Source organism: Apiospora marii, assembly GCF_038362585.1.
Source record: "Apiospora marii strain CBS 49790 chromosome Unknown utg000005l_segment0_segment0, whole genome shotgun sequence".
Taxonomy (NCBI): Eukaryota; Fungi; Ascomycota; class Sordariomycetes; order Amphisphaeriales; family Apiosporaceae; genus Apiospora; species Apiospora marii.
Genome location: NW_027117377.1, coordinates 2954204 through 3223836, shown reverse-complemented (window position 1 = coordinate 3223836; position 269633 = coordinate 2954204). Strand labels below are relative to the sequence as shown.

The 269633-nt window shown below is 53.4% G+C and overlaps 92 protein-coding genes across 92 annotated transcripts in view; 44 read left to right on the top strand and 48 right to left on the bottom strand.

The window, feature by feature from the left end:
- Positions 1-27, top strand: part of PG985_008922 (uncharacterized protein) — a gene marked incomplete at both ends in the record, with an annotated part of 3126 nt that extends 3099 nt beyond the window's left edge. The window contains one exon of the mRNA XM_066828690.1: positions 1-27. This exon is cut by the window's left edge and continues 3099 nt beyond it. Coding sequence (XP_066683602.1) covers positions 1-27 — 27 coding nt within the window.
- A 709-nt stretch (positions 28-736) lies between these two features.
- On the bottom strand, positions 737-1381 carry PG985_008921 (charged multivesicular body protein 5; the record flags this gene model as incomplete). Its single annotated transcript, XM_066828689.1, has 1 exon — positions 737-1381. One exon carries the CDS (start codon positions 1379-1381, stop codon positions 737-739), a length of 645 nt encoding a protein of 214 aa, XP_066683601.1.
- Positions 1382-2179: 798 nt separating this feature from the next.
- Positions 2180-2593, bottom strand: PG985_008920 (uncharacterized protein; the record flags this gene model as incomplete). The annotated part of the gene is made up of 1 exon (XM_066828688.1): positions 2180-2593. One exon carries the CDS (start codon positions 2591-2593, stop codon positions 2180-2182), a length of 414 nt encoding a protein of 137 aa, XP_066683600.1.
- Positions 2594-4043: 1450 nt separating this feature from the next.
- PG985_008919 (major facilitator superfamily transporter) lies at positions 4044-5933 on the bottom strand (the record flags this gene model as incomplete). Its single annotated transcript, XM_066828687.1, has 5 exons — positions 4044-4667; positions 4732-5372; positions 5453-5620; positions 5685-5709; positions 5769-5933. The coding sequence occupies 5 exons, from the start codon at positions 5931-5933 to the stop codon at positions 4044-4046; spliced, it is 1623 nt and encodes a 540-aa protein (XP_066683599.1).
- A 2995-nt stretch (positions 5934-8928) lies between these two features.
- On the top strand, positions 8929-9844 carry PG985_008918 (uncharacterized protein; the record flags this gene model as incomplete). Its single annotated transcript, XM_066828686.1, has 2 exons — positions 8929-9467; positions 9781-9844. 2 exons carry the CDS (start codon positions 8929-8931, stop codon positions 9842-9844), a joined length of 603 nt encoding a protein of 200 aa, XP_066683598.1.
- Positions 9845-10282: 438 nt separating this feature from the next.
- On the top strand, positions 10283-11485 carry PG985_008917 (uncharacterized protein; the record flags this gene model as incomplete). Its single annotated transcript, XM_066828685.1, has 1 exon — positions 10283-11485. The coding sequence occupies one exon, from the start codon at positions 10283-10285 to the stop codon at positions 11483-11485; it is 1203 nt and encodes a 400-aa protein (XP_066683597.1).
- A 481-nt stretch (positions 11486-11966) lies between these two features.
- PG985_008916 (uncharacterized protein) lies at positions 11967-13013 on the bottom strand (the record flags this gene model as incomplete). The annotated part of the gene is made up of 1 exon (XM_066828684.1): positions 11967-13013. The coding sequence occupies one exon, from the start codon at positions 13011-13013 to the stop codon at positions 11967-11969; it is 1047 nt and encodes a 348-aa protein (XP_066683596.1).
- A 1840-nt stretch (positions 13014-14853) lies between these two features.
- On the bottom strand, positions 14854-15537 carry PG985_008915 (uncharacterized protein; the record flags this gene model as incomplete). Its single annotated transcript, XM_066828683.1, has 1 exon — positions 14854-15537. One exon carries the CDS (start codon positions 15535-15537, stop codon positions 14854-14856), a length of 684 nt encoding a protein of 227 aa, XP_066683595.1.
- Positions 15538-17897: 2360 nt separating this feature from the next.
- PG985_008914 (uncharacterized protein) lies at positions 17898-21363 on the top strand (the record flags this gene model as incomplete). Its single annotated transcript, XM_066828682.1, has 5 exons — positions 17898-18446; positions 18536-18882; positions 18932-19077; positions 19140-21039; positions 21102-21363. The coding sequence occupies 5 exons, from the start codon at positions 17898-17900 to the stop codon at positions 21361-21363; spliced, it is 3204 nt and encodes a 1067-aa protein (XP_066683594.1).
- Positions 21364-21891: 528 nt separating this feature from the next.
- Positions 21892-23414, top strand: PG985_008913 (pectin lyase-like protein; the record flags this gene model as incomplete). Its single annotated transcript, XM_066828681.1, has 5 exons — positions 21892-22294; positions 22344-22425; positions 22486-23169; positions 23207-23291; positions 23367-23414. Coding segments are annotated over 5 exons (1302 nt in total), but the record flags the coding sequence as incomplete, so codon positions are not given.
- Positions 23415-23566: 152 nt separating this feature from the next.
- Positions 23567-25162, bottom strand: PG985_008912 (uncharacterized protein; the record flags this gene model as incomplete). Its single annotated transcript, XM_066828680.1, has 1 exon — positions 23567-25162. The coding sequence occupies one exon, from the start codon at positions 25160-25162 to the stop codon at positions 23567-23569; it is 1596 nt and encodes a 531-aa protein (XP_066683592.1).
- Positions 25163-25927: 765 nt separating this feature from the next.
- PG985_008911 (hydroxymethylglutaryl-CoA lyase) lies at positions 25928-27117 on the top strand (the record flags this gene model as incomplete). The annotated part of the gene is made up of 2 exons (XM_066828679.1): positions 25928-26209; positions 26275-27117. The coding sequence occupies 2 exons, from the start codon at positions 25928-25930 to the stop codon at positions 27115-27117; spliced, it is 1125 nt and encodes a 374-aa protein (XP_066683591.1).
- Positions 27118-27961: 844 nt separating this feature from the next.
- On the top strand, positions 27962-29733 carry PG985_008910 (P-loop containing nucleoside triphosphate hydrolase protein; the record flags this gene model as incomplete). Its single annotated transcript, XM_066828678.1, has 4 exons — positions 27962-28145; positions 28236-28453; positions 28519-28853; positions 28920-29733. 4 exons carry the CDS (start codon positions 27962-27964, stop codon positions 29731-29733), a joined length of 1551 nt encoding a protein of 516 aa, XP_066683590.1.
- A 2524-nt stretch (positions 29734-32257) lies between these two features.
- Positions 32258-33572, top strand: PG985_008909 (galactose mutarotase-like domain-containing protein; the record flags this gene model as incomplete). Its single annotated transcript, XM_066828677.1, has 2 exons — positions 32258-33104; positions 33190-33572. The coding sequence occupies 2 exons, from the start codon at positions 32258-32260 to the stop codon at positions 33570-33572; spliced, it is 1230 nt and encodes a 409-aa protein (XP_066683589.1).
- Positions 33573-34648: 1076 nt separating this feature from the next.
- PG985_008908 (uncharacterized protein) lies at positions 34649-35038 on the top strand (the record flags this gene model as incomplete). Its single annotated transcript, XM_066828676.1, has 2 exons — positions 34649-34726; positions 34802-35038. The coding sequence occupies 2 exons, from the start codon at positions 34649-34651 to the stop codon at positions 35036-35038; spliced, it is 315 nt and encodes a 104-aa protein (XP_066683588.1).
- A 476-nt stretch (positions 35039-35514) lies between these two features.
- PG985_008907 (amino acid transporter) lies at positions 35515-37264 on the bottom strand (the record flags this gene model as incomplete). The annotated part of the gene is made up of 3 exons (XM_066828675.1): positions 35515-36193; positions 36258-36976; positions 37142-37264. 3 exons carry the CDS (start codon positions 37262-37264, stop codon positions 35515-35517), a joined length of 1521 nt encoding a protein of 506 aa, XP_066683587.1.
- Positions 37265-38422: 1158 nt separating this feature from the next.
- On the top strand, positions 38423-39919 carry PG985_008906 (diphthamide synthesis protein-domain-containing protein; the record flags this gene model as incomplete). The annotated part of the gene is made up of 2 exons (XM_066828674.1): positions 38423-38618; positions 38763-39919. 2 exons carry the CDS (start codon positions 38423-38425, stop codon positions 39917-39919), a joined length of 1353 nt encoding a protein of 450 aa, XP_066683586.1.
- Positions 39920-40530: 611 nt separating this feature from the next.
- On the bottom strand, positions 40531-42016 carry PG985_008905 (6-phosphofructo-2-kinase; the record flags this gene model as incomplete). The annotated part of the gene is made up of 3 exons (XM_066828673.1): positions 40531-41052; positions 41116-41819; positions 41911-42016. The coding sequence occupies 3 exons, from the start codon at positions 42014-42016 to the stop codon at positions 40531-40533; spliced, it is 1332 nt and encodes a 443-aa protein (XP_066683585.1).
- A 2834-nt stretch (positions 42017-44850) lies between these two features.
- Positions 44851-46391, bottom strand: PG985_008904 (aspartic-type endopeptidase; the record flags this gene model as incomplete). Its single annotated transcript, XM_066828672.1, has 4 exons — positions 44851-44973; positions 45036-45226; positions 45276-45423; positions 45525-46391. 4 exons carry the CDS (start codon positions 46389-46391, stop codon positions 44851-44853), a joined length of 1329 nt encoding a protein of 442 aa, XP_066683584.1.
- Positions 46392-48228: 1837 nt separating this feature from the next.
- Positions 48229-49149, top strand: PG985_008903 (uncharacterized protein; the record flags this gene model as incomplete). The annotated part of the gene is made up of 1 exon (XM_066828671.1): positions 48229-49149. The coding sequence occupies one exon, from the start codon at positions 48229-48231 to the stop codon at positions 49147-49149; it is 921 nt and encodes a 306-aa protein (XP_066683583.1).
- A 574-nt stretch (positions 49150-49723) lies between these two features.
- On the top strand, positions 49724-51059 carry PG985_008902 (uncharacterized protein; the record flags this gene model as incomplete). The annotated part of the gene is made up of 2 exons (XM_066828670.1): positions 49724-50623; positions 50658-51059. The coding sequence occupies 2 exons, from the start codon at positions 49724-49726 to the stop codon at positions 51057-51059; spliced, it is 1302 nt and encodes a 433-aa protein (XP_066683582.1).
- A 357-nt stretch (positions 51060-51416) lies between these two features.
- Positions 51417-52133, bottom strand: PG985_008901 (ankyrin; the record flags this gene model as incomplete). Its single annotated transcript, XM_066828669.1, has 1 exon — positions 51417-52133. One exon carries the CDS (start codon positions 52131-52133, stop codon positions 51417-51419), a length of 717 nt encoding a protein of 238 aa, XP_066683581.1.
- Positions 52134-53226: 1093 nt separating this feature from the next.
- Positions 53227-54635, bottom strand: PG985_008900 (uncharacterized protein; the record flags this gene model as incomplete). The annotated part of the gene is made up of 2 exons (XM_066828668.1): positions 53227-54332; positions 54536-54635. 2 exons carry the CDS (start codon positions 54633-54635, stop codon positions 53227-53229), a joined length of 1206 nt encoding a protein of 401 aa, XP_066683580.1.
- A 1132-nt stretch (positions 54636-55767) lies between these two features.
- Positions 55768-56773, bottom strand: PG985_008899 (uncharacterized protein; the record flags this gene model as incomplete). The annotated part of the gene is made up of 3 exons (XM_066828667.1): positions 55768-56114; positions 56195-56450; positions 56483-56773. The coding sequence occupies 3 exons, from the start codon at positions 56771-56773 to the stop codon at positions 55768-55770; spliced, it is 894 nt and encodes a 297-aa protein (XP_066683579.1).
- A 798-nt stretch (positions 56774-57571) lies between these two features.
- PG985_008898 (uncharacterized protein) lies at positions 57572-58651 on the top strand (the record flags this gene model as incomplete). The annotated part of the gene is made up of 1 exon (XM_066828666.1): positions 57572-58651. One exon carries the CDS (start codon positions 57572-57574, stop codon positions 58649-58651), a length of 1080 nt encoding a protein of 359 aa, XP_066683578.1.
- Positions 58652-71212: 12561 nt separating this feature from the next.
- Positions 71213-72899, top strand: PG985_008897 (uncharacterized protein; the record flags this gene model as incomplete). Its single annotated transcript, XM_066828665.1, has 2 exons — positions 71213-71618; positions 71677-72899. 2 exons carry the CDS (start codon positions 71213-71215, stop codon positions 72897-72899), a joined length of 1629 nt encoding a protein of 542 aa, XP_066683577.1.
- Positions 72900-73935: 1036 nt separating this feature from the next.
- Positions 73936-75731, bottom strand: PG985_008896 (uncharacterized protein; the record flags this gene model as incomplete). The annotated part of the gene is made up of 2 exons (XM_066828664.1): positions 73936-74666; positions 74732-75731. The coding sequence occupies 2 exons, from the start codon at positions 75729-75731 to the stop codon at positions 73936-73938; spliced, it is 1731 nt and encodes a 576-aa protein (XP_066683576.1).
- A 636-nt stretch (positions 75732-76367) lies between these two features.
- PG985_008895 (iron permease FTR1 family protein) lies at positions 76368-77660 on the bottom strand (the record flags this gene model as incomplete). The annotated part of the gene is made up of 4 exons (XM_066828663.1): positions 76368-76809; positions 76883-76971; positions 77052-77594; positions 77625-77660. The coding sequence occupies 4 exons, from the start codon at positions 77658-77660 to the stop codon at positions 76368-76370; spliced, it is 1110 nt and encodes a 369-aa protein (XP_066683575.1).
- A 1700-nt stretch (positions 77661-79360) lies between these two features.
- On the top strand, positions 79361-81595 carry PG985_008894 (uncharacterized protein; the record flags this gene model as incomplete). The annotated part of the gene is made up of 5 exons (XM_066828662.1): positions 79361-80215; positions 80284-80510; positions 80592-80947; positions 81052-81277; positions 81406-81595. Coding segments are annotated over 5 exons (1854 nt in total), but the record flags the coding sequence as incomplete, so codon positions are not given.
- Positions 81596-82587: 992 nt separating this feature from the next.
- On the bottom strand, positions 82588-84062 carry PG985_008893 (CCCH zinc finger DNA binding protein; the record flags this gene model as incomplete). Its single annotated transcript, XM_066828661.1, has 3 exons — positions 82588-83595; positions 83666-83902; positions 83985-84062. 3 exons carry the CDS (start codon positions 84060-84062, stop codon positions 82588-82590), a joined length of 1323 nt encoding a protein of 440 aa, XP_066683573.1.
- Positions 84063-88192: 4130 nt separating this feature from the next.
- PG985_008892 (fungal specific transcription factor domain-containing protein) lies at positions 88193-91134 on the bottom strand (the record flags this gene model as incomplete). Its single annotated transcript, XM_066828660.1, has 4 exons — positions 88193-89022; positions 89167-89992; positions 90054-90759; positions 90878-91134. The coding sequence occupies 4 exons, from the start codon at positions 91132-91134 to the stop codon at positions 88193-88195; spliced, it is 2619 nt and encodes an 872-aa protein (XP_066683572.1).
- Positions 91135-92474: 1340 nt separating this feature from the next.
- PG985_008891 (orotidine 5'-phosphate decarboxylase/HUMPS family protein) lies at positions 92475-93614 on the bottom strand (the record flags this gene model as incomplete). The annotated part of the gene is made up of 1 exon (XM_066828659.1): positions 92475-93614. One exon carries the CDS (start codon positions 93612-93614, stop codon positions 92475-92477), a length of 1140 nt encoding a protein of 379 aa, XP_066683571.1.
- A 3844-nt stretch (positions 93615-97458) lies between these two features.
- PG985_008890 (CDP-alcohol phosphatidyltransferase) lies at positions 97459-98603 on the top strand (the record flags this gene model as incomplete). The annotated part of the gene is made up of 3 exons (XM_066828658.1): positions 97459-97657; positions 97751-98127; positions 98205-98603. 3 exons carry the CDS (start codon positions 97459-97461, stop codon positions 98601-98603), a joined length of 975 nt encoding a protein of 324 aa, XP_066683570.1.
- A 559-nt stretch (positions 98604-99162) lies between these two features.
- PG985_008889 (uncharacterized protein) lies at positions 99163-100503 on the bottom strand (the record flags this gene model as incomplete). Its single annotated transcript, XM_066828657.1, has 1 exon — positions 99163-100503. The coding sequence occupies one exon, from the start codon at positions 100501-100503 to the stop codon at positions 99163-99165; it is 1341 nt and encodes a 446-aa protein (XP_066683569.1).
- A 1136-nt stretch (positions 100504-101639) lies between these two features.
- PG985_008888 (uncharacterized protein) lies at positions 101640-102758 on the bottom strand (the record flags this gene model as incomplete). The annotated part of the gene is made up of 2 exons (XM_066828656.1): positions 101640-102427; positions 102494-102758. The coding sequence occupies 2 exons, from the start codon at positions 102756-102758 to the stop codon at positions 101640-101642; spliced, it is 1053 nt and encodes a 350-aa protein (XP_066683568.1).
- A 593-nt stretch (positions 102759-103351) lies between these two features.
- On the top strand, positions 103352-103939 carry PG985_008887 (uncharacterized protein; the record flags this gene model as incomplete). Its single annotated transcript, XM_066828655.1, has 1 exon — positions 103352-103939. One exon carries the CDS (start codon positions 103352-103354, stop codon positions 103937-103939), a length of 588 nt encoding a protein of 195 aa, XP_066683567.1.
- A 445-nt stretch (positions 103940-104384) lies between these two features.
- Positions 104385-106642, bottom strand: PG985_008886 (uncharacterized protein; the record flags this gene model as incomplete). Its single annotated transcript, XM_066828654.1, has 8 exons — positions 104385-104942; positions 105016-105405; positions 105473-105492; positions 105556-105945; positions 105998-106019; positions 106138-106216; positions 106374-106444; positions 106508-106642. 8 exons carry the CDS (start codon positions 106640-106642, stop codon positions 104385-104387), a joined length of 1665 nt encoding a protein of 554 aa, XP_066683566.1.
- A 5409-nt stretch (positions 106643-112051) lies between these two features.
- On the top strand, positions 112052-113269 carry PG985_008885 (uncharacterized protein; the record flags this gene model as incomplete). The annotated part of the gene is made up of 1 exon (XM_066828653.1): positions 112052-113269. The coding sequence occupies one exon, from the start codon at positions 112052-112054 to the stop codon at positions 113267-113269; it is 1218 nt and encodes a 405-aa protein (XP_066683565.1).
- Positions 113270-114567: 1298 nt separating this feature from the next.
- PG985_008884 (uncharacterized protein) lies at positions 114568-114879 on the bottom strand (the record flags this gene model as incomplete). Its single annotated transcript, XM_066828652.1, has 1 exon — positions 114568-114879. One exon carries the CDS (start codon positions 114877-114879, stop codon positions 114568-114570), a length of 312 nt encoding a protein of 103 aa, XP_066683564.1.
- A 4175-nt stretch (positions 114880-119054) lies between these two features.
- PG985_008883 (Protein SOK1) lies at positions 119055-121058 on the bottom strand (the record flags this gene model as incomplete). Its single annotated transcript, XM_066828651.1, has 1 exon — positions 119055-121058. One exon carries the CDS (start codon positions 121056-121058, stop codon positions 119055-119057), a length of 2004 nt encoding a protein of 667 aa, XP_066683563.1.
- Positions 121059-129389: 8331 nt separating this feature from the next.
- Positions 129390-129863, bottom strand: PG985_008882 (uncharacterized protein; the record flags this gene model as incomplete). The annotated part of the gene is made up of 4 exons (XM_066828650.1): positions 129390-129413; positions 129488-129569; positions 129680-129789; positions 129861-129863. The coding sequence occupies 4 exons, from the start codon at positions 129861-129863 to the stop codon at positions 129390-129392; spliced, it is 219 nt and encodes a 72-aa protein (XP_066683562.1).
- A 645-nt stretch (positions 129864-130508) lies between these two features.
- Positions 130509-131139, top strand: PG985_008881 (Transcription initiation factor TFIID subunit 13; the record flags this gene model as incomplete). The annotated part of the gene is made up of 2 exons (XM_066828649.1): positions 130509-130569; positions 130655-131139. 2 exons carry the CDS (start codon positions 130509-130511, stop codon positions 131137-131139), a joined length of 546 nt encoding a protein of 181 aa, XP_066683561.1.
- A 1623-nt stretch (positions 131140-132762) lies between these two features.
- Positions 132763-134466, top strand: PG985_008880 (uncharacterized protein; the record flags this gene model as incomplete). The annotated part of the gene is made up of 1 exon (XM_066828648.1): positions 132763-134466. One exon carries the CDS (start codon positions 132763-132765, stop codon positions 134464-134466), a length of 1704 nt encoding a protein of 567 aa, XP_066683560.1.
- A 301-nt stretch (positions 134467-134767) lies between these two features.
- PG985_008879 (uncharacterized protein) lies at positions 134768-135037 on the bottom strand (the record flags this gene model as incomplete). The annotated part of the gene is made up of 1 exon (XM_066828647.1): positions 134768-135037. The coding sequence occupies one exon, from the start codon at positions 135035-135037 to the stop codon at positions 134768-134770; it is 270 nt and encodes an 89-aa protein (XP_066683559.1).
- A 1118-nt stretch (positions 135038-136155) lies between these two features.
- Positions 136156-137789, top strand: PG985_008878 (TIP49 C-terminus-domain-containing protein; the record flags this gene model as incomplete). The annotated part of the gene is made up of 4 exons (XM_066828646.1): positions 136156-136299; positions 136353-137135; positions 137233-137564; positions 137657-137789. The coding sequence occupies 4 exons, from the start codon at positions 136156-136158 to the stop codon at positions 137787-137789; spliced, it is 1392 nt and encodes a 463-aa protein (XP_066683558.1).
- Positions 137790-139980: 2191 nt separating this feature from the next.
- On the top strand, positions 139981-143468 carry PG985_008877 (uncharacterized protein; the record flags this gene model as incomplete). Its single annotated transcript, XM_066828645.1, has 2 exons — positions 139981-140716; positions 141271-143468. The coding sequence occupies 2 exons, from the start codon at positions 139981-139983 to the stop codon at positions 143466-143468; spliced, it is 2934 nt and encodes a 977-aa protein (XP_066683557.1).
- An 863-nt stretch (positions 143469-144331) lies between these two features.
- Positions 144332-148457, top strand: PG985_008876 (Dynactin; the record flags this gene model as incomplete). Its single annotated transcript, XM_066828644.1, has 2 exons — positions 144332-144730; positions 144804-148457. The coding sequence occupies 2 exons, from the start codon at positions 144332-144334 to the stop codon at positions 148455-148457; spliced, it is 4053 nt and encodes a 1350-aa protein (XP_066683556.1).
- Positions 148458-148931: 474 nt separating this feature from the next.
- Positions 148932-149846, bottom strand: PG985_008875 (uncharacterized protein; the record flags this gene model as incomplete). The annotated part of the gene is made up of 1 exon (XM_066828643.1): positions 148932-149846. One exon carries the CDS (start codon positions 149844-149846, stop codon positions 148932-148934), a length of 915 nt encoding a protein of 304 aa, XP_066683555.1.
- Positions 149847-150571: 725 nt separating this feature from the next.
- On the top strand, positions 150572-152692 carry PG985_008874 (uncharacterized protein; the record flags this gene model as incomplete). The annotated part of the gene is made up of 1 exon (XM_066828642.1): positions 150572-152692. The coding sequence occupies one exon, from the start codon at positions 150572-150574 to the stop codon at positions 152690-152692; it is 2121 nt and encodes a 706-aa protein (XP_066683554.1).
- Positions 152693-153844: 1152 nt separating this feature from the next.
- Positions 153845-154368, top strand: PG985_008873 (uncharacterized protein; the record flags this gene model as incomplete). The annotated part of the gene is made up of 2 exons (XM_066828641.1): positions 153845-153899; positions 154100-154368. 2 exons carry the CDS (start codon positions 153845-153847, stop codon positions 154366-154368), a joined length of 324 nt encoding a protein of 107 aa, XP_066683553.1.
- Positions 154369-156150: 1782 nt separating this feature from the next.
- PG985_008872 (endonuclease/exonuclease/phosphatase family protein-like protein) lies at positions 156151-158239 on the bottom strand (the record flags this gene model as incomplete). The annotated part of the gene is made up of 4 exons (XM_066828640.1): positions 156151-156278; positions 156361-156568; positions 156681-157504; positions 157561-158239. The coding sequence occupies 4 exons, from the start codon at positions 158237-158239 to the stop codon at positions 156151-156153; spliced, it is 1839 nt and encodes a 612-aa protein (XP_066683552.1).
- A 1433-nt stretch (positions 158240-159672) lies between these two features.
- Positions 159673-160341, top strand: PG985_008871 (uncharacterized protein; the record flags this gene model as incomplete). Its single annotated transcript, XM_066828639.1, has 1 exon — positions 159673-160341. One exon carries the CDS (start codon positions 159673-159675, stop codon positions 160339-160341), a length of 669 nt encoding a protein of 222 aa, XP_066683551.1.
- Positions 160342-161133: 792 nt separating this feature from the next.
- On the top strand, positions 161134-162276 carry PG985_008870 (uncharacterized protein; the record flags this gene model as incomplete). Its single annotated transcript, XM_066828638.1, has 1 exon — positions 161134-162276. One exon carries the CDS (start codon positions 161134-161136, stop codon positions 162274-162276), a length of 1143 nt encoding a protein of 380 aa, XP_066683550.1.
- A 451-nt stretch (positions 162277-162727) lies between these two features.
- PG985_008869 (Gcd10p family protein) lies at positions 162728-164635 on the top strand (the record flags this gene model as incomplete). The annotated part of the gene is made up of 2 exons (XM_066828637.1): positions 162728-162813; positions 162877-164635. The coding sequence occupies 2 exons, from the start codon at positions 162728-162730 to the stop codon at positions 164633-164635; spliced, it is 1845 nt and encodes a 614-aa protein (XP_066683549.1).
- A 248-nt stretch (positions 164636-164883) lies between these two features.
- On the bottom strand, positions 164884-165580 carry PG985_008868 (uncharacterized protein; the record flags this gene model as incomplete). The annotated part of the gene is made up of 2 exons (XM_066828636.1): positions 164884-165063; positions 165197-165580. 2 exons carry the CDS (start codon positions 165578-165580, stop codon positions 164884-164886), a joined length of 564 nt encoding a protein of 187 aa, XP_066683548.1.
- Positions 165581-166990: 1410 nt separating this feature from the next.
- On the top strand, positions 166991-168205 carry PG985_008867 (uncharacterized protein; the record flags this gene model as incomplete). The annotated part of the gene is made up of 1 exon (XM_066828635.1): positions 166991-168205. The coding sequence occupies one exon, from the start codon at positions 166991-166993 to the stop codon at positions 168203-168205; it is 1215 nt and encodes a 404-aa protein (XP_066683547.1).
- A 1233-nt stretch (positions 168206-169438) lies between these two features.
- Positions 169439-170965, bottom strand: PG985_008866 (SPFH domain/Band 7 family protein; the record flags this gene model as incomplete). The annotated part of the gene is made up of 1 exon (XM_066828634.1): positions 169439-170965. The coding sequence occupies one exon, from the start codon at positions 170963-170965 to the stop codon at positions 169439-169441; it is 1527 nt and encodes a 508-aa protein (XP_066683546.1).
- A 2337-nt stretch (positions 170966-173302) lies between these two features.
- On the top strand, positions 173303-174278 carry PG985_008865 (uncharacterized protein; the record flags this gene model as incomplete). The annotated part of the gene is made up of 2 exons (XM_066828633.1): positions 173303-173630; positions 173698-174278. 2 exons carry the CDS (start codon positions 173303-173305, stop codon positions 174276-174278), a joined length of 909 nt encoding a protein of 302 aa, XP_066683545.1.
- A 274-nt stretch (positions 174279-174552) lies between these two features.
- PG985_008864 (uncharacterized protein) lies at positions 174553-174903 on the bottom strand (the record flags this gene model as incomplete). Its single annotated transcript, XM_066828632.1, has 1 exon — positions 174553-174903. One exon carries the CDS (start codon positions 174901-174903, stop codon positions 174553-174555), a length of 351 nt encoding a protein of 116 aa, XP_066683544.1.
- A 1168-nt stretch (positions 174904-176071) lies between these two features.
- On the top strand, positions 176072-177607 carry PG985_008863 (FAD binding domain containing protein; the record flags this gene model as incomplete). The annotated part of the gene is made up of 3 exons (XM_066828631.1): positions 176072-176462; positions 176535-177297; positions 177370-177607. The coding sequence occupies 3 exons, from the start codon at positions 176072-176074 to the stop codon at positions 177605-177607; spliced, it is 1392 nt and encodes a 463-aa protein (XP_066683543.1).
- A 257-nt stretch (positions 177608-177864) lies between these two features.
- Positions 177865-178999, bottom strand: PG985_008862 (uncharacterized protein; the record flags this gene model as incomplete). The annotated part of the gene is made up of 3 exons (XM_066828630.1): positions 177865-178131; positions 178317-178547; positions 178598-178999. The coding sequence occupies 3 exons, from the start codon at positions 178997-178999 to the stop codon at positions 177865-177867; spliced, it is 900 nt and encodes a 299-aa protein (XP_066683542.1).
- Positions 179000-179404: 405 nt separating this feature from the next.
- Positions 179405-181031, top strand: PG985_008861 (uncharacterized protein; the record flags this gene model as incomplete). The annotated part of the gene is made up of 4 exons (XM_066828629.1): positions 179405-179739; positions 179798-180186; positions 180420-180530; positions 180646-181031. 4 exons carry the CDS (start codon positions 179405-179407, stop codon positions 181029-181031), a joined length of 1221 nt encoding a protein of 406 aa, XP_066683541.1.
- Positions 181032-182032: 1001 nt separating this feature from the next.
- Positions 182033-182325, bottom strand: PG985_008860 (uncharacterized protein; the record flags this gene model as incomplete). Its single annotated transcript, XM_066828628.1, has 2 exons — positions 182033-182150; positions 182201-182325. 2 exons carry the CDS (start codon positions 182323-182325, stop codon positions 182033-182035), a joined length of 243 nt encoding a protein of 80 aa, XP_066683540.1.
- A 3463-nt stretch (positions 182326-185788) lies between these two features.
- PG985_008859 (uncharacterized protein) lies at positions 185789-187778 on the bottom strand (the record flags this gene model as incomplete). The annotated part of the gene is made up of 5 exons (XM_066828627.1): positions 185789-185917; positions 186050-186870; positions 186986-187199; positions 187286-187482; positions 187565-187778. 5 exons carry the CDS (start codon positions 187776-187778, stop codon positions 185789-185791), a joined length of 1575 nt encoding a protein of 524 aa, XP_066683539.1.
- A 1979-nt stretch (positions 187779-189757) lies between these two features.
- Positions 189758-190890, top strand: PG985_008858 (uncharacterized protein; the record flags this gene model as incomplete). The annotated part of the gene is made up of 3 exons (XM_066828626.1): positions 189758-190026; positions 190110-190315; positions 190409-190890. The coding sequence occupies 3 exons, from the start codon at positions 189758-189760 to the stop codon at positions 190888-190890; spliced, it is 957 nt and encodes a 318-aa protein (XP_066683538.1).
- A 511-nt stretch (positions 190891-191401) lies between these two features.
- Positions 191402-191590, top strand: PG985_008857 (uncharacterized protein; the record flags this gene model as incomplete). The annotated part of the gene is made up of 1 exon (XM_066828625.1): positions 191402-191590. The coding sequence occupies one exon, from the start codon at positions 191402-191404 to the stop codon at positions 191588-191590; it is 189 nt and encodes a 62-aa protein (XP_066683537.1).
- Positions 191591-193114: 1524 nt separating this feature from the next.
- Positions 193115-193852, top strand: PG985_008856 (uncharacterized protein; the record flags this gene model as incomplete). Its single annotated transcript, XM_066828624.1, has 1 exon — positions 193115-193852. The coding sequence occupies one exon, from the start codon at positions 193115-193117 to the stop codon at positions 193850-193852; it is 738 nt and encodes a 245-aa protein (XP_066683536.1).
- Positions 193853-195787: 1935 nt separating this feature from the next.
- Positions 195788-196364, top strand: PG985_008855 (uncharacterized protein; the record flags this gene model as incomplete). The annotated part of the gene is made up of 2 exons (XM_066828623.1): positions 195788-195882; positions 196112-196364. The coding sequence occupies 2 exons, from the start codon at positions 195788-195790 to the stop codon at positions 196362-196364; spliced, it is 348 nt and encodes a 115-aa protein (XP_066683535.1).
- Positions 196365-196846: 482 nt separating this feature from the next.
- Positions 196847-198393, top strand: PG985_008854 (uncharacterized protein; the record flags this gene model as incomplete). Its single annotated transcript, XM_066828622.1, has 4 exons — positions 196847-196944; positions 196986-197229; positions 197797-197951; positions 198021-198393. The coding sequence occupies 4 exons, from the start codon at positions 196847-196849 to the stop codon at positions 198391-198393; spliced, it is 870 nt and encodes a 289-aa protein (XP_066683534.1).
- A 412-nt stretch (positions 198394-198805) lies between these two features.
- PG985_008853 (amino acid transporter) lies at positions 198806-200905 on the bottom strand (the record flags this gene model as incomplete). Its single annotated transcript, XM_066828621.1, has 6 exons — positions 198806-199246; positions 199321-200087; positions 200174-200256; positions 200319-200432; positions 200542-200612; positions 200741-200905. Coding segments are annotated over 6 exons (1641 nt in total), but the record flags the coding sequence as incomplete, so codon positions are not given.
- Positions 200906-201581: 676 nt separating this feature from the next.
- Positions 201582-203694, bottom strand: PG985_008852 (uncharacterized protein; the record flags this gene model as incomplete). Its single annotated transcript, XM_066828620.1, has 2 exons — positions 201582-203445; positions 203513-203694. The coding sequence occupies 2 exons, from the start codon at positions 203692-203694 to the stop codon at positions 201582-201584; spliced, it is 2046 nt and encodes a 681-aa protein (XP_066683532.1).
- Positions 203695-206834: 3140 nt separating this feature from the next.
- PG985_008851 (frataxin- mitochondrial) lies at positions 206835-207501 on the bottom strand (the record flags this gene model as incomplete). Its single annotated transcript, XM_066828619.1, has 2 exons — positions 206835-207089; positions 207175-207501. 2 exons carry the CDS (start codon positions 207499-207501, stop codon positions 206835-206837), a joined length of 582 nt encoding a protein of 193 aa, XP_066683531.1.
- A 707-nt stretch (positions 207502-208208) lies between these two features.
- On the bottom strand, positions 208209-208907 carry PG985_008850 (uncharacterized protein; the record flags this gene model as incomplete). The annotated part of the gene is made up of 1 exon (XM_066828618.1): positions 208209-208907. The coding sequence occupies one exon, from the start codon at positions 208905-208907 to the stop codon at positions 208209-208211; it is 699 nt and encodes a 232-aa protein (XP_066683530.1).
- An 849-nt stretch (positions 208908-209756) lies between these two features.
- On the bottom strand, positions 209757-211084 carry PG985_008849 (FAD-linked oxidoreductase chyH; the record flags this gene model as incomplete). The annotated part of the gene is made up of 3 exons (XM_066828617.1): positions 209757-210326; positions 210500-210840; positions 210892-211084. 3 exons carry the CDS (start codon positions 211082-211084, stop codon positions 209757-209759), a joined length of 1104 nt encoding a protein of 367 aa, XP_066683529.1.
- Positions 211085-213406: 2322 nt separating this feature from the next.
- PG985_008848 (antigenic thaumatin domain-containing protein) lies at positions 213407-214043 on the top strand (the record flags this gene model as incomplete). Its single annotated transcript, XM_066828616.1, has 2 exons — positions 213407-213680; positions 213856-214043. The coding sequence occupies 2 exons, from the start codon at positions 213407-213409 to the stop codon at positions 214041-214043; spliced, it is 462 nt and encodes a 153-aa protein (XP_066683528.1).
- Positions 214044-215449: 1406 nt separating this feature from the next.
- On the bottom strand, positions 215450-216281 carry PG985_008847 (uncharacterized protein; the record flags this gene model as incomplete). Its single annotated transcript, XM_066828615.1, has 2 exons — positions 215450-215825; positions 215890-216281. Coding segments are annotated over 2 exons (768 nt in total), but the record flags the coding sequence as incomplete, so codon positions are not given.
- Positions 216282-216973: 692 nt separating this feature from the next.
- Positions 216974-217596, top strand: PG985_008846 (uncharacterized protein; the record flags this gene model as incomplete). Its single annotated transcript, XM_066828614.1, has 2 exons — positions 216974-217042; positions 217105-217596. The coding sequence occupies 2 exons, from the start codon at positions 216974-216976 to the stop codon at positions 217594-217596; spliced, it is 561 nt and encodes a 186-aa protein (XP_066683526.1).
- A 234-nt stretch (positions 217597-217830) lies between these two features.
- On the bottom strand, positions 217831-218356 carry PG985_008845 (uncharacterized protein; the record flags this gene model as incomplete). Its single annotated transcript, XM_066828613.1, has 3 exons — positions 217831-217905; positions 217979-218040; positions 218101-218356. The coding sequence occupies 3 exons, from the start codon at positions 218354-218356 to the stop codon at positions 217831-217833; spliced, it is 393 nt and encodes a 130-aa protein (XP_066683525.1).
- Positions 218357-220680: 2324 nt separating this feature from the next.
- On the top strand, positions 220681-223126 carry PG985_008844 (uncharacterized protein; the record flags this gene model as incomplete). The annotated part of the gene is made up of 7 exons (XM_066828612.1): positions 220681-221085; positions 221174-221274; positions 221327-221459; positions 221552-221998; positions 222175-222552; positions 222621-222692; positions 222746-223126. 7 exons carry the CDS (start codon positions 220681-220683, stop codon positions 223124-223126), a joined length of 1917 nt encoding a protein of 638 aa, XP_066683524.1.
- Positions 223127-223667: 541 nt separating this feature from the next.
- Positions 223668-225203, top strand: PG985_008843 (endo-exoxylanase; the record flags this gene model as incomplete). Its single annotated transcript, XM_066828611.1, has 1 exon — positions 223668-225203. One exon carries the CDS (start codon positions 223668-223670, stop codon positions 225201-225203), a length of 1536 nt encoding a protein of 511 aa, XP_066683523.1.
- A 107-nt stretch (positions 225204-225310) lies between these two features.
- PG985_008842 (exocyst complex component Sec6) lies at positions 225311-227566 on the bottom strand (the record flags this gene model as incomplete). Its single annotated transcript, XM_066828610.1, has 1 exon — positions 225311-227566. The coding sequence occupies one exon, from the start codon at positions 227564-227566 to the stop codon at positions 225311-225313; it is 2256 nt and encodes a 751-aa protein (XP_066683522.1).
- Positions 227567-228183: 617 nt separating this feature from the next.
- On the bottom strand, positions 228184-229482 carry PG985_008841 (uncharacterized protein; the record flags this gene model as incomplete). Its single annotated transcript, XM_066828609.1, has 2 exons — positions 228184-229304; positions 229368-229482. The coding sequence occupies 2 exons, from the start codon at positions 229480-229482 to the stop codon at positions 228184-228186; spliced, it is 1236 nt and encodes a 411-aa protein (XP_066683521.1).
- A 1887-nt stretch (positions 229483-231369) lies between these two features.
- Positions 231370-232402, top strand: PG985_008840 (uncharacterized protein; the record flags this gene model as incomplete). Its single annotated transcript, XM_066828608.1, has 2 exons — positions 231370-231397; positions 231474-232402. The coding sequence occupies 2 exons, from the start codon at positions 231370-231372 to the stop codon at positions 232400-232402; spliced, it is 957 nt and encodes a 318-aa protein (XP_066683520.1).
- Positions 232403-232998: 596 nt separating this feature from the next.
- PG985_008839 (mannosyltransferase) lies at positions 232999-234505 on the top strand (the record flags this gene model as incomplete). Its single annotated transcript, XM_066828607.1, has 2 exons — positions 232999-233191; positions 233253-234505. 2 exons carry the CDS (start codon positions 232999-233001, stop codon positions 234503-234505), a joined length of 1446 nt encoding a protein of 481 aa, XP_066683519.1.
- Positions 234506-235405: 900 nt separating this feature from the next.
- Positions 235406-242112, bottom strand: PG985_008838 (uncharacterized protein; the record flags this gene model as incomplete). Its single annotated transcript, XM_066828606.1, has 2 exons — positions 235406-238054; positions 238108-242112. Coding segments are annotated over 2 exons (6654 nt in total), but the record flags the coding sequence as incomplete, so codon positions are not given.
- Positions 242113-244938: 2826 nt separating this feature from the next.
- Positions 244939-246090, top strand: PG985_008837 (uncharacterized protein; the record flags this gene model as incomplete). Its single annotated transcript, XM_066828605.1, has 1 exon — positions 244939-246090. One exon carries the CDS (start codon positions 244939-244941, stop codon positions 246088-246090), a length of 1152 nt encoding a protein of 383 aa, XP_066683517.1.
- A 778-nt stretch (positions 246091-246868) lies between these two features.
- PG985_008836 (Heat shock factor protein) lies at positions 246869-249182 on the bottom strand (the record flags this gene model as incomplete). The annotated part of the gene is made up of 3 exons (XM_066828604.1): positions 246869-248618; positions 248700-248815; positions 248901-249182. 3 exons carry the CDS (start codon positions 249180-249182, stop codon positions 246869-246871), a joined length of 2148 nt encoding a protein of 715 aa, XP_066683516.1.
- A 3091-nt stretch (positions 249183-252273) lies between these two features.
- Positions 252274-252507, bottom strand: PG985_008835 (cyclophilin type peptidyl-prolyl cis-trans isomerase/CLD; the record flags this gene model as incomplete). The annotated part of the gene is made up of 1 exon (XM_066828603.1): positions 252274-252507. The coding sequence occupies one exon, from the start codon at positions 252505-252507 to the stop codon at positions 252274-252276; it is 234 nt and encodes a 77-aa protein (XP_066683515.1).
- Positions 252508-254557: 2050 nt separating this feature from the next.
- On the bottom strand, positions 254558-258399 carry PG985_008834 (uncharacterized protein; the record flags this gene model as incomplete). The annotated part of the gene is made up of 2 exons (XM_066828602.1): positions 254558-255986; positions 256085-258399. The coding sequence occupies 2 exons, from the start codon at positions 258397-258399 to the stop codon at positions 254558-254560; spliced, it is 3744 nt and encodes a 1247-aa protein (XP_066683514.1).
- Positions 258400-261412: 3013 nt separating this feature from the next.
- On the bottom strand, positions 261413-262846 carry PG985_008833 (uncharacterized protein; the record flags this gene model as incomplete). Its single annotated transcript, XM_066828601.1, has 5 exons — positions 261413-261837; positions 261918-262184; positions 262253-262388; positions 262462-262580; positions 262672-262846. The coding sequence occupies 5 exons, from the start codon at positions 262844-262846 to the stop codon at positions 261413-261415; spliced, it is 1122 nt and encodes a 373-aa protein (XP_066683513.1).
- Positions 262847-264569: 1723 nt separating this feature from the next.
- Positions 264570-265595, bottom strand: PG985_008832 (uncharacterized protein; the record flags this gene model as incomplete). Its single annotated transcript, XM_066828600.1, has 1 exon — positions 264570-265595. One exon carries the CDS (start codon positions 265593-265595, stop codon positions 264570-264572), a length of 1026 nt encoding a protein of 341 aa, XP_066683512.1.
- Positions 265596-267298: 1703 nt separating this feature from the next.
- Positions 267299-269633, bottom strand: part of PG985_008831 (uncharacterized protein) — a gene marked incomplete at both ends in the record, with an annotated part of 3432 nt that continues 1097 nt past the window's right edge. Inside the window, one exon of the mRNA XM_066828599.1 lies at positions 267299-269633. This exon is cut by the window's right edge and continues 1097 nt beyond it. Coding sequence (XP_066683511.1) covers positions 267299-269633 — 2335 coding nt within the window.

Below are 269633 nucleotides of genomic sequence, written 5' to 3'. Positions count from 1 at the left end.
TGCCGCTTCTTCGGCCCGGTTGAATAATTGCGCCTGAGTGGGATTGTTGTAACCAGTGGAACATTTGTAGCCGGCGGAGATAGCTGTGGGCTATGTGTCTGGTCTACATTAGAACGAGTATTTGTATTACTATACAGCTTACGTGCCTGACTAGGGCCCCTACGTCGGCATGGCTGTACATGAACAGCTGCATTATGGAGGTGGAGAGGGGCCTGATTTCCTCAAGCGCATGAATTTCTACTGATAGGTAATTGGCATGCTAGACTTGCTACGACTGAAATGAACTCAAGATTCTCAATGACACATCGTAAAACGCCTTTTCTCTTTCACTGCAATCACGGGGATGCCGCCACGGCGGCCATCTTGAGGTGATCTTAGACAAGTGAGAGCAGTAATAAATGGATTGCTTTGGTATACGAACTTATCGCCATTCCCTCCCTGCCCTTGAAAGTACTTCTATGTCTTCAAATTTGTTCCCACTCCGTACGATCTCAAACCAGACGCGAATGCGAACGTGAGTGTCACCATATGAAGAAGTAGGTGCAACTTTCCAGTGAGAGCATAAATGACCAGGGCCTCCCTCCGATCCTCCAAACGCCAGAACGCAGCACAAATCAAGATCCGCCATCGCCAAAGTGGCCAAATGGCCTAACCTCCCGATGGATTTATCATATCGCCTTCCCCGCAGTCTTTCTTTTGTTCTTGGTGAGGACTGTCGTCGTCGAGAGTAGCCAGGTCACCGCGCCGCCTCCTGGACCTTGCCGGTGGTCTCGGGCGGCTCGTCGATGAACTCGGGGACCTCGTCCTTGAGGAAGTCGGGCACGCCGCCGGCGTCGACGCCCATGCCGCCCTCGGCCTCCATCTCGGCGCCGAGCATCTCGAGCTCGGCGTCGAGCTCGGCCTCGTCGACGTCGTCGGGGACGTCGTAGCCCCGGCTGAGGGACTCCTGGATCTCGTTGCCGACGTCCATGAGGTCGGCCATTTCGTCCTGCAGGCGCTCAATCTTGTCGAGGTCGACCTTGCCGTACTGCTTCTTGAGCTCCTTGTTGGTCGTCTTGAGCGCGTCTACCGTCGCCATGACGCCCTTCATGTTGTCCTGCATCATCTGCGTCTGCTCGAGGTTCCAGCTCTGGCTCGTCTGCTGGTCACGCGCCTGCTCCAGCCCCCGGCGCTTCTTGAGGAGGTCCAGCGCCCGCCGCTTGATCGCCTGCTTCCCAGGCCCCTCGCGCAGCTTCGACAGCTTCTCGTTGTACTTGGCCAGCTCGTTGTTGATCTCGGCGATGCGCACGTCGATCTTGCCGGCCCGGTTGTCGTGGCTGTCGATGACGTTCTGGAGCGAGACCTTGGGCGCTTTGGCGCCGCTGCCGAATAAGCGGTTCATCGTCGGTGTCGGTGTAGTTGTCGTGGTTTGGCTCCTGGGCGTTGAATGGTGGGGCTTAAGAGATGGGATGGGGATGGGGTAAAAGTGTAGGTATTTCGTTTCCGAGGTAAAAAAGAAAGAGCAACCGCGTCAGTAAAGTTCCCTTGGCTGTCGCAGTGGCATCGCAGGTTTAATTCGCCGAGGTCGTGGCCTAATGACACCCAAATCGTTCCTGTTGGCAGCCTGGGGCGTTTTAGGCGGCAAGTCAACGGGCAGATAGACAAGGTGGGATGTACTGATTGAGGGATTGATGCGGCTCCCGCAATGACGGAGCTTGGCGTTGAAGCGGTAGGCGGTCGCTTGCTTATCTAATCACGGGGTAGAACTGCTTACCTAAGCGTACCTCTCACTTCATCCCCCCTTTTCCTAGTCCCCATGCACGCAACATGCCCTTCAATGGCGACCGAGTCGTGAGCCGAAAGTTCACCGATTGCGGCTCATCCTATGGCGTGCATGATGCCAGTGACCCTAACACCCATGACGGCATTTCAATTCGTTATCTCCATTCGATGATGGATTACGAATTCTGACGAAGGCGACCTGTCTTCTTTACCCGTGGCATTATTGTGACTGTTTTGAGTTGTGAGTCATGTATTCGGCATTCCAATTCAACGGCAGATTGAATAATGTGGTAATCATGTTCCTCTAATTCTAAAATTGCGTCCTTATACAGTTGAGCTAAGTTGTAGATCCTATTCAGTCATAATTCTAACAAGAGATTTCCCGTTCTTCAGCTATTAAGCAACTTTCTTACTAAAATTATTGGTTACTTCTAGACACCCAACATGGGCGGTGGCGGACCGTTGTTCGCTGTTTCGTCCGCGGCGGACGCATTAAACCCTGGGGCTTCTTGGGGTTCTTCTGCGATAACTCACGTTGCATATTTGACATCGTCGGCATTTCGTATGGGATGCCATATAGCGTGATCGCCGATACCAGAGTGGCAATTTGATAACTCTGGAAACTGTTCTTCTTCTCCAGAGCATCCACTCGCTTGGCCAGCGCGCATTGTTCATGGTAGGTTATTCCTTGAGCAATCTGGGCGTGGTAGGGAGACAACAGGCTCTCGAGACCACGCGGGGCAGACTCCTGAGACTCCTTGTCGGTATAGTGAGGCTTGAGACGCGCCTCTGCATCGGAGTCTGCATCTAATCGATCATTGCACCGGATCATGGCCTCATCTGCAACCGTCTGGGATCCCGCTGACGAAGAGGAGTGTGTACCTCGATGGACTGGTCACTGCCCTCGAGTATGCGTTGGGCCGCGGATCATCCTCCATTTCCACGCTCGTTATCCAGAAGGGCGCCACCTTGACCTTCACTCACAACGCCCAGAGCCTTCGTGCCAAGAAGAAGCAGCTATATATGCAGGCAAGCTCTGGGAATTGAATGATGCAGCTCGTTTTGTTGTGGCACGCGGCCGGCCGTGGTTTCAGACGCAATATATGGCCATAATTTCACCATTTGGAGCATCCGATATCAAGAATTGAATACATGGTAAAAGTACGTGCCAAGTAGGCAATCCTGAAGTGCACGCATTTACCACCAAACCGAGCTATCATAATGCTCGACTCACCTTATGTACAAACTTCACTCAGTTCCAATGGAAATATAGAGACTCATGATCTTCCAGTAGATCTGCACAAGCAAATTCTTTTGTCTAAATATCTCCTCACCTGCTCACGGGGTTCATTGCCACAACGTCTGTCTGTATGGATTTACGAGTATTGGTTTCCTGAATTAGCACTCCTCGAAGTGTACTACCCAGCCCTGGGTGATCCTACATCGTTGAGAATAAAGGGTGTTGGAGAACCGCGATGTACAAGAAAATGTATGAACAGGGGTAAGTCTCGAAGCTGCTCGTGGTTCAAGTGACAAGTCTCAAACCATTCAAATGAAACAATAACCCAATATTGGCTAGATGTGTTGCCAGTGAACAGGTATGTAGAAAGCATGTTGTCAATGGAAGTGTGGTTACTGGCTACTGGCTACTGGCTACTCAAGGTCAAAATGCAAGTCACGACGCGGTAAACGTGCCTGATGGAAGTATCTATGTACTTTCCGTACCTCGAGCGGCAAGGAGGGGTTATAATTGCAAACAAGTCGAAAGTTTTGCAACGATGGTACAGTGGGATGATCGAAGAGTAATTGGGGCTGCGAAGGGAGCTACTGGAGCACCTTCGAGCTGCTGGTACTAAACTGGCAACCAAGCAATGCTAACATGAGTGCTCTGTTCGAAACTCCCCTGTAGCATCGTCCCCCCTCTTCTTTTAATCCTTTTTGTCACATCAAATGCCCTGCAAGGGCTACCTAGCGAAGATTGGTTGGTATTTTTATGCAGGATCAGGTGAATAAGTAAGTAAGCGCTGCCGGTATCAGCAAAGACATCCACACCATGCCCAACAGAACCATCGAATGACCAGTAAGGCTCAACTCAACCATGGAATATTTTCAATTAACCTAATAGCAGAACTAATGATCGTTGCCTAATATGAACGGTTCACTGACGGATAATCAAATTAGGATGCCAAAGAATGCAACACTTATCGGATATTCTTGATCTGGACTTCTAAATGGATGCAGTTCGAAGTCACTACTAATAATGGCCGACCGTTTCCTTGATTTCAAGGTCCAGATTTGATTCTGTGCCATGTCATGCATACTGCCAGCAAAAGAGCCACTGCAACCGCCCCTGTAGCCGTGTAGAAGATATCCTGCACCGCCTGGGCCATGATGGTATAGATATCCACCTTCGTTGGAGTAGGCAAACTCTCCAAGACCTCAGTTGGCAGAGACCCCTGTGCAATCTCCGATATCTGGGCCTCGCTCAACACGCTTTGCAGATGCTGTAGGCCAGAATGTACGCGCATATTCAGTAGTGAGCCGCCGAGAACAAGCCCCAGTGTTCCGCCGAGCAGCTGCACCATCAGTGCGATAGAGACGGTCAGGGGCTGGAGGTGTTCTGCCACCCAGCTCTGGGAGAACACTACCGCCAGCGTCTGGGCGGTCCCGAAGCCAAAACCGGATATCATTGTCAAGAGAGATGCCTTCATGCGAGAAGTGTTTTGGTCCAGCGTGGTCAAAACAGCACTCCCAACCAAGGCCAATGTGACACCCGTCAGGATGATGGTATTTGCATAGGTCACGAACTCGGTGCTGACACCCGTTGCAAGGCTGGCAACCCCTGACGATATGAAGAACGCCAACAAACAGACGCCCGTGTCGAATGAAGAGAGCCCATGAACAGACTGGTAGCACTTTGGTCAGCATTGCAATGGATGTGAATTGGAGCAGAGGTGTGGAATGACATACCTGGAAGTACGTCGAGAGATAGTAATACACGCCGTACATGGCGAACATAGTGAAGAATCCGAATCCCAGAAGAAGAGACATATCTCTGCTGAAAATTCCACGAGGCAGCAGCCGGTTGTCAGGATATGAATGTGTACGTTGCTGTAGCATGAATATTGGCAACGTCACCATGGCCAATGTGAATAATACGATGACGGAGATCGAGTCCCATCGACCACTCTGCGTCGCCATCTGCAAAGCGAGCAGGACACAAATGCTGCAGACGAGGAAGAGGCCGAACCCCAGGAAGTCGAAACGGCAGACGTGCTGCCAGGCTGACAGATGATCACTTGAACGAGGCGGTTGCTGAAAGGGGTATATGAAAACTAGCGACATGATAGCACCGAAGATGGTCAGAGCGAAGACCCAACGATAGTCGATGTTGGTCTCAAAGAATCCACCCAAGAGTGATCCAAAGGCAAGGCTCATGACATCCACACCGACACAACCGGCCATGTACAGCGGTCTCTCGTCCGGCGAGGTGATGGATATGAGGATCGTAGCGCAGAGTGGGAACCCCAGCGCGATGCCGAGGCCGGTGACGGCACGACCTAGGATGAATATAGCAGCCGTGTTGGCTATGATACACAATATGGAACCGACTGGACCACAGAGAGATAGAAATGCTTCATCAGTATTTTTAAAAACCAAAAGTATGGTCCATGGCCCAGTAGAATCTTACCGACGAGTAGTATGCTGTCAATGACCAAAAGTATACGTACATTGGCCACTGCGGCGAGTCGTCCGAATCCTATCGCCAAACATGCTTGAGGGAAGAAGTAGGCGGCACTGAACCAGGCGATGAGGTCGAGCGCATCGAATTTGCGACTGAGGGCGGGTACAATGGTTGCTATGTTGGCACAAGTCAGATGAGAACCGTCGTTTATACACTTCGTTGGGATTTGGTTTCGTACTTATCACCGAGTCATCGAAGCCTTTCTGGGAAACAAATAGAAGTCAACATCCAAATCCATATCGATGTACAAACGGATGCTTACGAAGAACCAGGCTGTCAGGATACCGACAAAGACCATGCGTCTTCTACTGTCCTTGTAGAGAGGAAGCATTTCGTCCTCTTTTGGCCGCAGCTTTTCGTCGATCGAAAGGGCTTCCAGTGTGACGGGTCGTTGGCACAAGTGGCTGGGAAGGGCACCGCTGTCCATGGTCGTTGAGAGGGACGTGGCAGTCCCAGCAATAGGGCTACCCTCTGGGCTGCGGTAGGTCGCATGGCAACTGCCATCTATGGGAGAAATATCAAACTGGGTCACTGCCATATTTTCTAGCGGATCCTCAAAAGCTGCAGGAAACACGCGGTTGCAGTAGTCCATGAACTCAGAAGGGGGCAGAGTAGTCAGTTCATATACTTGATCGTTGACATTCTCTCATGACCACTACCCGATTCTTCGGGGCAATGGAGACAAGAGACTGTGTTTCAATTTCGACGAGATCGCTTCATTCTCGAGTTGATCTGACTATCACACCAAACTGAAAGAGGGCAGGAGCCTCCCGTCTGTAGGGGTGTACCCACACCAGCGTTTGTCACGTATCGGTCGGCATCGAGTTGAAGGAACTGCCGGGCAAACAAAAAGCACATTCGTTCCTTGCATCCGCGGGAATCACTGCTGAGTAATAAACACATGTCGGAAGGCGCCATCATGATACACAAAGAGCCGCTAAGGCTGGCTACAGCCTGCACGAGTGAAAACACATGAGAGTCCGAGAGTTTGTGATACATCTTCAATTGGTTAACGTAAGCAAACTACTTTTGTAGTTTCTCGGGGAAGGGGCCCAGAGCCCCTTGTGGGAAGTCTTTGCGACTCGGGGTCACACAGCTTTGGCCCACATCATGTCGCCCCTCTCATGCGAACGATTGGTCGTAAGTACATCAATACAGTATGTTTCAAGTTACCCGATGATGGTTAGCAGAGCGTGCACATCGTTTTCAAGGTGTCATTGTTGACAGTGTATACAACGTATCTCCGGTAACAGAGGTAAGTGTGCCCTGAATGAAGAGCTACTTGTAATTATCAGGTATGCTGTCGTTTATGGCTTCCTCTGTTCTCCATGTCTTACTAACTACATGAGAGGAGTTATCGTTTCGGTAGCCCCGAAGAAGAGTTCTGGATGTCAACTAAAAGAGAACTAACACATCAGAACCATGCAGAAAGAAGCTGCCGATGTGTCTAGGTGGTATGGGTTCACAAGCACAAGTCCGTTAGCCCGTCAAACATGACCATCGTGTCCGTGAAAGGGCTTGCCAGATATCTGGAGATGGCAAGCGAACCCGACCAATTATGAGTCCCACGGACGTTTTCCGCTCCTGGAATAATACGTACATTCTATCTGCACGGGGTAACGAGGGAATGTGGACATGTGCCTAGTTTCATAAGCGTGCTGGCTACCTACAACGTTATGTCTTTAGTGTACGTGACACGGAGGGTCGATCGTCCGATCTTGCAGCTTCTAAAGAGATACGACACGTTGCACAAATGCCACCTTACCCGAAATGTAGTTGCACAACTTCCTTGTGCGGCCTCCCGAGTTTGGCCAGTTCATACGTCTGGAAGACCGCAGAGATGGTTCTTTGTTTGGCAGTTCCATTGATATGCGTTGCGGATGTGGTCGGGCGAGGAGCAGAAAGAATGGGCTATTGGCCAGAGGGAGATGGTATGGATAAAAATGAGATATTACTGAGCCAATGTTGTGTTATTGACTGTGTTGTACATGTTCCTATCACGAGATATGCCAGGGTATGAATTTGGACGGAAGGAATAATGGTATTTGAAAGAAATGCTGACCAACTATTTCGACGAGCTGGCCATTTTACGACCACGCTTAGTCAGAAACAAGTCATGCCAATAGAAGGACATGATACCATCAAGATGGAAAAACTAATTGAAGCAAGTGGACATACCCCTTTTGATGTGACAAAGTGGAATTGGCGTTTGACCGGACGCGCTCAGACCTTTGCGATAAAAAGGCTATCATGCAATAAGTACATAGCAGGACCATTCGAACACACGGCATTTTCCTCAGAGATGCTACTTGCTTCCGCCGTTCTCGGAAAGTTTGCTGTCGTTCCGTTTTCACTTCGCTTACACAACAAGTGGCCTCAAGTTTACTCCGGACAAGATACATATGAGGTACATTCATGAAGCCAAGGGTCTCTTGAGCGAACTTGTTCCTGGGGCACGTGGCTGAGGCAGATGAAGACTAAGAGTTGATCAGATTAATGTGGAAACGGGAAGCATATACTAGTATAGCTTCTAGGAGGGGCCTATAGAAATGTTTATCTAGAGCGGTTCAATAGATAATCATTATAGGCGATCTAGAATAACAGGGATGCTTTAAATATCTCATATAAAATTGGCATTTTATTACCGTTGCACTTCCAACCGCCACAGACCGTATAAAATCAAGAGTAAGCAATTTACCCATCTGAATTAGGAACATGGGGATCAAAACACATGTCTACTCTTTTCTCTCAGGAACAAGACCTGATTTCAATGGCCACCAGGTCCTATTAGAGGCCTACGTGGCTGGTTGACCGGATACGGAATTCATCTGCTCCCTGGGTGAGATGCTATGCCCACCGCATTATAGTGACCAGGGAGGTTAGGATCAAATGGGAGCCGCGCTGCTCGCCCGATGTTGGTAGATCTTGACCCGAGCCTCGTCAAAACCACAGCACCGCCTTTTGAATGGTGCGGTTCTTTCACGACAAGTTCGTTGACAGGGTATATCCTAGTCCGAATAGGCTCCATCGACCAATAGGAAGGAACTCGTCGAATAAGTCTGCCACTAAGACAGTATCTAGAACTCAATGGCACTTGGGATCATCATCCTAAATCTGACAACCGCATTATGAAAGCTCCAACTATCTCAATACCGACCTCGAGCGGCATATGTTGAAGCAGTGCTGGGTGATCGTCTCTGTGTTTGCCAAAAGTAGATGACTGACCGTGCCAACCACCTGCGAATTGTCGTATTCCCCAATGGCCCCACTAGCGCCAAGGATCTCATGCCAAATGACGCACAAGACAATACCCCAGGGCCTCGCGCGAACATCTCACTCTAACATGTATTATTTACTCTCATTATGGCAGCTTGCCAGTTGTACCAGATATATCTTCTGATACCCTCGTTGGATTCGCAGCGATGGTCGTCCTCCTCTGGCCGCGCGCCCTCAAGCACGTCTCGCCCACGGGCTACCTGTGGCTCTTCCCGCTCGTGGCGGGACTCTCGTGGTTCACCACCATCAGCATCCTGCTGGTGCGCTGGCTCGCCCTGGGCCAGCCGCGCTATCCGGGCCAGGTGAATCCTGATGTGCCCTTCATCAGCGACATCGCGGCCTTCACCTTCAAACCCGTCTTCGTGGTGGGCTGCACCGTGAGCGGGCTCAGCTTCGCGGGCACCATGTTCGCCGTCCACCACGTGCGCTACGCCCGCGCCTTCTACGGTCTCGTTGACGACGTGGCCTGGCGCCAGAACACTAGCGTCTTCGCGATGGGCGCGGGCCTCGCAGCGGCGGTGTTGCTGTTCTTTCTGAGCGTCTTTGACACCGTCGACGCCCATGTGCGCCACCAGTACTTGCTCATGGGCACCTTCGGCGGCCTCGGCTTGAGTGCCGTGCTGACGGCTGCCGTCTGGTGGGACCAGACTTGGGGCCCGGCCAAGTTCGCCGGGTTGCGGCGATGGTTCGAACCCCCCCCCCCCCGGGAACAGACCCCTTTGAGCAATGCAATGCAATGAGATGCTATCAAGCTAACGTTGCGCGCCAGGTGTCTCCTCAATACAGTTCTGATGGCTTGTCAAGTCGCAATCGGTTTGTCGTTTGTTGTTATGATGTACTTGGGTCGATACAAACCTGCGGGCTTTTTGGAATGGACTTTGACGTACCTGGGTTCTTTCTGGCTATTGTCATTCATTGGATACACAAGGTAAGCCTCTATGGCTCGATACTTCTCACACATCATGAGCAGTTGTCAAGGCTAATGTCAGGATGCTCAGGTTCCGGGAGGGCACCGACCTCCAAGCTGTCAGTGAAACGGAACAGCAGCCACTGCTTGCTTGAGGGCGAAGTATCGCAGTGCTTTAAGTGTTCAGTCCAAAGCATAGTCTGTGAGTAAATAAGGATTGACACTCACTATTCACCTACTTGCTTCAAAAGCAGACGTCAAGGTCATATGCCTAACATGTAATGCCCCATGTGATTGTTATGTGAACTTCGGTTTCAGACCTTTGATTGTACTATTGTTACCTACCTTCCCTACCCATCTGCCTATCAACCCACACTGCAAATCGCCGCTCTGAAATAAAATGAACGGCTTCGTGTCAGAGACACTTTCTCTGTAGAGACTGCCAATCTACCCACCACAGCTATTTCTTTGGCACACTTTCCGTTGTCATTCTCTCACTACAACCCAGTTTTGGATCCGACTTGCTGTAAACCACCTAATTGTTACTCCTTGCCCTTGCTCGGCGATCACAGATCATTCCTCGCTAGACCATCATGGCTCCTCCCATTGGATTTCTCGATATCCCTCGAGAGATTCGCGACGAGATTTACTCTCTTCTGCTGCGCAGCGGTCGACTCCCCAACCCTGCCTCCACCTCCTGTGGCGCTGTCGTGGAATCTGGCGGGCTGAACGACGTCCATCTGGCGATCCTGCGCACAAATCGGCAGATTGGCAATGAGGCCAGGGAGGTCTTCTACAAGATCAACCGACTGGTGCGAGTCAGTGTCCTCCTAGAGACCGCGGATATATCTGATCTCCTTGCCACTTTTACCTCAAAGTATCTACCCCCGCCCATGATACGCCAACTTGAACCTGCCATTGACCCCTTCAAGGGATTCGTCATGGATTACACCATCACGCGAATCAAGAGCCTTGCAAATCACACCGGTCATATCACTTTTGTCATGCTCCACAGCGACCTTCATCTGCTTTCCCTCTGCTTGGAGCATGCCAACATACGGTCCGACACCTTCGGAGCAGTCACCAAGCATTCGATCACCCTCAACAATCCTTTTGAGAGCACAGACAAGTCCTATCCGACAATCGATCAACAGAAGATGTTGCTATCGCCATTTGCTAAGCTCCACGGATTTCGGAATGTCTCGGTCCAGGGTGCGGTGAACCCCTCTTTGGCATCCCAAATCGTGACGCAGGCCCAGGTGAAGCCACACACCGACGCAGAGGCAATCTTGGAGGACCTGCGCCGTCAGGAACAGCTTGGACATGAGTACCTCCGACAAAATCAACTAGATAAGAGTTGCGAGGCTTGGGCCGGCGCATGCAAGAAGATCGAGAGCATCACAATGCCAAGCGGCGCGCTCTATGCCTCCTTGACATTGCCTGGCAGCCCGTGGATGGACCAACTGCAGGAGCTGTTTTTTGAACTCAACCAAAAGCTGTGGGCAACCGTCATCCGCATCATGGAGGCTAATCTGAACGACCACGACCTCGTCAATGACCTTGCAGATTTGGCTATTCGGGGCCTTAGCCACACCTTGTGGAAGGGTGCCTTTCGCCGTACAAACTGGAAGCCGGGCAGTGAGCAGAAGGCGGCCTTGTTGCTGCAAAAGTCGAGTATTTACCGATTGCGCCAAAACTTCCGGAAGGCGCTGAGAGAAGTCAAGCGCGCTGAAGCACTGTGTCCTGACGACCCCGATGTCCTTGGAGAGAGACTCACGGTGGAATGTCATCTTTAATGGGTGGATTTTACTATTGGACTGCCGGACTCTCAGCCGCACCACACCGCTGCAAAATACGACGAAATCTTAAGTGCTTGGATTTGACCTTGGCTCAACCATGTAAGCAGGAAGTGCTCGGGGCTGGCTTGATGCGATGTTGTCATAACCTCTCATAGGAACATCACGAGGGGCAGATTGGGGGTTGAGGCCGTGCATGATAGACTGGCCAAATCCAGGTATAGTCAAGAGATGTTCGTCTCAATTGAACCATGGATTGCTCTGATACATCGATCTTGGAATGTCACAACTATCACTAAGCATCTCATCGCCAGTTGATCCACAACAGCCATGACGTCGCCGACTAACTCGTTGGCAGCCACCTTATTAACAATCAATCAGTCACTTGTCATTCCACCTCTGATCCGCCATTAAGCACCGACTAAGCTACCTATGTTCACATGTGTGTTATGCTCCCGTGTCATTGTCGCCACTCTTTTTATCATGATGGAAACAGGATCTCCTTCAGCTGCTCAAAGTGTCGATCCAACGGAGCCGCGCTCTCCAATTCCACATCGTGCAAGACAAGGACGCGTTGCCTCACGACTCCTGAACTCTCCGAGCTGTCCTCGTTACCTGGGTCACACGCCTCCTCCACCGCGCGCCGCCGCCTCGCATACCCGGGCTCTTGCAAGCGCCAAATCACCTTGAACCCCGCCACACTGGGCCACTCGAGACCCTCAGCAACCTCGAAGCCGGAGGCGTTGTTCACCTCGATAACGAGCCTGTTGTGTTCGAAGCGGGGAGCGCCGTAGTCGTCTTCGTCGTCTTCGCCGCCACCGTACCGCAACCCCAGCCGGAAGTCGCCGAGGATGCACAGCATCAGGTCCTGCATCTCCAGGGCCGGCCCGATCCGCCGGGGGATCGGGGCCCATTTCCGCGGCTCCCCGTGCTGCATCGGCGTGAGGACCTCGGAGACGATGGCGGGCGGCTGGTGCACGAGCATGCGGCGCCAGCTGGCCTGGGGCTGCCCGAGGGCGGCGCGGCGGCGACGGCTCCAGAGTTGCCGCCACTGCGGGAGCTGGGTGAGGGGGTTATGCTGGCGCTGCTTGAACACGGGCGGCCGGGCGGCGAAGATGTCTGACTTGGCCCAGACCACCCGGCGGGCTCCGCTCGGGTACGCCGTCAGGTCGTCGAAGCAGAAGGGGAAGGTCTCGGCCAGGAGCGGGTTGTGTTGGGGGTCGCGGGCCGCCGCGTCACTGTCATCGGGCATCAGGAAGAGCTTTTTCTGGAGGCACGACGAGTTCGTGATGATGTCGCGCCAGCGCTTGTTCACGCGCTGGGCAGACACGAGGAGGGTTCGCTCGTCGACGTGCAAGAGGATGGACTCGAGCAGCTCGGAGACCTTCAGCGGGGTGGGTATCTGACAGGCAGAAGAACTAATGGATGGGCCCGCATTCAATATGGCTTGTTCTCTTCGCTTGAGCAAGAATCTAGTTGGGGCCTCCCTAAAGGGGGCCCTCTTGCTGCGCAGCTTTATATTCCACATATATGTCGAGATGACGTTAAATATACCAGATGCCAAAAAGAATAACATGTTGATGGTATCCATACTCTCCCCAACTCCCGACAGGAAATGGCAAACTAGTCATTGACTTTGTTGTCTGTCATCTGACAGCCACCTTGAGGGACAATTGTGAACGAGCATGATTTGAGGGAATAACTGAGGCACTAAACTCGGCGTTTATCTTCTGGTAAGTCTGTTCGGGGGTTCTATCTAAACCCTCGGGTGAAATAGTGTAGTGACCAAAATCACATTGTTTTCACTGCCGTGTTGACTGTCTCTGCAGTCGGAAAAGAGACATTGTCAGTGAAGCTCCAGAACCTTCATCATCTTGGCATATGCAAAGATTGTTTTCACAGATGGTACAAAAATCAATTCCATTTCAATATAATCGTCCCAAAATCTTAAGACTGAGCTTCAAGAGGGCTGGCTTTTCATGTGAGCTGTTCATGCTGAAAAGGCGCAACTCGCCCCCAGAGCGATTCCTCTAAGCCTCTTGCAAGCGCAGCCTAGCCTGCTTGGTCGTAACTAAGAGCAATGTCTACTCTATCTGGAATTCTTGCATCCCCCGCTGGGCGAGAAGGAGGGAAAGAGAGAACGTGGCACCACCAACAGACCCTGCGTCACCCATTCAAACGAACGTCCCGACAACTCTTTCCAAACGACCCAATAATCATAACAACTCATTCATAAGTTAAGGTCAGAGACTCAAATGAAGGGACACCTTCATGATTTTCGGGAAAGGCAGGCACACCCCTTCGTTTCGAGTGCACGCAGCACAGGCAGCGCGCGATGCCCAGACGATGAAGCAGTACGCGCCCACCTGGGAATACTCTGTGGCGAGTTACCCACGAAGAAACATCTGGATGATGACTTCTCCTAGGAACTTGATTGGAAGGAGGATATAGGGCACTTTGGAACCCCTGAGGGATTGTCCGAAGAGCTGTGCTAACATCTAACTAACAGAAGGACGAACGACGCATCATTAGGTTATAGTGTATCATACCGAAATGCGTGCAGAAATCACCTTTCATCGCCTTAACTAGGTCACATCTTTTGGTCAAATGGATGGATGAATGATTCAACAGTGGCGTTTTGAGCTGAAAGGGGTCAGCGACACGCGTAGTATGTATCACTGGGCTTACATGGTTCCTCCTGTGAGTTTCTTGCGACCGAATAGCGGGTATATTGGTAGTCATTGCGCGGTAAGTGTTGTGGCGTTCATCCAGTTCTCGTTGGGTCACCGGGCTTTAACAGAATCCCTACTGTCAAAACACGTTTCATACTGGTATCACAAGTAGTCATTAGAATTACAAGTACGTGATTGGAATTTCTGGCATTCCTTCCGAGGCCTAACAGATCATGGGCTTTGTGTCACCGGGTGCTTCCACGCCATTAAGGCTATATACAACTGCGCTGCAGAGAGCGCTATACTGATGATCCCCACGATGATCGAGATAATGAGGGCGGACATCGCAATGACGAACGCGTTGCCTTGAGTGCCTAGCCGTTCGAACATTCTCTCCAGGCGGTTACGCCCATGCCGTTGGTCCAGCAGATTATGCAGGTTCGAGATACGGTCTCTCAAGTACAAAAATTCGAAATCTGAAGGAGTATCAAACGCGTATATCGCAGGATTTATCAATTCTGGATCGAATCTGTCACACCGTACCAATCTATTGAGAAGCTCCCTCGAGGACTTATCAATGTTTGGGAAAAGGATGGCGGTAATCGAAAGCAGTGTTTCCCACAGAAACTGTGGCGGTAATAAACCCCTGTGCAGCGATTAGATTACCCTAGATCCATTCAGAGAGTCTTCATCAACTCACGCTCTTACACTCTCTGTGACATTGCTTTTTCGTGACAATCCTTCCGCCTCAGCACGCTTGAGTTGCGACCTGAGAAATGAAGCATGGTGGAAGATGTATATGGTGTTCTTCCCATTGGACAAGAGATGCTCCGCAATGTTATCTGTGCGACAAATGTTCATGCCCAGTCGCTCCATCAATTTCCAGGCCTTTATTTGGTCATCGTCTCTTAAGGGGTCGGCGATGTTTCCAGAAGTTGTTGGCTCCCTGAAGTTCTTAAGCGTCTTTTCTACAAACGAGACTAGAGTCTCATCTGTATCCCACGAAACAGCATTGTAGTGTTTCATCGAAACTCCTGGATTGAGATTCCTACTTCTAGATTCGGGATCCAGCATTAACATAAGTTGGATAGTCATGCTGGCCAGAGTTTCGGCTTCTCGGGATGAAATAGGCTCGTTGAAGTGCTTAGCGAGATCCGATATGATGACACCTTTTGGTAGAAGGGTGCGACTCTTAACGAAGCGACTAGTTGGTGGCACATGATGGTGATGCAGAGCACCCCGCTCAATGGTGACAGCATACTCAGTACTGATGTTACATAAGTCTCCGTAGAGCGCAATGAAAGCGTCAGTCTCTCCAGCCTCCTTCAGAAACTCCTCCACGATGTCGCTTCTCTCTTTTTGAGTCAGCTGTTGGTTCATTGGGGTTGCTGTTGAGTGTTGGATCTCATGGGCAGTGATCAAGTAGCCTTGGTCAACGAACTGGATTCGCCCAATATATATACGTATACTCCTAGGGTAGTTAGTTACCCCCAAGCCTCCTTCCGAATCTGCCTTGTAGTAAAAGTTCACACTCGCTCGCCAATAACAGAAGCATCTAAACGATTTTCGTGCTGGCCACATATAGTCAGGTGGTACAGCTCAAGCGGGGTTGACGCCTCTGGAATTGCAATGCGTTATCGGACCAATGACGATGTGCCTTGCCTACTCTGATTACGTGGTTTACAAGCCCAGATGTGGTCAATGAATGTCCTTAGTGTGTGGTAAGGGTGTCATGTTCTACTTGTCCCCAGCTCCATGCTTCTCAGATCAGGCTGTGGTGTATTATGCTTGATCTTCGAACTTTGCGAAACCGGTAATAAAATTGGCTGGTGAGTTATTAATGACTATGGAGCAAAATACCGCTACAACTACAAACGAGGAGTCGGTTGACCGAATCACAGCGGCGCACCAACAGGCCGCGTTCATTATGACGAGTCCTCAATCGAATACAAAACAGACCTTCCCGGGCGTCGTCCATCCTTCAGTTCCAGTCATCACGCAGCACACCAATGTCACTCAACCGGTGGCAAGAACGCTCAACAAGATATTCTGCGTAGCGATACCAGACGACGTTGGGAAGAAGAGAAATCTATACCTAGACATCCGACTGTCAGGTGGCAATCTCGGGGAAAACCAACACAAAGAACGAAGTCAACATGCTATACGGGAGTTGAAAAAGCTCGTCTATTCTGATGGAACAATGCGACCCCGGGCAAGATACATTGTATACTCGGCAGGGATGGTTGGTTCTACCCTCGAGAGAGCGTCCCCAGCAATCGTTGTCAGATGCACCAAAGACGATAGGGAAGCTATACAGAAGATACTGCGGAACAAACCCGTGGACGCCAGTTATGTCGAGCCGAAATCTACCTTGGCCCGGTTGTTCAAGCGAAGCGACCCTGCTCAACCTGCCTTTCAGCTCGTATTCCAGGAAAGCTGGGGGTTCACTCAACAAGCAGCTCATGACGACGTCTTCGCTTACTCAGAAGTCGATGAAACCTTGTGTGGTGCTCTACTGAAACACCAAGGAAGAACAGCAACCATTGCATTAGTTCTCGAGGTTGATGGCAATGACTACACATTAACAGTTGACCACCTGATCCACCCCGCCGCTTTGGAAGACATCGAGGAACGTCAAAATACACCTTCTCAGCACAATAAGGCTCCGCCGACATCCCGGGATAGACAATCCGGTGCTACGTTGGTAGAAGACGACGAACCGGTTCTCATAGACCCATTGTGGATCTGTCAAGGAGACGAGACAGACGTTCTACAGGAGATTCACAGTGAAATGGAACTCACGGAGCCGTCCGAGCACTTGACTGTTTCCAATGAACAACACCTGCTCACCTCCAAAGGTCGAGTATTGGAAACGGCAGCCGGTTTCATGACCGGTCGTTCATATACAGACGCCACACTCATTGATCTAGGTGAAGATATAGTTGCATCTAGAAGATGTAACTACGTATACATTGATGAGCCGGCAAAACGTAAAGTCAAGCTGGACAAAATAGCGAATGAGCCTCGAAGTCACGGAGTTGCTACTTATATGGTGTCAGGGCTGCGAGGCATTGTAGCCTGTCGTTTACTGAACACCCCAAGTTACCTTGGTTCCGATCCATCCCAGGGCCTATGTGAGGTCTGGACCATCCTATTTAACAGCTCTCAAGGTTGGTGTTCTTCTACCACAATACACGTACTTGTACTGAAACTTATAAGCTCTGATGGCTGGTGAATGTGGCTCTGTGATTATTGACCAGGAGACCTTCGAGGTTTACGGCCACGTTGTCGGTTACGACGATCCGCGCTCTGCTTACATTGTACCCACCGCGAGTGTTATTTCTAGTTTGAAGTGTCGGCACAAGGTCAAATCGATAAAACTTCCAGAAGTGCCTCGATCTGTGTTCTTAGATGCGGATGCGACGATTGTCAATCACCAACCTGGTATCAGTCCCAACCCGCACACATTCGATAAAGCCTACCACAGCTATGATCACGATGGAATTAGAAGATCTATGCCACGAGTGGTTTCCAAAAAGGTTGACTCCGTTGCTGGACGAGCACAAATCTCTATTCTGGAGACTTTCAAGTCCAAACTTGAGAACGAATGGAAATACTATGCATGTCGGTTGCATGACACCAACTCCGATGGATGCTATCGAATTAATGATGACTACGGAAGAGGGAAAACGTATTGCTGCACGAAAGCTTTTTACGACACTGACAGGATTGTTAATTGGATGCTCCTCAGGAATGGGCAATCAGAACAACATGAAACCAACGCTGCCGCGTTGCTGAGCGCTGCCCAAGACAGCTATCTTCACTTGCGCCATGAGCCTGGTCGTTCGAAAGCAAGCGATTTGGGAAAGGGGGGTCGGGATTGCTACATTGTTTTCGCAATTCTACTCAATCTCAATTGCGGCTTCCTGATACACACTTTTCAACGATTTGGTATAACTGACGGGAATCTGCGAAACGAAATATTACCCAGTCTCGATGCTCTCAAACTTAACCTCCAAGGCTTCGTGTCTGATGTCGATAAACTGATCAGGGAATTTGATGATATTCGTTTCATGTTTCAGCGCGTCAGCTTAGACTTGAATATGTCCGCAGTCTACTTGGATTCACAACAAGGCAGATGGGTCAGCCCATTCTGCAGGCGCAAGCTCATCAATGCCAAGGGCGGCACCGCTCAAGTATGGGAAGTTTCTGTTCAAGATGAACTTCTATCGCGGGAAATCAAAGAAAGATTGAAACGCTCAGAATATGACGACCCTACATATGGAAAGGTAAATTAGCTGCGTTCACTTGTTTTTGAAGATTTTGATAACTGCAAACCTCTATCATCCCTTCTAAATCTGGGCTAATATGTCGGCAGTGCTATTCGATGGCCTTGAAAACCTTCACGAGCGAAAACAAAGAAGTTTTCAATCGAGAGAGGCAGAACTACTTGGCGGTCGAGGGTTTAGCAGGTATGGTGCAGTACTTGGGGGAATATGAGATTGAAGAGAGTATTGGTGCCCAAGGGGTCGTCTGTACGTCGAATTTGTTGCTGGAGTACGGAGACCTTGACCTGGAAGAGCTCTTCTTGTCACAAAATCCCCCGACCTCCTTCGAAACCATCGTGGAGTTTTGGGAAGCCTTATATAAAGTGGCAGAAGCATTGGAGGGTATTCACAACCTGAAGGCGCATCGGGAGCTTGGTCCTTCAATGAACTTTCATGGGTAAGCTGGTTTTCCAAAGCTAGAGAACGATCAAAGCTAACAAAAGTAGATGGCATGCCGACATTAAACCGGATAACGTTCTACGGGTTCGTGGAGAGTTCAAACTTGCTGATCTTGGATTTGCGAAGTTCAGAAAGAAAGATGAAAATGGGCTGGAACCTAGCACCGGCTTGGTCGGCCTGACGGAGACTTATGGTAAGATACGAACCCCCTTTGAAATGGTATGAACTTGAGTTAAATATTAATTTCTCATACAGGGGCCCCAGAAACGGACAGGAAACGCCGTCACCGCCGAGGCGGTACCAGGACTGACTACACCCAGAAGATCGATATCTGGTCGCTTGGCTGTGTTTTCTCGGTAGCTGCCACATGGGTTGTACTTGGTTGCCAAGGTGTCTTGACATACGACAAGCTCCGCCAGAATGCCATCGAGGAGCTGCGAAAGTCCCAGGCTAAGAACATTCCAAACACCGCTGACGCCTTTCATGATGGTCAGCATGTCCTGAGTGCCGTGACGGAATGGCATGGATACCTTCGAACTTCTATGCGAAAGTCCGACACCATAACATCCGAGATTCTGGACCTTATCGACACACAAATGCTTCAGAGTGCGCCCCATCAACGGCTCGCGTCGCGCGAGCTAGTTATCAAGTTTGCTGGGCATGTTGCTGCTGCTAAGGCTACACATACGATTCAAGTCGCACGTGGAGAAGTGACACTGCTCAGCGACCAGATAAGGGCTGCAGTAGGTCAAGTTGAGAAAGAGGCGGCAATGGAATGTAACACGGTCTTCCAGAATCAGACTGTGAGCAGTCGGTCGTCGGTAGCCATATTGGCGCACGACAATTATCAATCTGTCAGACGAAACAAGTCGGAGCTTCAACGACAAGCGAAGCAGAGCATGAGGTTTACTCGCAGAGACATCGCCGATGAATCTTCGCATTTATCGTCGAGGATGGGTAGGCCCGTGTATGCAACAGCGTGTCCAGAAGATGGCGTTCCTATGATAGATTTACGGCCAGATCTTATCTCAGAGGCCCCTGAGCTGCAAGATGAAGAAAGGCGAAAGGCGTCCCAACGACTAGGCATGGTCACCAACGGGGATCAATACGAGTCACCCGGCTTGATACCTGATAAATATCCAGATGGCCACCCAAGCGATGCCCGTTCCTTGGAAGGGGCAAGCATTCCCGAACTGGACACGTCCACTCTGACGGTAAATACAGCCGAATTACCAGGAAGAAACATCGTCGATACTCATGGGGGTTCGAAGATCGAACCCTCTTCAAGCCAGACACTGACCAGGAACGTGGATCGACCATATCATGTGGAAGAGGCATACGACGACTCATACGTGATCACTGGGTCTTCAACAACATCAAGCCGGTCTGGGGTGACTCCTAGGACTAGTTTTCGAAATGAGATCGTCCGCTCTGAAATCATTCGCCCACCGCCAAGTTTTCAAATTAATCCCCAATGGCCCATCTGTGTTGAACTCGAATCGATCAAAAAGAGGAATAGAGATTTCCTTGAACGCTTCAAGGGTAAAAAGGACGACTATCTGAGTTCCTTTCTTGTGAATAGAGACATTGTAAGAGTCCGGCTTCTGTTACGTCTGGTATTTTCTGCTCTGCTAACTTGTGATCAGAAATTTGTCATTGACAATGGAGGGTCTATGGAACCTTATTGGCCAGCCATGAGAATAACGCTCGAAACCCTTGCGAGTAAGATCGGGAAACTCGATAAGGATGGCCTTGACATTGAATTTACCATTGGAAAAAGCCACAATACCAGCAAAACTCATGTGAGAAAGTTGCTGCAAAAGTTTGACCGAGCTCGGGAGGAAGCACTGCAGCCCCGGGTCCCTTCGAGGACTGGCACGGATATGGCTACGATTCTGGGCCAAATATTCTCGGAATACCTCAAGGACACGTCTAAAGCAATGACACTGATCGTTCTCTCTGACGGCTTATGGGAAGGCACTCATTCGGATGAGGATGTGAAGACATCCATTGTCGAATTCCTTCGCCGAGATGCCATAGAGAAGAAGCCTGTCAATATGCGATGGTTTAGCATTGAGTTCATTTCCTTTGGAGACGCAGGATTGAAGACGTTTGAAGAATTAGATGACGGGCTTGAGGAGAAGTACAACATACGGTAAGATTCTACCGTCTCACTTTCCTACCTCCTAAAGCTGAGCTGACCTTGCATGTTTTCAGGGATGTGATCGACCACGAGCCAGTGTCTGGTGATGTGTATAAGATGATACTGGGAAGTATCAACAAGAATTACGACATCAAGCGAAGCGACACGTCTTTCACGGCCAACACTACAAGCGTTTCGCCTGGAAGTCTGCACGGATCATTGATGACTTCTACATTGTCCCCAGGCTCGTCCGTTTCGGGGAAAAACTCGAGTCAGTCGACCTCGAAAGCGACCTCGAAAGGAAACCGACTGAGTAAGATTTGGGGGAAAGACTAAGAGCCGATAATAGCGCAACGATTCAATTGTACCAGAGCTGCCAATGATCAAACTTGATGCTTCTCGGTCAGGCATACCACAAGCGCTTTGACGGACGTGGAGAAATCGGCGGATTTCACATACTTCTCTACCCGGAGATTGAATGTAGCTCATTTACGTCGCTCTTTCTTGGATTTCTTTTTGGAGCGCGAAGCTCCTGTGTAGGGAAGCCGGTCGATACGGGTATCGTCGTGCCGATTGGTGGAAATTTCGCGGAGAAACGTTGATCTTGAGACATACCGACATTGATAACTGCATGAACCCAAAATCCAGAATAGATGTCATGAGCTACCGACTTGCACAGCACGACGTGAACCTAACCAGACACTCAAAGAGGCGGTCGACAGTGAATCGGTATTTGACACTTGCAGAGTTCATTCGGATTGGTAGCGAACACCCTACAACAGCGAGCCACAGACCAACGAACAATGCTTCGAAGTCCCCTGAACAAAACCCAGGAGCGCGAACAAAACGAATTGAGTAAAAGCTATGAAGCTCTCAGTCTATCTACACAGTTCTGTCCTCGCCAGCGTCGGCTCGGCTTATTGGCTACCGGAGACACTGGACTGTGTCAAGACTTGCGTCGTGCCCAAGAATGAGACAGGAACGGACGATACCCCCAACATCGTGAAGACCACGGCCGAATGTGGCGACCAATCCCGTGTAGTCTTCGAGACGGGTCTTACATACAATCTATGGACTCCGCTGCAGCTCAAAAACTTGTCGAATGTCGAGTTTGTCTTCGATGGCAATGCGTCCTTGCCCGATAACGTCAGCTACGTTGAATCGGTTGTCGCTGACACCAGTATCTACCCGGGTCGCTGGATCAATTTCCAAGGCAATAACGTCACGTTGACTGGAAGCAAGGATCCAGAAAACGGGTGGTTCATTGGTAGGTATCTTTCTGGGTGTATCTCGAATATCGCTTACCAGAATACTAGGAAACGGAGAGTTGTGGTGGCCGGCCGGCGCAGCGAACAGCGTGAACAAGGGGCGGCCGCATTTCTTCTCCTTGAAAGTCGAGTAAGAGAACTCTCATCCAAGTCGACATGATATAGCCATAGTGAGCTGAGAATCATGCAGTTATCTCAGAGCAAGGCATCTGAAGGTCTGGAAGCCAGTCGCGTGGGTCTTCTCGATGGGAGGCAGTCATGTGTGGATGACAGACACTTTCATCGATGCGCGCTCGGATGATGGGTTCCCCTTCAATACAGGTGAGAGACCAGTACTATTACCCCTGCTACCGGCACACCGAGTTGACATGCTTCCAGACGGCATCGACATGTCAGCGAGCCACTCGCTCATCGACGGCTTCACCATCTACAACGGCGACGACCTAATCAACGTCTCGCCACCCACGACGAACGTGACCGTCCGGAACATGTACTCTTCGGGCGGCCACGGCATCGCCGTCTCCTGCGCCAGCGGGGCCGGGGGCAACTACCTCTTCGAGAACGCCGTGGTGGAGGACTCGCTGATGGGCGCGCGCTTCAAGGGCGCGCTCGGCACGACGTGCGACCTGCGCAACGTCGCCTGGCGCAACTTCACCGTCCGCAACACGTCGTACCCGATCCACTTCATCGAGAACTACGTCGACCAGGAAAAGGGGGTGCCGCCGGGCCGCAACGTCAGCCTGGCGGCTTACGCGACCAATTTCACGTGGGAGAACTTTGTGGGCCAGACGGGTGAGAGTCTCCGGGATGGGAGCTGTATCAGCGATCCCTGTTGGAGCGCTACCTTGGGTAAGTATCGCCTTCCCCCTTCGTCGTACGTGTTATAGATTTGACGTTATTGTAGGGGATAGTACCGACAAAGGCATATATCTGCTTTGCGCCGATGCAGATTACTGCAAGGACTTCCACTTCAAAAATATAGATTTGAAGGCTTATGTAGGTGTCGAAGCCGCCTTAATCCCCAAATACTGAGATGGAATGAACAATGCATTGCTGACCATACAATTGCAGGACGGAAAGCCGGCCGAAATGGAATGCACTGGCTTGAATGGTATCACGAGTATGGGCATTGCGTGCACCAATAGTACTATTGTCATGGTTTGAACGTCTCAGAAACCAATATGCTCTCATCCTTCGAGGACGTCGCAGCTTTATTACAGCAACGTGCTAGCTAGTCTATTCTATATGCAAGTAAGTAATTGTACAGTCTATCAAAAGAATCTCCAAATCGAATCCGGGCCCTTCGTCTTCTTGAATGCGCTGTACCGTTTACACAGAGGGTACAGTATCGCCAGGGCAGTCGCCCAGAGTACCCAGTAGATCCAGACGTTCTCCAGCACCACAGCGGGCTGGCCCGTGAATGGGTCAGTCTTGCCCGTCTCGCGGCCGAAAAACGACGTGAGAACAGCACCGGCGGAGAACAGGATGAGTTGGTGAACAATGTAGAAGAACAGAGCCGACGTGCCGTAGGTGAGTAGGACCGTCAGGCGGCTGGTGACGCTCGACGGCAGGGAGCCGAACAGCGCGAGCAGGGACAGGTTGACGGACATGGTGTAGGCCACGAAGGCGACATCGGGTGGGTACTTGATGACGTAGAAAAATGAAGGGACGGAAGCCAGGTAAGGGTTTCTATCAGGGTGGGCAACGTGTTCGGGCATGTGGAGGCAGCCTTCGGACAAGTTGCCGAAACGGAAGATTCGGGTGAAGGCAAAGAGAAGGAAGAACGCCAGTGCTGCGATGAGGGTCGTGAAGTTGAGGCGGACAGAAGACAGGGGGCGGATCTGAACGAGGCGGCCGTACAGCAGCCCCATGATGGCGAAGGAGAGCCAGGCCATGGGGGGAAACACCGACATGATACGGCCCGACATGATGGGCCAGAACCAGATGTCCACGATCGGGTTTCCAGGTGCCGTCATATCCTGAGCGGCGTTGAGGCTCTCCGTTTGGCAATGCCCGTGGGTGGGGGACAGCCAGATGTTCCACCACGCAGTGATGCCCGAAAGGGCCACCAGAATACCGTTGCTGAAATGCCATGAGATCGCAATGGCGCGAGTTGAGGCCTTGTCGCTGTTTCGGATGCCTTCCAAGTTGCTAACGAGCAACGGCGTTGTCTCGCCGCTCTCGTGTTCCCGTTTGAAGTAGGCCATAAGGCCTTGGGTCGTGGCTGCCTCAATTCTGTCGAGGGCAAGGAAAACGATGCCAGCAAGCACATAGTCAATGGCCAGAGCGAACAGCACGGCATTTAGAAACCAGATTTTGCCTCCAGTGAACGCAACCCCCATCAAAACCACAATGAGCGTCAAGACAGCCGCGCGAATGACGAAGTGGCGGAGCATCTGGTAGGTCGACCAGCCCAGACGCGTGCGTGACCGTCCGAAGTACACGACCCCCATGCCCAGAAGAAAGGTGAAGCCGGGGGCGCATAGATGAGTGAGGGTTCTGATGATGTAGCCGATGGGACGGTTCCATTCGGAGACCGGCGTGCTGTCGCCCTCCGACTCGTGCGCTTGTCCGTGGTCCCAAGAGCGTATAGCCACTACGGCGTGATCCATAGCCATCAGCACCATGAGCGTACCCCGTAGCAAGTCAGGGGCAAGCACTCGAGTTGTGCCTGCCGTGGGCGCGGAGGGTTTGGATGTGCTGCCATTGCTCAATCGTGCACCCCCTGCAGCTCCATTGGGGTTTTCGCTGTCATGGCTGACGGACGTCGCATTTTCCACAGCGGCCGAAGACTCGAAGTTCGTCTCCTGAAGAACCCGGTCTTGACGCGCTTCTGCACGGCTCAGTGTATCGCTGCTTATAGGCATGGTGGCATACAAACAACACTCACAATAGCCTGTCAAACAAAAGAAAGAGATAAGGCGGTTGCATATATCATGGCAGAAGTATGATTCATTCTGAACTCACGGCTTCTTCGGTGATTTCAAAGCAAGTTCCTTAAGGCACGTTACGTAACGCTAGCGACCGAGAGTGGCCCGAACCCATCCCTGCAGGGGGCTCGCAAGTAAGAGCTAAGAAGCCATCGTCTTGAAATTAGCCAGGCAGTGGTTTTATGGGCTCAGGTCAGCGCTACACAGAAAAGCATCGCTGCGTCTGCTGGGTGTTGGTTTGGTGAGTGTCACAATGTCAGCGTGGCGTGGCAACTGACGACTTTTCATCCGAGTCGCTTGTGATATGCTCCCGCCATTGGACAACTGGTGATGGGCTCTGCCGAGTCGTACTTGCGTGCAGAACAAATAACATGGAAAATCACCGACTAAAAGCTTTCATTAAGGCCTCTGCAGATGCTCATGTATAAGTGCTCGGAATGCATTTCGTAGACTTGTGGGTGTCTGTTTGTTTAATACTTCCCCAGATTCCCGGATTCCCGGCTGATCTCTCATGCAAGCTGAGCCGCACCCACTAACTATGACCGGCTATCTCCGGCTTTGGAGCTTCCAAGCTTCCAAGAGCTTGCCCCCCTCTGTGGCCTCGGTCAACATTCGAATCGACAACGACTACAGAGCTTAACAAGAGACTAACGACGAAGAAAACCGGCCGAAGAACCATTGCTCGGCCGCGATGAACTCACAATGGCTTCCGTGCGACCCATGATCCAACTCGCCGCCCGCCAACGGGTGGCTTTGCGCGCCCCCTACCTACGATGCTATGCGACAGCTTCCGACGTCAAGAACCCACGACCGGCCTCCAACAACCACATTAGACTTGTCGAGGTCGGGCCGCGGGATGGCCTCCAGAACGAGAAGAAATCCATCTCTCGGGAGACCAAGATTGAATTGATCACCAGGCTTGCGAAAGCCGGCCTGGCCACCGTCGAAGCGGGCTCTTTTGTCTCTCCGAAATGGGTGCCTCAGGTATGGTCGCCCTCAACCCCGCTCTCAGCCCGTATTCTACACTTCTCTGATACTGTGATGCGCAGATGGACGGCTCTAGTGAGATTATGAAGCATCTCCTGGGGCAGCGGATGTCGACCGTCGCACCCGTCACGTATTCCTTTCTCGCACCGAACGTGAAAGGTTTCGAGAACGCGAAAACGATCCTCGAAGAGCATGCCGGCTCGTACTTGACGCAAGCAGACGCCCTGGCAGGGACAGACAAGACTGGCAGACCCGCCGTGGAGCTGGCCGTTTTTGCGGCCGCGACGGAGAGCTTCTCTCAGAAGAACCTCAATTGCGACATTGCAACCTCCCTTGAACGGTTCGCACCGGTGATCCAAGGAGCCAAGAACATGGGCCTGCGCGCCCGCGCCTACATCTCGGTCGTCCTGGGCTGTCCTTTCGAGGGCTACGATGTTGACCCCCACAAGGTCGCGGAGATCGCCACCTCGTTGCTGGAGATGGGCGCCGACGAGATCTCTCTCGGCGACACGACCGGCATGGGCACGGCACCCCGCACGCAGGAGCTGCTGAGGTGCATGGCGGCGGCGGGCATCCGCAACGAGGACATCGCCATGCACTTCCATGACACGTACGGCCAGGCCCTAGTTAACACGGCCATCTCCCTCGAGCACGGCATCCGGACCTTCGACAGCTCCGTGGGCGGCCTCGGCGGCTGCCCCTACAGCCCCGGGGCCACAGGCAACGTGGCGACGGAGAACATGGTCTACTTCCTGGAAAGCCTCGGCATGGACACTGGCGTCGACCTGGACGCGGTCGCGGACATTGGGGACTGGATCACCAAGGAGATTGGCAAGCCCAACGATTCTGCCGTCGGCAAGGCCGTCTTGGGCATGCGTAGAAATGCGACCGCGAAGACTGCCTGAGTACATATGAATACGTACATAGCTGAACCACTCGAAATACCGAGAAATATCAATACAATATGTCGGCTCACGATAGCTATCCCCATAATAGCATCTTGGGATCGTCAGTTAAAAGGCAAGGAGCCGTCACTCTAACCTCTAACTTGATCTCTTGTAAACTATATTCTGATTTGTTTATAGTGAAGGGTATGACGATACTTATATAGTACTATACATAGGTGGTCTAGATATACTCTCTAATTGAGGTTGGTTATTATGACTGGCTTATGGTCTTTACATATGACGCTAGGTTAGGTACTGGGCTGTTAGAGCAACACAGCTACGTGGACCCAATAACCAACATGATAACTCATCTTAGTCTACGATCATATTCTCTTGCTTTCGACAACTGCATTGCCTCTGGAGAGAGTCGAAATACAGAAAATGAAATTACTATCTAGCATACTTAGCAATAAAGGAACCCATGGTGTCGGAGTCATGTGATGTGATACGAAGCAAGTAGGAGGAGGCTGGAGATGCTTGGACCGGCGGGGCCAGTTTTGAATCTTAGCTCCTTACCTGAATCAGCATTAGCGCAGTCTGGCGGCTAAGCCTCCAAGGAAACCCGACGTCAACGCTTTAGTGCGTCGGTGGAAGCTCCAACTGACTTGACTACAGTGCATGCCTGTCTGAAGCTTGCCGTGCTTGATCTTCCACCAACTTGACAAGAGCAATTTATCTGCTCCCCCCGACCACCTGCCCGCAATCGTGTCGCTCTCAGCCGACCTGCAGAGCTTCGAGCTCTCGTCATTCAATTCGCATCCTTCTTCCTATTGATAGCATTTCCCACCCACCTTTCGCAGCCATGTCCGACCCCCGCGAGTCGTCGTCCTACTCGGTCGTGCCGCGCCTTCGGTACAACACCGTCGGCGGTGTCAACGGACCGCTGGTCATCCTCGACAATGTCAAGTTCCCTAGATACAACGAAATCGTCAGTCTGACGCTTCCCGATGGAACGGTCAGATCTGGGCAGGTCCTGGAAGCTCGAGGTCAGTTATAGTGGACAGGATGCGGCTTAAAATGGATGCGCGGGATATATATACGCAGCAAGCATACTGACAATCTTGCCCGGCATATAGGCAACCGAGCCGTCGTTCAGGTGTTCGAGGGTACCACCGGTATCGATGTTAAGAAGACCAAGGTCGAGTTCACCGGAGAGAGCCTGAAGCTCGGTGTGTCCGAGGACATGCTGGGTCGTATCTTCGATGGTTCGGGACGCGCCATCGACAAGGGCCCCAAGGTGCTTGCCGAGGAGTACTTGGACATCAACGGAAGTCCCATCAACCCCTACTCCAGAGTATGCACCCATACATAAACGAACGGCCGTCGTCGTACATGATCCGGATGCTTACACGATACTAGGTATACCCCGAGGAGATGATCTCCACCGGTATCTCGACCATCGACACCATGAACTCGATTGCCCGTGGCCAAAAGATTCCTATTTTCTCGGCTGCCGGTCTGCCTCACAACGAGATTGCTGCGCAGATTTGCCGACAGGCCGGTCTGGTCAAGCAAGCTCAGAACAAGGGCGCCACCAACAAGGGCGTCCACGACGACCACGAAGACAACTTTGCCATTGTCTTCGCCGCCATGGGTGTCAACTTGGAGACGGCCCGCTTCTTCACTCGCGATTTCGAGGAGAACGGCAGTCTGGAGCGTGTCACACTGTTCCTTAACCTTGCCAACGATCCTACGTAAGTTGATCGCTTTACTGCTAATATTCTTGTTGTAACTTTTGTTCGCTAACGATGCCACCGCAGAATCGAACGTATTATTACACCTCGTCTGGCGCTGACGACCGCCGAATACTACGCCTACCAGCTGGAGAAGCACGTTCTGGTCATTCTTACAGATTTGACCGCCTACTGTGACGCTCTGCGTGAGGTCTCGGCTGCCCGAGAAGAAGTGCCCGGTCGACGTGGTTACCCCGGTTACATGTACACTGATTTGTCCACCATCTACGAACGCGCCGGTCGTGTCGAAGGACGAAACGGATCCATCACCCAGATCCCCATTCTGACCATGCCTAACGACGATATCACACACCCCATTCCCGATTTGACAGGATACATTACCGAGGGCCAGATTTACGTCGATCGTCAACTCGACAACCGTGGTATCTACCCGCCCATCAACGTGTTGCCGTCTTTGTCTCGTCTGATGAAGTCTGCCATTGGTGAGGGTATGACGCGTAAGGACCACGGTGATGTGTCCAACCAGCTGTACGCCAAGTACGCTATTGGTCGTGATGCCGCGGCCATGAAGGCTGTCGTCGGTGAGGAGGCTCTGTCGTCGGAAGACAAGCTCTCTTTGGAATTCTTGGACAAGTTTGAGCGCAACTTTGTCGCACAGGGTGCTTACGAGTCCCGAAGCATTTACGAGTCCCTGGATATTGCGTGGAGCCTGCTGCGCATCTACCCCAAGGAGCTTCTCAACCGTATCCCGGCCAAGGTTATCTCGGAGTTCTACCAGCGCTCGGCGGCTGAGCGCAAGGGCAAGAACAAGGCCCACCCAGAGGACGAGGCCGCACAGCAGCAGGAACAGCAACAGGAGGAGAACTTGATCGACGCATAGGAGATGAGATATGAGGCGTCACGAGCGCGAGTGTATGGTATAGGTCTGTAGAATGGATAATTGACGCACCATGGTTGATTTGGCAGATACTTCTGTTATTCCTGTGCTGATCGTTGAGATCCTTGTGTGATGTGTCGAAGAGAAGCAGAGAGTGGGTCTTTCAAGACTGACCCTTCTAGAGTACAGCATGATTGTAGCATGGTTAGCTTATCGAATTTGCCTGTTTTCTAATACCCACTGTCGCTTGAGCGCATCTCTTGAGTGTGACCTTTAATTATGTCTTAAAGCTCACATTCCTATCTCACTTCTTATAGGTTGACTGGCTGTATCCACAAGATTCTCAACCATATACATAGTACATTTGATCTTTGTAAGTGGGCTCTGGGTCCTCAGTGGAAGCTTCATCGTCGTCTTCGGTCCGAAACTCTACGCTTGGCTCTCCTGCAGGCAGCAAACATACAGTATATAAGCAAAAATCAAGGCGAGCTGGCAGGGCGATGGCGAGCTGTGGTGCCGGTGTTAAACGTGCAGATATCATCTGACAGGCGTAATACGCAACACGCAGGTGTCAAAGTTCCCTTCCTGCTGGGAGGTACATGGAATCCATAGTACGAGGCACGTTATTGGTAACTTCAGAAGTCGGATAAGCTAGACCGGTACCTCCCTTCATCTCCGATGCATACTGTGGATGATATGATAGGTCGCACAACTCGACCTCATGACCGGCCGATTTGGATGCTAGGGAGGACAAGCTACATACACGAAAGTCACAAACCCAGCCACCCGTTTCCCGTGTGACGGAGCATCGAAGGTGAAGAAAGCGGGGAAGCGAAAGCCAGTCCCCCAGACTCCAGCCATTCCCGTCGTGCCGTCCGCATCGTGTTGCCAAGGCTTATGGGTTTTCTGGGGTTTTGGGGGGCGCCTTACCCCGCATTCGATGAAGCTTGACCCCGACATGGAATCCCCCCGGTAAAGTTGGGAAATGTCTCTGGACGGTGAGTTAGGGACTTAGTGGTAGACTCCTTTGTCTCCTGCCTCCTGTCTCCTGTTCCTGTTCTGTTGGACGGGTTAAAGGCGGCCGAGGAAACAGTCGGGGGTATCTCGTCATTCTTGTCGAAACACTCTGTCGCTCAGGTACTGGCATATGGCATACTCCTTTTTCAGGGCCCGGGCAAGGCGCTGCATGAGTTCTTCCTGTGCATGTTTTGAACTTGCTTACTCGAGAAAGCGGGTTATGAGGAGAAATCAATGAGTCGCAGCAGGTCGTACTTGAGGTCTGGCTATTCGGTAAGTCAGTGTGGTAGGATTGCAGCGAAGACTCGTGCAACCTTGACAACCCTCCCTGTAAGGCACATGAACACAGCTGAAAGCCTGACCGTTTCCGTTTCGGGGAAACATGTATAACAGAACACAGTCGGGGGTGGGTGAGTCGATGACGATCGTCGGCCCTAGATCCTGCCATTGATCGGGTAATGACCCGCAATCTCCCCATTCTCCCGTTGTCTCTACGCCGTGTAAAGCGTTGTCATCAACGACACAACCGATGACCATGCCCGGCAGGCTCGTATTATGCAAATACAGACGTGCGAATAGACTATGAGAGTTCCAAAGGCCGAACGACTTCCTTCTAGAACATGTCTGATTCGTCGATGCTGTCTTTCAGACGAAGCTTGTACCGTTCGTCACTCCAATTGGGCAAGTCACAACAGTGCTTGGGGGGCCCAATCGCACGTTTTCCCCAACCACGATCACCCAGGCAAGAATGAAAAAAACAAGGTCAAGGAAACAACGCGAACAGTAACGCCGCAATCTTTCCCCAATCTAAACGCTCCAGTCACGTCTCGTGGCCCCCCTTGCCTACTAGGAGCATGCTGACCATCGGTTACGTCGTGTGCCTTTACCCCAACTTTTCGGCTAGGGAGCGAGGAGATAAAGCGGAGTAGAGCGAGTAGATTCCGGCCGGAGGGACCCAGCCAGTACAAGGATTCAAGCAGTATAACGTATGCTAGCTCGCGTCCAGGTTACATTTTCCCCAGCCGGTACACTGCACTACATATTACATACTACACCTGCAGCCGGGTCGACTAGAACTAGAGGGATATGCATGAGCAAAAGAGAGAGAGAGGGAAGTAGGCCAATGGCCATCGGCTGGTCTGGTGGATCGACATGGCCAGCATCCTTCGAAGCTTAATATTAAAAGTGACATCTCTCCCCCGTGTTTCCCGTGTCTTGCTTTGTCCTGCCTCTCTTCCCCAGACTCTGCGAAGCGGTTTCTGTCAAGTCAATTGCCTGCTCTGGGTCTTCTCCCTTAACTTGGCTGTATCTTTCCATTCAATTGCAAAGAGACCAAAAGGCCGCACACTTGCCATTTCGAGTAACACGCGTTTCCCCAGTGTTACTCATCGGCCACTTGCTAGCAGCGCCCACTCCATCAATATATCCACCCGTGCTGCCCGGTTCCCGTACCTACATACTTCCTCCCGCACGGTTCATCTCCCCAGCAACACCACATAAAAGAGTCGCGATGCATCTGAACGCTCATCTCATCGCCTTGGGGGCTTCCCTGCTCCCATTGGCCTCGGCGCAGGCCTACGGGTCTAAGGGCCCCGGCCCGGACAAGAATGGGTTCTACTGGATCAAGAGCGAGGGCCTGCAGGCCGGCTTCATCACCTACGGCGCGTCGCTGACGCACATGCTGGTCAACGACCAGTACGGCATCCAGCGCGACGTGGTCGCAGGCTTCGACAACGCCACCTATTATGAGGTGGACAAGCAGCACAACCACTTTGGCGGCGTGCCCGGCCGGTACGCCAACCGCATCCGGAACAGCACGTTTGAGCTGGACGGGGAGACGTACCACATCACCCCCAATGAGAACCCCACCGCCGACGCGCCCCTGGGCGCCGACACGTTGCACGGCGGCAAGGACGGCTGGGACTGGCGCAACTTCACCGTCGTGTCGCACACCGACGACAGCATCACCTTCAGCATCGTGGACCCGGATGGCAAGGAAGGCTTCCCCGGCGAGGTGGTCTCGTACATCACCTACACCGTGACCGGCTGGACCTGGGACTTCAAGATGGTGGCCCTGGCCACAACCAAGAAGACGCCCATCATGCTCAGCAGCCACGTCTACTGGAACCTCGACGGCTTCTCCAACAACGAGACCAGCAGTGTCCTCAACCACACCTTCCACCTGCCCTACAGCGGCCAGCGCGTCGGCGTCGACAACATCCTCATCCCCACCGGCGACATCCTCGCCAACCACAAGGGCTCCGTCAACGACTTCTGGTCCGCCCCCAAGCAGATTGGTGCCAGCTTCGGCGACCCCGAGCTCAAGGACAACTGCGGTTTCAACTGCACCGGTTACGGTAAGTCCCTCCCTCGTTGAACTCAATTGATTTCACATTTTCATGGTGCACTGAATACTGATCATTGTTTTTTGTTATCTACTAGACAACTGCTGGCTCGTGAACCGCGCCCAGAACGGGCCCTACGACTGGCGCAACGACGGCTACGTGGCGCGCCTGCACTCGGCGTGGTCGGGCATCCAGCTGGACGTCTACTCGGACCAGGAGGCCTACCAGCTGTACTCGTGCAACGGGATGAACGGGTCGGTGACGCTCAAGTCGACGCAGGGCCTGCACGACGACGCCGACTTCCCGCGCACCATTCCCCAGTACGGCTGCGTCGTCATGGAGGTCGAGGACTGGATCGACGCCATCAACCAGCCCGCCTGGGGCCGCCAGGACAAGCAGGTGTTCGCGCCCGGCGGCGACCCCTACGTGCTCCAGGCCAGCTACCGCTTCAGCATCAACGGCACGTCCTCTTCCAAATAGTAGACGGAAAGGGGGTCAGAAGACCAAACTCAAAAGAATAAGATGCGTGCCCTTTTTACAGAACTGGCAATAGATAGATAGCCAGCTCTTAGTATCTAAAACTTAATACAAGATGCTTCGCACATTACTGCAATAATGAGTTATATCGTGACTACATCTTTCACGTAGCCCATTTCCTCGATCGCATATTCGTATCATTCGGATTTGATGCAAAATAGTATAGGAAGCCCAAGATCCAAAATGGGCCAAAAATGAGAAAAAGAAAGGTCGATCATATCTCAGTTTATGAGATGCATCAGGAATTGAGCCCGATGCGGGGGTCGAACCCGCAGCCTTGAGATTAAGAGTCTCACGCTCTACCGATTGAGCTAACCAGGCAGATCGTTATTTGATGAGGGATAAAATGCTTATGAGAGTATAAGTATAGTATAGGCGACGACCTTGAACCGTGGTTTTGACTCGACGACAATAAATGGGGCCCTGCCAGCAAACGGACCAACCATAAGTCCGTTTGTCTTTAAGCCGGGTTGTTGCAAAGGTAGGAGACATAAACAGATGAACCACCAACCTAGAATACCGAGGAATAGGACATTGTAGCATATAATACAAACTCTATTGATAGGGTCGTATGCAAGGGATTTACTGTTGGGGGCTTCCATCTCTGTAGTTGTCGCTCTTAAAAGGGGCAAGGGGCTAGAAGACCGTTCCTATTGCGATAGTTTGTCCGTCTTTTCAAACAAAGCGCTGAAAGCAACACAATGGCAAAAGAAAAGTCTCTTCCTTGTTCAGCTTTTGGTGCCCTAGCTTTGTATTTCAAATCTGGAGATTATTAACATAGTCTTCACTTCGCCCTTCATGACGAACGGGGTCAACAATAGCCTTGTCAATAGTCACAGCAGCAGGCTTGTGAGTAGTAGTTAGAAGTCACTATATAAATAAAGCAAAATCGCGGGGATCTTGTAAGTAGTTGAATATAGCTATCTCAAGCACTCACTCTTACACTTGACTCCAGATTTGCATACACATATCCACTGCCTTTCCTACCTCCCCAGCCAAGATACACGAACATACTCACAATGGCTGACCAACATCAAGGTCCTCAGGAGATCGGAAACACTAGTGTGAATGGTCCCTCTATCACTGCCCCTGCCAGCGTCACAACCGAAGGCCCTTCTCCAGCCAGAGGCTGGTGGCAAGAGGCCGCCCACAACACCCAAGCCTGAACCAAGCTAACCACCGCCCTGAACCTGACCACCGAGAAAGCCGCGGCCCTCCTCGCCGCCAAGCCCGTCGAGACGGCTCTCTGGAGCTACGACGAGCGGTTCCTGCAGCCGCGCCTCGAGCAGCTCGCCCGCGCCGACGCCGCCGAAGCCCAGCGCATCAAGGGCGTCCGCCGGCCCCGGCACCAGCCCTCGGATCACAAGTCGCTGACGCAGCACGTGATTCCCGTCGACTCGAGCGCGTAAACCCAGCCCGCGTCCACCGTCCTATGGGAGGACCACTTCCGGGGCGTCGAGGCGCGGCTGCGGACAGAGGCGTACCGCGGCGCCTGCCAGGACGTCCACGCCTCGCTCGCGGCCTGGCGCATCCTGCGCTGGCTCCAAACGCCCGAGGCGGCGGCGCTTGGGCTCGGCCACCTGTTTTTCGTCGAGGAGAAGGGGGGCCGGGCCAGTGGGGGCAGTCGGAGCGCGTGCCCGGGATCATGCTGGAGTATTTATATGACTTCGAGGACGAAACTAGTGTGTAAGTAGATGACGTTGGGAGGAGGGCAGGAGAGACGAAAAAAGGTAGGTGAAGACGGAAATCAATCGGGAGTAAAGGGCAGAGTAGATTAAGGTAAGTCTCGTACGAGAGAATAATATCAATATTATAGATCGCGCGAAGCACGATTTCCAAGTGATTCAATCTGTCGAAGCTTGCCCAATCCGCTGCTGTATTCACCTCAGTCCTCCTGTCGCACGTATGCCACCGGCCCCTTATAGTGATGCCTCCCCACGGGTATATAGTACGCCAACGAAGCCACGATCACGGCGCCGTAGACCATGACAGCCCAGTTCATCGTATCGGGAGCGGGGTGGGCGACGGGCGGGAAGAAGCTCATGACGAACGCCAGGAGCAGGAACCCAATGGCGACAAGGTTGACCGGCAAGCCGGCGCGGCCGAGCCTGAAGTGCGCGGGCAGCAGCGGCTGGCCCCGAGCCCGGCGCAGGGCCATGCACGACGTGCTGACGAGATACGACGACAGCAGCGCCGCGATACCCATGGAAGCGAGCTGGTTGTAAGCAATGGTGGAGCCGACGTTGATAACGGACAAGAGGCTCGACACGACGCCCGTGAAGAGGATGGCGTTGAAGGGCATCTCGCGGGTCCGCCCCCGGTCCGGTACGTGCGCGAAGAACCGCTGGAAAGGGACGCCTTGGTCCCGCGCGAAGGCGAAGAGTTGCCGGGACGCGGTTGCCATGTTGGCCGTGGCGTTGGCGATGGATAATATGACCATAACCGAGACCATAGCGGTGGTCCCTTTGACTGAACCGGTCATATTGTAGTATAACTGGATGAAGGGAAAGCCGGTGGGGGTGTCGAGGACAGTTGATATATCGCCAATGTTGTAACAGAATGTACTGTAGAGGAAAGGTAAGCTTCTTTGACACAACGTTGATCGTTGTGGCAGACGGTATCACTCACAGCACAGTGACGAAGCCAAGGCCGCCGTTGAGGGCAATGGTGGCCATCATGGCTCGGGGCAGGGACTTGGACGCATTTCGAAGCTCCTCTGCGAGATGCACCGCCGAGTCGGATCCAATCAAAGCAGTGACTGGTGTGATTATCCCGATCAAAACAGAAAGTCCCATACTCTGCCAACCCCCCTGGTTCGTGAACTGGGTGAAGACGTCCAATGAGGGACTGGGCTTGGCTCCCATGAACCACACAGGAATAACAAAGGCGAAGAACCCCGTCATGTGTAAGACGAAAGCACACGTTTCCATATATGGCAATAGTCTGGCACCGACAGTATTCAACACAACCAGCAGTATGGCAATGAGTATGGAGATCAGGGTGCCATGCCAGTGCTGGAAATTGTAGTCGGGGTAGTTGAGCACGATGATACCCTGAAGCTCGGTGGCGGCGAGGAAGCATCCCGCCGCCGTGCCGCACTGCCAGGCCATCACCGATAGCCATCCCCTGGTGTAGGATAAGAACCTCTGCGCTGAAGGTGGTGCGAATTCCGAGATCCAGTGGTATTGGCCACCCGCGGTCGGTGCCATGGATGCCATCTCTGCCATGCTGGCGATGACGAAGATGTAACCGGCAAATGACAGAATGTACATATATATCAGGCCGGCGGTGCCTCCGTTGTCCAGGCCGAATGCGGCAGTCCTGCAATGTGATAAGTGTGCATGCACCTCACCAATGTTAGTGTGCGAGCTGCTTACCCCAGAACCACCTCCCATGTACTCAGGAGAACCACGGTAAAGGAGAATATGGAGAAGAACCTGAAGTTGCGCTATAGAACATGGTTAGATGAGTTGGATCCGGACCCCGAGTGTATAGATCAGCTTGGCACTCACCCTGAGCAGTTGCTTCTTGCCCATGCGGTGCATGTCGTGAACGTCTCTCGAGGTGCCATCTTTTTCGCTGACCAACGAATCGTGGATCGCGTCCGCGAGAAAAACAGTGCCCCTTTTGTCCATCTTGTCCAACAGGTAGAGAGGTTAGGTCAAGCACTGTTTCGGTTGCCAGGAGAGCAATGCCGTATCCTCACCAAATCTCGGAAGAAGTTGCGGTCATAAAAAAGAGCAGACCACGATGGGCCTTCAGCTCCTATATCAGCGGCGCACGCTGCTTCTCATTAACATTAAGACTGCGGAGCGGGGGAACGTACACGAGGGCGCCGTTGCATGGCAAGATGCATCATGCACGCTCGCCGGTGCAAACCGGAATTCGCACCCCCCCCCCTTTTCGCTCACGGAAAGATCAGACGCGCAGAAACTTCTCTGCTACTGGATGCATAATGAAAAGTTAACCATGATACGTGTTAGTCCTTTTAACCGTGCAGATCATGATGATGGCGGGTTGGGATGGATGCGACAACGGACACCTGCCTGTACGACGTAATAGGTGCCTAGTCGCAGAGTCGCAGGGCAGTGTAACCTTCATCTGATCAAGGTCTGCACTATTCGTATAGACTATGGCCTGCCCAATTGCAGCACACTTATCCCTTTGTTGCTGCTATCAGTGGGTAGATTGGGCTGTCTTGGCCGTCCCATATGGTAACAAGACAGGAGTCTCGAAGGGCCTGCACATAAAACCCCGATGGCCCACGATGTTCTGGCTTACTAGCCACAATTATCACGGGAGACAATACTCACATTCAAATTATCTTCGTACGAATGCATAATGATTCCTTGAAAACAGTTTTATCCCGATGCTCAATCACAAAACATGCCACAAGGTAGGTAATTAATAACAGTATTGATCAAAGTATGGCCTTGAAGTTGATGGTACTTAACCTACATGATGGAATGCTCGCCCCTACCCAAATCCCCACCCACCACCTTAGCTGCGAGAGTTTATCGGGGATATGCATCAAAGCGCCACCCTGAAAGATTCCCAACTTGATACAACTATTTGTGGCGACGAGTCAAACGGACGCATTTCATCCGAGGTGACTGATTGTTCATTACACGGAGCTGAGAAAGGACTTGCCCGTAATCTAGAAAAGATTGGATCATCTGCGATTTGCTGAGATTTGGGGCAACCTATCCATCGTAGCAATCAGTCAGTCAAGTCAGTCACCATCAGACCGCGGGGTAAAATTTGAAAAGCAACCCCCACCAAGCCCGCCAGCCATGGAGGAGGACAGGCTCCAGACTGATCTCGGCCATGCCGCCGACATCGAGGCTGCCGATGCGCCGGCAGAGCCCGCGCCAGCGCCAGAGCCTGTGCAAAGACAGCCCAAGAAGAGATTTGTCGGCAGGAAAACCGCAGCAGCCGGCGCAGCTAAGAATGGCAGCGCCTCAGTTGAGGATAGCGGGGCAATCACAGGTACTACTACAACTACAATCATCACACACCATATACCATACCCGGGGCAACGGACAACCACCCCTGACTCTTAAAATCGAAAGAAACCCCGCCCTGATGGCGGTCGTTACTTAAAAAAGCAACACTAACATGATTCATTCACAGTCTCACAGCCGAGGAGGGCCCCCAGGCTCCTCAACTCGGTCCCGCCGGAGATCCTGAACGATCCCGCGCTGCAGGAGGCCATGGCCCTGCTGCCGGCCAACTACAACTTCGAGATCCCCAAGACGATCCACCGGATCCGGAGCTCGGGCGCCACCAAGGTGGCCCTGCAGATGCCCGAGGGTCTGCTGCTGTTCGCGACCACCATCTCGGACATCCTGACGCAGTTTTGCCCGGGCATCGAGACCCTCATCATGGGCGACGTCACGTACGGCGCCTGCTGCATTGACGACTACACGGCGCGCGCCCTGGGCTGCGACCTGCTCGTGCACTACGCCCACTCGTGCCTGATCCCCGTCGACGTGACCCAGATCAAGACGCTCTACGTCTTCGTTGACATCGGCATCGACGCCTCGCACCTGCTCGCCACGCTCGAGCGCAACTTCGCTGCCCCCAAGACGCTGGCCCTGGTCGGCACCATCCAGTTCAACGCGACCATCCACGGCACCAAGTCGGCCCTGGAGCGGGCCGGGTTCCGCGTCCTCGTGCCACAGATCTCCCCCCTGTCCAAGGGCGAGATCCTCGGCTGCACCTCCCCGCGGCTGCCCGACAGCGACAACGTCGACCTGGTACTCTACCTCGGCGACGGCCGCTTCCACCTCGAGAGTATCATGATCCACAACCCGACCATCCCGGCGTACCGGTACGACCCGTACTCGCGCAAGCTGACGCGCGAGACGTACGGGCACGACGAGATGCAGACCCTGCGCCGGGACGCCATCCGGACGGCCCGCGGCGCGACCAAGAAGTGGGGGCTGATCCTCGGTTCGCTGGGCCGCCAGGGCAACCCGGCGACGCTGGGCCTGATCGAGGCCAAGCTGAAGCAGCGCGGCGTCCCCTTCGTCAACCTGCTGCTGAGCGAGATCTTCCCCGGCAAGCTCGCCCTCATGGACGACGTCGAGTGCTGGGTCCAGGTCGCCTGTCCCCGCCTCAGCATCGACTGGGGCTACGCCTTCCCCCGGCCGCTCTTGACCCCCTACGAGGCCCTCATCGCGCTCGAGGAGCGGCCCGACTGGGGAAGCGGGCCCTACCCCATGGACTACTACGCGCGCGAGGGGCTGGGGAGGACACGACCCCCGGTGCCAGTCAAAGCCACGTAGAATAGAAACGCAAGAAGCGAAAACCTCCAAATCTGAAGAATGAATACCCGGCCAGTTTTCATGACATAAAAGACTGATGAGATCGTACTACGTGGTTCCACACCCAAGCGAGTAGGGGTTCAGCCAAGAACAATAGCATCTTCCCTATACCCCTGACTAGACCCCGTATACCTGGGGGATGGATCCACTAGAACTAGGCATATGACCGTTAAATCGAATGTTGTGTTATGATTTGCTGGGTCGAAATCCGGTGCAGGATTGGTTCATGACTTGACTAGTTATGTACAAAATCCGTGCGTCGTCACTGTCGACCACTTATGTAGTTTTCAACGCCTCGTCTCCGCCTGTAGCTGTGCTTTACCAACACATGCCGGGCCCCATAACCAGTCCGTAAAATCTATAGAGTATGTAGTCATTAGTGTCGGGTTTACCCACAGACACCTCGTGCTTCTTTCATTGCTCATATCTTAGGAAACACAGCTTTCCTCTAAAGGAATACCACACTCCACCTCAAATTCTCCCCACACAAGAGAGAATTGGCTGTTGTCACCATCCATCTCCCCACCCTCTGCCCTCACGTAGAAAGCCGAGGCACTCGTCAACCCCCGCCATTAGATACTAGCACCTGCCGTGGGGTTCTCGTGCTTCGCTGTGCTGCCCTTTCCTCGCCATGTGCTCACAGCTGGGATGTCGGCCGAGAATCGCTGCTCCTCCGTACCGTACGCTCTAGGTGTCAGCTTGATAAGAGTGTGCAGGGGCACGTTCATCCAAGGGCTCGCAGACTGGTCCTTCTTCATGAAGTAGGCGTAGATGCATCTCAGGATGGCTTGGTGCGTGACAATGATAATATCTTCGGATCGCTCCAGCTCCATGATGATAGGCTCCAGACGAATTACAACGTCGCGGTATGATTCGCCGCCGCGATACCTGTAGTTGTACTTGTCCTCGTCACGCTGAACAAAGTCTTCCGGGTATACGTCCTTGATCTCTTGGTACGTCATGCCGTCGCAAACACCAGCATCGAGCTCATCGAGCGCTTTCCACTGCAGCTGGTTATAGTTCTCAGGGAGAAAACGCGCAGTCGATATTGTCCGTTTTAACGTTGAGGTCCATACCGTCAGGGGGCGATCCTCCTGTGGGGAAAGTCAGTAGTGTTACTAATAATGGAACCGAGTACGCGGCATCGCATGACTTACACCAACGGAATCGCGAACCAGCTCCGGCAACTTCTGAGCGTATTGGTGCCCTCGGGTAGACAAGTCTGCGTCGCCTCCTATTCTACCGTCCAAGTTATACAATGATTCGCCATGTCTTGACAACCACACCGACCGGGGTCGAATATGCAGGTTCATCAGATAGTATACCACCCGGCTTTGCAGGTAGTCTCGTATGCGGTTGATGATCACTTGGCTGCCGACGTCCATGATCTTGAGGTATGTATAGTCGTTCTCGTCGCCATCTTCGTCAAGGGACTTGTAGACCTTTTCGTAGTTCTTGATCCGGGCGTGGAAGTCTTGGGCTGCCTGCTCGGGGTCTTGACCTGCGTAGTCGGGGCTAGTGAGCTTGACGTCGCGAATGTTGGCCATGATCATCGACTCGTCGTCACACTTTGACTCGACGAATAACACCTCGATGCCCTCCTTTGTGCATGTGTCGAGGACCCATTTGCGGCGCTCCTTGGTGGAATTGGTGGCATCCAGGATTCCAATGACGCCGCCCTTCCGGAACCAGTCCAGCATGTCGTGCATGGCCGCCTCGGCGGCGGCCCGTCTTCGTTTCTCGCCCTCGGCATTGCCCAAGTCAAAAAAGTCTGCGGAGGGATGAGGAGCTTCGGTTCGCCGGTAATTGCCAACATTGAATGTCTGGGCATCGATTGAGAGCCATTGGAGGTAGCGTTGTGCTGGAGAACGGGTTGGGGTTAGCTCTATACTCCTCAGGCACTCCCATGCTTTAGCGGGACAAGGGAGAAGCAACAGAAACTGTGTACGCACCTTTTTGCGCAATAAAGCTCTTGCCACGAGCTGGCAACCCAACCATAACCACACATATCTTGGTGTCTTCCACCTGCACGCCTATGCCGTTAGCTCGAGGAGCCATGTTTGCCAAGTTCTGTGTAATATCGCAATCTGCAGCAGCTCAAGGAACCATATAAGGCCAAGGAGTTTGTAACTTGGGTGGTGAGGCGCGGGCACGAGACCACAATGATCAATGTTCAGGCTAAAAGGCGCAAAAGTGACCAAATAAATGAGTTGGAGAAGGAGCTGGTTGTCCAAGAAAAGGAGTAGAAGCAAGGTGTATGGTGTCCTTGTACGAATGCAAAGTACATGTAAACTCTAAACGTAGCAAGCCGTGATATACTGTAGCAGTAAAATCCGATCAGACCATCCCAGGCGTCGTTCGACGATGGCTGCTTCTCTCCTGGCAAGAACGCTGCACCTGACGGGTAAGATGGCTTGGCTAGTGACAAGACAGGAAAGTCTATGCAGAAACGATTCCGTCACCTCGGGTATCCTAGGGGTAGGGGTGGAAAGTGGCTTGGGGGGGAAGGATTGGAACATGGAACACATGCAGCGGAAAAGTCACTGGACGGTGGAAGCTGCACGGCAACTGCACTGGCACTGCAACTGCCTGCAACTGCAATGCGCTGTGGTGCGTGTCTGGTGCGTGGGCTGGAAATTCTCAGCAGCACTGCAATTGGCAAATGGTACAGCGGGGTGCCGGTGACCAAACTCTTTGGTAAGGCGAAAATCCAGCGGCCACTGGCATTACTTGAGCGCAGAATTGGGGGGCTGCCGGCTATGGAACACCCCGCATCAGACCCAATTGAAGCCGAATAAGCTCGCATCTCAAGGGCGATTCCGGGCCTGGGGTCTCCACTTCCCTCTAGAACTGAAGCTGCTTCCCCTGCCCCAACGCCTGGTGACGGTGCAGCACGGGGAGGCACGAGACCAGCCGCCTGTGACCAGAATTGGGTGCTGAATGGAAACGGAAAAGAGCGACAGCCACATGGGATACTACCCAATCTGCAGCCTTTGATCCAGGGGGAAGCAAATCTTCTACTTTTTTTCTTCTTCTTCTTTTTCTTCGTTGGCCACAATCGTAAACCCCATCCGTTGCATGCACCCCAGCATCGTGATTGTGTAGCAAAGTAGACGATCAAACAGATGAGGACGGAAAAAATTGTTCAGAGCGGGAACGACGTCATGCAATGGGGCCGTTTAGATGGACTTTGCCCTTTTTTTTTTTCGTCGCCCAAGATCCAGTTGCATTACCTCCGAGTAATGGCAGTGGTTTTGTGACTAAAGTGGTGTGAACCCCGGGTAAAAGGCGGCCAAGTAGCCAGGTTTCTAATAGAAGCCGCATCCCGAGGCGCGTTCGTTCGGGATTCCAAGGAAGAAAAAACGCAGGCAGAGGCTCGGTGTGACCGAGCAATGTTCTCCAAGTACCGTGTCTCTCCCACTTGAAAAATCGGGTTGGTGGTTGATGTGCATCGTGTAGATGTCACCAGCAATTGCACCATTCTCGTGCTGTCCACTGTTTTCTTCCTTCCATTCGGTGCACTGGCCTCCAATAGGAAGGAGCCTTGGATTACACCACAGTGCGCCCCCCCAAGACATATATTGTACGACACTTGTCGTGTAAGGGGGGGTCTGCTATCCAATATAGCCAGGAGCTTGATTGCGGCGGACAGGTGAGCTGTCGTTTCCTAGCGGGAAGCCCCAAAGACTCTCGGATTCGAACCTCCGGGGGACTAACCCCGGTTCTGCGCATACAAGGAAGCAGAGATAGAAGCATTGAGGGTCCCATTTGTGGCGAAACGCTTGTAAGGCGCGGGCCGACGGCCGACTCGACCGTCGTGTCTATCTCGCCGAGGACGACAAAGGGGGAGGCGCCACACGGCATCGTGAAGCCCTACCGCCCCACGAGCTTCGGGAGTAGCGGTGTGTGTGTATGGTGTGCGTGAGTGGCAGCGTGGGTGAACGCCGGCGCCGCCCCCCAGCCTAACGAACATTCCAGACGACCCCCCTTGGCTTGGACTTGGCCCGGGCTTGGTCGTCCTTCTTCACCGACTACTATTTGGGACAGGCTGAGCTGAAAGAAAGGAGACCTGGTCGAACTTGCCTTGCTGAAACTCCACGTATTGCCTCGTGCGCGGGTGGTCGGCGCATGGCCCCCTGCAGCTACACCTCGCATTTCTGCTGCTTGTTGGGTTTCTCAAAAGGCTAGGGTACGGTAACGGATTCGAAGAGGCCGGAACACTGTCTGAAATGATCACGGTGGCAGTGCGGGGGTTGGAACAATAGCTGAGGCGACTTTTACTTAGCACTGCGGCATACTTTGGTGGGTTGAGGAGAAGAGAATGACCGACGGCTCGTGGACCGAAAAGAGAGAGGGAGCTCGGGAGCCAGATCTCAAGGAGCCAAAGCCGCACCAGTCATGATCCAGCATTATTGAAACGTTTTCTGCCCGGCATGGGAAGCTTATCAACACGTGGAGGGCGCCACGACAGAAAAATAAGCCAAGACATTGAGTTGAACCTGCAAAGAGCCAATGTACTGATGTACTGTAGATGGTGCAAATCCGTTGGATCGATTGATCTTGGTTTCCGTCGGCAGAGCGCTAGTCTCAGTCCAACTTGTTTCGACTATCCTTTGGATAATCGATGAAGGAACCAAAGATGGTTATGACGACGAGATAGAAATCTGCACGAGTCTATTCATACGGCGCAGTTGTTGGATCTGCGGATCGCGCGGGCTACCATCATCCCACCAGATCTGGCCTGCTATCTCGCTCCCTGTCGTTTTCGTGGGGGCATGGGGGTTTCTTCTTCTGGGTAAGCCTACATACTTACGTGCACGGGCCATTTCATACTCAACATCCAACTGATAGGAAGAGACCCTCCTGCCTCCCTTCCCCTTTCCAGAAGTCTATCAGTAACGTTCTCGCGAATACACATCAATTATTCCCGCTGCAATCTCAAAACCAACGACAACATTCTTCAAGAACGTCAAGCCTAGTATATAAGGCCCATCCCTTCCCGATGTGACGCCAGTCTACCGCCATCCCTCTAATCAGTGTCCGTAATCAAAGCTTACAGGCGACCAGGACAACTCACCTGGCACATGCCTGTTCGTGGATCAACCACATCGTGGTTGATCATGTCGACTGGATTGATATAGAATGGCGAGTTCTCCAGCTTCACTGCAAACCTCGGCGGCGTAGCATGGCAAGGTACGAAATGGCTGCCGTAGTACCAGATGTAGGTTGCAGGAGGCTGGAACTGGCTATTGACGGTGTCGGCCACATCTGTTTTCGTGTTAGCAACCATATCTGGCCGGGAACGCATTGTTCTCACCGGGTGGCAGGTAGGCCAATGTCGTAGCAGTGTCGAGCACCAGAGGATAGCTCTCGATTATCTCAGTCTTTCCGATCTTGAACCCGTCGAAGACAGCTGTATAGTATGAGGGCTGGTACTCTGCAGCTTTCTTATTTGCCAAATTCACCTGGTCAGGGTTAGCTAACAACGCTCTAGAACCATGCAATCTCGGTCTCAACTTGCAATAAGTAAATCAGTCTGCATGTGGTTGGACTTGTTGAGATTGACTGGCGGCAAGTGACCCAAGCTGATAAAGCCATCAGACGAATTGCGGTTGATTGCTAGAGACCAGTACGGGTCCGCAAGGCCGTCCGTCACCATCGAAGTAAAAAGGGGTGAATATTCAAGAGCGTTCTCATCACTTGTGTCATTGAGATCATTGCCTGAATACGCCGACGTCAGAGCAGGATAGGCCATTCCGAGCATACCACTCGTGATATTATCCCCGTGCCATGTTCCTTGTGTGGCAATCGCCATCTCTTGATTGTGAACCGTGACGTTGGCAAGCGTGACATCCATATAGCCAAGTTTGCCACTTACTGCGGAACCATCTTGGTTCTTAATGGCAAAATGCTGGTCGTGGATTGGGCCATGGGGAAACCCGGTTGCGCCATACAAGCCCCAGTCACATTGTGATCCCATTGACGGATCGCTCGCGCTATTCAAACACGTGAAGTTCTTGGCTCTGACCCAAGTGTCAGACCCGCCGATATTCAAGACGAGGTCGACAGGAGAGCCATTCACAACTACCTCCACCGAGTACTGGGAAGCGCTGTAGTCGACAGCACTGACGTTGCCTGTCTGGAAGACGCCAGGTGCAGCATCTGACCGCAGGTTCTCAGCAAAGAACGCCGCGGCAGAAGGCTGTTGGTGCGAGTGGTTTTTGGGAAGGCGCTTAAGCTTGACGTTATTGCCATGCTTCCTGGTCACAGCCACCCTCGGTGCACTCGAGAAGGGCCGTGGCCGGCGGACCTCGACTCCAGGGATGGATAGTGAGGGAACAATGTCGGTTTGTAGAATGGGCTGACGAGGCAGCTGCGAATTCGAAGGGAGGGACAGGCAGCAGCCCACAAAGATGAAGAAAAGGGGCAACATTCTGACACTGAATAGAAGACAAGTGGCTACTCTTGTTGAAGGACTCAAACAAGACTGCGGTCTGAACACTCTGTTGCTTTTACCCTCTGCTAGAAATCATTGATAAACAAGCGTGATCAAGATCGAATCAGGAGCATGAGGAGGGGACAAAAGACTAATTGTAGCTACGTGTCTTTCCCAGTGACTAGTCTGATTCAGTGTCGACGATGAGTGCACTTTGCCATTGACAGTTGAGGTAACCACTGATTGAACGGATACATGCAGTTGTGTCTGCCAGGTTCCGCTCCTGCCGGCGACCATACATCGGGGTATATTGCAGCAAACATCACATCGGCAAGCGTGGGTACAATTTAGCTTTTGAGAAGAAGGGAAAACTGCGATTCGGAGATTTCAGTGCCTTTACAAAACTAGCCACAGTGATCAGAGGTCTCTTCTTGATTACAGGTCACTTACAGGATATACATTTCTTTCCATGGCTGAATGATCAACCCGGCAACCCAGAACGGGCAATGGCGGCTTCTGTTGGCTTACATAGCAGAAGCTCGAGCAACTTTACCCCGACACAGGATAATTGGAAAGGATGCTACTGCGCATGCCTTACCGATCTCCGTAATGGATGGTTCCATTTGGGTTCCATTCATGCATGTTACCTGCCGCAAACCTGGGAACCTTGCAGAACGCGGCTGCCGATCCTGCAATCGAGCAGTTTCAGGGGTGACGTGCATAGACTGGCTCACTGGTCGGGCCGGGCCTGGGCGCGTTCGTTAGAGAATCAAAAGTAGGTACCTGACCTACAACTAAAGCGCTTCCAGCAGCCTAGATATGTAGCAGTCATCAACAGCAGGGTCAGTATTTGAGCATGAACGAAAGACATCTTGGCTTTCTGAGGTCTGCGTGACAGTACAAGCGAAATTGGGTCTCCCATGGGGCGCTTTGATTGGCAGACTGTAGGGTGGATCTCAGAGAATCGATCGGTGTGAAACATGTTTCGTTATGATATGTATCTGTGTGATATGTACGAGAACGAGGTGATGGTTTATGATTCAATGATAAGTAAAAGATAAATGTAAAGGTAGGTGGAACCCCGTCTATAAGCCGCACGCTTGACAATGCGGGAGAGGGCAATCGAACGGGTGGGAGCTGTCACGCCAAACCTGACGGCCAGGGCACAGGGTTCCAGGGTGCAGGATCTTGGTTGCAGGCACCTCCTGTTGGACAGTTCGGGCTTCGGCAAGCTGCCCAATTGGGTGTCAAACCGTGGCGTTCGGGTCCCAATGTAACGCTTCAGCAACCATCCCTGTCATTTCCAACCGATTTTAAAGGCGATTCTGGCATCCAACATGACGGGAAATACAGTTCACCCGCCGGATGGGATAATTGCACCGTCGGGTGACAGCTGGTCTCCCTTTGATTACTTTATTATTCTACCGACTCCGTTGGCCATTTGCGCACCAATTCGGCCGTGCGCTGTCCCAGGGAAGGCATGTAAGGGTTTCCAGTGAAGCAAGGGAAAGAAAAGAGCCGAGGTCTGTCTGAAGGGAAGGGAAGGGCCACCCCACGAGCTGGTTACCGAATTCGTGGGGTGAGCTCGTTAGTGTGCAGCTCAATCTCAACCCCCCAACCAGCTGAAATGACATGGACACATTTGCATGGACCCTGCAAATATTTGCATTGATGACTTACACTTACAAAAAGGCGACTTGGGCTGTTGACATTGTTAGATTCACGTTGAAGGATTTTCTACTTCATTCCTGCGCTTGCATCTTCGGTTCCTTTATTCTGCGTAACAGCATTGTCAATTGATTCCGTCCCCACTCTCCCCGGATCAGTCACCGTGATGGCCTCAAATCAGACGGTCTCCACTAGGCCGGACCCCTTGGCCAGTATGACCGAAATTGGCGAGTACGTTTTCTACTATGAGCCGGTGGCGGCTCCTGAAGTGCAGCAAACATCGTCATCCGCTACAGCCGCTAGCAGCCGTGACCCGAAGCTTGTCGTGATAGCGAGCTGGATGGACGCACAGAATACGCACATCGCCAAATACGTGACCAGATACCAAACACTCTACCCCACCTCGCGCATCCTACTCGTCAAGTTTGTCTACACGCAGATGTTCTGGGAGTCGCGAGGCATCGAGGCCGTGCAGCCTGCCGTGTCGTATCTCTGCTCCCAAATCAAGGCAAACTACCTAGCTGCGTCGCCCGAGCGGCCGCAAATCCTGCTACATGTCTTCTCCAACGGTGGCATGGCCAGCACCAAGCACCTCCTGAGCTCCTATCGCGAAAAGACAGGCCAGACGTTCCCCCTTCACTGCGCCATCTATGATTCCTGTCCTGGGTTGTGGACCTACAGCGGGGGTTACAACGCCATCATGGCAGGTATCCCCAAGGGCATTTACCGCTGGCTCTTTTCGCCCTTCCTTCGCATCCTGAACTTCTACTTTATGATCATGGTCAAGGTTCTGCGTCGTCCCTACAACCTTCTCATCAACGCCGACTTCCACAATAACATGGCAGAGGTGCGCCAGTCGAACCGCGCTTACATTTACGGCCAAAAGGACAAGATGGTCGAGTGGACACATGTAGAACGTCATGCTCGGCAAGCCGTAGACAAAGGCTACCATACTCGCACAGAGCTATTCGCAGATAGCCCCCATGTCGCCCACTTGCGAACTGACGAGCCTCGGTACCTGAGAATCGTGAGAGAGACTTGGGAGGAGGCCAGCAGGAGGAGCATCGGATACGGTTCCATAATATGATACCAAACCGACCGTGGTTCGGTGATGAGATATGTATTAATAATGACTAATGAATTACGCGCATTATTTTGATGGCTTAGATCTCCCAGATTCTGTGCTTTGGCGAGTTGATCAGTTTCCGGACTGTGGTATTTCGTGATTTTGTGTAAGTAGACCTTGGTGCTCTTTCCACAGTGTGACTGGTGATCGTCTTGGATTGGCTAGGAGCGACACCGACTATCGTCACGAAACAGAGTTCTCGAAAACCCAGATTAATTGAAACATGAAAAATCGAAAACCCTGTTCTGCTTTAAGAAGTGCTCAATTCCGGAACAAAGAGAATCAACGACACCCTGCAGTCGCAGTTTCCCACAACAGACATACTGTTCCGCTCTTCGACAAAGGCATTGTCCGCCGACTAGGCCAAAGTGTTTACTGGTCTTCTTTATATATTTAGCGGTATCTTCCCGTTTCTTTGATAAGCACCAAACGCCACCGCACGTTTTACCTGCTACGAATCTAGAAAAATCCTTCATGCAACACTTCCTGCAAATCCAGCAAGCGACGCATACACACGCACAACTCATTCGACACCATGTCGGTTCAGAACCCTCCTCAGGGGGGTGGTGGTAGCGGTGGAGCGGCAAACCAGCAGAACAAGGTAAGCTTCTCCGTCAAGATAGACTACATGGTGGCTGCCCTCCGGGATGACATCCGAGAAAATTGGGAAATCGGGCAGTTACCGCCGCCCCTCATGTACCCGACGGCAACGGTCAATGAAGCTTACGTTCCAGCGTTCGTCAGAAGCTATATCGGACAACTGATCTACGAAGCGGACGTCGCCTACCATGGCCACAGCGACATCGCGGCGTGGAAGAACCGTTTCAAGGACGTGACGGACGACCCCCGCGCCTGGATCTGGCGCGTCGAAAACACCAACTACGGTAGTGCGGCGTCGCCGCCCCCGGCGTGGCTGCGGAGCTCCATCCCCCAGGGCAACCGGTGGCTCGGGGTTCGCATCGTCTCGCCGGCCATGTGGGCCAGAGACCTGGAGAGTATCCGGTACGTGCGGCACATCGTGCACTCGCTCAACCACGGCCTCCAGCTCCATGCCCCGGAGGGCTGCGGCATGACCGTCTCGGTCGGCATCGGCAAGCGGGCCTTCTCGCTCACGGAGCTGAAGCGGCTCGCCGCCGGCTTCTTCGTCACGGGGCCCCTCCTATCCACCCTCCCGTACGTGGCCCGAACGTTCAACACGGAGGGCGCAGGGGGCGAAGGACAATGGATCGTGACATGCAAGCCCAACGCGTTCATCTCCACACTGGCGCAGGAGTTCATCCGCACGGGCGCCGCGTCCAAGTTCACGCTCGACCCGAACAGGGACATCCTGGACCCAGAGAAGCAGCGGTTCCCGTTGGAGCGCCGCATCATCCCACGAGGCGCGCTGGAGCGACCGCTATATCTGAGCTGGACGGGTACGATACCAGCGCCCGGCGTTCGTGCGGCTCAACACCGCCACGTCGCCCGAGGCGATCGCGGCGATGATGGCCTCGACGCCGGGCGAGTCGCCGCCCGCCTGCGACTTCCGCCACTACCAAGCCAGCGCTCCCAACGACCGTGACCAACAGCAGCAGCCACGAAAGACGACGATTGCTTGTCGGCAGCTCGCCGCCACGACGGACGCCGACAGCGTGGCCGTGTGGTGTTCCCTGGTCACGAGCCTGGCCGACGCCTTCCTGCGGTTAGATAATGCGGCAGACTGGACAGGTTTCATCTACTGTTGCGAGTATGCCGAGGTTGTCAGGATTGGGTACGATGTTCTCGACCTGCTGCATACGTTGGGCAGGACTGACATTGCCGAAAGCATCCAGCGACGCGTTGTCGAGAAGCCCGACATGGTTTCCTGGACAAACCTACCGACAGAGGACTAATCGTGACGCTCCACCCGCGAGATTCATTCTGGTGGACTCGGTTGCACGGTAAGTCTAGATATAGAGGGTCGCTTTTGGGGTTCGTGATAGGATAGTAAGTATTCAACAAGATAATGAGGAGGTAAGTTGCCTTGTACAGCCAGTGTAGTCAAATGCCAGGTAAGACTTTCCAACACCACATTGCCACACTTGTGAAAAAGAAAAAAAAAGGATATATCACGTATCAGCATGCTTCATCACTTCTGGCCCAGCGACCTTCCAAATACCAACTTTCTCGTATATGCCATCGTAGCCTTCCTTTAGGATCCCGAATCATTGTTCCATTGTCATCCTATAATTATCATGCCGCAAACATTTTTACTCTCCCGCCGCCTTTGCCTCCCCAATCTCCCGCTGCTTTTCCTCTATGACCCGAACGACGTCCACATAGTTCCCCATTTTGGCCTCGGTCAGGGCGTCTCTGTACTTCTTCCGCCAACGATCATTCAGCTCCGGATTCGTGCGCTTGTTGATGTAGCGGCTCGCCTCCAGGGAAGCCCCCGCATCCAACAGCAGCTTGACGGTCGCGGCGTCGCCGGCGATCGCCGCGTGCTGTAGACACGAGCGTGGGGACTTGTCTGTCTCGTTCGGATGCGCCCCATACTCCAGGAGAACGCGGGTGGCGTCGGGCGCCCCGCGGCGGCTGCTCCAGAGGAGGGCGGCGTCGATCATCTCCAGGAAATCTTCTTGCTGGGTCTGCTTGCGGTGCTCCAGCAGCTTCCGGAGTGTCTGCGGCTGGTTTCCCGCCGCGGCAACGAAGATGGCCTTCGCCTCTTCGTTTTGCACTTCCGGGCAGAAGTAGGGTGGTTGCAGGTAGAGCTGGACGATATCGTCGTGGCCCATGTAGGCGGCAGCACCAAGGGGAGTTTCCCCGAGCACTAAGTCGGTGATGTGGCGGAAGGTAGGCTCGTAGGGCAAAGCTCCCTGCTTCAGGAAGAATTGCAAAACGTCGAGGTGGCCGAAGGCAGCGGCAGCCCATGAAGGTCTCCCGAAGAATGAAGGGGGATCGGAGCCCCTGTTAAGCGACTCTACCATAGCCACGTCTCCCATCGATGATGCTATAGCCAGGCTGTTCTCCCATGTACCTCCTTCGAATTGAGTCTTTTCATTGCTTTCTTGTCCCCACAAGACTGGGAGAACGGTGGAGCTTGAGCTTACCGCCAAGCATAGACATGCGCTGAACTGTATTCTCTCGACCTGCTTAGGGTCAGGATCTGCCGAAGACACAGCATGCTTCACAAGCAAATCGCAACTTTCGCGAATGGTGATGATCCATGGGTGGGTATCAGGTCCATCCGTGCGAACCCGATGATGTAGATATCGTGCGATCACAGTATAATGCCGTTCCACCCTGCTAAGACTGAGAGGACTTTCGGCAATCTCATCGATAGCTCTCGTCGAGATCACGGCATCGAGGACTTCGTTTGCAAATGTGTCTGCTGGTCATTAGAGGCAGGGTACATGATATACCCAGGCGGCAATCAAGGAAACATACGGCATACAAGTCGATTCGTCATGGACTTTCGCAGCCCTTGCTCTTGCACCATGAACAAGACGATGTTTTTAAAGACGTCCAAAGGGAGTTCTAGGAGCTGCATGTTGATGGTGTTCGTTCCCAACAGGACTGTATCAGTGCAGTCAATGATGAGATCTAAAGGCAGTGTATGTGGAGGTTAGCAAGTGAGTGAGCGAGGGACGTGGGTTTGAGATTGGGTTGGTGGGGAAGCAGTCGCTTATATTAATCAATCCGATACCCGTGGACATTGGATGTAGTAATTGCAGGGGTATCTACAGGGCTGAACTGCCCCCACCCGACTGTGCTAACCGACATTGGCTGGGCGAAGATAAAAATAAACCCAGTATCCACCCGTATGTAGATCTCACCTCGAATTTCCCTAACCGTCAAGCGAGGAGATGGTGATTGGCTAAGCTAAGCAACTCTATTACAGTCGGATCTCCGAGTTGTAATATTTATACATCAAATGATTTTCATCTCTGTTACGAGTGGGTGCATCATTGAGTTTATGAAAATGTATATATGACTTCAAATAACTAAAATACAGTGTGTATAATATGCAGGAATCAGCTATCTCATCGTTAACCTATAAAGGAAAATTCTACAACTCCTTTACGCCTTATGAAACTCCATGTTCATCGCCTTGGCGTCATCCGCCCAAACCACAGTGATGCTGTCAAGCTTGTAGTCCTTGAAGAAGCCCGGGTTGCGCCCGACGGTGTTCAGGTATGAGTAGTTGTTGTCCAGGCCCGCGAGGATCTTGAACTGCTTGCCCTCCTCGCCGTCCCCGTTCTTGAACACGACCGGCCCCTTGGCGTCGCCCTTACCGACCGCCTTCAGCGCGTCGGGGATGATGACCTTGGCCGCGTCGTTGATGACGTTCTCCGAGACCAGGAACACCTTGTCGGCGGGCTTGTCGAGGACCTTCGCGTCCTGGGCGCCCTTGTACACCAACTGCGCCACCGGCACGGCCTTGGTGTTGCCGTCCGGGTTGAGCTCCAGCTTGCCGTCGGCGTCCTTCACGTTGTCTCCGTTAGGCTTGAGCTTGTACCGGTTTCCGTCATACTCGGCGTGCCGGTCGTGTGCGACCATGGCCAGGTATTCTTTCCCGTCCTTGGTCACTCGACCATAGCTCATCTTGGCTGCGGGATCAACGCTCTGATCCTTGGACTTGATGTAGTAGGTGGCCCAGCCCTCTTCTTCGTGGAACCCGTATTTCTTGTCGAGCCCCAGTGCCGGGATCGAGTCGTCAGCCCCCTCGGGCTCCCCCTGCTTCTTGAACTCGTAGTTGCCGTAGCGCTGGCTGTAGTCGGTGCCCTCCTTGGGGCTGGCCGCCAAGTCGATGCCCTTGCCGCCCTTGGTACCCAGAGCCACGGGGTCTGGCTTCTCGCCGCCGCTGGCGCCACAGCCTGTGCCACGGCACCAGATGTCAGGGTCTTTGTTGCTGGGCTTGTCCCCGGCTCCAATGTGCACCGGCTGTTCGCCGCTGCCTCCGCCGCCGGAGCCCTTCCCATCGGGTGAGCCGATACGAGCGGGCGAGCCGTCGCCGTCGCCACCGTCTCCGCCAGGGGTGCTGCCTTTTCCGCCATTGCCGCCCCCTTTGCCGCCCCCAGCACCCTCACCTTCACCGCCTTTACCGCCGCTACCTTTGCCACCGGAGCCGATGTGGACGGGCTCGACTACCACACGAGCGTGGAGGAAGCCGTCATTTTTATATACTTGGGAGATATCGTTAGCTTGGTTTTACTTCATACGGCGATGTAAAGAGTCCTTTCCGATGCGTATACATCCACGGAATCGGAAGAACATCGAAGACGTATCCTCCTGAGTATCTCGAGTAAGGGGTACTATGGGGCTTTATCCATGTGCAAATCATGTTGAGTAGTGAGAGACGGCAAGGGAAGAAGAAAACAGCACTTACAAGCAACGGCATCAGACCCGGGAATTGCTCTACCCAAGCCTTCTGGGATACTGCCTAGAGCAGCGAGACCAAGGATGAGGTTTCTAGCGTTGAAGCGCATGATTGATAAAAAGGAGTGAAGACAAGTAAGTAACTAAGTATACAGGAAAATGACTGATGCGGATAGCGGGTGAGATGCAAAGGGGTCTCGGGCATGCCTATCGGAGTGATTTCGCGCATTTATAGATCTGATTTCTAGTCTTCAGGAAGTAATATAGTATCCGATCGCGGTCTTGCAGGAGTTTGAGGCGCAGTTGAGCTGGTGGTTCCTGGAATTCGCACCCCAGATCAGTATAGAGAGTGCGCCTACCCCACATAGGCACCAAGATGGCATTGAAATTATACCGGGGGATCACCGAATTCCTGTTCCATGATTTGGCCACCGTTCGTGCCCCTCGCCCCTCAGGTGTATGATCTATAATCATGTTGTAGTAATTAACAACTTCATGCAGGTTGCGCGAAGGATCTCGGTACGAAGACATTGGAATCGATTTCCCTGCAAGCCTCGTGAGGAACAACCAATTTGGGGGCCGATCTTCGAAGGCGCTGTGATCAAGAGCATCGGCCGACGACAAGAGCTTCTCGAGCTGAAGTTGATCCTTTGGAGGCAGGTACCATCAAGTTTGATACATGTAGTAAGCGCGCCAGCCCCCACAGCGGCAACCACCGTCGACAAGCTACTTCTGCAAGGGGCGCCTGCTGTTTAAATCGGACGACGCCATGTTTCAGCTCAAAATTGCCAGGCCCTTTCCCGCGCTAGCTGCACTAAAAATATAAGACGTCTAGAACCTGCTGAAAGCTTGATTCGGAGCTGAGTTACCTAACCCAGCAGAAAGAGCTGCACCGTTGGGAGTGCCACACTAGGCAGACGTTTTTCAATGGGACGAGATGATATCGTAATGATGGGGAGTTCGTATGTATTGACAGTCAAGTAAGCCCCCAAATTATCTCCGTCAAGTGGTCTGGTTCTTGGTGACTGCATTGAATTCCTTCGGTGGCAGAATAGGGATCAATGAACGATGCTGTAACCGGTTATCAACGTAATAGCTATTGAGCGATGCCAATTTCTCAATGAAGTGCGACTCCGAAGCCCTTGGCATTCTGTAACATCTATGACTGTATACTGTATTGGTAACTGACAATTCCTCTCCCGGTCAAATCTAGACTCCATCTATACTTTCCGACGCGCTAACTCAAAGCATATACATAAAAGTAGAAACCAACAAAGTGGCTAGGTACAGGGAAGAAGAAAGCGACCCATTGGGCGAACCCATGGACGGCTTGGGCTCATCGTCGGTCTGGTTCGCCACGCTGTCCACCAGCCTAAGGCAAGTGAGCTCCGCCTTGGCCTTGCCGTCCTTCTCCAGGACCGTCATGACCGGGGTGATCCCCATGAGCACTTGCGACAAGGCCTTGGTCGTTCGGTCCGCGAGGTAGTGACGCTCACTGTCGATGAGGAACAGGTCGTAGCCCTGACCTGTAGTAGCCCGGCACTGGCTCTGGTCCACCATCTCCAGGCTCTGGTTGCCGCCGGCCAATGCTGTGGACGTATGATAGGTTAGCGTTGACACTTTCACTCTCCTGTGGGAGATAATATTTAGGCTAGATGGCGTGACTTACGTCGTGAGATCACGGGGCCCCATGTGCCTTCTTTGACGGAGTTGCACGACGAAGGAGGCTTGCTCATCAGCGCGTCTCGTAGTTGATGGCAGGCCTCCGAGTCGCCGGCAAGCTTGGCGGCCGACTCGGCCTGGCGGACCAAGTCAGACACGCAGTCCTCGCTCAGTGCGTCCGCGCAGGTGAAGCTATTCTTCTTCTCCAGCGGCACCGTGAGGTTGGCGGAGACGCCCTCGAAGAAGAGCGCACAACCAGCCGTCTCGTTGTCGAACCGCAGCGAGGGCGGCGTACCTGATAGAAGTTCTTGTCCAGGGCCATGGCCGCGTCTGGATGGTCGCCATCTTTCGGGGCCTCCTGGAACCCGACGGTCCAGGTCAGAGGTCTGGTGTCGAGGGTGGTGGTGACGTTGGTGATGCCCAGGGCCTGCAGCGTGGCGTTGCCGACCTTGCACTGGGCGACGTGGTATCCGTTGGTGGGACACCTGACGGCATCGCAGCCCAGCAGCTCGGCGGCGGCAAGGTGCTGGAACAAGACAGGCACCAAGGCGACTGGGTATAGGGTACTGGCGGCTGGAGAACGCATCTTCGCTCTTTCTCTCTTTGGTTGCCTGTCACAAAGACTACAACAGTGTTGACGGGTTAGGGGGTATGAGTTGAGCGACTCGTTAGATGCTGCGCGAACGGGAAAAATTGGGAAGAGGAAGGCGTGACAAGGAAGAATGAGGAAAAGAACACAACAAAGGACGGAATGAAGGGATTTCCAATATCTAGCGGCCTATTCTAATCTGAGACGTAGTTCGATTACAAATACTGGCATTAAACGAGTGCGATCCCGTATAGTTCGCAGTTCTATTCTTGGGGGCAGACTAGTAAGTCGGGCTGTAAGGCTGGATGGGATCTAAGCCCCCTCCCTCCCCCCTGACCCGCCCCTGGACCCCACCGGCATCGAATAACCTAAAAGAGCCTCCACCTACTATACCGTCCAATTTCAACTGCATCCTGGAGGAACTGGTCAGCCGTTATGAGTTGATATCAGGGCTAGTAAGCTGCCCGAATAGGAAATTGTTTTCGATTGCTCGAGTCATGGGAGGACATCTGTAGGAACACGGTCGATATTGAGATGATCACTTCAAGAAGTCATGTACTGGGCTAGGACTTGTGGTGGCATGTCCGCCTTTCCATGATAAATACGGCGGCCGATCTCCCTTGATATTCATGAAATAATCACCAAGGCAACTCGAAGAGCCATCCACTCCTTGTATCCAAGTCATCTGCCCATTCCCACAACCACACACTCATTTGCCCCTATTAAAAGTACATATTATCAAGACCCTACTCACACACTCTCTATTCTCTACTCACGCACATACACATCTTCGCCATGGCCAACGTAGCATTTAATGTAATCGGCCTCTTGCTCGGGGTCGTTGGCATGGCTCCCATGCTCAACTCGATGCTGCCCGACAAGTCCGACCGAGAGACGACCATCCGTATCGGCGTCGGCACCAGCATCAAGGGTTCCGACACGACCGGCGGCAACACGCCCGGCATCCGCATCTTCGATGTCATGGGCCGCGACCTCGGCGAGGCCCGCGGCAGCAAGAAGGTCATCGCCGACGGCGGCTTCAAGGACATCGTGGTGACGGCCAGCTCGGACAAGCAGGGCCGGCAGGCGCAGTACCTGTCCGTGTCCAAGGGCGGCAACGACGCGCTGTGCATCTCGTACATCTCCATGACGTGGCCGGACGGGCAGAAGAAGGCCTGGTACGGCGACGTCGGCTACCAGTGCGGCGGCCACTGGTACAACTCGCAGACGCTCATCGGCGACGACAACTACCAGCCCAAGTGCACGTGGATCGACGGCGACAAGTCCAACGGCATCACGACGCAGGGCTTCGGCATGCACATCACCGACTTCACCGCGACCAAGGAGCGCGCCGCGGCCTACGCCGACGACCAGGACACCATGTGCAAGAGCAAGCCGCGCTTCCACCTGTACGACGACCTCAAGAGCGACTACTTCCTGCCCTACTTCAGCCCGCCGCTCGAGTACGACAGCAACCTGGTCGACAAGGACCGCAAAAAGGTCATGGTGGACGGCGCGTCGACGGGCAAGCTGCCGCCGCGCAACAAGGTGCGCAGCCCCCGCGAGCGCCGCGACATCATCGCCAAGCGCCACCTCTTCCCCGGCAAGCTGGTCACCAGCCCCAAGACGGCCCACAGCGCCCGCGAGCTCTGCGAGAGCGGCAGCTCCCTCGGCCCGGACTTCGTCTCCTTCCACGAGAACCTCTTCTGCGACATGTCCGAGAAGGAGCTGTGGCCCCTGTGCTCCGCCAAGGTCACGAGCGGCTGCTTCGACGCCAAGACCAACACGATGGTGGCTAAGCATGTGTCTCGTCGCGACGAGGTCACGGGGCGTGCGATCCCGGTAAAGGAGTATCAAGACGTCGCCGCTTGGTAGATAGCTGCGATGAGTAGCGCTGGGTGGTTTCCTTTCTACTTTCCTTTTTACTTTCCTTTGCCTTTCGGGAGGTTTTCTTTTGGCTTTAATGGGCAATGACAGCGAGTTGGTTGTGTACTTGTGGTAGGATATGGAGTTTGATGTCAATATTAGTCTTTCACATGAGTACGACTGCGTATGAAGGCCCCTTAACCATTTGACCATGTTTAAATGGAAGCAACTGATCATATTTAATGCGCACTTCTGGAGGCCACGTAGAAGAGCCGAATCACCAGTTGCTGTTCAAGTAGCAATATGTCGTTGGGCTCCGATTTGGCTGAAGAGGCAGCGTCGCCTGCTCCCGATGACGTACAGAATTCGGCCATGGCATTCCAGTCGTGGTCAAGGTATTGCCGCAGAAGCTCATCGCCTTGGAAGGATGTTCGGTAGTTGTCAGAGCCTTATGTGAGATACCCCTACACTGTGTCAAGGATATCCGGCATCGAATGTATCACTCTAAGCGATGCCTATTTGATCTGCACTTGGTTTTAGGAGATATGCCATCGTTCGGCTTGTTAAGTAAACATGCAAGTCAAAAGCTCTGAAGATGAGAATCAAGGTACTCCAGATCAGACGATAACTATCACACCCAACAATGGAAGCATGATTCAATGATAAATTGGTGTAAAAGCTAGAGTCTTCCATGTCCTTTTATTTGATCTTCGACTCTTCTCCCCAGTCAATCGTCCCATTCATTTCGATTATCTGATCATCGGTCTAAGCCAGCACTATTTGGTTCAATGTTATGACCAGCAGCCAACTTGATAACCGGGCATGGAAGCCACAATAAACGTGGAGAACGACACTATTTATAAAAAAAACATCCAGACCACCCCATAACAACCAATCTGATATGGACAACCTACGATCACAGCGCTGCTTGACATTCCAACCCCAGAGAGACTATGGTTTCCACGAACAAGAAGCCCAAGGAACCTGGATCCCCATGGCTACCAGACTACCCATCCTATGGCTACTGGTTAGTCTCGAAACGCCGACATCATCGACGGCCATTATCATGAAGCCCCCCTGCCCAGCTCGCAGGCTCGAGCTGAGCTGCGCCTCCTTCTCGATCGCCCTCCAGTCTGTGCGTGCGAGCCGGTGGCATACTGACAAGGGCCGAGGCGCTAGATCTTGGCACCGCCGAGACGTGTACCACAGGTCGTCGCTGTTGCCGGACCACCACGCCCAGATTGCTTGCTACTCCGGTACCGAGGCCCGACCCCACACTGACGATATACGGCGAATAGGTCCGGCCCCGTGGCCGACACGGCTGCAGCCAGTTGCTGTGCCACATTCATTCATTCATTCACCCAGCTTGCCAGCAATGAATGCCATGGGCGCGCACGGCCTTTGAGATTGCCCATGGGACGCGTTCTCCGGGGCCATGATCTCAATGTTCGACGCTCGCTCCACGAGTCCACATTCACGTAGATGCAGTTGCAGTGCAGCTTTGGGTCACCTGAAAACTGGGGAGCGAAGTCGTTGTATGTGCAATCCCAAACTCGCCACAGCCGTGGGTAGTAGCGCCTATCCCATCGATACATCAACGTCACCGTTCTCCGACAGGAATCGAGAGCCACCGTAAACGCGACATATGTACCTACTCCGTAGGGTCTTTTGCACAAAGGAGGAGGGGAGGAGCACACACGCGACCACATGCCAAATGCGTCGGATGTTTACTACCCGGGCGCCCAACGGATGAGAGAGCATTGCCTGCATACATTGTTCGCAGCATACACTCACCCACTCAACAGAACTCATCCTGGCACTCTCTCGAGTGCATTTGCCTGACTCAACAGCACCATTGCTAGGGAGCCAAGCCGCCGGACGATCTACCCATCTCCTCTCGCTTCTCACTGACAGTATTATGTGGGCTTTAAGCAAGGAGCCCAAGATCGATCTAGACCTTCGAGGCCTGCTCTCTCTCCCCATCTACCTACATGTGTGTGTGTGAGTGTGTGAGTGATATGCACCTACTATATTACTAGCAGCATGTGCATAGCGGGATCCAGTTTGACACAGACTTTTTTTTCACGAAGCGTCGATGTTCCGCATGAACCCCTCCTCCCTCTATCGCTAGCAGCAGCCTGGCAGCAGTAGCAGCAAACCGGCGCGGGCGGGTTGCGCAACGCTACGACGAATACCACTACCGAGGTGATCATCCGGCACATCGTGAGAGGAGCAGGAGGATCTTTTTCAACGGGTTTCTCCATACCAACGCCAGAGAAGAGATCATTAGTCCGCGGGCCGTTCTCGGTCATCGGTCACGCCCCGACAGGGCTGCATGACAGCCAGATTGATCAGCAACAGGAACAGGATTAGAAGCTGACGACGGGCCCCCGAGCGTCCCGGGCGCACAATTCGAGAGAAACGGACGGCGATACCCTTTAGTCGCTCAGCTGGGGAAGGAAAGGAGGGTAAAAGTTCCCGACAACATCCAATACCACCGCTTGGCGCACCGTTCATTGGCGGCAAATGGGGGACCCTTGACGTATACTCAAGCACGCTAGAGGGAGATGTAGGATCAACCTGGTTCAACAAGTTGCAAGCAGGAACACTGTGGGCTTCTTTAGAAAAATACAATAAAAATTGCATAATGCATCGCATTCTTCCGCAGGTAAGAGTGGGTTCTGTTCTTGGGGGAACTCCTCACTCTGCTTCACGTAGTACATGCATAGTATGTAGTGGCAGTGTGGACGAACATACATATGTAAGTAGGTAGATGATCTATAGAAGTCTCCGCTTTAGGGCATTACATCTGGTCCCCATAGCTATTGCGCGCACCACCGTCTGGGACTTGCCATACTCGGAGGCCGCATGTCGTCCAACTGTCTACATGTTTGTGCATTGCCTGCGTGTCATTTGAACAAATGTACACGTCTCGTGGATTGAAACATGGAAAGCCAGCAGCGTCGTCAGTTCGTTCCCTTGTCAGGCGGGTGCAGTGGTCTTTGCTGGCACCAGCAGCTACCTTGACTTGACTTGCTGCTATCTATACGTTAAACCTATAGGAGGAAGGGTACCCGAGAATTCAGGACCCCTACGACCTGCTAGCTGCTGGTATCGGTCAATCGAGACCCAACGAGCTGGTCAGGCGACGCCAAGTTGGCACGCCGAGAGATATCAGAAGCTGCCAGCTCGATTCATATATTCAACGACTAATCGCCAGCGGCCATCGCAGACTGAGCAAACGCGCCGGGACCAAGATAAACAAAAAACCGGGGCGCATGTTCGCTAAGTGGGAACCAGCCGGGCGCTACTAACGGTTCCCGCGAGTCAATCAGCGATAGCACGCATCCTTCGTCATCCAGAGTTCGGATCAATACTTCCCAAAAGCCAGACACGTATGCTCTAGACGGTGGCTAGAACATTCATCACTCGGTACCAGACCTTCTAGCGGAGGGCCGGAGGGATGCTGGTCGGGTTTGCCCAAACCACTAATAAGTGAGGCCAAACCGGACTTGGCTGTTGAGCAGCGCATCAAACAATGACTCCACACCCACCGATCATGAACGGCGGCGACATGTGCCTGCTGCTGCCTATACCACATATGTATCTCATGTACGGAGTAGTATGCAAAGCAGCCGTATGCCAGCTTCGTCACACCGATCGGCGGGGCAGGCGCGCAGGCAGGGACTATGGAGCTGAATGCACGTAACTGTGACCGGAGTTCCTCGGGGAAATCGACCTCGCAAGAATCAATACTTGTTGCGAGCGCAGGTTATTGCCAATATCGTCCTGCGCGCGGTTTTTTGGCAGCATTACCCCGCGAGAAGGCGACTCAACAAAACCGTGGAGACGATATGCACAAGCATAAGGAGCCTGGGACACACTCTCGTCCACGCAATCACCCCCCGCCTTTCCCTGAGGTAGAAGCCGCCAGAAAGAGGGCGAGAGTAAGAATCAGAATTGGAAATGAGGGTGGGCTGGTAAACCCCCGGCGACGAGATCTTGGCTCTACCAATCAGAATGCAATCGCAAAGACAAAGTATCCAGTAGGGCTGTGCCACACCATCCCACGGGCAAAACTCTGCTCAGTACCTTGCATTAGCGTCGCCCTCCGGGATGGGTTGGAGGGAGAAATACCCAACTCCAAGGTAAGAAAATTTCCTCTTCTCGGCCCTCCTCCAACAGCGGGTTTGCTGACTGCATCATAGGCAGGGTGCGTTCCTGAATTCGTGCTGACGATAAGCTTATGAAAAAGTCATTTGCGATGGTGTGAAGGGCCACCGCGGAGGGTGGCGCTCCACTGCCATTGGATGGATTTCATCATTTCTCAACGCCTACGGCCATGGTGGAGGGTCGGGAGAACGGGAGGAGCCAGCGTGGTGTGGCGACGGTGGTGGTGGTCCAGATGGTTTCTGATGTGTCGAATTGTGTCTGTGTGCCTGGCACTTACCAGCCAGGGCCCAGGGCACTCGACCTTGCTAGGCCATCAGCACACGTGGGACAGGAAGGTTGGGTTAGAGTTGCTGAACAGAGTTCAAGTCAAACTCTGCCGAGCAGGGACACACAAAGACCCGGCCCCCCGCGTCGCCGGATCCTGATCTGATATCGATAACCGATTGAGTTTTTAACCTCATGGCCTAGCCGGCCATGGTCAGAAGTCAATTGCTCGCTTGCACTGCCGTCCTCATCTTGCGATGGGGGGCTCTGTACCGAGGCATTGGTAGTACCGTCGAGTGCCACGGCAGAACCAAAGGCGGGTTGCAGTGCGGTATCGCCCAATGAGACGAGGCCCCGGGAAATGTAGACATATGACATGACAGCAGCAGCATCCTGGCGGGAGGCATCCTCGGTTGCCGGTAGCGGGTGTGATAAGGCTGCTTGTCGGGTGCCAAGGAGGGCCAGATCACCGGCAATAGAAAGGAATACCACGGACTCTGGAACTGCTCGCCGTGGGCCCCGGATTCCGTCATTCTTTCGTCAACTATTTGGCTCGACGAACTGCATTGCGATACGCCGCCTTCCTCCAACCAAGCAGGTAAGCTTTTGCTGATCGGCGTCGCAAGGCCGCGCTGCAGGTCTAGCTTTTGTCTGTCCCGCGCATCTTGTGCCACCGCTGACTTTCTGTCACCTCCGAATCGGGTCGCGGCCGGTGAAAGGGACTTCTCGCAGCCTACTGCCATAAGGGATATGCGGAGGTAACGAACGGTTCGCCAAGAGAGCTGCCAGTAAGTTCATCACCTACTTCATGGTCAATTGGTCAAATCAAGCTGGTGCTGGACGCTGTGTGCCTGTGCCATCTCAGGTCCCTAAAGTGACTATGCCAACACAATCGTCCAACAAGAGGACGCCAATGGGCTTGCAGACCTTCATGCTTCCGGTTCACTAGCGGCGGCATGGCGCGTATATTCTCGAGTACAATATACATATTGATTGGTGATCAAGATACGCAGCTCATGTTGCGCCAGCAAAGTCAAGTATGAGTAGAGTAAGTCGAGAGAGCTAGACTATCGAAGAGTGCATATCTTCCATACTGCTGTGGTATGTGCGTGCGTGCGTGCGTGCTGTTGTTGGTAGGAGCTCGCATGAACCACCATACCAGGTCTCGTGAACAGCTTTCCACCGACGACAATTGCTGGTTGTTCGTGTTTCGTCTTCCCCCCACAAGATAGTGGGAAGGGCACAGCCAGCAAGCAGCAATGGGCAATGGGGGGCGCCAGCGACGAGCGGAACAAAGGCGTTCAGCTGCGGTACTCGCTCGCTCAGCTCCATCGCGAGTCTGCCTGGGGTCTGTGACGCGCAAGCGTTTTTGGGGCCCTCGGTCTAATGCCTGATGGCTGAGAGGGGACCTCGGTGCTCTCGGAGCTCGAGTAGCAAGGCTCTCGAGAAGGGGACGTCATGCCATCATAGCTTTTCTTCTAATCTTGTGCTTCGGCGATTTGTGTCACCTGCCTACCAACGAGCGCAGCTTGGGCCAGAGGATGGACGATGACCGCATAGCCCAATCCCACTTTGGTCTAGAAAGCGAAAAATTCTTCGCTATTCCCTGTCGCGTCGCTTCTTAGTCCCTCCATAGTTATTGCGACGATGGCATGGATTCTGGCAAGCTGATCCAGCCAACCAGGCCAACCGGGCTCCCAGCCGAGTGGAGCCGGATCGCCAGTCACCAAGGGCAGAGGAGAATAGAGGAGAAGAGAATGCTGACTGGAAAACCTCATTCGGTCGGGTCGGAGCTTTTTTTCTGCTAGGGACATGGAAATGCCGACAACACAACTGGGTCAATCTAGTCTCAATCGGTCCTAAGTCAGACGCATCGACGATAGAAGATGCTTTGGAAACACTGTACGTAATTTTGTCCAGACCGGGTACATCGCGAACATGGCCATAAATCGTTCAAGCAGGCTGTACTGTACCTAATGTAAGGAGCTGTAGGTTTTGCCCGGTTGCGTCAATCAGGACCGAGAGAAGGGAAAATTGCAGGAAGCTTCCAACTAATGCAGGTACCAAAGACAGGTTTCCGGGCTGTTGAGGGAAAGGACGAATAAGCTTCCCAGCTATTGCCCGTATTAGTATACTGGGATCATGAACAAACATGGATATCCGGTCCCTTGCCGGTCAAGGTAGGTAGGTACTGACAGTCCCTTCCTTTACCAGTCGCGCGGGCTGGGACCAGAAAAGCAAATATGATGGGTGTGCCGTTTTGTCGGGTACAGCAAAAATGTCGTCCCGCGCATTCAATAAAGCAGCCAGTTTATGCGCATACTAGGTAGGTAGCATTCAACCCCTATGCGACATCTCAACTATGCGACTGGCCCTGATGGATTCGGCGCACGGAGCACTCATGATGTGATGATGGTACGAGTGGGCGATTGTGGTGATAAAAATATGCAGCAACGTCTCATAAGCTCTTAGTCAGGCTAGTCATCGAGTGACTTGTCACATGAGTTATCTAGACCGACTGACAAGCTCGGTAGATGGATGTACAGCTGTACTTGCATGCCATTCTGCACTGTAGGCCTCGATCGATTGAATGTCATGTATGGGCTCATGGATGACACTCGTGATTCTGGCCATGCACTATACCGTGGCGCTATTTCGCAAGCGCTTTTTCGGCGTTGAGGAGGCAGTAGCCAGAGGAGAGGACGGAGCGGACAGTCGAATCGACTTGCCCCGTCCAAGATGGTGTCCCAGGCGAACAGCAGCAGCATGTCTTTGATTTGTGCGACGAAGGACAGTTAAATCGACAAGTAGCCTGTCCGTCTTCATCTACCCCAGACTCCAGCTATGCAACTGAGCCGAGCTCATCAGCAGCCACCCGCTGGGTGACGGATGGCGTGACACCGTTGATTGGAAGACCACTCATCTTTTCCGAGGGCCTCCTCATGGTAGTCAGAAACGAGGGCGCGGCCATACGCACCCACCAGTTGCAGGCTACTGCTTGACCCCTAGCGCTGGGGTAGCTTGCATACTGGACAAGCCGAACCGATATGATGATATACATGTAATCATCCTGCTCGTCGAGCTTGCAAGCATGGCATATGCGAATTCATGACACGGACATATAGCATGTCTGGGGTACGTAAAGCGTGTGGCCAGTGACATCCGACTAATAGGAGTTCCGGGATCCACTTGGTGGCCGGCACGGATGAGGGCGTCGACAAGAAGAAGCTTGTGAACGCACCACGGCCTCTGGTCTCCTCAGAGCCAGTCGCCAGCCCGAGTGCATGAGATTTGCGAAACTGCGTTTCGCTGCGTTAGATTACTTGTCCGCGGAAGGGTATCGACAGTTTTTGCGGGACTGCCCGCCGTAAAACCAGAGAATGATAACTCATCGACCACAATGGACAACAAATGACAGGACATGAGACGACCGCCGTTAAACGCATCCTTCCCAGTTCAAAGGAGGGAAAGGGCTGCGACCGAAGCTTACGGGCCCTGAGGTGAGGAGGTGATAAAAAGCCAATCGCCGCGTTCCTTCTCGATCAAACCCATGGCAGAGACCAGGATAGCTGATGAATGAGCTTTGATAGCATCGATTGTAGATGATATGTTCAGTAACCCTGGCAATGAGTATGTGAGTAGGTACGCAAGTACGGAGTAAAGTAGACCAAGCTTGTAGCAAGCACGTGGCGTCAGTAGGATGTTAGTTGGTCGCAAACTCAATTATATCAATTGAGAAGCTGTAAAAGTCGCATCATCACATCATCACAGGAGACTGGCTAATTGCATCATCCCACCTCATCCGTCTGATCGCGTCTTTATTGTAACACTAAACGAGCGTGCTCAAGGCATTAGAGTTTCGCGCTCAGACAGAATACAACGGTCTCCGAAGTCGAAAAGCAAAAAACAACAAAAAAAAAAACCAGCACAGAAAACTTGTTCTGCGTCAGACGTTTGGATCACCTACAGGGTTTCTCCAACTCTTGTTTGAAACAGCGAGCAAGTTGAGATGCAACCACGTCAATTGACTGATCAACCTGGAAAGCTGCTGCGAACGCCGATGTCATCAGTGGCGCTGACAAAGGTCTTGGCACTTATTCCGATCCACAATGTGGCTATCCGCAATTTGTGGCTTGGAGTAATAATAGCATCGTATTCATTTTCGGAGGCTTGAAGCGCATATTCTGCACTCTTTTTTCTTTAATGAGCTCCAACTCGGAACCCTGGCGGGATCCACGCCCGCATACAAGCCCACATCTTTGCTCATTGACATTGATTAAACGGCGATTATGGCTGCGAGTCTCTGGCCGGGCTTCCGACCGTATTGTAATGCGTCTCCTTGGAAACCGGTAGGCTGATATCTGTGTTGTTGACGAAAGAGGCTTTCATGACCGCCAGTGAACGAAACACAGGGATCCCATAGAGTCCAGAGTCCAGACCAATGAGTCCCAGAAAACCACTCCATCGGATACCGGCGCCTGGCTCGAATAGGTAACCTGCGCCGGGGACTGGGATAGTGGGACTTTGCCAGCTCACGATCATTCTGCGCGTGGATTTTATCGAGAAGACTCTGCTGTTGAGGTACGTAAGGCTCTTAGCTCCCATCGTCGGCCTTTATGCGATCCGGAAAGAAGAGGCTTTTTTTTTTCTTTCTCTCTCTTACTTCCAACTTCAAGTCCATGGCATCATCAAGTGTTGAGATGCACTACCATCTGCTCATGCATGCGAGGAGTGAGCTGGATCTGACAACAGCAAGTGATTATGTGATGCACGTGACCGCCCATACGTTCTGAGATCATTGTCTCTCCTTACAGTTGTTTGTTGTTTCTGCGCTGCCCGCCACCTGAATTATATGTTCAGCGTAGATATGTTTCACCATGTTACATTTGTAGAGTATCTTCCATCGTGGACCTCTACGCTTGCACTATAATGGTGTAACAAGCACCGAGTGGCCGTTCCGTTCTCGATACCATGGGCCACGGGGATCTGTTACTGTACAATCAGCTGCTCGTATCTCGAAGACAATGATGGGCGGTGTTTCCCATGGTAATAAGGTGGGCCCGACACCGACATCGTGGCCCTCCCCAGCCTGGCCAGCTCGAGCTCATGGTATGGTAAGCATGAGAAACGGCTGGCGGACTGACGGAGTTGCATCCCGACTGGCTCTTTGCCCCATCTGCTTGACATGGAGCTCGAATCCCTGCAGAGGATGGATGGTATGGAAGAGACAAAGAAAGGTTCTGCCAGCAAAGTGAGGTGACCCTAGGCCAGCTAGGCCAAAAACGAGCATGGCGCAGAGACAGCAATGGCACCAGATGGCCAGTGCCGTGGCACAGGAAGGAAGAACTGCTGGATGGAGACCGTCTTTTCTTGACCGACCAGAAGAATAGGAGAATGTAGGTGAAGGCTGCATAAGTTAGGCCTGCACTCTGGATAGGCACTTGCCGCAAGAGGGAGGAGACGGGGAGGAGTTCTGGGAGGAGTAGGGAGGTCAGACAACAGCGGGTTGATGCAAGGCTATCTGGGAAGAAGCAAATAGAAGCTTGCGAAAAGCCTTGCTCACTTGGCGCCCACCCCCAGGTTATCATTTATCGCTCTACCGCGAAGTAACAGGCCCCCCATGCCAGCCGTGCTCGCATAGTCGCATTCATCTACCCATACTTTGCGCACTTTAATGCATCAAAAGGCTTGCAACCTCATTTCTTCCCTTGTCGGCGGAAGCGTCCCGGCGGTTGGGTTTGGAATAGGTAGGCACTATTTGAATTTCACAACGGGGGATGGGAATGGCCCTTTGCAATGCCAAACCACCACTAGCGTAGCGTGTAAGCCTCCACGGTAGGGGACTGCTGCGAAAGATGCCGCAATTGACTTTCGGGTCATTTTACATGCCCCTACATGCCCTTTTTGCAGGCGAAGCTGAGTGTAAGACAGAAGCTTTAATAGAGCCACAGACGCCATCGCTGCCCACACGATAGGTTAGTGGCGGAGGATGAGCAAGCTATATGTCATAGGTATCATGATGGTGGAGAGGTATTGGACGACAGGAACTCGACTCCCTCTCAATAAGTTAAAAAGATTTTGACTTATTCCTGCCGAGTTCTGTCCGTGAGCTTTTTCGGCGGACAGGATAGGCAAAGAAGAAAAGAGAGTCACGAACAGACCCCCGGGCGAGTCAGGGAGCCCACCCGCCAGCCACACAGGCCACCCGCGCTGCCAGTGCTGCTTCGTGCAGCATTGGGAACTGCCATCCCACCTCTCGCCCACCCATTCTGACGGGGAACGACCCTGTAACCGCTCCGGTAGACTTTTGTACCTGGCCAGCTACTGGGTACATGGATGGTCCAGTAGCACTCCCTTGACGGGTCCATCCCATGTCGGCACGTTCTCAGGCGGCCGAACTACTCTTGCTAGCCAGACGCTTGTGTCCTGCCTACCGACTTACTATGGCAACGTGAGTCGGGTGGACGTATCCCCCCGGATCGCGTTTCTTCATTAAGATGCCTAGCGCCCTTCAGACGGCACTGTACACTACGGAAGTAGTCCCTAGTTGCTAGTAGTGCGATTGGGTAGTAAGTAAGACGGTAAGAGTTTTGAGGGTTGGGCGTGTGGTGAGCGTGGTTCGTTTCGTTTCGTTTCTTCTGTTCTGGCCGCTCTAATTTTTTTTTTAATACACACATGCATTGCCGTACAGTATGGATGGCAAGATGGCGTGCCATTCTCAAAGTGGAAGCTAGGAAACGAGAGGAGGACGTCCACACCCGCACATACCTATGTATTATGCAGACATCATACCCCAGTCCAGTCCTGGTCCCAATCCCTTCTCAATTCCAGAATGTACATAGCCCAAGGTACTTACCACTTTGGGTCCCGTCCATCCCAGTCAAGCGGCATCCATCGACCTGGGGGGGTTGAGAGTTGCAATTGAAGAACACTGCCCGTATTTTCTATGCCCTTGTATGTTAGGTACATGGCCCAAAATCACCCAAGCACCAAGCACCACCAAGCATCCATGGCAGAAGCAGCCCACCCAATGCTCTCCACCCCATCCCATAGATAGACGAGCGAACAAGCAACCCTTTTCTCCCCCTTCCCCTTCTCGTCCTCCCCTCGCATGTACTACCCAACATTCATATTCGCTGTCAATCACAATCTTTTTACCACTGACCGTTCAGCAACATCCTGCAGTATCCTGGAATACATATACCACTGCAAGACCGCGTTTACATTCGCTATTGGCCTCGGTTTTGCTACCATTCCATCCTCATCTGCACAGTGGCAGTACCTTCGTACCCTGGAACCACTGGCCGCTTACAACGTGACCAAACCTGGAGCTCCCTCAACCTCCCGTCTGGATTGGATCACCTCGACCCGAATTGATTGGCCCAGACCGATTTCTTGCGGAGGAAACAACACACCATTTTTCCTGACCTCTCTTTTCCCTGGGAAGCGCGCGCCCAACGAACCACCCCACAGCTGCCGGCTCTGCATACAGATTTTGTAGTAGAGCTACCTAACCTTCAGGCTTCGGTACACGTGGACTGGACGGGTGCAACCGACTGCGTGACGATAGGGCAGAAATATTGCTGTCCACGTATGTACTACTGGCGGTGACCGGTTACTTGATCAAACGGGGGTGCATTGGTCAGAGGGAAGCGGCAGGCGCCAAGCGACCGATTGAAAACCAGAGCCAGACAGCCAGCGCTCTGTGTGTCTTATTCGCAGCAAGCGGCTACCTTATCATTCATTATAAGGATGCCAACGTGACCTCGTGCAGTCTGGGGAAGAACAATTACAAACTGCAGCATTTGCCCATCGCTTACACTGCCGAAACCAACATCCAACCTACCAAGACTTTTTCAAGCGAGCTTAGGAAAAAGAAACCGAGAGAGGCAGGGAAGATCACTCACACCAAAACTGACGTATCTCACCCAACCTTCCTCCCCCACCAACCCCGGCCCGCGCAAATAAAAACAAAACGTCGACCCATTCCTTGTTACAAGGCACTTGAACCACCACCCTGGCCTTCATTCTTTGCCCTTGATTAATACCCACGACCCCAGCAGCAGACACCCAGTGTCGAGCGTCGCCTCTGGCTGTTGCTGCACATCACCATCCCATTCACCCATACGCGAAATGGCTTCCAAGTTGCGACCTTTGCAGCTGCCTCTCATGGTTGAGCGCGAAAAGCTGGAAGATGCGCAACTCTTCGATCTTGAGGGTGACTACGTCTACGCGACCTCCGTCGTAGACACTTCTTCGCCCGAAGGCTCAGCGCCCGTGACCCCTCCCTTCTCGCGTGGCCATGTTCGCTGCTCCAGCGACAACTCCTCCATCGACCTCTCCACTCCGGCCACCTCTGAAGGTCCCTCGTCGCCTACACAGTTTTCGCAAAAGGCTGGTGCCGGCAACTGGGTCCTTCCCGACGTCCAGGAAGAGCCTTTGGAGCCCCAGTTCTCCGACACGGACTCTTTCTACAACTACAACTCGGACGATTGTGACGATTGTGCATCAGATCACTTCGATCTGTACAACTGTCTTTGTAAGTCTTGCCATTGGCCGGTATCTCCTAGCATCCCCACTAACACTTCATTGCGCAGGTGACGAGCCATGTATCCACCAAGATGCAGACATGGTCCAAAGTGCCACGGATATCTATGCCCCTTCGGGAAACTTCGAGTATGATATTGGGTTCCTCAGCGACAGCGACTTCAACTCTACTCTCCGGGTTTCGAAGAAGCGTCAGAGCGGCACCGAGTCCCCATTCAGTGGCTTGGGCCAGCGCATCGGCTCGCGATTCCCGCCCTTGACACGTTGGAAGTCGAAGAGGAAGGCGAGCGGCAGCATCGCTCAATCGCCTGTGTCCGACTTTGGCTTTGATCTGCGCCCTGCTTTCTCCAGGGCCGTGTCCCGAGCGGCATCCAGCACCAGTCGGTCCTCGTCACTATCAACCACGGGCCGGATAAAGCGCACATCCCAGTGCACATCCCACCCATCTCAAGACCTTGCTCTGCCTCCGACCCCGGCTCTCTCTTTCTTTGAGAGCAGCGAGAGCGTCACTCTCCCGGCTTCGATTGATATTGAGAAGGCAAACAGCGCCGGCCCCGATATTGAGCGACAACGCACTCTTGCAACATCCCCGTTGTTGCCGCCTTTCATGAACGATGCCTCGACGACCTCTTCGACAGCTACACCCTCGCCGCTCGAGTCCCCTACCATCGTCTCCTCGCCGCTTATGGAACCGCAATCACCTATTAGCTTGTCTCCGCCGCTCAGCACCAAGGCTTCGTACTCGTCTTTCCACAGAGTCGCAATCTCCGCCGAGCTGCCAAACATCCCTGCACCCGATGCTTGGTCGGACCGCCTGGGACATGCAAACTTCACAATTGAGCCCCAACCTTACAAGCCCGACGCGCTTACTCTCGAATCTCTGCACCAATTGAAGGGTGATTGGGACACGGCTCGCGTCAACTACACTAAGCACCTGGCACGCACGGGCGAGCACTATGGTACTACTTCGAAGACGTATGCCATGACGGAAGAGAAATGGGCCGAAATCGATGCGGCCTGGCGTTCGGAGCTTGATGAGCTCGCCGACGCCGTTCTCTCCACCGGCGCCGCATCTGCCCTTTCCAACTACGACAGAGCCGTCCTCACGACACTCCCACGCATGGATGCCGAGGGCAAGTTCCCGGACCGAGGCGACGAAGATATCGTTGGCCCCATGGTCCGCGACGAGGTCATGATGCCGAGCGCCGATTTTGCGGACAGACGAGCTCAGAGCTTCTGGCGAAACCTGGCTGGCCGGGTGCTCCGGAAGTAATGGCTACCGTTTGTACCGGTCACGACCACGACAACTTCTGTCTTTTCACGTTCATTACGATGATGATCTATTTTGATTTTAATCCTGATTTTTGATGCGCAAGATACCCAACTGCGTCACTCCTTACGCTCTTTACGACCGGGGGGCCCGAGCCCCCCACACTTCTGCGCCTACTCTTTGGGCTAGTCGACTATTGTTTATTCATTCAATGTTTATAGTTTAATCCGTATGAGTGCTTTGAGAGCCTCTTTGCACATACGACCACGGAAACTCGCTGCATTTCTTAGCGATTGCTCAGGTGTTGGATGGGTACATAGAAATGGAGCCGAGATCGGCGGTCATATCGCAACACGATACGACCTAGACCTGGGAAACCTTCATACACTTGTTTTCAGGAGCGTTAGCATCTCACGCCTGTCAAAAAGTTTTGGGAGACAGGCATATTTTTACGGATGGGATACCTATTGCGAGGCGCTTTGGACACTTCTTTGGAAGAAAAAAAAAATTACATGTGCAATAGCGCTTTTTGTTGTACAGTAAGTGGCCCGCTTGGAGCGGGGGATGGGGATGTGGTGGAATAGGGGACGAACGAATGTACGGTGGAGGAACACACAAGCTGTCGCGTCAAGAGCATTGACTACAGCCTCCGGCCTTCTGGGAGGGATTTGCCTCAGGGGGCGTCGAGGAGATTGCAAGATACCTAGATAATTCCTCTCGGCGTGCTTAGGCACTTGTCGCAGAGAAAAACTCAAACAAAGTTAAATTCACCACGAAGAGATCCCCGTTCATATGAAGTGAAATATTGTGTGCTTGAAGAATGAATGTTCTAGTATCACTAGTAATCAACCACATGCGATTGTAGATATTGGATGGGCGTTTGAAGGAAACAGGCGAACAATATGTCCTTCTTGACATACTGGGCCATTAGCGTGCTGCTATGTATGTATCTAAGTATGTGTATGGTTGGGGCTACTCCGGATGGTGAGAGCAACACATGAGCTACCTGCTACTTACTGATACCTGGTGCCTCTGAATACTACCTATACATCATTCTGAGGTTCGGCGTCCGCCCGAAACCCGAGGTGATAGGTGGCGCATCTTGGTCCGCCGTCCAGTTCCAAGCTGGCGCCGTGAAGACGTCGCGGGCGAACTGGTCCGCGCCCAGGGCGTGCTCGAACCGCAGCCGCGGATCGCTGGCCACGGCGCGGGTGAAACGAAAAGTGCCCGGGGGCGAGCTGTCGCCATCCTCGCCATCGCCACCAGAAGACTCAAACTTGATGCGCTTGTCCTCGGCGGCGGCGGCGGCGGCGACGCCCGCATGCGAGAACCAGGCGACCGTTGACGACGTCGCCTGGTTCTTGGTCCGCTGGTGCCAGGCCGGGCGGGCGACGGGGACCGAATTGGCCGAGAGCAGGGCGGTGACGAACTCGAGGACGGGCAGGATGCGGGTGCGGAGGCCGCAGTTGCGGTGGTGGGTGTCAATCTGGTAGCTGGGGACCTGCTTGAGGGCGGCGAGGAGGCCGTCGACCGGGGTGAGGGCGGTGTCGGCGATGCGGTCGAGGGAGCCGGGCGAGAAGTCGACGAGGAAGAGCAGGTGCTTGTTGACGAAGAACTTAATCATCTCGCCCAGCTGGTACGAGTCACAGGCCGCGCTCGAGTCGTAGCCCAGCTTGCACTGCCGCGTGCGCGACGAGTACAGGGCCAGGAAGTGGCGCGGGATGGAGGCGAGCGTGTTCAAGATGCACTCGCGCCGGTATTGCAGCTCTTCTGTGAACCAGTGTGTTAGTTGTATATGTAGCTAGATACTATTGTATGTCGATGGATTCGCTCACGTTCTAGCTCATCTGGCAAATACCACCAACTCGCCTCCTCCTCGGCGGCCTCGTTCGGATCCGGAAAGGCCGACCACTTGCACGAGCCATTCATGATAAGCTCGCGGGTGGCCGCCAGAAACCGGGGAGGCTGGTCCAGCAGATACGACACCAGGATCTTCTGGCGCAGGACGCTCTCCGTCTGGCGGCTCATCTTGGCTTCCTCGCCGTTCCCCGAGGGCGGCTGTTTGCGCTGCGTGACCGGCCACTTGATCCGGAGCCCCCCAGCCGCTTTCAGCGCTTTGGCCACGGGCGCGGCGCAGTCGAACCGGTCGGCGAGGATCGCAAGGGCGGTCCAGAAGTCCAATGTGGGCGGGGGCGTCGCCGGGGTTGCCGGAGCCGCCGGGGCAGCAGGCGTTGTCTTTGAGGCGCCGGCAGTCGTGGTGGTGGCGGGAGCAGCAGTGGCAGCGGCAGCGATGGCGGCAGCGGCAGCGGCAGTTTCCTTTCCGTGCAGGAGCCTCAGCAGGTCAGAGAAGACGTTATCGCGGTATGCGTAATGCGTGGCGTCATCATCGTCAATCACCTGGATCCAAGGGAGGTCGCTGACATCGGCGTCGGCGGGCTTGACGTTCCGGAGCGTCAGGGCCTCGAGCGCCGCAGCAATAGTCTTGGCCTCCTGGAAGCGGGTATCGCTAAGGAGCCGGTCGAAGTACTGGGACTGCCGCCGCAGCACGCCGGCGTCAACACGAAACCCCAGGCGCAGTTTGGACTTGGGAGGAGGGCCGGTCCCGGCGGCGGACGACTGCCCGCCGTTGGGGTGTGTTTTCAAAGACGAGGCCTGCTGCTGCTGCCGCTTTCTCGCGGCCTTGACGGTGGCTTTCGAGTTCTCGAAAGTCACGTCCAGGATGAGATCCCCGGCCTTGGCGATGTCGACCACCTTAGGCAGCTGCTGGGCTGCTGCGGCCTGCGGTGACGGCTCGGAGGGGGTTTCCCCATCTACAGAGGCGGCAGGCCCGTCCATCTTCTGGCCTATCTCCAGTATGCGGAAGTCCCTTCAGAACAGCAGGGTTTCGGGGCGGCATCAGCGCAAGATGTCGTCTAGAGTCTGAAAACTCCCGATGGGGCCGCGGCGACAGGAATGACGTCTTCCCACAATTCGCGTAAGATTTTGCCGTCGTTCAGATGAGCGAGGACCTACCGGACTGCGCACTTCGGTAGAGGTATATATATGAGACAAAGAGAATATGGTCTGTCCTAGGTATTGTTTCGCCCAACCAGTGGCTACCTGTATGGCATTATACCGTCGTTCGATTGCTGGACGATAAATAGAAGATGGAAGCCTTCGGGCCCGTTAGCCTGCGGATGGCGGAAGAGGGACATCCACTAATTGGTCGGTGGGTTTAGTGGAGTTTTGCAAGGAAGGAAACTCTCGTCCATCATCGCCACTGACCTAAACTTCCAACTTAACAACTTCACGACAGATCATAAAGACCTCTTAGCTCCTGTTTTTTTCTTCAATGAGATACGGCAATAGACAAGGGTATATTATCAACAGTGTTACATGTCTTTCATAAATCTGCATTACGGGCTCCGAGCCAACAGCCAGTATATCTGAAAAGCCAACTTCGCTCTGTTATAGAGACTGGGATATCGGCCATCATGACGACACCTTGGGCTCATCGCTGGCTTGGTCAATCGATCCGGCGGGCGCCTTCTTTGCCTTCATCAAGGGCCAGTGGCCTTTGGTCTCCTTGAACCTCAGCGCAGCAAACATCGCCATGACGAAGATCCAGTATACGTTGTACGATATGACGGAACCGTAGGTCGCCGAGTTGGTCCACCCAAGAATGGCATTAAAAACACTCCAGCCGCCGCCGCCGTTGAACTCGGGGCTGCAGCAATCCACGTGCCAGACCGACTTGGAAATATCATAACTTCCTGCACCGACGCCCAGTTCGGCAGCATCGCCTCCGATGATATTGTTCCATTTCTGCTGCTCAAGATACCAGACAGCTCGGGAGAAGAGCCCGGCAGCAACGAGGTATAAGAGGCACGTGGCGGCAACCAAGAAGTATTGAAGTTTTGCGGTAACTCCTCCTCTGTAATTACACGTAACAACATTAGTCAGACTCATTGAAACAGGTCGGTGAGATGAGCACGAGTCAAACTTACTTGTATAGCAAATAACCGACGAGAATGCCCGCAGCTAAGCCGACGACAACCGGAAGAGGAACGGCAGTAGCAGGGGCAGAGAAAGTAACCTGGGGGGGGGATTCGGGTCAGCCATGGGGTTGCACTCAATACCAGCCGCAAAGGGCGAGCCCGGTGGGGTTTTACTTACACCAGCGATGAACACAATGGCCTCTACGCCTTCCCTGATGACGGTAATGAAGGGTAGGAAGAACATGGCATATTTTTCGGCGAAGCGCTTGAGCCAGCCCGCCTTGGAGCCGGTGGTGGTGCTAATAGGGGCCTCGAGGGACCGGGCGAGCTTGACGCGCCATTTCTCCTGCATCTTTCCAATACGGAGGAGCCCGACGCCTAGCGGAGTGATGATAGCAACGGCCACGAGCGCGAAGGCGCCCTCATAGTTGTATTCGGACGACTGCCAAGCATCGTGGCCCACGGTGTAGAAGGTTCCGATCAGACCGCCAGCGACGACGAGGCAGATGAGCAGGCCCAACCCTACTCCAAACCAGACCTGCTTGATGAGCTTTTTGTAAACTTGGTCATCTCGTCCGGGCCCAGCGAGGGTCTGCTTCAGGAAGGCCAGTAGCACCGAGACGATGATGACTGTTTCGATTGACTCTCGGAATACCTGGTGACTAGAGTTTAGAGTGGGTTTCTCGAGCTCAATCTGGTACAGCAGCTTGGTAAAGGCAGACTAGGTAACCAACTCAGAAGGACGACTTACGATTACAAAGACGGGAACAGCAAAGACATCCGGCATCTTGACAATTTGCTCTCAATATAGAGAGAGTATGCGAAGCATTCAAAGGTTCGAGGCAACGCGATGATCAACGAAACTAGGCAGTAGAGCTACGAAGGGAGCAAAGACTTCACATATATGATGAGGAAGGGGGTGTGGTGGGCAGTGAGTATCTGCCGATCTGATTAACCAGCTGGGATCAGATAACGCAATGAGGTGGGGCGAGGGGCGCAACCGAGGGCTTGCATCGAATGTCTAGAAACGAGCCGCCGTCTAAGCTAACGTTACAGTCTCCGGTTGCGGGCGGGTTAAGACCCTTTGGTAAAAGCGCCGGCGACTATGATATGAGGCCGGGGCGATGGCTGAATTTTTCAGACCCTGGCCAGTACCAGCTTTGAGTTTGGGGCCTGAACGAATAGACAGGGAACATTGATTATTCAATGGAAGAAACTGGAAACAGGACCGGACCAGTATCCTATTTTCAAGCGCTGTGGCACCTGGCAAGTCACTGGCTGCTAAATGACCAGATCCGGGGATATAGTGACTGTGTTACCATGATAAGTGCGTTGGATGAAGTCAATGAATCCTACACGTAACTGGAGTCGATGATGAATCGGGTCGGCCCCGTAATCGATATGGAGTTCTGGACGAGTCGACTGCTGAGTTCTTTGGGCGAGACCCGTGTCAAGCTTTTTCCAAGCCTTTCACACATGAGCTTAGCTTGTTAGTGCGCTGCAGATCCATCGGTCATTTTAGGGGTCCACCGTCCACAGCCAGTCAATACGAGACGGGCAGCATCGACGGAGACTCATTTGCTTCTTCTATGCAACAAGCTGGGCAGCCACGCATGAACAGGTGGATGATTTGTGTCTCGACCGCCAGAGGCCCTGCTGAAGATTTTCTAGGGAACATGGTGAAAAGTATCGAGGCTGGAGAATCAGACGGGGAGGGACGATGGGCCGATATTGGTGAAGCTGTTCCGATTCAAAGGTTCAGCTAAAGACTAGTCAGTCCCCGCACATGCGCTTTCGCCAAATGCAGGCGCACGATCCGCTCGAATCAAGCCACCCAACAGACGGCCCCAGACAATAGACCAAGGAATGTACCCAGTCATGAGACCAGAATCAACCCATCCGGGATGCTGGTGGTAGGTAGTGGCAAGCAAGGAAAAATCCAGTCCAGTCATAGAGTTCTTTGGATGGGCGCCTGCCAGCCAGCCAGCCCGTCCGCCCGGCCGCCCCCTCATGGCGCGGATCAGATAAAGAGCGGTAAAAGTCGTTAGCGTGAACCCTGTTGCATCATCCCTGTCAGTCTGACTGATTGATAAGATAATTTGCCTGACCGTCGCCTCTAGCTTTCTCTAGCTTTGTTCCGGGAGGGCAGAGGGAAGGAAAGAAACGGAAAGACCAAGGAAAGCCGAAACGAGAACTGCCATTCTGGGCTAGGGGTGGCCAGAGCTGATCCGACCTCGGGTCTATTCCTGGGCCTGCAGAGATGAAATTGAAAATATCTATGAGCCAGTAGGGGTCGGCCTGGACACACCAATGGTACAAACAAGGAGGTAGTCGTACGAAGGTGGGCTAGGTATTCACCTACGTGACCCCGTTTGACCAACAGAGATACGCATGCAAATCAAGTATGCTTCTTAACTCATCATCCTTCCTCCGCTTGCTGGTTGAGACTGTCTGCACAGCAGACCAACATCTTGATCATCACCAACAATGGCCTTCAGCTTCAGGAAGAGCCTCCTCGTCGCCTCTGCGGCATGGCTATCGGCCCTGTCGACCCTGTCAGAAGCCGCGACACTGGCCTATGATTTCGATGTGGCCTGGGTCACAGCCAACCCGGATGGCGCCTTCGACCGGCCTACTATAGGCATCAACGGCCAGTGGCCCATCCCCCAGATCACCTGCAACGTCGGCGACCGTGTTGTCATCCACGTCACCAACTCGCTGGGCAATCAGTCCACCTCTTTGCATTTCCACGGCCTTTTCCAGAACGGCACCACCCACATGGACGGCCCCCCGCAGGTCTCCCAGTGCGACATCCCGCCGGGCCACAAGCTCACCTACGACTTCACCGTTGACCAGCCGGGCACTTACTGGTACCACTCCCACACTCGCGGCCAGTACCCTGACGGCCTGAGGGGGCCATTCATCGTGCACGATCCCAAGGAGCCCTTCGCCGGCCAGTACGACGAGGAGCTGGTCCTGTCGGTGTCGGACTGGTACCACGAGCAGATCCACAATCTGCTCCCGGCATTCATCTCCAAGGGTAACCCGACGGGGGCCGAGCCCGTTCCCAACAACGCCCTGTTCAATGAGACGCAGAACCTCAAGGTGCCCGTCCGGCCCGGTAAGACGTACCTGGTCCGCATGGCCAACATCGGCGCGTTCGCCGGCCAGTACGTCTGGTTCGAGGGACACAATATGACTATTGTTGAGGTCGACGGCGTCTACACGCAACCTGCGGAAGCGGAGATGATCTACATCACGGCCGCGCAGCGCTACAGCTTCTTGTTGACGGCCAAGAATGAGACTGGGGCCAACTATGCCTTCTCTGGAAGCATGGATACTGTAAGTCACCCTGGTCTCGATGTATATGCGTCGTTGCAATGTACTCCCAGCTAATAACAAAACCACAGACCTTGTTTGACGCAATCCCTGACGATCTCAACTGGAACGTGACGGGCTGGCTGGTGTACGATGATGCCAAGCCGCTTCCCGAGCCAGCTGTGATAGAGGGCGACGACTTCAACGCTTTTGACGACATGGAGCTCGTCCCATTCGATAATCAGACATTGCTTGGTGAACCAGACCAGACCATCCAGTTCGACGTCATCATGGACAATCTCGGTGACGGTGCCAACTAGTAAGTAGCATCCTGTGTGACGATCACTACGATAGAGGCCATAGCCCCCTTCATTGCACATATACTTACTGGCATATGCAGTGCATTCTTCAACAACATTACCTACACAGCCCCCAAGGTGCCGACCCTGTACACGGCTCTGACGTCGGGAGAGCTGGCCAACGATGCTACCGTGTACGGCGAGTTCACCAACTCCCATGTCTTGCAGAAGGACCAGATCATTCAGATTGTAGTCAACAATCTCGACTCCGGACGCCACCCGTTCCATCTTCACGGTCACCAATTCCAGGCGATCCACCGCTCTGCCGCGGACGAAGGCACCTTCGATGACACAAACGCGACCATGACCGACTTCCCCAAGATCCCTATGCGCCGCGACACCCTGTCGCTGGAGCCCAACGGAAACCTTGTCCTCCGCTTCAAGGCCGACAACCCTGGTAAGCCTTTCTCTCTCTAAAGCCCACACAACACATGGCTTTCTCTTTGCGGTCGTTCTCCGTGATAAGGGGACCATCCACTAATCAAGAAACCTACCATTTAGGAGTCTGGATCTTCCACTGCCATCTCGAGTGGCACGTAGCCTCGGGCCTCATTGCGACCTTTGTCGAGTCCCCAAAGCAGCTTCAGGAAACCATCAAGCTGCCGCAGGACCATCTAGACGTCTGCGCTGCGGGCCATGTTCCTGTTTCAGGTAACGCCGCCGGTAACACGGTCGACCTGCTCAATCTTGACGGCCAGAACCGGGCTCCGGACCCGCTCCCAGCTGGGTAAGTTCTGCCAACTATATTTCTACTTCACCCCCGTCTCCCGTCTCCCCAACCCTTCCCTGTTTTCCCCATCTCAATCCCAATCCTTCTTTCCGGGACCGCGGCTAATCTGTGTGACCCGGAAATAGCTTTACTGCTCGCGGCATCATCGCTCTCGTATTCAGCTGCATCTGTGGCATCCTCGGCGTCGCCGTCGTCGCTTGGTACGGTCTCGCCCCGGATCCGGGCACAGCCGGCGCGGCGCTTCAGTCTACTAGCAGCAGCAACGAAGACGACCGACAGCAGGGAGGCGTTCTAGGTGCCGGAGACAAGACCGCGGGTGCGCCGGTCCAGACAGTAAAGGCGTCGGCTCCGGCGGCGGGAAGGTGACGATGATGCACAAGCACGCCAGTCAGCGTAATTTGGAAAATGTTTTGAACATGTTCAAAGTATATGGATAGTATTCGCGTCCCATATGGATTAGAATATAAATGCATATAGGTGTGTGTAGTGTGCGGGCTTAGAAATTCTCGATCCTCACTCCCAGAACTCGGATTGGCGCATCGTGGGAAATCTCAGACTCTCATCATAGGATCCACCGCGCACATGTCTAAGTATCCCAATATAATTAGTTGTTGCCCCGGCATTGTATTATGGCCAGCATTCCCGTACCTCTCAACCTTGTTCCAACCTCTTCTCATCAGTTGAATCGTTGCTACAATTGGAGCCCAGCGGCATCACAGAAGACGTATATTGCATGGATGCAGAGAAGAGATCCCCATCTCCCTTGATATCAAATTGACTAGATGAGTGAATCTTTCGACCACACACGCGCGCACGCACCCACACACATTCGCCTCCCAGACTCCCAAGGAAAAAAAGGGGCTAAAAGCCAGACCAAGAAAAGGATTGGCAATGCGCACAAATATCGTCCACCTCAAAAGGGGGGTACAACACTGACTTCTCAGTGTAACTATTGGATTCAGAGCCTATCCGCTAAAAAACGAATGCCGTAACGCATCGCAACAATGGCTGAATGAAATGCCGACGCTACCTGTTACGTATTGCAGCAGGTGACACTGCCATGAGATGTATGTCCGTCATATCTTTTCTCCATAAACCGCTGACCTAGGAGACTTGACAACCTTTCGATTTCGGTCCGTCCAACAAAAAGGACATAGAAAAATATCATCACTTTTTAGTCATATGAAGAAAAAGGCTTCTTGTTTGTTTTAAGCTTTGTTCCGGGAGGATGCTCATGAGGGTGGAACTTGCAGAAAGGATGCACACAGACACCGTTGACCACGCTAGGACACTGGAAGGGGGAAAAGTCAGTAAGGTTCAGGGCTTGCCAAGACGAGCCAGGGGAAACGCACATGGTGGCCGTAAATGCAGTTCTCCACCTCGCAATCCTGACCGTTGGTGCACGGATTCAAGCGGGCCAGATGCGAGATGGCTTTCAGCTCCTCGCCGTTGGGCTTGTAGTCGTGCTCAAAACAACATTGGTCGCCTTTTGCGCACGGCCCACGGAGATAGTGGTTATTGCACAGTTTATCATTGTCTTTTCGTTTCTTGATCCGGTCCAGCACGGTTTGGTCGATATTGAGCGGGGGATCAATGCCGCGAGCGCCGGGGTTCCAGGGCGGCTGGGCCGGGACTGATTTGACAGTGACCGACGTCGGGCGGCCAGCCTGTGTATTGGCAGCTTTGGGTGCCAGAGGCAGAGTGATAGTCGGCGGCGGACTGGCTTTCTGAGTAACAGTCGCGTACGAAATACTCTGGAGGGGCGTGGAAGCGACTGAGCCAGGAGAGTACACGACAGGCGAGGTTCGATCGACCAGTTTGTCCTGGCGGAAGAGGTCGTCGAAATTCACCACGTTGGCACCGGTGGCAATAATCTCCCTGACTGTCGGAAACCCCTCGAGGATGGTGATGCGCTGCCTGGTGCTATCATCGCGCAGGATCTCATCCAAGAAAGGGGCGTAACCGGCATCATGGGAGACGCCCAAAAGAATTTGTTTGCAGTTGAAGTTGCGGAGATTCCAGCGAGTCGTCTCTTTAATCTTGGAGTCGGCTCGCTCCTTTCCGTGGCCGACATCGATGAAATCAAAAGAAGCTTTGGCCTGCGTAAAGCCCAACATGAAGTCGCGAAGGTCGTTCTCGTTCTCGATGGTGCCGTCTCGTTTCATGGCCTTGGCCAGTCCGGTCAGGTTCGCGACTACTTTGGTTATGATTTCCGTGTCATCAGCATTATCGCAGCGTCCTGAAATCTCTTGTCGCAAGGCATAGGCAGCTTTCTTTCCACCCTCCAGCCCCTGCTTGATGAGGTGTTCTTTGAACTACAAGTTCAGGTCAGCCAAACTGTGGCCAAGACGAAAACTAACCGCCTGGCCGGTGCAGATGCCTCACAATTAAACCATCACCATCAATCAGTACCAGGACATAAGGATTGCGCTGTTTCAACACGTTGTTATCCGTCGAAACAAGGTCCAACTGGTAACGCATGTCCTTCATCTGCTCCTGGAGCTCGCGTCTGGACTTGGTGGCATCTTCGTAGTCGAGTCGGGCATGGCGCAAGTCTGTCTCGAGCTCGTGGTTTTTCTTGCGTAGAGTACTTTCGATATGTTCGCAGTGGATCATCAGGTCCTGCGATAACAAGGCTTGTCAATTTGAGCTGGTCTATAGCAATATAGCAAGAGACTGCGGCGCCACGCTGCTGGGGAGTTACCTTTATCAAACATTCTGTCCTATCTTTATGGGACTGGTATTCCCGATACCGTGGTATAAAGTCCATGATGGACTCCATGGTGGCATTCATCGTATGTTTGGTGGGAGCCGCCAGCTTGTCAAAGACAGAGTCTTGGGGGCGAGATCAGAGGAGGGTGAGTCAGTAGACTCTTTGTCGCGATGGTCGAAAAAGCGAGGGAGTGAAAGGTCGCCGCGTGTACGTAGCTGGGCAGCGAATTGATCAGTCGTTTGAGTTGGGTATTTGAATTGGGACAGATCGGATTTTGGGGGGGGGGGGGTACAGTGAAAGTAAGGGCGGGAAGGGGGAGACGAGGTCACCGATGTAATGGCACCGCGGCAGGTAATTAATTATCTGAGCAACGCCACCACAACTTACAGTGCAAGCCGTATGCTTCTTTACTTGGACTGGTGTGTGGTCGGTGGTGTGTTACTGTGATATGTACGAGGGCTTGGGACTGCTTGCGCAACGCAGGAAATTCTAATGTATCAGGCAGTTTGGGGGTAGTCTTTTGCAGCAACGTGTGCTTACTTTTGCGGTTTCCTGGTCGTTCCTTCCGCGCTCTGAATGTTATCGGGATGATGGGCTTTCGACTTTCCGGAGGCAGTGTGGATGGTGTTTCTCTCCCCCGACTCCACTAACTTTTTAGAGGGGGGCCTAATGGCTAACAGGGAATAGAGCTCCAACGGGAAGAGGGAAAGATAACCGGTCGCAGGCGAGAACGTCCCTTCGTGCGTTTTTCTGTGTTCTCGTCCTCCTCTGTTCTTCTCGAAGAGCTTATAGGCTTCTGCTCCCTGTGCTTTTACTTGGCATTCAATATAAAAACAACAAAATGATTGCTTGAGTGTGTGTGTGCGCTCATGTTTAATGGCGTACGCAAGGTGGCCGAACGAGCAAACCCAGGGCAGTGGAAAGCTTGGGAAATTCCCCAAGTTTTTAAACCAGCCTAAGCAACACCAATAAAAAGTGGAGAGCTGAGATGCAACCGGCTGGACGTGTCCACTATAAGTACCCAGACCAGACCCTACTACATATACCCGCCAAGGCTTAAATAGCCTACATGAAGCGACAAGCCATGGTGAAGTGTGCCATTGATCAATATTCACCAGTGGCATACAGAAGATTGGGTTGTAGCTATCTGGATAAGGCTCTGACTGAAAATAGACGATCGGCAAGCCGTTGAACGATGCAAGGAGGCCGTTTCTAATCTTGGGGTCATCGCTTCTTGAGACATGTTGGACACTGGACGTTGCGCTTCCATCTATTAAAAGCCTGAGCGCGTATATGCTCAAGGACCAACTGCGTCCAAAGTCAATTCGCTATGGCGCTTGTTTTCAGACTCGGTATACTGCTGATACTCGAGCGGGAAAGTCTCTCTCTGAGGTCTTTAGCCGGGCTCACAATCTATACCCAAATATCCCAGAATAGTGAGTGCCTCTTTGATGTTCGTTCATCGCAACCTAGCACGCGCTGATCGTACCTACGGCAAGTACCCCGATAGATTGATTAGCCCAGAGTCCACCTAGCCAGCCCAGTATTGCCCGCCTAATCCACCTTCTGGGCGGCTCTCTCCACACTCCACCTGCCCTCGTTGCTCGCTGCTCTCTTCGTGTCCGGCTAGCCGGCTTGGGCCTCGTCCCATCCGAGCTGAGCATTGAAACATCATCGACCCAAAGCCCGCGAGACGCCCGGCCCCCCTGTGTCACTTCACTTCACTTCACTTCATCACCGTCCGTCACCTTCACCACCACCACCACCTCCTCCGACGAGGATGCAATGCAAATTGCTGAGCATCTATATAACGCTAATCAACGGGGCGTAGCTCAGTCAGTACATGTATGCACCAAGGTACCAATACATGCTGTAAAGTGTCCTCCCACCGAGCACCAATACACCCCAAGACCCCTCTTTCGAAGATGGCTTTTTGCCGTCTCACCCAATGAAGGCCTTTTCGATTCCACTTACCACCAACTACTGCCGTGCGACAGCCGCAAAAGCCAAGCCTCCCTCACTCCTCCAATCGTAACCGCCGCGGGACTTGATGGAGGGTATCCTTGGACGTGTCTTGGTTGCGCGGTGCCCAGCAGCCTTTTCAAACCAGAAACTCGCTTTCTATTGACGCACACCCCCATCTATCCTAGGTAGTTGACCTGTCGGCTGGCAGCAGTGGTGAGCTGCGTTGCATCCGTGGAACATGCTTAGGTATGTACTCTAGCAAGGCAGAATCGGGGTTCGCTGCCGAACGCCTTGGCTCTTATCATATCCTTACCTTACCTCACCCCAAAAAGAAATAACCTATGGGACCGAGACAGCCCGGAGCAACTGCTTATTACCTAGTGCGCCTTGTCATATTGGGCGCATATGCGACATACATGTAGATATGCACCTCTTAAAAGTGCCACACCGTGTCCATCTGTGTCCCCAAAGATCTTCCGGTCGGTAATTGTTGGCTTGAGAGTATCGAGCAGCTACGTGTCCCGATCATGTTGGCAGCCTGTCACAAACATCGCCAGCGGAGGCTTGGGCTACTACTAGGTACAGCAACATCATCCATCTCTAGCATGGTGATATGTATTTTGGTCCATTGGCAATCGTGTGGCATACATACCAACTTTTGGTGCCAGGTCATGTCTGCGTTCGACACCTATACGTATATAGTAACTGATAACTGTTTCCTCCTACATTGAGTATGTAAGTAGGTATCGCTGTGCCGGCCTGACCCCGCATGACCGGCCAGGGATCATCTGTGATGCAGAAGTAAGTAAGTAGCTGGCTGTGCTGCGCCCCCATGGGCTGTTGTTACACCACATACAGACATCCTACCCTACCTCTATCTACTGCTACCCTACGACTGCCACTTGACTATTCTCGACTCGAAGAGGGGGCGATTATGATCCAAACGTTCTGTGGACAGCCCCTCATCCGTAACAAACAAAGTCCTACATGAATATATTAAAAGCGTCGTACTTTATGCCACTCATCTGTTGCAGTTCGCCGGTCATCTGCTGCGGATCCGGGCTGTCTGGCGGAAGAGCGAGCGACTAGTCAATGACTTCGCATCAGCGCCCGGAGGAAAACGAGGAACAATATGCCACTGCAATAGAATAAAAGCCCATGCCAGAGTTGAGACAGATGAGCTACTCCTATTTGACTCGAGCTAAGCTAGCAAGCAAGCAAGCCAAATAGGGGTAACGCATGGCCAAGATCGTTGGTGAGATACAAATAGACGCCTACTTGCCTCATCGTTCGAGCTACCTAGGTATTGCAACGGACGAGAGCCTCTTATGGATGAACATGGCTTCCTATTGGGCAGCCTGCGGTCGCGGCGTAGTAATCACAAAAGCCTCCATGCCTGCCTCCCGCCAACATAATCCTAAAGGTAGTAACCGTTTGGTGGTATGGGCTTTCTCTTATACCAAACGACTAACGGCATAGCTGTGGTGTACGTTTTGGGGACATCGGCAATGCACAGCATCCCCTAACAACCGTACACTTAATCAACAGACATCGAAGCGCCCAACTTCAGCGTGACTTCATCCAATACCACAGTCAATTTTCCAAAAGCAGGACGTAATAGTAGCTCATGACTCATTTCAATTGACATCAGTTCCGTCATCGTGTACGTACATATGCAACTGTCCTGGTGTGAATAGCATGTGAACGGGCACGAGTCTAGCCTCGTAGTATGTTATGTAGAGAGGATATAATAATTAACCCATGGATAGAGATAGCCAGCCGGACATATACACACATAACCTGGTTAGTAAAGCCGTTTCTTCTTCTCCCATCCCATTCATCACCCTGGGATAAAGGTGGTGATCGAGTCTGAAGCTTTTGACCCCCCCTTTCCACTTTCCCGGCCCGGTATCGTGTCGCTCTCGGCAAGTGATGGTTTAGAAAGCAAGAACAAACCCGCTACATAGAACGCACATTCGCTTCGTCAACTCGTGTCAATGCCGACCTCTCGTGATCGATCCCGTCGTCCGTGGGGTTCTGCAGTTGGACAGGGACCGCTCCCTCTTGACCCTACACCGAAGAGTCCTCAAATTAAGGGTGTCTCCCAGCTCCGGCTCTTAGAATTTTGTTCTTCTTAGCCACACAAGGTAAAGACCGTGTGTCCATGCGTATCGATACATCCGTTGTCTCCCATACCATAAGGAAGGTTATGCTGCAAGTCGCTCCTCCGCCTTTCAGTAAGGCGGGAACTGGTTCAACAGATTCCATATCGTATCGTTCCCGAAATCACCCCCAAACTGCCACGGCACCTCGTCCGCGCCGGCGCCCATCCCGGCCATGGCCGCTGCCGCCGCCACCGCCTCCTCGTTCCCCGCTACTCCGTCCATGGCGTTTGTACCCGTGGAAGTAGAGGCAGTGCCCCACATGCCGCATCCTCCATGTCCTCCCGCTCCCGCTACTCCTCCAGCAATCCCTGGTAGCGGCCCTCCTGCGCCTCCAACACCGCTGCCATCATCGCGGAATCCTTGCAGGTCATTGTAGGCCACATCGCCCATGGGATACATGGGCGGCAACGAGCTAAAGTCGAAGTCGGTCGGGAATGGCCATTCCGACGACGCGGCGGCGGCGGCAGCAGCAGCAGCGGATCCGCTGTCCTGCTGAGAGAAGAGAGCAGGATCCGTGTTGGCCATGTTGCTTGTGGCCGCCGCAGCCGCCGCAAAATCCGACGATGCAGGGTAATGCCCCGACGCAGTGGAGACGGATCCCGTCGTCGAGGGCACGGAAGGGTGGTTGCTCTGGTAACTGCTGCCGTTGGAAACAGAAGGCGCCGTCGTGGGCTCCGACGCGGCGACCGAGCTGGAAGCGGGCGTGTTTCCCATCTCGGACGTTTTGGACCGGTTCATCCGGGCACAAATCGCCTGCAGCTCGGGATCGTTTTGCGGGCAGGTGAAAGAGGCCGGGCAGGTGCCGTCGAGGAAGCCGTGGCCCATGGCCTTCTTCAGCCGGATGTAGATGGCGTTCAGGACGCTCAATGCTGCGTGAGCAAGCCGGTTGCGTGCCGCCACTGTGATGCCGAGTTAGCGAGTGCTCCGATGCCTCGGGTCCAGTTTAGTGGTAGTCTGATCATGCCATTTTGCCCCTGGAGGTCGGTCCAGACCTCTGAGGCCGGGCCGAATCAACAAAACTCCATAACTACAATACAACTTACTTGTCTCAAAGCGCAGAACACCCCACTGAAAATGCTGCAGCGCACTGCTCAGCAACTCGGGGTGTTCCTTGGGAAATAATATGTAAATGCTCGCGACCATGACAATGGCATCGAACGTGCCGAAGAACAGACTAAACGTTTTATACTGGTGCGGGCTAAGCGCGGCGAACTGGTACCGTTGCGCCTCCAGCATTGCTAAACTGGCCTTCAACGCTTCATACCGACTGCTCGCGCGCGTGAAGATGTACGGCCGGTGCAGCGCCATGAAGTTGAACGATAGCGTCTGCGGCAGCGTCGGGCGCATCATTTGCAGCCACCAGCACTCGGGCAGGTCGTCGTAACGCGTGTCCGGGTTATCAAGGCGCAACGCGGCGGGCATACGCGCCTGTAGATCGAGCAGGTCCTGGTGTATCCTCTCGACCTTGGAAAAGTCCTTGGGGAACGGTCCCTCCTTCTCCAGATCTAGAATCTCGCGCAGCGGCTTCATTATCTCAAAGGTCCAGAGGGCCCTTGTCAAAGGTGTCGGCGGATCATCTTCACCACGCGGGTAGATAGGTGTTTTCCTCCTGTCTTTGGGTATTTGGGCATCTATGGGAAGACTCCTTTTGAGTGGTCGATAGTCCACGCTCGTCGGCCTGCCAAGCACGGCACCAGTATGGAGATCCCATACTACCAGTATCATCCATAAACGTCGTCGGTGCTCAGCCTCCCACATGGCCTCCAACGATTTCTCTGTGCTATCATTTGGGTTCGGTATTGGGTCGAAGTTGTCTCGGTGCAGCCCAATTTCCTGGGCGTCGCGGACGGCAGTGCCCACTTGATGCCACTGCAGCAGTGTTAGAGAACCGTCTCGCTACAACACATTGCGTCCCTGGTGGTAAACTTACAGCTTCGGTAACCTGTCCGGTATATTTCAAGAAGCCGGCTCTCATCCACCCGGCCAGGACAGTGGACATTGTCATCTGCCGCTTTCCGAGCAAAGAAAGCAGAGCCATGCCCGTTTCGCTATACTCGATGGCTATATCCTCAAATGTCATATTACCGGCATATTTGAGCGAGGAGAAAGTCTCGTCCGCCTCGGTCGGGATCGCTAACAGAGCCGTGGCCAGCACCTGGAACACCAGAGCCGGCAGGGACCGCAGCGCGGGCTCTATGGCCTGGGGCCCGGCCGTGGACAAGACGTTGTAGGGTAGATTGTACCACGCAGTCACCTGCTCGTTGAACACCACCTCGTCGAGGGCGTAGTACATTGTGTTGAACTCCTTGAAGTATATGCTGATGAGCTGCTCGACGAACATGCGGGCCGGCAGATGTCGAATCAAGCTCTTGTAGCGCTCCCTCGATGCAAAGTGGTCGGCCTCCTGTGTCTCGGTCGTGATGCCCGTCAGCGGTTGCCCGCTGGCGCCCTCGATCTTCTGCAGGAACCCCAAGGTCGAGGCACCGCTTTGCGCATAGCCAAAATCGGCGGCCTTCATGGGCATGTTCTCGGCCGGCGAGCCCTGCTCGGGGCCAGTATTGATGTGGTTGCCATTTGCAGTTTTGTTGCGGTCCTGGTCCTTGGCCAACGGCGTTCCCGTCTCATATCGACAGCTTCTAAGCGCCCGGGCTGGTTAGCAAATTTGTGTAGCTCTCCAAGGGTTGCCACGTGGATATATAAGTCGGCAGGGGCTCCCTCCCCTCAGGAAGAATCGAACGGAAATGGGTAACCCACGATTCTTTGCCGCGCGAGGTGCAATTAGTGCAGGGTAGCTTGCGGTCGCATTTCTGCTTGCGCCGGTGGCATTCTGTGCAACTGATGACAATGCGCCGGCGTTTTCGGGGCGGTGGCTTGGATCCGGCCTCGTGGGCTGCGCTGCCGCTGCTCCCGTCGCGGTTGTCGGCGTTGTGGTTGGCGCTGCTGCTCCTGCTCCCTTGCGGCTTCACGTCGCTGTTGTTTCCATCCTCGACTGCGGACTCGGCGTCCGGCATGTTGGCTTGGCTTGTTGTGGTCGGTCGGGCTGTCGATCGGTTGTCGGGTTACAGAATGGGGCTTGCCCGTTTTGACCAGTCGTCCTGCCTGCTGCTCGTGCTCGTGCTCGTCCTTCTCTTCTCCGGTCTACTAGTGGTAAAAGCACGGCGGGGACGTCGGGTCGAGGATAAAAATCAATCAATGGCAGCTATGCCTCTTATGTATTGCTTTAGATAGGTCAGGTTCGGTGCATCGCAGATAGCGACGATGACCATCGTATGAGAGGAGGAGGTTGTACTGCAAATGCTTCTTTCCATCCAACCCAGCAAGCGATCCAATGGCGAGAGATCTCAAGTATGCAGACCATCGTCTGCATCACCTAATCAATTGATTTGATCCATGAGATGAGCTTGAACATGGAAGCCCAAACAACCCCACCTCCCAATTCTCTAGCCTCTAGCCTAGAGCCCGGGCTCGATAGCGCCGCTTATCAGAGGCACATTGACCATTTTGGCCTGAATAAGCAGAACAAAGTGGCTAAATGTACTTCTTTACTTCTATAAATATATGATATATTACTTCGGTAAATGCCCTTAAATCGCGATGAATATAGATTATTGGTGTATGCTATGATGAAGAGATACTGGAACATCCTAGTTCTACAACAATTTGTTGTAGTAGTTGACTAAGTAAGTACTTAATGTAGGTAGGTACGGGACTGTAAAGGATGGAGCTCCGAAACCAACCGGGTTCATTGGTGAACCCGGTACTTATAAAAGCCTATCCTATACCATCAATAGTCTCTGTAATTTGTCATGCAAGCTGTCAAGGCCCATGGTGAATGAATCGGTCAGGACTCGGTACTCACATCTCATCTCCCAGAGGAAGAAAAAAAAAACACTACTACTATTACCTCACCGTATTGCGCATGGAGAGGCGGTCACTACCCGCGCTGCATGTAACATGTCAAATACTGGCTCTGGCCGCCCCCATATCATTATACTAGACTTGTATTATAGTGTGTGTGGCAAATAAGCCAGCAGCGGTGTACTACAACCTTCTAGACTGAGGTCTACCACATCCCCCTCCACGGTTCCGGCTACGTTTCGTTTGAGGTGTTTTGCAGCACGTCAAAAGAGGGATGCATGAAGGCAAACTGTACAGTATGGGATATTGCTCATGACCAAGTCACCGGCGCTCCGAATCGATTTTGTACCCTGCCCGACTGTCTAAATATGTGAAGCTGTTGTCCATGAGAATCCAGAACTCCAAACTCAAAAAGCCAAATTCGCAAGGTCTCGGTACCGTCAGGCCTCCTGCATCCTACCAACGTAGACAGGCATCACTCTCAAATAATCCATTACTGGCTTGTCCGTTTCTGGTAAGCGGCCCAAGCCCTACTGCGGTACCGTGCAGCTTCTGCCTGGGGGTCTCCCGCCTTGATGATACCGCGTCCAACAATAATGATATCCGTGCCGCAAAGGCCAACCAATTTGGCAGGTGTGTTGTAGTTCTGGCCCAGACCATCACCCTCGACGGTTCCGTTCTCTTCCTCGCCATCGGGGGGCAGCTGGCAGCCTGGCGTCATGTGAAGGAAGGTGTCATTCGGCGCCGAGTTCAGGCTCTTTTGCGAAACAAAACCCATAACGAAGTCCTTGTGCTCTCTCGCGGCCTCTACGCACGCTTGCGTATACTCTTCGTTCATAAAGTTGCCCGTGCTGGACATTTGTGCCAGTATCAACAGGCCTCGCTCGTAAGGAGGCTCCTCGATTCCGGCATAAACAAGCTCGTCGCCTTCGTCTATCCGGCTGCCGAATCGCGGCGAGTCGACGGGCTCAAAAGATTGCGTGACGGTGGTGATGGACACGATGCTTCCCTTTCGGCCATCGTTGTCCCGTTGATAGGGGCCTGGTGCGGACATCTCCCTCGTACCGAGATGTCCGTTGTTCTCGGGATCCTCGTTTCCGTTCTCCTCGTCGAAGACGTCGGAAACGGGGGTGCCAACAGAGACGGAGGTCTTGACCTCGTAATTGACGCGCGACCGCCACTTGGCAGCGGCTTCTGCGAGCGCCTGTACTGCGGCTTTGCCGGGAACCATGTTTACGTTGACGATGTGGGCCCAGTCAATGATACGGGCAGTGCCGCCTGTGTACTGCATTTGCACCGTGTGTCCGATGTCGCCAAATTTGCGGTCTTCGAAAATGAGGAAGCCATGCTTTCTGGCCAACGAGCCCAGCTTGGCGCCGGTGCCGGTCTGCGGGTGGTAGTCCCAGCCGGCCAGAATATCGTAGTGCGTCTTCAAGATTACGATCGAGGGGCCAACTTTGTCAGCCAAGTGCAGCAACTCGCGGGCGGTTGTGACATCGGCGCTGAGACACAGGTTGGACTGCTTCAGTTCCATGAGGCGCATAATGTAGTTGGTTAGAGGGTGCGATGCGCCCTTCGCTCGCTCGGCGAAGGTCGCCGCCAACGTGGGGTGTTTCGGCCGGTCGGCGCACATGGTGATGAGGTCGATCGTTCAAGTGTGGTGGGGTTGGGTCTGATGAGGCAAAGGACAGCTGAAGGGGCCGTAGGTCGTGAAAGCGAGCAACAGTGGTTATATCTGTGGCTGTGGGGGAAGAGGTTACGGAGTAAACAGAACAGGAAGGTGTTTGTCTACTGTCGATGGTGTCGTACTTGGCGCTCCTTTTTGTTTAGCAGGGGGCAATGAACATATAGTCGTTAAGTTAATTTTCTTGAGACGGGCGGGCCGAGAAGCAAAAGTTGCAGGGAAGCTGGAGGTTGGAGCAAGATTAGGACAAAAAAAAAAGAATAGGACACCGCCTGTGATCCGTTGGTTTCGCAATGCTTAGCTGGGAGCTGTCGCATATGTACTGTGCCAGTGCCGCGCTGGAAAGCCCGCCAAACCAGCAGAGGCGCCAATAGGGACCCCCAGAAGTGGTTCGATTTTCTCAGTAGAAGGGCTGAAGAAGAACAAATGAGAGCAGGGGAGTCGGGGAGGTGGAGCTGCCGTGATGTCAATTTCGATCCCGCTCCAAGGGTCTAGTGTGCTGGGCTAGGCCATTTCAATTTGCAGGTACATGAGAAAAATGGAATGGGAGATTTAGGGGAGGATGGCAGAATACGTGTCCCAATCCACAATTAGCAGCAGCACGGTGATATAGAGTCTTATGGACTGGATGGGCAACACGCAAATGCGGTCAACGGATTGGAGGCGCGGTTGAGCTAAGAGGGGGGGCAGTGCGGCAATGCCGTCTGGTCTGTCAGAATAGGAGGCGATGGATGGATGGGGGGGGAGAGGAAAAATGAGAAGTCGCATGGATGAGGGAGTCAAGGCCCTTGAAAAAGGGAGCAGGGAGACTGCTGACTGGACCAGACTGCACTGGACTGGACTGCGCTGGACTCTTGTCTGGAGCGTCTGTCACATTGATCAATCGCATCGTCTGCCCGTCTGCCGTCCGTCCATCGATACTTTCGAAAAAAAGATACCACGCCTTGCATAAGGCTAGTAGTCTCTGTACGTGTATACTTGCCCATTCGCAATGCCTGTCTGCCCGCCTAGCCATATGCAGTGACTTGAGTAGATCAGAAGTAGATCACATCAGTCGTAGGGCATGCAGACCGTTGCGCCTGCACCTGCAAGCACGGCGAGTAGGGCAGAGATAAGTGGGCTCGGTTTGCTACTTGTATGTATGCACATGCATAGTCGAACGCCCCCAAGCTGCCCAGGTTGTCAGGGTCTCCATTGATTGACACATGCTGTAAGCTGGATCTGTCGCTAGTAACAGACCCGCGAGGATCCCAAGGTGTCACTCAGGATCAGGAGAGCGTGATGGGCAACTAGCCCCTGACAAACACTCGACGATAGCAGTAGCCATGAGTAAGAAAGGAACGCTGGTGGCTGGTTTCTCTCTGCATTGGCTTGTCTTGCTTCCACCCTACCACCTACCAACAAGGCCAGGCCGTAGGTGCGTAGGCGCCCAACGCTTAAGATGCACCTCAACCTCTCTAAAGCCGGCATGGTCGCGGATCGCTACTCGCCACACGAAATAAAACCTGGTAGCAAGATAGACGATGCTGACCCACGAAGGCATATGTCGCAGAAGTCGCCAACGCTACTGTGCGACGAATTACTCGCAGTCCACTCGTAGTGGTCCCGAGTGTCAGGCAGAGCGCCGCCGGAGCTGGATGTCCCTATCGGATTGCTGCTATTATTGTATGCAGGCGATTGAGTCCGGCTGTGCTCTCGATTCAGAATGGCATGAATTCTACTTGTTTCCCTTTGCTTATGCACCCCGAATATAGTCTGGACACTTGCCGCAATAGGCACTGCCTAGGTCCCAGGTTCCCGATATCGTACGAGATGCCTGTCTTCGACCCCGCTAATGATACTCGTTGAAGATCCCATCCTCAACTCGAGCATACCCGCTCACGCTCGCCTTGTCGTCTAGTTTTGTACCGCCGCTTGGCCGTCTGGAGCTGAAAGAGGAACCCGCCCGTCCTCCGTACCCCCCCCTGAAGGTGACTGAGTGACTGATCATATCTAAAGAAGTCGGGTCAACATTCCAGCTCGGCGTAACATGTGGCGCCGCGGCGACCTGTGCAAGGGGTATATTAAGCTACCAACTGGTATGGGACGACGGAGGCTTCCGAGAACCCCATGGCAAGCTGGCAAGCACCAATGGCAAGCCCATCCGAGGATTGATGTCCTTTTCAGCCCTGCGTTCTAGACTCGCTCCATTGCTAGGACATGTCACTATTGAACCTCTGTCCGTTTATGTGCAACCACTGGGTACGGGCACCGCTAAGGGTCGTTGATCGTATCCCGGTGCCTCGGGCGAAGAGTGGTACCAGTATGTGATTGCTGGATTTACTTATAATTCTGTGGTGGTGAGGCTTGCTCGTCAAGCTTCTTCCTGAGAGCTCTTTCGCTTCGATATTATCCATTTGGCGTGCGTGCCTCAACACAGAAGCAAAGCATATCAATGTATGGCGATCTGCAGAGAATGTTCCCATTGATTTTCATAATCCGTTTCGATACGCAACAATAGCCTGTGCAGCTTGCAGCATGCAGCCTCATTTTTTTTTTTTATTCACCCGGCGGCGTCTTGGCGAGCTCTGTGCATCTGCTGCAGCCGCGTGTTAAGCTTGGCGGTCTGGCCAAGTCGCGTGCCTCAAGGCCAAGCCTGGTAGAAGCACGTCGCTATGAGTGACGGTGACGGTGACAGCGGGATGAAAACAGTCTGGTTAATAACACTCCCCCTTTTCTAGTATTGTGAGAGGCCGGTCTATGTATGATGATGCAATCAGAGTAGGTTGGCGATCCGGTGCAGGCCTCCAATGGTTTTGGAACATGGTACACGTTTGAAGCATCCCTCTATGGCGCATACAGGCAAACTTATTGATGCAAGCCTTTGGCAAGTCGCCAAGAGCTTCTACGTTCTCTCCAGTGCCTGACGGTGACGGGCTTGATGCCGGCAATGCCAACCAACCATTTTGTTAGCAATATGGCTGCAGTACTGTGCAGTGTCCGACGGACTTTGCTTTTCAGCCAGCCCGAACATCATCCCACACATACCTACTACTAGCATCCGATGATGCCGATGATGCGGGCTGAGGTAACAGTACAACATGGCCTCATGCAGGTTGGAGCATGTGCCTTATCTCCCTCCCAAAAAAAAAAAAAAAAAAAAATCCGTAGGTCCCCAAGCAATCCCGTCCCAGGGTTCACTGTCCGCCATCATCATTAACAGCAGACTGCAGTCATCTTCTTCCCTGCATCATCAGTTGGTTCAGTAAAATCAGGCAGCTCTCATCGCCTCTTTCGCTATCGCGGCCGAAGACTACATGTCAAAATACGAAATCATTCCGGCATCCCGGATCAAAGCCCCCCTTTCTCAGATTTGACGAGCCAGGGAAAACCGGAGCTGCAGCGGGTCACAAATTTTGGCACTACGTAAGTTTCTGGAACGCGAGACGCCATTTCGTCAGCAGCGCTCACTGCCAGGTTCCAAACCGGTGCCCGTTCGTTTATTCGGCCACTTCGGCGTGGTGCAAAGAGAGAAAATAATAATAGCAGCGAGTAGATCAGGTAGCTCCAAGCATTTCAGCCCACGTCGAACAAACCAACAACATACACACACCCTCACCACCTCTTTTTCTTCGCAAGTCCCTTACGACCCCGACCCCGACCGTCCTCTGCACCCTCGAATACGTCAGTATCAGCCCAAACCCCAGCTTGGTCCAGGTTCAGTCCTTGAGCCAAAATCGATGAGCCGGCCCTCGAACCCCACTTAACCCAACTTCAAGCAGCACATCGCATCGCATCGCATCGTATCGTAGTAATGTCCGTCCGACAAACCCGGCGACAGGCTGCTCTGGCTGCTGCGAACGAAAATGACCACGACGGCGTGAGCGCGGCCTCCTCTGCCAACGATGAAGTGCAATCGCCCATGAATGGCAGCAGCAGCAACGGACAGCTTCGCAAGAATGCGTCCGACTACCCGCATGAGAACATCTTCCTGTTCTGGCCTAACATCATCGGTACGAGGAGCCTGCCACATACCACAGCCCGCAGCTGAACCACCCCGAGTTCAGCTCAGCTCGATTGCTAGTGCTAACGGATTGCGGCCACAGGCTACTCGCGAATCGTACTCGCCCTGGCATCGCTCTACTACATGCCGCTGCACCCGCGAACGTGCTCCTTCCTCTACAGCATCTCGTGCCTGCTTGACGCCCTCGATGGCTACGCTGCACGTTACTTTGAACAATCGACTCGGTTCGGTGCCGTGCTGGACATGGTGACAGATCGATGCACGACCTCGTGTCTGCTGGTCTTCCTGGCCTCCGCCTTCCCGCGATGGTCGCTCATCTTCCAGGGTTTGATCTCGCTCGATCTGGCGAGTCACTACATGCACATGTATGCAACTTTGGCCATGGGTGGCTCGGAAACAAGCCACAAGGCTGTTGACAAGTCGCGGAGCTGGCTGTTGAACCTGTATTATACCAACAAGGTGCGCAAATCCGCCAGATAACCCTCCTTTGCCTCAAACAAAGGCATGAGAACAGCCTGACTAACATCCAATAACAGACTGTCCTCTTCATTGCCTGCGCGCTCAACGAGCTCTTCTTCATCGCCCTCTATCTGCTCTCTTTCTCGTCGCCACTGCTGTCCCCGCAGTTGCTCGAGCACGTTGGCGAGCACAAGGCCTCGGCCATCCAACACGGCGCTGAAGTTAACAGCTCGGTCCTCAAACAGCTGTTCACCAACCCCTACAGTGCCGGTGCCCTCGAGCTGGCCCGCGCTAACAAGATGGACTCGTTCTGGCCGTGGGTCATTGCGGGTGTCAGCTTCCCCGTCATGGCCATCAAGCAATTCCTCAACATCGTGCAGTTGGTCAAGGCCAGCAAATGGTTGGCTGAGGGCGATGTGGAGGCGCGAAGAGCTGCTGGGTTGCCGCGCCCAAAGAAGGCCAAGAAGGATCTTTGAGCGACACCTAGCTCGTAATTTTAGATTCTTGGAAGGTCAGGCAGATCGTTTTCTGGTTGCTTTAACAGGGGCTGGGTTGTTCCCCAACTGTTGGAGCTGGTTAAAGCTGCAACGCACAGGAGGCAGGCATGTCAGCTTTTTTCGGAAATCCGGTAATTTTTCCAGGATTGGAATCAAGAATCTCCGGTAAAGGGAGATGACTACGTGACTGGATAGTTGTGTACGATTGAAAACAGGAGCCAGTGGCAAAGTGGTTGAGATGCTATACATTGGCTACTACCGACTAAGGTGCGAAATATCGCAACCACGAGAAGGATCGCATTTGCAGCGGGCGTCACCATAGATGGATTTGACATTCACAAGCCGTGTTTCAACGGCCATCGTTTCCGTGGCCATCACACAGGAGAGAGGGCAGAAGTCAATTAGGTGTTCACCTAAGTTCGTTCATACGAGGAAGCATTGCCAATAGTATAAATAAAAGAAATACGCGACTAGGTATTATTTGTTCTTGGGGCTTTTAACCCCTATCGTCCTGACTGGCCACCAAAGATGGTGCCATTCATCGCCCAGTCTCCTGGGTAAAGGGGATGGGCTTCCACAGGGCCGTGACGCCAAACCACCAGAGGTTGTCTTGCCAGGTCGGCCAGTAGTGGCTGCCGTAGGGGGCGACGCGCGAGATGTACTCGAAGCCGAGGCCGTCGAAGGCGCCCTGGAGGCCGCGCGCAAGGTCGAAGACGCTGTCGTAGAGGCCGTAGCCGACGAAGAGGCCCTTCTCGGCGAGACCCGGGTTGGCGGCGACGGCGGCGGCGTCGACGAAGGGCGGGCTGGCGGCGGGCGAGAAGAAGCCGTAGTAGGCGAACAGGTCCGTCGCGTTGACGTACATCTCGTAGGTCAGGCGGCCGCCGAGCGACAGGCCCGAGAAGGCGCGGCACTTGGGCTCGTCGCAGACGTCGTAGTGCGACTCAACCCAGGGGAAGAGGTACTCGACGTAGTTCTCGCGGACGTGCTGGGCCGTGGGCGGCGGGGCCCGGTTGGTGGCGTCGCCGTAGACGAACTTGGGCAGGGAGTCGTCGAGGTTGTAGAAGGACGGCATCACCACGACGGTCGGCTCGATGTGGCCCTCGCGGATCAGGTTGTCGAGGATGGCGCTCGCGCGGCCCAGGTTCTCCCAGTCGGCCCCGTTGCCGCCCGCGCCGTGGCTCAGGTACAGCAGCGGGTACTTCTTGTCGGGGACGGTGCCGTACTCGGCGGGCAGGTAGATGCTGAGGTCATGCACGTCGGGCGCCGGGTGGATGGAGCCGGGGCTCGTGTAATTGACCGTCTTGATGGTGCCGCGCTCGCCCTCGGGCGCCGACAGGCCGTAGTCGAAGTCGGCGGGCGTGGCGGCCGTCGAAAGCTGGAAGGCCGGGTCGAAGGGCACCTGGAAGGTCGAGGCCACCTGGTCCTCCTCGGTGTTGCGGAAGGGCGGCAGCTCCGGGTCCACGAACAGCTTGCCCGTGTCGATGCTGCAGAGCGGCGCGTAGTCGCAGTCCACCAGATACGCGAACGAGTAGACGCCCGAGGGCAGCGGCGTCGTGAAGGTCCACTCGCCCGACTCGTCCGAGGCCGGGACCATCTCGTACGGCCACACATAGTCCTTGGGAGGGGAGGCGTAGATGTAGAAGTCGCCGGCCTTGTAGTCCTTGGGGTCGTACAGCGCGCTCGACCGCATCGTCGTGTGGAACTGGTCCGTGAAGGGCTGCATGCCGCCGCCGATCAGGATCCGGTTCGCGCTCGCGTTGGTGTACTTGAAGTCCACTTCGTACCCCGTGGGGGCCGTGCCCGTCTTCCGGATGGTGACGGACCCGGCAACCAGGGAGGCGCCGAGGGCGAGGGCGGTGAGGGCGGAGTAAGGTGCCATCATGGTGGAATATCAGGTTCTCTTTGCCTTGATGGTGGTGAGGATGGTAGTGTCTACACTTCTCAAGACCGTCCGTGGAGAACAAGCGGTTCCAACTCAGGAGAAACCCAATACCTCCGGCTGCTCTTTATACACGCGCCCGTGATCCTGTGGGTCGCCCGCTCAACGGGGAGATGGCCGACGGGGTGTTTCTTCTTCCCACTTCTCCTCACCTCCCATCTGCAGTCAACGATGCCATACGACACCACGACTGGCGGCGACCACTGACCGCTGGCCACACCGCATCACACCACGAACAAACCACTGCCTCGGCACCCTCTCTTTTCCCCCCGACGAGGAGCCGAAGACCACCCCACGATGCTGCACCATGACGACGTCGTTTTCGGGGTAGATCGCCTTTCCGTCATTTCCCATCACGAGCTGGTGTCCGGTTCGAGCCGTTTCTCCAATATGCCAAGTCGATGAGGACCAGGTCGGGAGATTCGCCGTCCTATGTTATAGCGCGGTTGGGTGGGGAGGACGGGGAGGACTTTGCAGTTGGCCAGGGAAAATGACTACAACCCCTGTCCAGGATGCAAGACATACCGGCAAATGACTTGGGATGCATGCTGGGTTGCTAGTCATGGCCGCATCTATCGAAAATGCTCCCCGCATTCTCTCCCCACATTCCGCTCTATCGGGCCCGTCTGGTCGCTCCGGGACCTATTACGGCCATGGAAATCTGGGGTCGTATCGTGGACTGTCCACTTCTTCTCGTTACAGCGCCAGACTCGGCGAAGGCTTGAAATCATCGATCTCCGCCACTCCCGGCGCGAGACATATGACGTTGATATGCCGTTATGTACCTTCAATCGCCAAGTCTGGGAGAAGAAAATTCCATGGCTTATTCCACCAATGAATGCATGTATCAGATTCGTGAAGCGATCACTTGGAATGCGTCCTTTAAATACGGTATACTCGCCCTTTTTATTAGTTATCCCTGGCTAACTTATAGCGATCACTCTAATCCCAGGGATTCCTTGACTCTGTTCAGGGTTGAGACTGTTACTTCTAGCTCTAGACTACAACGCGATGTAACCTGTTCAAGCTTGAGCATAACAATAATGCCACGACAGATGTAGCCTCAGAGAACTCATCTACAACAAAGAAGACCAACCCCAGAAGGAAAGAATTGTCTTGGTGATCTTTTCACTGTTGGGATATGGGAAGCCATGCCCCCCTGGTAGGTATTCGACCTGCAAATGTTCGGCCGGTAGCAGGTTCGAGATGTCCTCGGTCGTCTCTTTTCCAACCACGACGTCATCATCCTGACCAAAGAAGACGAGCAACTTGGATCCGTGCAGAGGAACATCGGGTCGTGTTCGGGCGGAGATGATGTCGCAAACTGTTTTCCATATCTGGCCCGCATTTTGCAACGGGCCATACCGGGTCGTGCTCTGGAATGAATGGACATGGCCTTGATGATGATCAAACTGCCACTGGAGAATCGCTCCCATGTCAAAGGTATTCTCGACGCGAACAGGTCCTGCTGCTGGTGCGACGTCCTGTCTCTGGTCCGGTTGTATGTTCAAAGCTGGGCCAGACGCGGCAACTCCAAGGACCTGTCGGACTTTCTCACGGAGAACTTCTTGTGATGGGGCAAGTTCGGGATCCTGGATGATGGGGTCTTCGTATCCATCTGGCAAGGTTCGAATGAAGCCCGCCGGGCCGAGAAGCACCAGTGATCGGACTGACTGGGGGAAGGCGCCAGCAAAGGCCAACGAGATGGGACCGCCCAGGGAGAATGCGACAATGGAGAAGAGATTGTCGTCTCCCATCCAAGAGAGAGGTGATGAGCACACGGCCAAGAGGATCTGTGTCGCCAAAAGACGAACATCGTACCTGGTATTGAGCGGGGTGTCGCTGTATCCTCGTCCCCAAAGATCTAGTGACGATGTTAGTGTTGGTTGGTGGACTGTGGACTGCAGCATCATTTTGCAACGCTACTCACCAAAAAGCATGACACGGTATCTAGCGTCGACAAGTGCTTGGGCAATCTTGGAAAAGATCAAGCAAGGGGTGGCATCGCCGTGAACGAACAAGACTTTGTTCCCATCCGCCGGGCCCCATTCATAGACTCGCATGGTGCCATAGAAGGTAGCCACATCGCGAGCACCTGGAAGGGCATTGGGAGGATACGCGAGCCCATCGGCCTCGGCGGCGGACAGGAAGGGTATCAGTGTCGTTCGGGGAGATGGGATTGCGGGAAGCGCCATTGTGCGAGGATGAGGATACGTGTTGTGGGAATGAAAGCTGTTGCACGATTGAATGCCTTAGATGAGTGGGGGTTGAGAATGAAGTTTGGGGAGGTTGGCTGCTGCGGGACTGGCGGAATTGATAAATGGAATGAATGGTGGTGGCTTTTGATTGATAGCACGGCCGAGGCAGGCAGCAGGTTGTCCCTGCCCAATGTAACCGGTATATACCAGGTACGTAGGTCGAGCTTCCAGATGGACTTGTACTTATTTAAGTACTTACCTAGGTACGTATCTACCCGATGTTGTGTTACACATTGATGGATATTGATTAAACACATGAGACCTATGCACCTTCCCGCGCATACATGTATAAGCCCTGAAAACAGTGATGTGATAGAGAGATACTACATACGCTCAGCCTGCTTCGTATCCATAAGTACTTACTCAAGTGGTATATAATGAGATGACCACCTGATTGTGGTAAGGGGAAAGAAAGGATGAACGACAGTTGCTCTTTCCAGTTTCACTCTGACCGCCCCCTTCCACGCCCCAGCCTCACCGTCCTACCCACCACTTCCAGTCAACCTGTTTCGCCTCTTCTTTCTTGAGCAATGGAGCCCACTCCCAAGCCGGTGGGCCAAGAACCCTCTCGAACTGTTCTACGTGGTTCTTGTTTGTGCGGCATGATCCACGTTGAAAGCACAATGCTGCCCGAGTCGGTCACCATCTGCCATTGTAAAGAATGCCGCAAGGTCTCCTCGAATCCGTTTCTGGTCTTCGGACTGTTTCACAATGATTCCATTCGGTGGTCCATTACCTCGGCTTTGGACGTCAAACACCTGTCCAGTGACCAGACAGAAGGCATCAGGCTAACCTACTACTCCGAACTCGCGGTACGTGGGTCGTGCCCTCGTTGCGGCACACCCCTCTTCATGAAATACCACTGCCGGCCAGACGGGACCAGTATCACCATGGGCCTGGTCGATGATGAGCACATCGTGGGCGCCATTCCGGCCGTCAAGGAGCACATCTTCCTCGGCGATAAAGCATCCTGGTGGAGCGTACCATCCGGGGATGGAACTGCTCGACACAGCGGCTTCAACGAGCCTTTCAGTCGTCGGCTTCAGGATTGGATATCCAGGGGCCGTCCACAAAGGTTGGACATCCCTCCTGCCCCAACCCTCAAGTTGAAACTCTGAACTCGATCAACCCACGACCGCTGGGAGCTCGGAATTGAATCAGTTGTTGTGTGATATCGATTGCGATAGCGTACTTGGATCGGGTCATTGTCCTTTCGTTCTGTAGATTCGCGTTTGACTTGCTTTCTTAAGGAAATACGGTAATTCCACGAGAATTTGAGCATGTAACATTCCTCTATGGACCATGGCACCGAGTTTCCTTCATGTTTTCCCCCCCTTCTCGTTTTTGTCTATCTCATGGTTTCCCCTGTTAAGTATTTCAGCGTCGGCGAGTCGCAATGATTTTCTGTGTCTAGGCATCCGACCCCCAGTCACTCCTTCGGTAGCGTTCTAGTTAATCAACCAATCATCCTGATCCCGCTCAACACTTGCCACTTCTCAAAGATAGCGAATATTAGTCCATCAACTGGACTTGCTAGCTTTCGGCCCTATGTCCCCCATTCTCTCAAGAACAACCAAATGTAAACCCCTTCACTTCGTAGTCTACCACAGGACCCCTGTATGTCAGGTTGCCTCCTACAAAGTAGCGTACGACACCGAAAAGAACGATGGACCCTGTCACAAGAATGCTGAAGTTCATGTTCTGCGCAGTAACAGGCAATTGGGTTGGCCAGAAGTCCCAGAAGAGCACCCATACGCAGAAAAGGCAGGCGAAGCTGTTGTTCAAGATACCCAGCCACCCTGGTATGCACCAAGGGCCCCATTCTAGGTTTTGCTCTTCGGGTAGGAGGTCCGGGGCGCCGTTGTCTTCGACTGCCAATGGGCGGGTCATGTCGGGACCACCGCGATCTTGGGTTCCGCGGTATGGTTTGATCTGCCCAGTAACGCGGCGCCAGAGGAGGAAGCTGCATGGAAGGAGGTATGAAGCGTAGAGCCCGGATACCGACATGGATATCACATTGCTGAAAGCAGTGGATGAGCCAATGTAGATGGCATTCAGCAAAGACGAGATGGTGGCTACCACAATGACTGCCACTACGGGAACACGGGTGCCCGCATGGACCTGCAGCTCAGTAGATGTCAGTCATGAGTTTCCCACGGTGATTGGGTGACGCTGGTGAGTGCTTCCGGCAGACCTTTCGCAGATATTGATGGAATGGGAAGCCGCGATCTCTGGCAAAAGACCAGATCATCCGGCTTGATGTGGCCGAAAACCCGATTACAGCACACCAAAGTACGAATATAATGACTGTTGTCATTACTGTAGCGCCCGCTTGGCCTGTCGAGTTGTAGAATACCTGTACCCATGGGAAGCCAGTAGGAGAATGCTGCGACCTTGGTGAGAATCTTGTTGATTGAAGGCACGCAACAAGGGATGTGGAGACGCATACAATGACAGAGTCAATGTCTCCGAGACAGAAAAGTATAGCTAGCACCATAGCCCAGCCCATACTCCCATTCAGTACGACCGTAGTGACAATGGCGCGTGGCACATTCATGGCGGCATTTTCTATTTCTTCCGCCATCTGTATAAACGTTCCGAGATTAGCAGAGGATTTCAGTGATTTCCAAATTCCATGAGGGATTACCCACGTGAATAGCGGCATCCGCCCCTGTAGCGTAGAAACGATGATAAGGTTAGCTGTGGTTGCTTATGTCTCGGCCATTGAACGAACAGGCACACTTGCCGACGAATGTTGCCACATTACCGATGAAGCCAACACAGTATGACAAGCCTTGTGTTGGCCAATATCCTTCATTCAGAGAACGTAAAAAGACGTGCTCGGCCGAGGTGTGTGGTGACAGGTAGACCAGCGTCACCATGATGGCAATGAATCCCATTATGTGGACGATGAGGATGGATCCCTCGAGAAAGGGCAGGATTCCAGCGACTACAGTGTTAACAAAGATGCACACCACAATGACGGCCCAGGAGAGGAATGCGCCGTGGTACTTTTGAGACTGGTAGTCTGGGTAATTCAAGATGATGAGGGCTTGAACCATCCTGCCCACCAGGATGCTGCCTATGGCGAGGGTGGCGATCCAGGCAAGTGAAGTAAGCCATCCTACAAACAGTTAGTGCACAATTCCAAGTTGAGTTCAAATAGGGGCAAAAACCAATCAGGTAGCCACAGAAACGCTTGTATCTTCGAGGAGCCAGTATCGCTGTCCAGAAATATTGACCGCCAGAGATGGGTGCGCTACGTTTTTACATTAGCTGGTTAAACAGGACCCCTGAGTCACCGGAGGAAGCTTACATGGATGACATCTCTGCCAAACACAGATAGACGGAGAACGAAGACAGCCAAGCAATAGGAAACCCCCATGCCAAACCGGCTGGCCCGCCACTTTCCATGCAAGAGTCAGTTCACGGAGATAGCTCGCCCTTTCCATTCGCCTCGACTGGAGCTCACTTGGTGAATGCTTCTGTGAAGAGTCTAGCAAGCTCATCATCAGCACAAGGACTCCGCAGAGCGGACGGCTCGTTACTCACGATAATGCCGTCTCCCATGTAGCAAGGATACAGCAACTGAATCCAAAGATAGACAGGAACCCAAATCGACGCTGAAGAGATGAGTCGATTGTTAGCCAGGGTTGTGAAGGATTTAGTTGAGGCGTTCAATATACCTTTAACACCTGTGATTTCCCAAGACGTGCAAGGCCCTTGGCATCTCTGTCCAAGTAGGTAGAGCCGTGGATCTCGTGGAAGGTCGTGTGAAACCCCGCTTCCGAGCGGTTGGAGGCTTGTGGTGAGACGTTCATTGCGCCTCTGGTGAGTCTATACCGTGAATACTTGTTAGACGTTCTGAGAAAAAAAAAGACCGCTATGGATAATCAAGTATGCTAGTATAATACTCGAGATTTCTGTCGGTGAAGGACGAAAACAGAAGACGGTACACAAGCATTGCACGTGGTGTCTTCTGCTGAGTATCGTTTCAGGTACGAATTCAAGCCAAGACTGCTCGTCAGAGAAGGCTGTCGGCAGGCAGGCCTTTCCACCGGGCGTCGTGTTGTGCAACCCCAACACGGCTCGATTTGTGCTTAGCTAATGGAAAGACTACTGATAAGGCCTACAAACCTGGTTGGTGGCCAGCCTACTCACCGAACAATGAGAGATGGTATGAAATATGTACTCAGACCGTTCCACATCCAATCCTCCCAGGCGTCATGTTGTGCAACCCCAACACGGCGCGGTTTGTAGCTAATGGCAAGACTGCTGATAAGGCCTAAGAAACCTGGCTGGCGGCAATGAGAGATGGTGTGAAATATATTTCACCTCCAATCCTGCCCCTGATGCTACCCATTCTACCCCCAAAACATGTCTAATATTGTGACGTACCATGTTGAAACAGCCTCGGCTCTTGCGTCAGTGGCGTGGATAATGTGCAACTCTTGTTCTATTATTAATATGTGTGCGAGCATACTCGGGCTGAGCGCTCAAATACAACTGACTACCTATATACATATTAGATGATCAGGCCCCCACGAGACGAGGCTACATGTGACTCCTGGGAGTAGGTAGTCTTTGGGAGCAACGGCCGCAATCAAAATAGATCGTCCGCCTCGAGGCAAGCCTGGCACGTCAAGCAAGTGGTCGATCTGTTAATGCAGGAGCATGTAACGTCCGTCAACTGCTATGGTTTTCATTCGTCATCCGGGTCAGCCACACGTCTCAATATTGCTACTTGCCAACTCTCCCGTCGTATTATTTACTGTTACCTCGTTGATCCTGTCGAGACATGGCCTTTCTCGTCACTGAGGCAGTTGGTGTGTGTATGTATATGTATGTATATGTGTAGGTGTCTATCAAGCTGTTGGTCAAACCGGCATCTGCTCTCCTGATCATTGATGCTTTCCACATCCATCTACCCACACTCTTCTACCCACGATCCAAGCGACATGGAGAGGCGTGAACCGATAACAGAATCTGACCTTGGACCAGTAGTCAGCTTGCTGGCCTGGATCATGGAAGCGGCAGCCATTATTGCAGTCGGCGTCAGGCTCGCCCTGTCTTCCGTCAGCACCAAACAACGAAATAGGGACAGCATCGCACTGTTGCTTGCTCTGGTTAGCACCTCCGATATCCTTCACAAGCTACATATGTATTCTAATCACCATCAATTCAGGTCTTTAGCATTGCCTTCACAGTTTCAATCTCTATCGCTGTACCCAATGGAATCGGCAGACACCAAGACGAGATGACACCACGGCAGCTAGAGTCGTTGCAGAAAGCGGTCTACTCGGCCGGCATCATGTTTGTGATGGTCTCAGGTTGTGCACGAGCGTCTATTCTCGTCTTTCTCCACGACATCACACGAGACAGAGTCCACAAGAGGTTGATCTATGCGATAGGAAGCTTCATCACTCTGTTCTTTACCTCATCTTTATTCGTCGCTGCCTTTCCCTGCCGCCGACCGCATGTGTGGCAGGTACTAGGGGCTCGATGTATCGACCAAATCTCCTTTTGGGAAGCATTCGCGACAGGAAGCATCATCGTCGAAAGCGCCCTGATTGCACTCCCCGTCTTCATGGTTTATAACTTGAGACTGGAGAGAAGTGGGAAAGCCACAGCGATCAGCTGCTTCGCTACTAGACTCTTGTACGTACTTAAGAATTTTCAACCTAGAAGGGTATTCATAAGTGCATAGCTAATATCAAGAAGAGTCGTCGGAGCTTTGGTTGCACAGTTCTACTACGCGGAACACTTGAGATCAAACCATATTGATCGGACTTTCCATTCTTGGCAATTCGCCCTGACTACGGTATTTGTGCAGTCACTCGGCATTGTTACAGTCTGCATCCCCTACATCCGAAATCTTCTTCTGGGGATGGAGTCGGGCATGATCCAAAACGGTCATGTCAGATTGCCGAGTCACCACGAGATTAAGACTCCCCATGGTCGAATCCCAGTAATGCAAACGGCTGCCAACGTATCCGCATCTGGAAGACCAGCGGCTTTCTAAATCAAGAAACATGGTCTCATTTGCACGAGTGTGGTATACGAAAGCCACTTGATCAGCATGTTTGCATGATTCATTGGGTTCCCGTTGACTGTTGTTCGATGGCAAGTTCTATGGGGGCAGAGGCAGAGTTAGTGTTGGGACCAAAGGCTGGAGATGCATCAATTTTGTTGCTCCTCTCTAGGTTAGGTATCTACGGCTGCTTACTGGCTTGCTAACTACTGTAAGCTCATATGAGGAAACAGGCAGCCACCGAGGTCTACCTAATATTATTGTATTCACATTCTATTCAGCCCCCTATTTTCGATTCCATAACTTCTTTCTGTATATATTCTAATGTGGGAAGTCCAAGTCATTGAGTAGTTATTAGGGACTCTCCGCATCGCTTGACGGCTCTCTCCAAGTAGCCGTGTAGGGAACGTTCTTTGGACAATGAAGCCACTGGGGTATAAGACGAGCCTCGGACGGGCAAATGCCGAGATTAGCTGTTGAAGAGAAATTAGGTAGGCATTACCCTAGGTCCATCGCAAGTGAGGCTGCCCCCAACCCACGAGAACGGCCGCTCATGGCAGATGCTTAGTCACCGTCGCAACAGCTGCACTGGCATGTACAATGTCCGCGAGGGCTTGGGTTTTGAAATGCTGCACGACTATCATCTGGGCCTCCGACGCATTGGAGACCAACCGCTTGGCTGTGAAGTTGATCTACAGAGCGCGCTCGGCAGGCGAAACATACTTGCCGGCAAGCTGACAGCACGTTGGGTGGGACGGCTGCAACTACGCCTACCACTCGGTACGACCAGAGCTCAAAGTGGCGAGGCCGTGTAGCAGCGGGACTGGGTTGATTGGGGGACATTGGACCCAAAGCAGGAGTGTGTCGTCGGTTTTGTGGTTGCGCTCTTGCTAAATGGTTTTCTTGTATCTGATCACCGACGTGGCCTCATCTACTGATAGACATCGCCTTCATGCCGTGCTGGCACACCAAATATGAATATACTTTGCCTCGTATATGCAAGTCTCATCGTCGCCTTGCACTTCCGCGTGACCGACTGCAGAGAAACGCATTCTCGTTGCCTGACGCTGTTAGAGCCTAGAACTTGGCCAGGGTTTCCGACATGTCTCAAGTACAGCCGTTTTATTACTCACAATAGTGGCTGCATATCCCAATGCAGTACTACCCCGCAGCCAATGCCGCTCGATCCTGTATCTTCTCTTTATTCCGGATTTGCCATCAGCGCAATTTGCCCAGCATCTTTACCTAAGGTGCTGAAGAGAAGAGCGCCACTGAGGAGAGAGAGGGGGTGTGGGAGGGGGCCAGACCGATACCAGCCTGTTATTCTGGGCGCAGAGCCGCCTCACCGCCTCCTACGTAATAATTATGTCGTCGCCATCATCTATCCGATGAGAGACGAGCTGAGCCCTGTCCTCGCCTTGCTGAACGCGCTTGACCCTCTTCGACCTGCACCGTGATAGGTAACCCTCCTGTGTCAGATCGGCTTTGACTTCTTGCAAATGGACCGACCCTGCTCGACAGAATAGCGTCACCAGTAAGTCGTTAGTTGTTGGGGTTACGGTGTCTCCATCCTACCTAGGTGTTGAAACAGCGCATTACATAACGGAGCACACTTCCTATATCTCAGAAATTAAATGGATATCGGCCCTATGACTGACCCTTGCCTATTCCAGTGCGCTTGATCAATACTTCCACAAAACGTCTCGAGGAGTTTCTCGACGACACTGCCCCTTCCTACGCCATTCTCTCCCATACATGGGGGCCCGATTATGAAGAGATATCTTTCCAGGAAATCCAGGGAACGGCCCTTCGCACATCTGGGCCCGGACGAGACAAGTTGGATGGATGTTGCCTCCAGGCTGCCCAGGATGGCGTTCACTACGTTTGGATAGACACATGCTGCATTGATAAAACCAACTTGGTGGAGCTGAGCGAGGCAATCAATTCCATGTTTCGATGGTACAAAGACGCGAAATGCTGCTATGCATACTTGTCCGACGTCGGGTCCAGCGACGACCCTTTAAACCTGCAATCTACGTTCAGAAGCAGTCGGTATTTCCAACGCGGTTGGACCTTGCAGGAACTCATTGCTCCTACGGACCTACGGTTCTTCGCCATTGACTGGAAACCCTTAGGGTCGAAACGTGACTTGATATCAGCCCTCGTACCTGTCACCGGGATTCCTCGCTCGTTTCTATTAGGAGCGACGCCACTACACGAGGCCAGCGTGGCCCAGCGCATGTCCTGGGCTGCAAACAGAGCTACGAAGCGCAAAGAAGATCTTGCTTACTGTCTGCTCGGGATCTTCGACATCTCCATGCCAATGATCTATGGCGAAGGTGTCCAAGCTTTCGTTCGACTGCAGGAGGAAATCATTAGGCACATTGAGGACGACTCTATCCTTGCGTGGGATTCCGGCACCAACAGCACCGTAACCGAATCTTCGGAACTTCTGGCGACTAGTGTGTTGGCTTCTAGCCCCTCCAACTTTGCTGAAAGCAGATTTGTTGTCCCCGATACTACGAGGAGCGAAGTAGGCAGCTCATTGCATATCTCCGGTGGTAGCCTCATTACCCGGCGTCGCGTTCATCAGGATGTTTTAGGCCAGCATTTCATTCTTCTAAACTGCCATGTATCCGATCAGCAGACGCACCTGGTTGGTTTACCAGTAAAATCTACGGTCGGGGGTTGTAAAGACTATATAAGGCTTAACGGATCCCATTCGACTTTTCCCCTTGAAGAAGTATCCCAAGATGCTCCAGGGGAGGTGCGCATCTTAATCAGTCACCTAGCCGCACAAGATGACACGAAATTACGCCAGGGGTTTTACATCGACAACCTGGTAGAGAAGCACGTGAAGCTGCAAGAGGTCATCCCTTTTCACTGTTGGGACAAAGAGAAGGACATACTCATTCCCGAGAAAGTGACGGCGGAAACGAGATTGAGGCATCTGTGGACAAGATTTCGGCATCAGCAAGATCATAGTCGAGATTTCGTTGTCGTACTGGACCTCATCTGGCAAGGTCGAGGGCCTATCCCTCGATGTCACGTCATGACATGCAATAGAGAAACAGCGTTGGAAGACATTGAACGAAACGCTGCCAAATTCAAATCGGCCGACTTCAACAAAACTTCCGCCAGTAACAAGTTTTTCAACTTGATGGTCGCGATCTCGCGAGAACGGATAGGGAAGCAAGAAATGTTTGTCATCAAGATTGATCGCGCAGAAGAAACCCCGGACACGTTCGACGTCACGACTGAATTGCAACGTATAAGCCTCGAGCGAGAGATGGTGGAGGCATTCCAACGACACAGGAAAGCGGACGGCGATGCGGAAGTGTCTACAACGAAAATGGAGGAACAGGAGAGCAAAGTGAAATCCATCAAGGAGCGACTCGCTGGGCTCGGGATCACGATCGACACACTGCAGAATGAACAACACCGCTTACAAAGGGAGGAGGAGGCGATGTCGCTCCACCTGGCAAGACTCACGTCCCATGCGCAGGATCTCGGAGAGTTGCGCGACTGCCTCCTCGGCGACGCGGAAAACCTACATCGCCGCTTCCTTGGGCAATCCAGCAACTTGGACTTGCCAGACCATGTTTTCGAAGACTGGTCCGCCACAGGGATCGAGAAAATGCTCCAGATCGTGGGCTCTTCTAACAAGAGGAACGAACCCACGGTCGATTCCACCCAGAGGTTGCTTCTTACCGCTGCCCAGAAAGGAAATTACAAACCATTCCGACATATTGTCAAACAGGAATTCGATATCGAAATGGAAACCAAGTCCGGCATCAAACTCCTCTCAGTCGCCGCACTCGGTGGAAACATGGAAATTGTTCAGATGCTTCTCACCCTGGGCGCCGACGTCCAAGAATCAGACAAGGATGGCTGGACAGCGTTACACTATGCCACCGAAGGCGACCACTTCGAAGTTGCTAGGCTACTGATAGCCAATGGATCTGTCATAGATGCACGGAGTCTACATGGCCATACTCCCCTCTTCATCGCCAGTCGCGACGGCATGGAAGCTGTGGCCCAGGTCCTACTCGAGCTTGGGTCCAATGGGGAGCTGGCGGCCGAGGATTCGGGTGATACGCCCCTAATGGCCGCTGCCGGCAACGGCCACCTAGCAATTGTCGAGAAGCTCCTCAGTTTCGGGGTAGACAGTGCATCAACCCACTATTATCTGCGCAACACCGCGCGGGACTTCGCGAGGAAGAACGGCCATACCGCCATTGTCAAGCTCCTTGACGATTGGGGCACGCCACCAGATGCAGACAACCCCCGCGTTCGAACCCGCTCCTCACGACTAGCCAAGATCGGCGCTACGATCATGGGGAGACGGAACTCCAAGGACAAAGGCTTAGGCGAACTGGCGGGCAGGAGTTTGAGCTTCCCAAGTCGATCGAGCTAGGAGCTTCGCCTCTGCCCATTTGTCTCAATCCGGCTGCTTTCATCTGATTGGGGGTCCCGAAGCTACAGCTCCCGATATTCAATAATCTGGTGAGAGTGTGGAGGCAGGTCTGGAGACCTGGCAGACGACCATGAGTGCGCGCTATTCGACAGACATGGATCAATAGTCACCGTCGTCGTGAGTGTGACATCAAAAGTACATGCTCGAGTCGCAGAGCATTATGCAAGGTATGCTAAACTCGTTGAGGGGCGGTGACGAGGCAAGCCTTCTCGCGGGCCTATATGTCCTCTCAGTCGTGGCGCAAGGGGCCACTCTGTTACAAAGTTCATCCATGTAGATATACGTAGATGCGTAATGTATATTAATGTAAAAGACTGCATGCTATCTGCGGTTCCAACAACGTCGCCAGTGACTTAGCTCGTATTCTACTTACACGATTACCATTGGATTGCTGTTCATTAGTTTTGCTCTACCTCATTCCATGCATGCGCATTTTCTCGAGCGGGTAGAGATTATCGTCATATAGCGAGCCGCGCGACTCCGTATCCGAACCGAGGCCTCGCTACGAGAAGTTTGCTCAAATTCCCGTGCCGGTGGTAACGCTGAAGCTTGGCTCACCGTTCGTTGTTAACCCAAGTTGTTGTTGTCATGTCATGTAAGCGACTTTTACAACGCCGTTGGTGCTTTGAAAACAAGAGACGGATACCACCCCCCACATCACACCCCATACTTTCCTCATTCGGACTATCTGCATGACTGACGTCAATATTGATTACCTATACTGCGAAAAGGTGCCCCTTTCGGTATATAAGTGCATACTTGAGAGCCCCTTGCTTCGTTGCTGTGAGCCCCTATTGGATACGATAGCGAAACGTGAGTTGGTCGCCGTGCTGTGTCTGAATATAACCAGCAAGGCGTTGCTTGATGCTGGAAGTAACCATATGACTTCTAGATGTACGGTGAGGACGGCTAGCCGGTGACGATGACATCCGACGGATGGCAGAGATGGAAGTGAGGCGAAGCGGTAACACGGAGAACTTGGTGCATCGTCGTCGACTATAAAGGGCTGGACAACCTCAGACATGGAGGCGTCAATCTCGAACCCATCTTCATCACACAGTAAACATATCATAAAGGCCCCCGGCCCCAAATTCCTTCACAACGACTACTAGACCACCTATATAATCTTCAATACCGACTCCTCCCTCAGTCAATACCAACCCTACCACCACCGGCATCATGAAGGTATAGCCCATTTCCCAAGCCCATGTCCGCCTGGGACTGCTTTACAGAGATAGCTAACACGCGCCAACATGTAGTTCACCCTTGCCATTGCAGCCGCCGTCGCCGGCCTCGCTGGCCTGGTCTCGAGCGGGCCCATCAAAGAGAGCAGGGGCACCGCCCCCCTGATGAAGCTCCGACAGCAATTTCCGGCTTCGCAGGCGGACTGCCTGTACTACATGTACTGCGGTCGCTGTGACGCCGACGGGGCCATCTGGGACGGGAACGGCAACATCCAGCTGACCGACCCGACCTGCGAGGGGGACTGCTACTGCAAGTTGGTGTGCCCCTCCCCTTAGGGGAGGAGGTTTTAGTCTGTTCGGGTGCATTGTCTGGCCGCGAGGGACAAGGCTCTTTGTGTTTTCCCGCGTGTCATTGACGGGCTTGGTTCTTGATATTCTCTTCTGAGGCGTTACTATGAAGCCAGGAACGCGCAGAGGGTAATTTGCTCTCGAGGGTTACGCTATTGGGGGGTTCGTTCGTTGATGATTGGTGTCTGCTTTTTCTGTCTACGCAATAACGACTCAACGAAGTATACGCTGCTACTTTTCAGTCTGGCTTGCCAGCAGTCATCCAAACACCACTCTTACCAACACAGGCGTGAGCTTCTGTGGCATATCCATGTCCGAATTCTGAGTGAACATGACCAGATTGTCAGCATTAGAAGTAGCAGGTCGCTCATCAAAGTCATACTTACGAGACAAAGAGGGACCAGATGCCTGCATGCAACTTAAGACTTGGAACTTCGCGCTGGATTCCAGGTCTTATGAGCCATCCAAAGCTCCAGGCATCCACTCCGCCTTCGACGTTGACTTGCTGAGCATCTCAGTGCTGGACATCGCAGTGCTGGGCAGGTTATACAGGGCGACGAAAACAAAACACATCAACTTCTTGACGATGCCCCTTATAGAAGCATCATGGGGGGTTCTCAACAGCAACCCTGCTAAGCTTCGAGTGTCTTTTGAACCCGCGGCGGTTACTACAGCTGTATTGCTTCTACTGGCTTACTTGGAGAAATGCGAAGAATTATACCTCGTAACCACACTCCGCACCATACATGGGTTTTCGCTGGCGTCTCGTGAATTTCGTGTATCAAATATCGAGGACTTCAAGAAGGCATAGATCTGGGACTGCTCTCATGGACTCATTTCGCGGGATCACCATGGCGTTTCAAGAGGCATTGGACAGCTTATAGAGCAATTGCTTGATGTACTCGATGGTAGACGTGGATTTTGCAGGGAAGTGCGTACTCGCGGTAGAGTATAGCCGGAAGACGAAAGGAGTACGAGGGAAGTATAACCTCGAGGGAAACTCAGTAAGCCTCATTATGAAGACACGCATATGCAAGTTTCCGGAGCGAAGAGTCCATGATGGAGGATGGGCCAGTAACCATTTCATTACTGCATAGGAAAGCGGACGGATATCGTCATCAGAATCAACCAACGGGAAAGGGATGAGATGCCCCGCCCCGCCTCGTAAATTCACAAACGAGCAAGGAAGCTGCAGGATCGTAAAAAAAAACACGATATCCGGACCAGAAACACACTCTCGCTCCCGAGACAGAGCCTTGCCTTGCCTTGCCATGCCATGCCGCCGCAAACCCCCTTATCCCGACTCCCCGACATGCCATGTGCCACATGGACTGACACGATCAAACATAACAGGAGTAAGGAGGACTCTGCATCACATGGCGGTTACATACAAACAGAGGGGGGAGCGAGTGGTGTGCCGGATCTGGTTTCTCGGGCCGTCCTACCTAATCTAAGGGCTGAGATGGCGAAGCAAGCAGGAAAACAAACCTTCACACAATTATCTACAAATCGTCACGAGACATTGGAAGGGATGATATAAAAAAGATGCACGAGTGCATGCGCACGTAGCCTTTCTCATGTGATGAATCAACATACCAACCCCTACCTGTGTAGCTCACGGCTCAAATCGAAGTTTCGCTTGCAGATAGAAAGGCGTAGTATGCATGGCATGTATGAATGGATGGGTGGGTGGAAGAGGCAACATGAAACGAAAAGGATTTGTACAGCTACATATTATTGACGTTCCGCAGATTCGGCAAAATACGATGACTTTGATTAGAAGGGGCGCCTGGGCGTTTGTTGCAGCGGTCTGTGAGGTAGTAGCCAGGGGTTTGAAGGTGGTGGTGGTCGACTGATGGATGATGTGGTGTGATTGATTTGAATGTACGAATAAGAGAGGCAAAGGGGGACAAAAAAGAGAAGTGAAGGAACGGACCAGCATTCCGATACGAAAATCGCGGGAGTGGTCGTAAAGAAGAATGCGCCATGCCATGCATCCAACCAATACCCATGCCTTTGGAAGGAGTGAGAGGAAGAGGAAAGCGGTTTCGCATTCCGAACGAACTCTGTACAGTAATGTACTTAAGTTGGGTGGATGGTAGATTGGCTGTTGCATTGTGTTGCTGCTGTCCAAATAAACTCTGTGTACCTGGGATGGAAGTTTACTTGAATTTTTCGGACAAGGGGCCAGACAGCAAGCTCCTCCAGTCAATTCAATCAGTCCAGCACGCAGGCACGCCTTACCGCACCCGCCTGAGTGGCAAGTCAGCTCCTTTCCTCGTCCTTCCTCAGCTGAGAGTCGGTCTGAACGTTGATTTGCCAATGGCTGCAGGGCCAACGGGCGAGTAAAAAGAGAGTAAGGCTTACGCCGTTGCGTTTTTTGCCTTCTATCCTGCAATGGATTTTTCCAATGCATGAATGAATTGGTTGAGAAGGAGGAAAGAATTGATTAGGTATGGCCACCACCACCACCACCATTACTCACAGACTTGAGGACTACACTGCATCTTCGCCAAACAGTGGCTGGCTGTAGGGGGCAACGATAGGATTGCGGGTTGTTTGATCCCCCATACGTAACTACATAGGTGCTTACTTACCTACAAACAGCAATCCGAGCCAAGGGTCAAGTCCATTGCAACAATTGATGGGTTAGGTGAAGTTGGTACTGCCATGTACTGTAGGTACCGTACCGCGGATAGGTACAATGAATGCCGGGCGTAATACTCCGTAATTCACGATGACAAGATTCGAGGGCGGTTGATCAATGAATGAGTGAGCAAATAAGTGGCTGCATTGCTTGCTTGCTTTCTTTAGAAGCCCCAAGGACGCCTCCTTCACAGAAACCAGACATCGAAAATAAAACAAAAATAAGACTCATCCTACATACAGCACAAACACCCGGCGCATTTAAGAGTGGGTGGTAGGCAGGCATGAGGCATGAGGTGGCGGCGGCTCACGGGCGGCCGCACACCAAAAAGTACTTGCATATACCGCATTTATCCAAATCACCTCATCCATGCTACTGCTGCCGCTGCCGCTTACTTCTTACCAAAACTAAAAGCAGTGAGCAAAGGCAGCAGCCAGCCCCTGAGTCTCCAAGGGGTCCAATAAGGAGAGCGACCGACCGGTATGAATTACACGATATGACATTTCACACGCATATACTCCGTATATACCCCCTCCAGTCCTTGCGCCTTACTATGCATGATACATCATTTCGACGCCACTGGTCGAGGAAAGCAACGGAAGACTTTGGAATAATTAAAATAATTAATAATGGCTGCGAGCGGTCTACTGATCATTCAACAGTCACAATGCAGCAGCAGTATATCGAAAATTAGAGCAATGCGAACGTCCTTCTATTGGATATCTCTGGATGCCACACCACATAAAACACCACCTTGCCTAGTTGCTTTGCTTTGCATGCGTAATCTGAAAGACGGGCCAATACTGCCCAGTCTCCCCTGAAAACGCACGCAACGCAAGAAGAAGTAAAAAAAGAAAAAAGCAAACCACCGTTCGAGCCGCGTGCATAACACCAAGATAGCAAAAAACTTCTTTTTGCCCATACACTGCCAAAACTCTGCGGGCTGTGACGGGATGCGTCTACATATCACCACGTCAAGGAAACCACGGTGGATGGAAGCAAGGACCAAACTTTCTTTGATTTTAGGTGCCCGAAGGATAGTGGTGCTGGCTGCTCCTGGACTCGCCGAACGCCGCGTTGCCCTCAGCAATCAGCAGCGCCAGGTCAGAAATAAGCTGACCTCCGCCTCCATGTGCCAAACAAACGAAAAAAAAACAAAAGATAAAATAACAAAATAAAAAAAATAAAGGCTCCGGATCTTCCAAGTCTAAAATGAGAAGCCAGATGTCAGATGCTGCTGTCTTGGCGCCTCTGATGTGTGCTTAACTCCCGTCGTAGAACCGTGTACTCCTAGAACCCCGATGTAATGCAAGTTTGAAACATGAAAATGGGCTCTCTCTTGGGGTGCCAGAACTGTAGCCAATAATGCGTCATTAAAGTCGAGTAACTTGAGGGTATTGATGTGCGTGATACGAAATAATTTCAAGCTCGTTGGATGCCTCCGTTGGGTATTAGTAGTAGAAAATGATGTGCTTGTGCCCGCCCCCTGTGATCGCCTGGATGTATGGTAGGAACAAAGGCCGGATGGTTGAGTAGTTGTTATACCCTATTGCGGTATGGAGTCGGCCATCTCCGTGTCGACATCGCCGTCGTAAACGAGCGACGACCATACCCGCCAGTGGAGGAGGCCGAGATGTGTCAACCGGGTCGCCATATCCTCGATGCCACCTTCTTCGCGGGCTTCCCTTGTCGTGTTCTCACTGGCATCGCGATCCATGGAATGGTCTCGCGACCCCTCCCAGGCTCGGCCGGATCCGTTGATACGCCCTCCAGTGGCTACCGAGAATAAGCCGACGCCCGTCAGGGGCTTCAGATCCCGCACACGCTGCTGAAGCTCGGCGAGTAACTTGTCCTGGAAATGACGCTCGACCTCTTGGAACAGCTGCGAGTCAGGCTCGCATAGATGTCGTTCAAGTTCGTCTTCAAACTGCAATAGCACGTCGGATGGGGCGTCGGTGAAGCGGAATATCTGGAGCGCTAGGGAGTCCTTCATAGCCTTCCACTTGTGGGCGGGCCTCGAGCTGGTAGGTGATGTCTGTAACAAGGCCACCAAGGAGCTGTGCAAGTTTTTGGACTTTGTCCGCGCGTCGGCGGCCGCGGCAAGCGAATTTGCGGGTAAGACCATAGACGAGCGAGGGGAAGAGCTGGCCGATCCGGCGGAAGAGAAGACCAGGCTCGAGGGTCTCGAGGTAGGGGGTGTGTTGAAGTTGAAACTAGACGCATCGTCGTCGCTGCTGCCAGAGGAGATAAAGCCCGATGCATCTGTCAAGGGTGTGGCCAAGAACGGTGTGGGGATGGTAGAGATGGCACCGTGGTTCCGGTACTTCCTCTCCAACTCCTCGTAAAGGCGCATGCAAATCTCCAGGTTGATGTGGTCAAGCATATCGGCGCGGAGTTTGAACATCCGCTCCTCATCGAACAGGAATGTGTTGGGGAGCTGCTCCATGTTGGAAGGTAGGATGAGTTTAGACAATGCTTCGAAGAAGACAGCCATCTCGCCGAAAGCAGCCTTGGACTCTTGTCCAGGTAGAAGCTCATGACAGGCGACAGCATACCAATGCTGCGCTATCTGAGGGTCCAGCTTGCCGCCCTGGATCTTCTTGTAGAAAAAGCGTTTCTCAAACTTGACCGTGTCCTCGATCAGGATGGGTCGGAGGCAGCGGATCTGGTGGTTGGCAACATCCAACTTCATTGCTTCCAGCACACTCAGGAGACTCCGCATTCCTTGCACAAGCTCCTCCATGTCATTGGTCCGGTTGCCGTTGGTCAGCTGGTTGTACATCTCATCCACCCATTCGTCCCTCATAGGAGCGCAGTGAGACTTGAGCACACCAGAGAGCCACGAAGCCAGCTTTTCCAGATCGGCAATGCCTCTGTGGAACTGCTGCATGATCAAATCCACATTGAGTCCCTCGTCCAAATACACCCGATCACGAGACGGGACTAGGGTCTGGATGATTTCCTTCACCGCCTTCAACAACACCGGGAGGCACCAGCCTTGGCCCTGGCCATAACGCTGCTGGAACGACACAGGGTCTGCCACGAACTGTTGCAGCTGGTCCCGCAGGCTCGTCCAGAACTGATCTGCCTTGACCTGCTTTCTCCGGCCCTTCTCGCCGTCCAGATTGGGTCGGAAGTGCAGCTCGGGATCAAAGTTAATATCGTGGCGGAGTTTGGGGTTGTGGATGATCTTGTTGACGTCGAGCTCGCTGAGGGTTGTTTTGGTTACGGGCGGCTCGATTCTCTGTGATGCGGCTGGCGGTCCAGCCGGGCTTCTCTGGGCTTTGCGAGGCTCAGTTCTCGGGAGTCTGCTCTGTAAGTTCTCGGATGTGTTGGACCCGGTGGACGGATTCCGTGATAAGCCCCCGTTCGGTCCCCCCATTCGGCGAGGGTGATCGTTCTGTGCGAATTGAGCCGGCTCTTCCGTCTCTGTGCTGGGTGTCTCCGGTGCCCCCTTCTGCTGTTGTATCTGATCGTCGTGTGCGTTTTGGCTGGGCTCTGAAAGTCGTCGATTCCTCTCCATACCACTGTCAATGCCTTGGTCGCCCATTTTTTCTTTCTGATTTGTTCTCCTTCCCACTTCCGTCAACGTATTAATCCCACCCTTCCTGTAATCGAGATCTGGGCTGGCTGGGGTTTCTCAGGATTATTGTGTTGTACAGTGTACCCGCGATTGTGGCCGGAAGTTGCCAAGACTGGCGTGTAAGTGGAAATGGTCGAGGGTCAAAAAAGGAGAGTGGCTGTTAAGCCAACGATGGCGGGTTAGCTACAGGTTCTATACCGACAAAGGGCAAACGAGCAAGTCAAGGCAGTAAAGTTCTACAGAGAGTCTCGTGAACAAGAAAAAAAAAGTTCGGGTATTTGCAGATGTGGTACAGGTCGGTGTCGTTCCCTTGTGGTCCGTAGCGATTCGTAGCAGCAGCTTCGCGCAGTGAGGACGGAAGACGCAGTGGCAGTTTGTCTAATGCGGGAACGAAACGGGAAGCCGCCTGGGGTTTGTTGCAATGCTGTGTTGGGGCGTTACGAATTACTTACACATGCAACCGATCCGGTCAAATACGTCGGTTTGAGTGAAGGTTGAGAGCGAGGTGCAAACCAACTGACAGCTGATGCGGCTGGATGCTTGCAGGAAAGAATCCTTGAAGGAACGACTTAGACAAGCAAGACAAGGAATGCCTTTTATCGCCAGAAAAGAGTGTCGGTAGCCAGTGTATATAGCTGAGAACGGCCAGCAACAAAGGGAAGACAGACAGCTCTCTTGCACAACAACGGCAAGGGAGGAGAGCAAGCGTATACTCGGCGGCAGTGCAGTGCAGCTGTTTAAAAAGCCAGGTCGTTTTTCACCGCTGCTAAAAGTAGTAGCAGGTAGGTGTGTGGTTTTGGGGGGGAGGCAGGGAGGGAGGGGCGGCTCCCAATGTTATGGAACGGAGATAAAAGGAGATTGTAATGATTGAAGTAGGTATCAACGTATGTACAGCAGCAACAACAACAGTAGTCAACAACTTCTTGATCGCAAAGGAGAGAAAATAGAAGAAAAAAAGAGCAACAGAAAGAAGTCGCAAGTGGCAGTCTCGGTTCCTAAAGAAGCAAATCAAACAGGGCCCCAAAAAGGCAAATTAGAACGTACATACGGTACCCACGGGCTTGTTTAAGGGGTGTGGGCATTGTATTGGGGTGGGAAATGAGGAAATATGAAGCATTGAGACTTCAATGCGCCTTTGCACCCACACCTCACCCATTGCCATGCCGGTCGTGGCTTGGGGCCTAGGGAGTCTGGGAGTCTAGGAAGCTAGGAGCCCAGGAGTCTACCTAGCTAGGAGTCTGGGATCTGGCCTACTGGAACTCAAGACCGGGACTGGGTCTGGGGGTGTTGGTGTGTGTGTGCGTGCCTGTGCCTGTGCCTGTGCCTGCACCATCAGGTAGTGTGTGTGTGTGTACAATTATAGTGCAGCAGCCAGCATACATGGATGAGGATAACATCTTCCCTCGCCCAGTCCTAAAAAGTCAGGTAGCTTTTGCTCCCGCCCGTCAATGATGGATGGCCCAAAAACGCTTGGAACGTGGTACTGAGGTAGCAGTAGCATGTACACTTGCTACGCGACCGAGCAGATCCCCGGTTAGAGAAAAAAAAAAAAGAGACACCCCTCCGTCTTGTCTTTTTTTTTTCGCGCGGATGAATGATACCCAGTGCCAGTGGCCCCGTACCTAGCCTAAGCTGAGATCTAGCGAGCGAGGCGGGCGGGCACCTTGACACACTTGAGCGCAGCGCCTACAACAGGTACTGGGGGGCTCGGGGTCCAGTTCCATCGCCACGTTAAAGAACTTGAGACGATACATAGTAGCGAAGAGCGGCGTGGGCGAAGGTGAGTGGGCATCTTTTTTTTTCTCTCTTCTCTTTTGCTCTTTCGAATAGCGAGTCGCGACTCATCAACCAGGCCCGTCCCATCTGCAGGCGTCTGCTAGTCCTTCTTGTCGGTCAAAAATTGGCACAGGGCGAGAAGGACTACTGCTAGGCGATCAGCGGTGACCAAGACCAGCAGCCAATATACAATACATAGTGCAAGACTGCAGTATGTAACCTCGTCCAAGGGACCACCATTACTAGCTGACTTATTAGGTATGATGATATTATTGGGTGGCCCGGTACATATCTGGGTATGTGTGACTACATCATGTACCTACACACATGTCTACCTATGATTACCGTAAAACATTGTGCGGCATGCATGGGTGGTGATGCTATTAGGTCGCATTCTCGCTCCCTTCAATCCACACATGCATGCCTCCTACTTCCAAGGAAGCGGGCGGGAAGCAGATATTTCAAGTATTCCGCACTCACGCTCCCCTCCCCGGAGACGCAATTGGCCTTTTCTGGATGCCCGTCGCTGTCATGAGGCCTGTATGTACCCGTCCACCCGGTTCAAGATTGATAACAGTGACCTTGGCTGTTTGGAGGGGGACTGGGACTAGCCACCCCCGACCCCCGACCCTGCTCTATTTTTTAATGTGCTGACCTGACTTCCAATTCCAGCTCGCTCGCCAGGTACCCAGCCCGTCTTTAATTAGCACGAGTGGATTGTGGCGTTTGGCCCCTGCAAGAGTTGGACCTTCGTTTTCAACGCCAGAAGGGCAAAAGAACAAAACTGTGGATCGGTTTGGGGAGGGGCATGGATCGGAGAATCAAACGAAGGTCTGAAGCGGTGGCCCCCCCTGGCTCGACCATTTTGACCTCGCTTTCCTGCATGGCGCATACATACCGCAAGTCGTAACCATATCAATCCTTGCGTGGTGCGGTGCACACCCAAGAAGTCGCTTCGCCGCGCAGAGGAGGAGGAGGAGGAGGAGGAGGCAGCCAGCTCAGGCCGGCGGCACGGAAGGAGAGGTAGGATAAAAGAGATCCGCCAGGAATCGTTCACGGGGGACTCATCACCTTACTTACATAACATAACTTCCACACACGTTCCTGTCAACGATATAGGCATACACGTAACCGCCTGTTTGGTCCGGATCCTGGGCGCAAGATGGGATTCGCTCCTTCGCATTCCCAACGCTATGGGTCTGGATGCAAGGATGAGCTGGCTGGTTGGGAAAAGATGAAATTCCTCAATGGCTGCAACTGCTGCCATGCCATGGCCACCCTCGTCGTACCCTCCGTGGGTTAGGGATGGATCAGTGGTGCATTCAGTCAGTCAGGTCAGGTCAGCAGGGCCCCCGAGCCAACCACTGGAAGCCCGGGTCTACTATAAAAACGGACCCAAAACCAACATTGATTAATTGGAGCCGGAAAGACCCTGCATTAAACGGAGCTGAAAGCGCAGTCCAATCTGCGACTCGTAGTCAGCTAATAATGACACTCTATATGCAGCTCTGCGGCATCAGCATCACGAGAGACGAGGCATCGCCGATCCACGGGCCTTTCCAGTAATGCGCGCTCTCTCTCTTTCTTTCCTGCTGCTTGTACGTATGGGCGCTGCAGCCAGTAGCGTTCATTGTGAGCGCCATGCAGTAATCCTCATGCCAAAAGATGTCGTGGCTCAATTTATGCGGATGCATGGGATGTTTATGCGTTGGTATGCGCACTTGCAGTATTCGATTGATATGTGAGGACGAACGAGCGAACCAGGTAGATAATAAGGTATGTAGGTAGGTATATAATCTCCCTTAGTAGCGCCATCAGTCAGATGCTCCCGGACTCATCGGCGCGTCACAATATTCTAAATGGCCAGCCGCGCAACACTTACACCGCAGCAGGTGTGGGTGCGCTCCCAAGCATAAATAATAAGTATAGGCAGGTATGCCTGTCTGATAACTGTACTGTTGTGTGTATGTGTGATTTGGCTGCATGCCGATCAGACTTCGACAACAACGACTTGAAGTCAATAAAACATAATGTTTACCTATCGAGGGCGGTGCTTGCAGCACATTCCATCATCCGAATGGCTAAAGGCGGCCAGGGCGATACGCTCGCTCGCTCGCTCCCTCTCATCCGCATTCCCAAGGTCTGACGAAGTTGGCACACCACTGACGACGCTTCTGGACGCAAGCGAGAGTTACCTTATTATCAAACACGGGGACGAGGACGAGGCCCCCAAATCCGTCCTCCGAGGTTGCAACGCCCAAGGCCAGGCCGGTAGCCGGACACTCGTCACACCTGGGTGAGTGGTGAGGTGCTAGCTGCCAGCTACATACATACCTAGGACGACGCCTTACCTCGGGACAGATACATCTCTCCCGAACGCATGCACCACCTTGTGACCTTCTGCTTCTTTCTTACCGTGCTTCTGTTTCTCTCCCTCCCTCTGTCGCTGTCGAGATTTTCGAACCCGACGATCTGATTACCTTTGTCAGAATCAATGCTGTGGGCAGGCCATGGCTGGTCGGCGGTCGCGCTCCAGTCAGCAGGGACCGTTCCATGAGTCAGGGCACGTTTGAGAGGCAGACGCTCAACGCAACCATCAGAAACCATGGCTGTATGCGTGCCGATCCCGCATGCCCTTCCTCGCTGCCTCCGTCTTAGGTGGGTTTGGAAGTCTTCACCCACCCCTCTGCCCAGTGGCATGGCAACATGGTATTGGTCTTACCATAACGTACGGCTCGATCGGGCTTCGCGAATGCCAATTAAACGGTGGCCACACCCTTGTGCCTGTTCCGCATGGCCAACATGAGGCGGGCGACCCGCAAACGCAAAAAAAAGGTACCCGCGCCATCCACGCCCGCCAACCGCCCCCTGGGAATCTTCGCTGAAAATGCGCAAGGCGGGATAGCGCCTACCAAAACCACACTCTCGTCGATATATTATATTACTATTCGTATTGCTTGCCAACCACCCTAGTCAGCGTCGTTTTCTTGTTCTTCTGCTCTAGCGCTCTAGCTTTGCATACCTACCACCTACTCTCAATCTCGCGCGAGTCTCTACCCGAAACCACGTCCAGCGACTCTGGACCCGTGGATAGAGTTGACACAGTTATTTACCTAACACACAACTATATGCATGCGTGCATTACCAAAAACAATCACAGCAATAACAACCATGACAACAACAACAACAACCACAGAACAGTAGCGGTGACACCACAGACATTGTGTCACCTGATTGTTGTTGTTGTTTTCTCTCTCTCTCTCTCTCTCTCTCCATCCTCTGGCGGGTCGGAGATAGTCACCCTGTCTGGGCACGCTGGGTTTGAAGTTACGGCCATCGCAACGCTGGAGGAGCAACAACATGGGACATCGCTGCAACTGTCGCGGCGGCCACCTAGCGCAAACGGCCAAACGGGACTCAAGTTGCAACCACAATTACCCCCGGAATAGGCGATATACCTGCCACGGGTTACTAAGTAAGTCAGACACAAGCCAGGTATCTGGAGATCCAATAGGGTCTCCATACTTTCTGGAACGTCGAACAAGTCGCTGGTAATACCCTCCTATCCTCTTTCAGCCGTGCTCCGTCAAACCTGCTGCGCGTATGTAGCCTGCCTCGCTCCCTCCCATTTTTTTGTGCGCTTCATCCATCAGCGACACAATTAGTGACACATGCATATCATATCGGACCGGCTTGGTGCAGATGTGCGGTGGGCGCGCGGCGATTGTGAGTTGCTATCGCCATTCAACCTCCAGTCATCCAGAAACTGCCCGCACACGCCAAGAGACTAGGTGAAGCGTGGATTCTCTCCATTTACGAGTCGTGGACCCTAGCCCGCTGGTTACACCGATATATCATCCACTTACATATCACCTGCATGTTGCGGTGCGGCACGTTTGAGCTTATCAGACCAGACAAAAAGACAGACCGCCTTCCGCCCCACGCCTGATGCTCTTTCGTACTATGCTATATTGATACCATCATCGCGAATATCGTCAACCACATCTTGGCCTTGTCACAAGCCGCCCGTCCACGGACCTGAGCGAGGTGATGGGCCTGAACCTGAAAAGCGCTGCCTCGTCTACTAATAAAGATCGTTGAAAACTCCCGGGCTTGCTGCCGGCAGCCGCTCACTAGCTACGACGGCATGCACGTACGGGAGACCTAACGGAGCACATTGCCACAGCATTTGCAATACCTTTTTATCTGATCAGTCAGTCTAGACAAGACACAACTCACGTTGCCTTTGGGCTCGTATGCATGCCAGGCACAACATACTCATAGTGCGTATATGTATGCCCTGCCACCATGCTTGGTGGTACCAACTGCAAGGTCGGATACCCATTCCTGCTGGACTCTTGCCGCGTTTCAACTTGGACCTGACGGCCCAGGATTCGCTTCGCGATATCCATTCCCAAAGCTGGGTAACAGTTCGCCTCGTAGGGATGGATGCCAGGCCCCCTCCCTCCGGAACCTCGCAAACGTTTTTGCAGCCAACCAATCGTACTACAAGCCTTAGCAGCTTTAGGTAGACAAGCGCGAGGCTGCTGCCGGAGGGCCAGGCAATATCGGCATCAAATGTGTCCCAAGCACTCCCGCTTTCTGGTACTATACCTAACCTTGGAAAAAGAGCATGCGCCGAACCCACCAATGTTTTGAAACCTTCCAGGGCTGGCTGGCTAGCTACCTCTTACCCCTCCCGGCACCACTACTGCTGAGATTTAGTCATCAGATATATGAAGATGCGCCGGCCCAGTGAGGGTGCGGCAACTGCGCATGAAGAACAAGGCGGGATCTCGGGCTGATCGGGGTCGCCTGTGCGAAAGAGTCGCTCTCCCTGGACCGTGCGATTCGGACAATCTCCGTCTGGCTGTGGTGTAGACAGTACTGGACAGGGGGGCAACGGCCGCTACGAAGCATTCCAAACGCACTAGGGGAAGGAGCCATGTCATACTAAATGGCCCTGATCCATCGGCGGTGCTATACTCCAGTTAGCATGTGTTTGCGGATCAAGTGCGACGCGACCCCAAGCTTCTGGCCCCGACTTCCCCCAACAAAGAATGCAATAGTCCACCGGAAATAGATCCTCTAGCTAGGGACCGGATCTATCAAGTCAGCGTCCGAACTAGCCTCATGTTGGATTCGGGAACGCATTTGTCGGTCTAGGTACCAAGGAGAAACGACACTACTGGCTTGCATCAACCAACTACGCGAGGAGAGAACAGGCCAAGTTCGCGATGCGATGGGCGCTCTGGTCATGTTGCGGCGCCTCGGTTCGCACGACAGAGCTCAACGAACAGCTCCTGCCATGGTGGACCGACTGACGGACCTCCAGGTCGTATTTTGAGCAATTGGCAAACGACTAACAATTACACACGGATGCCGAGCTCGTGGAGAGTCTTACGACATTGATGAGTACGCCTTACTACTCTCTATCAAACGTCTAATAGTGTCCGGCGGCGTTCGCTGTCTATTGAAGGCGGCAGCCACCACCACCATCATCATCCCATCCGGGGCCGAGTGGCAGTCAGCCCGACACACCAATGGCCGAAGAGATGGAGTAAGAACGAACGCCCCCAAGGCGGGCTTTGCATCAGAAACAATCCGATAACTGTATTGCACCGCCAGGGCCCAAAAGGAAACATTTAATTTAGGCGATGCTTAGTATGTAGGTAAGGACTCCATGGTGCGGCAGACCGTTCCTGGGTGCATAATGTGCTGTGCTGTCCACGTAGGTTAGGGCGGGCGACAATGTAGCTAAAACGTGACGCAGCCTTTCTATAAGTCACATATACATATCATATCATGAATGATCATGCATACCCAGCACAACTCGTTAGGTTATGTAGGTAGTCATCATTGACGCAGCCGAGCCGCATCTGTGTCAGCCTCGGCGGCCGCAGCCCAATCTTCCCTTCCCAAGGAGGCCACCGGAATTCCATCAACACATCCGCACGCCGACTCGAGTATGCACCCCCTGGGTGTTAGGCTAGCCAAGTCCGAGGCTGTTGCTTGAGGCTGCGTGCATTAGAATTCCTTCTTACCCCTTGGACCACCACCAACTTTAGATAGATACGTGACAGCCCCTTACTTGCAAGCCCAACTTGTATTCGTATGGCTGTGTGCATTCCGACGAGGATGTTAATGCGCCGACAAGCGACCACTGGAATAACCGTACCATTAGCAACACCTAAATACCTTACTGATTATTCCACTTCCTTTGGTAAGTAGCCGCTGGAATCAACTATTTTAGCTACTGGCAACTGTTGTATGCCTTGATTGTGCAGGTATTATCCCACTTGCTCCGGCAAGCTACGACTGGTACAAACCATAGTTTGCCCATTGGTAGCACCTATCTACCTTGATTATCATCCCACCTACAGCCGGTCACAACAGGCGAATAAACGGACTGTATATGGTAGTAATATTAAATTCGTGGACATGTAAACCGTGAACTCCTTTCCTATAATATGCAATAACCCGCTACTTCCAGACCAAGCAAATCAAGATGCGCTGTCTTGCCTAGTTGCCAATCATGATCCAGACCTTTCTGTAAGTTAGTAACCGGATGGAAGGCAACGACCGCGTCAAATCAATAATCAGTCGACTGCGATACGTACGGCCATGGCGAGGCAGCATATGCTGACGTAAGGGCTTAATCGCTCCCCTATCCTCGCGGCTTTCCAGAAGATACCCATGAACCTGTCGTAATGCGCAAAAGGGTGCGTCCAGTTAGCAATCCGTTCTGCTGTAGTGTTGAATGGGAGTCATGGATCCCATCACGGCTTGGGGTTCGCTATGACCGTCCTTACCCTTGCTTGCGGTTGTTCATGAACGTCGGGAAGATTCCATGCACGTAGGTGCTCGTGCAGATCGTGAGGATGATGACCAGCAGGAGCGACTGGAAGTTGAACAGAGCAGACTGGAAGGGTATATCGTTAACAAGGGTATCATATGGATCCAACGAAAGATCAGAGGGCGAGTTGCGCTTACCATCTTGAGAGGGACAGGTGCGCTATGTTGGTTGGTGTTTTGGAGTTCTGCTTCGAGAGCGACAGGTGGTCGGTCTTGTATCCTCGATGGCTCAATGCGAACGTGGCCTTCCAAGCTCGAAAGACCAGGTGGTCTTGTATGTGACTTGTATAGCTTCCTCTGTGACGATGGTTCAATGCGACCGTAGAACTTGCGCGTGTTGCCTGGCGATGATTCAATTGAGTTGACATGTGGTAATTACGAAGTTTATCCGGAACTTCCCCCCAGCTGGGAGCTTTCATCTCTCCAATTGATGCTAACCAGAGCCCCACTATGTACCTCTTTCCACCCCTCCAAGCACCCTCGCACCTGCTTTAACAGGGAGCTTAGGCGCTACGAAACGCGCTTCCCACCGTGAACTGGAGTCAAAAGGGTCCATTATCTCATCATCTTACCTCCATCTAAGTACCCTCATCCTCAGCCTTGCGACTACGACGACGTTGACTTTTGAAAGACTGCGACAGCCTTACCGTACCTACCGTACATTCGGATTCTAACATCCCTAGCTGGCAACCTCTTCCACTCTCCCAATCACAACGACTCTCGCCACTCGATTTGAACGTCGGCGACACCATTTATCGATCGCTGTGATACACATCCTCCATCACCATGGAACCTCGCGCGCGAGCTGGAAAGAATGTTGGCAAAGAGACGTTCGCGGCTAAGGACCGTAAGCTTGCTCCCTCTGATGCTCTGCGGTGCATTGAACAATTGCCCTACGCAGCCGTTATCTAACGTGTGCTATCATTTCTCAGTCTCTGCGCTCATGTACGCGTACGGGGATGTGCCCCAGCCGCTTCCCGACACCGTCCGCGTCATGGACGAGATCATGACCGAGTTCCTCGAAGGCGTCTGCTTCGAGGCCAGCCAGCACGCGCAGTACGCCAGCCGCCAGAAGCTTAAGTTCGACGACTTCGAGTTCTCGCTGCGGCGGAACCCGCAGTACCTGGGCCGCGTGGCCGCCATGGTCGAAAAGCGGAAACACATCAAGGAGATGCGCAGGGCTTTCCAGCCCGACGACGACGCGGTACTCAAGAGCCAGGGAAAGGACGAGGCAGGCGCGCTCGCAGGCGGTCTTGGCGGCCAGGCCACGAATGGTGCTGGGGCGTCCGGCTCACAGGTTCATGGCGACGATGAGCTGCTGGGCCTCGACGATGATGACGAGGATATCATGGAAAGCGTCAAGAAGAGCCAGGATGGCCCGCGGAAAAAGAGAAAGATGGGGGGCAGCGCAGTTTGAGGAGGACGACATCACGGAAGGGAACGTAACAGAGCCCGATACTACAATCACAGCTTCGACGAACCAGACTGGGTTCTCTGATGTACCCTCTGCAACACGAATTTCGGAGTCTACCCGGCCCATGCTCTTATTTTAGTCAACCGTTTGGCTTAGAACGACTCGGCAACTCGCGAAACGCCATACGGCAATGCGACTGGCCATCCGTGTCGCGGTCGACTTTGGTCATTGTTGTTACGGTGGGGTTGGCCGACGATTTGGAAGCTCCATGCCAAAGCTGGGAAAGGTGTGGGACGAAGGCGGTGCTCAAGGCTTCATGTATTGGAGCTTGAGGGCATGTTTTGTTTGCTACGGCAACCTGGTCATTTTTGGGGCGTAAGGCACAGCGACGGCGTTCGGTTTACGGATATACTACAGGTCACCATGCTAGCTTGCATGTGAATACATACTTCGCGGCACTTTTATTTCTCTTCGAACTTTTTGCTCTTCAGGATTCCCATGGTGTCACTCCTAGGACCTGGCGAATCGGCCATAAGTAATACGATCTTCAAAGTCCAGCCTCTCAAACCTCTAGCACACGGCATCATGTGAAGCTGTTGGGGATATGAAAATCCTAGAGCTTCTCGCTATCAGGCATGCCAGCCATTGCGGCCCCCGTGGGCACCGGTCCAGCCGGCTATGCCCCTCCCAGCCCCATGCCGCGGCGGGTCTTGGCCGATTCGCTCGCTAACAGACAAGCTGCAGCTCAAATCCGGCGATATCGGGGATGGATGCAACCAACCACAGGAGCCGGCAATCCTGAATAGGCCAGCCCCACCATGCAGCGTCCTATCAGCGAGAAGAGCCTGGCACCCTGGCGGCTCTTCCTTGGATCTTCCATATGATTGCCCAGCTGGTAGGCAACCCTCGGACTGTGTACCCAAGATGGTAACCCTTTGGAGTCATGTTCATGATGCGTGCAGTTGCAGACATGAGGGCTGCATTCCCCATCACGTCCTCCACGTATGCTACCCTAGCCATTACTGGGGACGACCACTTGTTCTTACGCCTTCGATTCATCTAGATCCACCCACTCGCCACTGTTTGCGTGCCTGTCTCCAACAGTCCCTCCAACAGTATTTGGGTTTGACTCCCAACACCAGCATCCCGCACCGTCCCCCATGGCCAGCCTAACCACAGTGGCACCCACTACGGCGCCCTTACAGGCGCAAAAAATGCCGAAGAGGGTGCGATTCTCGCTGGGATCGCTCTCTCGCAGTGATGTTCAACCCCGGTTGTTCTTGTTCTTGTTCTTTTGTCATTCTGCAATACTCAATGTTGTAAAGCCGCTGTCTGTGAATTTGTTGCAGCGTACAACAGAACTGGTCCATCCTCTCAAGCTTGCTCTACTTATAGAATAAGAATCTAGTTTTCCGCCCAATACGTATTATTGCATTCGTGCTCTCTTTTGTACCTGGTTCTGCGAATGTCTAAAGACCTCTCCTGAGGGAATTAGACATCATAGTGTTCAGACAATATTGGATACCGCGCATCGTGTAGCTTCGTGCGGCTATAGGTGTTCGTGTCCTGACCCAACCTTAACCGATCTATTTTCGAACGTACCGTATTCTTACATACCGCTCTAAGATGCATGTTGATGGCCAAGCACGCCGGGGCCGCCCCATAACAACAGGCGAGACCCCAAGTAATGACAAAGAGAAGGAACTCCTCGGGCAGGCGGGTCTCACACCACACACACTTTCTGCGAGCCGTTTCACACAGGACGGCCGGCTCTCGCCATTGCCGTCTTCGTCGTCACTGTCTTGGATGAACGGCGGCAACGGCGTACGATGCCTGTCGCTATCCCCGGCCCCGAGCTCGCGGATGTCCTTGATCGGAACCCCGGGTTACGTCGCTACCACCGCCGGAAAAAATACCGGCCTAGGGGGGCGAGTAGCAGCACTCCGAGAACGTCTGCTCTCGGCGTGGCGGCGCAACGAGGGCCCCATCCTCGTCTGCCTGTCCCAGTTCTTCGCCGCCCTCATGAGCGCCGTCACGCGCCTTCTCGAGCTCGACGAGGAGACGGGGCCCATGCACCCCATGATGATCCTCTTCTGGCGCATGAGCGCCACGACCCTCTTCAGCGGGCTCTGGACCTACTACTCGCAGCAGCGTAGTAGAAGGAGCGGGCGCAGCCGCGAAAGCTGGCATGACGCGGTTCTCGGCATTCGGGCCGTGCGGGGCCTGCTCCTGCTTCGCAGTGTCGCCGGCTTCATGGGCCTGTACGGCTTGTGGTACTCCATGATCTACCTGCCGCTCGCCGAGGCCGTCGTCATCTCCTTCCTGGCCCCGACGCTGGCGGGGTACCTGTGCCACGTCCTCGTGCACGACCGGTTCACGCGCCGGGAGCAGCTGGCTTCCTTCCTCGCCCTGGCCGGCGTCGTGCTGATAGCGCGCCCGATCTCGTTGCTGGCGGCGGGGACCGCGGTGGACGATCCGAGTGCCATGGGGGTCGGTGTCGCAGCTTCAGTGGACGGGTCGGCTGCGGAAGGGGCTTTACTCGGTGTGGAAGGCAGTAGTAATACGTCAATTGCAGGTGGAGAGGGGGTCAAACCTGCTGTGGGTACGGAACCCGCGCCCGCGGATCGGCTGATCGCCATCCTGTCCGCACTGATCGGGGTCCTTGGCGGTGCCCTCACCATCGTCACGCTGCGGAAGATCGGGACCCGTGCCCATACTCTAATCTCGGTGAACTACTTCAGCGTCGGCTGCGTGGTCGTGACGACGGCGGCCCTGACCCTCGGTCCCGTCTTGGACCTCGACCAGCCCCTGATGCGCTTCGCGGCGCCTGCGTCGTGGCGCCAGGCTGGACTGCTGGTGCTCATCAGTGTGTGCGGCTTTTCCACACAGTTTCTCATGACTAGCGGCATCGCTGTTGCCTCGTCTTCACCGGCGTCTAATGTTGATGATGATGATGACGGCGAGGAAGGAGGAGGAGAAGAAATTGCGAGGAGGCGGCAGAAGAAGAAAGGGAAGGCCACGGGCGCGAACCGGGCCACGGCCATGATCTATACGAACATGCTCTTCTCGGAGGGCTTTGATCGATGGCTCTTCGGGGAGCACATGAGCTGGGTCACGGTCATGGGCTGCGCGCTCATTGTGGGCAGTGCCCTCTGGGTCGTCGTCACGAAGGACAGTGGCGACGAGGAGCAGGTGCGTGGGGAAGGGGAGACGGGGCGTCCGCAGATGAGGGAGTACGATGTGGACGCGGCGGCAGAGGAAGGGGTTGTGCTGTTAGAGCCGATGGATGACGATGATGCTGCGAGCGGGAGCAGTGCAACGAGGGAGTAGGCCTAGAATTGGTCCAGACATGACTCTTGGTTCAACACATGTGGATTCGGGCATCGAATAGAGTGTTTCTTTGTCATACATAAGAAGTCACGCACAGCGTGGTGATCGAACCTTTTGTATCGCCACATCATTACTAAACTGATATCTTCTGCCGCCTCCTACCACTATCTCACATGATCGGAAATATCGGTGGGCCGAATAGCTCTTTCTTTGACAAGGGCCAATCACCAATAAGCGTCTACCGTGCTGAGAATCGGGCCACATCTCAGTTTTGTACAGCTTTGTAGTCGCGCTTGGTTTGCTAATCCGAGACGCCCTCTGGACGTGGCCGCTTCTTCTGGTTATGCTCCATAGGGCGGTCTTTGGGATGCCCGGCTTCGAACCTATCCCAGTCAACCTTGTATTTGTTGTTAGGGTCGTTCCAGGGCATCTTCTTGTAGTTGCTGCTGCTTCTGTCCGAGTTGATCTCATCAGTCGTAGCAGTATTTCTGCTGACACTGGTGCTTGTCCTGCTTGTATCAGTGCCGCCCCTCGTGCTGCCACCCTTTCTGGAAGAGCCTGAGCTGACCATAATGTTGATGTGATGAGTGTGTGGAGTGGGATATGGATTCGGAATGTATTCAAGAATAGCGTACCTGAATCTATGGAGGACAGGACTTGATTATTATATATCTTCGCTTTATGGGTGAGCGGAGCACTGCTATTCTCGCGAAGGTTCTTTGAAGCCTGGTGCTCGCATAAAGAACCTTCCAAATTGGTGTTGTTCTCTTTCGGAGAAAGGCTACCAGAATGGGCCGTGTAGAGTCCAGTAGGCTGGGTTGAATGATATAACGTAGAAACCCTACCCTTTCCCCGGTTGTGAACTCCATGCCTACCCGTTACCTGTTTGACTGTTGCAAAACATATGTACGCAGAGAATGTTACAAAGCGAAACAAGGTTCGCCAAACACGCATTGTCTTTCGTGTTTTCCGGGAACCAGATGGAAAACCATCACAGATCATCGTATAATGTAGTATTGCTATCCAGTATCCATTACCACAAACCATGGGCGAGGGTTTCCTTCATTGGCCTGTTTGTGACGTCCCAGTTCGGCATGGAACCTGCTACCTCGTCCGTGGTGTAAGCGCCACACAAGACTGGGGATGCTACCAAAGTAATTGTGGCTTGACCAACGAAAGCTGATGCCATACGGTTGATGTATCAATAGAAAGAGCACCTGAGGAACCAAATAGGCACATAATTCTGTACAACTAACTACTTGTACGTGGGTATACTTGAAACTAGGGCATTAATAAATTAAGTAACCAATCTATAAATCAATCAATCACAAAAGGTAGAAATACTTTTGAGGTCAGGAACAGAAGTAGGTAGGTCAGTTAGGTGTTCCGAGTGTGGCGCAGAACCCACCTAGACGAATGAAGTACTGAGGTACTAGCGAAACCAGTTGATTGGCGTACCGGGCGCGCGACGCCAAAAAGAAAGTTCGCGAGCTTGGGAGCTGCAGCTTCCAGTATCTCCAGCCCGCTTAAACTTCACCTGGCCGCAATTACAACATTCTTCGATCTCCATCCACCGCCTAAAAACCTCCAGCCCAGCACCCGAATCACCGCCATTGCAGCCTCACAATTACCCCGCAGAGCAAATAATTGCCAAATTTTCCGTAGGCTTTGAGCCTCGAGTCCGTCAAGATGGTTCAAATCAGCGAGATCAAGGGCAACAATCGCGAAAACCGCACGGCGGCGCATACGCATATCAGAGGTCTGGGATTGAAGTCAGATGGAACTGCTGAGAAGCAAGCAAGCGGCTTCGTCGGCCAAGCCGGCGCAAGAGAGGTACATGCGTCTCCGGCACGATTGGGTGATGACCGTGATGCAATGCTAACAAGTCCCCATTCACACAGGCTGCAGGTGTCGTTGTCGACTTGATTCGGGCACAGAAAATGGCAGGACGAGGTGTGTTACTTGCCGGAGGCCCTGGAACCGGAAAGACGGCCGTTGCGCTTGCCCTCAGCCACGAGCTCGGCACCAAGGTACCCTTTTGCCCCATCGTTGGCAGCGAAGTCTACTCGAGCGAGATCAAGAAAACCGAGGTCTTGATGGAGAACTTCCGAAGAGCTATTGGCCTGAAGGTCCGCGAAACGAAGGAGGTCTACGAAGGCGAGGTCACAGAGCTTACACCCGAAGAGGCGGAGAACCCGCTCGGCGGCTACGGCAAGACCATTAGCACCCTGCTGATTGGACTGAAGAGCGCAAAGGGCCAGAAGAAGCTGCGATTGGACCCCAGCATATACGAGGCGATCCAAAAGGAGAGAGTCACGGTGGGCGATGTCGTCTACATCGAGGCCAACACAGGTTCCTGCAAGCGTGTGGGACGATCAGATGCATACGCGACCGAGTTCGATCTGGAGGCGGAGGAATACGTCCCCATTCCCAAGGGCGAGGTACACAAGAAGAAGGAGATTGTGCAGGATGTGACCCTGCACGACCTCGATGTCGCCAACGCCCGCCCGCAAGGGGGCCAGGACATCATGAGCATGATGGGCCAGCTCATGAAGCCCAAGATGACGGAGATCACCGACAAGCTGCGCGGTGAGATCAACAAGGTGGTCAGCAAGTACATTGACCAGGGCGTAGCTGAGCTGGTACCTGGTGTGCTGTTCATTGACGAGGTATGTATCCCAAACCAACACGCAAATTCCTCGGATCCGTTAGCGAGATCGCCGAACCATTGGGCTAGACTGACCGTTGGAAACAAACAAACTACAGGCCCACATGCTTGACATTGAGTGTTTTACTTACCTCAACCGGGCCCTCGAGTCTTCCATTTCGCCCATCGTGGTCCTTGCTTCCAATCGAGGCATGTGCACGATCCGCGGCACGGACGGCATAGTCGCCGCCCATGGCATTCCTCCGGACTTCTTGGCCCGTCTGCTAATTATCCCAACCACGCCGTACGACGCCGACGAGATCAAACGCATTGTGCGCATCCGGGCCACTACCGAGAGCGTGGCCATTTCCGATGCGGCCATTGACAAGCTCGCCGAGCATGGAGTTCGGATTAGTCTGCGATACTGTCTCCAGCTGCTTACCCCTGCAAGGTGGGTCTCTACATGTTCTTTTGTCTATCCAGCTTATCCCTACAAGAGCAAGTGTCGGTCTGTGAAAGAGAGAGCTGACGTAAAGCAAATAGCATTCTTGCCCGAGTCAACGGGCGCAAGGAGATTGATATCAAGGATGTGGCCGAATGCGAGGACTTATTCCTCGATGCCCGTCGCAGCGCCAGCTTATTGAGCGGTGAGACAGGACGCGGATTTATTTCATGAACCATAGACAGGTAAAGCGGGAACACCTGAGACATAAACGGAATATGTATCCGTCATCTGTTGGCCCGGCGAACGAAAAGGGAACAACTCCCCTTTGGATGTATTGACCGACAAGGAAAGAATTGGCTGTAGGAACAAAACTAATGGGCGTTGTTTGGAGTCTCAGAAAAATTTCCCCGGTTACTCGTTCGAAGTTGTTGGCGATGTTCGTCGGTCGGTGCCATTTAATAGCACGGACGACTGTGTAACCTGGGGTTGGCCGTGGGGCGTAGCATTGCTAATTCTATATTTTGGAGCCTCAAGACACTGCGAAACAGACAGTGACAGCTTATTCGCACGTGATGAAATAAATGTCAACAATTACATGGCATGGCACAGCAGGGCATGGCAGTTTGGTCGCACGTGGGGAGTTTCTCGGCAGCGTGTGCGTGCAAAGGGCGTTGCAATGCTAGCAACATTCCAGACGGCACAGACCGAGCAAGGAAGGCATTGGCTGATTGTACAACCACTTCTTCAACATGGCTGCCTGCTATTGAGTTGGACGTGGCTGGACTTGAACTCCTCTTTTCTATACTGCCCGGACTGTTGGTTGGGTCGACTATGGTACATGTCTTGCTGTTCTTGCGTCGTTTCTCTGTTATATATCTCTTCCGACGAATGTCTCGCTTGGCTGGGTATGGCCCATATGCACACCCGCCTATCCCGGAAACGGCATTACAAACGCATACCCCAGGACAAAGAAAATGGACGAGGGGAATATGAGGCGTCTATGTGGCTATTGCTCTATCCGCAGCAGCTTGGACGCCCAGTATATTCCCGAGACATATGCCTGCCCAATACCTTGCCATCTGGCGGTTTGGCCTGCCAAGTTTTGCCCAGTTCTGCCCATATGTCCCCTCTCTTACTTGACTACAAGCTGTGGAATATATGACAGATGAGATATGAGAAAGACATCGGTAACAGGACGACAGTCGAGAAACCCGAATGACCACAGGCCTGCTTACATGCAAGCTACATCCGTACTCATCCTGCCCCCTTTCAGATGTACAGCACATCACTCTCGCCATCCCGCCTCCCGTCAACTTTTGACACAGCGGCAGCGATGATACAGGGATAGGCTCATCATTGTTTTGTGCCCATAGCTCTTCCCGTCACCTCATTGCCTTTCATCGTCGCTACTCTTCTTTTCGCCCAAGGCCAGGAGGGCCGTGGTGGTAGATCGTTGTTGGAAAAAAGAGGTGAAAGAGAGAAAGGACAGCATGAGGAGAGAGAGCCCACTTTCCTCAACTGTCAACACAAAGGAAACAATGCCAACAAGTCCTTAGTCTTTCCTCTCTTTCTTCTTTGACGCAACTGAAGGAAAGCCCCATCTCCCTCCTCTCTCTAAGTCTTCTCGGCTTCAGACCATTCCCAAACCATTACCCACATCATGCTCTCTTCCCGCGCCCAACCCTGATCAATCCATTCTTCCAATACCTGTCTCTTGTCCTGCGGAGGTGCATCTGGCCTATCGACGCCTCCTCCCCCCCCTTCTGCCCTTGTATTGTTACCTGTGCTGTCTTTCATCGTTTTCACGCTACTACTCCTACCCTAACGCCCCAGCTCAACAAGGAACCGTAAGAGAGAAGAAAGAAAGAAGGAGGTACCTCAAGGAAAGACAATACAATTACTTAAGACATCATATACACAATAGCAACCCCCTCGCCTTTCTCATTACTACCTCTGTCTCTCAGTAACAATTACTCCCTTCATCATATGTCAAGTCCATCAACACTCTACGTGGACGGGGATACCTGCTCAACCCTACCCTGAACCGAGACTCTACACCTGACTGCTTCTTTCGAGGTCTGCCTACCTTTATCAATCTTAACGACGACCATCACGACGTGGGTGTGCGTAATTATAGCGAAAAGAGAGAAAAGTCGGCGGCTTGTAAACAGCGCGAGACTTGAGAGCGTTGGATGTCTCTCATCCTACTATAATTGGTCCACAACTATCTGCGGTCTCCCCGTTTGTCAAATCTCCCACCCTCGCGCTCCCACTTACGAACGCTGCCGAGAGGACGGAACGTAATCGAAACACAAGAAACAAGGAGGGAAGAAAACGAGACAGGGCCCTAGCTCAAAGTGACGGAGGAGCAACTGGCATATGTCAACACCCCCCTTCAATTTCCCCTTGCCAAATTTGAACCATGGCAGACGTAGCCGGCAACAACTCGACACATTCTAGCATCGCCACTTCCACTTCCACCACTACGACAGATCCGCAGCCTCATCATCAGCGTTTACTTCAACCTTCACCTGTCCCCTATACCAACGACAGCAAGCATGATGATGGCCTGGTCTCCTCCAGTGGCGATCCCTCCTCACTAACAAGGCCCATGAGCCAACCTGCCATGGCCACATCTAGAAACGGCTTTGGTTTTCCTTCACATCCTCCTTCACTGCTACCGCCACCCCAACATCCACAACAGCAGACACACTACGAAGAGAACAACCCCAAGCAACAGCACAGGTTAATACCAACTCCTCTTCACATACCAGTACCGGCATCGGCACCTCCTTTTCCTTCTTATCCTCCACACTACCCCTCAACGCCGTCAAACGACTTCAACGACAGTAGTAGCAGTATTAGTGGAAGACCGGCTGCCGAGGAGAGCAACAATAACAGCAATAACAACAACAGCAACGATAATCCGGACGGCTCAGCCTCGCCATCCTCAACTGCGACGACAAAACCCGGCGTCCGCAAGAGGGCCGCAAGCATAGACATCCACGAAGCCAACAAGCACCCGCGGCTCCAGGACCTGAGCCTCTACACACCGGCAACAGGGCGATCGCTGGCAACGCCGCTGGACGTTGGCGGCGGGCCACGGGACTTGATTTGTTTATGTACAAAAGCGCCGAAAGTCCCACGGCCTCGAAACGGTAAGCTATACTCCTTCTTTTTTTTTTTCTATCCTCTCGTCTCTTGCGTTCTCGAATCTTCCCTCTACAAACCAGCTCTACTCTTTCACTTCGGCCTTCTTGACGCGTTCCCCCTTGTTCTGTCAGTTTCTAGACATCGCCTAAAGCCACAAACGAGCCGGTACATGGCCACGCGATGGGATTGGCAGTGAGTATTGAACAATAGTTCCTTGTCGATTGATCAACAAGAATGGTACACCTGTCCTACCCAGGGGGCACTGCCCAATGACCCGAGATGGCCACCGCTTCTTGGCTAGGCTCTTTGTGGGTTGCCCCTTGCATAGAGCAAAGGAACAGGTGAATTAGGGATTCATGAAAGGGACTAAGACTCCTTAGTCGGCTTACAGAATCCCATTCTTCGTTCTGTTGTCATACACCCTAAGCCCCTATTCACTTTTTTTCTTTACAGCGTTTCGGTTCATGCCTTAGATTTCGATCTTCCAATCTCCATTGAGCAATCAATTGACAAGAAGCCTTTTTATTTTCTTTTTACTGACTCTTCGTTGGGTAAACAGCTTTCATTCTCTACCGTCAACACTACCAAGCCATCGTAGCAGCCAAGAACCCCGGACTTGCCAACCCCGACATCTCCAAGCTGATCGGAGAGCAGTGGCGTGAGCAGCCGGAGGAAGTCAAGAACTCGTGGAAGCGGCTCGCCGAGGAGGAAAAGGTAAGGCATCAGCGCCAGTACCCGGACTACCGGTACCAGCCGCGCCGGGGCGGGAAGAACCAGAACCAGAACGGTAACAACGCGCACAGCGCTGGACACAAGGCCACAGCAGCGGGAGAAGACCCCAGCCGCTGCAACAAGTGCGGAGGCCGCTACATCGCGACACCACGGACACCATCCACGCCGTTTGCTGCAGCCGCACCACCGCCACCGCTGCCTCTAACCGCACATACGCCAGCAATGGCAGGGGGACCCCCTGGTCACATGCCGGCGTACATGACACCGAATCCGCGCGTCATCGAGACGGATCACTTGATGCGCCGCGGCAGTTCCGCTAGCATGATGTCGGTCGACAGTCACGGACGCCGCTACACACAGCCGCACCTGCGGGATATCGAAGAGGACTACGCCATGATGTCCATGTCGTCGCCCACGCACGTAGACTCCGTGGCAAAACGGCGACGCGTCAACGGGGGCGGCGCGTACATGCCGGGGTCGCCGCCCATGGGGTATGCCCCGTATCCGGGGGCGGGCGACCCAAGGTACCCACAGCAAGCACACGGGCAACAGCTGAACCACCGGCCTTCTTTCAGTGGCGGCTTCGGACCGCCTGGGCCATACCAAGGGAACATGGCGGGAGCGAACCGTCTGCCGCGACCTCCTACAAGTGGTGGAATGGGGGGCGTGCCACAGGCACCATATCGATCGAGTAACAACGGTATGGTGGAGATGCAGCCTCCTCCTCGCCCTTCCATTTCGTACCCAGGCCCGGTACAAACTCCATCTCGGCCAGGCGGTGCGTTTGACGAGTCGCTGAGGCTGCCACCATTGCAGACCCAGTTGCCGAACTCGCCCAATATGAACTCGGCTGTAGAAGCCGCTCCCGGCAGTGGCCACCCGAACGCCGTGACAGGCTTAGGCATAATGCAGAATGGCATGCCTCAGCAGCATGCGCAATCGCAACCGCAGCATCAGCAAGTGGCGCGTCAAGTTCAGCAGACAACCCAGCAGTCACAGCAGCAACGACACCCCCAACACCATAGCTCCACTCCACCGCCGTCGCACTGGGGACAGAATTACATGTTGAAGCTGAATATGCTGCGTGTCATCAGCCCGCCCCTCAAACCACCCACACCAGGTACGCCCCCGTTCGAGACCCGAGGCCCCATCATTGCTATCGAAGGGGCCGCGGCGGCGCCCGGAGTGCTAAAAGAAGTCGCGGCCGTGGTGGAGAAGGCGCTGAGCATCTCGGGCGAGTGCGTGGTGAGAACGTGGAATGGCCCTAATGATGATGGCCATGGGGACTCGAGCAGCCCGAAGTCTACCACATCAGACCAGGACGCAAATGGCAGCAATACTGTAGAGCCCGGCTCTGTGCAACATAGCAACAGCCAGCCTCTGTCTAACCCCATGGCGAATTACATCGGCCGGATGCTCAAGTGGCATCGCACCTCTGAGGAGGTCATCAAATTTATCACCGCGAACCCCATCAGAGGAACTTCTCCGTCTGGCGCAACCGCCGCCGCCGCCAAACCCCCAGAACCCTCCTCCGTTTCAGCTACTAGCGCACCGGATACAAGCAACAGCAGCAAAGTCCCCGTCGCCGTCTTCGGCACCGGCTACTCGCTCACCCAGAGCGACCGCTACGCCGCCGCGCTGCCCATGACGGACGCGTACCAGCCCGAGGACCACTGGAAGTGGGTGGCGACGCTGTGGCGCGGCATCGTCGGGCCGGACTTGACCATCTACGTCAAGCTGTGCCAGTCGGCCGACGAGGTCCGCGGCAACAACTGCCTCGAGTTCGCCAACCCGGCCGTCGTGGTGCTGCGCGTGCCCGGTACTCCCGTCGTCGCCGCCACCAGCGCGGCGGCGGCCGCGGCGCCCACCACCACCTCCTCAGACGCCCCGGCCCCGGCTGCAGTTGCGACTGATGTGCATGTGGATGAGAGGCTGGAGCGTCGACTGGGGTTCGAGATCATGGAGTGGGTGCGCAGCGGCAGTTTTAGGGCTGCTGGGGGTGGGAAGAAACCGGTAACCGGGTGAAGTTTCCGTCCGTGTAAAAAGAACGGGGTTGGAGTAATGGCGATGTCAAAAGAAGAGTTTGAATAATGTTTTTTTTTTCTGGATTGAGATTGAGGATGAGGTTTTGCAGATAAATTGATGGGATGTAGGTAGTAAAATACAAAGCCAGAGCTGTTGTACGTAGCACGCATTGTATTAATGCAAACTCCGAATATACCTACTTATGTACCGTACACTCTTGCCTGTAATGACAATCTAGGTGGCCAGGGGCATCAAAGGCGTAAAACAAAATACCCGGCCGGTATGGTGTTATATAAGAGACCTGGCTGACAGGTTCTTTCGTGATATCTCCTAAGGCTGAAGACGTGGTACGGAATGCTTGGGGTGGGAGGTATGATATACCTTAGGCTGCATTGCTGCCTATCCTCCAAACCATCGATTGCTAATTTCTCGCCCTGTGGATGAGGACGAAATAGGGTTGATTGACAATGTGCATCTTTGAGTGCAAGTAATTATCGACGATTGTCGTGCTGATTGAATTGCATACAATGAAGTCTGGCCTATTCAGGGTTGGGGTTGTTGTTGGTGATTATACAGTGTCTCAGTACAGTAGAACTGCTTCGGGTGGGTCTTGAACACTGTATGACCCTGGAGCTCCTGCGAACGAACCCCTGGTTGAAGCTTCCCGGTTTGCTCCAATTCAAACAAAGACGCGTATCAATTCCGGGGGAAGTGCAACATCACCAACGTCAACGCACAACCGCAATAAATCCGATTCCGCCAAGCCACAGGGCCGACAATGTACGAATAAGCCTCCGATCAGTGCAATTCTTGTACGGCGGAGGAACTGATGTTTGGATCCGACCGCTGCCGCAACGACCACCATGTCCAGCATTAAAGTCGGCCAGGTCGTCGAGCTGACCGACGGTCGCAAGGCCACCGTCCGCTTCGTCGGCCAGACGCACTTCGCGTCCGGCGACTGGATTGGTGTCGAGCTCGACGATGATGGCGGCAAAAACGATGGCTCCGTCCAGGGGGAGCGCTACTTCGACTGCGAGATGGGCCGGGGCATGTTCGTGCGCCCGGTCACCATCTCCGTCATACAGCAACCCGCGCCGCCGCAACAACGCCCCAAGGCAGCAACGCGCCCGAATAGCATGACGGCTACTACCGGGACGAGGCGGCCCTCAGTCCCAGATCCGCAGATGACCAGGAGGATCAGTCTCAATGCCCCCAGTCCGAGCCCGGTCAATCGAACGCGCCGGCCATCCAGCCTTGTCAGGGTTCGTACTTGATCGCAATTGCTCTTTCCCCTCTGAATGGAGCCAAGTTACTGACTGTGTTCGATGTCAATAGTCACCCACAAGGTCACCGACGAAACAGCTAGGGACAAATCCTGTAGCAAGCACAGCGACTTCGCGAACCGGCACTCCTTCTAATTCACGAGTGTCCTCCGTTGGTACGCGACCAACACGAGGAGCGTCAGGCGGTGGCTCGAGAGGATCAATGGGACCCCCGGCTTTACCCCCGCTTCGAGGCACTAGGCAAGCATCTACGTCGTCTACTACAGCCAGAGGCGGAGCGGTTGCAAGAACCGCAAGTGGTCGTTCATCTACTGCCACTCGAGGAGGTCGCGGAGGAGTCTCGCGCCCCGCAGGAGGGCGCGTCCTATCTGGCGAGTCGTTGTCAGGGAACGAGAGCAGTTTCGGGACCAGATCATCCGATATTGGCTCGCCTCTTAAGAGCGACGGCGAGCAAGGGATCAGCCCCGTGCAGTCTCGGACCCAGGCTCTGGAGAAGTTGACCGGCCCCGCCGCTTCTAAAGCGACCACGCCTGGAAGCGCGACGCCCGCTTCCCGGACGGCGAGCGGCGCTGCCCGGCCGCCTGCGAACAATGCCCTGGCCAGAGAGAACGAGGACCTCAAAACGAAGCTTAAGGTGATGGAGCGGAAGCGACTTGAAGACAAGGAAAAGTTGAAAGAGCTGGAGAGGATCCAGGAGCAGCACGACAAGTTCGCTAGCATCAACAAGAAAATCGAAGGGAAATTTCAGACTACGGCGCAAGAGAACTCTAGTCTCCGGAAACAACTTAAGGAGGCCGAGGATAGACTTGGGAGCATTGAAACGTTACAGGCTGAGCATGACTCAATCTTGGAGTTGGCGACCCTGGACCGGGAAATGGCCCAAGAGGAAGCTGAAGTTTTCAAGGCTGAACTGGACGCTCTCAAGGAGAAGGCCGAGGAGCTGGAACTTGATAACGAGATCCTGCGAGATGAAAAGGCAGAATATGAGAAGGGCACAAGTGCCGAAGACCGACAAAGCACCAATTGGATGCAGCTGGAGAGGCAGAACGAGCGATTGAAAGAGGCCCTCATCAGATTCCGAGACTTGAAGGAGGAGGAAGATGAAAAGTCGAAAGAGCTGCTCAAGTCATTGCAGAGCGATTTGACCGATTACGCGGCAATCAGAGAACAATACGACATTGCCAAAGAGAAGTTAGTCGAAGCCGAGATGCGCGTCGAGGATCTGAAGGAGCAACTCGACAATGCCGACGCCGCTGAGGAGATGATCGAGAAGCTCTCCTCAGACCTCTTCACTCAAGGCGAGCACATCAAGGAGCTCAATGCCACCATCGAAGAGCTGGAAGAGCTGAGAGAGATCAACGATGAGTTGGAGGCCAACCACGTCCAAAATGAGAAAGAGATGCAGAAGGACATGGACTTCAAAGATACTATCATCGCCGAGCAAGCTCGGAGAATGGGCCAGCAAGACGATAACATCGAAGACATGGAGTACACGCTGTCCAGATTCCGAGAATTGGTTATGAGCTTGCAGACGGACCTCGAAGACATGCGTGCTTCTCATGCCGTCAACGAGGTCGAATCCGAGCAGCTGAACAGCAAGTCGAGACAGATGATGGACCTCAACCTCAAGCTACAACTCTCGGCCGCCAAGACCCAGGTCAAGACTATTGACCTGGAGCTGCAGAAGATGGATGCCCAGGAAGCGCAGCAACATCTGCAGATCGTCAAGCTCTTCTTGCCGGAGACCTACGATGTGGACAAGAATTCGGTACTTGCACTCCTGCGATTCCGACGACTCGCATTCAAGGCCAATCTTCTTCATGGCTTCATCAAGGAGCGTGTTACTGGACAGGGCCACCCGGGTCACGAAGATGACGTCTTTGCTGGCTGTGATGCGCTGGACAAACTTGTCTGGGTATCATCCATGTGCGACCGTTTCGTCAACGCCATCAGCCACTGCACGTTGGAGGAGTTTGCCAAGTACGACGGTGCCTTGTTCGAACTAGAGCCTGTCGAGAGAGCACTGAACGGCTGGATTGATGGCCTGCGACGTGACGAGCTCAAGGAGAAGCAATGCGCGAGCGAGTTGTCTCGCACCATTGCTCTCATGACTCATCTCGGCGAGGTTCACATCTCCGATGGCCTGGAGAGCTTCGCCGACAATGTCCAGATGAGAACTGTGATGATGCAGAGCCATCTGGAGTCGGCCGCTGCTACCTTTGCGGTCGTTAAGGATTTGGTGCAGCGCGTTGTTCCTGCCAATGGGGAGGACGACGAGCTTGCCCAGCATTTCGCTCGCAAGGTAGATGCCGTCGTTAGCCAGACCCGAAGTGCCAAGGTCATTGTTGGGAAGGCTGTGCGGTCATTGGAAGACCTTAAGTCGAGACACCTGTCGCTTACGACAGATACTGGTGAGGTCTTCGAGCAGTACGAGTCTGCCACTCAAGAACTCGCGGACATGTCGCGCAAGATCGGTGTGGACTTGCATGCTCTCACGTCTGAGGAGGGCCGCACTGAGCCTCTGTCTTACTCCGACATCTCCAGTACCGTCCACCGCACTGTCATGACGGCATACTCATCTAGCGAGACGGACCTTTTCTCTTCGTACCTGTCGAAGCTGCGAACACTCACTGGCCAGATTTCTGACCTGGCCGCTGTTTGTGCCGATCTTTCCCAGACCCAAGAGTTTGATCGCAGTCAAGAGCCTTGGATCGTCCGTGCACAAGAGCTCAAGGCTCTCAAGACCATTCCTGTCGATGCCGAAGAGGAACTGCGTCAACTCAAGGAGTCTTACAACGACCTCCGCCGTGCCGTCGCCGTCCGTGATGAGAACATTAGCACCTCGAACTTGCGGATCGAAACTCTCGAGGCTCGCATGCGTGACGCCAACGCCAAGGCGGCTCGCATGACGGAGCTCGAGGCGCAGATCGTTGATGCTCAAAACACCATGGCGAAGCTCAAGGAGGACATCGAGAAGCAAGACCGCGAGCTCAAGACGCTCGAGGGCGACCGCGACAAGTGGAAGAAGGTGGCCGGCGATTCGCAGGCCTTCACCGAAGCCGGCAGCGCGGCCGGTGGCGCGGGCTCCAACAAAAAGGCCGGCCAGGAGCGTGCCGTCGCCACGGCTCGCGAGATGGACGTCCTCCGCAACGAGATCGCCTCCCTCCAGGCCGCGGTGCGCTACCTGCGCGAGGACAACCGCCGCGCCCGGGCCGCGGACCAGCTGCACCAGCACAACTGGCTGGCCGAGCCGCTCCTCAAGAGCAAGCCCACGCCTGCCGAGCAGCGCCGCGAGATGGTCACGGCCGAGTCCAAGGACGTCCTGGCCGAGCTACTCAAGATGGCCGGGTCCGCCGCCGTGTACGACCTCAAGACCCTGCCCGCGGGAGCCGAGTCCCGCCTCGCCTGGCGTCCGGCCCGCGCGTCGCCGCAGTACCACGCCGCGCGCCGCGCCGAGGACTGGGCCTCCTGGAAGGGCTGGCGCGACGACGTGCTCGACAAGGCCCGGACGGTCGTGGCCAACGAGAAATCCACCGCCGTGGGCGCCGCCGCGCGCGAGGAGCGGGAGATCAAGCGTCGCGCGGCCGCGAGGCTGCGGATCCGCATGCCCGGTGCCGATGGGAAGATGGTGCCCGGTTCCGGGGGCGAGGTTCAGATTGCTGGCTCGAGGGAGTGGGAGGGTGTTTTGGGCAAGGTCGAGGCGTAACGACTCTTCGATTTCAGTTCACTACATCAACTTTTACAGCAAACGAGAAACAAGGGTTGTACGAGATTTATTAGGTAACGAAGGAAGAGCGGAAACATGGGCACCAAGCAGAAAGCATGGAGCTTGTTGATTGATACCCAGACCAATGTCATACATATATCATTTGTAGTTGTATCACTAATATCACACAACACAAGAGATATTTATTTTACGTTCCTTCTTCAGAGTGAATATTTGTCATGTCAAAAACGGATCAGAGAGTTAAGAGAATGTGTGTATTGAATTGGGTTCAGCCTATGCATCTCAGCTTGACCTCGTTTCCGAAGGTTATGGTATCGTGATGCCATAGGTGAAGTGCCTTCTAACCGAAACTGACCAGTAAGTTTGCTATCTCTTTAATTCCAGGTGGACCACAGAGGCCGAAGCGAAGCAAGTATGTGGGGGGATCCTAGGCGTGCAGCTTGCATGTTACTCTTAAGCCTTTCCCTTGCCCTTCTTGGCCTTCTTGCCGCCGCCGGCAGCACCACCAGCAGGCTCGCTCGGGCCAGCACCTCCTCCCAGGCCCTGCAGCATGCTCATCATGCTGCTCATGTCAGGCATTCCGCCGCCGGGAGCTCCACCAGCGCCACCAGGCATACCGGGCATTCCTGGCATACCATCCATGCCGCCCATCTCCTTCATCATGTCGCGCAGGGCGTTCTCGCTGACGCCGCCGCCCGTCATGGCGGCGCTGTAGGCGGGGACGAGCTCGTTGACCTTCCAGCCGCGGGGGACGGGGGGCTTGGGCCAGGGCTTGCCGTCCTCGGGCATGCCGGGGAGGCCGGGGATGCGGACGCGGCGGAGAACCTCGCTGTCGCCCGTGGTGGGGCCGCGGTCCTTCATCCACTTGGCGATGAGGATGTAGAGGTGGTGCTTGTTCTTGATGCTCTTGTTGGTGTTCTTGTCGGCGTCGTTGAGGGGCGGGACGCGGACCCGGCCCGGGTTGGCCCAGTCCTGCGGGTGCAGCTTGTGCGCCTCGAAGACGGGCTGCAGGCGCAGGGCGGCGCAGGCGTTGGCGATCTCGCGCGCCAGCGGGTTCGCCATGGCCAGCGAGGCCGGGACGCGACGGCCCTCGGCCCGCGTCCGCGAGGCGTCAAAGTAGATCGGGTAGATGCACTGGTAGTGGGCGATGTCCTGCGGCGTGATGGACTGCTGCTGCGTGCCCGGGAAGGACACGGGCGCGGGGGCGGGGTTGTAGAGCTGGGGCTCCTGCTGCTGCTGCTTTTGGGGGGCGGCCTTGGGCACGATCTGGCGCATGATGTCCGAGTCGGCAAAGTCATCAATGTCTCCCTCGGAGGGGTCGGACGCATCGTCGCTGTCGGACACTTCTTCTATGCGGGCGTGAGACATGGCGGCGGTATTTTTTTGCTTGTCTGTCGTATCTTGAGACGTGATGGATATGGCTTTGGTGGGTGAGGTTACTTTCACGATGGACAGACAGGTTTAACGTGCTGCTGTCCAATTCAATTGCCCCCGCCCTAAGCCCTCAAGCCTCAGATGCAAGGCTTGTAGCTGCAGCACTTGGCGCTTCTCAAGCGTGGGGTGGAATTCCATTAGGGTGGGTCTCGAGGGTCGCGGGTGGTAATCGATAAAGCTGGGTGGGACCTAATTCAGGGGGTGGTTTAGTGAACAAATGCCGCTAAATGCCGGCCCCCTAAACGCGACGACTTGCACAACGCGGATGGTTCATGGCATGGCTGAATCGTTAGTTTGGCGGCTTCTTCGCCGTTGGACGACGACCGACGCAACCCTTTCCGAACGATGCCCGTATCAGACCCGTACGGCCTCGCGTCTTCAGTAGTCCACATTCACCGCTTTATTGTGTCGATGGTGTGATAGTATGGCTACAATTTCGGTAAAAGCACAGATGTTCGATGTCAACTGCCAATTTCCCATCTAATAGAACCCATTTCTAGCCCACTTAGCGGATGGGCCATGCCATGCCTGCTGCCTGAGCTTCCCCTAATCCCAATCGATCTGGACATGGCAGATTCCATCATGTTCACTCCTCATCGTCACCCATCTCGGTTTTCCCTTGGCTTGTCGAGCATATCGTGTCGACCTGTGCAGCGAGTATGGCTCCAACTACATTTGACGAAGCCTCGGCCGTGCCTCTAACACCGTACTCCCCTTACAGAGATGATTTCGACACGAGTGTGCATGATAGGCATGGCGACACCAAGGATCTCTCTGGCGACCTCGAGGCTGGCGGGAGCGGGAGGAGATCAAACTACGTCAACCCCCTCGGACGATTCGTGAATGCTCTTCTCATAATCTTTTTCTGCTTCATCGGAGTCTATGGGCTTCTCAAATTCATCCAGTGCTATAATACCGCCGATACGACGGTAACACAGGGACCCGTCAAAGGTGTCGACTGGGGCTTGGACTTCCCGCAGCACTACCCTCCACTAGCACAAGATGGGATCTCGGAAGGGTGCCGGGCAGCATGGGACTCGCTATCCTCCATAAACTGCCACGAAAAGATCTTCACCCCCGACTGGGACGGTGCTACCCAGCAGCTGGTGCAGTACCTTCCGGACCTGTGCCGACCGGGTTGCCGGAAAGAGCTGGCCGAATCGGCGGCGCAGGTCACCAAAGAATGCTCCGCTGCAGTGTTCGACACCAAGGATTACAACGGCCCTTTCGATATTACCTCGCAAGGGCGTGGTCCGGCAGAGGCTCTCCAGGTCCTTCTCCATCGCAACTCCTACACTTGCAGACCAAGTGAGCATAGCCGCTACGACTATTGCATGGAAGAGATGGTACAGAGATGGGGGATCTACGATGGTGAGAACCATACCAGTCTGGCAGGCCTATCCAGCTTCATGGCCCATGGAGGAGGAAAGAACTGCGACTCTTGCACTCTGGACTGGCTTGCAAACATACTGAACGAATGGAAGCCTTCGCAGGTGCTGAGCCCTGACACACATGTCCCCGTTTCGCTCCCCGAACACCTTCGTCGGGTGGAGCAAGCAGGTCAAAGTTGCCAGAAGGAAAGCTGGGAGAAGATCTGGAACGATGCGATCCGGAGGTACACCGAGGAAGGAGGTTTGAAGGCTGACTGGCGAAGCTTGCCGGCGGGCGATTACGGCTGGACGGTTCGAAACGGTCTTATTTCACCCGCCGACGGAGTACGCCCTGCCATCCACAAGGCTTTGGACTCCATCAGTGCCAAGGGAGACGATGCATACAAATGCCTGTCAGCCCTCGAAAACCAAGTCAAAACCCTCCCATGCGACATACATCTCAGCAAAACCCAACTGGACTCCATCCTTGAGCCTGGAAACCCACTATTCGAATCGTACTGCCGACAAGAATGTACAGATGCGATTGCAAGCAATCAGGACAGCCTTGGATCCTGCCGCGCCAACAACATCGACAAGCATGCGACTGCCGGCCCCCTTTTTGCTGCTTATGAGGAGGCCGAAGAAACGAGGAAGAACATCTGCCGAAAGCCCGCAGCCGAAGACACTTCATGCGCGCCCATCTTCGCCAAGCTCCACCATCCCGAGTGGGCCTTTGATACCCGACTCACACTTTCGTCCTTGGAGCCGTTGCTTGGCGAGCTTGAGCGCCAACCAATCTCAATAACTACGCAACCCGCAAGTGGGAAACCTGCTCCTTCCTTGACGCCGAAAAGCGATGCACCACTGTGGGACCAAATCGCTGGCGCCCATGATGCTATCCGAACGGGGATATGCTCCCGCTGTGTATGGGAGACGGTGGTCGGCAACGGCACCATCTCGAGCGCCAAGCATAGTCTCGAGGGCGTCGACGATATTGATGGCTATCTTCGTTTCACAGATCGTTTGTACAAAGCCTGTACCGTCAGAGGTGCTGACTGGCTTGGCGGGCTCCCGTACGGTGGAGACGATGCCGTATGGCGGATTCAGGACGTGGATGGATCGGTATCACGATTGATCGTCGATGACTCGAGCAATCCCTCCAACCGCGGGGCTTGGATACAGGCCTACGAGAACACGAGTCTTGTCAAGATTCGTAAACACGCATCCGGAAGCATTTGGCACCTTCGTGCGGCCGGACGACAAATCCAGGCGGAGAAGCAGGGAAACCTGACGCAGTTCCTGGCAGAGGAGTCGAAACACCGGGAAGAGGAGGACGCGAAGGTTTGGCGTCATGGCGATGCCAAATTCCAATCCTGGGAATGGATCAAGCCCGAAGACCACCAGCAGTAACCTACCCAACCCACCTGCAGATTTCGGGCGATGCATTGCCGTTCGGAAATTTGTCGAGTTAATGTGAGCCTGAGGTTACGCGACTAGGAGAGACAATGGGGACGGCCAATCCATTCATCATGAAGGGGTAATGTGGGAAAGTTAAGAAAAAATGATCTCAAAGAAAAAAAAATAAAGGGAAAATTTTAAGCGACCGCAGAGGGAGTCGAACCCTCTTGCCTTTAAGTATAATATAATAATGATACTACCGCTAGGCTATACCGACCCGGTCAATGGGAGAACGTGTTGATACGATAAATAAACCCTCGCAAGTAGGAGGGGAAGTGAAGCTTGAGATGTGGTGACTATGGGTGTCGTTGAACTCAAATCTCTTGATCCACCTCATCCTCAGAGCGAGAAAGCATGCCAACCCCTAGGGTCTGCAATGCCTATCTAAGTATGATCAGTCTTGTTCGATGTAACACGCGCAAGGCATTATACGCATTGCATGCTAGGTGTTTCTGTAGCCAGTCCTCTAGAATCCATATTTCGCACAACGAAACCAGGAACGATAACATGTGGTAAAGAGTTCAAAGTATGATGTGTCCTTCCGAAGGCAGGACCTATACTGCAGCCAATGGAGGAAGGAGCTTTGAACGACAGGGTAGCGTTGGAGCCTTGCCTGGAAGGAAAGGGAAAGGGAAAGGTTTCGTGCCGAAAGGGCAACCGCCACCCACCATTCGATAATACAAACCCGCTATCTCTCTGGGACAAAAGTTGTTTTGGATGACCGTTACAAACGTCAATTAGTCGCAAAGATCTTCGACAGATTTATACACACGGTATTGCACCAGTAGTCAGCCTCAGCCGGCCATTTCACTCAAATTTGGCTTCCATATCCGCCGGCTATTCAGAAGCGCCAGAAGCTATGGATGTCGTGACAATGGCAATAGCTGTGCATTGGCACCATTGGTTCGCATGCGTATCGATAGGCACCGAGCTCAAGTCCATCCGATTTTTGTGCTGTGCGGCATGCTAGACCAATACGTTCTAGAGTCGGGCTCAAACAGGCCCTCTCGGAAACCGCCCATAACATCGGATTCATAATCGCTTTCCATAGGCTTCGGCACGCCCATCCCCAGCAGTTTACTAGCGATATCCTTCGCACCGGGCATGGAAGAGGCCAAGGCAAAATGCATCGCCGTCCATACGGGCGTGCCCCCTTCCGGTTCGTCGAGACACTCAACCCCTAGCGGAATGTGGACTGGCACGCCGGCCTCGAAAAGGACCTCGACCATGCCGAGATTCCCCCAGGCACATGCCTTGGCCATCCAATAGTTGAGATCAGGGGGGTCTCGGGAAACTACGGTCGTTTCGAGGACGAGGTATCGGAACACCTTATTTGATTGTAGTACCATGATGCGGTAGAAGTCTTCGTCCCAGTCATCGCCGCTGATGGTCACGCCGATGCCGGCTTCGAAAAGGATGCGCAGGGCCTCGGGCTGATCGCCGTCTATGGCGGCCATGATCGGACCCCACTTGAACTCGCCATCAGCACTCCCGGAACGGACACCTTGGCGGATGAGCCAGTAGAGAAGGTCACTGTCTCCTCTCCAGGCGGCTATCATGAGAGAGTTCGCGCGGCATCCGTTCTCGTGAAGCCGGGCCCCCAGGTCAACATCCCCTTGTCGGATTAACAGCTCGAGGTAGTTGATGTGCCCCCATAGCGACGCATACTGTACAGACTCGGTCAGGAGATAGTCGTCGTTGATCAACTGCGGATGGAATTCTCGGGCATGGTCGAAGAGGTAAGATGCCACAACCACATGGCCAAGTTTAGCCGCTTCGGCCAGACCTCCCCACAAAGTGCGGCGTTCGTTTTCTACCAGGCCGTCCCTCGTATCGTCGGGTTCGTCTCTTATAAACCACCGGGAGTGCTCGAGTAACGGTTGCAACATGACCGTGTTGTTTGAAATTACCGCAGCGCGGATGCAGTCGCGCGAGTCCCTGCGGTTTGTTCGCTTCATCCAGCCCAAGATGCTGAGGGCCAGTTCATTTCGGTGTACCTTGATAGCGGCGTAGAGCGGCGTGCCAAAATGCTCGCTATTTTCCGTTATTAGCTTTTGCGCGTCGTCACCCGCTACCTCGGAGGAGGCGAGGACGGTTTCGCAGGGCTCAGGAATTCCCAGCAGAATGGCGGCGGGGACCAAGTGGCTCTGTAATTCCGAATTGCGGTCCGTTTGCGGTCGTGAGTACCCATAGCCTTCTTTTGTGAACGGCATACGACAACTGGGCCAGGACGGCTGAGGAAGCGGTTGTATGCAGTCGCACGCCTGCCGGTACAGAATAGCCAGTGCTTTTAGCCGTTCGTCTCTGGAGGGGGCGGCGTCGAGCGTGTCGAGCACACGATGTAGCAAACTGCTTGGCGCATTCTTCTGTCCCTGTTCGCTGTAGAGTATCCTGGCAGCGAAGGGGGCAAACAGATTGCTCTGTTTGAAGAAGGGTCTTGCCCAGGAATGGTGAAATTGGAGTACACTTCTTTCGACATGCAAGATCGGAAGGACCACTTCATCAAACATTCCTGTACACGACAGAACGTAACGACGAGACTTAGTTAACCTGCGCTTGCATAACAATTGCTTAGGAGGAGCATAATGGAGAATGAACCTACTATTAACCAAACGTAGATTAACGGCGTGCTTTAGGCACGGTCTCATGAACCTGTGGTCCACATTATGGAAGATAGCTGAACATGTATAGTGGATGATCTCGAGAAGTATTTCGAGGGGAAGATGAAGGTTATGGGCCATTATCGGCGGCAGGTATCTGTACGTCTATGATCGACTATTGGAGACGAAGTACAAGAGGAGGTTACAATTCATCAATTCAACGCGGTCGGAGGTTGCTCGTTATTTTCTCGAAGGCGATTGGTCACCCCCGGCAGGCATCGCCAATGCGGGGAAGAAACAGCCCCTTCTGCAAGCATACTACTTTCCTGTGGCGTCGCTGCCTACTTCGGCTCGCCGTAGATCCTATAGATAGCAATGGGTGCTGCCTGATCGACAAATACGCTCTATGAAGTTGGCATTACATATAGAATTGGTTTGTTTTTAAACGCTGAGCCTCATGAAGAGGTGATACAAAATCAAGTGGTTCGGCAATGGCAAGTGCTTTGATTTTGTTCGTCAACCCTGCCTGGTGATACCAAACATCACAACGACAACGCCGTGGCTTCTGCAACATTCCAAAACTCATTTGGAAAACTGCATAGTATATATCGATTCGGCTGTCGCTCCCACAAGCTGCCATACGACGAGGTAAGTCTCGTGATTGAAGTTGGAATATATAGGCCAAAATCACTTGGGCCAATGCCGGAGGAACCATAACCTACTTGATTACGCGCCCTCAATGGATTGTAACTTGGCAAAAATGGTGGTGCAAATACATATATTCTACTCAATTGTCGGATCGAAGTCGCGCTAATACTTGCACAAGTTCATCTTGGCCACGCTCGGATCATGATCCGACACCATATCGTCGTAGGCAATCCACGTGTTGACGTGAATGTGCTCGAACTGGGGCATCGTTTTCGCCAGCGCGGGGCTCACTTTTTACCGTCGAGAGTTATTAGTAGGGCGTTCTTTGTTTCCAGACTGAGAATATCATGAAATAGATATCCGATTACTCACCAAACATGTGGTCGAGCTCCTGGGTGTTCATGTCGTACAGATAGCTGTAGCGTTCGAGGACGTCAATGCCGGCGACGACATCCAGGTCTTCCATCCGAGACTGCGACTCGAATTCGGTGATGGGCTTGACAAACGGGTACTCGTTGAAGTCGCCCGACGAGATGATATGGGCCTCAGGATCCTCGGCCAGGATTGCAGCAATAAAGTCCTGGGAGAAAGGGGGGGAGTTAATTGAGCCGTCTCAAGAGTTGAACTGCACATAATGATTTGACACTTCGAATTGGCGAGACAAGAAATATTTAAGGGGAACAAAAACTTACTGCCGTAACCTCCGCCTGTGCAACGCGATCCTCGACACCGCCGTTCACAGGGGGTCGAGCATCACCGTGAATGGACGAAGAGCCGCCCTTGGAGCCCCAATGCACGTTGACGGTGTAGAAGGTGTTGTTTCCGTCCAACGTCTGCCACGCCGCGGCCAGGGGCTTGCGGCTGTTGGTGAAGGCCGCGTTGGTCGGGTCGATCAGGCCCGGGTTGTACTTGAGCGCGCCGCCGGGCAGGACCTCGTTGGCGGTGGTCGAATCGGCCGGGTTGGGGTCCCGCAGCACCAGGACGCCCGGGCGGAACAGGTACGCGGTGCGGATGTTGCCACCGGGGGCGCCGCCGTCCTGGTTGTTGACGGGAGCGACGTAGGTGAAGTTGTACCCGACGCCCCCGCTTGCGGTCTCGATGGCGGCCGCCAGCGTCGAGAGGGTCATGTCCGAGCTCACGGTCCCGTCGTCGGTCGCCCCGTTGTCGTCCTGGACCTCTTGGAGGAAGATCAGGTCGGGCGTCTTCAGGAAGTCCACAATGTGCTGCGCGACGGCCTGGACGTGGGCTGTGTCGCCCGGCCAGAAGTTCTCGATGTTGTAGGAGCCAATGGTCAAGCCGGAGCACACGCCGTCGCTGGTAAGCAAAGTCGCGGGTGGCAGCGCAGGCTCCTGAGAGCCCACCACGGTGACCTTGGTCAACGGCAGGATTCTGTAGAAGCCGAACGCTTGGTACACCACACCCGTGATATCTTCGAGTGTGTCCCCGAGCTTGGTATCGGTGGGGTTCTTGGAGCCATCCAGGGGTGTGCCAATGACGATTCCCTCAGGATTGCTGTCTATGACTTCGATCAGCTCTCTACTATTAAGTCTTGATATTAATGATAAAACGCACCTTTGGGCGTGGTGGTCAAACCCCCACGGCCATTCTCGCCGGATGTGGCCCAATCACCCACAACCCAGGTATCGCCGTATCTGTTCGGCCTACCAATAGCTCGTGGACTCTTAACTGTGACCAATTGGCCCGACAAGCTCTCCCAGAAGTCTAAGCCGTACTCCTCCGGCTGCAAGACGGGGTTTGCCACCGAGACAAGGCTCTTGTTGTTCGGAACCGCAAATACATCGCCTTCGTCCAGGTTCGTATACTGCACGGTTGGCGGGCTGAGGGTATCTTTGCCAATGACTTTCGGCACGACTTGCTTGTCATGTTCCAAAATCGCCGCGACATTCGGTGAAGTGATCTCTGTCAGATATAGGTAGTCCTTGTTCGACCTATACTCGCTGACCTTGCCACTCAGCACGAGGACATCTCCCGTGTTGATGGAGGTGTTCTGAGCGAGCGCAGAGCCGTAGATGTAGACGGCGTCCGAGACGCGATCGTCGGAGCCTTCTCTGACGGATCGAATCCAGAGGCCTTCGGGACCCTTCGCCGTTACGATGCCCGTCACGTTGGTGACGTCTTGCCCGTTATACGGCGACAAAAATCGGTCGCCGTTGATTTCTCCAATAGTGAGTGCCAAGACATTGGCGACCAAGGTGGCGGTTAGCCACGATAACAGAGAACTTCCCTTCATGGTGGCTCGATAGTATCTGGCTCCGGCGGATTGGTCTTTAAGGAAACGCGAGAACCAAGCTGGGTTGGGGCGTCGAGTACGTTGGAACAAGCCATTGATATATGTGTATCGATTGCTGCAGGTTCATTGAACCCCCAGCATGCATTGGCTTGCCATTTCCGTATCTTCGGCACACGGAGATGAAAAGTGGACGGTCAGTTCGCCAAGACAGGACGGCCAATGAGATTCATAGGTCAGTGGTCGATCTAGGCAATCGGACATGCGAGGCCGAATGAGGCAGCTGGGCTGGGCGAGGCATCTTAGATGCAACCAGTCAAGATGATTGACGTCTGGCACGTTTCTCAAGATTCCCGGTAATCGAAGGTCCCCGGCCAGCTGAGAGCTGGGGTGCACCTCTAGTTTTGGCTGCTTTTCGGACCTAGGTTATCTTGGCGATTAGCTTGGCAACAGTACCATTGGGGGTTCCTGGGATACCCCTAGTGCCGATCTTGCAGTGTAGCATTGGCTACTACGGGACAGGTGCAACGAGAGATATCGAGCAATAACTGACTCAAGGAAGAGCATTCTGCTGCTGATAAAACGACGCCGTACGAATATGCTGCCCAGGGACGCTCAATGATACAGTTCCCTCATCCGAAGAAGAATCTAACAGTGTGTGGCTTGCAGATACCTGGAACGAGTAGGCCGAATATATCCGCAGGATTGGAAGATACCCCTAGCATCTCAATGAGTGTCCTCGTCATCCGTACATGGGAAATGGTCACTCTGCTCATCAGACCCTGTGTAAGGTGAATAAGGTAAACAGAGTGACTGAGAAATCTGGTCAGAGACTTAATGGTGTTTGTATCAGCCAATACTTTCTGACACATAGACGTACCTATATGCGCCGCATTCGTAAACAAATTGATTCCGACTTAGAGGATTAAAAGGGGCTGAGACATAGCTCCAGGCAACATCAGCATCATGGCGACGTTGTCTCGTTGTCAGGGACACCTGAGGTTCGCGAAGCGATACTTACAAAGGAACTTCATCACCAGATTTGTTACGAAAAAAGGGCATACTGGCTACTTATTAACGTTGTATTGCCCGATTACTCAAAGAACTCATCTTCCCAGAGTCTTCTGGAAAATAAAGATCCTGTCTAAGCCGTGATATGATGTGGCCATGCGGCCAACCGCTGCCGGGCGATTTCAAATTCTCAGGTTCCCACAGCCCACCCAGTATCAGGCACCAAAGGCGACCGGGGAGAGAAGCAGCTTGAGGCTTCTGAGATCTGGAAAGCTCCTACTCAGGCCGATAGAAGGCCAGTTGTTTGGTTAACTCAGTTCTCGTCGAAAAGATGTTTCTCTGAAAGCAACAGCTTACCCAGCCCAGCTACACGTCTCGACAATCACTGCGAAGCTGGTCAACGGTGCATTAACTCTTAAGTCTCCATGCCGTCTATACTCACAATCCAAGGTGACCAATACGAATTTACCATCTCACCACAAGGGAGCCAGCTCGTCGTTTCGGAGAAAGCGGACGCTCATCGCAAAGACCTCGTGTTCAACATATTCCCCCAGGACCTCGTGATTGCGCCGCAAAGTTCTGCCAATATGGTTTATGATATGGTCTTCCATGTCGACGGCGGCTGCCGGCGCAACGGTCAAGACTACGGCGTCCTAGGCGCCGCCGCCGCAGTCTGGAAAGAGCGCTACTCCAACAAATACCGAACCCTCGCGCTCCCTTATGCCGACTACTTCAACCCCGAGCCCACCAACCAGCGCGCCGAGCTCACAGCCGTCATCATGGCTCTCGAATGGGCCCTGGAGCGCTACGGGCAGCTGAACGGTCACCCGCGCGCGCGCGTCCGCATCCACTCGGACTCGCGGTACGCCGTCAACTGCATGACCACGTGGGTCTACAAGTGGTCCAACAGCGGATGGCAGAACGCCCGGGGCTGCGAGGTCGCCAATCGGGACCTGATCGAGCAAGCGTCGGCGCTCGACGACCTCGTCCGGAGGCTCGGTTCGGTCCGCTACGTCTGGGTTCCCCGGCAGCAGAACCAGCTTGCGGACCAGTATTGCAACGAGGTATTGGACGAATTAGAGGGATACTATTGAGGGAGGGTGGTGCTGGAAAGTGTTTGCGAACTGCGGCGAGTTCGTGAAAAAGACATGGATGATCTGCGTGGATAAAGATGTCTGGTGCGCTCACCCCTGAGTATGTTGTGCTCCGGGTTCTCGGTTTTGCTTCTGCACGAATCAAAAGACATATAGAGACTAATGACGAGTGCTCGCGCTTAGCAGTTGTTAATGAACTGATTAACGGACACCAAGCAAGATATCGTTCCTGAAGTCTGTTATTGAAAACGTATCTGATGCTTTCCGACATCGCTGCATAATGACCTGCTTGATTCAGTTAGTAAATGTCTCCTCTTATGGTCATGTGGATAAACCGGCCATCAGAGCACGCGTTTGCGGCTCAGCTGCCAAATTCGCTTATCGGCATGGCTGGCATTAGGACACATACCGTGTTCTTCAACAGACGCTGCCACCCTGAACTACCTACCTCTATTTCCTTGACGCATCAAGAGTGGAGTATAGCCCGAACGAAGGATCAAAATGCGACTCCGATATGCGAGTGCTGTCCGTCGGCCGAAAATCATGCCGTATATCTATATAGATTGCGAAGTTCATACACAGGATCCTCCGGGCCGGGCTAATATCATATGTGTACTCCTTCCCAAAACGCGTGCTTACGCATTCGTCCACGTATGCCTTTTTCAGGCAACACTGCCGAACAAATAAGAGAACAATAAGCCGTTCTCCCAGGCAGCGGTGACTGAATTTGTAGCATACCTCGTTATTGACTTGCTTGCTTCGAATAGAATCCGGATCAAAGCAGGAAGAAAAATGATGGCCAGCCAGAATGACCGTATTATCATCAATACGCCCACCGATGGACCCATCAAGGTTGTTTTCGGCGAAGCATCCCCGGAGCAGCGAGTTGAATGCTTCAAACAGGCGGGCCGCACGTTCGTGCGGTCGGTCCCCGAAGATCTCTGGGTCGCTGCTGAGAAGCAGCTCGAGCAATTGCCGCTCCTGAGTGAAAAGGGGTACCGGCACTGGTGTCTCTACAGAGCCGATGCGCCTAATGAGATTGCATCTTCTTTGCGTACAATCCGGCGCAAAGTGCTCATACGAGACGGCGAGCGAGTGCAGCAGGCGACTGGTTACGATATCAGTATGGTAGCTACAGACCCGAAGTACCGCGGCCACGGCCTCGCCTCGTTCCTCATGCGCAAAGCCGGGGAATGGGCGGACGGGCCCGGCGCCGCGCCGGTGACAACCCTCTACACCAGCGTCGGCCCCTTCTACGTAAAGCTCGGCTGGGAGCTGCTGCCCGCGCCGCAAGTGAGCTTCGAGCTACCGTCCGGCGTGAGCAGAGACGCCTTGCAGCGCAACCGCGAGAAGAGGCAGTCTCTGCCGACTCGTTTGGTCGGACCGGACGAGATGCCTGATCTCTGCAACCGCGACATCGCGCAGCTGCGCTCGCAAGTCGAAGCTTACGACTTGGCCCCGGATACTTCCCTCGTTACTACCTTGCCGATCCCTGAGCAGCTGGAGTGGTATCAGGAAATGGCTAAGCTCCAAAGCCTCACTTGGTGCGAGGGGCGGGAGGTCGAGGCCGTAGGGGCTGTGTGCGGGGAGGCCGACACATGGATCCTGTGGTATCAGGATTTCAGCCGCAAGGAGCTGAAGATCCTGCGGGTGAAGCCTGGGTATGGAAATCCCGATTCGACAAAGCAGGCACTGGAGGAGCTCCTATTACGCGCGATGGAAGAAGTTCTCTCGTGGGAAGGAAAGTTGCTGAAAGTTGTGATTTGGGATCCCAATCCCGAAGTGCATGGAGCGCTAGGGATACTCGGGAAAGAGCTGGGGTTTACACCCAAGAGCGAAATGCGGAACGGTGTCAATCAGACGTCGATTCGATGGGCAAAGGGCGAGAACAGAAAGACAATATTTTGGCCGAATGAGTACTATGCGTGCAACTGATTGCCTCCTTGCCCATCCGCTAGGTAACACAGCATTTGGGGAGATACCATCAAGTACATACATAGCTTAGGTACACGTCAGATGTGGCATTCCCTTCGAATAATTTCAGTTGAGAGTCACCACGACCACTGTTATCTAGTTTTTGCTGATAAGTGATATTTTAGGTAGAATCTCAAATATCCTGGATGTATGATGTTCGATTTATGCTGTATTTACAGGCCGCAGGTAGGTGTACAGACAACTTTATGGAAGTGAAAGTCTAATTATCGAGAAGAACCAGCAGCGTGTAAGGCAAAGAGAGGTATGCTGCCGTACTATTACCCCACGTTGTGGAGGAGTGGGGCATCTCAATTATGCAGCTACCTGCTGCCGATCTTTTTTTTTTTAAACTTACGAAATTTCTATCTGAACATCCAGACCTTCGTTCTGTATTTCGGTAACCAGCGCAACAATGCATTCGCTGGTAGAACCCAACGCCTGGGTGGCCATCAAGCTGCCATCCGAGAACCTGAGAGTGCTCCAGCTCACGCCAAACTCGTAAGACTTCTCCGAACTACCATTGCCACCCACCCCACCACTGACCTTGACTCTTGCTCACAGGACCATCTCCCTCGGCAAGTATGGATCTTTCCCAAGCAACCTGATCATCCACCGACCATACCACATCACGTACGAGCTGGAGGATAAGAAGGACAACGAAACCTTCAATCGCCTGCGCATCGTGCCCGCCTCGGAGCTGTACAGCGATATTTTATCCTCGAGCTCGTTCCTGTCCCCCGACTCGGCTAGCCCCGGCCCCGAGGGCGACGACATCGGAGATGTGGTTCCCACGGGCGTCGAGTACGCTCTCGTCGACGCCGACTCAGGCGCCGTCGTCGCCAAGACGGACCGCGCGGAGCTGGACGCCGAGGCGCGCCAGAGCCTGACCATGGAGCAGATCGAGGAGCTCAAAAAGGACGTCACCGACGCCGGCCGCGACATCATCACCAAGCTCATGCTGTCGCATTCGGCCATCAGCCAAAAGACCGAGTACTCGCTCGCTAAGTACAAGCTGCTGAAGACGAAAAAGTACATCCGCCGGTTCTCCGTGCTGCCCCTCGATGTGTCGATGCTAGACTATTGGTTGCTGGAGGAAAAGGACCCTGCTAAGATCATGGATCTGCGCGAGGAAATGATTGGTCTCTTGGGATGCTGGGCCAACGTGCACTTTGGCGGCGAGTCACGATGCCTGAACGAGGAAGAGCAGGAAGCGGCCGCAAGTGGCGTGGAAGCCGTTACCAAGCCTGAAGACACTACTGGTCGTTGGTTGGTCGTTGATGATACGGGAGGCCTGCTTGTGGCGGCCATGGCCGAGCGCATGGGTGTTCTGTATTCTGAGAAGAACGAGGACGGGATCAACCCTGCACAAAAACGACGGAGAGACTCGGAAAGCCAGGCCGAGCCCGCTGAAGGTGAAGGAGATAGTGGACCACAGGCTCGACCCGCGGAGCAAGCGCAACCACCTGTGGCCGGCGACGCTTCAGGTCAAGAACATATCGTCACGAAGCGGGTTAAGTACCCGACAGGAGACCCAAGACATAAGGACGACATGACCGTTCCTTATGCGGATCGCAACACGATGACGCTCCTACATCACAACTCTCAACCCAACCTCAGCTTCCTCCGTTACTACGATTTTGATAATACGAACCCCACGCAGAGTCTCACACATCCGCTTGCACGACATTTGATGACGTTGTCCTGGTTACAATTGCTGGATCCATCGGCTGATTCGACCTACGCCAACGAACCGCCGAGTGTCGACACCGACGAGTTGAAGGCCTGGAAGGCTAACCGCCGGGGCAACTATCACCGGAAGCGACGCAGATGGGCACGTATCCGCCACGTAGTCGACCGCACCCGGGCCGGCGGGTTCTCGGGCCTCGTGGTGGCCAGCACTATGGATCCCACCTCCATCATGCGCCACGCCGTACCTCTCTTGGCCGGAGGTGCACCTATCGCTATCTACTCGCAGACGCCGGAACCGCTGACCGCGCTGATGGACTGCTACAGTGTCGCGCGACGGGCGGCCTGGATATCTGATCCACCTGAGGAAGCCATCGGCAAGACCACCGAAGAGCTAGAGCAGTGGGCTGGGACCGACGAGTTCCCACTGAACCCGTCCTTGGTGCTCGGAGCTGCTTTGCAGACGAGCAGGGTACGGAAGTGGCAGGTCTTGCCTGGGCGGACACATCCCTTGATGACGAGCAAAGGTGGCGCTGATGGCTACATCTTTACGGCGTGGCGGGTGAAGCCTGCAGAGGGCAGGGTAGAAGCGAGAGGTAAAGGCAGGACAAAGAAGGGCAAGTCCGCTCGATAGATTTAGTCGAAAGAAAGGATTAGACATGCCTAGGCATGATGTTGGGCGAGCGGGATCAGGCCGAGACGTCCAAACCTTGGCTTTGGTCTGTACATAGATCATAAATCATGATACCCCTTAATAGAGCCTTGCCAGCATTGTACACAACACAATACAAATTGTTGACCTGCGATCTGGGAGGTGCTTATTGTGATTCGATTTATCCCTTAACAATCTAACGTGGATTCGCTGCGGATGCTGCTGCTTCTCTACAAGCTCTTTCCCATAAACTTCCTCTTGGTGAAGCTCAACCACCACTTGCTCGGCTTGCCGTCTCCGCCTTCCTCGTATACTCTTGCTAATAACCGGGTCGCCAGCTCCTGTCGCACCTGTGAGAGATATAGCCGCAGTTGTTCGGCGTCCTGTCGATCCCGCGGGGCCTCGTACATCTGTCTTATTGTTAGTTTCCCAACATTCTGGCATTATATCTCTTTCCTCTCATATCCCCCCTTTCCAGTCTTAACTGGCCATAACTGCAACCATATACAGACAACCAATCTCACCCAAAGAATCATAACTCACCTGGTTCAGAGGGAAGCCCGGGTCGCCGGGGATGGAGAAGTTGGTGTCAAGGGCGGTGTTGAAGACCTCCTTGGTGGCGTCGCGGACGCCGTGCTGGGGGCGGATCTTGGTGAGACACTCGCTGACGTAGAGGATGCCGTAGATGAGCAGGCGGTCGGCGGGGCCCTGGATCTCGAAGTTACGGAAGAAGGTGTTGGCGCGGAAGAGCGACAGCACCTCGTCCAGGATGTCGTACGACTCGGCGTCCGGGTCGGGGGACTCGTGGGGAGCCAGCGGCGGGTTGGGGAACGGCAGCGTGTAGGCCGGCCCGCGCGTCTTGGTCCGCAGCGGCAGCAGCGGCACGTTGCCAATCAGGCGCGGAGGGTTGGGGTCCTCGTTGAACATGGAGTTGTAGGCCTAATAATAATTGCCCGCCAGGGGGCCGAGTTAGTCGGTTGCATTGTCGGCATCGGGGGGCTGTAATCGAGACTGTGTAGTGGGGATGGTTGTAGTGTGTAATATTAACTTACCGGCATCTTGGGCGAGATGTCACCGAAATCGTCGGTGATGCTCAAGCTGTACAATGGCTATGGTTGAAGGTATCGTGGTGTACTACACGTAAGTGATGGAGCTCTCCTTTGGTGCTTGCCTTGCCTTACTGGGGGGCTGCTACTCGTCCAGTGGAGGGGCTCCTTGCTTCAATGCTGTTGGCCCAAGGCTGACGCTGGCCCCACACAACCGCCCTAACAGGAGCGGCGGTTCGGGGTTGGGAAATTGATAGTGAGAGACGTCACTTCCCTGCTCGGTTATTTGCCGGCCCGGGCTCTGACTCACCGCCACGCTCGGTACTTGCTGGAAGTACCTCGCTGACTAAGGCAAGAGCAGATTCTCTTAGGCAGCCACACATGGGTGGATGGGGCTTGTCGCTGCCAGTCAGATTCGGACACACCAACTCCTGGTCATGCGTCGCTAACAGAAAAGCCGGTTTTATGCGGAAGCGCGGAGGGTGGTACCAAGCCCGCCCAGAGGTGTGCCAGCCTGCCAGCGACTGATTTGTGTTCCGGCTGTGTCTCCCTCTTCGCATCCGTCACCGTCTCGTCCGACCCCCCAATCCCCCAATCCTGGACCATCCTGGACTGGAGCCTAACAGCCAACAGTCCCGGACGAAGTACTTCGTACCTTTCAAATTGATGAAAAAGCTGTAACGTGATCTGGCGATTTAGCGCGAATCGACACAAGCAGAGCGACACGCCCCTCTTTTGTGTGTATATTTGGCCGCCCCTCGTCGCGCCCACATCCACCCTTCTCCAGGTCTTTCACTTTGGTTTCGTTTTCCCGCTCTCCCTGGTTGATCTGCGTCTCGAACTCGTCACAGTAAACACATGCACGCACACAATTCGCGATCAAGTCTTTACCATCATTCCCCGGGATATCTTATCTGACCATCATTATCCTTTCCCAATCGATTTACCAAGAAAATATAACTACCTACACGTACATACTCATTACACCCGAACTGCGCGAGTCAATCTAGGCACTCTAGTCCCTGGCAGTCCAAGCGCGTCATAGCATTCCAATTGTCGCAGCTACAAGGGGTGTGCCTGAGCACAAACTCCCAATCAGGCGGTCACCTTGATTGCTTTTTCTGAACATTCAGTCATAAAGACGGACTAGTAAGTATATCCTTGCATTCTTCCTCCCGGATATTCTCCAAGCTTGACCTCCATCAGTATCCAAGGTCCTGACTTTTATAGACACCCGTCGCGTTTTACTCCCGACTAGCACAAAGCTCATACAGAGATGGCAACCGCCACCATGAACACCATAATAGATACGAAGCGGTCGCGCAAGGTGCGCAGAAAACACACAACTCCCGAAGTCGGCTCGCTTTGGGATGTTCTTCACGATTACCAGGGCACTTCCCTCTTCGTTCTCCCCATCTGCTGGACCGATCTACACCCAAAGCTATTGAACTGCCGCTTCCAACAGCTACCGCCACAGAAGACGCCAACACCTACATCCACGCATTCGCCGCGGAGGTCACCGCGCACTTCTCCCACGATTGTCGCCCTAGGCAGAGACCTAGACACATTAACATCCACCGAGACGCCGCGCAACATGTTGACCAAGAATCGCGCCCTTCGAAATGTCATGTCCACCCTGTTCCCAACCCATCTCTCGAAACCTAAGACGTGCGCAGAGTTGGATTTGCGGTTCGGTGGCCGTTTCTACCCAAAAGCTGTTCGGTGTCAAGCTCTCTGGAGGCATCCGGATGCTGCGATGTCATTTGATTCAGCGACAACCTGGGCGTCAAATCGGTCGGCCAGCCAGCTGATTTCATCTATGCACGTCAACGTCGCCAGCGACGCGCCAGTGCTGGCATATGTCAGCCGAAGCAATCTCGACCACATTCGCAAAAACTGCTTTCGCATAGCGCCCGGACCCAATCGATCATACAATGGCCCGGTACACCGGCTGCAGATGCTACGCTCCAAGAACTTGATACCGAGCAACTTGGACGAGGACCAATACTTCGTTGCCGTCATCATCGCCATGGCCCAGCAGTCAGTGTATGGTGATGGCCCGAGAGGGGCGCACATCGCGCCCAGAGACGTCAAGGTTCGCTTGATGACGACATCCGAGGAAGATGACGCTTTCATCGTCTACACAGCAACCGTTCCAGGTGCTTCAATGATGATGTTCCACGAGCCGCATAAGGCGCCGGTAGGCGATGCGCAGATCAAGATTGACTACGCGCGCGTTCCGATTTGGCCTGTCATGGGTCTTAAAGAGCGACTTGGGCAGGCCCTCGGTCGAGAGGTCGCGGGCCCCTTCGACGAGCATAATATGGAGATGTTCGAAGAAGAGACCCTTACACCTATTCCCGAGTCTGTGTCTCCCAAGCGTAGACGCGATGTCCTGACAGAGGTTCTTAACGCGAGCTTCTCCGAGGACCGCGAGTCGAGTCGCGACGGAAACATTGGGAAGAGAAGGTGTCTTGAGGAAGGTAGGGTTGGCGTTGTCCGATAGCCCATGCACATTTGGAATAATTTGCAGAGTTGCGTGCTTTGGGGAACTGGTTGCTGAATCTTGGGTTAACAGGTGGTGGTGGTGGTGAACTTGAGGATACTCCAGCAGTGGTGTTGGCTCGCAGCGCGGCTTGGCGCGAGTTTGCGAGGAATGCTGAGAATGAAGAGAACGAAAGATTACGAAGGGCTGGATGATCTGTTGATTTTTTCCAACAAGATAAAAACGGAAGGGGCATCAATCAGACAAAGAGCCTCGCGGCTTCTGGATTTTGCACGTTTTTCGCGGTTTAATGGGATTTTTGATGCGGCTATACGAAAGAAAACATTGGGCGTTCATCTGCGAGACATTGTACCGGAGTTGGTACCGAAAGGATCGTATGCGACGGGCATACGCAGCACGACTTGTATACTTTGAGAATCGCTTTGGCATTCGCATCGGTATTTCATATCATGGGTTATGACGACGGGGAAATAGGGAACGACATCAGTTCGAGAATTGGCAAGGACGAAGTCAGCGTCTTTGGAGAGGGTTTGACAAGACATAACTTTCAACGCACATAAGTTTGAGGTTTTCGAGGGGCGTGCTACCCTGCACGAGTAACAATTTTGCCAGCATGGTTTTACTTCCGATAGATAGACCCGTACACCACGAGTGAATGATTAACGAAAAGAGCTTCTAGACAAAGCTTGTCCACCTAAAAGCTGGGGTTTTCTACTACTGCATGTCAAGTGCCAACGATTGATCATCACATCAATTCGGATCAGGGATATTCAGTTTACTGCGTCGCATTATTCTATAAAGCATGTCTATCGAATCATGATAACTAGAGACTACAGTAATAAGAAGCAGAAAGTGGTATAGGGGTATGTGAGAAACGACAGAGAAGCCAACCAACCAACGCCTTCATCCCATGGCGCCTTCCAAATGAGGCCGGAACACGAAACACCTAGAATGCGTAAATGCGTAAATGGCCATGAGGGACAGAGAAGGATCAAGAAGACGGAAGTTCGTCTGCTCGAGGGGCGGTTGTTGAGGTGTTATTGTTGTTGTTGAAGACAAAGAAAAACAGGAGGAAAGTTCGAAACGATCGTGTTGTCGTCCACCGATTCGATTCCAAGGTAGTCGAGTCCATCAACCGGAGCAGTACTGCCCATTGCTTCGTCTTTGTTGCTGGGGGGCTTCATTTCATATGTCCGAGTGTACACTGATCTCCCGCTCCCGTGAGCGACATACCTAGTGCTTCTCCCCGTTGGGCCCCTGTATGTTCTTGCCGCCGCCGTTGCTCATCTCGCCGGCCATGCGGCCGAACTGCCACTCGGGCAGCGTGATGCCCGTCTGCTCGTTGATGGTGGTCATGAGCGGCGGCAGCATCTGGTAGACGTTGCGCATGGTCGCAGCGCTGTCGCGCTGAGCAGAGTCGCCGCTGCCGGCGCCAGCGTCAGCGCCCGTGTTCCAGACGCTGATCTTGGGCTGGAGACCCTGGATGGCATCGGCATTGGCCTTTGCCAGCTCGACGTATGTGCCCTTCTCGATCATCATGTAGGCCAGCAGGCCCTGGGGCCCGCCGAAGGCTTGGGCCATCTTGGCGTAGGCCTCGGCCTTGGCGGCCGTACCCTGGGCCTCCTTCAGCTCCTTCTGCAACTTCGCGTCGGCGTTGGTGATGGCGGCGTGCGACCAGGCCTCGGCGTCGGTTCGGGTCTTGTACGCGCCGGCGTCCGTGGTGCGCACCGACTTGTCGTACGAGGCCTTGGCGTCGGCCGTTACCTGGTACGCCTTGGCATCGGCGGCCTGCTGCGCTGCCTCGCGCTGAATCGAGGCCTTGACGACGTCGGTGGCGCGGAGGCGCTCGAGCTCGGCGGCGGCACGCTTCACCTCGACCTCGCGCTTGAGGTCCTCGTCGCGCGACTGCGTGGCGCGGGTCGCCTCGATCTTGGAGATCTCGACGTCGCGGTCGAGCATCGTCTTCTTGGTCTCGAGGTTCGCGATGGCATTGGCGCGCTCCACGTCCCGGTCCGTCTTGGCCACCGCCGTCTCTGCGTTGATCTTGGCGATGTCGCGCTCCTGCTGGCCGTGGCGCTGGGCCTCACCCACGTTACCGCGGAGCTGAGCATCGGCCACGTCAATGCGGGCCTGGTTGGTGGCGCCTTCGTGCGCCTTCTGGGAGAGCGACTGGAAGTAGTTGGAGCCGACGGCGTCCTTGAGCTCCTTGACGTTGGCGTTGTAGATCTTGAGGCCGAACTGGTCTAGCTCCACCTGGATGTTGCGGAAGATGCGGCGCTTGAACTCCTCACGCTCCGTGAAGATCTCCTCCATGGTCATGCTCGAGACGAGGACTCGCGTCTCACCCTCGATGATGCCCTTGACGATTTGGTCCAGTCCATGGGTGTTCTGAGCCTTCTTATCGGTTTCCGCCTCAGAAAGCAGCATGGCGTACTTCATCAAGGCGTCGCCCTTGTCCTCATCGTGGATGGGGTTATGTCCATCACGGCTGTGAGCTGGGGGTGTGACTTTCTTGTGCCCTTTGGCGTTGGCGCCGCGGCTGTTGACGTCCGGACCGATGGTGAAGACGACGGGCAGGAGGAACTGAAGTTTCTCCTTGGTCATGGCTTGCAAGTTCATAGCATAGTCATGGGGCTGGACGCTGAAGCGTCGGCACCGCTGAAAGGGCCATACCCAGGCTGCCTTGGAGATAAGCAGGTTGGAGACACCCATGCCAGTAATGGCAAGGTACTCATCGGGGGCGGCGATTCTGTAGGACATCTTGGCGGATTATGGATGTTTGGATGGGGTATATTAGAATAATAGATGCTGCTCCAATGCGTTTTACCGGCACAGCACTGAGGTATGAACTGGGTTGGTGTCAGAAGTTATTCGTTCGCATGGACTCTTGGGGGCGGGGAAGAAGGCAGGTTTAAATATGTGCCTAGTAATCAAGTCGAGATTCCTAGTAATCAACTTACGTTTATTTGCCTTCGAGAAAAAGAACAATGAGCTTGGCAACCGTGAGAAGGTTTGCGGTCTACCAGTTGTCGTAAAGTGGCTAGGTTATCCTGCAAACAAAGAATGACCCCTGGATCGTAACAAAGTACCAGGAAAGAGCAGGTTGTGTGTGGTGCAAGTACATATCATGTAGCCACTGAACTACATGCGTGTTGATGTGGTGTTGGTTAGGTGTGTTCGTGATTCTGGTGTCACGAATCTGGTTTCCATGAATATTACGATATGCTCTGGCTGGATTGCAGCAATAGAAGCTGGATTGCAGGCGACTTATATATTCACACAACTCCAACCGGCCAACCATTGCGCCCGCTCGCGGATACGCCTAACTGCTGCAAGACATGCCATATGGATAGACATCCCTGCCTCATTGGAATGATTGCTGATACTCCAGCCTCGCCCGCCAAGCCGTACCTGGCGCTGGCAAGGGGCTATGCATGTTGGTCACAAGGCTCTCAAATGTGCCTGCCTGATTGTCTTGAACCCTCAATATTAGGTTGGACGCTCCGGATTGCCCCGTTCTTTCCGTTCTGGAGAACTTCTAGCGAGGATATATTCCCCACATCGGCCGCCGGATCTTGCAACTAAGATCCACTGTTGTTCAGTAGCTTCGAAACTTCCAAGGGTAACTCGGCCCTCGGCAGCCACCACCCACAAGTGAACTACTGCGCCGCAGCTTGCAATTGCATCTACATGCCTCTCTCCCACTGCATTTTCAGGCGACTCCGCGGACATCCAAGATAGCTCCTGATGGATTTATCTAATCGATACGCGGACCGGAGTCCAGCGTGCACTTTACTTGAAGGGGGCAACATTTGCCACCATTCGCTCCTGTAGGGCATCAAGTCAGCAGCATCATATCAGGTCATGTTACACACAATAATGCACCTTCCACCTCTAGGACTCCTAGGCATCATTCCTGCCCAACTTGCAATAACCGGTATCAGTAACGGGAATTGCTTCTTTGAGCTGCATCCATGCCATGGCAAGTGGCGTCCTTTCGGTATTCGCTCTCGGCCAAGTTCATCTTGGCGCTCAGCTCGGCCCCGCAGTCGAACACGGCGTAATTGTCGATAGTCCCCAGCTCGTACGGTTTGTGTGATATGATCCGAAAAACTCCCCACTTAGCTGAGCGGCGAAGCAAGCGAACTCGGCGAACCGAACCTGCCAGCTTGGAATAGGCAACACACCTACTGCCTACTCTTAGCATAGGTATCAATTGCTGCGAACTGCGCATTCGATGAGATGCTGCATATGTACTCCAGGCGCATTCCCCGCATGTTCCTGCCTCCACTGTCCATTTGACTGTGACTGCAGGCTAATATGCTTACTATGCGCTAGGGAATCTCATGTCTTGCGATGCGCGAGATGAGCCACATTCAAGGTTGACAATCCGGACGTTTGGGAACAGAGCCTCGGTACCGTGTGGGGTGATCGGTGACCGGCCAAGACTCGCTATCAGACACAGCCACTCCTAATGCGGCCGATGATAGAACCATCAGACCAGCTTCCCTCTGATTGGTTTGCTCGCCGGGTATGCGGCTTGTCTGGTTGCTTTGTTAAGGCACGTGGCTTACATGAAGGCACACAGGTAGGCAGATACACAAACCTCTTGCAATCTTGCTCACTTCTCCTCGCGAGCTGTGAGTCAAAGCAACAGTTTTCACCTTCTTGACCCGTCACCAAACGCTGGCTTTCCCGAAAGAAACGACGTCACTAGCACCGGGCCTGCCTATTGCGTTTCGGCGTTCCCGTGGCTGTACTTCAACCTCCAATCTAACATCAAACCCGACAGCTGCAACAAGCACATTTGAGTTTGTTTCTGGAAGTCACATGAGCCAACCTGGTTCGGTACCTTTGCGAAGAGGCTTCTAAACCCCAGACCAGAAACGTTCTCGAATTGATAAGAGTATTCTGGTCCTCCTCTATTAGCCCGCGTTCTTACCGTTGCTCATGCTCCAGAGACGAGAACCCCCCCAGGTCGCACACCCTGATCTGCCGCTTATGCTGTTGCGATCAAGAGAAAACAGATATATTGGAATGGTCTGTAGGTAGTCGCATGCTCAAGGGTCAGAGCTCGCAGTCCACGGAACATTCATCATGAATAAGCTCAATGCCATAGAGGCGGAGGAACTACCACCTCCATACTCTGCCAACCCGAGTGAAAGCTCCGCGACGGGTAGAAGCTCCCAACCTGCTTCGTGGACATCACATCTGCATTCCCATCTAAGTGCAGTCCCGGACCGCATCCGTCAGAACCGCCAGTTGCGAAACCTACAGCAGGTCGAGACGGACGCATGGATGGTGGATCATCATATAAACCCTGAGATTGATGCCTTCCTTGATGACTTGGGAAGAAAACACTCGGTACCTTTGGCAGTCCTGACCATTGTCCCGGCAGCTGCAGTGCCTGAGAAAGCCATCTTGAGTGGCTTGGACGATATGAAGCGCCGCGGGGGAGATAGGCTATGTGGCGCGAGTGGACTTCAGACAAGACGAGAAAGAGAAGGGCGGAGACCGCAAGAATCCAAACGATTTCAAGTTTGCAGAATCTGGAGATCAGTCATGGGTTGAAGGTCGCGAGTTTGAAGATTGGGGGCGTTTTGGGACGTCCTCGTCCTTCGACGATTCGAGAGACGATCCATCCAGCAATTTTTGGTTCAAGGATGAAGACATGGCGCACCGCCTTGCGTCTTATATCGAACTACCAGAAGCGCTCCGGATCACACGAGCTGAACCCACGAGCTCGGTGCAGGAAGCCGTAGAGCAACAAATTCCAGCTCAGAAGAAGAGCAGGGGCTGGGGCTGGGGCTCTGGTAGACGCAAGAACAACGCGAGCACGGAGATGCTTACATCCACCCCTTCGGCGACGTCTGTTGAAGAAGGAGGACCAAGAGGCACTGTAGCTGGGGGCGACGTGGCGGGCTCGACAGGACCGGGGTTCTACAGGCCACGCAATGAAGGTGCCCAAATGGACGTCACAGCAGAACAGGTGGCTTTTAGATGCCGGAGCGAGATGGGTTTACTCGAAAGTCTGAGTGGGTGGGCAATCGTTGTCAAGGTTAAGGTGAACTAGGTAATTAATTATATGTTATAACCATGCCTCCTCATGAAGGGCCAACGTATCAATATTGTGGGCAACTGATACTCCCCACTCCGCACAACATACATCGGTCGTCTTCGCAGTCCTCTTGCTCGCTATTGAAACATATCTCCCATTCATAACATAGTGTCGTGCAATTGTCGGGGTTGCAGCCACAGCTACTGCGAACCCCTCGATCCCCGCCGGTCATGTTCACGATCGTCAGGTCATGGCTAGGCGATTCTAGCAGGAACTCAGGTTAGCAGGGTTAGAACAGCAACTCGTGCGGCTTTTGAACGGAAGCCCTAGAGAAAGCCTTACCGCCGTACGAGTAGGTCGCGGTTGATGTGCTGCCGCCGGCGTAGAGCCAAATGGCGGACTCGGAGTCATAACACCAACCGTCTGCGAACCGGTTGGAGAAATAGGGCTCTTTCTCCGTGACATTGCGCCCGCTGCAGACGAGTTGGCCCTCGTCCCAGGCCTCGTACCAGGCTGTGGTGGTGTTCATCCTCGTGGCGAGGTCCGTCTGCGTTCGGTAGTACATCCAGGTTCTCGTGCAGGCCTCGGCGAGCGAGGAGCTGCAGGCAAGGAGGGCGGCGAGGAAGACGAGGGGCTTCATATGTAGTTATGGTTGATTGCGGTTACGCTGTGGGGCGCAATGATGGGTTTCTGAATGGGAATACTGTAAGTCGGGAAGCATCTCCACACAATAGAGTAGGTATTCAGTCACTGGTCACGTATTTGTAAGTTGGTGATGACGTGCCGCTCGAGTAACGGACTAGTTCGGAAGAGACCACCTCATTATACTTGTCGGTGTATACTGTCGCCCGCGTGATCGTGTCTCGCAGTATCGCGAGATGCGGCGTTCATGTAACACGCTATAGATGCTGCTACCCCTGGGCCTTCAGTGTTTGTTTGCGACCGACAAATACGACACAGATCACCGCGCATCAACCGCGAACATCGGCTCTCGAAAGATTCGGTGTACGACTGAGAGTTTGGCTCAGTCATCAGGGAAACTATTGCATGATGGAGGAGGAAGCCGGAGACTGAGGCTGGATGAAAGCCATGCTGCTCACATCTGATTCCAAAAACCTCAATGATAAAGCCATCGGGTATATCGTTCTCCCTCTCCCTCTGTCTCTGTTCCTTCCTCCGGTCGCGACCAACGAGTTTAAAGGTCATTGTCGCGAGGATCCGCGGCAGAATCACACTGCCGATGTAGTCGCATGCTAGGGTCGCTCTCGGCGCGGTGTCTCAGGATGCTCTGGCTCCCCCCTATGCATAGAAACATATCTAAAATGCATACACGTGGCTTGCGAAAGATCGAGAGATTACAGGACTGAAAGGTGCAGATGAGTCGGATTTCCAACCGCATTTAACTACTGGCTCGCACATAAGGGATCGCTTACGGGCCTGAGGTTGGCGGGGGTTTCTGGGGTCTGACTGGTGCCAACTACATAGATCTGATTCCTTGGCGCTCGACGTACTTGACGGGTGTTACCCGAGTTGGAAGGCATCGGAGTTAACGCTAAGTACGACGGCGGAGCTGCCGCCGTCGCCGCTACATGTGGTTTGTGTGTGATTCCCGCCATACTAGTGGTTTTAGTAGTAGTAAGTAATCAGGAAGCAGTCGTTGGTGCCCGTTCCCGGCATCCTTGCCGCAGCTAGACGGAATTGTTTAAAATGCACACAGCAATTCTGATCGTGTCGGATGTGCAGCACATACACTCACTCTCTCGCCCACTTTCTATCACCGTCGACAGATCAAATCGCCCAAAGACGCCATGGGTAAATTTCACACTTCTCTGGCAGCCCTTGCGGCAAAGCTTTCCACAGATGCCAAGCTCTTGATGAAACCGGAGGCTGCGGAGTTCAAGGCTTCGATGGAGCGCTGGTCGGACCTTGACGTGAAAGTACCCTTTGCCATAGTTCAGCCTGTGGAGGAGGGCGACATCGTGGTTTCTGTCCAGATAGCTGTACAGGCTGGAATCCCGTTCGTCCCTGTTTCCGGCAGTCATAGCTCGTGGTCGACCATTGGCCGAGAAGGCATTATTATCGACTTGAGCCACTATAAGGGGGTCTCGCTGGACACCAGTACGCATGAGGCGACAGTCAAGGGAGGCACCTTGATGAAGGAGCTGCAAACTGCCTTGCACCCGCATAAGCGATTCACAGGTATGTAGTCCGCGACAATTACCACATTGAGGGCCACCCCCTTCCATCTTCATATTTAAACTTCTCTTACAGCGGTCGGAAACGGGAACACGGTCGGTGTTATCCCCTACTACCTCGGGGGTGGCATCAGTATCTATACTCCGCTGATTGGCTACGGCAGCGAGAATATCATCGCAGCGAAGCTCGTCACGGCTAAAGGGGAGTTGGTAACCGTCTCTGCGACCGAGAATCCAGAACTCCTATGGGCGCTCCGCGGCGCCGGCCAATTCTTCGGCCTCGTGACGGAGCTCACCATCAAGACGTACCCGTACTCCCTGCTTGGCAATGACGACGGTCAACGGATGTGCGGCTCCTACATCTTCTCCCCGGAGAAGACCGACGAGGTCTGCGCCGCCCTGGAGAACATCTTCCAGAACAACCAGTACGCCTCGGCGGGCCACTTCATGGTGGTCCAGGCGCCGCCGGAGCTGAAGGACCAGGTGCTGCTGGTAGCGCCTCAGGTCTTCTGCTCCGCCGACGAAGCAGCCAAGCTCTTCCAGCCGCTCGTCGACGTCGGCCCGCTGCAGCAGGGCCTCTTCCCGTCCACGTTCGACAAGCACAGCGACCAGCTGGACTGGGTCTGCGCCAAGGGCGACTTCAAGCGCTTCACGCAGAACGGTCTGCCGGATGGCTGGAACCGGGACCACTTTAAAAAGCTGGCCCAGCTCCATGCCGAGCTTGTCGCGAACTGCCCCGACGCCGCCCGCTCCGGGTACACCGTCGAATGGCACTCGCCGTGCAAGGCACACAGAGAGCCCGAGACCTCCTTTGGTCATGAGAAGGTGGACTTCTGGCTGTAAATCTATCCTCCCTGTCCCTTTTATCTCTCTAATAATGCGGCATCGTACTGATTTGGAACCTCAAACAGCAATGTTCTCAGCTGGTACACCGACACGGCAAACCACGAGTTCGTTGCCGCGATGGACAAGAAAGCCCAGGATGCCACGCGCGCAGGAACGCACGAGGAGGCCTTCGTTTCCTACACCAACTCCTCCCGCGAGGATCCGCTCGAGTACCGCTACAAGGGAGCGGAGAGGATCGCCAAGCTCAAGGCTTTGAAGAAGCAGTACGATCCTACGGGCGTCTTCACCAAGCAACTTCTGTGAGTGACGATGGTACACTGCGACTATGAGAGGAGCTCAATGCGCATGACGTAACTGGGTAGGACGCAATGAGTAAGGTTTAAATTGGTGTTTGGTTCTAGATCTCTGTATGATACTTAGAAATCGTAATTGAAATTGAAACAGCAACATGCTATCTATCTCCAGTAAATACCTTCTGGGCACCAAAGCATCATAACGAGAGATCTAACAGATACCCACAATATATCCTCTTCAGCCCAATCCCCCCTTTCGCGCCCTTCTCACGCACCGCTGCCGCCATCACTAGCAGTTGAGGTGCTGCCAATATAGACGACCTCAACGGCGGCGAAGGCAGCAGTAGCCGAGAAGATCTCGATCTTCTTAGCGTCGGTGAATATGGCTAGAGCGATGGAGAAAATTGTGGTGAAGAGGATCACTAGCCCCATGCGTGTCACCATGTCTCTCACGAAGTACAGTGCTAGGATTGCCAGCGTCGGTAGCGTGGACGACAGCGCGGCCACAGCGGCGGAACCAACGCGCGATATAGTCTGAGGGCTGTAGGCACGGACGTGATCATCGATGGTCTACCAGTTATCCTTGGGGTCAGCTTGCAGGGAAAGGGGGGCTGATCAATTGAGAGAGTGTTTGGTCTGACATTACTAAGGGGTGGGAAAGGGAATAGGACCCGGCTACAGAAGAAATGGAGAGACAACAGGTGTATACTATTACTGACCTCTCGGCGTCCCCCAAACACCTTATCGTACATATCGAGGATCCGTCCACTGAGCATCGATGTTATCTTGTCAGTGGGCTGTGCGATAGTGATGAAGTCGTCTGGATTTTGGTCTCTGGTGCTCCATGTGGTGCTTTCAAAACCCCGGAGGAAGTTTTTATGGAGGAGCCATTGCTCTAGGAACTTATGATCAGAACGCAGTGGACGAACAGCGCTCTCTATTGCCAAGACCTGCTGAAGTGCTCTATCTTATTATCCATGTCAGCATTTTTTATTCTCACTGTCTGGTCTAGGCGGAAGAGAAGGTAGTTACTGTATTCGTCTAGTTTCTTTCCAATTTCCTCTAGTAAATCCAATTGAATCGGGTCTTTGCCCTCATCCTTGCATTCTCGCATATGCCGAAAGTCAAAACCGTACAGACGGCGATCCTCCGCGTCACGATTATTGTCCTCACTGTCAGTCGAGGCAGTACGATCCTCAGTCCAGGCGACGTCGAGCTGCTGCTCCAAGGCGACCAGTTCCGCCTGCAAGCGAAGTAGGTTGACCATGTTGAGCAAGCCGAACTTTCGAAATATAGCGATTCCAGGCGAACTTGAGATAAGCTCGGCAAGCAAGGAGTAGCCTGTTCGCTCGAGTGCGGCTGGAGTGGGAGGAATAGTTGGGTCTAATGGCGCAGGTTGCATCGTTTCGTTTGGGCTTTCGAAGATAGTATGGTCTGTTCGTCTCGATGTCTCTCGCTATACAGTTGTCGAATCCTGCATCATCTGCTGTAATAAGTGCAAGGGGCGATCTGTGGTTCTGGTTTGAAGCAACCGGGGTCAGCATCAACATCTGCGAAGTCGTGAGAATTGATATGAACTAACAAAAAAGTTGTACATTGACATAGCCTCCAAGCCAGGCTGAGCTCTGTTGCGCAAGGTGTTTGCAATTCTCCCGGTCCAATCGAGGACAAGAGCGCAAGCCTTCCCCGCCCGCCGTGAGGTGCTGCGGCAGCGAGTAAAACCAGCCGAGCTTCAACTCACACAACAAAAGGCTTTATCTTCTCTCCCCTCAACTCCAATTCTTTTTTACCCTGATACTTTCACGATATGGATTTGACTCAGCTCGAAGGGCTAGTGGAGCGTCTCAGCGAGATTGCTGGAACTATGCCGGCGTATGATACTCAGCAGGCCAAGGTACAAAGATGTGGTGCGCGTCTATCGGCGTTGAAACGCATGGATGACCCATTTCTTAAGAAGTATGGAATCGATCCGCGTGGCATCCATAAACTTGAGGAACGCATCGAAGACTTCACGAAGCAACTCCAAAAATACGGCAAAAATTCGATGAACACCCTATTCAGCCGCCCATCACCAAAGGAATTCGAGGTCATAACTGACGAAGTCGAGGCTTATATTCACATATACTTGAATGCAGTTCAGGAGTAGGCGATTCTTTTTCTCGTTGGCGTGCTTTTGGCTCATAATTCTAACCAAAACCAGCCAGAGACATCAAGGACTAGAATTTCAGATCCAAGGAATCAAAGCTCAGATACGTCGGCTTGAGCAAATATCCATTGACATATTTCAAGCAGTCCAGACACAGACGAGTCAGATCCAAGCGGCAATTGTCGATATATCACAGAAACTTGAGGCGGAAACACGCAGTATCTCTACGACAGAATCAACAGAATCAGACTCAACAGATACGACTTTGAATCTTCCGAAAGTACCAGCCCCTTTGATCGATTCTCAACAAAAAAAGCCAGCCAAACAATCGAACCGCGAATTACCTGATCCAAAGGGAATACCACCGACAGCCGAATCGACCACGCTGGTCGTCAAGAAGGGCAAACCCAGTCGCCTTGCCGAGCCTTTGACAATCCCCATCAGTATATATACTGGTCAAGATAAACCTGATGTAGAAATCGATGCATTTCTAGACTCAGATTCTCATAACCACTGGATTCGTCGAGAATTGGTTAAGAGCTGAGGCTCAAAATCGAGCCGATGGATACTGAGCAGCCTGATTTGGGACCAAGGGGGGAGTTCCTAGTTCCACTCGGACGAGTTGGTGTGACTTGGTCATCCGATACTGAAGTCAAGGCCACTGCTACTTTCCTAGTGCATGACAGCCTTGATTCCAAGGTTGTATTCGGTGGTGGGTACATATCAGAAGCTGCGGATATCTGTATGCCAGGCGCCTTTCCTACCTACAGGAGTATAATGAGCCGAGGTAAGCCATCAATAGTTTTCATTCTAAACCGACTAAACATGCAATGTTTGTTATTCAAATTCGAAGTCAACTAGACGAGGGCCAGTACATTGGACGTAGGCTTACCACAGAATAGGGGAGATGAATGAGCGTTACAGGAAGATAAGCGAGGAAAATGCGAACCTGATCGAGAAGCAAAGGAGAGAAGACCGTATCAAGCGCGAAGAAAAGGCCAGGATGTTACAAGCAGCGTCGTTAGCTGCTATGTCACCTGGAGAATCATCATCAACCAGTCCCAGGAATCCACAGCACGTAGAGCCAGTCCCAGCGCTTTTGCCAACCGGTACATCGAGTTCTGCTGGTGAGCATGGTCTCGCCGGGCAACATTCTGATTTTAGCTCAGTCCCAACACTGGATAATGTTGAGAGCAACGTTAATGGCCCGGATGAGACGACCCAAGAAGTCACTGCTCCCTTGGATCCTCAAGTGGTTGCTGGAACAGGGGGGGATCAGCCAACTTGATCCTCGCAGCGCATCAAAGCTCTTGGTAACCCAGTAATAATAGATAGAGGATTGGTGATCATTTGTGTCTCAAGAGAGAGAGGATATTTCAGATGTTAGTCAGAGATAGGTCTGAATAGTACATAATGTCACTGGCAAAGAGTTCGAGATATATGCTAGATAGGTAATCAGAAAGATTTTCATTGTATGGTTGTAACGAGCGTCCAAGGGGTACTTGAACAAAGATCCAATCCCGCCTAGGCCCTGGAAAGCCTGCCGTGTCATGCCATCCTCCCGTATCCTAACCATATCTGAAGCCGGCGCGACCCCCCTGGTTTTTCGCCGTTTCCTGCTGCTGAAACAGAGTGCCTGGTTTCTGCTCGTTATACAAAACTTGATTTCTCCTTTTTCCGATTTTTGCATGCTTTTCCCCATGATGCAACCCAAAAAGCTAATGTACAAAGCCGAGAAATGAATAGAATTGTTGCCATGTGAGAAGAAAGGGAAAAAGAAGAAACAGAGGCAGAGGTGCGCTCTTGTTTATGTGGGTGGTTTGAAAGTCATTGAAGAAGAGGAAGAAGAGAAGAGAAAAGAAAGAAAAAAGAGCGTCATTTTCATGTCCATCCCCCCCTGCAATGGGTGTGGAGCATGAAGTCCACCATCGCGAGAAAGTCTCGTGTCGTAGATCCATCTGAGAAGCATATGTGCATAGGGTTTTGCTTGGATGTTTACCGCTCTGGTGATGGTGCTGGATAACGATATTGACTCGTGTCGTTAGAGGTCGTGATAGTGATCGTGAAGCCCCCTTTTAAAGGGGTATAGTATGGATGTATATGAAGTGAAGGTGTGTATGTGTGTGTCCTCCAGGGCAAGAAGAGAAGTAACAAGTCTCCCAGAGAGGAATGAAGAAAGAGGTAAAAGAACGGGCCTCTAGGGCGGAGCAAGAATCGAAAAGGACATCCGTGTGTGTCTATGGCCTGCTTCCGTCTCCTGGTGGTCCGCACAGTAGTGCCGGAGAGACTCTACTTGCGGCTGCTAATCGGCGGGAAGCTGGCCAGGACGGTGGGCCACTGCTCCATCCGGGTCTGTTCCCGAGACTCGGATCTCTGATGTTTGCTGCGAAGAATATTGGTCAGCTTGCTTGTTGTGACAGGGTGTTTTCAAGAAGTTGCCAAGATATATATACTTACAAGGGGAACGGCGTAGCGCGGCGGACAATGGGGTCCCGGACGGAGAGCTCAGTCGGCAGCTGGAAGGAGACCTGGCTGCCAACGCTGCTGACGCTGGAGGCACTGTCGTTGCGAGAGCGAGGCATCTTGAAGGATGAAAGAGGCGACGAGTCTTTTGTTTGGAAAGGTTGAAACAGGGAAACAGAAGACGTCTGTTTGCGAGAAAGTCTTTTTTGGCCGTACGGGTGAAGTAAGGAGTATAAGACTTATAGCGGTTGCTGGGGTGCGAGGAGAGCAGCAAAAGGAAAATCGGGAAAAGAAAAAGGAGATTTGAAAGCTTCAGAAAAGGAAAGATAGAGAGAGTATGAGTTGGGAGCTGGGTGCTGAGGAGCAAAAGAAGAGTCTATCCAAAGCTCGACGGGAGGGTTGGTATTTATGTTTTGGGCAGTGCAATCCACGTTTTCACATAGCATAGCAGTAAGATGCGCCCACAGTTCCCTAGCATTGAGACCATATGGCGTTGCCGGAGGCCAAGGGGCTGGATCGCCGGGCTTGGTATGCAGCTATGCACCGGGCAGTTGAACCGGCATGACCCTAGCCCTGAGGTCACTAGCAGCCTAGGGTTTGGTTCGAACTTTAAGGGAGACGACGGGCTGGATGAAACATGGGCCAGGGAGATTTGCGGGGATGCACCCTTCCTCCCATCGCCAACCAGGGGTATGGCTCTCGCATGGCTCTCGCATAGCCAGCTCGCAAAAAGAATCACTGCCCCCTGAAAACAGGGCCGCAGTCATCTGTAGCGTCATGCCGGGCCCAAAGTCTAATAGATTTCCCGCAATGGTGGCATTGCCGCATTGCAAGGCGCGGTTTTGTCGTTTGTTAGGCAAGACCGGTCAGTGGCTGGATGCCCTCAATGGTTCCTGCTCATGGAAAGTTTGTTTCCTCATTTTATTTTTGGCGTGGCCTGGATCTGCAGTAGTAGTGATATCTCTTAGTGGGATGGGAATACCAGTCGTTCCCCGTCTGCCCGTCTCTTTCTCCATGACTCGGCCGCCAGGAACAGCAAGTCCGGCGGAGACGCTAAGTCACAAATCAGCCGAGTCGCAAGAGCCCGTCACCAGACTAAACTGGCCCAGACGTGGGACGGCTACATCACAAATACCACGTTGCATGTGGGTGACAAGTCGTGTGTGGGGTGGGCAGACAAGAACGAGCTTGGTCCCCTACAACTCACGACGGCTTCCCTCCACTCCCGGCGCTTCAGACTGCTGTCACTCAGAACCCTCCATCGAACTGATTAGCTGCTGACGCAGACCAAGATGCCATGGCATGGCAGGTTTTCTGCTCATCCCATCAACCAGCGCGTCTGAGGCGCAGCCGTCGTCCCGTCTCAAATTCGTCGTAACATTGCGGGACTCTGATGTCAGCTTGGCGCTATTGTGTCGTCATGACGTTCTCCGCGATCGATCCCGTGTTTACGTGACACTGATCATCTGCATATCTTCATCTCTTCTACCCTGAACATTTTTGTGTGTCTGTTTCCCCGTGATTGCGAAGATTGGGGACTGATGTTGATGGTGTTGCTAGCTAGCTTCAATAAAACAGAGGCAAGACACTAGGGCCAAACTTGTGGAGGAAGGTTCGATCAAATCAACCCACGACGGATGGACGTGCACTGTGCAGTGTGCAGCCAGCGCCTCGTCTCGCAACGGCGCCCGTCGAGATTGGACGAGGCAGCGTTAGACGATTTAGCCCAAACGCTCGACTTGGCCGGAGTTAGATGACCCAACCAGCCGAGCAAATGAGAGGCAGAGGATGGGCGTTCCGGCGGCCATCTTTTTCTCTTATCTGACCCCCCCCGGATTCTCAGGATAAGCCTTACATGTACTACCCTCTCTGCCGGTGCTGATGTCCCCTGGCTAGCAGTAGTACTAGATTAAGTTATTAGTCTGGTCTCCACAGGGGGCTAAGTATATGGAATTGCTAGCCCACCGGGGCGGCTCTCACTAGCACCCGACCACGGCCATCATGCGACGTTGACAGAACCCTTTTAATCTACCGTGCACCGGTTTCATGAGTCGCTTCATCTAGTCCAGTGCTTCTAGACCATTTGCCGTACAAACGTCACGACTCACGCAGTGGATACGGCGGATAATTTTAGCAGGTTATATCGGCCCTGTTATAACGGCCAAGAATGCACACGACAGCAGATCATATATCGTCTTCATGTTGATGGAGATGCCCACAAATGGCCCATCGACGATGAAAACCAGTCAGTCCACCAAGCGGCTGGTCGGCATTTGCTTTGTGAGGGAGTAAGAGGGTCGCTCTTGGGGCCGGCTTGATGTGTAGAGTGCTGCTTGGTGAGTTTGGATCGAGTCTCAGAGAGAGTGGGGATTCTGTTGATCGGCGCAAGGAATGGTCATCTGCTTTGCTTACCAATTCGTCTGTCTTGCTGAGTGCCACATGCGAGATAATATATAAAACGTGTGTACAACCCAAACACGTTCTGCTTGGCAAACGCAAACGGTTCGGACCAAAATCTCAAACGCGAAGGCCCAAAGGAATTTGTGAAGAGGCATCACTCCTCTTCGTGTCTGCAATGCATGTAGATAGGGGGTAGCAGGAGGTGGTGATTGTTGCAGACTTGAAATGTTCTTCCAAATACTGAGATAAACGAACAAAACACCAAGACTCTGCCCGTGTTTGTTCGTGAGATTGGAGCCAAGCAATAGAATAGCCAAAGATTACCCGCAGGCTTACTAAGGTGATTATTGCCGAAATACAAGCCTTCCTTGCCGTCTCGTCTTTTTCTCTCCTTCCCGTCTCCCGTTGCCATCAACTCGATGTTTTCTTGGCGACCTTGATCGTCCTCCTTTTGAAGCGGGAGGTAAGCGTTCGTCTGACTTGCCGCTATGAAACCCCATCAAGTTCTTGGTTGTGATTATGAAAACACTCAAGAGCGGAGGCCAAGGAGCCGTGAAGCCAGGCTTCCAGCACCACCTGGGCGGATATTCTTGCAAGGACGAAAATGGTGGAAATTTATAGAAGACAATACAAACCTCATCAAACCCCTGAAATTCGGAACCATCCTCACTCTCAATTGTGTTCTGGGCTCCCTCTTGTTCACGACTACCTGTTTGCTCTCGGTCGCTCCGCGTCATATGTGTGGCATATGAGCGTTGAATACTCGCAAAATTGAATTTGAAAATTACGGATTGCACGCCTCCGCTGTTCTTTTCGGGCGAGAACTGTGAGAAAAGGGGTAATGTGAAAAGGACCAATAAGCTGCCCGCTGATACACTATTCTTCCCTACACAGCAAGGCTATAAAGACAGGAAACCTCATTTGATTCTAGCCAGGAAGTAGGTCTGATTTACATGACACAAACTCTTGGTCAATGCGATACTACTAATCTCCTCCATCCCCCCTTTTCCCTTTCCCCTTTCCCCTTTCCCCTTTCCCCCTTTACCCCTTTCCTCTTTCCCCCTTTACCACTTTCCTAAATATCCACATCTGTCTTGGCACCGCTATCAAATACGACGAGCATGTTTGGGTGGTTCCTGGGCCTGTTTACAACCAGCAGCATTTTGTCTTCCTACGGCTCACTTAGGCTCCGGACGGTACTCGTCTGGCAGCCTGGACGTGCATGTGTTTGATAGACCATAGCCCCATGAGGCTAGCAGCATTCCACGGCTTGAGCGGGTTGACAAGACCCCATTCAAAATGCCGCATCAGCTGCACAGCAGTTGTACCCAGAATTAGCAATTGTATTTGATTCTTCAGCAGATAACAAGAAACCCGAGAACGAGTTCATATGGAGAAAGAAAAAGGGGGTAGAGTGAGTGGGCCCACTCGGAATATCCTTACCTCGAAAATAGTCTTGTGTATCTCGATCAGAGCCACCGGCTTGCCCAGGCAGGTGTACTTGCCATGCCCGAACATGAGGTCGTTGGTGCGCCGCATGGCCCGCAGCCGGTCGGCGTCGGGCTCCTCGCTCTCGAGCCAGCGCTCCGGCCGGAACAGGTCCGCGTCGGCGCCGTACAGCTTCCGGTCCCGATGCATGGCGGTCCAGCTCGGGATCACGCTGACGCCGCCCGGGAGGAACACCTCCTGGCCGTCAATCATGACCGTGTCCCCGCCCGGCTGCACGTCGCGCGCGAACGGGTCCGTCAGCGGCGGGAAGATGCGAATCCCCTCGCGCACGACGGCCTGCAGGTACGGCAGCGACTTGGTCTGCGCGTACGAGATGACATCCTCGCCGGGCACCTTGCCGTCGCGGACGGCGGCGTCGATCTCTTCCTGTAGGGCGCGGTACACGCGCGGGTGCGACATGAGGTAGAGCATGGTCCCCCGCAGCGCCCCGGCCGTGGTGTCGGACCCGGCGACGATCTGCAGCAGCGACTCGGTCTTGAGCTCGTCACCAAACAGGCCGTTGCGCATAAAGGACGCCAGCATGTCGGCCCGCTCCTTTGTTTTGCTGCTGTCGGACTCCTGCTGCAGGTTCTTCCGGAACACCCTCTCCCGCTCCCCGACAATGTCCGAGCTGATGGTCAACATCTTGTCGAACCCCGTCGCCTTCTCGGCATCGGGCTCCGCCGATGGACCCAGGAAGGGGACGCGGTTTGTCCAGCTCAGGCCCAGGGCCATCAGCTTGTTGATGCGGCGGAGGCCATCCTCGGTGGAGCGAACTACCGACAGAGATAAGGTTAATACAAGGCCATCCATCCGTTGCTTTCAGGAAAGACAGATGAACACAAAATTCTACAAAAAGGGGGCAATCGTTGCTGTTCACATATTACCTACCAAACTCATGTGGATCGGCGTCCACATCCAGCAATCCAAACGACTTGCCAAATCCAACGAGCCCGATGACGTCCAGGGTCAGAAACTGGAGCTTGTTGGCGAGATCAAAGGTGTTGTTTCCTTGCTTGTCGGCGTAGGAGCTAATAAGATGGACCATCTTGGCGACGCACTTGTCGACATCGCGTTCAAGCTCGAGGTTTTCTCGGCCAGAGTACTTGATTGGAAAGAAGTTTAGCCTAAATGTTTGGTTTAAAGGGGGAGGAGTAGTCAGAAAAGGGGAAAGTAAAAGATGTGGCTTACCCCGGGTGCCATCTTCTTTCTCCTGGCGTCATGCTGCTCCACGTCGATCATGGTGAAACAGTTGTCCCGGCGCCAGTCGAACCGGGCCGCGTTGTAGAACCACTTGGACCGCTTGTAGCCCGGCTTCACATTGACCGACTCCCAGAACTCGGCCGAAGACGTCAGGACCGTGTTGGGCCCGACCCGGGCGATAGGCCCTGAAAAGCGTTCGTATAGTTAGTACATATATCACACTTGTAGGGTGCAGCAAGTGAAAACCACACCCCTTTCGTCACCTACCGTGTGTCTCGCTAACCTCGGTGTACCAGCTACAGCATCTCTCGCTCAGAAAGGCTCGAATGTGAGGGATGTCTGATACCCCCGTCCATTTCGGGCCTGGAATGTGCCTGAGCTTGATGTAGGCTCTCAGTCTGGAGCCCACAATGGCTAGCAACACCACGGCTGCCAAGATGGGCCATGTGTCCCGGTTTGTAGGGAGTAGATCGGCGAACATTGCGAAAATATTGCTGTTGTAGGACCTATTCTCAGTCGAGTTTGAAATGTAACATCAAAGGGACGAATTTGGCGAAAGACCAGCTACTTTCAAACGTTCATACGAGACTTTTTGTTTTTGCTCGGTTCTCCTGAAGATACGGCAATACGGCAGCAATGCAACATACCAGAGCCCCTTTTGGCGAATCGCTTGGAGATTTCCCCTCACCCCTCTCTCCTCTCCCCGGAGACAACCCTCTTATACTCCATGTCTATCAACAGCTTCCCAACAGAGCTTGGGGAACCAGATCCCGAGATACAGCTCGGCAGCATAGCACAAGGCAGATCTTAACCTAGTTTGCGCACTGCATGTCTCGGCCAAGAAGAGTCCTCTCGTCGACACGTAGATTTGCACAACATAGTATCGTCATAGTGATGTGGGACAGCATGCGGAGAGCTGCATGCATGTCAAGGAGAAGCAACGGGCTCGTGGAAACCTCTACGTATCAGGTTCAATGTGACATTGACCCAAATGTATATTGCATATGAAGTCTGATGCCAATGGGGCTATGAATGGATGATATTACTCATCCAGTAGCCAGCACGTGGGTATCATCTTACATTCCTTCTATCCTTCCTCAAGTTACATATCTCCTGATAGACCCTCCGAAAATACCCCGAGGCCGGTTGGTAAGACTCATATAACACAAAGCACGATAAGGACCGAGGCTCTCTGTCTCGGTTGACTGATTGGCGGGCGAGGTGGTTCCCCTCAGCATTCCGTCTTGGCAACCCACTCTCCTCGCAGTGTCTTACCCTGGCAAAAGCAATACCCCGGCGGGAAATGCAGAGCTAAAATATCGAACCCGCTTCAGCCCTGCAGCCCCCACAGGAGAATCGACACGGCATATTATTTGGTAGCAAGCGTAGCAAGCGTAGCAAGATCAGCTAATGAACGCCTGCAATTTTTGTGGGCGGATCGGGAGTGCCGCCTGAATACATCGAATGTTGCGACGGGGGTCGACGTGACGGGACGTGAGTGGGTACATGCATATTCGGATACCGCCCCCAACTGCATTGGGAACTTTTAGCTCGCGCGTAGTATCTCTAGACGTGATAGTGACTATCACATATATCTTGTTTGCTTTTGAGGCTCCATCACACAATCCAACATCGCTCCTCCACCACGACCTCGAACGAGTGGCAGTCATCATCGGCAAACAATATGGAATGTCACGCCTCGACTCTCATCGGTTGCTATAGGTTGGGAGGCAAGAGTTTGTCCGAGGCTGCAGTCTAATCCAACAAGCCAAGCACGCATAGCCTGGTGGACCTCCCTCATATAGTATCCCGTTCTGTGCTTGAGAAATGTTCCTTCTTCCGGCTTCAGCTCAATGCCATGTGAGTCAACCGGCGACAGGGGCTATCATGTGCAGCTTTGTAAGCATCGTGTATGATTGTCAGCGTGTAACCAACCATCGGGGCGACCCTGTGATCGGATAGGCTCATTTTCTGTCCCGGGAATATTTTTTTTTTTTTTTTCAATTCATGACAAGGCTCCCCGGCAGTTGTATTGTCATATGTGCTTGACAATATAATTTCATTTTCCCTTTTCTTTTCTTTCTTACCGTAGGTAGGACTACATGTCCCAATATCTTGGCCGCACTTAAATGTCAGCAGATTACCTCGAAGGATTCTTTGCTAGGATCCTTTGCTAGGATTCTTTGCTCACTCAACCTCCATTCGGTTGTAAAATCTATTGTCACACGTCTTACTTCTGGACGAGCTGACTAACTCTAGGCATAAGCCCGATGTAGAGCGCCGTACTGTCGTTGCGATAGATTTTCCCGTGGCTTAGACAGGGGCGACAAACTGATATATGTATATTCATACTGCACAACTCGAACAGGAGCAACATTGTACAACCCAAACCATACTGTCCCACAACCCAACATTCACCGCATTTAACAATTCATCGAGATTATTCTGCAACCAGACACCATGACGGGCCAAGCTTACCTCGACCCCCAAAACCAAGCCTTCGCCGATTTGACGGCGACGATGCCCGGCTTGGACCAACTCCCCGTGGAAGAAGTACGCGAGGCATTAGCGAAGTTGAACGAGCACGAACAGCTGCCCGGGGTGGACCGGAACAAGATCACGACACCGGCAGCGCGCGGGACAGAAACATGGATCTATACGCCGACAGGGGCCAAGGGCCCGCTTCCCTACATCTTGTACGTCCACGGAGGCGGCTTCATGGTAGGAAGGTAAGTTGAGCAACAAACTCTCCCTCTTCAAACAAGTAGCTTGGATATTTGGTTATATTAACCAGTTTGTGCCATTTGTTCAGCATGTCTATGTATGACGGCATGGTGACTGAACTCGTCCTACGCACCGGCTATGCTGTTGTCTTCCCCGAGTACACGCTGGCACCCGAAGCAAAGTGGCCCGCACAGCAGGAACAATGCTTCGAGGTCCTCGAGTGGATGGCTCATAACGGGTCGTGCCATAATCTCATCCCCGACAAGTTCGCCCTGATTGGGGACAGCGCCGGAGGTAAGTCATAAGCCCATACGTTGTCATCGTTGCTCATACCCCAAGACCCTTTCTCTTGTCATCTGCTGATCACCCGGCGACACTTCCGTCCAGGCATCCTCATCTACAACATGAACGTCATGGCGCAGCAGAAAGGCCTGCCCGTGCCCTACAACGTCTTCATCAGCCCCATGGCCACCCTCGACTACCTCCACAAACAACCCACGCCCAGCGGCTTCGAGTTCTGGGACGGCCCCTTCCTGACCATAGCGCTGATGCGGCGGTTCGTCGACGAGTACGCCCCCGCGGGTACCGTGGACCGCGCCTCGGAGCTTGCCAGCCCGTCTACGAACATGTCCGACGCCGTGGCCAACAAGTTCGCTCCGTCCCTCATCGTCACCAGCTCCGCCGACGTCCTGCGCGACGAGGCCGAGGCCATGGGGGAGCGGCTCCAGCAAGCCGGGCGCGACGTTGCCATCTTTCGTGCTCATGGCCAGCTGCACGACCCGGCGGCGCTCGAGCCCTTGCGGGGCGGGCCGACGCCCCAGATGATCATGACATTGATCGCGGCGGCGCTGAAGGAGAGGCTGGAGTGAAAGGAGCAACTGGAGAGGACGCGACAGGGCTTGTATGTATAAATTTGGATGTTGCGCAAACAGTTTTCTCAGTAGTAATTGAATTCCTAGCTCTTGCACTTTTACTATGAGTCCATCGCGGAAGAAGCAATAACCTCGTTTGAAATATGACTCATCTCACATAGGTGAAGAAGTTAGAAGATCCGGCGACCGGCAGCAAAGGCTGGGTTAGGATTGGCCCTCAAGCAGCCGGCATGATATGAAGCTTCGAATGAGGCACTGTGGCGGCGATGGCCCAGCCCTGGCTGTATTCTTGAGGAGGCTCGATACCGGAGTTAACCATGACTGAAATGGTGTTGATGTTAGTGACATACACGACGGCCAGCTACGTTTTGGCTTTGAACGTGTGGTTAAACACAGAGGATAGCAGTTGAAGCTGATCCACTCAGCTACGGTCACCAATTTCGTAAGAGACGTTCAATTCTGCGTTGCAATGGAACGATTGGCCATTCCTTGCAGATCTCGGGTTTCCATGCCTAGCGTGGACGACCGTATCATGCATATCGAGTGCTTCAACCGCGAAGTCACTAGAATGGATCAGGTTCCCGTGGATGACGGTGGAGAAGATGCCGGTCCGGACCGGGTTCTGGCGACGCCCAGTGGTTGCAAGCTCAGTGAGGCGAGCTCCTTTGATTCCGTGCACATCTCAGCTCTCGAGTGAACGCCGTCGGGATGCACAAGTACAGCGAGTACAAATCATCCATGAGTTTGCGCAGACGAGGAAGCTCTTTTTCATATCGTGCCGCGTGAGCAATGCAGCCCGCTCGTTGATGATGCGCGTGTGCAGGCGGCCGCGCCGCGCCCGAGGGCCCGGAGGGGTCCGAGCATGCGGGCCCCTCCCTCCCTGCCACGTTAAAGAATGAGAAATGGGGTGTCCATCGTGGACCGACCAGAACAAGCCTCGTTTCCACGTGAAGGGACATTTTTGATCTGTATCCGAGCCACCAAAACTACACCGCTTACTTTAGCGTTTGCCGTTCACTTGGTTGCCCACGTAGCCGGAAGAGGAATCACATACATATGTATCAGACTATTGGGCTTCGCCTGTGTCTTTGCCTGTGGCGAGAACTGTGAGTTGATGCAGGCAAGAGAAGATTGTACGGTCCATTTTCAGTGAACGGCGATCATATTGTCAACAGGCAACCTGGAGCAGGGCCTCCAATCCGTCAAGCCTCAAAGTTTAAGAAGTCGGGGTTGACTCGCGAGCATGATCGTACAAAAGTAGAGAAGGAGCGATAAGGATATCCCCAACCCAACCTGGATTGACAGAATGACATTGGCACTTGCCATATGTAGTAGTAGGTTGGCTACTTACAGTTTCCATAGATGCAGGCGCACGCGCCGTCTGGCAACCCAAACCTTGTCGATTTGACATGTCAAAAACGAAGGTATTGGGTACTGTTGGACGTTGTTGAAGTCACCAAACACACGACTTGCCGCTGTTTGTCGCAGATCGCGCCACAGCACAGCGAGTTGAGCTAATCTGCTTGGCCCGCGCTTGCTCCGGAGATCGGGCCATAAAACCAAACAAGAACAGAACAGTGCAGATAGCGGTCAACGCAACGTGTCCCCGTGTCTGCTGCGATTGATGGTGTCATAGTGTCACAGCGTTCTGTGTTATACGAGAGTTGAGTTGTCAGAGTGTTCCAACTTTTCCCTTCCAACCCATTCCGACCCCGTTGTCCCGGGCGCGCAAACCTGCCACCTTGCAGGCCAGAATGCAGGCTGATCAGAACACTGCCAGCCCAAGGGCGTCATCCGAGCTACGAATCCGGAAACAGGCTTGCGTGGCAGCCAGGGGTAGGTTTGAGGCTGGAGCCTCTCAGGACCCTTTGCCAAGGCCGGGCTAAGGGCGATAGCCGCCACCAGAAGCTCTAGTTCGCTGAGCCCGATTGGGTTTCAAGGGGCCTGGCCCGCCATCAGACCCACTGTCTCCGGCATTTTATAGCCGGCGAGACCGTACAACTATTCGATGGCGAGCTGAGCCACACAACCCCAAGGGAGGCTGAGGGCTCCAGCTTGCCGACCTCTCGTAAACTCGGGGGACGTGGCCTGAATATTAAAAGGACGTGAGCTTTCGTCCCTTCCTAATTCAAAGTCTACTTATTCAGGACTTGCAAGAGTTTCCACATTCTCCTTCCTCTACAACTTACAGACACACCTTCATTACACAACATCATTCACCATGAGCTACTACGGTGACAACAACCAAGGCGGCGGCTATGGCCAGCAAGGCTACGGCCAACAGGGAGGCTACGGCCAACAGGGCTACGGCCAACAGGGTGGCTACGGACAGCCGCAGGGCGGTTACCAGGGCGGCGGCGGCGGCGAGGCCTCATCATTTTACAACAACCCTGCATCTCAACACCAGCAAGGCGGCTACGGCGGCCCGCCCGGCTCTGGAGGACCCGGCGGTGAGGGCGGCGATGGCGAGAGAGGACTCATGGGCGGCATGGCCGGCGCTGCTGCCGGCGGCTTCGGTGCCAACAAGATGGGCGGCGGCAAGGTCGCCACCGTCGCCGGCGCCCTGATTGGCGCCTTCGCCGGCCACAAGGGCCAGGACGCCATCGGCGACTGGAAGGAGGAGCACCACGAGAAGAAGGAGGAGGAGAAGCGTCGGGAAGAGGAAGAGCGCCGGCGCCGCGAGGAGCGCAGGAGCCGCAGCCGCTCCCGATCCCGGTCGGGCAGCCGCCACCGTCACCACCACCACCACCACAGCCGCTCGCGCTCGCGATCTTCCAGCCGCCACTCGCGTCACCACGAGTCCCGCGGCGAGTCCACGGTGACCGTCCAGTCGGGCGACACCCTCCGCATGCTCGGCGAGCGCTACGGCTGCTCGTGGGAGGAGCTCGCCCGCCACAACGGCATCTCCAACCCGGACATGATCTACCCTGGCCAGAACCTCCGCATCCCCGGCCGCTAAAGGTCGTGCGCTAAGAAGCTCGAGGGGTCGAAACCACTCGAGGTCGGAATATGGGAAATTGTCAACAAACTTTAGTACTGTTCCTGGGGGGAAACTAGCAAACTAAATGAAATAAGCGATTTTGAGCGTTGATATTTAAGCTCATACAAATTTCAACGATCTGTGCCTCGCCTTCTGTGACTGCGCAACCCAACAGGTACCTACTAGTGAAATGGTAAAATTAATTGACTGATTTAGGCACCAAATTTCGGTGTACAAGCGCGTCAGCAAAGCGATGCCGGACAGCACGCGCTTGCTTCGGGGTATTGCTGATAAGCATGGCAGCGGCTTGGCATATCCAAAGATGCAGCCAGCAACAGGTAATCTGGATCTGTCTGAGTCGCATTTCTTTCGCTTCAATTCCATGAGGTTGCAAGGCAAGACCTTCTCATGGGTATGACGTATTCACTGGCATCTGAAGTGTCGGGGTATTGACGGGTTGGGTTCGGGTAGATCTGCCTGTGATTGGCGAAGCTGTTAGTCTTGCGGCAGGGTTGGCAGGACCCTGTCAGGGTCCAGTGAGCCCTGGATTTGGGGATCAGATTCGCTACGTTCTCAATCGGAAATGACTTTGCCATGTGATCACCCCTCAAGTCTACTTCCTCCCAATTATTGTTTACCTACGTTTACGGGATGATGGCTGATGAATACACATATTAGAAAGCATTTTTCACTTGGATATATCTCACACCAGACAATCGATTGTGACATCATTTCTTTCAACGGCTTCAATCAACAACACAAGAGAGCGACTGCGCGCAAACCAGAGGCAGAGCCAGCACTGCCACCATATTGTTGGGTTCGGCTCAGGCCTAGAGCTTCTAGACCCCGTCTTTTTATCCTGGCATCAGGATTTGGGAAACGGGAGGGCGCGTAATGTTACGATTGGTTTCTCCCAATGGCAGATGTACGTCATCTCTTAATCGTGCCTTCATGTTGCTATGGATTTTGAGACTCAAAATCGACGTCATAATGTTCGGTGAAGAAGAATCAGTAACAAAAAGCAGTCTGCCTAACCACCCAAGGCCAGCGAGGGTTGGCTCATACCACAGCTTGTTTCCACCTCTCAATATCTCCTTCGGCAGCTGTCAATACTTTGCAGATCTATCACTCTAACAGGAAATGTTTGGGTGAAAGCGTGACCCTCGAATGGATACGTAGGGCCGCCATGAAGTCGGCTGGCCAGTGACTGTGCCGTGAATCAGGCCATTTTGACAACACGCAGCCGGGCAATGTAAGCATTTTCCTACGGATGCCGTAGCTAAAATACGAGAACGGTAGATTTTATGGACCAGAGATGTGTTCCGGTGCCGGCAGGAACGTGGGGGATCGGCACACAGAGACGTGCTCGGCGCCGTCAAGATAGGCAGACTCACCATGATTGATGCCTTCCTTGCTTCCGAAGAACGCTCTGGGCCTGACCTTCGAGATAAAAAGTAAGCAATTGTGAGAAATGCCAACGAATTCAAGGAATCGGCAGAACGCCCGTGACATCATTGCCGCCGAAGTTGCATCGATTGGCGAGCTGAGATGAGGCGCCAGGAAGAAAGGCCTTGCAGGGAGCATGTGTCTGATCTGGTGTCGATTTGCACCTGCAGAGGGCGGCATATAAACCCGGAGGAGAGCAGACTTGGTCTCGTTGGCCCGATCTACGTAGATTTTAATTTCCATGCTCATCGAAACCTGAATCGATCGTTTATTCCGCAGTCTGTCTCATCAAGTTCAGCATCATCTATACTGCTTGTTTTGTGATAATTCCCGAGTCATACTGCACTACAACCAGTACAGTACCTGCCTCTAAGCCCAACGCCCCCCTGAACGGATGCTTACAGCGCACCAACCAGCGTCCACCCCGCCGTGTTGGAACACTAATAAAGCCCGCCAAAAGCAGCTCTGATGGCGGCCCAGGACGCTAAAACCAACCAGGTTGGGCCTACCCCTGCCGCTACCACTGCCAACTGCACCTGTGCCGCGGTCTGCTATCTTGATAAGTATGACTTTGATCAAATCCCCATGGTCGGTCATGCAGAAATCAGCCCAAATCCCATCCTCACCACATGGGAATCTTGATGCTCGATGTCCAATTGATCCGTACTTACTTATTCATCAACCAAAATCTTCTCACTGGACTTTTCTCAATGCAGGAAGCCCTTGATAGAGACGGAGTTGACGAACCACAAGAACTATACCAATTAATGTGTCGATCGTTTTCTGTTTTAGCTGCTGTAGTGAGCTGGAGCAGTCAAGCACCCCCCAAGAGCGGCCCGAAATCGAAGTTGTCCACGACCGTAACTACAGCATTCAGCGTTACTTGAGCCCCCAGGCCAGCCTTCACGATGGCAATCTGCGCCCCGCGCTGGCGTTTCGCACGCAGACGACTGAGCCGCAGTCCCGCGAGCGCATGGCTGCCGTTTTAGTCGCATTGGTTGAGAAGCTCCCGGTGTACCAAGCTGACAGTCAACATGTCGATTAGCAAGTATGGAGGATGATTGATAATTGCGGCGAGGGGGTCTCGCCATGTAAAATACTGTCAGTCTTTCTTCTGTTTCCCCTTCCAAGCCAGACTTTTACATTGCCTATCTGAAGCAATCGACTGACAATAGATTTACTACAGAGCTCACACGCCTATCAGTTAATAAATAACAAACAACTCAAACATTCATCTAGCGATTGGCAACAACACCATGGAGTGCTGTCACGGTGGCATTGTAAGGAACCCCTTTGTCGTGACAGGCCGGTAACTCCATGACCTTGTCGTGGCTGTTTGCGGAAACTCAGTCGTCATTGTGCAATGTATCTTACAGTGCGTTAGGTCAACATACGACCGAAAGTGTTACTTAATACATTTTCTGTCAAAATGATCATTGGAGTATTAGTTCCTGAGTGTCGTCAGTATGGCTAACAACCCGCCGAATGCTGTTAACCCCCAACTGTTCCCATTTCAACAAGGTAACAATGTACAGCCATTTGTTCCCAATCCACCATACCCGCCGTACCCCGTGCCGGTTTGGAATGGGCAACGGTGCCCTTATCCTTAGGCCATTCCCTATTGGGTGAGTCGAGAATCATTTTCAGGTGCTGCGTATTGGTTAAGTCTCCTCACACTCATCGTGTCGCAGGCAGCTCCACACCCCTTTACTAGGCTGGAAGTTCGTCAAGGAACTACTAGGAAAGCCAGTCTTACCAAGCCCCAGTACGACAGGATGAAGAAGTTCCTTGCGGTCCTGAACGCCTTTCCTGATTTCACCCTCGGTTTCACCAACTACTTGATGGAAAGCAGCATTTCGGAGGCGCTCAATGCCTACAACCTACACGCCCGAAGTCGCGAGTGCCAGCCTGTGAGTGCCCTTGTGCTCCGTTTCTCTACACGCATTGAGCATGATCCCTGAGTAGGTGATCTTGTTGATCTCCAAAGCAGGCCTTCTGGCTGAAACCCCCTTGTTTATCTTCGATAAATGTCACAGTGGGCCTTATTTCACTACAAAGGCACGAGCTCGACGATTCTAGTTCCTCACAATCCGCCGGCCGGGTACAATTGGGCGCGGCTAAGGAGTGCGGCCCTGCTGACAAATGGCAAACCAGCTGGCCATATTATGCGGGACCTCAATGGGCCCTGGCCTTCAGTGACACTGACGCAAAATCGGTGGCGTTATTTGCCAAATCATAAACATTACCGCCTGTTGTGCTGGATTCATAGACATGATTGGGCAGGTTCAGGTCGTAATGAGGTATTCACCATGTCGGTTTGGGATCGTAAGGTGAGTTCTGCTCCAACTCAGCCAAGCCCACAAGAGCATTGACCAGAGCTTTACATGGATATGCTCGTATATCTAATTATTTGCTTGGCCCCTTACGGTACGCCGGCTGGAGTTCTTGTAACTTACTCTGTACACACACTTGCACAGAACGACATCATCTACTTTCATGACCCTTGGCGTGATGCCAACGGCCCACAGCGGCTCGCGGATATCCAGACGTTCTGGGCCAACATCCGCCCCTATTCCTACGGAGTGGCCAACGCGTTCCCGGCGGTGCCGCCGGCGACCATACGACACGTCCAGTACAACTCGCTGAGAAACATGAAGGCCACGACCCACCAGTGAATGGATCCCCGATTCTCCCAGATCAGCTGCGTCGCCATCGCCGTCTGGCTTATGAACCACATCGAACACACGCCCGACCTGGTCCCACCTGACCGCCCCGACATCCTCGATGGCGGCCATCCCACGCTCTTCCCGGCCTTGTCCTTCTGCATCTTCCGTACGCTGCGCGAGGCCGATGAAGCGACGTCGGCGGCCCGGCCGAGAACAGCTGCCGGTGGCCCGGAGTCAGTCGCCGGTAATTCTCAAGAGACCCGGTCATATGTTGCGGGAAAATTCAAGATATGTCCGACTAATAGCCAAACCATACGGAACTCTGCCTTACGGCGCATGTTACGGAGTGCGTACGACAGCAATCCGGCGAACCCGGAAAGGTGGATTGTCGATCGCTTGACATGGTAGGAGAGATCGGTAATGAAGAGTGGAGTGCTGATCTAGTGTTATAACGGAATATGCTTTGAATTATAAGCACCTGCAGCATTGACATGTATCAGTTTCTAGCGGATGGTAGTCTTGAGGATTTGGATACTTACTCCCGCGAAAGCCCTCCACTACCAGTAGTTTAAGAGAAGGATGCGGTCTCTCGCCTAAGGCCCCTGAAGTATATTGAGATACCGAGAAGAGACATTCAGAACAAAGTCACTCACGAGAACACATGCATTGGGCTTTTAGAGCGCTATGTTCGAGGTCTGGGTGTGGTTGTCTGCTAGCCTTAGTCCACTACTACCCCTGAACAAATAGCTCAACCCACCCCATTATCGCTTGGCTCAATGCAGCCCCTGATTTAAGTCTTTTCATGAAAGAAAGAGATCCGTCAAATATCCTTGCGCACATATTCCACAGGACCTTGATAGACGTGCCGTCCCTTGAAGAAGTAGTACATCATGGTAAATACAACCACGACACTGTAGACAAGACAGGACCAGTTCATCTCGGCCGGAGAAGGGTTGGGAGCCGACGGGAAGAACAGGAAAGGAAACATAACCATGAGGAAGGCAAGGGCCCCGAGATTGATCGGCAAGCCCGCCCGGCCCAGGTCGAAGCGTGACCGCGGCAGTGGGCCCCGCCGCCTCGAGAACCTCCTGGCGATGATGGCGCCGAGCGTGATGATGTAGGAGGTGTACAGGCCGACCTGCCCGATGGCGGCGATGACATTGAAGGCGATGCTCGAGCCTATGATGATCAGGGACAAGAGAGCCGTAATGGCCAGAGTCGTCATTACGGCATTCAGGGGGATGTCCCTATCGGCCGGAACCTAACATCCAAATTCGATTTTCAGTAAACGTTGCCCCTGTCGTACCCTGGTCGAGTGTGAATGACTCAACTTACAGTAGCGAGCCATCTCGAGCATGGCAGCCCATTATCTCTCGCGAACGCGAAGAGCTGCCGCGACGACGTTGTCACGCCGTTCACAGCACAGAACAATAACAAAACCGCCATGAGCGCCGTCAATACCGACGTGCCCAGCCGGCTCTGCGTCACATTCAGGAGGACCTGGACGTAGACCTGACCCATCCGAGAGTCGAGCAGCTCGCTGGCGTGGTCGCCCACCGTCATCATGACGGTCACGGTCATGACGAAGCCGACGGTGTAGTTGATGGCCGCCGTCACCACCATGGACCGCGGCAGCACCCACGAGGCGTCCCGGACCTCCTCGGACAGGTGGCAGGCCGAGTCGGCGCCGATTAGCGTCACCGAGGGGCCCAGGATGCCCACGAGGGTGGCGAGGCCCACGTTTCCCCAGCCGGCGTTGTCCTGGAACTCGGTCCAAGCTTCGTTTTTCCTACGGGTGTTGTTGTCGTTGTCGTTGGCGGCATCTTGCGGCGGCGCCATGCTCCACAATACCGTCAGGAAGGCCGCGAAGCCCAGCACGTTCAGTACGCCCACAAGCACCTCAAACAGCGGCAATTTGCGCGCCATCGCCGTGTTGAAGATAATGGCGAAGATGGTGACGGCAATGCTTAAGAGGGTGCCGTGCCAGCCCTGGATGCGGTACGACGACGGCACGTTCAGGGCGATGAGGGCCTCGAACTGCTGCGATGCGGTGTATGCGGTCACGACCAATGCGGTTTGCCAACCGAGGGCGCTGACCCAGCCTATGTGTACATATCAGCCACGTCAACATGTTAGCCAGTCGCAGGGGTACGTCCTTATGTATTGTTCACCAGTCTGTAAAACGTACCGACCATGTAGCTCAGAAACTTCTGGTGCCGCTGCGGCGCGAACTCGGATACCCAGTGATACTGTCCCCCTGAAGTAGGAGCCCTACAATTTAGCGCCTGTGGTCACTAACTTATGCTCCGCTTAGTTCTGTAAAAGACACTCACATGGACGCCATCTCAGCCATGGAAAGTGTACTCAGCATCAAGCCAACACAAGTGACGAAGAACATCCAAATGGCACCAGCGGGACCTCCATTCAGAGTTGAGATACCCGCTACTCTGATGATTGGGTCAGCAGCACGTATGTGTTAGCGCCCTCTTTGGCTAATGCCTCCTATGCTCATAACTTTCACCAAACAGAAGAGACACCTATGAAGAATGAACTGACATGAGAGCGAACTCCCAGCTGCTGCCAATGATGACGGCATACCCAACAATGGAAACGAAGCGGAAGTTGCGCTATGGGACACGCCCCGGGACGGTCAATGGCCTTCAGTCAGCGATCAGGCTCTCTAACAACTCGAAGGTGACCCTTCCAGGTTCTCAAAATCACACGAAAAAAAGGGAACGACGGAAATTTCTCTCACCCGAAGTTGTTGTGCTTTATTGAGACGGTGCATGTCCGTCTGATCGTGTTGTGTACCGAACTTCTCATCCTGCTTCTCGTCGTTCCTGGTCGCCGCCTGGAGGGCAGAACGCTCCCCTTCAGTATGGTGAATACCGAATTTGCCGTACATATCCTCCGGGGCGTACTATGGGGCTTTTAAGCAGGCTGGAGATGAAAAACCGTACAGAAAGATAATGGAACAAGGTAACAATTGCGACGAAGTTCATATCAAAGCAAGCGGGGTCGCACGACCGACTGTTTGACTTGGACGCTGTGTCACCTTGCACAGCTATAATAAACGAAGTATGCAGCTATGCCATCCAATCTCTGCGTCGGCCTTCAAGACCTTAGCGCATTCTTGGAGATATCTGACAAGGAATAGGGCAACCATGGAGGAGTCGCATATGCCTCTTATCGTGAACAAGAAGCCAGGTTCAGGTTCGAAGTTCAAGGTTTATATATATAGCAAATAGTTGCAGTCAATAAATATGGCAAATGAGGTAGGGTAGGCAATTTGCATTCAAACTTCCCGTAAGTACTCATCCACGCCCAACATGTCTTGCCTTTTATATACAACCCCGCCAACGCCAAAACCTGCTGGTACGCCAAAGGGTATCCTTGAAATATGTGTCATGAAAATCAAACCAAGAGTCGGAGTATATATACAAGCCATGAATGAGGGGCAATTGAAACAAGAAGATATAAGACGGAACCAGGCTCGAATGATATCAAGCACATTTCTAGGAGGCGCGCGTACACCCAGGGGCAATCCTAAACACCATGTCAAGCAAAGAGAAAAAACGCCCGAATTAAAAGGAAGGTCATAAGCCATGTCGAACGCCCCATTCTTGTTCACGAGAGGGCGACTGCTCGGAGCGGCTCCTCGGCCGGGTCTTCACGAAGCGTCCAGTAAACATCGCCCGCGTAGCCTCCAGACGTGCGTACAAGTCGGGTTCGTCTTCAGTAACTTGCACGTGCCGATCGAGGTCTTCCAGGATGCTGACTCGCTCATGGTTCCGGACGTGGATATTGGCGCCGTGTTCGAGCAGGACCTTGACGATGAACTTGCGCCCGAGTCTCGCCGCAACCTGCAAAGCAGTCTCGCCATTCCGGTTGCGTGCCTCCAGCTTCGCGCCCGCATCAATAAGCCGTTTGATGATCAACTTCAAATCATCGTGTTCGTTATCGTCCTGGGTATGGATGATGAACGCCATAAGAACGGTATCGCCGTTGTTGCTGTAGTGGTTCACATCCGTTTTGGCAGCCAGCAAGGTCTCGAGAAATTCGCCGCGTTTGCTCAACGGATATACCACGTTGTCAGGCTCGTCGTTCGAGTCAATCTTGCGCTTGGCTGAGCGATTGGGTGGGACTTGTCCTTGGGCTGCACCTACTCCCAGCTTCACTTCCGCCAGGCAATGGAGTCCGTTACGGCCCTGGGGGTCCTCTACCGTATGCTTGTTGTTGCTGACTAGTATTTGGTTGATTATCTTGAGAAAATGAGCTTCTTGAGCCACCTTGGCCTGAGTGGCATCCGTTGGTGGTATGGTTAAACGTGCGGGTGTCTCCTGGAGCGAAGTTACTGTGGAGGCACGCACAATCATTGGACGAATTCCAAAGGCGTCACGTCGGTTGAGGGTATTCAGATCAAACGGTTGGGTTATGCTTCTCATCCGCTCAGATCCAAGCTTGTGCTGCCGAAGAATGTGGAAGAAGGAACGGCCATAGACATCAGTCATGTAGAAATCAAATTGAACCTGCCTCAGGGCAGTGATAAGCTTGTTCAACTCTATTTCGTTGCCGAACCAGTTGCTGTGAAGGGCGTGAAGTAAGGTCTGTCCGGCGGTGTTGGTTGCAGCCAAGGTAGCTCGATAACGCGGATCATGCGAAGCCTCTTGAACGAATCCAACGAGTCTCGTCTCGCACCACTCAGCTGCGGCTAGCTGGTGGAATCTTGTGTTGCCATATGGGTCGGACCAGGACGTGATATCGAGGATCTCCTCTTGCAGAAGAGGCACGACATCCAAGAAATCGCTGGGAAGAGTGTGATTCAAATCCAGATGGTCTTCCTGGGCGTATGGTCGCTGATTAACAGGCGAGCTTGATTGGGATTTTTGGCTGGTAGCATCAGCGGAGAGGGTATAGCGTTTGAGAACGCGGAAGATGTCCTTGTAGTCGGAACGATCGTACTTGGGGTCGGCTTCGAGTTTCTCTCGCATTGAATGGTACGCGTCCCGACTGCTGCAGTTGCTGAAATCGGTAGACGTGGTGAAGTTGGTTCCCTGGCGGGTGGGGCTCTTGAATAATAATCGACTTAATGAGCTGCGTGATGCGTTGTTGTAGCTGTTGAAGAAGGTGACGGTCTGCATGCTATCCGGGCCATTCCAATTGTATAGGTCGTGCTGCTCGCTTCTTCCTTCGTCAAGTGAAGGTGCAGACGACGCCGTAATTGTTGCGCCATCAACCGACTCGGCCTTCACCTGTGAATAGTAGCCATCCTGAAGAGTAGTACCATGCTGGACTTTGTGTTGGTCGTCTGAGTGGCAGCGGTGCTTCCGACTCCCTCTCGCTCGGTCGCTTTTCTTGAGGCCATCGATACGCTCTCGTTGCTCATCGACGTCTTTGGGTCGAATCCATCGAGGATCCTTGCCGAGCAATTTGTTCAGGTGTTTACTGGCTGCCTCCTTGCTAAAAAGAGTATAAGTTGCACTGCAAACTCAAGTGGGTATTACGATTGAACGAAACAAGCACCAACCCTGGAGTGAAGACCTCGTCTGTTATAAGGTCGAGTATTTGCTCGACCTTGAGGCTAGTGAAAACGTAAAGCCGCGCAAGCCTACGAGCCCGTGGATCTGTCCATTCCTTCGGTCGGCCGCCTCGATTGGTACGATTCGTCGCGGAGCTTGTTGCAGGTGATACCGCCGACATGGGATCCATGAATACCAGGTTGTATAAGTGAGGATGCACCAAGACGAGATGTCCCAAACAGGCAGATCTAGAGGGGTCGGTGTTTTAAAAACGAGCAATTGATCGCTCAAAAGTTCACAATTCAACCGTAACCGCGTGCGGGAGATGTGAAGGGAATTCTGTCAGCCATTTCCGGGCGAGGCTGGCGCTTATGTTATGTTTGAAGGATGTGTGTCTGATAGTGTGTGTGAGAGAGGGTCGCGAGTGAGCTGGTCAGCCATACCCGCACATGGGTTGGATGGGTGGCCGCTTGCTGAAGGGTGAGGGAGGGGTAACTGTTGGTCGATGTGCTTCCCAGAGCCGCAATGGATGTACAACGAACCTGGACTCGACTTCGCCCAACCCGGGAGACCAGGAACGGAGGCCGCAACCAGTCAGCCGTCTCACTCCAACCTGCTTGCAGATGCAATGAATTGACCCCCATGCCTTTCACCCTAAGATCCATACCAAATGCTCTATCGTGGATATATCACCACCCTATGTGCTGGTGGTCCTAGTCCGATCTGAAGGCAAGTAACACATAGTGTTCTATGTTTGACTTCAAAAAGTGAATCGTCTTAACCCGTATCCCATGTCGCAAAGGAAGTCTTCGGTACTCGATCAATCAAAGCTTCTTCATCGATGTCATTGTTTCGCTCTGCCGTGGGTCGGGTCGTGGTGGGTGGTGGGGCTGAGTATGCGAAGCATTGGGGCTGTGAGAAATGGTCCAAGATCCTCCAGATCGTGACTGGCCAGAATAAAGGCACAATGGGCTGTGTACATCTGCCTTGTATGCCTCGAAGCGTCAGACCCGGCAATGTGTAAAAACCAAGTACTCTAGAAGATTTCCAGATATGTCGATCTGGCTTCCATCCCGGACTTAATAGGGTGATGGATGGGGTGTTAGTGCAATAAGGCAACCAGGCAACCAGGCAACCAGGCAACCAGGCAGCGAGCACTGCTACCTAGAGCATACAGTAGGGTGTTCGACGCCGGTCTGTCTCACCGAACTTTTGTTGCTTCGAAAGTGATCAAAATCGCTTCATGTTGTCGATGCCATGCCAAGTATTTGCCAGCTCAGCGTTCACTAGCATAGCTCTGACGGTTGCCGGTCGCGTTCATCACGACTTGGTCCGGGACTGTGCATGGTAAACCGGGGTGTAGGTAGGCAGTCAAGCCGATTTGATGCAGGGTGGTTCTTTTACACTTTCCATTTCCTCCCACTCTCTCTGCCCACTGGCTCACAATAACGCTTGATTGGGCCTCATTCATACTGGATGCATTCCTCTTGTGATCTTGGTGTTGCAACCAGACGAAGCAAGCGCTCGTACCTTATTCAACGACGTCCGGCCACAGTAGGGCGGCGGAGCAAGCGGGCCCTTCAAGTCATTGCCACTCCGGGATCCGCATTGGTTGGATTGATTTGGGGCCGGGCAATCATCCCGACTCTCAAAGCAATTGTTTGCTCCCCCTTCGTCATCAAATTGTCAAAAAAAGTACACAATTGTGAGGAGAAAGGGTGGAAGAAAAAAAGAAAGGAAAATATACCTAATCATACGACTGTTCATAATCTTCATTTTAGTCAAATAGTTTCGGAAGCTGGCGCCATGTCTGTCTGTCTATCTGCAAGTGGATTTTCCATATCCAAATTCGCCACCGGCGCTGTTGATGTCCCCGGGATTTGATCATCACCCTAATCCAGGAACGACCCCCGACATGCAAGGTACCACTTCCGACATCCGGTTGGCTACTTGGGGAATTAGGTTCTCGAACCTCTCTCCGTCACGGAAGACTAAGGGCCATAGGGAACAGTCGTATAGGCTATCTTTTGACGTCGTAGTTCCAGATTAGGGTGGTGAGCGCGAAGGAATGACCAACTGACGTGGCACCAGTGCTCAAAATGCTCTCAACAGGCCTTGATCAAAACTAGAAAGACTAAGTCATCCACGATAAGGTGTAACCGCTGCGCACTGCAATATACACTTACGCGTAGATTCCGGCGCCGCGCTATTGATGATGCAGAATTTCGGGACAGGAGCTATTCGCTTCTTCCCTCTCCATAAACCTCAGTCAAGCCATCACGTTTCAAGTCCAGGACAAATGACTCTTCAATTTTTCCATTTTACTATCTATGTACCTCGTGATTCGAGGGCCATGGTACCCCTATAAGTCCTGTATATAAAGAGAGTTAAAGGTCGACTGGTGTTCACGATGAAGCGATTCGTTGAGAAAATCATCTTAATAGACAAGCAATTCCAACAGTTTTACCTTGTACCTCTTCACGATAACCAGTCCAATATCAACATCCAGATATAAATCACCAAACACTGCATTGCCAACCTGTCCAGTCGTCGCTTGGGCCAAATACGTAGATACAGCAACAGCACAGCATCAGTACAGCAGACACCATGAACCGATCGAGTTCCAGCAACGGGCATTCCAGGTAAGACCTCAAACCACGTCCCGGGTCTATCGCCCTGCAACCCGCATCATACATCATTGCTGACCCCGAGGTAACTCAAGCTCCAAAAGCAGCTCGGCCTTTCGTGAAGCTCTGAATCGGGTGCCACGCCACGACAAGCTCTCAGGATACGCCAACCACACCGATACCATGGAGAGGTTCTGGGTAACTGGCGAGTTGAGCAGGCCCTCGAAATCTTCAAAGAAAAGGGATTCCGGGGCTCGGGATTCAAAGAGGTCAAGCACTGGCCGATAGGGTGACGGATGTTGAGTGAAGTCTGTGGCCTGGCTCAACACCCTCTGCGCTGTCGGTCTTCTCACTGTATGTATTGTACTTCGCCGGTCGAAGTTGAACGGCATGGCATAAGGCGTCTCGAGTAATGTTTGTCTTTTGATGGGTTTCGCTAAAATGGTTCAATACACACACCTATTCATACGCTTGCAAGGACATCAGTCCATTGTTGTTCAATCACCCCAACCCATATGCCTGTAAACGCATCTGCCAAGTGTTATCCCTGCCGTTTCCCTTCAGTACTCCTTAAAAAAAGCAAGAGATGCTATTATACACGTCAACCGGTAAAAGAGTATTCCGAGACACCGCTCATCGTACGGTTGTTTGCGGCGTCTCGCCCTTGTATACTCCTTCACATACTCCAGTGCCTCTTGGATCTCTATTCCACCTGCCCGTAGGGATCGATCTCAACATCGATCTCTTGGCGAAGCAGTTCGGTCAGCGACGATCCGTCACGGAGGTACACCCAAGCACCGACAGCGGTGTCTTGCTTGGAGCTTTGGTCTTCACTAACGACCACCCAGTCGTAGCGTCTCGGGCCCGTCAGGGGCGAAGACAACCAGATCTGCTTGTTCGGAGGCTGCTTGTTGATGACATAGTCGCCGTGCTTGGTCTTGATGGTCATCACACCAGACTAAATTGGCAGGCAGGTCGTTAGTCGTACTCTTCAAGCCCACGCGGGAAACAACAGCTGTAGGGGCGCATGGGAGAATACTCACGCTGTACTCGACATCGATGTCGTCAGACTTGTCCTGTCTCTCCTCCAGATGCGCAAGTAGGACTTCGAGATACTCGTCGGACAGCTCGTGGTACTCTGCGTCGGTGAGGTCGTCGGGCTTGGCGGTCTTCAGCTCCTCCGGGGAGAGGGGCTTCGCGGTTCGTGACGTCGTGGAAAACAGGGCTCGCGAGACAGGCGTCGCGGAATTGAATGCCATACGCGCCTTCTGAGGCAGCAAGAATCGTGTGCTGGCGCCTGCACCAGCCATGCGGCCCTGAAGTGTACGGCCCGCGAGGCGGCCGAGTCTGCCGAAGCTTGATCGGGTCATTGTGACAAAGTTGTGGTGTTTTGTGGAAGGAATTGATTTAAGGGTTCCGAGAAACCCAAAAACAGGCAGTGAGGTTGTAGAAATGGGGAGTCTATGTTTTACTGCTTGGTCTCCCTTGTTAAGTGAAGGGTTGTGTCAATTCATACGCCTCGCGTGATTGATGCAGATGTTGTGAACCGCAGAATGATGTTTGCATTTGACAATTGCGTCAGGTGGGAAGCTCCCCACGAAGCTCCATTCAACAATTGTTTTAGCGCCCCGAAGCTGTCAGGCACACGCCTGCCCGCCCGCCACTTCCCCGCTACCGCTACCTATCAGCATGGGCCCAAGCTCCTTCCCTAAGTCCCTATTGAAATAAAGATCAAGGTACCCCGTCAGCCCGTACCCCAGGCCATCCAGACTGGATTCTCCTCAATCCTTCAGCCCCCGAATACCAGGTATCCGATCAATTTGGCCGTCACTTCAATGTTGTTTGGTTTATTAATGGGCGGCTGCATGTTGTGCTATTGATGTCAGTGAACATTAATCATATTAGACTATTGATGTTATAAGCACACACAGCAAGGCAAGCATGAGGTTCCTCCGTCATCTCCAATCACTCGCCTCCAATCACTCGCCGTGTTCTTACTGGGAGCCATTGTCTTGTAACGCCGTACCCCTATAATCCCAAATACGCACCCTCCGACTCCAACACAACAAGACCCAAATTATTCATCGGTTCTCCAAGAACCTTGCCAGTGATGTCTGACGAGAGCATCCTCAGTGGAACTCGAGCTGCCAGAGTGCGCCTGGCCGGATCCGAAGCTGTTGATGGGAAACAGGAGCACGTCTCCGTACAAGGTCGGCTCTTGCAAAAAGGAGAGGTTCCGCATGTCGGTCAAGGACGGCTCCTGTGCTTGCATGTGACGCCAGACGGCTCTTGTCCACACCGTAGGGCCCGTGGTATCGACAATTTCCTGGCTGCTCAAGTCTAGCATGTCGATCGTGGTTCGGTATTTTGCCGTATAGTATTCCATGCCGCGGAGCACGGAGTTTACCAAGTCCTCCATGATTGGGTGATGGGGAGTAGCAGCAAAGGTCCATTGGGCGAACTGTATGGGGTAGACGAACCATTTCTGGTCTTCCTCGTCTCGTACGTCCCACTCAATCCCAACCAGTACCTTTGCGCTGTCTCTGTATCGATCCGGTACCCATTCGTTGATCGGTCTCACGGCAGTCGTATCCGTGTCGGTGTAGATTCCGCCGTCGGCAAGAAGAAGTAGGTAGCGTAGGAAGTCAGATTTCATTGCTGGGTTCTGCATAGCCCTAAACGTCTCGAGTATGTCTGACCGGCCGGGGAAATGCTCGCTGATGAAGTCCGAGGCACCTTCTGCGCCGATTCTGGTGTAAGTGTAGTCGGGATTCATATGCAGCCACGAGTGATCATGTGCCTCCCAAATACCTTTTGCGTACACGCGTTCAGGCATTGGCAACAGTATCTGCCATATCTGGCGTGGAATGAGAGATGGTGTCGCCGCCGCGGAAGGAGACATCCAATGGAGTATTTCAGGTTGTACCAAAGCCGCAATAGGGCCTGGGGATTCCAGAGATTCCGGGGATTTCGGAGACGTTAGGGACGTCAGGTAGATCAGGGATGAGATCCATATCAAGACCAGGCCAAGAAGAAGGATAACTGCTTGCCTGCGAAGCCGTGATGTAGCTGCCGAAAAAACCGACCAGAGTTCCCAATGGTGACTCTGGGAAACCTTCGCCATCATTTCTCCTATCCTTCGTCTCCGCCGGGTTTTGAATAAGTGATCAGAATAACAAGCTTCCTTGTAAGATTGATGTGACGCTCATAAGTAAGGGTAGAGATACATAGAACGAGATATGTTGAATGCAGTTGGATTGGCGAACTTCGAGGGCAGAAACACACAATAGCGGAACCCATCTGGGCGATGCAGGTGACATCCAACCAAGAGTTCATACAAAAGGAAGGCACTCTACCCAGAACGCACCTGCTGTATCCACCTAAGTTGAACGAAATAGTGCTGGGAAACCGTGTTGAATATCCGGGCTGTGCTGCTCCTAAGAAAAGTGGCATAAACATTGGGTGTATCTAGATGCAGTCACAAATGCTAATGTTAAGTCATGACACGTATCCCCTTTCACCCTTTCTTCTCCACGGACTGCAAAGGTTACAGAGTAAATAACAAGAATCCGAAGATGGCCGCAACTTAGCAGGTTCCATTCGTGGTCCGAGAGTGACACTTGCCTTACACGATAGGAGCATAGTAACGCATCCTGTTCTCTGGATCCCATTTGGCCTTCAAGCTCCTCAGCTTCTCTAGCCGCCACTCCTCCCATCCGTAGATCTCCTGCAAGCTCTCTGTACCATGGGCATAGTTCACGTACGCCCGCAGGTGCTCTGGGTCCTCGCTGCCTTCAAGCAGGTGCTTCCGCAGCCTGCCACCGTATTCCTGCGCCACGCCGTCGACCGCCGGATCGGGTTTGTACTGAACGTAGGACGTGACGAGGATCTCATCACTGCGGTGCGGGAACGCCGTGCTCGCCTCGTCCACGGCCTGAACGCCCTGCGTCGAGTAGCCTTCGAGCAGGAAAAACGACCCGGCCAGTGCCGGCACCTGCCGGAACGTCTCGTCGATGTCGTCGTACACCTTCCGCAGGGCGGATGTGTTGTACGTCTTGAGGCCGATGGGGTAGCGCAGCGACGTGAACCCATACGCACAGCCGCCCGAGCCCTCGCTCATGTAAGTCAAGGCGGCTAGCTCGGGTTGCGTAGCCTCGCCGGCGTTGACGGATAGAGGCCCGACGTCATGGACTGGCTTTGCGTATTCGCGAGCTGTGTCGACTGGTCCATCATAGATGATGGCATACCAGATAATCGGCTACGAACTTATCAGTGCTGCCCTCAAGCTTTAGTATCATTAAGTGCACATTCACGTACATGTTCCGGGTCGATTTCGGCGACTTTTATGATATACCCCCAGTGAATTACCTCCGGTGGCTGGTTTGTCATCATTCGGTTAGTGAGCTCGTAGAGTGCCTCGAGCTTATCGCCAGAGAAGATGAATATCTCGTAAGACCACTTCGGATTCTTGACGTCGTAGATACGATACTCCCATTCAACGACAAGACCAAAGTTATGCCCAGCACCCCGGATGGCCCAAAATAGATCTGGATTGGACTCTTGGGATACGGTTACGGCGTCTCCATTGGGGAGAACCAAGCGCGCAGAGATGATCTGGTCGGCAAGCAGTCCGTACTGGCCCTGCAACCAGCCGTGGCCCCCGCCAAGGATGGGTGCGGAGATTCCGACACTCTCGCATATACCCGTTACTTTGGCGATCAGTCCAAATCAGACCGGCCTGATCTGAACGGAGAACTTACCAGTATGTTTTCCCACGGCACTCAAGTTGGAAACGACTTGCTTCACAGTGGCACCTCCTCCAATCCTTGCTGTTTTCCCGCCGGCGGACACCTTGACGTGATTGATGGCTCGAAAGTCTATCTGGATGGCATTCTTCGCCGCCGCCAGCGCCTCTGTCGCGCCGTGGCCTCCGGAGCGTGCCACGAAGGGCATCCCGTGGCTGTTTGCATACCGAACCTAGGAAATGATCGAGTTTAGCAACTCGACAATTGTTTACCTACGAAGAAGAGAAGCTCACTGCTTCTTGAACATCGCCCTCAGTTGCCGCTTTCACGACAGCGACAACCTCAGGCGCGTGCCATTCTCTCCATCGGCTCGTCAAACTGTTGAAGGCTTCGCCACCAGGGAGTACAACAGAACCCTCTTCGGAGAGCTTCGGGCTAAGATCAACAGATATGGTCATGTTGAAAACAAGTAGCGATATTCGTCAAGGTCAATAAACTAGAGATACGCGAGTGCTAGTCGTGTAGGTGGGAGGTTGATTCCGTCCTGTTACTGTTCAAATGGTTGGTTTGGATCGGCGACGTTGTGCCGCAGCTCCCCTCTTCCTGTGCCGCACTTGTCAGCATTAACAGCAACTGTAGCTCGTCGACGTAATATCCTGGCCAGATCCATTGCTAAGTCTACCTACCGGTCGCCGGCTAGTTTCCCGCGTCCATAACCTTCCCGGGGCTACCGAGACCCCACTCCTCTGCTGCAACACCCTCATTCTCAAAAAAGACGTCTAATCGAAAACATTAACAATGCTAGGGGTCAACTATCTCTTGTATCAGGCATACGCCTCATTCATACTCGCTAGGGATGTTTTCGAAGTAAATCTGCCCCCGATTTTCTGCGCTGCGAAAGCTAGTGTATCGGGGCATTCCCAATTGGCTCGGAAGCGTTCCTATCCTTACTAAGCCTCAGAATGGCTCCCCTTAGAAAGGCGAACGGTACACAAAGACCCCATGGATTAACGAGACGAAGCAAGTATGATGCTCGAAATCCTGGTTGAGTTTAGGTTCGGACCAGGTTGGCCCTTGATAGATAATGTTTTGGGCACATCCATTCTGATTAGTATCATTGCACTGGTATGCCATACGCAGCGAGATTGTTCATGTATCTATTCTACTAAACCGCGAATCCAGGCTCTAGTAATAGCTTCAGATGGAAGGAGAATGCCACTGGGGTGAAAATTCGACCTAGCAGTAAAACAAGAGCCATTGTCGTCTTCCGGGGCTGGGGGGGCTCGAGCTCCCTGGGGAACCCGGGACCACAAGCCGTCACTAACAACGGAAGTTTAAGCGTTTGAGGCTACAACATCTTTGGAACGGCCGAATGGGGATCGGCACCAACCACACGGGTCCAGTCCTTCACGGTAGCAAACTAGGGATAGGGATAGATTACGATCATGCAGGAAACATTGTACGTAGTGCTACCCAACAAATCGTCACTCATGGTATTCCTGTAAGGGGTACATTAAAACTGGGAGTCCAAAATGCGAAATATCTCATCACGGCAGCTTCAGAGTTGAATGTTTGTCATATCCCAACCGAGTCACACAACCTATGCATTATATTGTCAAGTAACACACATCCCGCATAGTCCAGAAGAAAGGGGATAACCATCAGCGCAGCATTATTTACCGTCCCCTGTGTATCTCTTTTGCATACGCGGCATGTAGAGCCTTCCACTTCATATAGGATTAATGATCAGCCTGGAGTTCATATCAGAGGTCCTCTAGATATCCAATATAACTCGCTATGCTGTGTCCGTATTCCACATCCTGGAGAAATTTACAAAGTGAAGTCATTGATGTATTTGATATTTCTATCATGATGGCTGGAATAAAAACTCCGCGACAGGTTTCTGAAGGAGACTTTTACAGTCCCTAATGATACAGGTTCTGATTACACTAGTCAGGATTTCATCAGCTAGCCGCGAGCGGCGATGGGCGGGTCTTAGTACTGAGTGAATTTGGAAAAGAGGTTGGCCTGTGTATGGTCACTCAGAAGCAAGGAGTATATACATGATGAGGTATATTAATCATATATCTTCTTATTTCGGTGTTCTCGGATCTTTGAGAACCCATGATGTAGAATCGTCCGGCCTTCCTGGCCGGGTATTGTGATTGAATCTCTCCGAGCTAAAAAAAAAAGCTCGCAAACCTGCTTTGTATCGAGGCCCTTCGTGATCCTTGACCTGTAGAGCCTGTCGCAGTCTTAAGGTGGATTCTCTTTACTTCGAGTACCTCCTTGCATTCATCGTGGTGTGAAAATGCTGTTGTGGAATGGGAATCATTCTATACGGCACCAGAAAAGGGAAGAGATGGTAATATAAAACCCACCTTCTAATCCTCATCCTCAGACTTCAACATATCGACATTCTCGGCAACATTAGCAAGGCAATATCTACCATCCCCTATCTTCGCCTTCGTTCTCAAGCCATACTTCCAACCCCTTTCATATATACTCAGCCTCTCTTCCCTGTCCCACCATGCAGCTCACCATCGGAATCCTTGCTCTCATCACCTCCCTCCTAGCTGCTGAGAACAGCGTTGTATTTGCCGGCGCCACTCGTGTCGAGAACCACTGTGGTTTCACCATCTGGTGCGCATCCGCCAAAACCGACGGCACAGCGAGTGTCACCCGGGCCCTGGGCGGCGGCAGCAGCGCCACGTTTCAGGACATCCACAATGACAATATCGGCGTTTCCCTCAAGTGTGCCAACAACGCTGGTCTCTCACACCCCTTCCAGATGGAAGGCGCCAGTACGTCCATTTATGTAACTCCTTCAGGCCACTCAACCACTCTCACTCACTGACAAGCACCCGTCACCTTTTCTCCTCCGAGTGTATCAAGTGTATACAATTTTGTAGTCTTTGATAACCATAGGGCCCATCAATTTTGATCGTTGCTCCTCTTTCTAACTTGCTACCTGTACAGTCAAGGGCGGTACTGCCTGGTACGACCTGAGCGCCGTGGACGGCGACCCGTTCCTTTCTCAGCGCCGCGTGGGCCATTGGCCCAACACCAACTGCCAGATCGTCTGCAATCCAGGTGAGACGGGTTGCGAGTGGCCTTACATGCCCACATGCCCAAATCCTACAGACATGGTTTTGACTCTTTGTTAATCCGGGCCCCCCATTGGATTGGATACTACCATTGGAATTAAAGGGGGTCTGGGTTGCTACTCTGATACGGGTTGGATTGGCGGGGCTTTGATTTTCTCTCCCATAAAAGGGTTGCAATTTGTTAAATATGATGGCTCTGGTGATGAGAGGGGTGCTGCAATGGTCCTCAGGGGTATATATACAAGTAAGGCCCAGGGTAGAGATTCAACATCTCCACATCCATGATTAATTTCGACTCTATCTAATGGTATTTCAAATACGAAACTACTAAATGAGTCTACTCTGTACCAAAAACATATCTAGTACGCCATGAGTTTCGACATCGCCAGTGAATACTCGGCATCCTTAATAAATAGCGAATATAATATTGAATTCAAAAAAAAAAAAAAAAAAAAAAAACGTAGCTTGTTGCCCCTTCCCCTACCTGATATTGGTTTGCTCGACTAAGACATTGCCGTGAAAGCTTCGGGATAATGCCAGTGAGTATACTTATGTATTATGTCAATTATACAAATTATCGTGGCAAAGGTATACGACGTATACGTTGATTGTTGTTATTACAGGATCTCATGTTTTTGGGACAAGCCCTAGGCATCTACCCACGGAAACACATACATGTAGACTGTTTCAAGTAACTAGCATATAACTGATAGGTATTAAGGTATGTCCGTTTGCCACACTCGATAGCCACAATACTTGTTAGACCTGGGAACCGTAGATCACGCCCACCATCACCGGGCTCGAAAAGGGGGTGGGAGGGAAATGGGCTGGCTCTTGCAGGTTGGTAGTCCGAATCATTGGCACTTTTGCGCATTTAACAATGTCTACCCTTCTACCGAGGTTGGACATAAATTGATTGGCCATTTCTTCTCTTCGTATATGCAATTGTTCCCTGAACTGGCAATGCCAGGACGATACGTGCAACGACCACATCTTCTCCAATGATTCATAGTGAATCACCCGGGGGTTTCGACTGCTCCGCGGAGGTTACACGACAGCGTACCGGGCATGCCACCTCCCCTTGATATCGATCAAAACAAGATGATTCATTCTGATATCCAATGCCATCATATCAACCAATGGAGATATAAGAGCCCTTAGGCACAGGCAGGTTTACTTCATAATGTTCAAATCATTTCACTCAGGCACGATCAGACGCGAAGTGTGGTTGGTAGAAGTGTTTCGACGACTATTCTCGTAAGTGAACCTAAACCCTGGCGAGCCCTCATCCTTTTCCTACATCGTTCTTCCATGAATGAACAGAATCACGTTCCCTGGTCCGACTTGAACCGTCACTTGCGACGGCCAAATGAGTGACAAAACCAAGAGCCGACATCGTCTGATGAAGACCAGTCAGCATAGCTTGGCATGAGCAGCCCCTCTTCGTTGACCATCGGCTAATGAATTCATTTCTCCGACCCAGCCTTCATGCGAAGCATCGACCTGAGTGCAGATGCCTCGGCCTCTTGACGTGCGAGGCGGATCTTCAAATCATCACGCTCATCCCGAACACCCTTGAGTTCCATCTCCAGCTCAGTAATACGATCAATCTTCTTCTGACGATACTTCTTAGCGGCAACGTTGTTGCGCTGCCGCTTCAGAGCAGTACTAGAATCCACTGGCGGAGAGGCGCGTTTGCGCGAGTTTGTTTGTGTCCCAGAAGAGTCCGGGGACTGGGACTCAGGGGTAGGGGAGTGTGAGGCGGCAAGAGCAGGGGAAAATGATGGAGGAGCAGAAGACACGGGGAATGCTGAAGAGCTAGTGGTCGCAGGTGGCTGCGTGCTGTTTGCAAGAAGTAGTTGGTCTATTTTCAAGGTTAGTGGCAACATCACCAAGATGAGAGTACCTTGTAGGCTCATGTTTACCATAGATGTCATTCTGAAACACTTGTGTAAAGTCAAATGCGTTTTCTTGAAGGGGCTGAAGGCTTCCGGACCATTGCACATCTGGGACATCAAGCCCGAAGTGATCAATGCCCGTTAGCCAATCAGCAGATGTAGAGCCAGTGTTCCCAACTTGGTCCCCAACCCCATACAGGGAGAAGTCTGTCGGCTCAAAGACAGAGATCTCCCAGGGCTGGAGATTATGTTGGTTCGCAGGCCATAATCCACTGCTGGGGCTGGAAGAAGCCGATGGTGGATTGCGACGGTGCGAACTGGACGGTGACGGTTGATTGCTGCATTTTGGTATGGTGTTGCGGCCTTCACTCAAGGCCGGGAGGTAAAACGGGTTGAATTCCTGAGTGATTGTACTGGCGCCGTCAACTGTAGGACGGCGGGCTTATTTCTCCCGGGCAGGTTGTCTCGGGAGAGGTGGATGAAGAAGAAAGGGAGATTCCCATTCAGATTGGGGGTGGTCAGATCCCACTTAAAGGGAACACAACGCATGCGTCCGTGCGCCGATCGGGGTCCCACATCCGACTTCAGCGCTCAGCGAAATCCTGGCTACTGGCTGAGCTTACCTCAGATGAGATATGATTCATCCGGCCCACTCGATCAATTTGCTGCACTGGATTTTACTAGCAGGCGTTACATACACTGCCTTCGGCGGAGCCGCTGGTCGCCCGTAGTACCCCGCTACTCGAAGCCACTCAACCCCTCCAGCTTACGTGCATACCCAACCTCAGGGGACTGTGGGAAAGGAGGAGTTCGGAACTACTCCCGAAAGAGTACTGACAAGTATTTGGTATCTGCTGCAAGGACTCTCGTACGTCGTTTGGCGATAGAATTCCCGTCACCCGTGTTGCATCAATATATTGCATGCTTGGCTGCATCTACTGATTGGTGGACCTTCCCGAAACAAGCTCTATCTTTTGGTGTGGTTCGTGCTTCTCCCGTCACCCAAACATCGGCTCTGCGCATAATCCGACCTCTTTACCCTCTCCTTCTCCTAGGCCGTGGAATTGGTCCGACATCTACGCGCCTCCGGATATGATTAACGCTGTGCTGGTCTTCAATGGCCAGGGCCAACCCCGGCTCACCAAATTCTACACCCAGCTGGTGCGTGACTGCATGCGTTCCTACTAATACGCCGTATTGCGCTCTACTGACGCCCACCGCAGGAGACTAGCATACAGCAACGCCTAATCTCGGAGATCTTCACCCTCGTGTCCAACAGACCCGACGGCGCATGCAACTTCCTACCGCTGCCCCCCATCCTCGCTGCTTCCGGCACCTCCCACTCCGCTTCCGAGCCGCACAACGACGTCCCCTCGCTCGTCACCTACCGCCACTATGCTACTCTGTACTTCATCATAATATCTACGTCTACCGAGTCACCGTTGGCGCTGCTCGACTTGATTCAGGTCTACGTCGAGTCGCTTGACAAGCTGTTTGAGAATGTGTGCGAACTGGACCTGATCTTCAACTTCGAAACCCTGCACTCGGCGCTTAGCGAAATGATTGTCGGAGGCGTGGTGATCGAGACAAATATGGACCGCATCGTGTCCGGCGTTAAGGCCCAGGGTACGGTTGCGAAGAGGCCTGTCAACGAAGCCAGGCCTTCAGGGCTTGGTGCTGGACTGGGAGGCACATTTGTCTGGCCGGGGCGATGAAGACTGTACCTACAAACACTGAGTATGGATGGGAGTTCGGGAGTTATCACATCAGAAGTGGTGTGTTGAGAATTGGCGCATACAGCCAGGAAGCAGCCTGAGACTACTGGTATGGCTCTTTGAAGTTTTGGTACAATCGCATAGAATACCAGTGGATATGGTGTCCTCCCAAAGCCTGAAAACGCCCAGAAAATGCAATGCAGACATCTTATACATAATATAGCGCTCGGTCCGTTATTCGACAGCTCGTCGTTCGTTTCTTTTGTTGGGAGAGAAGGCGTCGACAGCGCCCCAGAATCGGCCTCGAATCTTCACAAACACACAAGTTAGTCCCATCAAAGGTGGAAGGAAGCGCATGGGGGTACAAGGGAGGAAGACTTACTCCTTGGAAGGGCTGTTGTTCGGTATTCCACTCCATGAACAGAATGCTGTAGATCGCCACACCTGCGAGGCCCCTGTGTTAGTTCTTTGCCTGTTGCTGAGGGTTCGTCGGTTTCAACCTACCCGAAACACTGAACAGCTGCGCCAGCTTCACGTATTTGTCCCATCTCGGCCGCATTGTCGCGAGCTTGACCCGTCGCTTGTACTTTCGCTCGAACCGGAACTGTTCCTTCTCGGAGAGCTTAGAGAAGTCGGGCGGCCAGACCTTCTTCGGCGTATAGCGGCCGTAGATGCCGGGGGCCGATGCTCTGGCCGCGGCATTGCGTATCCTGAGGGGTATCGGGCTCTCTACTGCCCTTCGCGCGAGGGTTGTGAACATCGTTGAGCGTGCTGGCGAGGGTCAATTGCACCAGTCGACGACCAAATATGCTGTCCCTATTGATGGCTCGTTTCGCACTTGAGCTGCACCCAAAACTTATGTGGCTGAACAGGGCACAGCCACTGCTGCCTCAATTAAACCCTCCACCTGCAGGGCCGTGGCTACCCAGGCTGCCCCGCCTCTCCGGATTGATCCACCTATTAAGCCGAACCGTGAATAAGCTATGGTGGTTGCTTTAAACCAATGTCTGTCTGTCACTCACTCACCATTGAATCATCTACCTCCTCTAATTCAAAAATAAGTATTTTCCTCCTTTACGGCAAAAAAAGAGATCAGATCGCATAATAAAGCGACCCGAAGTATCGTTTGGGCGGCCTTGGTCGAATCCTCGCATCTGATCAGTTCGGACTTGTCTATTGGGCAAAGTTTGGTTGCGGATGCGCTGACTTCCCTATTGGTAGGCACCTTTGCGCGACTTGTGACAGTTGACAAGCGTCCAGTGTTGTTATTCCAGCCTGCCCCTCCCCCTTCCCCCAAACATCAAGTTCATGTTGTTTCTGCCGCCTGACCTGTTTACTGAAGTATGCTACACTGCGTACCTCACGACAGAGCTGTGAGGTGGACTGGGCAATGAACTTGAATCCTACTAGGTAGCCGGTTGCCTAGTTTGGTACCTCACATGTGTGTTTTCAACTCGGAAGTCTCAACTCTGCCTTGGCTTTCTTGCCCGCATTCTCACTGAGACATACCGACACACATCGCTGCCCAACTGTTCCCTCTCCCCGCCCTGTTTCTTTCGGTCAAACGATTACTTCACTATCTTCGATAGTAGTCGTGTCAGTCTCTTACTTGCCCGCTTCTTCTTGTGTCGGCTCTTCGTCAAATCATCATGGCCCCTAGTATGATATCACATATCACTTTGCTGAGCATGGCTTAACCAAGATTCAGGGCTGGGTCTAGACAACAATCCCTTAGTTACACTTTGTCACCTGTGCTACCAATCTTCCTTGCAGCGACCTCGGATCATGTGGTCTAAGCTATTCGCTTCGATACGCTGCAATGATAGCTTTGCAGGCGTTGACAGTCCACTGTTGATGGAAACTGTTGGACCGCAGCAGATCTTATCCTCATACTCGGTACCGGTGACGATGATGAGCCAAGTCGACTATTGTGATCTCACAATAGCATTGGTACTGAGCTAAGATGTGAGGGAGTCAGTGGCTGCCCACAAGCCACCTGTGGCTCATAGTGTATGGCCACCCCCCTGGGCCAAGGTCACAACACAAAATTTTGTGAAATGTTGCAGAATTGGGTGCACTGACGATGGCGAAGACGCGGAATACAATCGCAAGGAGGTGACGCGAAGTGGCGCAAGGAATCGCATGAGTTCAGTGGTCTTTCAATCTTGGAGATGGATACCTGCAGATGTGCTTGTGATACCAAGCTCAGGCGCACAAAGCGTGACGTGGATGCAATCGCATGTAGTGCCGGTCAGGAAGCCTCACTTGGAGCCATTGGACTACCTGTGTTGATTCAATTGCAGCCTGATCGTTTTTACTCATGTCTCTCGCCATTGGACCATGGGGCGATGGAGGACTCGCCAGTGCTGGAAACCAAAGGCGTCCAGGACGCCTCTTTCGGGAAGACTGCACTCACCGACGCGACTTTCCGGCTTATCCTAGAGTTGCCAATCTCTATTTACAGCTTACCTCCGCCCTTCCTCGACGGCATCCCAATCAAAAGTGTGCCCCCAAGACGAAAATTTGTATGGGTTTGGAGCTGTGTCAGTATATTTACACTATCATGTCCATTCATTTCGCTAACACTACGAAAGTGCTCCTGCGGCCAGAATCGAATTGGCATTTCAACTCAAGATTGCACCTATTGTGGTGTCCCTCGTTGCGCGAATTGTGTGGTGCAGAAAATCTCAACCAGATAAACCCGAACCAGACCCATTACGAGCCAATACACCGCCATGGGCAAGAATACTGTTGTTACTCGATATACGCAGGGCGGAATACTGGAATCTCAACACACATCAACATACTTGTCGGGCGGAATTGGCGTTCAGGTGGTTATAATAAAAGTTGATCTCTTCGTACTCTTTCAGTGGATGAATATTGGTAGACGTCACGCACATACAGTTCGGCTCTCAGTTTCAGCGAATATATATTTAATCTGGACCTCGATCTGTACAATCCACGGACTGCTGAACAAGGGGTCATCGGCTGCCTTGGTGTTACTGGTCATTAAAGACATCATACCGTGGGTCAATCTTGTTCCGTCGCAGTTCATTAATCTCTGATTTAACGTCATGCAGTACGATGAGAGCAGACTCAACCAACAAGGCTTTGATGGACCCTGGAGGCGGAATGATTGATTCGCTCAGACCAATGCTATACAGATGGAAAGATGAGTTTCTGTGTCGGCGAGAATTGCGTCTGAGCGAGGAGAACCGCTCGTACTTGCAGGATGACGCCGAAAGAAGCTCGAACGAGGGCGAAGATGTCATGAGTGTCTTATCTAGGGCCTACGAAGACTCCGACCGATGGGCATACGGAATGAAGCCGCTACAAAAACTATGTGAAGGTCTCAAATTAAACAAGCTTACATCAGCTACCCTCGATAGGGAAGAACATGTCGCTTTAGTTTTTGATAGAGATGGCTCTGGACGCAGAAGTGATGGCCCACTTACAGCTGGCGGATTGTATAAGGTACTCAGTGTGCCGGTGAGTTGATTCGATGATTCTAATCTTATGATTCTTTTAGCGGTCACGGCTTAAGATGTATGCTAACTACTAACTAATATGGTTTAAGAGATTTGGTGCTGTCACATCCCCATTAGCTATCGAGGACGAATGTGATAAATCAGATGCTCTGCCAGTCCCACGTAGGATTCGGGCAGACCAGCGCATCATGTAGGTATCATATTGGGCACTGCTGTGTTATATTCGCTGATTCCCGATGTAGCTATCTCACAGACCCGGATCGGTACAGCATGGCTGTGCTTGCCGCGACGGTTTCTGTTCCGCAGGCTTTGCCTCTTATCGAATTTATGACGGACCGCTTGTCAGAAGAACCTCGGTTTTCCATCAGTGTTCCTGTGAGTTTTGTGTTTTGGAAGGAGGGGAGCTATGCTAACGGCGTTTGCTATGTTAGCCAAAAGGTGTCGCTGTTTTCAACATGCTATTTCAGATGCCTTTCCTTGTCTTTCGCGCAGTGCCATCCGTCGTTGATGCAAAAGGGCCATCAAAAGAGCGTTCCAGATGCACTTACTTAGCGTTCCTGACCTTCGACTCGGTTCTAAATGGTCGAAGTGCGAGCCGTACCGAAACCCCCGTCCTATGCGAGGCCACTTTCTCCTGCTTCATTCACGGATATGACTCTGCCAGATGGACAGCATACGGCTTGTTCGACACCAACTTCGATGAACCGGAGTGCAGAGAGTCTGCTTCGCAGTATTGTGAAGATTCGGCATCTGGATTTGCAGGCGACCCTCTCACGCTCGCCAAAGAGGACTTAGACAAACCGGTCGCATGTCCAAGGCATTATTTCCTCCGTATCCTTCACGCCAGAATGGTCCGAGTCAGCGATGAGTGGAGGAAGGTAGTCACTGAGGTACTTGAATTGATGCAGATTGGGGTAAGTTGTCCTAAAAATTGCAAGGTATAACCAAAACTGAGACTCTGCATGACAATGAATCTTACTATTGGGCTTTTCTATTGAACGGGTTAACCTATGAAGTTTCTGATGTTTACGAACAATTTTCCGTATCTTGGCTGCTACCGGTCACGCTGACCACCTCGTACTTCACTCAGAAAGAGCAATGCAAGGCCGTATACAAGTTGTTCCAGCACCCGAATACCAGCCCCAATTCGGCATCAAAAGTTGCAGAAGAGCGAGGGTCCAAACTTAGACGAATTGATCAATGGAACACCGACACGATTGATCTTCTTATGAGATTAATAAGACTTCTGTATAAGACAGTGGCCTCGTGGCAACTTTTTGTCTCGAAAGATGCCAGGTACCTGTACCAGACAGGCTCCCTTACCAACATCGGGCCCGACGCTGTCCAGACATTAGTCGGCATCCATGACATGATCGCTGACCTAGATCGCTTGCACGACGAACTGTGTCATCAGTTAGTCGTTTTCGAAAAAGGCTGCGTCCACGAGCATGAGCAACACAATCGTGACGTAAGAAGCCGTCTCCTTTTCAGCAAAGCGTAAGCTCTTGATCTGACCATGACTAACTTCGTGTCTAGTTCCATTCCTTCCTTGCACAGGCACAGCAAACGATGTCAGAAGATGTTCGAATATTAACTTGGGTCAACTTCGTATTTCTCACTTACACCCGGTTTTAGATTGCGAGTACTAACCGCACTCGCAGGTGTTCCTCCCGGTTCTCGTCGCAGCCTCTTTATGCAGCACATCGGCGGCTCCTCTTATCGTATTCTTCGTCGTTCTCGTTACGCTCGCAGTCGCCATTCTAGCGTTAGGCACTCTGAAGAGATGGCGATGGTGCTTGCGAGTTATAGGATGGATGAAAGGCAAGCTGGCTGCCAAGCATATTAATGCCCAGATAACCCGTGGCGGTCAGCCCATCCTTCCAACTAGTCATCCTACATCCAGCCCATCACCGACAGCTATTGACCAAATGAGTACGGCTGATTCAATACCGCGCTCACGAGGCTGCGACAGTCTGACATCGAATGCCAGCTATAGCACTACAACTGAGCTGACTTCGGAGCTGAGCAAACAACAGCACTGAAACGGGCTTACCCGCTGAGCTTTACTCTTCCGGAATCCATCTTGGCTTAAGTCAGCTAAAAAGGCTACGGTGCAGTCTTGGTTGCAAAGCGCTTCTGCTGCTATAGGGGTCAGTACGGCGATCTCTACTTTTGAAGGTTGCCCAAGACACTATATTCATTTCTCTCTATCTTATACGGCGTTAGAAGTTGACTTCTAATGATGAAAAGGCATCGCAGTAGATCGTTATTTACTACAAGATTGAATAAGTTAATAATGACCTTCTCTAAAACCCACATGAAGATGTAGTGGTCGTTGACAAGGCGGGGAAACTGATGCTGTGATGCAGGGATTGACCTATGTGAAATAGCGTATATTATACCCCAACAGCTGATTCAGGCTAATATAACGTCGTCCAAGTACTTCCATACTCCTACTCATATCCTCTTCACTTCGGTTGCAATGTCTCGGAAAATGGCAGCAACTGTAATAGCGAAGCAGTTGAGAAGCCAATCACCCGTTTAGGACGAAACTCCATGAGCCTATTGAGCGCTCGGGAAACCATGTTCTCCATCACCATAATTTCGGCCCTCTTCGCCAGTCACTTATACCCCATCACTGCCCTCGATGTCCCCGCCAGCCTCCCAGCCCAAGTCACAGTGAACCTGAACCAGCGATACCAAACCATAGACGGCTTCGGCTTCTCCCAAGCCTTCCAGCGCGCCGCATGGCTGCACGGCAAGCTCGGCCTGCCGCCGGCGCAGCAGCGGGCGGTGCTGGACCTGCTGTTTGACCGCGCGGCCGGCGCAGGCGCCACGATCCTGCGCAACGGCATCGGTTCCTCCGCCTCGTACGACCGCGACTTCATGAAGTCCATCGCGCCGACGTCGCCGGGGTCCCCCGACGCGGAGCCAGACTACGTCTGGGACGGGTACGACGCGGACCAGGTCTGGCTGACCAAGGAGGCGCTTTCGTATGGCGGCGGCGAGAGCGGGCTCAAGTACATCTATGCCGACGCTTGGTCGGCGCCCGGGTACATGAAGACCAACGGGGACGACTCCAACGGGGGGCATCTTTGCGGGCTAACGACCTCATCGTGCTGCGGTAGCGGCGACTGGAGGGAAGCGTACGCGCGGTACCTTGTCCAGTTCCTACGCTTCTATCGCGAGCGCGAGGGCATCGAGATCACGCACCTCGGCTGGCTCAACGAGCCGGACCTGAACCAGACGTACGCCTCAATGCTCTCCGACGGGTTTCAGGCCCGGGACTTCGCTCGCATCCTGCACCGGACGATGCGGGACGAGGGCTTCAGCCACGTGCGACTCGTCTGCTGCGAGGCGACCGGCTGGACGCAAGGGGCCGCGATCCTCGCCGAGCTCCAGGCACAGCTCAACGAGGCGGATGGGGACGGCGACGCTGCCTTCTTCGACGTCTACTCGGCGCACGCCTACTCGGCCGACCCCAACCGCCCGCTCCAGACCACTCGTAAAGTCTGGCAGACCGAGTGGGCCGACCTAGACGGCCGCTGGAATTCCGCGTGGGACAACCTCGGCAAGGCGGGCGAGGGCATCGGCTGGGCCAACAAGATCCAGGAGTCCTTGGTTTTCGGCAACGTCTCGGCCTGGCTGTACTGGATCGGCGCTGAGCCCACGCCTACCAACTCCGCACTCATCCAGCTGCCTATACAGCAGAGTAACGGTAGTGGCGCGACGTACAGTGTGTCGGGTCGCTTCTGGGCCTTCGCGCAGTTCTCCCGCTTCGTGAGGCCGGGCGCGGTCCGGGTCGATACGGAGACGGACCGGGGATTCTTGGGGACCAGCGCCTTCCTCCTGGATGATATAGGCGCTGAGAGTGGCGACGGCCGAACCATCAGCGTACAGATGGTTAACAATGGACATGTCGACCTCAACGTGCGGGTTGTCGTCGAGGGGGGTGATGGTAATAGCAGCAGCAGCAGCCCAGAGATCTGGCTGACGAACAACGACAACAACCTAACCAGAGTTTCGTCCATAACGCAGACCCTGGGAAACAGCAGATCGCCGTCTTCCGAGTACGCGGTACTTGTGCCCAAGAGATCCATGGTCACTTTGCGACTATGAGCCGCAACTAGTCTAGTACATATGTAAGCAGAGAGGATATGTCAAAAAGAAATCCACATAAATATAAGATAATTCTAATAATGGTCATGCATGGTATATTCGCTCTTCTACTTCACCCTACTCATTATAGACTCCGCCCCCCTCACGACGTCCATCTGCGCCGCGCGCGCCTTGACCGAGTTGAGCATACTCCGCTCAAAGTCGTCGCGGGAGCGGAGCACGGCCTCGACCCAGCTGAGCTGGAGGTCCCAGTAGGCCGTCTTGAACCTTTCGAACACGTCGGCGACGGCCTCCTTGTCCGTCATGATGAGGTCCGTGAACAGCTCGAGCACGCGCCACGTCTGCTTCACCGAGCTGCCGACGTCCGGGTTGGCCAGGCTGCCGAAGAACTCAAACGCCGTCGAGATGTCGTTGAAGATCTTGTCCTGGAACGGGTCGGTGCGTCGAAACTTGGCGCCCTTGTTGCGCACGCTCGTCAGGTAGCGCACCAGCAGCTCCTCGGCAAAGACCTCGGTGAAGATGTCGAACAGCGAATAGTGCAGCACCGGCTTGTAGTCGGCCAGGTAGTCCTCAAACGTGTTGACAATCTGCTTCATCGTCGCGCTCGTGTACCAGCCCGGCGTGAAGAAGACGGGCAGCGCGTCCTTGAAGTCCACGGCCATGACCAGCGTGACGAACTTGGTGATGCACCACGTACTAAAGTCGACGTAGCCATCTCGGAGCATCTCGATCTCGCCGTCTGCGCGCTCCATGTACTGTTGCGTCACGACGGGCTCAAACTTCTGCTTGAAGCTGGTGAGGTAGGCAAAGCGGCCATCCTCCTCTTGGTCGTCGATACACGCAATCTGGTCGTTGGCAGTAGCAACCAACCAGTCTTGCAGCGGTGTCAGACCCTCCAGCTCCGGGACCTTGCCCTGTTCGTATTTGAGAGATTCCTCCTCGAGCATTTTCTGGAAGGACTGCTGGCGGCCGCGCAGACGGATAAACATGGCGTCTATCACTCCCTCCGCTACATCAGCTCGCTGCGAATTCCCTGCCGCGTCGACTTGTTCTCGCAGCATGCGCCACATGTCGACCAGGTTCCTAGTGCGGAAATATCCGTATTCGTCGCTATCCAAATTCGAGCCCTCCGTGTTGCGATTCGCGAAATCCTTCGTCTCCTGGGCAAAGATTCTATCAATCCATTCATCGAGGAATTTGATAATGAGGTCTCGGAAGCCTCGCACAAGCTCCTGTTCACGGTTGTCAATGACGTGGGGCGTCAGGTCCGTCTCGGCGAACCCCAGCTTCTTCATCTTCTTGTAATACTGCTCCGGCCAATTGATGATGGCCAGAGTGTTCGCAGAACTAGCCTCGGGGTCATCGATGATGCCCACGAGGAAATCGTGCATGAGTTGGTGATATATATTTCCGTACGTCTGAAGAATCCTCCACTTCTTTGGCATCAGGGACACCATGCCTTGCTTAACAGCATTGAGGTCGTTGAAATACCATTTCATGAGTTTGGCCAACCCCTCGGGGTCGCCCAGGAAATCTTCCCTAATCTCGTCAAACTGCTGCTGGCAGCTCATATTGATGGCTTTGATGAATTTGCCCTTGTAGCCTCGGACCGTCTTGGCGCCGTCCGTGATGCTTTGGAACCTGGTGGCCATCTCTTTGTGGTCCTTCAGAGCCTCCTGCAATGCCTCTACTCTCTGGTCGCTCTTCTCCTCGGCCTCCACAATCAGGGCCAGCCGTACCACTAGACTGTTGTTGTCGGCAATAAGCAGGTCGATCAGACTGACCGAGACGAGGCCGATGTGCTCGTCGAACCAATCGATGGCGTCGTCTAGCCTCGAGAAGTAGTCCTCCAAGGTAGACTGTAGGCCCGGGTCGTCGGCACGTTGTATTTGCTCCATGGCGTCGTCGCGAATGTTGCGTAGCTGGGTCAGCTCGTAGTGGATGGCCAGCAGGTTGGGCATGGTGTCCCGGTCCTCTTCGTCCTCGCGCAGCATGTTCTCAACTCCGTTGAGCCGCTCGTTGAACATCTCGAGGTTCTTGCGCATGGCCTCGACGGCTTGGAAGTTGCGATGGGCCTGGGAGACGAGGTTGATGTTGTTAAAGTCCTTGATCATGATCTGGGACTCGGAGCACAGCCTGTCGATCTTGGTCATCTCCTCCTTAATCGCCTGCACCGTCTTTTGGCCCTCGGTCAAGCCATTCATGCCGGTCTGGATGGTTTCGAGCTGGTCACGCAGACTGCCCCGGAGCTGCGAGTCGATGACATTCTTCTTTCGCGTGAACTCCAGCTTCAGCGCCGGCAGCTTGTCGAGGTCGTCTGGGTGTCGGAGGAGGTCCGCGAGCTTGACGGGGGGAGCGTCCATCGTGTCGAATGGCAGTAAACCAACCGTTGCCAGCGAGGCAATAGGGTGTTGGGTTATCTATACCATGCCCAAGTGTCTCGGGCAGCGCTGTGGTAGAGGCTGGAAATGGCGATTTTAAGGGGCGATGCCGGATGTCGATGCTGGATTGGGCTTGAAATAAATGATGCGTGTTTGAGGTCGCAAAGGCGGGAGAGTGGGCAGTGGGTTCGTCCCATGAGTTGGCTTGGCTGGACACGCCCGGACCTAACGCTACTGGAAACCTACGGGGAATCTGTACAGTGGGGTGACCCCTAAAACGTTCACTACAAACAGCCTAACCCCTCTCACCCAGGACTTTCAACTACACTTACATATGTAGCACCGAAGCCATTCACACACATCACTAGGTAGTCTGGCAAGATAAGACCTGGAGATTTGGATTCCACTAGTTTGATTTGATGATTGTTATTCCATTCTATTCATTGTTGCTCAAGTGAGCAACTACTCGACAAGCTGATCATACCGCTATCTGATCTCAAGTTCTAATATCATAGCCTGCCATCTGAACAGGGCACCGCTTCGACTGCTTTGGTTTTACTGTTTTTACATATTTGGTCCGGTCCGAATGTGACTCTTTTTCAATCAGCATCCAGTCTGGCCACCGGAGGGGTGTCATCGACTTGGATCCCGCCTCGTTTCTTCTCGTTGGAGTCCCAGAACGGGAGCCGCCAGCCGCCCTCGCCTTCCGGGACGCTCAGCCAGAGCCTCATGAGGTGCCGGCGCGGCTTGCCGCTGTCGGGGCCGAAGTCGCGGTACGCCGTGCGGGCGTGGAGCGTGTGCGAGTTGGAGACGAACTGGATGTCGCCGACGTCGAGGATCATGTGCAGCCGGACGCGGTGGCACGTGTCCTCGAGCACCTGCGCCGCCTCGGCCTGCTGCGGGGACAGGGGCGGGATGATGCCCTGGTCCGAGAAGCGCGCCAGGCTCTTGACGAAGTACGGGTCCCACTTGCAGTAGACGCGCTGCTCGCGGTCCGGGTTGGCCGGGTCCGGCGTCTCGAGGTAGAACACGGACGTCCGGATGTAGGGGTCTTCGCCCTCGGACACTTCGCCCTTGCGGTCAAAGTACCAGACGGGCTGGGTCAGGAGCTCGGCCACATCGGGCCGCTCCGCCTGCAGGATGTTCCAGACGTGGTGGATCGAGGACACGTCCGACTCGCCACCGAACTCGGACTTGGCGATACACAGCAGGCCGACGACGTCGCAGTCGTCGGCGTGGAAGAACTGCCGCGCGTTCGTCCGGTAGATACGGACCTTGTCGATCTGGGTGCTGTCGTCGCCGAGGTCCTTGACGTGGCCGAGGATGTGCCCGCGGCCGTTTTGGGAGACGGGGTAGCCAATGTAGGCGCCGAGGCCCATGTAGGCAACGGCCGACTTGTGGTTGCCCCATTGCTCTACGGGGAAGCCTTTGTACAGTATGAAGCCTTTGCCATCCAACATCTCGCGGCGCATGGCCTGTAGCGAGGGTGCCAGGTTGGGAAGGGGGAAGTTTTCTCTGGTGATGCCCGTCAAGGACTCCTTGGAAGACATGAAGTTATCAGCCGCCTGCGAGATCTCGCTTATCTCGTCGGCGGAGAACTGGTGAACCCATCTCTCGGGGTTGTCGGAATAGTCTTCTGGGTTCCATACTGTTGGGCCGGAAATGGATTTGGGGAAGGAGCTGTATGGGTAGAGTTTGTTGTATAAGGGAGGGTGTTGGCCTGTCGAGGGTGCGTTAGTAAACGTGCTTGAGATAGGCTGGGAGCAGGCATTGCCAGACGTACCGGAAGTCTTCAGTCCGTCCGGGAAGACATTGTGATCTGGGTGTCTGATAGCCGCCTTGAGCTGGTCGATATGATCGACAACAGGTGAGTCGGCTTCAAGAGCAATGGGTGCCATATTGGGGGTCAAGCGAGGGCGAAGGTTCTGTACACAATGATATGGACGGTGTCTTGTGCTGTGTCTATCTGATTGGCATGCAAGGTACACAACGAGATGGCCGTAAGGCGAAGCCGCTCAAGTATATACTGCCCATCACCCCTCACTTCTCGGCATCCGACCGACGGTCACATATATTGTCTTATTATCGAGATATCACGGAATCCGTCAATCAGTGGCTGTGATTGGCTTGGATTGGGGGCTTTGGGGTAAAGTTTGGAGATGGGCAAGGGGTTCCGACAAGCACGCAATCCTGCCCCATTCACTCGACATCCCGCAAAAGTAACTAATCAGTAGGTGAGATCTATTCTAGGTAAGCCGACACCCCCATGGTACAGCCGTGATCTAGTCTGCCGCGAAACAGGCCGGGTTGTGAGGGATCGCCGGTGCGGGTAGTGACGCGGTTTGGGGTGGTCACGCCATCCGCATCAATGAGCACGTACCCGCTGGCAATGGCCGTAGCGACCACTGGCGCATCGGGATGCGACCCGACAGAAGCCACAGAGAGCGTCTCAGAGAGTATCTCGGAGACGCAAGATCTCGCTTTCATTACGTACTCTGACATTATCTCAAGGTAACAATAATACCTCGAAGTAATGTGTATTAAGACACATTGCGCATGAGCAATTGTGAACATCAATAGCCTAAAGGGGACTAACCGATAGTGAAGGTCCGGCAAGTCATTCGCAGCTCCCCAGGAACGATTAACCTTTTCTTTCTACAAGAAGAGTAAATCGTTTCCAATACGATAACGGCCTTCCCCATATTATGATGTAAGAAGGCGAATATAACAGTAATTTATATCCAATTCATGGCGCAAAGCAGGAGTTGAGCAAAGAACTTGACTAGCCAGCCAGGCCGTCACTGCCGACGACTATTCTCCTTAGCGTTGCTCACCTACCTAGGTAATGATTGAATTCCGGTCACTGTATCGCCGTTGAACGCGCAAATATGCGATATATGCAGAAAAGCCATGTTGCGGCAGTATGGTACCGCGACTGGTCTAAACTCCAAAAAGAGAGTTTGGACATCTTGCAAGCTTTTTCTCATTTTCTCCATTTCGCATCGTCTATCTTGCCGTTGCTGGATTTCGGATTGTCGTCGAGATAAAGGATATATTCCAGAAAAGAGTTGCCAGGTCTCGAAAGGTGCTCTTGAAATCCTGCAAGTGCGCTTGAGAAACCTTACAAGGCCCTGTCTCCATTGGCCCTTTGTTCCATTGAGTGCTTCAACAGCTTGGTCTACATCGGTAGCCCGTTCCTTCAAGAGTTTGCTTGGCAACGAGACCGGATATCGATACCGAACATGAGCTGAACTTTTATTTGACAAAAGCATACCTAATATATCAGCTGTTCGACTTGTAACTTGAAAACATGTCGAATTGGCAGCTGCGGGCGGGTAAGGCATTTAGGGGAGTTGGAAAACGACAAGAGATGTCCGAACATACCAAGAGCACAAGATCCATACACGGTTCGAAAGGTTGAGTCGTCCCAAGCCCTCGCTCTCAGCTTGCTGTAACAGATTCAATAATTGTCGAGTGGGTTTAGGGCCTTCGTAGACAAGGAAATCAGTCAATCCAGCTCAATCCAAAAGGTTAAGCTTTCCATTTTCCAGGTGGAATAATCAGACACCAGAAAAGATTCCTGTGCCTTCCTCCGCCACCACTGGAATAATCAGTATCCTTGAAATAGCCAACGGCAAGAGCTCCAACGACGGGGGAGAAACATGATCATCATCACATACAAACCCATACGACTTAGGCGACTTGACTGGATCAACAATCCCCATTGATTCTCTCGAGTTACTTTGATACCGTCACCGAAACCTGCCGACAACCAAATACCCACGATGCCTGACAAGAAGAAGGACCACGCAGGTAAGTCGCGCGCATATCTAGCTGTCTGCAACATGGTAAGCTTCTCCGAGAAGACTCACGACGCTCATGATATCAGGGTCGGGCGCGCCATCCTCCTCCAAGACCAAGGCTCCGCATTGGAAGGATAAGATCGAGCGCAAGTCGCGCGCCATTGACAAGGAGCTGGGCTTCGACGAGGTCACGGCCGAGAACGCCGATGAGTGGCTGAACGCCCGGATGGGTCGAATTGTCCAGGAGAGTCGAGAGCGAGCCGAAGCATCCTGGACTCAGCTTGAAGCTGGGTTGGAATTCCAGCGCAAGATGAGCCGCGGGGTCCTGCCCTGCTCCAAGGAGACACCGCCGCCGTTGGACAGTTCTGCCGCGAAGTCATCCCGACGAGCGATGACTAAGGCCGTCGCCCCACGAGCTTCGCCCGAGCAGACTAAGGCCGTAGAAGGTTACCAACCGGGCAACCGGAATTCCATCTTGCCTGAAGACTTCCCGGAGTCCAACGTACGTGGCACTCCCAGGCCTGTTGGTAACATCAACGACACCAGAATGGCTACACCGCCAGTAGAATATGAAGCCTCTCAAGCATATCCCAGCCCGGCGAAGCCGCAGAAGCGCCGCCCATCCAAGTCCCTCAGCCCAGAGAAGCAGCAGAAGCGCCGCCCTACGATGATGCCGTCTCCTACTACACAGCCATCCAACGACAAGGACGAGGATGATGACGAGGACTACGAGTACGACATCGATGAGGACTACCGCGAGGGCAACCAAGACGCAATTGGCATTCAGAGTGCCTACCGTCGCCGACGGCAAACAACAACAAAACGCCGACACGCTTCGTCACGGACCAAGACGGAAGAAGCCCTGTCAAAACAGGAGGATCCGAATGATCAACGATCTCAATCTAGAAAGCGCCCCCGAGCCAACCCCCTCGAGACGAACCTTGGCCCTAACTGGGATTTCCACTTTGTGGATGGGAGCAGACCAACCAAGGCGCGGGGTAGTGGACACACTTGATAGTCCGGAGCTGGACGGGACGTTGTGATTTGCATTGATACCCTGAGAAGCGATAATGCATGGAAGGACGGGAGTTATAGTGGAAGATGTGAGGCGATAGCGCTTTGTTTCATGCGTAATGACGAGTTGCCGGATGCATCCATTGCGAGCGATGCAATACACGTTTGATCCTGGTAGTCTCTATAATACGAGATAATGCATAACTGTTAATATCCATGCTGGTCATGAGTTACACGGGAACGTTGTGCCTATTTGGATGTATGCCTGCAGCTTAGTCACACGAGTATGCAGTCGGTGGTCGGCCTGTCTTGTTCATTCCAATGCCATATATGCCCTTTCCCTCAATGCCGGCATGCCTATTTATAGGCATTACGTAGATGCACTAAATGACCGGGGTGCCCTTGTCTTGGCGAAGACGGGGGAAGGAACATGCCACATGGTGGGGCGCCTGCGACTTCTGCTAGGGCTGAAGAGGACAAATTGGAAAGCTCCAAACTAGAAACTAGAAGCTCGGGTCGGGAAGCTATAGACGACCCCTCCGTCTCTCCGTTCGTCATACCCAAACACAACGATCGGAATTGCCATGACACAACAACATGGCAGGAGAGAAAAAGAAGACCCCGGCCGCCAAGGCCAAAACCATAGTCTTTCTGCATCCTGATCTCGGCATCGGCGGCGCTGAACGCCTCGTCGTGGATGCCGCCGTCGGCCTGCAGAACCGCGGCCACAAGGTTGTCATCTTCACCAGCCATTGCGATCCTACCCACTGCTTTGACGAAGCCCGCGATGGTATGCCTTCTTCCCTCTCCCCACGTAACCTCCCCTCTTTGCTAACCGCTGCTGTGTGCAGGCACCCTCGACGTGCGCGTCCGCGGCAACACCATCGTCCCCTCCTCGATCCTGTCCCGCTTCAGCATCCTCTGCGCCATTCTCCGGCAGCTGCACCTGATCCTGCAGATCGCCTCCTTCTCGACCGAACTGAACACCCTCTCCCCCGACTCCTTCTTCATCGACCAGCTCAGCGCCGGCCTGCCCCTGCTGCAGTATCTCTACCCCTCGGGCCGCATCCTCTTCTACTGCCACTTCCCGGACCTGCTGCTGGCCCAGGGCCGCCAGCTCTGGTGGAAGCGCGCCTACCGCGTCCCCTTCGACTGGGTCGAGCAGTGGTCCATGAGCTTCGCCGACGCCATCGCCGTCAACTCCAACTTCACTAAGGGCGTCGTCCGGCGCACTTGGCCCTCCCTCGCGGCCCAGCGCGGCGCCGGCGCCGGCGGTAACGACGACTTCGAGACCGTCTACCCCTGCGTCGACACCAAGTCTAAGAAGAGCGAAACGAGCGACGAGATTGAGACGGACAAGCCGCTGTGGGGTGGCATGAAATACCTGCTTAGCATCAACCGGTTCGAGCGTAAGAAGGACGTCGCGCTGGCCATCAAGGCGTACGCCGGCCTGAGCCCCTCGGCGCGGAAGGGCGTCCGGCTCGTCGTCGCGGGCGGATACGACCCCCGCATCCCGGAGAATGTGGGCTACCACCGCGAGCTGGTCGAGCTGGCCGACTCGCTGGGCCTAACCAACACGACGGCCAAGACCATGGTAACGGCACTCGAGGTGCCTGCTGAGATCGACGTGCTGTTCCTGCTGTCGGTGCCCGCCCTGCTTAAGGACATGCTGCTGCAGTCGGCGCAGCTCCTCGTCTACACGCCGGCCAATGAACACTTCGGCATCGTGCCCCTCGAGGCCATGTTGGTGGGCGTGCCCGTCCTGGCCGCCGACACTGGTGGTCCCGTCGAGACGGTCCTCGAGGGCGAGACGGGCTGGCTCCGGTCTCCGGCCCAAGTCGGCGAGTGGACCGAGGTCATGGACTTGGTGCTTAGCAAGCTCTCCCCGGACGAGCTGGCCAAGATGTCACGAGCCGGCGTGTCTCGTGTGAGGGACAACTTTGGCGACGTGCAAATGGCGGAGAGTATAGACAATATTATGGACAAGATCTTGGCCACCTCGACGAGGCCGGGTTCGTGGGCACCTGTGTTCCTTTTCGGGTTCAGTGTGGTGGGGTTGGTGGGTGCAGGTTTGGCGGTGGTTGCGAATGTCCTCAATAACTGAGGACAAAAACATTGAATGCAGTAAAGCACCTCGGCGATATGAATTACTCAGCAATGTAAGGTAGTCGGCGACGTGAGTCACACGATGCCCACCATGGGATGCCATTGCTTTACAACATGGCTGAGGGGCACTGTAAATAAACAAGAAATATCACGATATTGCAGCTGCTCTTATGTGTCACGTCACGTATCACCTTCAGTCACCGAAAACGAACAAACATGGCTGTGCTAGGAATCGTGCATGAATTGCATGTATCTTGGGTATATATTCTTACAGGAGTGGTGAAGGGAGGGCCACTGTAATGTTCTCCGGCCATTCGCACATCCATTCCCAGTTGTGAAAATTGTGTGTGCCCTGGGATCGGTCCCTTTGAGGATCATGAACCCCCTTTCCTTCCCCCATACTCAAAAGGCCCGGACAACGCTTCCTTGGGAACGCCGCATGCGAAAACAACGATCCTCTCATTGGCGGGAACTTGGACAAAAGATAAAATGTACAATCGTCAATAGTAAGATAAAGATGAAAATAAAGACAGACTTGGTAAAACACACACGAATAGACACTAGGACTCCCCATGAGAACCAGCTATGCAACAATCACAAATGTCGACCACCGAACCCCCAAATTATCTTCGTTGATGAGCGCTGGACAGGTAACCTCCCGGAAAGAATCAAAAATAAGACAAAAAGGGGAAAAGAGCCGGCTGATCCAGACAGGCCTCAGCTTTCAGCACTTGGCTTCTCTGGCGCAGAACCCCCACGGCATTGCAAGAGAGATAATCACTGCACCCATCAAATTACGATGCAGGCACGCATGAGGAACAACTAGATAGAGGCGCATTACAAGTACAAGTCTCGACTTTACGAGAAGGTCACCCTGCCCGGAGACGTCGAGGCGCTACTAGCGCCCGTATCTATCAGGCGGCTGGCGACTATCGTACATATTGCGGTCCTGAGGTCGCAATTGTTGCTGAAGAACTGATTGCTGGTGCTGCTGTTGTTGCTGTTGGTGTTGCTGCTGCTGCTGCTGCTGCATCTGTTGTTCTCTAAGCTGTACCTCACGCATATCCTGGACCGGAGTTGCGTAGGCGCTCCGAGCGTCGTATGCGCTCGGCGTGTAGCTCCTCGGCGGGCCCGGGTCACGGGGATCCCTGCCCGGCACTGGCGTGGCGTATCTAGGATACACGGGAGTCTGAGATGGCGGCGGCTCAGGAGCTCGAGAAACTGGCGCGTATTGAGGTATAGGAGGCTGCATTTGCCGATGTTGAGGATAAAGGTCTCGTGCATCGCGCAGATTCATAGCATCCCTCGGGTCATGTCCTCGCGGCGGGGCGGGAGGAGCTGCCCAGGTAGCTTGTGGCGGGACAGAGCTACTGGGATGAGGCGGCTTAGGCGTTGATGCATGCTGTGCAGCCCAAGGTGACTGAGCAGGCGGGGGCTGACTGATTTTCGGCGCTCCCCAGCCTTGAGGTGGCGGTTGTTGCTGCTGGGGCGGCATGCCATGCGCAGGATGTGACCAGCCCATTTCCCGAGCGCCCATCTCCCTGGCGCTCATGTCCCTGGCGTTCATCTCCCTGGCGTTCATTTCCCTGGCGTTCATCTCCCGGGCGTTCATCTCCCGGGCGCTCATCTCCCGGGCGCTCATCTCCCTGGCGCTCATCTCCCTGGCACTCATCTCCCTGGCACTCATCTCCCGGGCGCTCATTTCCCGAGCAGCCATCTCACGGCTCATCTCGCGACTGAGATCTCGGTTATGGCCCATCTCTCGAGCGGCCATCTCACGACTAAGATCTCGGCTATGACCCATCTCACGGCCCATGTCCCGTCCCATGTCCCGTCCCATATCCCTGCCCATGTCGCGCCCCATGTCACGACCCATCTCACGGGCCATCTCAGCTCTCATATCACGTGGCATGTCTCGGGCCATGTCCCGTGGCATTTCCCGAACCATATCCCGCCCCGGCGGTGGAGGCGGTTCGTGCGCACGTGTGACTGGAACTTGCCCGTAGTGAGGTGGCGGCGACACGGCGGATGGAGGCTGTTGTGCACCATAGCCATAGCCGGGTTGAGATTGGTAAGGCATCTGGGCCGCCTGGACTTGAGGCGGATATGGGTGACTGATCTGCGGGGAGTTAATGGCCTGCTGGTGCGGAGATGGATACTGGCGCGGCGGCCGCCCAAAATACTCGCGATCGCGCTCCATTCGGTCAGTCTGAGGATCCAATACCATGTACCTGGGCGTGCCAAGGGGCTGGTGCTGTGGCTGCGGCGAGGCAGTGGCATGGGGCTTGAGCGATGGCATGGACGATGGCGCTGGAGGCGGATTACGACCATAAGGAGTATTATAAGGCGATACTTCTGCCATCTGCTGCTCGCGTCGAATGTGTGTCGGGGGAGGCGGAGGGGGTGGAGGACGATTATTCTGCGGAGGCGGCGTTGGTGATGGTTTCGACGCCGCTGTCGGCACTTCGCTAATTCTCTTTGGCTTTGGCGGGGGAGGGTCGTCATTGAGCAACGACATGATGCTTGATGTCTTTCGTTCGACGGGCCGGGGCGGCATAGACGCCGTAGCTGGCGGAGTTGGCTGTGTCGGCGGCGAGTTGAAGTGCTCTCCTGGGCTGTTCAGCTCAGCCACAGACCGTGACAGTGCGGACAGGGGTCGCGTAGCAGGAGGCGAGGGGTTCATATCGTTGAAGAAACGAGTAGGTGGCTGTTGGAGAATAGCCTGGAAGGGCGCCTGCGAGACCGGGGGCGCAGCTCGCGGGGGGTCTGGATGCCGGATGATGGGAGAGTTCTCCTGTCTCGGAGGTTGCATGCGGCCCGGACCCGGCGAAGGGGCGAACGTTTCGTACGGCGATCCCACACCTGGTTCCTGCTTAACACGCAAGGGGGGCGCACGCTCTGGCTGACGAGGTGGCTCCTTTGCGGGTTTCAGCTCCACCATCTGTCGGTCGGGCTGAGTGTCCATCATAGAACCAGGCAATGGATGTCTGATGTTAAGAGACTCGGCAACAGGGGTCGAAGGTTGCGATACCTTCTGGACTAGTGGAGTTCGCGAGGGTTGCTGGAGAGCAGGCTCGCGCTCCCCCTCGGGATATCCGAACGGTGGTGCACGTACTGACCGCACCGAAGGTGACATTGCCTGCGTGACAGGCTGGACAAGCGGCTGGACAGCCGGCGGAGCTGTTGCCGGAGCCTGTTGGGCTACCAGCGGAGTTTGCGGTGTCTGTGGGGGTTGAGAGAAAGGTGACTGGGCCGCCGGTTGCGGCTGCGCTACGATGGGTACATTGAAGCGACCGGCCTGGGGTGGTGCCGGTGGAGCTGGTGGTGGCTGCTCCATCTTAGGCGGAGGCACATCTTCCATTGGCGTATCAGGCGTGCTTATTGGGCGGTTGGTAGGCGTCGATGTGTCGTATCGCTTCTTGACGTTTGGAGTAGGCGTGGGGGGCGCTGGGAGCTTCTCTCCACGCGCTTTCGCGCTCTCGGCTTCGGTCACCACACCCTCCCACTCTGGGTTCTCCCCCTTCTTACGGGCGTAGTAGTTTTTGACCTGTAGAGATGATCAGCATTAGGGAAAATAGCAAAAGAACACGAGTGACGTACCATCACCGTAGTCTTAGTTCGCATGTGGTTAGCAATAGCGGCCCAATCACTTCCAAACGAGCCGAGCAGAGCCGGGAAGTCCGCCATCTCCGGTACACTCCAGTAGCTCGACGCTCCAGAATTCGCCTTGTGCTCAGAGGATGGGGTCTGCTGCTTAATATCGAAGGGTGTGATCACTGAGGGTTGCGGTGGTTCCGGTCTCAACTTGGGTGGGGCCATAACCTCCGAGATAGGGCCGGGGATGGGCGATGGGATGGCCCGCTCCGGGCTGACAATCGGTTTCGCTGCTGAAAAAGGCGCCGGTATAGTGACAGGAGGCATGACCGAGGTTCCTGGGGTAGCTTCGAATTGGTTGGGTGCGTGTGGCATACCCCCCTGGGCTTGCTGAGCTGCCCATTCTGCCGGAGGTTGGACGCGAGAGCTAGAGCGCGAACGGTTGGTTTTGGCAGTGGTTGCGGGCGTCGATGGTGCAGCTGCAAGTGTCTGGTTCGCACGCTGTTGCTTCTGTTCCTTGTCTTTCGCAGCACGGCGACCACGCTGCTTACGCTCTGGTTTCTCGCCGTTGGCACCTCGGCGGCTTGGTGTTGACGTCCCTGTAGCCTCACCATCGGTGGCCGGCGTGGCCTCAGAGTTGAATGTGGGGGCAGCTGCTCGTCTAGGGCGTCGCCTTTCACCATTCTCGCCCATCTCGTGGTTCTCCTCCACTTCGTTGTCGCCATTGCCAAGCTCCGAAACAAGGGCACTTGATCTCTGTTTGCCACGGCCCCTCTTACGGGTCCTTGGCCGTTTCTTGAGCTTCTCCTTGAGGTTCAATTCGTCCTTCTCCTTCTTCAGGTAGTAGAACTGAATACTCGTGCCAAAGTCCCGGTTTGGCAGTGGATCAGCAACCTTACCCCATTGCTTAGGGAATTCCAGATAAGCCTTCTCAAAGAGGCCGACTTCCTCGTCAGTGAAGTTGTTGACCGGTGGTAGAACCTCCCATGCTGCCACAATCTCGTTAGGTTCGAGGAAACCCGTGTTGTCCACATAGAACTCGTTTTCCCTTTCTTCGGGAGTTTGAAACTGGAGCGGAGGGATGGCCTCCTTTGCATCGATTCTATACTTCTCTTTCTCGGCTCGTTCCGCCCGCTCTCGCTTCTCGTCCTCGACCCGTCTGGATTCTTCCAAAATTCTTTCCAAATCGCGTTCTGATGCATATCTACTGCGCCTAGTCGACTCAGGCTTGGCTTCGCCGTTCCAGCCGACCTTATGGGATGGTGCATCAGACGAACTAGGAGTGAACCTGTCCCGGCTCTTGATAGCAGCCGGGTCGTTGGAGGTGGTAAAACGGAGATACGCCTCGTAATTCTCCGCATACTCTTTCTGCAGCCTCTGCTTCTCGGGCAAATGTTTTATGGCGTTATCTTCAAAGTCTTGCATCAGGAAAGCATTGAATGCGGTAGCAGGTGTGTTCAAAGACTTGACGAAGTTTTGGTCTTCAAACCACGGCTTATCGTCAAAATCAGGTAGGCTCGAGAGTGGCGGAGTATTCATCTGAACACGCACAGTGTCAAGAGCTCGCGAGTCCATATCATCAATGTCGGTTTCGTCGTCATCTTCCGCAGGTGTTGGGGTACTGGTTGCACCTCTGCTGCGATCGGTTGACAAAGGAGGTTCATAGCCTGGGTACAGGGAGGATCTTCGAGACTTGGGAGAAGCAACCCCGTTGGCCCGGTCAGTCTTGGGTACGCCTAGCAAGGTCGCAGTTTGGTCTGCCTTTGGTGCTTCGACGATATCTTCCATAACCACATCACCTTCATCTGCTTTTGGCTTTTCATCAGCAGCCGCTGGCTGCTGATCGACCATGTCCACATCTTGTTCGATAGAAGGATGAGGTACTTCCGCCTTGGCTGGACTTGGGGGCAGGGGGGACTTCAATAGCACTGGCGAAGCTGCTTTCTCCGAGGGTGCCTTGACACTGGGCGCCTTTTCACTGGGCGCCTTTACGCTAGGCGCTTTTTCACTGGGCGGCTTTTCACTAGGGAGTCGCTCAGATGCCGCGGTCTCTTCCTGTCCCCCCATCACCACATCGACCGGAGCTTCTTCCGGTTGCGGCAGAACCTCTTCAACTTTCGTCTCCGGTGGGATTTTTGCACCGTCCGGAATAGGTCCCACCATGGCCAATAACCCTTCAGACTCGAATACAAGCTTGTTGACGGCCTCGAGGGATATCGAAACGTGACGGACAATTGCATCCAGAGGGACAGAATCCTCTCGAGTTTCCAATTGTTTGAGCTTTGCCTCCGTTTCGCCCATCTGGTCGGCGATATGATCCCCCATTTCTTCATCATCGGAGTCAGATGCTTGTTCGATGATTGGCGTCTTAATCTTTTTATGGGGGCGTTTGTGATCTCGGACCTGGTGGGTGCGAAGCGTGGGCTTTCGCGAAACACGGGGCTTCTCATCGCTTATAACAGGCGGCTTTTTGTCCGTAGAAATGTCCTTGGTGGATTCTTGCATACCAATATCCGCCCCTTTACGCCCTGGCTTCGCGAATGTGGGCGACTCCTGAGCTTTGAAGGTCTCGTCGGGTTTGTGATCTCTATCCCCCTGGGGACCGACTGGCTTGGCCTTGATCTCGCCCTTGTCGAATTCCTCGCCTTTTTCCATACGATAGGTCCCTCGATTCGGGGCATCGGATGCTGACGACTGGAAGTCGGCCTGGGTGTCGCTGCTTCGGGGTCTTCTGTCGCCTTCGGATTGCTGGTCTCCAGGTCCATCGGGGCGAAATCCGGGGAAACGACTCGACGACACGAAGCTTTGCGACCTGCTAGCTTTGGGTGACTCCGGGCCTCGCTTTAGGTTTGGATTAATCCACTGCTTGGACGAAGGACCAGGTCGTTGTGCTCGAGGGCCAGAGGGTATCGCAGGACTTACTTCAGAAAAAGCAGCTTTGGACGGCCCGGTGGGCGGTAGTCGTGCTTCGGAAATTGCCGAAGGGCCGGTAGGAGGGCGTTCATCTTTCAGCGCCCGAGGCCCTGTTGGAGGCGCCTTGGCCGTTCCAGTATTAGCCTCGGATATCGATGGTGTCCTGTTGGGTACAGACCCAAAAGACGGCGCGGCAGGTGCAATCGGAGGAGGCGAAACGTCTCTCGCAGACTGCGGCGGCTCATGGGAGGTTCGATCCACCTTCATGCGCATGTCACGCTCGCGAGCCTCACGATCATCTCGAGAATCACGTGACCGGATATCGCTGTCCATAAATCGTGGACCTTCACGATCTCGATCGTCCCGGTCCCGGTCCCGGAAGCGCCCATCCTGAGAGCGAGCCCTGGGTCCGGGTCCATATCTGTCGCGATCCCGATCCTCGTAGAATGGCCTGCCGCGGCCTCGGTCTCCCCAGTCGCCCCGTCCCCTTCCCCTGCCTCGTCCACCGAAGCCGCCTCGGTAGGATTGCGGTCCAAATGGAGGATCGGAGTTGGAAGATCCAGCGGAAAGTGGGCCATCCCTTGAGCCCCTTCGTGCTCGCTCCGCGTCCACCCCGAGCGGTGCATCACGCGGATCCCTCGAGTCCCTGAAATCCCTTCCTAACGGTGGCGACCTTCCTCGGGGCGAGGGCCGTCTGCCTCGAAAACTATCTCTGTCGCGCCAGTCGCGTTCCCTTTCTCTACTCCGCTCGTCTCGGTAGGGCGGTCCATCGCGCCTGTCTCTAAAATCGATGTCGCGATCACGTCCACGGTCACGGCTGTCGTCGCGCCACCCACGCCCCCGGCCTCTACCCCGGCCACGAAAATCTCCACCGCGACTGGGACCACTGGGTGCGTCTATAAGCGCTCTGGGCCCTCGCGGCGTGTCCCGCGGGAGCGTGTCGCGGAATCCATCTCGGTTGGCCTGGAAGGATGCATTGTTGACGCGGGTTTCCGCCGAAGTCCGCCGCGGCCCTCCGTCGCTATATTGCGAAGCACGGTCATTGTAGCGGTCAGGGGAGCGGTCGCGCGATCTCGAGCGACGTGAATCGCCATCATATCTTGACCCTGCATAGCGGGAAGCCCTAGGACACGTTGGAGGATGAGTAAGGGAGTAACGGTTAGGAGAAGAACGCGTAGGCGAGAAACTAGGCCTCCCGGGATGGCCGCGGCGAGGCCCATAGGTTCGTTTACAGGGTAGAATATTTGGCATTTGCCCTTCATAATCACGGACGGAATGCGAAAAGAATACATGGTGGGAAGACAAAAGGCGCGGCGACAACAATTTTCATGTAGATGCAACAGAGTGGGTAGGGTTCAGGTAACAACAGGTTTCGAAGACACGTACATGGCCAGTAGGGCTCAGGGACAGCCAAGATATGGAACAGCTCTATTGAGTTCGCATGCGAGCTGGTTCGATGTGGATGCGCCGGAGTTGAGGTTGAGAATTTGAGCGCGAGACACTGCTGGTCGAGGTGGGTATAGTGGTGCAGAAGGTTGATCGGGTGGTTGATGTTGAATTGAAGAAAAGCACCGGCAAGGGCTTTTCAGGCCTGGATGCCACCGCCTAGTTTATCGAGAGATCCAAACCGGTATCAGATACTCTTGGAGAAAAGAATGCGACCCCTAAGATGTTGCTGGCCCCTTCATTGGGCGTGGTAATGGTGATTGGAAGCGGTCGCAGGTATTGGGTGGAATCTCTTGAAAGAGGATTGAAGAGGCTGAAATTGAAGATCTCGAAAACACCTCTGCACAAACACACTCTCACTGCACACACCACCACCACACACACCTACCAAGTACAACCATACCCGTTGTCTCGCGTGGCGCTAGGTGCTTGACGCTAGGCCCGAGCAGGGGGAGGGGATGGACATGAACGAATCTCTGCCTAGGGCCGGCCCAGGTATCGATGTACCGGGCCCCTACCTCAAATCTGTCTCCCAAGCTTTGGCACAAACACGCATAACAGCCCTGCAGTCTGGTACGACACGGGCAGGCAGGCCCCCCAGTCCTGCCAATCGGCGCCGTCCATTGATGGATGGAGGAGGGAAGGGGGCTGGATTGGATGGATGGATGGATTGGACGATGTACCCAGGCTATCGTGGTACCTACCTATCTTGAGAACACAATCAGCAAGCCCATTGAAGGTTGCAGGTGGTATGTAGGTCATGTACGGGCTCGCATGCAGGTTAGGAGGTAGAGATTCTGGCTCCTGGCACCTGGGGAGGTACCTAACAGGCAGCGGTAGCGTAGCACTATCAGCGTTACATAACAACCTTCCTTAAAGCCTTGGAACCTTGAAATCCATCAAACGGATCAATGAGAGCAGCGCTAACAACGTTAAAACAAAATCGGCAGCCCAAATCTCGAATCCACTCTTTCTTCAGAACATTACGCCCGCATCTGCAGAATCTGCCACCACCCGGGCACTGCATCCGTCGACTGTACCATGGCTTAGGGGCCCTCCTTGAACCTACACCCAATCCACAAAGTCATGCTGCCACGATGTCTAGAAATATCGATAAAAGTTTGTAAACATGCCTACTAACAACTGTCAAAAGTCTATAAACATCAATGATGGGATTAATCGAACGAAGATGACTCAAGCAACTGCTGCGGACATCGGCTGACCGGACGATGTAAAAATAATTGAACGAAAGAAGAAGCAACGAAATGTACAGGCAGAAAAGTACAGTACGTACTGTCCACTCGCGGTTCTTCTTACCCTTGTATGACCTAAAACGCCGACTGGGCATGGGACATGACACAGTGACTCAAATCTGCGAATCGTGGGGTCGCAGCGTACCGAACCAGGCAGGCAAGCTGGCAAGGCCGCAAAGATAAGGCAAGGGCGCTGGGTTCGTAGCCAGCTGTACAGTAGGCTCGGAAGCTCACGGCGAGTCCCAGACGGACAAGTTCACCTGCGCTGGGCCTAAAATGCTAGCCTTTCTTCTATTTGCGCAACTAGAAGAACATTTTAAATTCGGGGGTTTCGGTCCTCTCGTATCAACTGCCATGCGCCAGCCTCTCTGTGACACATGCCATGGCATCAAATGGACATTTGATCAAATTGACCAAGCATCTATTCAAGTTAAGTGCGTATGTGAGGATCGTACGAGCCGGTCTGGGAAGGCGACCTAACACCAAGCTGACGGCAATGTACCCTCGACAATGTGTACCTAACCTTGGGCACATCCAAAATCCCCAATTCTTTATTTTGATCATGGGGACCCCACCCAACTCGCCAATTCTCTCTTCGATGGAAAAATGTCTGCCAAGTGACGGGTCGAGTCACAAGCCCCACATTGAAATACACCAGATGCAATTCCAGGGTCCCAGGGCGCTGGTGATGATGACATTTCGAGATTCGTGGGAAGGACTGGCGACTGGCGACTGGCATAGCATGGATTGATATTTGAGAGCATCAATGCTATTTCTCTACCTTGGTATAGCGTGTGGTATTGTATGTACGATTTACATCCTCCAAACATCTGAGATTGAGGGGTGTTGGGCCGACTGCGAAGAATCTGCTACCTCAGCGACTTCCATCCGTCGTGGTTCGATTCATTATATGGGTCGCTTAGCGATTCTTCCAGGGCTCTCCTCAAAGACAAAATTTGAATAACGACCTCGACAGCATGTCCGATAGATAAATACTTCTCCAACAGAGAATACCGAATAAGTGAATATCATCTAGACTGGACTGATCGTCTTGAAGGGAAGATTCCATAAACGTCAATCCGCCTTTGCCCCAGTTTCATTTTCGGGGACCTGCATAGACTAACCCAGTCGCAAAAGAGGGATAATTCGATTCTACGGTAGTGCGCGCGGGGTGTTAGTCCAAGAAAAAAAAAAAAACACTCTTTTCGAAAAATAAAAAATAAAAATGGCATCAACGCAACCACAAACCGGAGGGGATAACCAGCCCCCCTCCGGCGCCACGGCCGCGGTGCTGGTTCCGTCCGACGAGCTGCCCCAGGATGCGCAAAAGGTGCAGGAAATCGACTTCAACGCCCTCCTGGCCTCGGGGCGCCCCATCACCGTCGACGATGTCATGACCTCGATGCCGTTCATGGGGTTCCAGGCCTCCGCCATGGGCGAGGCGGTCCGGATCATCAACGGGATGCGCACATGGCGCGGCGACGTCCCCGCGGATGCCGACGGTGCCGCCGCCACGCCGGCCAAGACCACCATCTTCCTGGGCTACACGTCCAACATGATCTCGTCCGGCCTGCGGGGCATCTTCCGCTGGCTCGTGGAGCACAAGCACGTGAGCGCCATCGTGACGACGGCCGGCGGCGTCGAGGAGGACTTCATCAAGTGCCTGGGCGACACCTACATGTCCGAGTTCAGCGCCGCGGGCAGGGACCTGCGCGCCAAGGGCCTGAACCGGATCGGCAACCTGATGGTGCCCAATGCCAACTACTGCGCCTTCGAGGACTGGCTCATGCCGATCCTCGACACCCTGCTGGAAGAACAGGAGGCCTCCAAGGACACCGAGACCCCCATCAACTGGACCCCGTCCAAGATCATCCACCGCCTCGGCAAGGAGATCGACGACCCCTCCTCGGTCTACTACTGGGCCTACAAGAACGACATCCCCGTCTTCTGCCCGGCCCTCACCGACGGCAGCCTCGGCGACATGCTCTACTTCCACACGTTCAAGGCCTCGCCCCGCCAGCTCAAGGTCGACATCGTCGAGGACATCCGCCGCATCAACACCATCGCCGTGCGCGCCGAGCGCTCCGGCATGATCATCCTGGGCGGCGGCGTCATCAAGCACCACATCGCCAACGCCAACCTCATGCGTAACGGCGCCGAGAGCGCCGTCTACATCAACACGGCCCAGGAATTCGACGGCAGCGACGCCGGCGCCCGGCCCGACGAGGCCGTCTCTTGGGGCAAGATCAAGATTGGCGCCGATCATGTAAAGGTCTATCTGGAAGCGTCGGCGTGCTTCCCCTTCATCGTCGCCAGCACGTTTGCCAAGAGCTATGAGCCCTCGGCCCAGCCAGCTGAGCCCGCCAGCACTCTGTGAAATAAGGAAAACATGGTTAACGAGACATAGAATGGCTGAATGGGCCAAAAAAGAAAATAAAATACTTCAGGTACAGAAATATTACACAGTAGACAACATCACGAGAATTACGAGAAGCAATATCTCCTTAGTGGCGAAAGCGCTGCTCCCATCAGATTATGCCGTGTTATGCGTGCCAGGGCTCGCTTGGTGTCATTGGAGTAATGCTCATCCCATTGAATGGTTATTTCATTATACAAGTGCTGACTGCCATTGAAACGACGTTTATCCAGTCACACACGATACATTCATGGGAAGTATTATACCAAGAGCAGAAATGTTTGATTTTATTCCACCTTGACGAAAGTCCTTTCCTAGCCATGGGCTCGCAATTTCTTCCTCGTAGCCATTTCCATCGTCTAAGCCGATGCGATGTAATAAGAGAGCATATCCCATTTCTCCGTAGGAGATAGTAGTAGCTCCTTCCGTCTAAACCCTGCCAGGTTGACCTGCCTGCCCATCGCAGCTAATATCGGGCACATCTAATTACAACGAAAATACCTCCCCATCCATTTCCAGTTTGACGCCAGCCGCTAGAACACATTGACAACAACAAAGACCTAGACGCTTCCCAGTAACACCTCCTTTTGCCCCAATCATGCTTGCCGGTCAGAACAATCAGCCCTGAGGAGAAAACGGGATGGATGTGTCTCCCCTTTCCCCACGAGTGATCTCGGCACGCCGCACCGTTACACTCCGTGGAGGGGTATCATCCAATGTACCCCAGCCCGCAGGACTTTCAGCCCTTCCGCTGTCTCTTGTGTGCACGGCCAGGGCTATCAGTCAAATCCTCGCGCAATATCTCCTCGGTCCCGTTAGGGCTTGGCGACTTGTGGCTCGGGGTATTGGTCTCCATGATCCGACTTCCGTCGTTCAGGCCGCCCACACCAAAGTCATGGTGCGGAAGCGGATCATTCAACGGGTCGAAACTCACAGGGTCGGCACTCGTAGGGCCAAAATCGAAATCGTTGGTCGGGCCGTCACCGTGGAAGGCGTTGGGGTCGAGGAAGAAGTCCATGCCTTCGTCGAAGTAGCTGGTGTTGTTGGGATCTTCAATGCCGGGAATTTTGCCCGAGGGGCTGTAGGGACCGAGCATACTCTGCAGCTGATCTATATGCTGGCTTTGCTCTTCCTGTAGCTTCTGTAGCTGGTCAATCTCATCCTGGGTTCGGGTCATCTCCTGGACGTTGGGCGGCGGAAATGCCGCCGCCGACCGGAGGATGGGGGAGATGGCCGAGCCTGTCGAAGCAGGGACAGGTGAAGCCGAGCCTTGAGGCTGATTGCCATAAGAAGCTGTTGGAGATGATCCGTTATTGCTCTGAGCGCCCGAGATAAGGCTAAGCATGCGGTTTCTCTGGTCGTCGGTCATTGAGTTCGAAGCATTGGCACCAAGGTTGGGAAGGTCGACAGAGTTGTTGCCCTTTCCAGCATTGGTGTTGACATCTTGCATGATTCGCATCATTCCTTCCTGTGGATTTGACTGGAAATTTTGTCCCAAGTATGAGGGCGTGTTGGCGGCGTCGGTCGGTTGATCAAACAACTCGGTGACGGTGCCCATGGGCGGTTGTTGGGAACCCGCGTAAGGGGGCGGCGTGGCGCTTGCAGAAGGAGATCGCTTGAGCGGAACACCCTGTTGAGGGAACGATGGCAGCAGACGAGGCCGGTTCTTGGCCGGTGTTGACATGGGCGTCGACTGCGCCGGCTGCTGTTGCTCCCACTCGCTCAAATCTACCACACTGCCCTGCTGCTGCTGGCCGCTGAGCGGCATATTTAAGTTGGGAATGATGCCAGCAAAGAGATCATTCACGTTGTTGACAACCCCCTGTTCTTCCAGCGGCTTCCTAAATACGTTGGCAAGGAATGTTAGGATCGCATTGATCGAATTCTCGTGCCGGTTGTGCATGTCCTGGAAGAGCTTAGCCTGGCCGGCAAGTTGGCGGTGTTGGCCTTGGAGACGAGTGATCTGCATGGCAATGGCCGCCTGCTGTTGCTGTAGGTTTTGCATCTGGTCGCGAACGAGAGCAAGGTCCTTCTTCTGCAGGGGGCCGGACTCGGGTGCCGGCAGAGCACGAGTCGATGGGGCTTGCGGGGTGAAGGCCTGGTTGATGCCCTCATCCAAGATAACTCCATCTTCGTCGCTGTCGCCATCTCCTTCCTCAGGCCGTTTTGATGACTTCTTCTTCGCATTGCCGCTCTTGGGCTTATTGATAAGCCACAAGAGATTAGGGTGCCCGCGCCGAAAATAAGGGTTATAATACTCGCTGGGGCTCTTGTTCTTGCGCTCGCTTGCCTTCATCGAGTTGTCTGATAGACCAACCTTCTTGTGGAAACCATACATGTTCAATTGACGCACAAAGGAGGCATAGTTGTTGTGCTTGAACAGCTCCGGGATGAGTGTCTTTGCGAATTCATCTTCGTCAAGTACGATGAAAGAGTCACCTTTCTCTGACCAACGGATCAGCTCCGTATTCTTAGACTCCTCCAGAAAGCTGTATATAAAGTTAGTGACATGATCGTCAGGGTGGGAGTAATTGATTAGCCTTCATTACCTGTTCAACTTTTGGACAAACGGAGGGATCTGTTTCCGCTTGGACTGGGACTCCCTCTTGGCCCGTTGAGCCCGCTCTTCGAGCACCTCGATGTTGTCATGCTCCTCGCCGGCGTTGGTGCTATTTTGTTGCGGGACCTATCGGATTTCGGTGTCAATAACAGTTACTCCTTCCCTCGGGAGACACTGGGATAATGGGGAATAAACACGGAAAGCCGCTTACCAGACTCTCATCACCGTACGCCCAAACGTCAGACTGCTGCTGCGTGTTGAAGTGGTTCGTGACCACCAGCTGGTTGTTATTCCCACGCCTAGCCAGTGCTGTCGACGGTGTGGTGCCAGGCGTGCTGCTGGGGTTGAACTGGCTAGGCGGCGACAGCATGGGGTAGTTTAAGTTGTTGCTGGAGTTATCCATGAAGCTGTTGACGTTGTTTCCATTCCATCCGTTCATGGGATCTGGCGTACTCGTCGGGGGGTAGTAGGTCTGCTGCTGATGTTGTGGCATCGTAGGTGCTGGTGCGCTTCCCGGTGCTGGCCGCTTCCTTGGGTTCGGCGACGACATCGGTACATTCATATGTATATACTGAGGAGGAAGCCCGGCCTGAAGCATTCGGACTGCGGTAGCTAGGTATTCAAGATCGAAGGGCGCGAAGTCGTCGTACAGCGTGGAGTTGGGCGTATTTCTCGAGACAGTGGTAGCCTTCGCTGAATCGCAAATGCAGCTAAGGCTGGCAGGCGCAACCGGGCTCCAATTGAGATGCAAGCTGCGCAGAAAGTTGGATTGACTGTATTTACGGACGACGTCGCAGGCTATTATTGTATTCTAATATGGAGGGGTATCGTATTTCGGTGTAGGCGGGTCCCGAACTGGTTGGAATGCCGACTTTCTATTCTCGTCAGATTGCGCCCAAGGCATTCAGCAACAACCAGGCGGCGGCTGCTGCAATGCAATGTACCCTCGAGCGGCCGTATGAGTAATAGAGCAACAATCAGGCTGCTACCACACCCGCAGCGGCACTGCACCGCACAGATGCGCACACAAGGCTGATGCAACTAGCAAAATTGTCATCTATTGCCTTACGCAAGGCTCCAGCAATGTGATGTCAATTGGGTTTCCGCTTAACCGGGCGGGCGGCCGTCGCGGTTCGACGGGAGGATTGAAAGATGCGCGCGCGCGGGCAATCGAGTAGAGAAAGGCGGCGTGGGATTTCGCAGCTGTGTAGCTTGAAGTGGAAATTTTTATGTGCCGGAGTCGACGGAGAAAGACAGAGAGCGAGTTTGATCGATTCCAGGGATTGATTTTTCGGTTTCTCGGTGTGGAATTGAATGAATGATTTGTTGACTGAGAAGATAGGCGACCATCCACACCCACGAAGCGATCACCCCACACTGGCTGAAGTGAGCAGACCTTATATCTCCCCCCGGGTTTTTCGCAAGTATGTAGATCAAAGACCAGAGACACGGGCACAATATATGGACAAAAGCGCAGAGGTGAGATTGAGTCAACGTCGCTCGTGAGAGAACGGATTCTTGGTATATGCTGGCGTGAGCTTCGAGACAGCCAGGCAGGCGCGCTTGTGTCTGGCGATGTCGTCGTCTATAGAAAAGACAGAAAAAATGGTTCTTCTGCTGTACCGTTGAAAGCCGGATGTATCAAATCGAGTGCCGCGAATATCAAGAAAAAAGAACAATCAGCCCGTAGCGCAGATTCGACCACAGCTGTTGCAGTTTCTCTTCTATCGGCTTATGGATCGGTGTCTCGCGCACTCCCCTGGTTTCTTCTTCCCTTTTGTTCCGCTTCGATGGTTATCCGTTTGAGAGGGGAACAAAAAAAGAGATTGTTTTGGCTCAAGTTTTGCGACGAGCGCTTCGGACGGTGAGGTAACTGCTGCTTTGCTGAGCCGGGCCCGGAGCTACTGTACAGGCAAGGGCAGTGGACACGCACGGCAAGCGACCGCTATGTGGGATAAACCGGATTGCCCACTGACAGCACCTATTTTGTACCTTTGATTATTCCACTTGCTCCCGGTTACGCCACGGAAGCAATACAAGATATTTCTTTGCTGTAGGCCCTTTGACCGGAATAATAGTCGTTCGAGATGGTCAAGACTTGGCCGGTTTGTTCTCGCAGGGGTTTGACGGGTGCCGCCGTAGATATCTCGAATGCTGTTGGTCTAGCACTCAACACAGTCCTGCAAAGTTGCGTAGTATTAGTACAACCAACAACGACAACCGTTCAATCCGAAGCCCACCTGCACATGTAACGCTGCAACTGGTCGAAAAGAGGGCGATGCGGCTCAGCCAAACAGGTATTGGAAGGGTCGCGATTCAAGATTCCTAACGGCCGTACACCAGACTGGTCTCACTCCCGCCTTGTGCCTTATTCTTCAAGGCTGGGTATACATGTCAGTCAACTCAGCTAGAAGGCATAACTATGTACATAGTATGTTTGTACATACAGGACTGAGACAGTGGAAGCGATGAAAGCTGGAGTGAGTGCGGTATGGGCCCAATACAATGGGATGATATGGTTTTGTCGCAAGCAGGAGGCACAGAACGAACGGCTGTTTCGGATGAGAGAAACTCTGCATATGATAAACGCTTTGTGGAAATTCGATGTTCGCTGCCTCGCATTTGTTGAATATGTGTCGCTCTATCTATCTCTTTCCCCTCGCTCTCTGACCGTCTTCTCCGGAGCAAAAATACTGCCCTCGTCCTTGTTATTTTGTGTTTAATTATGTAGCCTACCACTCCAGGCCTACGAACATGAAGGAGGTAGCTATTCCCGCCCCTCAGTAGTAGTAACACTTCCAACTCTTTACCTCGCCCCCACATACCTGCCAGGATCTGAAAGTCGCATACCACTACGAAGCGACGCCCATGTTGGTGAGAATGGCCTCTTCTATACAAAATCGTTTCAAGAGGGACCCTTACCCCTGAACTATATTCTCTCTGGCGATCTGGTTTTTGTAGGTGCTATCTATGATTCCGGGCTCTCACTTCTCTGCCAGCGGGGGGATCTTTTGCTCCTGAAGGCCACTCTGCCCCATTCACATGCGCCAGGATCCCCCGTCAGACCAATGAAAGGCTCCGGAGGTGAGCTCCTATAAATACGGCGGCGGTGGAAATAGAGTTTGCTGTGATCATGGGCCGGCATTACGGTCTCCTACGAACGGACATGGCATGATTGACATTACTAGTGTAGCAATAGCTGTCACTTCTTGGTAAAGCAGCCAGCAGCATTCATGAACTGAATTGTAGTAGTAGACGATCACGATCACGATCACGAAATCAATCCATGACGTGACCTATTGATAGCAAGACGCGTGTCAAGACGAGCAATGGTTGATTTTCAAGGCCCCCACCCAAACATTCGTCGTACTAGTAGCAGAGCAAATTTTTTCTACGCGCATCTCTGAATAGCTTCAATTTCAATTCGGGTATCATAATGCATCCTACATGCTACAGCACTGCTCTCTACCTCTCCGTGGACACCACAGGCTCCACTATGCTCGGCATTATCCGCCCGACCCGCACATACCGAGGGGATGGAAATCGTGATTAGTATAGCGGATCGACGAGGCGGGCAGAAAATTTTACCGGGCCCCCCTGCCAGCCATTGCGCTCTGTCGGGCCAGTTTCTGATTCCTGGCCTGGTCCCATTCACGACCGCTGCCACCGGACCTGGCTTCTTGTTGCGCCTTCTTCTCCTCTTTGAGAGTTCTGGCCTTTTCACGTGGGTCGATCACCACGAGCTCCTCGTCCGCCTTTTTGCGATAGCTCAGGTCCTTGCCCAACTTATCGGCTGCGACACTGAGCGAGTGGCCCATCCACCCATCGTCGTTATCGTCCTCCTTCTCAGCCTCGGCATCAAACCAGGACTGACAACCTTCAGCCTGGCAGGATGCCACAGTCTCAGATGAATCTAAGGACACTCTGACCAGCTGGCTGTGGCGACTGTACGCTTCCTCTTTCCATCGGTGTTAAAGGCCAACATCCTAGTCTTTGGTTTGCTCCAGCGCGGGCTCCTTTTCTGGCAATTTCAAACTTCGAATGAAGCATTGTAGCCTGGCCTGGCTGTCACCTTCCTTTATGGTGGCCTTAATGAGTCGCTGACAACAATCAGGATCAAGGAAAGATACAGCATACAGGAAGGGGTCATCTCCCTATGTCAACTGCTTTGACACTTCTTTTGTCATGTCTCGTTCTGCTACTGTATGTGCATCCTCCTGATGAATATCACAACACATGGCATCAAATCTCTTCTGATGACAACCACAGCATGACACTATGCTTCATCCAAATGACAGTCTTTCACCTGTCAGCTTCTTCTTTTTAGTGTGTGATCATGGTACTCTCCAATATCATGTCATCTAGTGTTCATCTTCTCATTCTTTGGAAGAACATAAGCTCGTCGCATTGATCTCGAATGATCTCATCAACTCTCAATGCTGCTCGGACACTATGCCAAGGTCTCAATCGTCACCTCTCCAAACCCGACCTTTTCCTCTCTTGATCCTCAGCCTGCTTCAGTCATGAAAGGAAATTGGCTGCCCTCATCAGGCTCCCTCATTCGCATGCCACAAGTCCACCCGCCTGGTGAGTCTCAGTCAGGAACAAAACAGCCACTCAAAAGCATGTTTTCTCAGCAGTGACACAGCATCTCGGCACGGTCTCCAGCCAGGATGCAGGGGTGGCAGTGAGCCCTCACATGAAATGGACTGTCCTCCATGCATACATGGATGCCACTGAATAATGAACAGACTAAGCAATAAAGTGTTAGTATCTCATGAGTAGCTCATAAAGCATGATGTGAGAAAGCTCCAAACATGAGAAGAGTAGTTGGAAAGCCAAACAAACATCTCATTAGTAGTTGAAACCAGAAGGGTTAATATGTATGACTCCAAAGATGGGACACGGGCATGATGATAAGGCGATTTTGTGGAAGCGACAGCCCTTTTATCGTGGAATGACAGCAGTGCAAATATCTTAAAGTGCGGAATATTTGCCAATATCCAGTTTGGTGTCATCCAATGGTGGTCACAAATAGCAGAAAAATATATGATGAGTGGAAATGAATATGTCGCAAAAAACTGATTCTGAGTTCAAATACCCAATTTGCTCTGTTTATGTGAATACTTTTCGTTCTCAGAGAAACAGCAATGCACGATATCTTCACAGCGACAGCCGTCACTATATATCGAACATCTTCAATCTCATTAACGCGTGTGCTAACAAACAAATAGCGCAGACTGGATGAGGATACGATGAATCGACTCGCAGGCGCGCAATGGCATGCAGCGTAATCGTATGTGTCTTCGCACACAGACGATATTGCCAAACGCCTGCCTTTGTGCAGGCATCTCTGAGAGTGAAAGCTCTGACAGTCATGCAGGCATGGGCAATCGAGTGGGTGCAGCCACCTTGCTGCAGATCCTGGAAGCAAAATGGAGCAGAAGAGACATAAATGCCATCATATCCAGGGTCTGCTTAATGGGAATATCCAGGTAGGAATGATGCCAGTCCCCTAGAAAGAAAATGTCATCCAAATAGTGCCAACCTGCTGCTCCTCCACAGCATCAAAGCAAAGGTGTGTGCTCCAGTCTGATCGACAGGGATAAATCGCCAACAGGTCGCATGCCGGAAGCGCGTGCTGGCTCGCCCAACAGCCGACACTGCTGGCTCCGATTTCGTAGCATCAGCAATGCTGAAAACGCAAATGGCACGCGCGGCTGGCTGATGTCTCTCATCTCGCAATATCGCAGCGCTCCTGACGCTGGTGTCCCTTGGTGATCAGTGGCTGGCAGCGCCACGCTTGAACTGCAGGAATGCTGCATGAACTTGAGAGCCCATGGAAGCTGCATGGGCTGGCTGCAGATGTCATGGGCCGCTGGAGTCATCAAGGCCGTTGGACAAAAACAGGGTTAGCGCTTGTTGGAACTCATCGCCTGCTTTGATGTTGCGACCGTAGTACTTGTCCTTGAAGAGGTACGTCTGTTCTTTCACGTCCCATGTTTGTAGTCCACATACGCGGACACCTAGCTCTCGGGAGGTTGTTCCCGCACACTTTCGCCTCTGCGAGTCTCGTTTTTTTGAGGTGGCTTCCACTCCATACTGTCTCGTGCCCATCTTCAGATCCATGATGCATGGGCGTTTCATGCCCGCTGTCAAATCCTCCAGCAGCAGAAAGAATTTGATAGACTCCTGCCGTGTTTGGGCTTCCTTGGGATTGACAGGCCTGGGAATCTTTTTGACTTCCAAGGTTGGGCTGGGAAGCTCGGACAGGCCTGCGGAGGAGTGATTGGATCGTGCCATGGTAAATATCTCTTCTTCCTGCCCCGGCTCTGTCGACGAGACGATGTGGCTTCCGTTGGTTTCCGCATCGCCCTTATACCCAGCGTCATCCACGTCTTCGAAGTACTTGAGTGCGCCACGACTTCCGGACACATCATCTGGTCTTCTTCTTAAGCCAGTTCCAGAGTACCGACGCTTGCGCCGCTGGTGCGGGAACTGATCGGTCATTGTGTCAGCCTCAGGTGCACTAGTTCCTGTGACATCCTTGACCTGTTCCGTGGGGTCAGCCTCCGGGTGGCAGCCCTCCAGCCCAAGATCGCTCTGGGTTTGAGTGAGCTGAGGCATAGGGCGCAAAGGACTGTGGCCGTGGACTAGTTCGACAGAGTTGCCTGGCTCGGCTCGGCATCGCTCCAATGCAGGATCGGAGGCACTGGATCGTATAGAGCCTGGATGTGCATGCCTTCGGGGAATAGAGCGCTGATGCGAGGCTGGTCTCTGATGCCTTTGAACCGCGATGGGCTGTTTCAAGAACGCATCATTGAATACCTCATTCCGCAGCCGTTTATTGACAGTTGTGGCTCCCCAGCTTTTAGCATGGCGATCCTCAAGTGTAGGCCGTCGTACGAGTTCACCATTGACTCCCCGTTTCTCGTCGGACTTCTCCATAGTGTCGAAACAAGCAGCGGCATCAGATTGGCTCCTTGCTCGCAGTGGAGGGCTTGTGCCTGAAGGCTGCAAGAAGCTCCGAGGAAGAATGTGCTGGTTATCCACGAATGTCACAGTTGGAATTGGTGTTGGCCCAGACTGCATCGATTGGCTGATGACTCTGCGATGTTCTTTAGCGGCCACTGTGCTGGCGAGTGTATTCTTAAGCACCTCTGGCTGTAGCCGGTCATCATTTGGCTGAACAGTGTGATCGAGCTCCTTTTCGTCGGTGCCCAGGCTTTCGTCCTTTTTTATAATCGATTTGCGCCGCGATTGCTTTTGAAAGGTGACATTGAGAACACCAATATATCTGCAAATTTCATCAGTCAACTCTTTCAAAATCGCCAATGGCAGCAGGAAATGCAAGACAGCATCACGGGAAAACTCTCGAGAGGAAGGTGGTCTAACCTTGGCAGAAATGGCAAAAGATCGCGGTGAAACCGCTCAATGTTCTCATAGAACTTATTCTCGCTATTGTTCAATTGCTTACACACAGCGCGCTTAGAGAACCTCCACAATGTTGTATGGCCACCGACCTGGTGCTTGTAAGGTATGAGCTCAATCGCTTCCAGAGGTGCTGCAGGCTCGATCTGGTGGTCATGCACTTGAACGAGGTCTTCATGGGTGGCACGAGATGTTCTACTGGGGGCGTACGCCCTCTCACCGTCTTCATGGTCGTCTTCGATCGCACTCTCTTGGTCAGCTAGGCCATCCGCGCACCTGGCAAACCCGCTGTCGCCGCTGTCGCAAGCGGTTTGTCCAGGCTCATGATGGCCCGGGTGTCCGTCGCCTTCGGGCTCATTGGCTTTAACAAGCCAGGGACCGGGGCCCTCCGGATTAGAGCCTCGATGGACTGGCGCCGGTCTCCCGGCCGTTTCCCTTCGCGGCTGGGCCTTGTTCATTCCCTCCAAGCCTTGATGTGGCACGAATACAGCTGAAGATATCTTCTCTTCGCCGGAGAACTCCCCTTCTTCGGGTGTCTCATCGTGATCAGCCGTAGAAGTCAAGCCCCTTCGTGGCTGTGTTATGCCATCTTTCAACGTAGCGTCTGTATCGGGTGTATCATGCCCAGCTTCGGGTGACTCTTGGTTCCCTGTTGGGTCGTGATTTTGCTCCTCCTCGTCAAAGGCCCCCGATGTTCGTTTCACACTGAAGTAATCGGTAGGTGCTTCCCCCGCCTCAGACGGCGACTCGACAACAGAGCTGGCAGAGGGGAATGAGTTGGTCCTGCCCGGAAAAAGGGGACTCCGGACCTCCTGATCTATCAGGTTGGCGACATCGTGAGCAGACGACAAGGTCAGATTGGTTTCGTGGTGATTCGACGCGTTTCTTGCATCTTTGCGCTTGGCCTGGCCATCGGGCAGACCTTCTTTAAAGAAGCGAAGACTGTGGCTAGCTTTGCGACTGCGCGTGGGTTCCACCCCTGCTAAGGCTTCGGCAATGGACTTCTCCACTTGGCCAGCTTCGGTGTCGACCAGGTCGCCATTGCCAATTGACCAGGCTTTCTCGGGGCCCATTGAGATTGTACGCTCTTGCCTCTCTTGCCTCCATGTCCTATACTGGGCGCGAGTATCTGTAGGGACCGTGTGGCCGTTGGACGTGACGATGGTTTGGTTTTCGTCGCCAAAAAGTTGAGAGAAGGCATGATCATCTCCGTTGGTGGTTCCATTGGCGCCTGTGGGATGAGTCCTAATCTCCTTGTATGTTCGTTCCAGGGATCTAGGCCTCCCCTTGGGGTCTGACACGAACTCATGGGCCGAATCGAAACGCGTGTCCGTCAACGCCGGCATGGCAGGCGTGCGTAGGGGTGTGGCAGGCATAGTATTGCTTTCCGGCGACGTCGTTTGCGCAGCGGACGACTCGGGGCTCGTGGAGGCGTGGACCAAGTTGGCTGACGGCGTTAGGGACACGCCGCGACACTGGTTGGGCAAGGCATCGCGAGATTCGTTTGAGGGCCGATCTGAAGGCGTATCCGGAGTGTTCCTGGGCTGGCTGTTGTTGGCGACGTCGTTAGTACGAGTAGGACTTTGCTCCGGACGTCGCGTATCCTGCTGTTGAGTATGGGACGGCAAGGAAGATTGGTTAGGAGGAATGCCTCGAGCAGAAGCGAGCGCCTGGGTCAGCAACGAAGGCCCATTGGATCTGATGGAGACAGTGGGAGGTCTCGACTTTTTATTATTACTTGGATCTGCGACTGGGGTGGTAGACTCAGAAGAAGAAGAAAGGGTCGATATGGAAGATGTACTATTAGGCAAAGAAGTACTTGTACCTGGCCCCGCAGGCGAGACATTGCCGGCGGGATGGGCAGGGAGAGGTACATGGGAATGAGATACAGGAACCGGGGAGGTAGAAGTAGTATGGGTGTCATTCGTGGTCCCAATGATAGCGGTTACAGCTACAGATTCAGGTTCAAGATTGGGACTCGCGCTATCCACGTCTGCCACCACGTTGCTTATGCCCGTTGCTGTATTTAAACCCACGCCCGGGGTGCTAGCGCTGGTAGTGGTAGAAGAAGTGGTAGGGTGAGGAGGGTGAGGGTGAGGTGATGGTGATGATTGTGAGGGTGCTGCTGGTGGTGCTGCTGCTGCGCTGGGCACGATAAGCATTTGCTGCTGCTGCTGCTGCTGTTGCTGCTGCTCCGGCTGTGCAGGATGCAGATCAGAAGATTGGCTCATCGGTGCAGCACATGCGGCATTTTCGGGGTGGAAAGGCGGGCTAGACATGAGGTAAACATCTGGCGAATGCTAGGAGAAATGGGAGAGAGAGGGATGGTTCGCAACAGCGTGTGAAGTGTGTGTGTGTGTGGTGTGGGACGACCCTGGGCGCTATGCTATCTCTCTCTCGACTCGAATGGGGGGAAGGAGGGGTGTGGAATGCGAATGATGGACGGGTGAAGCCGCACACAGAATAATAATCGTATGGGTGGAAAGGGAAATGATATCAGCGCTTTTGGGGGGGGGGGGGCGGATTTTCATGGGGTGGGAAAATGTGAGAAGTCAGAAAATGGGAAAGCGAAAAAAAGAGAGCCTGATACGGCAGTACCTCAGAGGTGGCGGGCAGGCAGGTAGCGTTGGGCTCGGGTTGATTTTTGGCGACCATTACCCTGAAATTAGCAACTAATATTGGGGGATTCTTAGGCAGTGGAGCGATGCCGGAGCTCCGTGCCCCCCTCAAGGTAGGTGGTACCTGTCAAACAATACCGGCCCAGGTAACGAAGCACTTGCTTCCAACAGGATGCATGTTCAATTTTCACAAATGAAGGGATGAACATGCTTTCTCGACTACGTAACACTCCAGTCCCGAGCACGTAGACCTGCATATGATTGATTCTACATATTCACTTGTCATCTCAACATGCAGTGAGTCAATCATGACTGAACACTATGGCTCAGCACAGGTAACAGGCACAGGCACAGTCAAAGGCGAAGAAGAAGGCCAGAGAGGTGAAATGTCCACGCCATATCCTGCTTAGACTGATGATGCTACAGCAGAGCCGGCGGGTCAAGTCGCATCAAGTTACATGTTCCCCAGCCACGTGCGTCGATAACCCGGGTTATGAGATTGTTTCGCGCTTGATCTGAGCATGTGGAAAGTTAATTCGAACTCGAGCTGCCGTGCAATGGGGCCCGATAGCCGTCACTACCGGGTCTTCTTGATCGAGATCCTACCAAACTCCTTCAGGCCGTTCCCTCACTGAGCCCAATCTCCATCCATGAGGGAGTCCCCCGAGCCCCCATAGGTTGATTTGTTTGTGTAGTAGTGCCAGGAACGTCCCAGCGATCCATCCTCTCACCCACTACGGAGTACGTTACTGACACCCACCCCGGCTCGCGACGGCGTTTCCAGAAGAACGGAAGAACAGAAGAAGGACTACCACCTAAAGTATGTACTGACTGACATGTAAGTCGGCGATAGGGAACCCACTCACACACCCACTCTCACACCCACTCTCACACCACCATTCATCCATATGCTTATTGCAACCGCAGCTCCCCCCTCCCTCTCCAATCTTGCCCGTTTAAGTTTCCGTCTTCTCAGGAAAAAAAACATGGTTTATGATGCAATTTCTGGTTCTGATTGTCTCTCCTTTTGACCGCAACATCCACATTAGCTCTCTTGGAATTTAGGCCCAGGGCCGCGTCCGAATTGCCCTGGGCATGCCCGACACGTTGCGCCTTCCCCGGATCTTACAGGCTAAAGCGGATCAGCCAGCTCCTCTTGGTTTGCTCTTAGGTAAGTATACTTCCGAGTAAGTATAGTACACACATGCCAACATTGACGTTCGCGCCAGTTCCACCACAGCCCATGTCATGTCGTGCCAGGCACCCAGACGTGTACGTCGCATATTGCAGACCCCGTATATTGGCCCGTTGCCCCCGTGCCGTCATGTCATCTAGGGAGCTGGCGCCGGCGGCAGTGTCCAGTTTGAGGCGTGCGAGCGTTCAGCCTTCTGAATGGTCTAGTCTAGCTGGTGATCTACAATAGTAGCTGATGATCGCGACACTAAGAATGTTCTTGTTGGTCTGGGGGTTTTCCTCCAACGGCCCCACGCGGGAAGTGGTTCCGGGAAGTTCGTGCCAGCAGCCCGCTTGGTGTTGTATACAAACATTGTCGGGCTGGCAACACGTTGTTGCCCTGTACACAGACAGCATATGGGTGTTGTCTGAAACTGGCCCCCGGGAGCATGTTGACATAAACCAAATGAGACAGAGACCGCAGCCAAGCCAGCCATGCCGGACGTTGGAAGAGTGCACCCGGGGGCTTGCTTAGGCGGTCGACACCATGCATCTTTTCGCAGGGCTTGAGATGTCCTCATGGCCAATCAATTGTCAACGTGCTCACTTCAATGCCGCGGATCCGGTAATTTACATGTTCTTCGAGACCATATAGCCCACTGACCGCCCAGCTGGAATGCAGTCTCTCTGTTCATTGCTCATTCCGTGAACACTGCGCATTCCTACGGCCGTTGCCTGATGCAGGGCCGATCATCTTGCGTCAGACCGCTGGAGTGTGTCTGTCATATATCCAAAAGGTTACGTGGAATATAGAATGGCTAAGGCGGCCCCCCTGGCTTGCCGGCGTGGATTACATAATGTCATATAAGGGGCACCACAAAGTGACTAAACTTATATCCGCGCCACTGATATACCTATATGACGGTTGATTAACTTCGAACATACGATACAATCCGAGCCCGGTGCCTCCGCCTGTGGACATTCCATGTTTCCCGCCTCCCGCCCTCTTCCGAATAATCCATATATCAAAGAAGGTCTCGTATCAGGATTCACATGGCTTATAAAAGCCCGGAACTGGGTTTGGCAATAGCCTACAAAATACCTTTCATCCACAATAACCCGACAGACAATCTTCTATAGTACAACTGTATCTAAACCCGCAGAAACTTGTAGTCTTCTGGAAAAGAAAGACTTAGAAGGAGAACTAATTGAACATGTCGCTGTAGCGGTACATTTAAGTGCGTGCTTTGCACGAATATCACTTTTGCGCCTGCCTTCCTCATTAGATCGTGGTCTTTGCGATATGAAGAAAGCAAGTCCGGGTATATATCCATCCGTAGGTATCGCTCTGCTCCTCGCTCAGGAGAAAACAAACCAAAAGCAATCAGAAAATCAACGGCTCGCTCGCTCGCTCGCTTGCATGCTCTGGTCCATGTCTCTCTCTTCCTGTTACTGTTCTTTCGAACCTCGCAGCATGACAAAAATCGGTATTACTCTCCTCCTAAGACAGCTCCCGGTATATCGTGAACCCCCAGCGCTGATTATTATGCTCCGCGAGGCTCCGGTTCACGTTCGCCTTCTTCTGGACGCGCCCGTGCAGCTCCTTGAAGCCGTAGCACAGCGCGTTGATGAAGCCCGTCAGCTGCGTCGTCGCCTGCAGCACCGACAGGAGTTGTGATGTGTCCCCGTGCAGCTCGACGAACCGGTTCGCCAGGCCCGGGATCCACACCAGCATGTAGGTCAGCGGGTAGATCGAAAGCACGAGCCAGTGCCGCAGCTCCGTGTCGAAGTGATGTTGGCGGCCGCCGGTGGGCTGCGCGGAGCCTGCCACCGAGCGCTGCGAGTTGGTCCGCGTGTTGCTGGGGCGAATGGCGAACTCCTCCCGGCTGGGCGTCTCGACCGTGTCCATTTGGAATTCTAGATCCTCTGATTCGAGGAAATTGTGTTAGCAACAGACTTTCTCTCTCTCTCTTACACCCCTTGAACCCGTAGGTAGTGCCACTCACTTGCTGATACTATAGTAGCCGATGGCCAGCTGATCTCCCTTATTTTGGGCCGACCCAGCTGCGCACTCCGGCTGTTCGTCCTCTTTCGAGTCCGAACCCGCAGCATGACCTTGATGAAAATGTACAGATAAATAACAATGATAGCTGCGAAAATGACGAAGCGCCAGCCATGCCCCAAGGCGTAGCGCAGATACGGAGGGTCACCGGCAATCCAACACCAGTTCCCCGAGGCAGGCTCCATCTTGTTCAGAGCCAGAGCGATGGTTCCTGAACGCCTTCATAGTCAGCATCACCGAACTTTGCCTTAGATGATGGTATGACTAGGAGAGACATACCTGTAGTAAGAGGGATGACCCAAATCGACAAGCACACGCCAAGCTTTACGAGGTTGGAGACTCGCATCGGCCAAGTGTAATAGTTGAATGTCAAGAGGGTCACCAGCACTATAGCGAATATAGAGAAATCGGATGCCTACTCAACACTTGTCAGTCATATGGTTCGTAGACAATATATATCTCGGGTTGGGTTCCGGGGAGACACATACCTGGACTGAAACCTGACCGGTCCAGCCATTAAGACTGCAGAGCGGCCCAGTTGATATTGGAATGTGCGAAGTGACGACTCTTATCCCCGATACACTGTTGTTTGTCGAATTGACGAACTCTGTGCCATTTTGTTAGCATCCCAGCATACAACAACATAAAAACTCCACCGAACTGCAGGCGCAGCAAGGGCAACCGGCTATACCACTCACCTGCTATCATCAAGTTGAGCACCAGCGCCTCGCGCAGTGCATTCTCGGCGGCCCCTCCCTTGACGACCGGCTTGGCGACCGAGCTGAGCCAGATCATGAGCACCAGGCCCGTAGCCAGGGACGACAGCAAGCTGAGCACCAACGTCGGTCCCGCGACGTGTTCGACCCACCCCATTGCGCTGCTGCTGCTGCTGCTTTTCCAGCGTCGTGTATCGTCGTGACGTGGGGTGGCGGAAGGAGAGGCGCGCAGTTGGACGACGACAACTCTGACAAGTCTCGCGTAGATTGGTGAATGATGTCGTGGGGGGATGGTAGAAACGCCATATATAACTTATTTGCTCGCTTATTGTTCCTGTCGTTGGCATTGGGTGCAAAGAAAAAAAGAATGATCGACGATAGCGACGTTTCTTCCTGTCCGCCTCACTTCCCTCCCCCTCCCCCTACCGCTACTCTGCTCCCATGGCTCGGACCCTCCGCCAGTCCGGTCACATCTGGATGATCAACCGGAAAACGGATAAAGTTGAATATGCGTATTGGAGGTTTCACTTGCCAATTTGCGTTGTCGCAAGGGGATCGTTGTCCTCCACTACAGAGGCATTGAAGGCGTAGACGGGGGTGGCTTGGACACACGGCACGAGTCATGAACGCTGCAACCGGGCCACCCCTGAGGCTGTGACTCCACGCCATCACCCGCGTTACCAACCCGCAACCGGCCCCTCAATGCACCAATAGCACGACATTCCTGGACGTTGTCGATGATCCAACGTCGAACTCAGGTAGAGCTGGTTTGGTTCAGACAGTGTGACGTGAAACCACCCAACTTGATGGGCGTGTGTCGAGACTCCATATTTAGCACTTAACAAAAGTGCAGTTTGGAGTTTACACTCGAAGATCAGCAACACGACAAAACAGTCAAGAAAGCTTCTACTCTACCGGGAATTCCGAACATAACTAACAATCACACAACTCTTACCGAAGGAGAGTGTTTTACTCACCTGCTATCTTGTGTCGATTGCCAAGCGTGTCCAGACCGTTTCCTCGGATTCGGTGATAGAGTGAGTATTGCTGAATCCTATATCGGCCGTTGCCCTAATCGCAATCTGTACTGATTTCGATCGTCCAAAAGCCTAATGCGAAGGACGTCAGTCTGACTCCAGGCCTGGTCTGTAAGGTCATGCCATGCCGTCACTCCTTGGCATGAACGTCTGTCCCTCAACATGTTTCCCTTGGGGCCATATTTCTGGCCTCTTGCCTGCACGGCTTAATATAATAACAGTCCACCCAGACCTTAATATAGCAAACTTCTATTTTAAAGTTAGGATGCCCGGGATATTCCACCTAAGCTTTCTTGGCGGTCTGATGATGCCGAAGCCAGCCGAAGTCGGGTTTTGAGACTTTCAGATGACAGCGTCTGGAGATTCACCACGGTAGCGATAGAGGCGTGCCCATGAGGTCGATAAAGGCATCCATGAGATGATCATATTGGTGATTCATATAATACAAGTCAGAAACGAGTATGCCACATCTCGGCTCGTATGTACATTGTTGCGTGATTCTGAGCCTAGGATATCGCGCATTGATGGCTTTTATTAGCCTCTTCCTATTTCCAACCTTCCCCCCCTGGACTCCATAAACGCCTGGATATACCTACCCAACATGCAGCCGTTTGGTGTGACAACACACCATAAAGAGTAAGTACTTATACAATCGCCGCCGTCGTCGGATCCTTGCGGCACATGCGCGGAGACTGGCTCGGGCGCACTTGCCGTATAGTAGTAGTGATAGAGAAATGTGCAACCCCCGCAGATCTATCCGTTCGGGTTTTCATGCCTGTTCTGAATCCTACTTGGCTTTCGTCTTCTCGAAGAAAACTACATCACATATTAGACATATGCGGCTTAGGCGCTCCCTCTCCACGAGCCACGGAATAGATGCTTCAGCATGGCCCCATCGGGAATGCTTCCGTCATTCGTGGCGCCTGAATGCGCCTGGCCCATGCCAAACCCGTCGATGGGCAGGATCAAGACATCGCCAACGAGTCGGGGTTCCTCCAAGGCGGACATATTCATCAGGTTGGTGATCTGGGGGTCGACCCGCTGGAGGTGCTCAAAGACGACGTCGGTCCAGGCCGCAGGCCCCGTCGAGTTGACCGTCTCGAAGTTGGTGGGCTGCAGTCGAGCGAGGGTCGTGTTGTGGAGGCCCGCCAGCTCGTGCAACGACTGCACGGCGCGGTCGACCATGGCACGGAATAGGGGGTGTCCCGGGGCGGCGGCGATGGTCCACTGGCAGAACTGGAGGTCGTGCGGGATCTCGACCCAGGGCGGGCCATTCAGCCGGTCGAACTCGATGCCGACGACAACGCGGGCGTCCCGTTGGTACCGCTCCGGCACCCAGAGGTCTACAGGCTTCAGCGAGATGGTGTCAATGTCGGTGTAGACGCCGCCCTCGCGGGACAGCAGCAGATAACGCAGGATATCTGACTTCAAGCCATGCTGCGTTAGGGAGCGGTAGGTATCGAGGAGCGATTCATCATGGGCAAAGTACATCTCCACGTAGTCATCGGACCACTGGCGTCCCACCAGGCGGTACTGATAGCCCGAGTTCATGCCGATCCACGTTGCGGTGTCGCGAAGCTCTGGATTTGCAACATATTGCTCTGCAGCGCCATCTTGGGGGAAGAATATCTGCCAAATCTTTTTCGCGATCAGCGAGCCGGCTTGGGGCGGCGGTGTCGCCACATCTACCACGGTTGATGAGTGGTCTTGATATTGCGCATGTGACGGGGATGTGCCGGGAATGTGGTGATAATGCGGCTTATACAAGTAAAGGACGGCGAGTAGGAAGAGAAACGCGCCAAGGGCTATGGTATGTCGCGGCCTACGCCATATGGAAGGGAGCGAATTCCCCTGCAGCTGTTTCAACATCTCCATCCGAAGCACTCGCAGTTGGGGTCGTGATGGCCCAACCTGTTAGTCGTCAAAGTGGCTGATTTGGAACCGAACAAAAAGGTACAACCAGGTTAAACTGCTGAGAAATAACAAGCAGGACTCAAAAAAGAATTTGAAAAATCCATCAACAGTAAAAGGTTGCTTTAGCGCCTAAGGACATACTCGTAATGCCATGGCGAAAGAAAAGAGCGCAGAGTGATAGTTCGGCTTTGCCATGGAAGATGGCGAGGCGCAGTGGGGATGAGATTGTCAAAATAACCATAAGCGTCGATATGACAAACGCATATGCCAGGACAAGGGGGGAGGAACGAGAGAGGATAGGCTCAACCAGGAACCAATGTTCATTGGGCCTCGGCGGCAGCACTTCGTTGGGGTTGGGAAGTCTCGCGCGTGTGTGTGTGTGTGTTGGAGGTCATGGATCGTAAATGCCAAATGCATGTACCCAGCAAACCGATTAAATGGTGGTGGGCCTTGGTCCCTTGCCTGGCACATACTACCCTATTAATGTTGTTATATGTACAACTTAAAGGGCCAGAAAAATCGCCCTATACCTTCCGATTAAGCGGTTGCATTCTACTGCTTTGCGATAGACATAGGTGGGCTCTTTCGCCCCCAGAAAGGCATTTGAGGAACACTCCAGGAAATTGCAGCCTGGATGCGACAGGCAGGAGGCCCAACTTGGGGGCCAATTAAGCTTCATTGAACCAATCTTATTGCCTTATCCCAGTTGCCAAGAGTCTCACTCCAGCTCCAGTAACAGCATACACGTTTGGTTTTTGGTAACCGTATGATCATCTCACAGTGCAGTATGGATATATGCAAGGCTTGATATATCGAATGCAGGTTGCGTGCGGCACGACACGTTCAGGATGCTGTGCTTCGACCGGCAAACCTTTAAGCGCCGCGCTGGGAGGCCCCCCGGTTATTGGATGGCCGTCTCTGAGTAGGGTAGGGGTGTCACCGTTGGGTTTCAGCAGAAGACAGCACCAGCACATGTTTTGTGGAGGGAAAGTTCCATGAACTGGTTGCACAAGGTGAAGACGGTATGAACCAGTCGGTACGACACCTGCAATGGTGTTGCTTTGCTGTGTTGGCAGGTGCTACCTGCCTCCTACACATTACATTGCTTATACCTAGAGCTCAACTTCTTACCACGATGTTGTTCATGTCGACTATCAGTCGCTGCGATAACCCGATCGGTTCCGTGCATACACCCTCACATGCTACGGACAGTAGACGTGTGACGTGTGCTACAGACGATCGCCTCGCTGCTGACATGTTTTATCAGCGTCGGCCAATACTGGAAGTACTGGGGAAGAATGAAACATTTACAATCCCACGGATATGATTTGAAGAAGCACATCCAACAATAACAGCAATTGGATAATATTATTATTTGTGTACCTTACCGCTCTTATTCACAACTCCAAAATGCTTCATTGTCAGAATTACCGTACCCATAAACAATCCCGAGGAGGTCTGAAACACCGGTGCGCTCGCCACCTATACCTTAACTCCTGCCATGCGATCGATGTCTTCGTTCAATGGGTATCGTAAACAGCCTCCAAATCGTCAACCGCCGGTTCTCCGTAACACCATAATGCTGATGACCGGTCATGTGATAATCACCCAATACTGGCCTGCCAGACTGACCCCCCAAAAGCGAATTACTTGTGGAATCAGAGTGCCATACCCATATCACTCTCTTCACCCCACTGCGGATTGAGAAAGTCGTCTAGGTTTTGCATCACTTCAGCGACTGCATCGAGCCCTTGGCTCTCCTCGCGCCATGGCGATTGTGGGACGCCAATTGCCGGTCCATCGTTCTGGAAGCTATCAACCGGGAGTGCCTCCTCTTCCTCATGGGATGACGCCATTGGCACAAGCAAATCCGGAACACGGAAACCATCTGCCTCTCGAAATGCTTCTGCCATTGCACCGACCTCAGGGCTCATGAGCATTTGCTGGGACTCGCTTGGTAAGAGGCGTTCATGAAAGCCTACTTTGGGCTGATGATCACTGCGGGTTTTCATCGCGTCGAAATGTTTCTGAAATCGACAATCGGTATCATCGTCACCTGCCCCGGGAGTTACGGCTGGCGGAGGAGAGGCAGGCCGAGGCGCTTGAGGGGAAGTCATGTTGGTAGCTCCCTTCTCTTCGCAGGGCAAAGGGGCAAACGAGACGCGACGATTTGATCGTGACCCTTGCGTGCCCCACGGATTGTTGTCCGCTGCATTAAGTAGCACCTGCGTGCTTGGTAGACGACTGCCCGACATTCTGGGATGCTTATAGCCTCGAGGCCTGCGCTTCGGCGAGGGTGTATTGAACTTAGCAAACGACTTGACCGACAACTCGGGTTCAGGCGATTCCTCTCTGGTCTGGGCTGCCTGCGGGGTCCCAAAAGCGTCAGACGATACACCGTCTCGCAGAAGGCTACACGGAGTGTCGTTAGGCTGAGAAGCAAATGACACATTGTCTCGCAAGAGGCTGTTAGGAGTTTCGGCTGGCTGAGAAGCAGATAACACACGACCGTGTAGAAGATTGCCGGGGGTATCATTAGGCTGACTTCGTGGCCATTGAGGGGACGCATTGAGCAGTGATGCTACTGATATCGACTCATAAGGTCTGACAGTCGCCTGAGCCTCGACACCACCCCAAGGGCTCTGCTGTTGCGATGGCAACTGTGAAGTTGTGTTTGGCGATGTTATAAGGTTGGGCTGAGGTGCTTCCCTGTTTGCTGATTGGAACTCATTCTTGACATCCAAGAGAGCGTCAGCAATGACCATCCCCCATGGGCTCTGTTGAGAGGGTCGTATTGCGCTCTCGTTTAAATCAGATGTCGCAGAGTCTGCCATGTTGCCATTGCTGGTATCGAGGGCGGATATATTCCCATCCGGCTCCGTTTTGATATGCATAATGCTATCTGCAGTGGTCGGCTCAGGCTCAGCCTGCATTGTAAACAGTTCCTGCTGCAGGTTGTTATCAAGTATGTGTTGATCGGAATACCCGGCCACGTTCTCAACTGCTTCACTAGACAAAGGAGACCGGGATCTCGCTACTGCAGCCGAGAACGAGCAACCAGGGGAGTTCGGTACTGGCTCTCCGATGCCCCATTCCATCTGTGACAATGGAATGTGTACTTCTGTTTCCTCGTCGTCAGAATTATGCCTTGGGGAAGCATTGCCTATCATGCCATGCTTTTCGCCTTCTAAAGATATCGGTGAGCTGGTGGACACCGGCTTCTCCACAGATAATTGCCTTGAATCCACCAGTGAGCTGGCTTTCGCAGCCAATGAAGGCAACAATGGAGCACTTTCGGCGTACTTCACCACATCTAATCTTTCGGGCGGGTGGAAGGCACTTGCGTTGTGCTGCTGGTTATCGACGTCCATCGCATCAACAACGAGAGTCGTGTCTCCATCTACTACGGTACTAGAGAACGATCCTTTGGAGCACGTTGCCTTACTCTCGGGTATACCTCCCATCGCTGCCATAGACTTTGGGTGGTCTATGCTGGTGGCGTCTTGGTCTGTAGGAAGATGGCTTTCGTCAGCCTTACCCTTTGACATGTGATCCTGTTCTGCCGAGATCTTGCGCGCCGCATTTGTGTCCGCCGTCGCCGTTGATGGGGGTATATCCAGCGGCCTTGGCGGTTCAACTTTCTGTTGCTCCTGATTGTCTTCGTTGTCAACCACACTGGGAGCCTTTGCAACAGACTGAGATTCCCTTTGGGAGATCGAGATCGATCTTTCGCTCCGAGTTGAGGTACCATTAATTTCGCCTTTCGGTGTCTGCTGAGCCCTGAACATTACAGAATCTTGATGGTTCTCGGATACTGGTGTTCCCGTCTGGGTAAATTGCGAAAGAACAACAGTTGCTGCAGGCTCTGCGGTTCTCGGCCGTGGAGCGTCCTTTCGGGTTGGGCGTGTCTTGTAATGGAAGCTCTGGTCCACTTGGCTTTCGAAATTAACGTCTGCCTCCTCTGTGTGACTATCTTCGCTAGTAGTGGCTTCT